The sequence below is a fragment of the Schistocerca cancellata genome, chromosome 2, assembly GCF_023864275.1.
Source record: "Schistocerca cancellata isolate TAMUIC-IGC-003103 chromosome 2, iqSchCanc2.1, whole genome shotgun sequence".
Classification (NCBI taxonomy): Eukaryota; Metazoa; Arthropoda; class Insecta; order Orthoptera; family Acrididae; genus Schistocerca; species Schistocerca cancellata.
This window is the reverse complement of record NC_064627.1, coordinates 1,138,718,511-1,139,006,868: the sequence shown is the minus strand read 5'-3', so window position 1 is coordinate 1,139,006,868 and position 288,358 is coordinate 1,138,718,511. Positions and strand designations below refer to the sequence as shown.

The 288,358-nt window shown below is 43.5% G+C and overlaps 1 protein-coding gene and 1 pseudogene across 1 annotated transcript; both read right to left on the bottom strand.

Annotated features, from left to right (window-relative positions):
- Positions 1–54,559: 54,559 nt before the first annotated feature.
- On the bottom strand, positions 54,560–199,615 carry LOC126161274 (uncharacterized). Its single transcript, XM_049917014.1, has 6 exons — positions 199,452–199,615; positions 188,804–188,866; positions 143,695–143,903; positions 62,816–62,995; positions 59,224–59,386; positions 54,560–55,322 (listed from the first exon to the last, which is right to left on the bottom strand). Exons 1-6 carry the CDS (start codon positions 199,613–199,615, stop codon positions 54,887–54,889), a joined length of 1,215 nt encoding a protein of 404 aa, XP_049772971.1. The 3' UTR covers positions 54,560–54,886.
- LOC126163816 (5S ribosomal RNA) lies at positions 194,346–194,463 on the bottom strand (annotated as a pseudogene).
- Positions 199,616–288,358: the final 88,743 nt, after the last annotated feature.

Genomic DNA, 288,358 nt, shown 5'->3' with positions numbered 1-288,358 from the left:
CTGAGGCGGAATAAGGGGAACCAGCCCGCATTCACCAAGGCAGATGGAAAACCGCCTTAAAAACTATTCACACATTGGCCGGCACACCGGACCTCGACACTTAATCCGCCGGGTGGATTCGTGCTTGGGATCGGCACGCCTTCCCGCTCGGGAAGCTGCGCGTTAGACCGTGCGGCTAGCCAGACAGTCTGGGAGGAGTAGTCGAATTTGCAGCCAGATACAGTACTACATTAAAGAGGGTTATCACCGCTTTTTGCTCCTTACAGTAAGCCACTTTGTTATAGAGAAGAGATACAGTGCGACTTATGAACTGTGATGGAGAGTGGGGTTGCAGTTATTCATTCCCATGGCTCGGAATCAGAGGTTATTTCGTAAGTAGCGATCAAAAAGTTTCCGTTTAACTCCGTTGCTACAGCGTATACGCAACAAGCGCGACTGTGATGCGGGTATATAAGCACAGACATGTAGGCAAGGGACTAGTGTTGCGTTCGAGTCTTTTCGACATGCGTGCTATAAATGAGGAAACGTGAACTGTGACGACGTTGTTATTAATGTGGACCTAAATAAGAATACTGTTCTGTTATTATTTTCTTCGCTGCCGAAAGACAAAAAAAATGGTGCAAATGGCTCTGAGCACTATGCGACTTAACTTCTGAGGTCATCAGTCGCCTAGAACTTAGAACTAATTAAACCTAACTAACCTAACGACATCACACACATCCATGCCCGAGGCAGGATTCGAACCTGCGACCGTAGCGGTCACTCGGCTCCAGACTGTAGCGCCTACAACCGCACGGCCACTGCCGAAAGACAAACACCGGTAATAATCATCGCATCGGAGAATTAAGAATATGTGTGGGGCAGCATTTCTGTTGAATACCCCCGTTGTGAAATAGTACGAAAACGGGTGCTGCTGGCTCATGATAACCACGTCTCCATGTCGCAATGTCGCTATACAGAAGTAACGCCAAAGCAAATAGGAGACAATCGAACACCCACACTATAGTCCTGATCTCTTTCCATGACATTATCACGCCTTCGAGAAATTAACAAAATTCCCTGAAGGGTCGACGATAACTATTGCGTCGGTCGGGAATGTGCAACAGGCAGTTACGGACTTATTCACGCAGCAGGACACGGTCTGTTACCAAAAGGGTAACTTCAACCCTGTGGGTCGATGGGATGACTGCTTCAGTGCTCACGGCTACTTTTCCTCATTGGCCTACAGTTTCTCGACTGTACGGCCTTTGAACGGATACTTGTTGATCACTTTTTAAGTAATGTTCCACTTTTCTTTGACTGTCTTAGTTAATTTAGTTGTACCTTTCTCTGTAATAGCGCCTACGTGGAAAATAACGTACTCAACACTGGTGGAAGAGTACGGCAAAATTTGCATCAGAAAATGAAAATACTGACGGAAATGCTTTACTGCTTTCATAAATGCATAAAATGAATAAGTACCGTCAATAACAGCTGGGCTAGAAGAGACGTGATTACCAAAAATAGTTGTACCTACCGTAATGGTGGACAACAATAGGGCAACATCGTAACTAATAAAACTAACTTTCAATAACTGCTGGAATGGACACAATTCTCCTATAAATAAAAGATTGTTTCAGTAGTAGCAAATAACATAATATATTCTGAAAACGATTTAGTTAAACTGACAATTATTACAGTAATTACAGACCTCTTAATATGGAACGTAGGAAGTGTGCGTCTCGCTAGGTCAACGGTACAACTTGAAAGGTACCATCTCTTCCCTTTCATTGAAACTTAACACCGGACATATTGTAACTGAGTAACCTCTTTTGATGCTAGTCAATTGTCAGAATGAGCATTACTGCAAAGGGCATTTGATTCTAAAGCATTATGTCAGGGTGAAAAACACTAAATAAATTACTTTTTCTCTTTTAACAACATGTGGGCAGTTTGGGTTCATCCTTGGCTCGGGTATGAAGTAGAATGAAACAGCATTTTTACATAACTTTTATTGAAAGATCTGTACAACTGTTTCCTTTCTGGATTGTTCTGGCTGGGAGAGCGGCAGCTGTGTCGTTTGTGAAGCCTTCTGCTGCATGAGCGGCGGCGTCTCATTACGCCTGGCGGAGTGTATCTCATGTCGTTGTTTCACCCAGTTGACTGGAGACGCGCATCGTGAGGTGACTCGTTTTATTATTGAGAACGAAGTCAAAAATCGGATGGTGATACCTTGGATGTGGCGTCCCAGTGTTTCTCTTCTCTAAGTGTGACAGTGTTGTGCGTCGGCCAGCGGAGCGGCGCGGCAGGGGAAGGCCAGTGTCCCGGACTCGAACAACGGACTCCAGCTTGCCAGTCTTTGGGTGTCAAATCTTCATCACCAGCTCACAGGTGACTGCTGATGTGAGACTGTCTCCTTCCCGTCCTCACGAGTCACCCGGGTACGTAAAGATCAGACTTCAAATATCTTCTAACTTCTGTCTTCTGGCGGCCAGGATGCTGCCTGCTATTCCATTACAGTGGCGGACTTGGTGCGTCTGTGCACGATGTAGTCTCTTCCTGCATGACGGTCTTCAGCACTGACTGAACTGTACTAGAACTGAACTCGAACCGAAACTGAACTGAAAACTACTGTCGGGCCCACTGTGTCTCGCGTATTTATTTGCTTCAGTCCACTAGAGGTGAACGACTTCATGGTCATTGCCTCTTCTGTCAGATTGAAAAGCTTCTTGAAGAATCTTCTTAACATCGGTCATTGGCTTTTGGAATGTAGGCAATGATCATATGTGACAGTTGAGAAACACGTGAGCTGGTCGGGCGATGCCCTGACTGCTGAATTGACAGCTTCCGCTTATGTGGGGAGGACGATGGCTTCTCCTGAACGTGCTGACTTGCAAGCGCCGGCCGTTGCCACTGCTGCTCTGCCCGCTGTTTTCCAGTGTGTAACTCTTCTAAACTAAACTAAGTTTTTCATTTATTTTCTAATTTCTACTTCACTTCACATTGATTTCACTAATTTATTTACCTATCTTAAGTACCACTCAACATTCATCCACTCTTCGGAGAAATTCGCCCTCGAATTTACCACTCGATATTCCTCCACTCTTCACACGGCAAAAACACTAACACAAGCAATGAATACTCTCGCCTTAGACGATTACACACCCTTCACATTAAGTATGTTGAAAATACTTTACCACTTTACTAAAGCACTGTACGCTCATGAGTCACATAGTTCACACATAAATCGTTATAGTAAGTGTAACAAAAAAATGGTTCAAATGGCTCTGAGCACTATGGGACTTAACATCTATGGTCATCAGTCCCCTAGAACTTAAAACTACTTAAACCTAACTAACCTAAGGACAGCACACAACACCCAGCCATCACGAGGCAGAGAAAATCCCTGACCCCGCCGGGTATCGAACCCAGGAACCCGGGCGTGGGAAGCGAGAACGCTACCGCACGACCACAAGATGCGGGCAATAAGTGTAACAAATGTTGATGACAATGAATAAACAAAAATAGATTTTTCACTTAGAAAATTACACAGCAACACCTGTTTAATCTACCCCATATTATTGCAAAGAATATCTATTCTACAGTATTGTTTATTTTAATGTGAGACTGTTTAATAAAGACTGAAGTACAATCAACAAAATTAATACACTAATGCTCAAAAGTAACCACTGAAGTACACCGGTCAAGAATGTGGTATCCAGTTAACAGGGATTTGATGAAGTGGTATATTATTATTTGGCTTATTTTTTCGTCTTAAATAAAACAAAACTGTACAAAGCAGAAACACCAACACAAAGGTTCCAGATATACCCGTTCCTAGCATTATAATTTTAGTTTTGTGTTCACTTTTTAACTTTAAGACATGATGCATCATAACATTGGCATCAATTTTGCCTTTCTGTGAGTTGATGAACATATCTGAAGACTTCAGAAGGGAACTGTCGAGGGAGTCATTGAGGTAGGATAGGTTTTGTGTAGGAAATGCTTGCATGGCGTCTTCTAGCCAATAAATTAGAGGGAAGGATGAATTAACATTCGTTGTACCAGTGATTGTTGCGGGTAAATGAAGATTCACTCCTGAGATGGAACAAAACGTACCGTTAATTATTAGTCGCTTCCATGAAGTTCAAAATGTTGTAATGTTGTAGCTACACCATTCTCGTAACATTGCACAAAAATATCAGTTGGTTTACTGACTGCATATAACCAGTGATATTCTACTTGCTCGAAAAAACATGATGTAAGAGTTAATATATTGCGTGGGCAATTGGTGGCGTCAGATTGTTCGAAAAATAATTGAGATTCACAACTATTGGTATGTAATTCGTTTGCGCGAGATGGACATATAATAACTTGTTTGGATAGGCAACTATTTAATTCCAAAGTTGTCATTACCGTACTGGTATTGGTTTGGGAGATTAAAAGTACTTGGTGTGTTTGGAGCTGTACAAATTTATTTCGTTTGCCCCATTTTACCGGAAATGAGTGTACTCTGTAACAGTCATATATACCTATTTTATCTGTAACAGGGAAAGGTATACGAACTCGTATTCTTGCATTATTTGTGTCCACTAGTACTGTAGCTAAGTGGTAATACTGCAGTATGTGTTTCTTATCTGCAGGAAATATTAACTTTAGTGATTCTGGCAATTGCTCTTCAATTTTAACTAATAATGAGATGAATGTAACCGCCGATAGTAACGTGGGTGACAAATGTCCCTTTACTGCATAGTGGATGGCTTCCTTTAATTTCTCTGCTGCTAGCCATGCATCTGTCACTTGATCAGTGAGTAGCCTAAGCGATCTTCCTACTGCAAGTTTCTTATCCACAATATCCAGTCTTGTTTGTATGGCTTTTAAGTCTTCATTCAGCGTAGCAGTAGTAGTTAGAAGATAATCGCTTAATTCTTGGGTGAGGTTCGTGATGACCTTGGTATTAGTAAAAACTGTTTGCTCCAATCCGTTTAATCATGTTGTGTGCCATTCTATAGTGCCTCTATTTAATTCCGCGGTACTCTCTATGTTCTGTAATGAACTATTTAACTGATTAATATCTTCGTTATCCACTGTACTGAAAATGGTCTTTAGTAGTTCACCTCCTGCATCCACCCATCCACGTTTAGCTCGTTTAACGGTCTCCGGAAGTATATCTTATAAGTGAAGCAACTGCCCTCTCAACTTCGTATGAGTAGTGTAATGTTTTAAATTCACTGGCTATTTCCTCAAATATCTCTGGTGAACTTGCCCTTTCATGTTGTGTATCAAATTATAATTCAAGGTTCCTAAGTTCATTACGTAAGGCCCGTAAATTATACTCTAATGAAATAGTCCAGTTGTGATTGGTCAGAATTAAAGACCCTGTTTTACAAAAATTACACCACTCATCAACTGGTTGATCTATAGTCCATTGTTCATATTAGTCATTAATGCAATTATGATAAGCAGTACAGTCACAATGTAGTTGTCCATTATGCTAGAGGCGTTACCTGGAAAAAGCAAACAACATGGTTATGGACCTACCAACCTAGTAAAAACCAAAACAAAGAAAAGAAGGAATACATTCTTAACTACAAGATCTACATGTTTCGACATTCAACTTTTTCTTCCAAAAAAATAAACCATTATCATTTATTAATTATTTACATTTGTATACTATCCACAGTCTACTATGATTCAACTAGGACATTTGCACTCTTGGTCGAAGATTGTATGGTGCCATGTCTGTATGTTGTGCTGGTGTGGCCACTCTTTTTCCTTTTTGGGCACTCCCTCCACCCTTCGGAAAAGCAGACACTATTGTTGAAGGAATTACATCTGGAGCGCCCTTAAATGGTTCTAAACGACTTGCATGGACAACAGTAGTTCAGGTGGGCAGTTGCAGTTTAACGTTGACTGGTGATGTGATCTCAATAATTTGATAAGGACCTCTGTAGTTTGTTACTAATTTCTTCGTTTTTCTTTTCGCAATGTATAGAGTTGACTGCATCACCCACAGACCGATTTTGTAATTTGGATATTTAGCTTGGGCATTATATAATCTTTCCTGTCGTTCCAAAGCCTTTGTATTAGATTTTAGAACCTTTTTCTATACATCCTTCATCACTCGACAGAAATCTTTTACTGTTTCTCCGACTTTTCCGTTTTTCTGCCTGATTACATCAAAAGGGGATGGCATTTTTATCCCATAGACCACTTCATAAGATGACATGCCAGTTGCTTCGTGCGTTTTTGCGTTGTATACCGACACGATTATTGGTAAATACGTATCCCAATTAGAATGTTGTTCGTTAATATAATAACTAAGCATCTTGCCAATTGTCCGATGAACTCTTTCTGGGCGTCCGTTGCACTGAAGGTGCAACGACGTTGTGCGTAATTTACGTATTTTTAGTAAGTGGCACAGCTCTTTCATTATTCAGGCATAAAATTGAATCCCTGATCTGTGATAATAGCTTTAGGTACGCCAAATTTAAGTATACAATTGTTAACTAAAGCTTGGGGAACTGTATTTGCTTGCTGATCTGGGAGACTCACCATAGCTAGATAGCGTGAAAAGTGATCTAAAATCGTAAGAACATACTTATTACCAGCAGGTGTTTTGTGGAATGGTCCATATATATCTAATCCACAGATCTGAAATAGGCATGAAGCCTCGGGGAACCTCTGTAAGGGCATTTTTAAACGAGAAAGTTCAGCTCGTTGTGTGCACGCAATGCAATTACGAACATACTGCACAACATCCTGCTTTCTGGTTTGCCACCAAATTCGCTCTGCTACGGGTCTTTCGGTTGTCCGCTGTCCACCATGTCCTGCAAGGATATGATCGTGGACCTCTGCCATTATTTCTTGTCTAAGGTGTTGGGGAACAACAATTCGTTTTCCAAGTTTTGTTTTACGGTACAATACACCATCTTCAAAGCAAAATTGTTTTTTAGTTGCGTATTTTTTGCATTCTGTATCCTCATCTTGTGCCTTACTCCAGTCCTCAGTATTTCGGCCTGTTGCTTCCAAAAGTGCTATTTTCCGACTTAGGCAATCTGCATTCGTGTGTTTTTTGCCTGGTTTATGGATAACTTCGAAATCCATTTCGGAAAGACATAGGGTTCTATGGGTGAGACGACTAGATGGATCCTTTAACCTAAGCAACCATTTTAAAGCTGCGTGGTCTGTAATAACCTTGATTTTCCTACCATACAAGTAGCATTTAAAGTATTTGATGCCATAAATAACACTTAACAATTCTTTCTCTGTTGTGGAATAATTTCTTTCTGCTGTTGTTAGTTGCCTCGAAGTGTAGGCTATGGGGTGTTCCACGCCATTAATATTCTGACTCAAAACAACTCCTACTGAATGACCACTTGCATCACAGGATAAAATAAATTCTTTATTATAATCTGAAAAAGGTTATTTTTATGTTGTATGTCTTGAAGAGGTTGGCAACTTGGTGAGAAATCTTCCCTAGGAAAGGCAGGTTTATAAACATTGTCTTCTTCTTTGTGGGAAGTTGTTCAGCAGGTGGTTGTTTTAATTTTACTGTATGGATTAGATTATCTATAGTTGCAGGATTGTATCCATTGCTGTATCTTTTTGTCTTTCACTTGTGTCCATTGGAATTTTAAGCAGGTGATTGTCTGTTGTTCTGAAGAATGCTTTTTTAAGTTGGTCTCGATGGCAGAAGGATTTATGTATGGTAATATTGGCGGGTGGTTGGCTCCTTGAAAGTTTGAAATTTATGCTTTTGATTTTTATTTGAGATTGTTAAATCACGATATTTAATGCCATCTTGTGTTTCATGTTCTACTGTAAATTGAGTTTTTTGGTGTAATTTATTAAGTTCTTTGCCGAGATTTTCCGTTTATTCTGTTGTTCCATTCAAAAGAATGAGACTGTCATCATCAAAGCGTTTGTAGTAATGGAGCTTATCTTTTAGTTGGGCCTGGGATCTAAAAAAGTTGTTTTCAAGATTGTTAATACATTTGTCTGCTAGGAAGTCTGCAAGAAGACTGCTACTCATTTCCAATCCATCTGCCTGAATGTAAAACTTGTTGTTGAACAGGAAGTTTTTGTCTGATAATATAAGCTCAGGGATCTTTGAGTTCGTCGATTTCAGCTCCACCCATTGTTCCATGCTTGAGTAAGTTATTTCTTATTACACTGATTGTTTCCTTGACAAGTGTGTTTGTATATGGGTTAACTACGTCAAGAGATGCAAATCTGGCTGTAGCTGTGATGGCGATATCTTTTATGCTACTGGTGAGCTCACAACTTGTAGCCCGGTAGTCAAGGGAAGGCAGGATTTGGTTACTATTGTGGGTGGGCCCGTCATCAGGTACTATTGGTGGCCTTTTACAGTTACACACATTTCTTTTTGAAACAGAAATTCCTGACTCAACAATAAATTTAAAAAATATCACACATTATTAATGAAGGAATAAACAACTGTGTAAATAATAGTGTTTTCCGTGCGTTACAATTTAGCAGTCACCATAAAATACAGATACAGATAATGCTTAAAAAAACACTCCACTGAGATCACGTTGAAGGCCTTGCACGCCAATAACGGCAATAAATTAAGAATGTTTAATAACTCCCTGCAATTTACAACTTACAGGTATTGAAATATTAAAAGGTAAGTGGCCACAAACAGAGCAGAAGGTATCAGAAGCCAGGAATGGCAGTAAATAAGGTTATAAGGCTTACTACTAAATACAAATACAAAACTTTTTTCAAAGCAAACGACCAAAATCATGGCTGAAGGCCTTACACGCCATGAACGGCAATTATATAAAAAAAAATTTAGAAACCTGCTTTAAAACAGCAAATGCAAGCAAAGGTTAATTAAAAGAAACAAGCAACTGACCACAAAACAGGTGACATAAGATGATGGTAAACCTTGAAACACAAACCTTACACTGCTAGATTTATTCCAGAAGGCGATCCGAACTATTAACTAGACATACGTAACCTTTAATGTAGGCATTACAAGGTATAGTAATAAATAATACAATAGTAAAACACAAGTACCAGTCACGGACGGTGCTCCAGGAATGGACCTCTGAGAAGGTCCGGCAAAAACCACTTTCGCATGTGATGAGAGAGGCAGCCAAGAGTTGCATTCACTTCATACGATGGCAACTCAGACTAGTGGCAGTCTAACGAATGACTAATGAAAATGTTGCTAAAGCTACCTGACGTCCAATAAACCAAATGCAAGAATGGAACAATACGCCAAAGCCGGAACCGGTGGACTGCACTACGCCCCGAGAATACTGTGCTTAGAGCGTCTGGAACGGGAAAGGAATCACTACCACCAGAGTAGAAGAATCACCAACCGGCCTACAATCAAGAAGCTGTTAAAACTGCACGCCTTACCGGACAGCAGCGGCAAAGTGAGGCAAGTTCCGCTGCCATTACATACACTAAACCCGAGGGCAGGTAACTGCGGCGTTAGCGGCCATGAAGCAGGAAAAATACCGCTGGTTGAACTTAACAAATTGTAACAAGCTGAATGCAGTAAAACGTAATAAGACGTCGAGGAAAGCTAGTCAGATCTGCTTTCCCCAAGCACTCCACTCACTGCTCTTCGCCTCGGCGACACTACTCCCAAGTCACTGGAGAATCGCGATATGTCTCAATGGTGGAGATTTCTCTACTTGAATTGAAATACACTCATCTTAAAGTCTGAAGGATCCAGTTTACGACGAGGTCGTGCACCCTCGTGAACACAGCCCTCCCATCCGGCAGTCCCTGCGCGCCATCAGCGGTCCAGGCGTCGCTGCCCGGACGTCCCCAACTGAACTGACACACTCACACGACACGGAAAAACAACGACGTCGCGCCAAAGGTAGGGCAACAGTTACTACTCGTACATATCGATAACCGCCGCTGCTGCCACTAGCGAGCAGGCAACTTGCGAAACGAGTGGCGCCAATCAAGACGAGAAGAAGACAAACAACTGTAACCATCTTCAATAAAATTCTTCAGGGTATCAGACCGCATCGTCATAATTTAAAATGCGCCAACGTTTCGGCCAGCGTTGCAGCTAGCCTTCATCAGGGCCTTACGTTAACTGCTAGATGAAACACACTTGGTTCCTTAAATAGCTGCACGAGAAAACCGTGTCGTTACTTTATCGAAAACCTGATGGTAAACTTGGCCACAAAGTGTACAGGAAACCAACCAGTACGGACAGGTACCTTCACGCCTCCTCCCACCATCACCCCACGCAGAAGAAGTCCGCCCTGCACACGCTAACGAAGAGAGCGTACAGGATTAGCGACGAAGAACATCTGAAGACAGAACTTGAACGCGTCAGGTCCATCTTCGGAACTAATGGCTATGGGAAGCAGATGATAGACAGCACCATGTCGACAAGGGAGAAGACTAATAGGGAAGAGGAGAAGGAGGCACAGAGCATTGCTGTGTTACCATATGTACAAGGGGTCACCGAACGTATTGGCAAAATTCTACGAAAAGTCGACATCAAACCAATTTTCCGAAGTAGAAACAAAATATCAGATATGCTCGATTCTACCAAGGATGCAGTTGACAAACTACACACAGCTGGCGTGTATGAAATTGGTTGTGCGTGTGGATTAGTCTACATAGGTGAGACGGGACGTCCGATTAGCACAAGGCTCTCGGAACATGAAAGATATATCCGCCTGAAACAACACACTAAGTCAGCAGTAGCGGAACACCGAGACGAGTGCGGGAAACCAATATTTTTTCAAGAAGCCCGCGTCCTGGCGAAACAGTCTCTCACTTTCAAAAGAAAGATTAGAGAGGCGATAGAAATAGCCAAAAGACCCGCCAACATGAATAGAGAGGACGGGTACAAGCTTCCGAGATCTTGGCTGCCTGCAATAGCAGGGCTACGGAGCGGCGGCAGAGCCGTGGCGGCCCATGCAGATACGCGGAGAGCCGCAGTAGTGGTCGCGAGCACACAAAGCAACGGCACGCCGCAGCCGGCTTCTGGACAGCAAGTAAACAGTGTGACGTCACAGCCATCACCTGTTCGCTATTCGTCCGTCTCCTCCAATGGGGTGGATTAATATAAAGACCAATAGAAAACAGCTATTTCAGCCAATGACAGATAATAAAGGAAACACCAATAAAGCATACCTTTCACCCCTCCTCCTCCTCCTTTTACAGCCAATCAAGTAACGACACGGTTTTCTCGTGCAGCTATTTAAGGAACCAAGTGTGTTTCATTTAGCAGTTAACGTAAGGCCCTGATGAAGGCTAGCTGCAACGCTGGCCGAAACGTTGGCGCATTTTAAATTATGACGATGCGGTCTGATACCCTAAAGAATTTTATTGAAGAAGACAACGGCCGCGGAAGCCTACGCTTACAACTGCAACCATGCCAAGTAAAGGATAGGGCGTGGCCTCCAACAGAGGGCGGAAACCTACAAACAGCAGCACGGCTCACAATTGTTTTTCATGGAGAAGTTATTTCAAATACATATGGCTTGCGGATAATGTCATTAAATTCCCTGGTAATTTCGTAGCTTGGAGTATTGACGGAGTTCACAATAAGATGAGTTGGACATCCTGGTTTATGGATCTTAGGCTGCGATCTCAATTTTGGTGCTGATGGGTTCACCACTATACAGTGTTTTGCTTCTGTTGGTGCCAATAAAACGTTGCAGTTTTTAAGTAACTTTCTAATTTTATCTTGGAATGTGGGGGTAAGGTCATATGCTATTTCTTTTATATTATTCTTTCTAAATAATTCACAACTTTTGTTAATATTGTTGTGAATTGGCAGGAGCCAATTCACGGAGTTTGGAGGAAGCCGAAAGGCAGGCGATTAAGCTCACGCAGGGTGGCGTGAGGTCTGGAACAGGTCAGAGAAATAAGACTAGCAAAACAAGAGTAACTGGTAGAATACTTAACTTTAATCCACAATTGTAGAACATTGCTCTTGATGATACGGAAGTATTATAGCAATTGAATACGGCGCCTTGCTAGGTCGTAGCAACTGTAGCTGAAGGCTATGTTAACTATCGTCTCGGCAAATGAGAGCGTAATTCTCAGTGAACCATGGCTAGCAACGTCGGCTGTACAACTGGGGCGAGTGCTAGTACGTCTCTCCAGACCTGCCGTGTGGTGGCGCTCGGTCTGCAATTACTGACAGTGGCGACACGCGGGTCCGTCGTATACTAGCGGACCGCGCCCGATTTAAAAGCTACCATCTAGCAAGTGTGGTGTCTGGCGGTGACACCACAAATATAATCTGATTCATTTGTGACAACAGCTGTGCTGCATTTGTCTGCTCTGACAACGAGGGCATTCCCGTTTGAAAGTTTCTTGTTTATGTTACATAATGTCCTATGTTCACTATTCATCTTATTGTACCTTTTGTTATGGTGAATATTTCTCATAATGATGTTGTTTGCCTTATGGACTATAGCATTTTGTTCATTGTGTTTTAGTTTAGCTGCTGTGCATGCAAATTTTGTGCTAACTATTAGATCTTTAATATTGCTTTTATTTAGTGAGGAGGCTATATTGTGCTTAAGGCCTTTGTTTAACAGCTTTAATTCATTACTACTTAAGCATATTTCTGTTATATTTATCAGTTTGTCAAAAATGTTTTGTTGTATTCGAGAAGAGATACTGGAATCTTTGAAATCAGAGGACTTATTTTTTCCTCGTGTCTGTATGAGATGATAGCACGTTCTTTTCTGACATATAAATTAATGTTGTCTAGAAAGACCATGAATACATGTGCAACAACATTATGGCTTAATTCTAAGTGCATATCGTAGAGCTTTGATCTGAGAAATCTCTATTTTTGTAAAGTGATTTGATTTAGGTTTTTAACCGAATAAATTCACATCGTGCTTTTGCTATCTTGGCTGACATAGTTTGACTCGTTATATTTATTCCGATATAATTTAGAGGCAAGTTTTCTGAGGGACACTATTTGTTAAATCTTATGGCAAGGATGGTTTTCGTTGGTTTAAGTTCTCGTTGCCGAAATTTGCGCGTTGTTCTAATTATCTGGCGTGGTAGCAACAGATTTAGCTTATCCATTTCGGATATTTTAGAACCCATGACTGTTAATTGAGGGTAAATACATACAATTGCAACCAGTCACTTTTTTGAATGATTCCATGAACAGGTTTTAAAAACATTTCAGGTTCATCTTTAGATGGTTTTCTCGAATTTACATCACTACTTTTACCATAATGCTGGGTGCTGGCTCTGTGACAAGAAGATGGAACACACTTTAATGTATGGCCATGATATTCCTTTCTCTGTCCATGTGGCTGCAAATTTAGTTTTTTACTTACTGAGACAGTATGGGCGGCTTTGTTTCGTTAGTGTCCATCCGTCTGCTTCCATTTTGATGGCCAGATGGACACACTTTTATATAGTCTGTATTCATCTACAATGTGATAGCAAAACATTGCCGGCATCCAGGACGTGCTATACAACTGTTGATTGTAACAAAGATCTTGACAAACAGATATGGCATAGTCCCACGTTGCCCAGAGATGTAATTTGTTCTTGTCTGCATGTATTAAAGTCGGCATAAGAGCAAATATTTTAATCAGACTGGCGATAACATGGAGGCCTGTCTTCCCTAGGGAAGATGGCTCACCAAATTGTCAACCTCTTCAAGATATACAACGTGAAAATAAGCTTCTTCATCAACAATAAAATACAAAATAAAATCATACATAGCACCAAATCCACTGCACAACAGTATCAAAAGTCAGGTATATACACGCTCATTTTCAGTTCACGTCCAAGCCTCTCCATTGGATAAACTTGTAGAAGCTACACAACAAGGTTTAAAGAACACATAGATGCACTCCGTCTTAACAACCTGAAGAAATCCAGCTTTCCCTCACATCTTGCCCAGCACAATCATTCTGCGCACAAAATAGGACAAAATCTCCAAATACTCCATTTTGCCGACAAAGGCGTGATACTTGATCTTTTTGAAGAAATTGAAACATTTATCTACTCAAATACAGCAGCTGGCTACTTACTCCAGAACTGAACTGAGAAACAAATTTTTCTTTCAGAAAATCTCCAAATACTCCATTTTGCCGACAAAGGCATGATACTTGATCTTCTTGAAGAAATTGAAACATTTGTCTAGTCAAATACAGCACTACTTACTCCAGAACTGAACTGAGAAACAAATTTTTCCTTCAGAACTTCGAAGTCTTACTTGTTCAAAACAAGTAACTAATCAACCGATCGTACACAGACTACCCCCCTACCCCCTCCTCAACCCTCACCCCCTCTAGCCCTCTCCTTGCATTCTAACTACAATGGTGTCAATGTAAATATCCTACCAAAGAATGAAACCTCAACTACATTTCTCAATGACAAAGCCCTCTACTGTTAACATAATTCAGTGCTTTTATATATATTATGTCTAGCTGAAACAGAATCTGCCTTTACTAATATTCCAGACCATGTGAATCTGAGAACAGAAATAAGTCGACAGTTCATTTGAATTTTCGTACTCGGTTTTAAATTCTGCAGTGAAACAAACGGCATTAATCCGTTACAAACACAATAACTTTTATACATATTACCTTTATCTAAAATAAACAGAATCTACTCTTACTAATATTCCAGATCATGTTAATTTAAGTCTAAAGTTAATCTGAAGATTTGTTATTAATTTAAATTTAAACATATAGGTCACGGTCAGAAAAACGGCTGTATTTCATTGCAAATACTACAACACTGAATTATTTTATTCCTGAGCACTCATGTTTATGCCAATCATGATTAAAATATTTGCTCATAAACAGACTGTATTATAAGTTATTATACGAACTGAAATAAGAAATAACATCAATTAAAGTTTGTTCTTTTTGTAATTTATTTCATTATTTTATTTTGTGCTCTAATGTTATCGGTTGGTAGGACATGTTCTGAGGCATCAAGGGATCACCAATTTAGTATTGGAGGGCAGCGTGGAGGGTAAAAATCGTAGAGGGAGACCAAGAGATGATTACACTAAGCAGATTCAGAAGGATGTAGGTTGCAGTAGGTACTGGGAGATGAAGAAGCTTGCACAGGATCGAGTAGCATGGAGAGCTGCATCAAACCAGTCTCAGGACTGAAGACCACAACAACAACAACAATGTTATCGGCAATCTGATTAAAATATTTGCCCTTATATCGACTTTAATGCATGTAAACAAGAACAAATTACATCTCTGAGCAAAGTAGTCCTATGCCATACCTTTTTGTTAAGATCTTTGTTACAAGCAAGAATTTTATAGCACATGCTGGATGCTGGCAATGTTCCGCTGTCACAGTGTAAATGAATACAGATTGTGTGATGTACCAACTGGCCACAAAAATGGAAGCAGACAGACGTACACTAACGAAAAAAGCCCCCCCCCCCATACTGTCTCAGTAGGTAAAAAACTAAATTTGCATCCATATCGATAGATAAACAATAGTCGTGGCTATACATTAGAGCGTAAGTAAAGAACTAAATTTTCGTCCATTAAGTAAAAAACTAAATTTGCTCCCATATGGACAGGGAAAGCAATGCCATGGCTATACATTAAAGCGTGTTCCATCTTCTTGTCACAGAGCCAGCACCAAGCCTTACGCACGGATTCTAAAATATACGCAATGGATAAGCTTAAACTTTCATTTTTATTATTTCAGTATTTACAAAAATGTGTGTGTGTGTGAATTCGTAGGGGACCAAGCTGCTGATGTCATCGGTTCCAAGACTTACACACTACTTAAACTAACTTACGCTAAGAACAACACACACATACCCATGCCAGAGCGAGGACTCGAACGACCGGCGGGAGGAGCCGCGCAATCCGTGACATGGCGGCTCAGACCACGCGGTTTCTCCGTGCTTCATTATTTACATATACTGAACTAAATTGACCTTTTTTCTCGCGCTGTAACGCAGTACACAATATTGAGAAATATCTATGTGTCTCTCCCGTCGATATTTCCCTTCTTACAGCGCCAAAATATAGCAATTTCTGACATTTTTCAACATTCTTCGTGTATTTCAAGCTGATGTTGACAAATGTTTTGTCTCTTTCCTTCGCCAAAGACGTACTATGTATTTCTTATCCCTAACTGTCCAAGGCTGTTGATGTGGTTGCATAATTTGACGTTTTTATGGTGTTTGGTTATTGGACCCCTCGTGGAAGGCCGGGATTATTTTTGGTGGTATTCTCGCATAGCAAGGTTCGCTTTTCTACTCACTCTGAGCCTCCCTGCGCTGCGCTGAGGTACGCAGCTTGGCTCACATACTCTTCAGCTAGAATGCCCTCAGCTTCCCTGACGCATACAAACTCTCTCGCCTGACACTGGAAACCGGAGGATGCGAGAAAGCTGAAAATATTATTTCTTCATATACTGCTCCGAATTAGTCTGTACTTTTCAGGGAAGCTGTTATGCCAATTCGTCAATGCTCTTTTTGTGTGTATATTTGAGTTAATCGAGAAAGACCCAGCGCCCTCTTAAGGAACTCAGTGAAAGTGGAGCCTCAATAAACACTTGCCATCTTTATACAACACAGGGCAGGAGAGACTTACTTGCTTATATCATTTAGCATCGACAAACGTTTACAGCAATGGTGTAAAAAGCAAACTGAGTCATATGGACATAGCAAGAACCCATATCTGTTTGAATAGTGTCTTCTCTTATGTAGGAAACAAGCCAGACTCGGAGGTAAAATTAGTTTATTTATTTATTTATTTATTGTTCCGTGGGACCAAATTAAGGAGAAGTCTCCATGGTCATGGAACGAGTCAACACATGAAATTATAACACGATATTAGAAACAGATAAAATGAAATGTCTTAGACAAAGTCATCCGAGAATGGGAAAAAGAACTGAAGAATCAAAATTACTGGAAGCCTATACAACTAGGAAGATCGAAAGATGGTATTAAAATTTCATGCTTGGCATTTGCAGATGACGTGGCCATTCTAGCAGAAAACGAGACCACAGCAATTAAACAGATAGACATTCTCAAAGAATGCGCCGAAAAAGTTGGGCTACAAATTTCCTTCCAAAAAACCAAATTCATCTGCTCAAAATCTGAAACTCAAAAACTGACTACAAAATATGGACAAATTGAGAGAGTTCCATTCTTAAAATACTTAGGCGAGGTCCTAGAACCCACAGGGGGAGAGAAAACTGCACAAAAAGTTCGACTGCAAAAACTGAAAAGAGCATACTGGAAAACCCACAACATCTACAATAAAAAGTGTCTCTCCATTCACTCAAAAATACGACACTACAGTACAGTAATCAAGCCCGAAGCACTATATGCCAGCGAAACACTCACACTCCATAGAAAAGGCGACCTGGAAGGCATCCTGAAAGAGGAACGCAAAATTATCAGAAAGATTCTTGGCCCAAAAAGAACTGAAGATGGATACAGGTTACAGTCTCGGAAAACTACAGAAAAATTATCTAACCTCGCCGCAGACATCCGGAAAAGAAGACTAAAATTTTACGGTCATATCCACAGACTCCCAACACCCAGACTCTCCCACAAAATTTTAATATACATTGAAAAATTGAAAACCATACCCTGGATAAAAGAAATCAAAACAGATCTAGCAAATGCACAAATAAATTCTTCAGAAGTTATAAACAGAAATGTATACAGGCAAAAAATCAATAGTTGGAAAGTACAACCCGAGAATGAAGTTTGCAAGAGGCAGGGGACAAAATGGACAGAGGAAAGAAAGAGAATTCATGGGGAAAGAATGAGAGAAGTTTGGAGAATTAAAAAATTGAATCGGAAAAGCTTTGCGTGATCCGTATGGGTCCAATCGCACATAATAATAATAATAATAATAATAATAAACATATTCAGGTGACAAGTCGTAAGTTTAAATGAAGAAAATCAACAATGTAACACTGAAATTTGCTTAATTTTTTAGCTCTTCCAGGAGCTCCTCGACAGAATAGGAGTGAGCCATGAGGAAACTCTTGAGTTTAGACTTAAAACAGTTTGGGCTACTGCTAAGATTTTTGAGTTCTTGTGGTAGCTTATTGAAAATGGATGCAGCAGAATACTGCAATCCTTTCTGCACAAGAGTCAAGGAAGTGGATTCTACATGCAGATTTGATTTCTGCCTAGTATTAACTGAGTGAAAGCTGCTAACTCTTGGGAATAGGCTAATATTGCTAACAACAAACGACATTAAAGAAAATATATACTGTGAGGGCAATGTCAGAATTCCCAGATTTTTGAATAGTGGTCGACAAGAGGTTCTCGAACTTACACCACATATAGCTCGAACAGCCCGTTTTTGAGCCAAAAATACCCTTTTTGAATCAGAAGAATTACCCCAAAAAATAATACCATACGACATAAGCGTATGAAAATATGCGAAGTAGACTACTTTTCGTGTTGAACTGTCACTTATTTCAGATACTGTTCTAATGCTAAACAAAGCAGCATTTAGTTTCTGAATAAGATCCTGAACGTGGGCTTTCCGATAAATTGACCACGAGCTTGATCAGGAAATTTTGTTAGTGTCTTATCGCTACAGCGTTGGTATCAGTTGTGGTAAGGTGAGTTAAGCCCCATGAACAGCGCCAGATGCTGAGTGATCACTAGGATGGATACGGAAATGCTTACTTGTGTGAAGCAGCGATATCAGCACCTGACACAAAGTGAGCCTCCACCTAGCCGGGAGGCCGAATCGCGCCACAGCCCGACTTGTGGCGCGCTGGACGTGACAGCTATCCGCTGCTGCGGGATTGCGTGCCATCGTGAGGCCAAGCATAGTCATCGAGGTCGACGTCCAGCGCGCCTGACCACGACAAGGGAGGACCGCCATATTGTGCACCAAGTGCATCGCAACCTCTTCACATCTGCATCTGCCTTCCGAAAATAAATAATGAGCTCTCGGCAACTCGCCGTGTCATCCCGCACTATTGCTCGGAGATTAGCATCAGCAGGACTAGGGTATTACCAACCAATGCGCAGCTTGCCGTTAACAGCACAGCACAGTCGGTTGGGTCTGGAGTCGTGACCTGATTGCGAGCATGGGCGCTGACAAGAGGCATCACATTGTGTCCAGACATAAATCACAGTTCTGCGCTACTTCGGATAACCATGGCCAACGAGATGGCCCACTCTTCTTCAACGTGAGGAGAGCCGTCGGATATACGAGGGCAGTTCAATACGTAATGCAACACATTTTTTTTCTGAAACAGGGGTTGTTTTATTCAGCATTGAAATACACCAGGTTATTCCCCAATCTTTTAGATACACAACACTATTTTTCAAAGTAATCTCCATTCAATGCTACGGCCTTACGCCACCTTGAAATGAGGGCCTGTATGCCTGCACGGTACCATTCCATTGGTAGATGTCGGAGCCAACGTCGTACTGCATCAATAACTTCTTCATCATCCGCGTAGTGCCTCCCACGGATTGCGTCCTTCATTGGGCCAAACATATGGAAATCCGATGGTGCGAGATCGGGGCTATAGGGTGCATGAAGAAGAACAGTCCACTGAAGTTTTGTGAGCTCCTCTCGGGTGCGAAGACTTGTGTGAGGTCTTGCGTTGTCATGAAGAAGGAGAAGTTAGGGAACAAACCTTTGAATATCCCAACTGGTCAACAATTGTGACAGCACTACCATCAGAGATGTCAAGTTGAGCACTGAGTTGTTCGATGGTGATCCGTCGATCATCTCGAACGAGTGTGTTCGCACGCTCCGCCATTGCAGGAGTCACAGCTGTGCGCGGCCGGCCCGCACGCGGGAGATCAGACAGTCTTGCTTGACCTTGCGGCGATGATGACACACGCTTTGCCCAACGACTCACCGTGCTTTTGTCCACTGCCAGATCACCGTGGACATTCTGCAAGCGCCTATGAATATCTGAGATGTCCTGGTTTTCCGCCAAAAGAAACTCGATCACTGCCCGTTGTTTGCAACGCACATCCGTTACAGACCCCATTTTAACAGCTCCGTACAGCGCTGCCACCTGTCGGAAGTCAATGAAACTATACGAGACGAAGCGGGAATGTTTGAAAATATTCCACAAGAAATTTCCGGTTTTTTCAACCAAAATTGGCCGAGAAAAAAAATGTGTTGCATTACTTATTGAACTGCCCTCGTAAATTCCTGTGTTCTCACATCATGTACTCTTGATAAAGTATCGTGATGCCATTTTTGAACAGGACAGTACTGTGCTTGCATGTACAAATATCTATGAATAGTCTGCATGATGACGTACTCCCGTGGCCAGCAACTTCGTTGGATATGTAACTAATGGGACATGTGTGGGATCATTTCGCATGTCATCTCCGTCCTTTTGGCAGTATCCAGAACATCAGGGACCAGTTATAACACTTGTGCGCCATATTGCCTCAGAGTAGAACACAAAGGGGGATACAACTGCTTTATGACACACGTCCCAAGCGATTCTGGGCATCCATCGATTCAAGAGGCGTTACGACGTCATACTGATAAGTGGGCTATAACAACTAAGTTGTTTGTTAATTGGGCACGGCTTTATGACTAAAATAACATCATATACTCACCAAAAACGTAAACCTTTATTTCGTTTTCAACTCTCCTGCGTTCTTTACCATTTTTTTGTCAGGAAGCGGACATTGATTTGACTGCGATGGAGCTCATGTGTTTCAGAGGTGACAATCATGTTTCATAAATTGCTCGGGACCTTGCAGCTAGCTTCACGTTAAAATATTTAGTATTTTTTAATCACTAAGAGACTAACGGGAAGCAACAAAGTAGCGGGAAAGGTAATGTTTTGTATAGTTTACATGTGTTCAAAGTTGTATACATGCATCAGTTTTGTATGTGGCTTCTGAGGTTAGTTCGTCACAAAAGTAAAGATGCATAATGGGAGTAAAGAAGTAAAAGAACATGAGAAATAAAAGACAGCCATCCAGTTGCCATAAATGGTAGTTTTAAATTGGTTGCAACTGGTTGGCTTTTATTCCTGCTGTACTGTAATCGTTGCTGTATTGCAGCCATGTTCTAAATATTGAAGTATATGAGGGCGATTAAAAAGGTTCCGTTTGAGATGCAGGGTAACGCGACTCCTATGTGAGTATAAAAGCACCAACATGTTGACTGAGGAATAATGTGGCGTTTCGTGTTTTCCTCGCGTGCGTGCAGTAAATGAGGAAACGTGAACTACGGACACATTATTACAAAATGCGTTCAAACAGGACCAACGTGCAGTTACTCATTCCTTGCCTGCCAGAGGACAAGCACCAGTAGACATCGATCGGAGGAGAATGAATATGTATGGGTCAGCATATGTATCGAAAACGAATCTCGTTGGATGGTTGCGCCAAGTTCTCTGTTGCTGCTTCATAATAATGCACATCCCAATATCGCAAATGTAGTAACGCAGAAGTTAAGCCAAATGGGAACATGCTTGTCGGGCGAGAATGTGCTGCAGGCAGTAACGGACTTCTTCACGCAGCAGGACACTGTGTTTTACCAAACAGGTATCTTCAACCTGGTGTGTCGGTGGGACAATTCCCCAATACCCATGGCAATTTTTCTTGAGTAGGGTACCGATTCTGGACTGTACAGTCATCGAACGCTAACTTTATGATCGGTAAATCGAGGGATGGTAAGGAAGCATCTTTTTTTTTTCTCTCTCTGCCAGTTTCTGTTTCAAATGTTCGGAGTTTGTTGTGAGGCGTCGTAGAATGTTCCCACTTTAGCCCCTGTGCTTTCATGAAGTTCTGATAGGTGGTGACATAATGCAAAGCCTCCAAAATGGCGTCTATAGCGGAGGTGCCTTCCAAGCAGAGGGCTGTCACTGAATTTCTTTTGACGGAAAACCAGAACATCTCAGATATTCATCGTCAATTGCAAAATTTCTTCGGAGGCATGGTTGTGAACACAAACACGACGAGTCGTTGGGCGAGGCGTCTGAAATCTCGCACCAAAGTCGCACAGACCTGTCCCGTCTCCTGCTTGCTGGCCGGCTGCAACACAGCTGGTGACTCCTGCAATGTTGGAACGCGTGGACACTCTCATTCGAAGTGTTAGGTAAAACTCCAATTGCAAACGTACGAAAAGATATTACATCTCTCTCATTGTAGCTCTCAAGTCCTCCAAGTGGTGAATCACCTCCTCGTAGTATAGCAACTGTCAACCACGAATTGCCACTAACAACCTCTGTAGTAGTACAAGAAAATTGAATCTTGCAACCTACAAGGGTAATAGATCCTTGAAGTAGTTCTTGCTGTCCTGTTTCATTGGGAGTAATAGAAAAACTATCTACACTCTTGTAGACAGGCATTCTGCTCTTCCTTCTATACGTCCTCCTCCTGTACGGCATGGCTGTGTGCTTCGTGCGGCTGCCTCGAGTCGAATGAACATGCTGTTGCCTCACGAGAGAGATATACAGTCCCATGACGTCACAGCGATAAGGTTATCTGGGCGTGGCAGGAAGTAAGCCCGCTCAGTAGCGCAATGGCGGCACCGGAAGTCGACTTCTCCAGCGGATCGCGCTAAGTTAAAACTTAGCGCGATCCAGCCGGGCGCCTCGTGCAGCGGCTAAGTCCTGCTCAAGGTCACCCGCCTAGACGGCTGCGCACACAGCCATGAGTATTTCCTTATTTTATGATTTACAACAATATACTACACATTGATCTTGTCAAAAGCCGAGAAGCGATTCTTCTTGCTGTTTTAGCTCTCAGCGGCACTCTGGAATGCTCTCTGGTTTTCTTTTCATGATATAATTCTTATATAAACTTATATAAACGAACTTCTCCATGACAACTCAAGGCCTCACACAACTCTGCGCCCCCGAGAGGAGTTGAGAAAATCTCAATGGACTGTTCTTCTTCATCCACCCTACATCCCGGATCTCCCACCTTCAACTCCCATCTGTTTGGCTCAATGGACAATGCGCTCCTCGAAAATCGGTACTCGGATGACAGGGATATTATTGGTGAAGCAGTACTTTAGCACCGACGTCGACTAGTAGAATTTTACCATGCTGGCGTACGGGTCCTCCAAGTAAGGTGGGAAAGTATGTCGCATTGAAGGGACATTATGTTCAAAAATAGGATATTGTAGCCAAAAGAGCTGGAAATAATACGGTGTACTGGAGCAGTGGTTGGGAAGGGAGTAAGACAGGGTTGTAGCCTATCCCCAATGTTATTCAATCTGTATATTGAGCAAGCAGTAAAGGAAGCAAAAGAAAAATTTGGAGTAGGTATTAAAATCCATGGAGAGGAAATAAAAACTTTGAGGTTCGCCGATGACATTGTAATTCTGTCAGAGACACCAAAGGACTTGGAAGAGCAGTTGAACGGAATGGATTGTGTCTTGAAGGGAGGATATAAGATGAACATAAACAAAAGCAAAACGAGGATAATGGAATGTAGTCAAACTAAGTCGGGTGATGTTGAGGGTATTAGATTAGGAAATGAGACACTTAAAGTAGTAAAGGAGTTTTGCTATTTGGGGAGCAAAATAACTGATGGTGGTCGAAGTAGAGAGGATATAAAATGTAGACTGGCAATGGCAAGGAAAGCGTTTCTGAAGAAGAGAAATTTGTTAACATCGAGTATAGATTTAAGTGTCAGGAAGTCATTTCTGAAAGTATTTGTATGGAGTGTAGCCACGTATGGAAGTGAAACATGGACGGTAAATAGTTTGGACAAGAAGAGAATAGAAGCTTTTGAAATGTGGTGCTACAGAAGAATGCTGAAGATTAGATGGGTAGATCACATAACTAATGAGGAAGTATTGAATAGGATTGGGGAGAAGAGAAGTTTGTGGCACAACTTGACCAGAAGAAGGGATCGGTTGGTAGGACATGTTCTGAGGCATCAAGGGATCACTAATTTAGTATTGGAGGGCAGCGTGGAGGGTAAAAATCGTAGGGGGAGACCAAGAGATGAATACACTAAGCAGATTCAGAAGGATGTAGGATGCAGTAGGTACTGGGAGATGAAGAAGCTTGCACAGGATAGAGAAGCATGGAGAGCTGCATCAAACCAGTCTCAGGACTGAAGACCACAACAACAACAACTGGAGCCCTGAATAAAATCACCGTGCTTTCAGAACAAAAATGTGTCGCATTACTTATTGAACGCCTCTGGTACATTTATAGCTCGACACACGATCTCAGGTCTGCAGGTGACGCGCAAGTTTTGAACTGACAGCGTCAGTGCGTTAGGCGTCACAAGTGCACGTTTGCGACTTTGGTAATGAGGCACAGCAGAACCAGCCAGGCCTAGCCTCGAGCTGCGAACACGACTGCCGCGGCGGCGTGGCGTGGCTTTTATAGCGCGCAGCGGCCGGCGGCTTTTTGCACCGTCCCGACTGGCGCCAGCGGCGGGTAGCGGCGGCCTGTGTTTCCCGCGGCGGTCATCAATCAGCGGACACGCACCGGCCCAGAAAGTTGCGCCAGTGGAGCGCCGAAAAACTGGCCCGGCCTCCCCCGGCGGCCGCTAACGATTGCTCTGCTGCCGCCAGGCGTCCGTAATTAAAACCAACCCGCCGCGCCGGGTCGCCGGAAGAAGGGTCCGCAGTGGTACCGCCAACCCCCCCCCCCCCCCCGGACAGATACAGGCGCGATGCGGCAAAACACTTCCACATGCAACACTGCCTATTTGCCTTCCACGAACGGTTACTTCCCATTCCAGTTCCTTTCCTCAAGCGACCGCAGTGCTAGATTAGAATTTCGCAGACAGTAAAGTGGTCCACTGTTTCCTTTCACTATATCGGAAATTAGAACGCCTGCAGAGTTAGGACAAAAGTATAGAAACACCTAAAAAAGAACAGCTTACCGTGCCTAGTACGATGTTGAAAAAATGTTGGCATTCGAAACACCTTTCAGAGTTGAACACAAAGGCTCTGTACCGGTAACAGTGACAGCTGGTGACAGTGGTGACGAGGCCGTCAACTCCAAAGTAGATCATAAAGGCTCAATAAGAAACGGATGCTAATTTTAATAATTGACAGCCTCAGTTGCACCGTTTACCTAGAATTTACGTAGGTTTCAGTCGGGATAACCCAACCTTCTTCAGAATAAGAGTAACTACCGTTAGTCCATAGTGGTCATCGTCAACCTAAAACTACAAATCCATAAATTATCGTCAGACCATGAAACTTGTCTGGAACTGCATCGGCCCCACTTCGCGAACGCGATGCGGCAGCCACGAGTGCTGGTCGATGTCCACTATGGACAAACGGTAGTTGCTGTTATTCTGAAGAAGTTTGGATTATCCCGACTGAAACCTAGGTAAATTCTAGGTAAACGGTGCAACTGAGGCTGTCAGTTATTAAAATTAAAATTAATATTTACACAGTTGCTCACAGGGCCGCGAAATGTTGAACACATTTAACAAACTGATGTGCCAAAAGTAGCAATATACGTATATAGAAATGGCGGTAGTTCACAAGGTGTAAAATGGCAGTACATTGCCGGAGCTGTCATTATGGCCGCACGACGGGAATTAACACACCTTGAACACGGAATGACAGTTGAAGCTAGACGCATGGCCCATTCCGTTTTGGAAATCGTTGGGGAATTCAGTATTCGGAGACCCAAGATTGTGCCGAGAATGGCAAATTTCAGGCATTATGTCTCACAACGGACAACGCAGCAGCCGATGGCCTTCACATAACGACCGAGAGCAGCGACGTTTTCGTAGAACTGTCAGTGCTAACAGACAAGCAACACTGCGTGAAATAAATGCAGAAATCAATGTTTGACGTACGACATACGTATCCGTTAGGACAGTACGGCGAAATTTAGCGTTAATGGGTTATGGCAGCAGACGAGAGACGCAAGTACCTCTGCGAACTGCGTGACACCGCCTGCAGAGCCTGTCCTCAGCGCCTAGCAATTTCGGTTGGCCTAGTCAAATGAGTCATTATTTTAGTTGGTATGATGGTTCGAGTGCGACACGGACCCCACGACGTCATAGAACCAAGTTGTCAACAAGGCAGTCTGCAAAATGGTTCAAATGGCTCTGAGCACTAGGCGACTTAACATCTGAGGTCATCAGTCCCCTAGAACTTAGAACTACCCAAACCTAAGTAACCTAAGGACATCACACACATCCATGCCCGAGGCAGGGTTCGAACCTGCGACCGTAGTAGTAGCGTGGTTCCCGAATGAAGCGCCTAGAACCGCTCGGCCACAACGGCCGGCAATCTGTAGTGAAGTACTGTTTGAAAAAGCTGCGCAACTATCCAATCCCATTTTCATAATATTTCAAAGTGATGTAAATAATGACAGCTTGCTTTCAATGTTCAAAAATATGTGTCCTTGAACTTCATAAAAGGAAACAATGTAGTATCCTAAGTCTATAATATCAACGAGTCACAATGGAAATAGGTTAACTCGTACAAATACCGGGGTGTAACACTATACGGATCTGAAGTGGAATGATCACATAGGCTCGAGGGCGAGGGTAAAGCAGTGGTAGATTTCAGATTATTGGTAGAGAACAGGGAAAATGCAATTAGTCTGTAAACTAGATTGCTTACAAATCACTCGTGCATCCACATCAAGTATGTGGGACCTGTGCTAATAATAGATGATATCTAACGTATACAGAGAAGGGCAGCACGGGTGGACGCAGGTCTGTTTATTTATTTTTTTATTTATTTATTTATTATTCCGTGGGACCAAATTAAGGAGAAGTCTCCATGGTCATGGAACGAGTCAATACATGAAATTATAACACGATATTAGAAACAGATAAAATGAAATATAAAAAAACATATTCAGGTGACAAGTCGTAAATTTAAATAAAGAAAATCAACAATGTGACACTGGAATTTGCTTAATTTTTTAGCTCTTCCAGGAGCTCCTCGACAGAATAGAAGGAGTGAGTCATGAGGAAACTCTTCAGTTTAGACTTCAAAGTGTTTGGGGTACTGCTAAGATTTTTGAGTTCTTGTGGTAGCTTATTGAAAATGTTTGACCCGTGGGAGTCATAGAGATCGTGAAGAAGCAGAACCGGTAGGCTCTTGAAGAAAGACCAAAACTATCGCTGGTGGACTACTTACAAAGTTTCAAGAACCGGCCTTAAATTAGGACTCTACGAATATAGTGCCCTTACGAATCGTGAGGACAAGATTAGATTCACTGCACCAGACGCCAATGCATTTGAGCAGTGGCTCTTTCCACTTCCATACGTGAATGGAACTGGAAGAAGCCATAATAACTGTTACAATGGCAATTACCGTCTCGCATGCAGCTAACAGTGATTTGCAGAGTATGGGTGTAGACGTAGATGTGTATGTAGAGTCAACAACTTATCCCCTCATTCACTCTTCCGAACTCCATGTATGGTTGCTGTGTGGGATAGCAGGCAGTCTTAACACTATTGGAAGAAAGATTATAGCGGTGATTGGGGCTGTAAGTGTCCAGCGACCGCTGTATGGATCAAACTATACTAAGCGAAGAAACTGAATACTAGAATCGAGCAAGTATTTACTGAAATGCTACATAAAAAGCACACTGAAGCAAGACAGGGAAAACAGATTGGAAAATTCTGAAATGTGGTGTAACAAACACGTGATAAACATTCTACCGAGAAATAAACCGCGTACCGAGGAGATGCCAAGTTAAGGAGAAAAAATATTTAAGAAATTACCTTGCCAAGAAATGCAAACGTGATTAAGTAGATACCTGACGAGTTTTCGCAGAAGTAGTTTTACTGATTAAGAACTATGAATCAATACAAAGTTTGGTGCGAGCATCGCGTATTACACGCAGCACTGAGTGAAATATATGAGTTGAGGTGATTGATACTGGATAGAGAGCTATAAAGGACAATGGAAAGGAGACCAAGTTTTGTTTTCAGAAGTAAATGTGTGTCTCTTTTTTAATTATCTTTTCTAAGAGCTAATATCAACATTTTCATATTCAGAAAAGTATTACGGGCTGTATAACTTTTCTTGGCAGGTAATTTCCAACTTGCTGTGTATACCAGCTAGACGCTAATTACTTTTCTTGTTACTACTGACTTCATGGTTTTTAATAGCACAACTCTTGTAAGTCTGACAGCTAAATGAAAGATTAAATAATGCAAAATATGCTAAACTCTACTAATTATTCGCTTCCAGTAGGAAACTGTAGTGACATTGTCAATCGAAACGTAAAAAAAAGTTTTAGAAACAACGCCAAGGGAACGTGGAACTGCTACGCAAGGTTCAGGGAAAACATCTTTCACCATTTAATTTACACACTCAGTTTAAACAAGACCCAAAATTTTTAATCAGAAAACATCTCCGGTGCTTTAAGAAATATAATAACAAAGCTTGAAAGACTTATATAAAAAACATGTAGCTCAAACTACAGGCCTAGTCAAGAGCTTGAGGAAGATTTAAAGGTGACCAATTCTTAAAAGACGTGTTAACTATTTAAGGAAAAAAATTTGCTTTTAACTCGACTTTGCAAATGTGTATCAGATCCTTTGTAGCATCAATATTCGATAGCTTTATGTGTATTCCGTATAAGTTCTCTGATGGCAATGTACACTAGCGTACCTGCATAGACAAGATACTTGGTTGAGTAAATAAGTAATAATTACGTTAATTATTTTGACGTTTTAAGAAATTTATTGTAACTGTACCTCTCCTTTTATATGATACTCTGTGAATGAAAAAAAATTGGCAGTAAAACATTCTGCAGTTTTTATTAATTTTGTGGAGCATGAAGTTTGGTTAGTTTTCTATACAGTAGTAAATGATTTGGTCCACATAATTTTTCGTCTTGAAGTTTCCTAAAGTGTGTTCATAACGAAAACTTTTCATTAAATAAGAAGCTGCCATTAAAGTAACCAATGACAAAAATATAATGTTCTTATAGCTGCCTATAAGTAAAAATTATAAAAAGACAGCAGTATTATTTGACTTTCAACAGGTTTGTAAACTTGTTTGTTCCTTCGTATATGTTGTTTTAAAGTAGTTCCTCAAATTGTGTAGTCATGTACGAAGCTAGTTTAAGTCCAATGAGAGACTAGTTGCTAGGTCCTCTTCTTAACTGTTGAACTAATTTTGCATTATTCATTGTACTTAAAGTTGGTACTACACATATTTGTCATTTTCTTAATTTTGTGTGATACTGGCAGATTAAAACTGTGTGCCGGACCGAGACTCGAACTCGGGACCTTTGCCTTTCGCGGGCAAGTGCTCTACCTGAGCTACCCAAGTACGACTCACGCCCCGTCCTCACAGCTGCCAGAAGTAAAGCTGTGAGAACGGGGCGTGAAACGTGTTTGGGTAGCTCAGGTGGAGCACTTGCTCGCGAAAGGCAAAGGTCCCGAGTTCGAGTCTCGGTCCGGCACACAGTTTTTTTTGTGGCGGCGTTCGTAGCGACAAACACTTCGCTGTAGAAACGGCTTACGAAGTCACCGCCACACTTTTAATAGCGGGCCGACCGGTCCGCTGGAACAGTGAACAGAAAAATGAAAACCCAAACACTCTGATTAAATAAAAGTCGGTACTTATCTTTATTAACGAAGATACAGAAACACAGTAGTGAACTCCGTGTCTACAGAAATCTGTCTAGTTCGAGTCGGAGCGGCTAGGTCAGCGTCGGCTGACGACAAACAACAACTCTGCTGTGATGAACACACAACTGACTAGCAAGTACACAAATCGGTGGCGAGTATACAACTGAGCGGCGAATACAGAACTGTCCTAGCGCTCGCGACTCCAGCGCTTAAGAAGCCAGAAGCCAGCGGTGGCGCGCGCAGACTTGCGGCGATTCCCTGTATCGCTGGCGCTGCTTATGCGGACGGCGTCCGGACTTTGATGCTGCCAACCTTTTGGCAGCGGGCTCGGTTGGCATTACTGGCTAGGATATAACAGTTTTAATCTGCCAGGAAGTTTCATATTAGCGCACACTCCGCTGCAGAGTGAAAATCTCATTTTGTGTGATACTGTTTACAACTGATTATGGTTCTTCAAACCATACCAGTGTAATGGACTCCACAAGCTACTTGTATGATAAATGAAAGTAAAGCTCCTTCTGAGCAAGCGTAGCAATCAGTACAATCAGTTATTCTGCACCAAAACTTCCCTTATAAATAATAACTGTACTGCCCATTTGTATAGAGTAACTTCATGTACAAATTTCTGAAGCCTGTAGTAATCAGCACTATTTTAAATCACGATCTTTTTTGTAGTAGTTCATCCCAATTCCAGACTTTCTTAGTAGGTTCATATGCCCTTCTGTATTTGTTCATTATATTGTATACTAGTTTTTGCCAGTAGTAAGTGTTATTGTGAGACAGTGTGTACTGTTGCATTTATTGGCCATTCTATTTTCTGCATAAGGGTTAGCTGTTGTGTTGATTTCTAGGATAAGTTACTGTATAATACTGAGAGTAAATTTAAAAGAGATTAGTAGGCCGGCCGGAGTGACTGTGCGGTTCTGGGCGCTACAGTGTGGAACCGAGCGATCGCTACGGTCGCAGGTTCGAATCCTGCCTCGGGCATAGATGTGTGTGATGTCCTTAGGTTAGTTAGGTTTAATTAGTTCTACGTTCTAGGCGACTGATGACCTCAGAAGTTAAGTCGCATAGTGCTCAGAGCCATTTTTGAGATTAGTAGGATATCAAGTGAGGTTAGTATTCTTAGGTAAAGTTCATTTCCGCTTTGCCACAAAACTTGATACGGCATTGTATAATTAGGCTGGTGACCCCATCTATATATAATTACAGTTTACTTTGGTCTTAGTGGAACGATATTTCAAAACCCTTTTGCTTTGCTGTTGTTACTGTTTCGCTTATTTCACGGTTACGAAATTATAGTCCTGTTCCTTGTCATCAGGTACAGTCACGATCAGGCGAAACCCTTCGCAAGAAGGTTAAGATTATCGGCGATTGCCAATTCGGTAATTCTCAGTGAGGGCACATTGCTAAGAAAAATCTTACATTTTTCTCTCAGTTAAACACGCAACAGAATTTTTTTAAAGGTATTAACCATTCAAGAATACAACCATTTAAGAGACCCAACCAATGTGTGCTTTCAACTCAATTTGCAAACGCATATACAGGGTGTTTCAAAAATGACCGGTATATTTGAAACGGCAATAAAAACTAAACGAGCAGCGATAGAAATACACCGTTTATTGCAATATGCTTGGGACAACAGTACATTTTCAGGCAGACAAACTTTCGAAATTACAGTAGTTACAATTTTCAACAACAGATGGCGCTGCGGTCCCGGAAACTCTATAGTACGATATTTTCCACATATCCACCATGCGTAGCAATAATATGGCGTAGTCTCTGAATGAAATTACCCGAAACCTTTGACAACGTGTCTGGCGGAATGGCTTCACATGCAGATGAGATGTACTGCTTCAGCTGTTCAGTTGTTTCTGGATTCTGGCGGTACACGTGGTCTTTCAAGTGTCCCCACAGAAAGAAGTCACAGGGGTTCATGTCTGGCGAATAGGGAGGCCAATCCACGCCGCCTCCTGTATGTTTCGGATAGCCCAAAGCAATCACACGATCATCGAAATATTCATTCAGGAAATTAAAGACGTCGGCCGTGCGATGTGGCCGGGCACCATCTTGCATAAACCACGAGGTGTTCGCAGTGTCGTCTAAGGCGGTTTGTACCGCCACAAATTCAAGAAGAATGTCCAGATAGCGTGATGCAGTAATCGTTTCGGATCTGAAAAATGGGCCAATGATTCCTTTGGAAGAAATGGCGGCCCAGACCAGTACTTTTTGAGGATGCAGGGACGATGGGACTGCAACATGGGGCTTTTCGGTTCCCCATATGCGCCAGTTCTGTTTATTGACGAAGCCGTCCAAGTAAAAATAAGCATCGTCAGTGAACCAAATGCTGCCCACATGCATATCGCCGTCATCAATCCTGTGCACTATATCGTTAGCGAACGTCTCTCGTGCAGCAATGGTAGCGGCGCTGAGGGGTTGCCGCGTTTGAATTTTGTATGGATAGAGGTGTAAACTCTGGCGCATGAGACGATACGTGGACGTTGGCGTCATTTGGACCGCAGCTGCAACACGGCGAACGGAAACCCGAGGCCGCTGTCGGATCATCTGCTGCACTAGCTGCGCGTTGCCCTCTGTGGTTGCCGTACGCGGTCGCCCTACCTTTCCAGCACGTTCATCCGTCACGTTCCCAGTCCGTTGAAATTTTTCAAACAGATCCTTTATTGTATCACTTTTCGGTCCTTTGGTTACATTAAACCTCCGTTGAAAACTTCGTCTTGTTGCAACGACACTGTGTTCTAGGCGGTGGAATTCCAACACCAGAAAAATCCTCTGTTCTAAGGAATAAACCATGTTGTCTACAGCATACTTGCACGTTGTGAACAGCACACGCTTACAGCAGAAAGACGACGTACAGAATGGCGCACCCACAGACTGCGTTGTCTTCTATATCGTTCACCTCACTTGCAGCGCCATCTGTTGTTGAAAATTGTAACTACTGTAATTTCGAAAGTTTGTCCGCCTGAAAATGTACTGTTGTCCCAAGCATATTGCAACAAACGGTGTATTTCTATCGCTACTCGTTTAGTTTTTATTGCCGTTTCAAATATACCGGTCATTTTTGAAACACCCTGTAAATTGCTTTACGTAACTACTGATTCGGTGAGCCATTTGCACAACCATCGTTCCTTGACTGTCACAGGTCCGGGCGTCATTCCACCCCGTCAGAGCAGCATCGACTATCACAAGGGGTAGCCTTCACGCCGGCAAAACTACAACACACTAAGGCGTGTGTTAACGCCCGGTTCCATACCACTTGTCCCGAAGTTGTATTAATAAACACACATGGGAGGGGAAAACAAGTCCACTCCGAAGTAGGGCAGTGCATTTGTGAAATCCTAGTCGCTATGGAAGCACTGATCTATCATGGGCTCAAAAGGCAACAGGCAGAAAGCCAGACCCGTAACCCTAAACGACTGTATCGAAACAAAACACAAGAGAGAGATTACGGACAACCAGAACAACTCAAAGAGGTGACCGACAGATGGAAAGTTAACCGAAACAGCCGCCCAACTTAGTTGAAATGTGGGATTTAAGGATACACACCCACTACCTCAAAGATGTCAGGAAATATCTAGAATGGAACATCTGGTGGGCCTTCAGATTAATTGGGTGAAAATGAAACAACTGCCATCAGGGCGCATTCTTTCGGTAATTCGTGTAACCAAACAGCTAAGCCAACAGTCAGAGTTTTGTAACAATACTGAGAGTTTGTGGACGGGATCACAACACAACAGCCGTTCCACCAAATAACAGAAGTTAAAGAAGATCACTGAATGGTGGAAAATTAATGAGGGTGGAGCATGATCCCCTTTCACCCAACAGAAATACAGCGTTATTACAAATGATTGAAGCGATTTCACAGCTCTACAATAACTTTATTATTTGAGATATTTTCACAATGCTTTGCACACACATACACAAACTCAAAAACTTTTTTTATGCATTCACAAATGTTCGATATGTGCCCCTTTAGTGATTCGGCAGACATCAAGCCGATAATCAAGTTCCTCCCACACTCGGCGCAGTATGTCCCCATCAATGAGTTCGAAAGCATCGTTGATGCGAGCTCGCAGTTCTGGCACGTTTCTTGGTAGAGGAGGTTTAAACACTGAATCTTTCACATAACCCCACAGAAAGAAATCGCATGGGGTTAAGTCGGGAGAGCGTGGAGGCCATGACATGAATTGCTGATCATGATCTCCACCACGACCGATCCATCGGTTTTCCAATCTCCTGTTTAAGAAATGCCGAACATCATGATGGAAGTGTGGCGGAGCACCATCCTGTTGAAAGATGAAGTCGGCGCTGTCGGTCTCCAATTGTGGCATGAGCCAATTTTCCAGCATGTCCAGATACAGGTGTCCTGTAACGTTTTTTTCGCAGAAGAAAATGGGGCCGTAAACTTTAAACCGTGAGATTGCACAAAACACGTTAACCTTTGGTGAATTGCGAATTTGATGCACGAATGCGTGAGAATTCTCTACCGCCCAGATTCGCACATTGTGTCTGTTCACTTCACCATTAAGAAACCGCGCCGAAAATTCAAAGCGTTTGACTTTGTCATCGGGTGTCAGGGCTTGTAGCAATTGTAAACGTAAGGCTTCTGCTTTAGCCTTTTCCGTAATATTTTCCAAACCGTCGGCTGTGGTACGTTTAGCTCCCTGCTTGCTTTATTCGTCGACTTCCGCGGGCTACGCGTGAAACTTGCCCGCACGCGTTCAAACGTTTCTTCGCTCAGTGCAGGCCAACCCGTTGATTTCCCCTTACAGAGGCATCCAGAAGCTTTAAACTGCGCATATCATCGCCGAATGGGGTTAGCAGTTGGTGGATCTTTGTTGAACTTCGTCCTGAAGTGTCGTTGCACTGTTATGAGTGACTGATGTGAGTGCATTTCAAGCACGACATACGCTTTCTCGGCTCCTGTCGCCATTTTGTCTCACTGCGCTCTCGAGCGCTCTGGCGGCAGAAACCTGAAATGCGGCTTCAGCCGAACAAAACTTTATGAGTTTTTCTACGTATCTGTAGTGTGTCCTGACCATATGTCAATGAATGGAGCTACAGTGAATTTATGAAATCACTTCAATCATTTGTAATAGCCCTGTACTTGTGGGCCTCTCGCTCTGCAAGGCCACTGGGCCTCTTCCTGTCCATTCTGGCAGTCGTATCCTAAATCATGCTGCCACCTCCGTTCGGCAAGAGCCATTCCATCAGACTCTCTGACGTCGATCACTCCGCCCGCCGTACTGCCTATCTCGCCCTCTCGCAGCCACCGTCGCTGAAATCGAGCTGCCGCCGCGAGGCCAGCGCCTCCACGAGAACGAGGACATCTCAAGTGAACAAACAGAAAACAGGCGGTCCCTGGGACTTCAAAGGAAGTTGAGGCGCTTAGATCAACCTCCCTGCCAAAACCGCAGAAACCGCCTGCCCTTTTTTATGTGTTGAGTATTCAGAGAGGAGGCTTGTCTTCCTTAACCCTCGTGACGTGAGCCCCGGACAGCTTACCTGGCTCTAGATGGCGCAGAAGCAAGCTGACCAAACCCCCACATACTCACACGATCTCAAAGGGACAAAACACTGAGAGTATTTACTTACTAGAACAGTCCTTCCCCGCTTTCTGATCAACACTAGGGTTGAGCACAAAAATCCGATCTCCCACCTTACCCTTAAATTCTCTATGCCCCGGACTATAACGATCGGCCAACCTCTAATGGAGCCGCTGAGCATTTCGATGTGCCTTCCTCCAATTCTCCTGCAGAATCTTAGCGTCAGTACGCTCCAGGAGCAAATTATTAACTGACCACAAACTGGCTAGAGATGAATTAACTTTGTAGCCCAACACAATGCAAACAGAGGCAGCAGTCAATGGCTCATGTTGGGCGGTATTAAAGGCAGAAGCAAGCCACCCCACGGAGCGGTCTCACTTACTCTGCGAATCAATATGGAAGGCAATAAGAGCCCCTTCCAAATTTCGGCTAACACTTTCCACAAGGGTTGGTTGAGGATTATAGGGGGTAGCTGTCACACGATGGACAGCCTGCTCAAAACAAAATCTTCTAAAGCCGTTAGATTTAAAAGCTGGGGCATTGTCATGCACCAGATACCATCGCAGTCCAAAGATGGAAATTATTCCCGGCAGATATCCAATAGTAGTAGGAGCCATAACTCCACAACTAGGAGTTAACGAGCAGAAGCTTGAGAAGTCCACCACTCCGAGTACATACGAGTTACCATCCTGAGTGCAAGACAAAGGACCAACGAATCGTGGCGGCTCGGTTTGCTCGCCTAACTACCTCTGGCACCGGTATCAATCGTCACGTCCCTTGTGACTTATCTTTGGTTTTCCTGGTTGAGGTGTGAAGGCTTGGCGCAGCGGAGTGAACTGTGAACGGCATGTGACGGAAGGAGGGGTGATGGAGCAGCAGAGCCTGGAGGGGGGGGGGGGGGTTCGGTTGGGCCGATTTGGGATGGACAACGCCTGTACCCAGCCGGATCGCCAAGTGACTTGTTGAATGTGGGCAGCCGCTAAAGAAGGTGACGTAGGTCGCGCTCTGGAATTCTGGTGACGGGAGCCTCCTTTTGTTATTTGGAAAGGAGTTAAAAGTATAGTTGACTGTGGAGAGAGTACACAGTAACATACTGTCTATGGAACATCTGGCCCTGTGGTTTAACTGCTTAAAGGAAATTTGGCGCAATATTATTGTCTTGCACAGTGAACAATACGTATTTGTTCCTTCTGCCTTGGTTTGAGAGTGGCCAATGGTTCATAGTGCGTCTTCTTAATTGGTAAACCGCTTTTGTGAACCCGCTTGGGGTCCGATGTTATGAACTGCAGTGGTAATACCGGTGAGTGTCACTGTACCCCGTTGTAATGTCATGGTACTCGGTATGAATTTGAAATCTGAATGTGATTTAGTAAAGTGTATGCATTCTAACCTACGTTGATGTGTTGTAGTCATAACTGAATTACGTAGGGCTACTACTGAGTGAAACTTTCTGCCTTGCTTAAGGGTTTAACTGCAGCTGCTCTGTTTGCACCTGCACCTTGTCAGTACACGTATTGGCTAATCATCTTGTCTAGACAGACGCGCATGTATTTATTGTGTACAACGAAACCCATTCAATCTTAGCGAGTTTCACCTGATCTGATTAAAAGTCTTGTGAAGGCGTACATATACATTAATACATACATACATATACACACACATATTAGTTTATTTATTTAATTTTGGCTTTAAGTATTTGCTTTATCAAAGGTTACGAGTTGTATTTATCCTGCTAAAGCGTGTCTCATCATTTGTGAGTGTATATTCTGTTACTGTTTGACGGTGCTGCCTCGCGTGTGATTTATGTTCACTGTTGATTTCAAACCAGGCGAGTCTACCTTGGTGTTTGCAGCCGTGGCTTCTGGGCCACTACCTTGGCGGCATCCTGCCCAACCCAAGGGGTCTAAGTTATTGCCGCGGCGTCGTCTGTCATACCAAGCAAAAGTTGAGTAATTGTCTTGTACCTTGGAGCTATACCTGGGTTGAGCGACTGCCGCCAGGGTTGTAGGCTGTGGAGTTTGGCGGGATTAACTCATGAACTTTGTAAATTACGATTCAAATTTATTTTTACTGTTATAAACTCAGACGCTTTGTACTTATTGAATATTGTTTCCTTTTGCTTATATCGGTAAATCTCAGTAGTTTTTCACTTTATATGTCACTATGATTCTGATGGTTTTCATGTTATTGATCTGGTGAAAACGACGAACTATCTGATCCACGCTTTGTTCCTATCCTGAACATGTTGCCTGGGGTTCAACCAATATAATCGATGAACCAGTTATCCATGGGATATGTTTTCCTAGTGAATTGTAGAAGACTTTTACCGAGGCTAAAATTTAGTTTGGCTCTTTTGCAGACTTCACACTCACTCACCACCCGCTGGACATCCTTCTATAAGTAAGGACAGTCTTGGCGCTTAATATTGCCGATGGTTTTGTAGACACCCAGAGTCCCTCAAACTACCGTATGATGACAGAACTGGAACACAGGCTGGATGAGCTAACTGGGCAAACAGATCCGGAAACCACCTGAACTACCTCATAACAACCATCCAGGTCTTCATGCATGAAATGATCGGCCACTTGTTACCCATTCAATAATTTATTCTAATTGGCCTTAATGCTGGGACCACTGTCCTGTCTTTGCCTGAGGATTCCAAAAAGTTTTAGGACTTCAGATAGAAACCACCCTACACAATCGTCTGGACCGGACTGCCGAGCCCCAACCTCAGACATCCGACTCAAGGCGTCGGCGACATGATTGTCGGTGACAGATGTGCATCACCTCGAATTGGAAAGCCAAAAATTTGAAATGCCCAGCGAGCTATACGACCCGTCTTGATTATCAGTTTCAAGTAAAAATTCGATATGCTCAAGGTGAAACCTAAACTTTCATAATGCGAAAAGAACCGCAAGCGCCTCCCTTTCGTAGACAGAATACTTAAACTCTGCCGGAGACAACCTTATAGGTCCACAGGCCACTGGTCTACATTCTCCTTACTACTCTTTTTGGAGGGCTGCCGCTACCCCTCAAGAAGAGGCGTCAGTTAGGACCGCAAAGGGCATATCGAACTTTGAGATAGCCAGGACGGGCTTCGAAGGATGCCTGATGAGTTTGATCCCATCGGAAACTAACTCCTTTCCTGCATCACTCATTAAGAGGGGCGCACAGTTGCGTGAAGTTAAGCACATATTTGCGGAAACTGATGGCCATCGCAATAAGTGTGGCAATTCCCTTTTATTAACAGGAAGGGGAAATTTTCACAGATCCTTCGTACGCTCCTCATATAGCCTAAGCCCTTTGGCAGAGAGTAAGTGGCGTAGGACGGAAATCTGACAGTGGGCCAAGGTAACCTTGGAAGATTTCACCATAAAACGTACGTCCCTAAACCTCTCTACCACTACTTCCAAATGCCGCAAGTGTTCCTCAAAGGTGGGGCTGTAGATAACAAAATCGTCCAAATAGTTGTGTACACGCTTAGATTTTAAGTCACTGTGCACCCTATCCAGCAACAAACCAAACGGAACTCTGTTAAATTCGAATAGATTCCCGTCAGTACATAATGCAGTAATGCGCTTGGAATCCTCTGTTGGGGAATTTGGTAACAGGCTTGGTTCGAATCTAAACCCAGAGAACCATGTGAAACAAAGATGAATATCAGCTGAAGGCATAGATTACAAGGCCACTTTTTGGTTCACCAATCTGTAATCAACTACTCTTAGGTACCAAGATCGTTGGTGACTCGTAGGGGGTGGTAGTAGGTCTTGTGACATCTTCACACTACATAGTGTCAGTCAGGGTATCCACGCCGGCTCTTCATCCGGTGGGAGGGGGGGGGGGGGGGAAGGGGGGGGCTATCCTGTAGGGTGACTGGCGAACCGGAACATCGTCAGCCGACCGAATTTAGTACTGGATGCTGTTAGTCATAAGCCTATTGGTGAGGATTTCAGAAACTTATTGCGCTCGCACGAAAATTTATCCCTTCCCTGTCCCTCCAAATAACTCAGCTCGTAACACTCATTAACAGGCAAAACACAACACATTGGCAATGAAATACTACACGAGCATAAACCGATTCGCACGCCAGGACAAAATTTACAACAAATAGAGCGTTGTTGATTATCCAACATCAATCCCGTGCGGGATATAAAATGACAGCCTGGGATAAAATTAACATAAAAATTCGTATTCACTAAAAACTTAAGCGGCCAGGAAAGCTTCACAATACTCTAACTAACCGACCCGCTGACTAAAAGCGGTTGATGGCTGCTAATAGATCGACACTTTCGAAAAGAAGTTTCTAAGGGAGCAAACTTGCGTAAATATCGATATTCAAGGTGCCAACGACAGTCCAGCAGCAATACTGAGCTCCCAGAATCAACATGGATTAAAACTGGTTCATGATTCAACTGAGCACACACACACACACACACTACGCCTACAATTCGACGTACCCCTAGGAAAGGGAGGTATGAACTCCTTTCTCTACTTCTGACACCATAAACTGTCTACCTCCCCTTTTCGTAAATTGGACATTCACGAAGAAAATGTCGCACATGCCAGCAACAAAAACAGACTTTAGATCGTTGTCGTCGGAGACCATCGAATTTAGGTTGCACCGAACTGCCGCTAGCTCCCAAACAACCGAAAAATTGTTGAACTCGTTGATTATCAGTCTGACTAAATCTCTCAATGCTCGAAACAAAAGCACGTAATTGGTCAAAGGTAGAGGGTTTGCTAGCAAAGACGATGGGAGGTCGGCAATTTCACCCTTCGGAACTTGTATTTATGAGGCCAAAACATCGGTTCGGATCCGTTCAGTTTATTTACTCAAGAGCACGTTACTTGATTGTACCGACCAATAATGCTTACACCCGAACTCGTTCCAACAGTGGGACAGTTTGAAATCACTCATTGATGTAACTCCTTCAACCCCTTTGCCTCGCGCAAAATGTCGGCAAATATTTGACTCAGTATCCCACTAGTTAACGGATTACAATAACTGAAGAACATGATCATAAGACAAATTCAATGCATCAGCATGATTCAGATTTAATAGAAAGCCATAAAACTGCCTCGAAGTGTTTCAAGGAATCAGTGGAGAACTTATCAATTTCCTTCAATAAAATTACCATAGAGTGCGATAGTTTGCTGAAATTACTCACAGGAATACACTGAGGAGAAAGTAATACCTGACAAGGATTATTCAAACCACCTTGGGTGTTAGAAACCTGGTCCCGACTCTAACTTACTACATCCACTAAAGCATGCCGATTTAGAAGACCTTGCATTTTAGCAACCGGACTCTGCAGTTGTTGAATAACTTGCTCTTGTTCAGAACCAGGTTAAAGATATCCAAGATCACTAACCCAATTTTTCCAACGCAACAGTTGTGTCTGAAGGTGAGAAAGTGGTTAACGAGTGGAAGTGCCCTCAATAGAGTAAATATTCTGTCCTAAACTGGGCAACACTGCATTATAATGTGGCAGTGTGTCAGCACCTCACCAACAGTTTCACAAACAGATTTTGTTGACCGTTGCAGCTAATGTCGCGTCTTGCGGCAATCATCCTCATTTGAAGTGTAGGTGTATTATCCTCTAATTCCTTTAGCATTACCTTTGTTACGGAATGAAGTATTTGGACTATGTTTTCACAGTCATCGCAAATAACGTGGTGGGTTGTACGTGTGGAGGACAGGGCAGATGAGTTGGCGGGGTGTGATGGACGATATGAGACTGAAACAGGGTAGATTACTGTGAGTTGAACTTGACTTTGGCTTATAGTGTGAAAGAGTAAGGAAACGTGTTGAGCGGAAGCCATGGTGTTTAGTTGCATACAGAGGCAAGAGGTCGAGCTGTTCTAAATATATTTCATTGTCAATGTAAGGGAGTTGGATTTAGATTCCTCAGCAGACGTCATGGGGTCTGTGTAGATGTAGGTTTTGCGGGGTATATTGGTATGAGTGAGGCGGCATGCGAAATAAGTAGGAAAACAATGTGTTTCTTGCATAGCATACTAGCAGAGTACCAAGCGTTTTCTGGGTACGTGTGTATTGAAATCTTCTGTTAGTCTTCCTCCTCTTTAACTCTCTCTGCTGAGGATCTCCTCATTCCTTACCTTATCAGTCCACGTCAATAGCACCACATCTCAAATGCTTCGATTCCGCTCTGTTCTGGTTGTCCCACAGTCCGTGTTTCATAACCATACAATTCTGTGCTCCAGACTTACATTCTCAGAAATGTCTTCCTCACATTAAGGTCTATGTTTGATACGAGTAGCCTTCTGTTGACCAGGAATGATCTTTTTGCCAGTGGTAGTCTGCTTTTGATGTCCTCCTTGCTCCATCAGTCCTTGGTTATTTTGCTGTCTAGGTAAGAGAATTCCTTAACTTCATCTACTTCGTTACCATCAATCCTGATGTTGTCATTTCTGCTCTTCTCATTACTTTCGTCCTTCTTCGATTCACTCTCAGTCCATATTCTGTAGTGATTAGACTGTTCATTTTATTCAGCAGATTATGTAACTCTTCTTTACTTTCACTCAGATAGCAGTGTTATCAGTGAATCGAATCATTGAATCCTTTCACCTTGCAATTTTAATTCCACTCCTGAACCTCTCTTTTATTTCCATCATTCCTTCTTCGATGTCAAGATTGAATAGTAGGGGTGAAAGACTACATCCCTCTCTTACACCGCTTTTCATCCGAGGACTTGGTTCTTGGTCGTCCACTCTTATATTCCCTCTTGGCTCTTACATATTGTATATTACGCGTCTCTCCCTATCATCGTTTATTGGAATTTCATATTAGTTGCAGCATTTTCCCTCCAACCTCAAACCACAGTGTATTCATAGCTCAGAAGTTAAAAGATTTGACTTCATTCTATTCTTCTGCTTGTTTTTTATTACGTTCATAATGCTAATAGTCTCTCAACCTCCGCATGGAAATGAGGCAGTATTAGGATAGTAATCGCATAAGTCGCTAGTTCCCCAAATATGGATTCCTCTTGACAGCACTGAAATGCAATACATCTTTCCAAAATTTTTATGCATCTTTGGTCTCGATCCAGGTCAGCAAATGAATTTGTCGCCACTGATCATTCAGTCTTGCTATAAATTCCACACTTTCATTGAACTGAGCCATTATATCTTTGTTGCGATTAACTGTATGATTAAGTGCATGTTCAACACTTATCCTGGAAATTTTTTTATCAACGTTGAATTTTCTGGTGACCTGTTTTTTATTTGTTCAATCAGACTTACTGTAAATGTTATGCACCGATTATGCAACATTTCATCTTCCCATAGTAACCCTTTTTCTCTCATCTCAAGCCAGTGCTTTTCAAAGCGGAATCTCATACATCTTCGACCGAAGAAATCAAGAATATTCTGAGTAAAAATACTAACTTTATTTGCAGGATACGTAACTTTGGTGACAAGCATACATATCTACCATGTTGGCCAACTCAAAGAGTCTGGTGTGATACGTATCTTTCCACTCGAATATTTTATTGACTGTATTTATTTCCATTAATATTTGATATAAAAATTGAAATATATACGTAATTAAACTCGTTCGCATACATCATGTGCAATAACTTTGCCATGTGACACCCTTCCTGCACTTAAGCTACGGAAAAATGTGTTTTAGCTCTGACCAATGCGTGTATATTCTTGATACAGCGGATTCTATCTGCCACGCTTGAACTATTTTAACGGTTTCTGCCCATAGTTGATGGTTTTGTATAGCTCCTTATACAGAGACTGTCTGGAAGAGGAGCGACTAAACCAATCATATGTCTCTTTAATTAAAAACTCCAAATTTCTCGGTAAAAATTCTTTTGCAGCAGCTGAAACAGACAGTTGCAAGGAATGGCCCCATAAACGTACTAAAATCAGTTGTGGAACCTCTTCTTTCAATTTCGTAAATACTCCGTTATTTACTCCAACCATGACAGAAGCATTATCTGTACCAAAGCCAATTACATTTTCAAGTCACAAATAGAATCGTTGAAGTGTCTTCTTTATAGTAGAGGCAATAGCTTCAGCATTACACTCGTGCAATTCAACAAGGTCAAGGTATGTATATACTATTTTTTCGTGTAATTTACGGTAATAAGCTATAATCAATCCCAAGTAATTATGTACAGGAATATCAGTAGATTCATCAGTTAATAAGCTACATCTACATCTACATGATTACTCTGCAATTCACATTTAAGTGCTTGGCAGAGGGTTCATCGAACCACAATCATACTATCTCTATACTATTCCACTCCCGAACAGCGCGCGGGAAAAACGAACACCTAAACCTTTCTGTTCGAGCTCTGATTTCTCTTATTTTATTTTGATGATCATTCCTACCTATGTAAGTTGGGCTCAACAAAATATTTTCGCATTCGGAAGAGAAAGTTGGTGACTGAAATTTCGTAAATAGATCTCGTCGCGACGAAAAACGTCTTTGCTTTAATGACTTCCATTCCAACTCGCGTATCATATCTGCCACACTCTCTCCCCTATTACGTGATAATACAAAACGAGCTGCCCTTTTTTGCACCCTTTCGATGTCTTCCGTCAATCCCGCCTGGTAAGAAACCCACACCGCGCAGCAATATTCTGACAGAGGACGAACGAGTGTAGTGTAAGCTGTCTCTTTAGTGGACTTGTTGCATCTACTAAGTGTCCTGCCAATGAAACGCAACCTTTGGCTCGCCTTCCCCACAATATTATCTATGTGGTCTTTCCAACTGAAGTTGTTCGTAATTTTAACACCCAGGTACTTAGTTGAATTGACAGCCTTGAGAATTGTACTATTTATCGAGTACTCGAATTCCAACGGATTTCTTTTGGAACTCATGTGGATCACCTCACACTTTTCGTTATTTAGCGTCAACTGCCACCTGCCGCACCATACAGCAATCTTTTCTAAATCGCTTTACAACTGATACTGGTCTTCGGATGACCTTACTAGACGGTACATTACAGCATCATCTGCGAACAACCTAAGAGAACAGCTCAGATTGTCACCCAGGTCATTAATATAGATCAGGAACAGGAGAGGTCCCAGGACGCTTCCCTGGGGAACACCTGATATCACTTCAGTTTTACTCGATGATTTGCCGTCTATTACTACGAACTGCGACCTTCCTGACAGGAAATCAAGAATTCAGTCGCACAACTGAGACGATACCCCATAGGCCCGCAGCTTGATTAGAAGTCGCTTGTGAGGAACGGAAATCTAGAAATACGGAATCAACTTGAGATCCCCTGTCGATAGCGGCCATTACTTCGTGCGAATAAAGAGCTAGCTGCGTTGCACAAGAACGATGTTTTCTGAAACCATGCTGATTACGTATCAATAAATCGTTCCCTTCGAGGTGATTCATAATGTTTGAATACAGTATATGCTCCAAAACCCTACTGCAAACCGACGTCAATGATATAGGTCTGTAGTTCGATAGATTACTCCTACTACCCTTCTTAAACACTGGTGCGACCTGCGCAATTTTCCAATCTGTAGGTACAGATCTATCGGTGAGCGAGCGGTTGTATATGATTGCTAAGTAGGGAGCTATTCTATCAGCGTAATCTGAAAGGAACCTAATCGGTATACAATCTGGACCTGAAGACTTGCCCGTATCAAGCAATTTGAGTTGCTTCGCAATCCCTAAGGTATCTACTTCTAAGTAACTCTTGCTAGCTGCTGCTCGTGTTTCAAATTCTGGAATATTCTATTCGTCTTCTCTGGTGAAGGAATTTCGGTAAACTGCGTTCAATAACTCCGCTTTAGCTAAATGGTAGATCTTTGCAGTCTTGTTTTAGAACGTCAGTGAAATGGGGTGCTAACACGTTTTTTATAACTGAGTTGCACTTAGTTCGGTACAGCCGAACTTTTTCGATATTTTTTTCATGACTGGTATTAATTACCTCTTCCAAATGGTCTACTACATGTATACTAGTATGTATGGCTGTGATTAATGCAAGTATTGCTTCTTTTTTTCTTATTCCCAATGGGCTTAAACGCAATTTTGGGCTGCATAGTTGCAACCTGCAACAATTTACTTAGTGAAAGCGTGGTCAAAGATATTAATGAATGGCTAATTAGCAAACAAAAGGTTGCTTACCTTTTTATTTTATAGATGCTTCTTTGACATCCCATGAGATTTCAAATCTCCATAGGAACTCCTTCAATAACTTGAAGCCAATCTCTTAAATGTGGGTCTTGAGGCCAAGAATACAGAAACTTTTGAGTATATTGTGGTTTCGGCATAGTTATACACGTATGAAGTCCTGAGATAATACCATACACTGAGAGTAACAACTGTATGGTGCACACCACGAACGACGACAGCCGAGTTACTTTTTCTGCGCATTTGACGTGACGCACACTGCGTACCCCACCAAACGCTCAGTGATTTTTCGAAGCGACAATGAAATAGGTGAGCACCCACTGTTTGAAGCCGCTTGCTCCCTGCACCTGTGCAAGCCGCCTTCGCTCGTGAAATGAACTATAACTAGGTGCTACTAAGTACAGGGAATCCTCGCACGTCGTCTAACGAGTATGAAGGTTCGTTTGATGTCACATTGTAATGCATCAGTGTTGTCTTCGCAGCAAAAGTTAAATACTCCTGAAATCAAATAAAGTAGAAATATTTCGATCATATAAATTTCTTAGTGGTTGAGTGATCACATTTTCAGTAACTGAAACTGAATTCTATTAAACCACTATAAAATCCACCAGCCACTAAAAACAATATTTCGCCACAAAAAGAAGGGTGTAAACCACCAGTTTTAGTGGAAAATCCACTAAGCTGGCAACACTGCTGTCGGGACAAGGCCGCGAATGTGAAAACTAGAGAGATTCGAGGTCACAGGGAAGATTCGCAGCAATTGTTTTAAATGCGAAATATTAGCGACAGGAAAGAAAAAAAAACACGGAAACAGCAGTTTTACACCAAATATCTACTATTCGTCTAAGAAAAGAAAGTGAGTTCGTATATCATCCACTTCTGAGCTCAGTTGAAAGTTTCAAGTCTCTGGTTAATCGAGAAACTAATTTAAAATCAACTGTAAAATCTGTACCGAAAGTAACAGACAAGAAACCAACCTAATAAAAACGTGATAAAAAGTGATTCTTCTTTTATATACACACAAATTTACAGTGCAGCACCAGTTATTAAACTTTTAATACCTACCAAATATTGATATTTGATGCTAAAAGTATGAAAATTCATATTTCAGTAAGTAAATATGTATATTTTGAACGTACTTTATTTTCAGAAACACTACTTGTTAATCACATCTGCTTGAAATAAGATTTATTTGTCTATAAACAAGGTGTCAACCCCAGTCATGGTTCATGTACAATGGAAAAGACTGAAAAAGTGTGTAAATAAAAACACTCAAACCCAGTGAGTGAGTGAAAACAATCATATAACGGCCGCAACCGACGCAGATTGTTTCAGTCTGTTGTCTCATACTGAATGAAACCACTCAAACACGGTGAGTGAGTGAAAACTGTCGTATAACTGACATGGGCGCTGAGACTGCTCTCATTTGGTTGTTTCATTGGACTGAAAAAAACCGACTGAGTGAAAAAACACTCGACAGTCGATTGTCCAATCATTGTCTCTCGCCATCCCCTCCTCCTCCCTCTGTCCGTTTGCTCTTCCTCCTCTTCCCTTCTGCTCCTCCCCTCTCCATCCATCTCGTCCTCCCCCTCTAATTCATCTCCTCTTCCTCTCCCTTTTTATCCATCTTCTCCTTCCCCATTCTCTATCCACTCCTCCCACAACTCTCTGTACATTTCCTCCTCCATCCTTTCTCTGTCCGTCTCGTCCTCTCCCCTCTCTTTGACCATTTCTGCCTCTTCCCTTTCTATGTCTATTTCTCCTCCTCTATATCCATTTCTCCTCCCTCTCTCCGCCTATCTCTTCCTCATCTTGTCTCTGTCTACCTTCTCCACATTCTTTTCTCTGACCATCCACTCTCCTTTCTCTGTACATTTTCCTCTCCCCTCTCTCTGTCCATCTCCTCCTATCTGTGTCAGTCTCATCGTTCCCCTCGTAGTCTGTCCATCTTCTCCTCCTCCTTCTCTCTCAACATTATCACGCTTCCCCTCCCCACCCCCCCACCCCATCCCACAAACAAACACAGTATTTCTTTCCAGATTCTCACTAACATGCTTATAAAATTTGGTTAAAATAGTTGCAGCGGTTTATAATGAGCTTTTACATATATTTAACATATTTCACACGTGTTTATACACATTTTTCAACTGTATCTCTAGCGAATTTCACCCAACAGTTTTATTTTCACACAACTCAGTGTTTATCACGTCATATCTCCTAATCTATGGGCTGTACTATGATATGATTTTGCAGGTGTATTTCGAGTTATATGTGGTTACTGTCTGCAAAATGTGTTGTGAGCAGAGTTAGTAGTAAAGAAGCAATAAATTAAAACGTCGTGCATGATGCGGCAGTGTTTGTCACGGCTTATGACGTCATATCTCCTGATCTATGTGTCGTATAATGATATACCTTTGGAGGTACATTTAGCGACTTACATGGATACTGTCTGTGAAATGTGTTGCGAATAGAGTTAGTAGAAAAGAAGTAATGAACTACAACGTGTTGTCTGATGCGGCAGTCATACTGCATTAACATTCTGTGGGTTGTCAGTGAGAAAATGTTTCGTAAAGCCTTGAAATTATATGTGACGTTTGTTGCAAGTTACTAATCGTTCCAATTCTCAAACACTGGATGACAAAATTATGAGTATTGGTGCATCATCGGCTGCACTGCTTTTTCATGCCTATTTCTATCCTTTTGATAGGTAGATGGTCCTCGCCCAGATTTTTTCCAGACAGCAAGTGATACGTGTATGAGGTTTGGTTGAAGCTAGAGGAGATGTCGAACAATTATACATATACATCCATTTTTATAATATGTATAGATGTGGAGTTTTTATGTGAGTGAGGAAGGCTGAGAATTTGATGAGACCGTAAGGGACCCATGTCGACGAAGATAAACAGATGCAGAAAGCGAGATGTAACGCATCTCATTCAATGAGATGGAGGGAGATGGAGGGAGCAACACAGCAGAGCAGCTAACTAGACTACATTGGTGTAGGAGAAAATACATCAGATTAAAATTTTGAAGGTATGGAGAATAGTGGAGGGGCACCGCCGCAGAGTTAAGTCGGTTAATAGTACCAATGGTTATAGTCTGTTCTGAAAAGAAAAAGAAAATTGATGATGTGTCAGATGAGGATCACTTTGGCTTTAGGAAAGGCAAAGGCACCAGAGAAGCAATTCTGGCGTTGCGGTTGATAATGGAAGCAATACCTCAGAAAAACCAAGACACGTTCGTAGGATTTGTCGACCTGGATAAAGCGTTCGACAATGTAAAATGGTGCGTGAACAACCAAGAACGAAATGCTCGAATTAAAAAGAGGGTAAAACAGAGATGTTGTCTTTCGCCCCTACTGTCCAATCTGGACATTGAAGAAGCAGTGATGTAAATAAATCGAAGAAAGACAAAAGTAATGAGAAATAGCAGAAATGAGAACAAGGAAAAACTTAACATCAGGATTGATGACCACAAAGTAAATGAAGTGAAGGAATTCTACTACCTAGGCAGCAAAATAACCAATGACGGACGGAGCAAGAGGGACATCAAAAGAAGACTAGCACCAGCAATAAGGGCTTTCCTCACCAACAAAAGCCTACTATTATCAAACATAGGTCTCAATTCGAGGAAAAAATTTCTAAGAACGTACGTCTGGAGCAAACAATTGTATGTTAGTGAAACATGGACTGTGGGAAAAACGGAACAAAAGAGAATCGAAGCAGTTGTGATGTGGTGCTACAGAGAAATTTTGAAAATTAGGTGGACTGATAAGGTGAGGAATGAGGATGTTCTGCGCACTATCAGAGAGGAAAGGAATATGTGGAAAACACTGATAAGGAGAAGGGACAGGATGATAGGACATGTGTCAAGACATGAGGGAATTATTTCCATGGTACTAGAGGGAGCTGTAGAGGCCAAAAACTGTAGAGGAAGACACAAATTGGAATATATCCAGCATATAATTGAGGTTGTAGGTTGCAAGTGCTACTCTGAGAGATGAAGAGTTTGGCACAGGAGAAGAATTTGTGGCGGGTCGCATCAAACCAGACAGAAGACTGATCCCTCAAAAAAAAAACTTGTTGATTGTGGTGTTTCAGTTGGACAGTTAACTCACGAGGGTTTCGTGCTATTACCATTAGAGCGCTACTCCGATGAACTTGAGCACTTTATTTAATAGCAGTGTGCCTTTATATGAGTTGATGGCATCACGTATGTCACTAGAAGTACGGAGCAAAATGTCGAAGCTGTCGATAAACAATTAGATGAGTCAGAGACTGCGGCAAAGTGTGTTGTCGGTGGAGGTACTAAGGTGTTAGGATACTTTAGACCAAGCAATCCTGACGCTGCGTTGCAGCACGTGGTAGGGCTCACCTGTACACCTTCTGTATGTTTCTTCTTTCGTGGAGCCTTCTTCACAGTTGTGAAGTGACAATATGAACAGTTCCATCTCTCGGCACACCTACTGTGATCCGTATTTGTTAGCTTCACCATCCTGTTTCTTTGTGACTGAAATACTGAGTGCCAAATAGTCACTACGTGCAGTCATAACCTCTGTGTTCTTGGTCTTTTCCCATGCAGACTGTTGCCACGTTCCTGTATCAGTGTTTCGTGTCGATTCATCGTGGTTTTTTTTTTTTGCGAAAGTCGAAAATCTATTCAGTTACAGAGTCTGTGTACAATACTGAATACCTTAACTTCTATAGGTCAAAACGATGTCTTTCTTAATACAAACCATACATGGGGCCGGGAGACCTCTAGTGTACAGGTCTCTAGTATGTACAGTAAGTGGAAACAATGACTTCTTTCTCAGCATAAATCATGTGTTGCCTGGATGTCTCTAGAGTATATCGTGGGTTACTTTAGTTTGAGGTATTGTATTAGAATGTGAGAGTATACACGTTATCCAAATGTAAATGAAGCATTGGTACCACATGTTATTTAGAGTTTTAAGCTATGATTGTAGACAATATTTTCTTATATTAAAGTGTAGCTGAAAAAATACATGGAGTATCTTTTACAATACATTACAAGCAACAGTGTGACTTCCCACCACTCTGCTACGTTACCTGCTTTCTTTGACCTTTTTACATCTAACAAAATGGTCAGTTTTTAGTGAAGATAGGAAGTGCATACATTTCACATGCCTAGAAACAGAACAAACTTTCCTCCTAAACATTATAGTCAAATTTAGCTACAAAATAATATTCTTCAGAAAATATATCTTCCAATAAAGGAATTGTCTGTTCTTACCCAGGAAAAAAATTACAACCCCCAAAGAAACATGTTGCAAGGAAACACAGTTATAAGAATAGCTACAAGGAACAGTATTGTTGTTTTTGAAGCTGTTTATTGAGCATTCTGTCAGGATAGAATCTTAGTTCAATATTTCACTTGCTCCAAATACTGGACAGCAGGTACACCAACCTTTGTTTACCCATTATCAAACTGGCATCAAGCAGGTACTGAAGTTAAAACTTTATCTTGCTTTTAAAAACTACTATATACAAACATATTTAGCAACAATGTAGTTACACAATATGTTTTCTTATTCTTAGGGATGCTGAATTAATAGCAACTCAAATATTTCCTTAGGATGTTTGTAACACTAAGTCAGAGAAAGTGCAAGAATTGGAACAAGTCAGTAAAAAGTGTTATCGTTTTATTCATATTTGTTTGATGTATGCAAATTCTCAATACAACATAACAAGCAGATGCATGTCATTGCATCCACCAAGATTATTCTTGTACTTTTTAACCCATTCGTCTAATTATTATAACACATAAAACCTTGATTTACGAAAGTTTCATGAAGGCGTTTTGTGATGTAACTGGAAGGTAACATTTACAATGGCACATGCAGTGAAGTTTACAACAAAAGAAAAAGGTTCATCACGTATGAGACACAGGGATTTACTAAAAACGAGAAAAGTCTTTTGCCTGGAGACAAAACTTCTATGTAATGCTTCGACTATGATTGTACAACGCATGCACTGTAAATTAACGGGAATTAAAAACATTTTCTTGCTTTTCTTATAGTGAACATGGATCCAGTTCAGTCGTGTGATTATTGCACTAAAGAGACGAAGAAAGAGTGAAATGCGAATATAACAAAAATAAAATGTAGCATTAAACTTTGCACTCATTTCAACATACAGCACTACTAGTAAATGCCATTTCCATTCCATTATTTATAACAATTAGTCAAACTGAACTAAAAACGAGTATCTTCTGCACTCCAAACATTGAAATGACCGCACATATAATGTATAAAACCATGCTTGTGGCTCCACTATGATTCAAGTACATGTACTTGGATTGAAAATTCTTGTGTTTTCATGTTTTTATTCCCAGATTTACTAAAATAACAAGATTTCTCTGTGCTTTCCGACTTTGCCAAAGATTAGCATTTGGAGTATGTATGTATTGCATTCACTCCTGTTTCTGTAGACATTAGGTTAGATTAGGTTAAGATTTGTATATAGAGCTATTACAGAAAGGTTTTCAGTGAATTAATTCCCTTTAGTGTTAAATACTAAGGCTCTTTTACCTGAAGAAGTCTTTGATCTTAAAGCATTCATAGCACATGTTCACTGAATCAACTATTCATAAGTGGTTCACTCAATTTATGATAAACAAAGACAGAAAGGGAGAGAGGGAGAGGGGGGGGGAGAGGGAGGGAGGAGAGAGAGAATTAGAAAGAGAGAGAGAGGGAGAGAGAGAGAGAGAGAAAGAGAGAGAGCAAGGGGCAGTGCAAGTAAACAGCTGTAAAGTAGATAGGAACTATAATTTGTGAATTGTGAAAAAAGTAATTATTTGGTTCCTAGCTGCATTTTCAGTAAGTTTCATATTGTGTAAATTTCATATTTGTAGCAGGACGTCGTTCTTGTGACCAGGACACCTTGTAACCATCATATCTCTTTTGCTTCCCATTAAATAATTATTGTAACTGATGTTTAAACATATTTCATAAAATTAAAATCATAATTACATTTGTGCTCTGGTTGAATGAATTAAGTCCATTTCAAACAAATTTGCATTGATTTAGATTTGAGATTTTTGAACTCTTAAATTGTATTGTTGTTGTTGTTTTTGTTGTTGTTATTGTTGTTGTAAGAGCTTGTCTCTTATTTGATCCATTCTAAATTACATACAATTACGTGAAAGAAGACAAAGGCAGTGAACTAAGAGAAAAAAATGATACTAAGCATAAAACATTTCTAAGATAACTATCCTATACAGGGCAGTCTACGCACAACCAGTATGAAATACACACTCAAAATTGTACACTCTATGGTGACTAAAAGAAACAGGCAAATACTGAAGAGCAACAAGGAAACTTTATGTTAAAATAACAACTTAAACTTTTTTTGCATAAATATTTAATGGACTCTTAAAATTCAGGTAGAGTTCAATCACATTTCTTTATGCAGAATGAATGACTCATATACATTGTATATGGAATTCACTTTCTTTGATAAGCATGATCTATTTATAATATTTTACAGTATATACAAATTAACATCTATAGCACAAAATACTTCAGTAAAGGCTTTGTCATTTATCAGAATATGTATATACATTTATAGGTGTGAAAGCACCATGTGCTGTAAGCACCATACTTTTACATTGACAAGCAATCTAGAGCCAGTGAACTTTTGTCTCTCTCTCCCCAATAAGTCACTGTCAATCAATGTAGACTTTCATACACAATGTTATATGACATTACAAAATGTACAACACGTAAGTCAATAGTGGAAATGTACAACACGTAAGTCAATAGTGGAAATGTCTTAATAGGTACAGAGTATAACTGGAAAAATTCAGCTTCACTGTCGACTAAACAGCTAACACAGAACATTTTAACACAGCAGGCCATATCATTATATTCTTTTCTATGAACCAATAGAGCTGAAGGACAGATGTCAGTACACAACACTGACTTCTAATTAGTGTACAAAAATTATAGTGCTGATTCCAAATTATAATTGCAGGGTCACATGAAAAAGTAAAACGTTGTTACTGGCTTGAGGTAAGGTAATTTTCAGTCATGAATGCTTAAATCTTTAACATGAAGTTGTCTTTGGATGTATTTTCTGCAACTATTACTCTCCAAACCACTTACTTTCATCATGTATGTGTCCCATCATGCTCTCCTTCTCGTTCTGCTACTACACACAACCATGAGCTACATTTCCCATCCCAGGAGTCTGGTGCTTTACGCTCATACAAGATAATTTTGAGCAAATGTTACCACTTTTCTCAGGAAATACGCAAAACTTAGAAAGAAGTAGCCTAAATCACTTATGTGCACAGTAGTACAATTAGACAAGAAACAAAAATATGAAACTTATGAGAACCAAATTTCATTAGTAGTGCAATATGTCATTTAAAGCTGTGGCTCAAGTACAAAGTCATTGTTACATTTCTTGGTAGTGTAGTAGTAGTTAAAAGTCTAATGTTTGCTTCAAGCATAAGGCACTCTCTGTGGTTACATTGGCTGTCAGAGCCACTATTTCATATGAAATATTGTATTAGAACTACTGGAATTAATCCTGGAACTGATTTAGATAAGAGGAAGACAGTATCACAAAAATAAAGTTTCAATCTGTTACATGATGTGAAAGATCTACAGTTGTTTCCTAAAGTCTTTTAACCATAGTCAAATTATCAACACGGAGAGATTTATAGACAGTTATGTAGCAAATACACTGTAATGATCAAGTCATGAATAGCCAAAAATGATACTTCTTTGCAGAAGGCAAATCTCTTATTACAGTGTGTAGCTGTGAACTACACATTTCTTTCGTGATATCTATCTGTTTTGCAGTATTTAGCCTACTGTGCAATATTTTGTTAAATCAAAGGTTTTTGTCATTCAGTAGTTCATTCCGGGATGTCAACTTATTCCGAAAGTCAGAACAATAATCAAGTCAGTTTCAAACGTTTTAACAGTACAAACAGAGTACAGGTGGTAATTTTGGGTCCTGAAAGTGTCAGGCAATCATCGATATCACACTGCCTTTAGAACGCGAGTGGTAATCGCCAGTTTCTCTGATATGGCTGTCACTTACAATCGGACCAACTTGCGATACAATCAGTACACTGGACTAGCAACAGTACCCAGCTTTATGCCTCTTATGAACCGAAACGGAACAGAAATGACAAAACAATCTCTCTACAATAAGAAAAATATTACGGCTAATGAATACCTAAATATTGTAGTATAGCCGTTAATTGTAATAGGAATTTCAACTTATCTCTTGTAGGTGTCAGTAAATACAAAATATTTCTTTGCAAAATGCATTACTTTGAAAATTACTTACGCATAAAGATGCTTTTATTCAACGTAGTTTAAGAGGTTACTCAATATACTTTTTTCATTTACTTCTCTTTTATTTTTATATAATTGTTATAAAGAGATTGAGGGTTGATGCTATGTTGACTTTAAACGATGCATGCAGAAGCAGACGGAGTGACTTTAGAGTTTTATCGTAGCACAATCAAATTTCGTTACGAGCTCAGTACCCATCAACTTTTTTCTGTCAGCTTCCAGCAATGTGCCTCTTCCTTATTTTTGGTCCGTTAGTGAAGTCACATGTATACATTGGAACAGATAATTCAATGACGAGTGTGTACGAGACGATCCGTTGCAACTCTCTGCACACTCCCGTACAATGGCGGCAGACGCTGCCACACTCGGTCGGACAGCGCCATCAGAGGTGCGCGAGTATCTCCATCTCGGTGTTGATGCCGCTGCCGCCGCTGTGCCCGCCCTGGCCGGCAGGCGAGGAGCCCGTGACGATGGGGGTGGAGCCGGACACGGTGACGATGACGGGGCTGTCGTCCGTCTGCACGATGGTGACCAGGTTGGCGAGGTCCTTGCCGCCGGGCGCCGCCGGGTCCAGCACGAAGCGCAGCTTCCCGCTGTCCGCGGACTCGCTCAGCGACAGCGACGGGTCTCGCGAGTGGTCGACGTGGCCCAGGGCGCCGCCCCCGCCGCCCACCAGGCTGCCGCCTCCTCCTCCTCCACCGCCCCCGCCGCCCCCGGGGTCGAGGGTCGGCCGGGTGGAGCTGGTACGCGACCTGTAGCTGGGAGGCCGCGAGTAGTCCGCCGCAGACGCCGCCTCCCGCCGCAGTCCTAAAGGCGCCCTGCACCCACACGAGAGAACACTTACAGAATGTCTAAGGGAGGAAAAAGTGAAGCTGCGAATCGGATATTACATTACTGGCCATTAAAATTGCTACACCAGGAAGAAATGCAGATAATAAACGAGTATTCATTGGACAAATATACAGGGCTATTACAAATGATTGAAGCGATTTCATAAATTCACTGTAGCTCCATTCATTGACATATGGTCATGACACACTGCAGATACGTAGAAAAACTCATAAAGTTTTGTTCGGCTGAAGCCCCACTTCAGGTTTCCTCCGCCAGAGCGCTCGAGAGTAGAGATGGGCAAAACTGTTCTTTTCAGAGATCGGATCAGAACTGTTAACTCCCTGAAATGAATTAGCTCTTTTTCATGACTCACCACTCATTCACAATAGAAAATAAATGGAAGGCACATTGCCCTTTAAACTTGGTTTATTCCAGTACTATACCTGTATTTTGATCTTATTTGATCCTATTTTGAAGTAACACAGATAATGAGTAAGAATTTTGTATTGTTTATTGAAATTTCCACGATATGACAAAGTTTTTGATTATTGATTTATTTTGCACTATCGTGGTTTTTTGGGTGATCGGAAAATGTTGTAACTTGAGATTTACATTAACAATATATTTGGCTACAATGTATTAAAATTTCATTAACCTCATACAAATACATCGCAAGCCATATATTTTTAAAGTGAACGTTTCCTTCCAAAGACGCCTAAAATCGCAAACACCGTACCAGAATAAGAAAAAAAATATAAATTTGACTGTAAAACGAAAGTTCTGCATATAGCCTTACGCAGAATAAAACAAGGAAAATATTGGTGTATCACATTTTGCGAAACGTTTATCGGTTCGTTCGTAATTAAAGCGTAAATTCGAGTGTCTATAATAAAAATCCTATAGTAAGAGGAGTCGTCAGGAACCTAATCTGATCAGTTTAAACAAATAAAAATAAAATAAAAACAAATGATGTATACATAAAATAATAGTGTAATATATGTAGCGGTATTACTACGAAGAACAATATCCAGTAGGGACGAGCCGCGAGCTGTATTACTGCGTGAGCTGAGACCGCAGAGACCAGAGTGACACCTGAGTTGCTTTGCTCAACGCTCTGGCTAGAGTCGAGACGGTGGGGTGAGCGTCGAGCGGGCGAGTTCCGAGGGTGGGGGGAGCGGTGAACTCACCCGTTCCGAGACAAATCGTCCGTTCCTTTGCGAGCAGGTTGTTGCAAGTAGTTCCTATGTTATCCGCTAGGTGGCTCTCTGTCCGTTGCTCGCATCAACTGCCCAGAGGGCAGGACGTGCGACTGAAACGATCGCCGACAGAGTGCGTTGCTAAGTTAAGCTGCGCCAGACACTCACTGCACGCGGCAGAGGACGCACAGAGACGGCACGGCATATGTGAAACACAAAATCCAATGGGGCACTGCACGATGCAGGCAGCCAAGGCAGAAGCAGGGCAGAGGCCGGCGCTGGCTGTGTTGTGTGGCGTGCACTGTGCTCTGACCAGCAGAGGCGCTGCTGATATGCTCCGTCTCTCTCTCTCTCTCTCTCTCTCTCTCTCTCTCTCTCTCTGCCGTGGGAAACGTTTGGAGCTACCGTTCTTTTTTTCTGAATCACTGATTGTTCACTCCTTTGAAAGATTCAACTCTATGAATTAGTTCAAGAGCGCATCCCCCATCTCTACTCGAGAGTGCAGTGAGACAAAATGGCGACAGGAGCACTCACATCAGTCAGTCAGAACAGTGCAACGACACTTCAGGACGAAGTTCAACAAAGATCCACCAACTGCTAACTCCATTCGGCGATGGTATGCGCAGTTTAAAGCTTCTGGGTGCCTCTGTAAGGGGAAATCAAAGGGTGTGCCTGCAGTAAGCGAAGAAACGGTTGAACGCGTGCGGGCAAGTTTCACGCGTAGCCCGCGGAAGTCGACGAATAAAGCAAGCAGGGAGCTAAACGTACCACAGCCGACGGTTTGGAAAATCTTACGGAAAAGGCTAAAGCAGAAGCCTTACCGTTTACAATTGCTACAAGCCCTGACACCCGATGACAAATTCAAATGCTTTGAATTTTCGGCGCGGTTGCAACAGCTCATGGAAGAGGATGCGTTCAATGCGAAACTTGTTTTCAGTGATGAAGCAACATTTTTTTCTTAATGGTGAAGTGAACGGACACAATGTGCGAATCTGGGCGGTAGAGAATCCTCACGCATTCGTGCAGCAAATTCGCAATTCACCAAAAGTTAATGTGTTTTGTGCAATCTCACGGTTTAAAGTTTACGGCCCCTTTTTCTTCTGCGAAAAAAACGTTACAGGACACGTGTATCTGGACATGCTGGAAAATTGGCTCATGCCACAACTGGAGACCGACAGCGCCGACTTCATCTTTCAACAGGATGGTGCTCCACCGCACTTCCATCATGATGTTCGGCATTTCTTAAACACGAGATTGGAAAACCGATAGATCGGTCGTGGTGGAGATCATGATCAGCAATTCATGTCATGACCTCCACGCTCTCCCGACTTAACCCCATGCGATTTCTTTCTGTGGGGTTACGTGAAAGGTGCAGTGTTTAAACCTCCTCTACCAAGAAACGTGCCAGAACAGCGAGCTCGCATCAACGATGCTTTCGAACTCATTGATGGGGACATGCTGCGCCGAGTGTGGGAGGAACTTGATTATCGGCTTGATGTCTGCCGAATCACTAAACGGGCACATATCGAACATTTGTGAATGCCTAAAAGAACGTTTTGAGTTTTTGTATGTGTGTGCAAAGCATTGTGATAATATCTCAAATAATAAAGTTATTGTAGAGCTGTGAAATCGCTTCAATCATTTGTAATAACCCTGTATTATACTAGAACGGACATGTGATTACATTTTCACGAAATGCCTCAGAACATGTCCTACCAACCGGTTCCTTCTTCTTGTCAAGTTGTGCCACAAACTCCTCCCCAATTCTATTCAATACCTCCTCATTAGTTATGTGATCTACCCATCTAATCTTCAACATTCTTCTGTAGCACCACATTTCGATAGCTTCTATTCTCTTCTTGTCCAAACTGTTTATCGTCCACGTTTCACTTCCATACATGGCTACACTCCAAACAAATACTTTCAGAAACGACTTCCTGACACTTAAATCTATACTCGATGTTAACAAATTTCTCTTCTTCAGAAACGGTTTCGTTGCCATTGCCAGTCTACATTTTATATCCACTCTACTTCGACCATCATTTGCTCCCCAAATAGCGAAACTCCTTTACTACTTTAAGTGTCTGATTTCCTAATCTAATTCCTTCAGCATCACCCGACTTAATTCGACTACATTCCGTTATCCTCGTTTTGCTTTTGTTGATGTTAATCTCATATCCTCCTTTCAGGACACTGTCCATTCCGTTCAGCTGCTCTTCCAAGTCCTTTGCTGTCTCTGACAGAATTACAATGTCATCGGCGAAACTCAAAGTTTCTATTTCTTCTCCATTGATTTTAATTCCTACTCCGAATTTTTCTCTTGTTTTCTTTACTGCTTGCTCAATATACAGATTGAATAACATCGGGGATGGGCTACATCCCTGTCTCACTCCCTTCCCAACCACTGCTTCCCTTTCGTGCCCCTCGACTCTTATAACTGCCTTCTGGTTTCTGTTCAGATCGTAAATAGCCTTTCGCTCCCTGTATTTTACCCCTGCCATGTTTAGAAAACCAGACAGGATCTGTATTTACCCATTCCGAGATGAATGGAAGCTGTTTTGAATGCCAGTGGATTTCCTAAATCGTATTACGAATGGTAATGTGTTTCGTTATCAGGGTTTTCATATTTTTGGCCAGCCCCTGTTCCCGCCTAACCAATAGCCTGTGCGGCTGCGCTGGACTGCTGACTGACCTGAAGGTGGAGGAGACATGCGACCGGTAGGTCGGGGGCGGCGAGACGGCGCTGTGTCCCTGCGGCTGGCGGTCGAGCAGCAGCAGGCGCAGCCGGTACTCCTGCATCGAGGCCTGGTACGACGGCGGCGGCGGCCGGTACTGGAACTCCGGGTACATCATGGCTGCAACACACACGACGGGCGCCGCGTCAATACCGCTGCGACAGCAGCGCTCTCCTTAGGTCGAGGAGGCAAGAGTTCCAACAAGAGGTGAGACATCGGAGGAACAAGAAGCAACAGCCTCCGTATGTCCCTAATATTTCTGGGAATGTAAGGAAAAGAGTACAGAATGTCCTAAACTTATGAGGGAAAGCTGCAGCTAAGGTAACACGTGGGCTGACGGCAGAATTGGGGTGATTTTTGTAGTAAAATGACTGAAATGCGGATGTAACAATTAAATAACAAAAGCAGAGGATTAAATACGGGTCATGAGCCGGGACTTAGTCGCAACAAAAATCCACAGTGGCCCAGGATGGTATTTTTTTATAGCTATTCCAGTTAAGAACCACAATGTTACAAACCAGGTAACTGATTTAGGTCTGTGATGCCTATCATCAGACTTTTAAAAAAAAGAAAGAAAAAATGTGGCAGAGACTACTTGCCATACAGTATGCAGCTAACTTACAAATTATGGCAATCAGAAATCAATATGAAACATCCTGGCAGATTAAAACTGCGAACCCTGCAGAACTAGCACTCCTGGAAGAAGGGCTCGCAGTAGAGCTTCTGTAAAGTTTGGACGGTAGGAGACGAGATACAGGCAGAAGTAAAGCTGTGAGGACGGGTCGTGAGTCGTGCTTGGGTAACTCAGTTGGTAGAGCACTTGCCCACGAAAGGCAAAGGTCCCGAGTTCGAGTCTCGGTCCGGCACACAGTTTGAATCTGCCAGGAAGTTTCATATCAGCGCACACTCCGCTGCAGGGTGAAAATCTCACTCTAGAAATCGATATACCCGTACATGAGCTCAAAACAAAGAAGAACCAATAAAGTTTAAATTGATTTAAGTAGGATATTTAAGGTCGGGGCATTGCACTGGTTGGTAGACAGTGCTAGTTCTGTGAAATCTGATCGTCCAAGGGCTGACAAATACTAATGGGTACCTACTAGAGTCATTGGGAAGATTCAGCAAACATCTGTCATCCATAAACACTTTGTGGAATGTCTGTGTAACACCCTCTATAGCTTGTTGGAATGACAAAAATATCTACTCCTTCCTATAGTCTGTCTAAAACTGAAGAGCGAGCAGCGCCTTTGGTGGGGGAAGTGGCCTTTCCTGGAAGAACGCTGCCACCGGCTTGCAGGGGCACCCAAAATCTGTTGCCTGTTACCTGTCTAGCGGTGTAGATCGGCGTGCAGTGATATACGTTTCTGTTCGTGGGATCTGAGTTGCCAGTGTCAGTCAGTTAACTTCGTATACTTACTGATGTACTTCGATATCTGGAAGTGATGGATAATCGTCTAGCATTGCAAGAAAATGTGCATAATACGAAGAGGAGGTATTTTGGGGTAACGTGCGTTCGATCGTCTCTAATGTTATTACAGCGTCTATTAAAGAGGCGACCCAGAAATAACTGTTGGCTAATATTACCAGTCCCAATCAAATGACTGTAATTTATGCAAACGTCAGCCTCACCTAATAGGACGCATAAGTAAGGAATGGAAAAATAAGCCACATGGTTTACTGGAATCGCCACGAAGGAAAACTAATAATTTTTGGGAGGAAACCCATCGTTATAGACAGTTTCAAAATCACGTAAAACCTTTGATACTTATGGAACAATAAATCTCTATCTCGGTCACTATTCACCTGATTCTAAGACATAATGCTTAAAACATGTGCGCAATAGCTATTCTAAACACTGCTGAAATTTCCTTCGAAACATGTACACCGATTCTGGACTTATAAGCAGAAAGCTTGACATACGAGGTGCTTCACATATTAATTTTTATTTTTTGGTAACTACTTTATTTGTTAATCTACAGCAATGTTATCCTCTTCAAATTATTCCCCATTACATACAATACACTTATGCCAGTGCTTTTTCCAATTCCCGAAACACTTTAGGAACTGTTTCTTAGGGATAGGTGTCTTAACTGTGCATTTTTAATCTCATCAACGCTTATCAAACCGCTGTCCTTTAAGGCCTACTTTGAAATGTTTATACCACTTGTCTGCCCTAGGTTTACTCATAACAGGCTCGCCAAAAGCAATATTTACGATTTCTAAAAATTTCATACACTTTATTTCATTCTTATAACAAAATTTAATACAGATTCTCTAATTTATTTTTATACAAAACAAATAATCGTTGATGCTACCAAAACACATGTAACCTTTCTGACAGCTGACAACAGAGTAAATACCCAATATGTATAACACTGAACACATACTTTTGAGGCATATTTACGAAGACAGTACAAAAAAGTAGTGCAAATCGGACTAAGACAACACACAAAATCATAAATTTCTGCTTACTCTTGTGTTCCAAGAATTGTTTAGTTTCAATGCAGTGCTGCAAAGAAAACTTCTGCCTTTTAGTAGAAACACAAAATAAGAACAAGCCTTAAATTCTACAGACCGATTGCATTATATGGGGTTTGTTTTATGAATAGCAATAGAGGAACATACATTCACATGAACAGGTATTTGGTTCTATGTTTGTAGTAGAATCCTTACTTCCGTTCTTATGTTAATATCATTTACTCTATAATGTTGTGTTTCGGAAGAAGCTATCGTTTTTTGTATTCCTTATGATCTTAATGCATTTGTCTAAAAATAATCCTAGCCGAGACGTATCTGTACACGGCTTCGCCACAGCTTTGAAGCGCACGCCGCGTTAAGGTCGGTACTACGTTGTGAAACAGCCTGTAGAAGCGCCTTGTGAGGTAGATGGGTTGGCAGAGTGGTGACTCGCTCGCTCGCTCGCTCTTCAGTTTACCGACAGACTATACACGTGTGTTAAAAGTTTTATTACCAGTCGCTGTGTGTACCTGACGTAGGTTTGAAGAATCGCGTGCATGGCTGTCTGCCGCCACTCACCTGCGTAGGGGAAGGAGGCGCGCCGCGCGTGCATGGCTGTCTGCCGCCACTCACCTGCGTAGGGGAAGGAGGTGTGCGGCGCGTGCATGGCTGTCTGCCGCCACTCACCTGCGTAGGGGAAGGAGGTGCGCGGCGCGTGCATGGCTGTCTGCCGCCACTCACCTGCGTAGGGGAAGGAGGTGCGCGGCGCGTGCATGGCTGTCTGCCGCCACTCACCTGCGTAGGCTGTCTGCCGCCACTCACCTGCGTAGGGGAAGGAGGTGCGCGGCGCGTGCATGGCTGTCTGCCGCCACTCACCTGCGTAGGGGAAGGAGGTGCGCGGCGCGTGCATGGCTGTCTGCCGCCACTCACCTGCGTAGGGGAAGGAGGTGCGCGGCGCGTGCATGGCTGTCTGCCGCCACTCACCTGCGTAGGGGAAGGAGGTGCGCGGCGCGTGCATGGCTGTCTGCCGCCACTCACCTGGGTAGGGGAAGGAGGTGCGCGGCGCGTGCATGGCTGTCTGCCGCCACTCACCTGCGTAGGGGTGGTGCGGCCGGCCGTAGGAGGGGGGCAGCCGCGGCACGAACCGCCTGTTGGGCTCTGCGCCCGCCGCGTCGCCGCCGCCCAGGCCCAGCATGGAGCGGCAGGAGGGGGCGTCGTGCGCCGTCAGCCGCCACGCCACGCCGCTCACCGTGATCAGCACCACGCCCACGCCTGCCGGCATCACCACGTCTCACTCTCAGCTCGTCACGTGTCCGTAGCGCCGCCCCGTACAGTTACACAAAGTGAAATCAAATATGACGTTTCTAACTCAGCGGACGTCTTCAGGACCGAACAGAATCGAAGTCCTGAGGACGACCGCTGAAAACCAGCCGAAACTTCAACTCATTTTACTTCATTTTGGAGGATAACGCGGCGATATCTCACGCTCACACCTGCAGACTTCAACACTGTCATTCTTCATTGCCGTATGGGCATAGTGCAGCATCACAAAATTACACAAAGTGATCTCAGAAATTACACCTTGTAATGTAACGAACTACTGAAACTACCGATACCACCGGCTGGCGAGGTGTGCGGTGCCGTCAATCAACTTCCACGAGCAAGTGAACTTTAACTACATAAACATAAACAAATTATTTTGTTACAAAACTGTTAATATGAGGACAATCATGAGGTATATTGCCACAGAACTATATTATAACCACTATTTCATTTTTCATGAAAATGGTTGGCGGGTGTAGAGACAATGAGCAGTTGGTGTTGAGAGGTCTTGTAATACGCTTGCTTTGAGAAGGTCAAGGATAGAGGGAACGCAATGATGTATTGGAAAAGCTGTTACATCGAAAATTAATAAATATCGTCACGATCACCATTTATAAAATAAAAGTTGGGAATTTAAATATGTGTCAGTTCTTACGCAGCATAATACAAACCCTGGACCTCAAATTGATTTAACAAACAGCGGATATCGAGATTCATCACTGGATCACGATCGTGCAACAACGACCAATAAAGGTAAGAAAGTTATATTACTCTAAATTCAAATTGTGATGATACCTTTCTTTCTCCATGTCTTCAACCCTTTATATACTGTTGTTAGAGTGAACAGCGTGACGGGGACTTGTGGTCGACTAGGCACTCCAGGGAGACCACACAGGTTTAAAATGATAATTTGTAGCTTAATATACTACTACTGATAATAATCAATATTCGTCCCCCGGAGAAAGAGCTGCATTACAACCTCTAACCGAGCGGACGTCTACAGGACTGAACAGTTTCGACGTCCTGAAGACGAGAACTAAAAACCATTTTGCAATATAAACCGACAATATCCCACACTCACAAACGACGACACCAAAATGTGCCACTCTCAAATCTTACGGCTTTAGTGCCACACCACACATTTAAACCAAGCGAAAACAAAAATGACGTTTCTAACTCAGCGGACGACTTAAAGACCCAGCAGCTCCCGCTCCCTGATGACGACCGCTGAAAACAAGCCGAAACGTCAACTCATGTAACTTCATTTTGCAGTATAACGCGGCAACATCCCACACCCAAACCTGGCAACATCGACCATGTATCACTCTTACCTTAATGTGTGCGTGTAGTACCACACCGCACAATTATACAACACGAATTAAAATGTCGTTTCTAACTCCATGGAGATTTGGAGGACCGAACAGTTACAACGACCTGATAATTGACCGGAGTTTCACATCACTCTGTTGTAGAATGCCGCAATACTCAATGCCACTCCCCACGATCAGTTCTGCATACTCGCCTGGCGACATCACCACGCCGGCCTTGTGACCGAGTGGTTCTAGGCGCTTCAGTCCGGAACCACGAGGCTGCTACGGGCGCGGGTTTGAATCCTGCCTCTGGCATGGATGTGTGTGCTGTCCTTAGGTTAGTTAGGTTTAAGTAGTTCTAAGTCTAGCAGACTGATGACCTCAGATGTTAATTCCCATAGTGCTCAGAGCCATTTGAACCAATTTTGAATATTTCCACGTCTCTCAACCAGCTCCTCGCGCCTTACACGATGTGACCGTAAGTGATCATCTGGGTTTAGCGCTGCGTGACGCAGAGTGAAACAAACTCGCCTTTTTGTACAACTCAATGGGCGCCTTCAGGGCGCATCAGTTTCGACGTCCTGAAGAGAAGCGTTGAAAAGTGGCTGAAGTGTCTACCTACCTTACGTTATTTTGGAATATAACGTGGCAGTACACCGAAAAGAACTTTCGTCAAGTTGGTACTGCCTCTTAGAACCAGCGGCCTCATATTTTTGGGTTTACAAGCACAACCGTTAAACAGGACGTCCGGGCAGAGACGAAACCTTAAAAACTACAAACTAAACAAAAACGGCAAAAACCGCTTTGAAAAAAATGGTTCAAATGGCTCTGAGCCCTATGCGACTTAACTTCTGAGGTCATCAGTCGCCTAGAACTTAAAACTAATTAAACCTAACTAACCTAAGGACATCACACACATCCATGCACGAGGCAGGATTCGAACCTGCGACCGTAGTGGTCGCTCGGCTCCAGACTGTAGCGCCTAGAACCTCACGGCCACTCCGGCCGGCAAACCGCTTTGAAGCACAGTTTATTTTATGCGGATGCTGTACCTGCATTTTTTGAAACTTTGTTATACTAACTAATCCCTTGAAAACGGAAATAGATTGCGAAATCAGCTTACTGTGTTACACGTATAGACTTTGGTCTGCCAGTTACAGTCAAAAAAAGGAAAAGGATTGACGTAATATTTTTTACAAAGTTTTTCGTTAATTAACCAGTCAGTACGTGACTGCCCCCTCGTGTCATTTTCGACCTTTTAGGCAAAAGTCATAATTACTTATTCTTCTGTTTCATGCCCTAATCCAAAGCCAACCTGTGCAGCTGGTCCCGACGGAGGTTCGAGTCCTCCCTCGGGCATGGGTGTGTGTGTTTGTCCTTAGGATAATTTAGGTTAAGCAGTGTGTAAGCTTAGGGACTGATGACCTTAGCAGTTAAGTCCCATAAGATTTCACACACATTTGAACATTTTTTGAAAGCCAACCCAGTACCGTCGTTCCCGGTTATGTGGTCCCTTCCATTCTAATTGATTTTACTACAGAATTACAGAATATCCTCTATAGGTCGAGGGAAGGTAAGAGTAAGCAGGGGTGTAAGATTACACAGGATAGTTTCATATAGTTGGCAAAACTGCAAATAGTATTTCATGTAATGTATTAGTGTGTCTACAATAGTAATTAATAGAAGTCACGTTGTCATTGGCCTGCTGAAGTTCTTTCAGATCTCGGAATACTAGGTCCGTCAGAATTTTCAATAGTTCGAAAACCTCTGGACGTATTATCGGCTTGAGCTAAATTTTGTAACTTCCTCAAACCAAGGTAAAGAAAGCAAGGGTCATGAGAGAAACTGAACCTCACAAAATGTTATGATTACTTCTTTTCCACTTTCAAGAAAAAGGAAAAACAGCAGCTAAAAGCAGCAAAATTAAATAGAACGGCAGAAAGTGCTAACATTCTACAAGTTTAACCCTAGATAGCGCAGGTGAAAATGAAGACAACGAACCAATAATTTTTTCAGGATGCTGGAACACATTTCGCTAGGACAAGGTAAAGTGCTGTATATGAAATGGGATGATGGCAAGCGGAGCCGGCCGGGGTGGCCGAGCGGTTCTAATCGCTTCAGTCTGGAACCGCGCGACCGCTACGGTCGCAGGTTCGAATCCTGCCTTGGGCGTGGGTGTGTGTGATGTCCTTAGGTTAGTTAGGTTTAAGTAGTTCTAAGTTCTAGGGGACTGATGACCTTAGAAGTTGAGTCCCATGGTGTTCAGAGCCATTTGAACCATCTTTTTTTTTTTTTTTTTTTGGCAAGCGGAATGCTCTGTTTATGAAGGCACTTTCTTGTTTACTTGTGACAAATGCTACTGTACAGTCTCAACCTCGCAGCAGGCCAACAGTGTGTAAGTGACAACTGTTTCTTTTGTTTTATTTTTCCAAAAAGATTTCCAAAAATTAATAGTACTTTGTAAAACAACAAGATTGATAGTTTTTGTATTACCCCACGTATCACCAAAAATCCATTATGTGCCTACTGTTACTGTGTGGGCGTATGCTGTTGCCAAAACACCGGTCGGCAAAGAGATTGCGAGAAGATCGATAATAGTCACTGGAGAAAGCGTGCCTATCAGGAGGCCAAAGACAGCCTCGCTAGAAACACGCCACCAACGCCGTCTTATCTGCCAGTGTTTATGTCGCCACTACGGACTGGAGGGCGCAGTCAGTCACAGTTCCAGGCTGTAACCCAGTCGCAGTAGAAGTCGCAGTTGCTGTCAGCCAGAGCCACAGCCTCCAGCTCAGAGTCAGTCAGTACATAGCGACTATAGTAGTGTACATAGGCCGGCCACTGTGGCCAAGCGGTTTTAGGCGATGTTGCTACGGTCGAAGGTTCGAATCCTGCCTTGGGCATGGATGTGTGTGATGTCCTTAGGTTAGTTAGGTTTAAGTAGTTCTAGTCTAGGGGACTGATGACCTCAGATGTTAAGTCTCATAGTGCTTACAGCCATTTCAACCATTTGAGTGTACATAGCAGGATTTGTACTCCACCAGCAGTGGAGGCTAATGTAGACTATTATGGAAGAGCTTGAACCAACACACGTGGACTAGCCTAGAGATAAGTAGCTTTCTGTTCTGTTAAACAAAGAACCCTGTTAATACAGTGCAGGTGCATTGTAAAACTGGGATACCGGCAACCAAACAACATTGCTGCTCCGGTACAAGACCCTACAATGTCAACGATGACACAAAAGTTATTATGCCTCATCCGACATGTCTATGTTTGGACTAGAATTTAAAGCTGTGATGGTTTCTCATTTTCGGTGCTCCTCTTTTATGGCAACTAATCAGTTGACCAGATGCTGCTCAATCTGTCGCATTTTCTTGTGCAACTTAATGAGAAAGAGAATGCCTTTCTTATTCATTCTCATGTATAGTTACCGTTCTTTGTTTAGTATCAAATGCAGGGAAATGTGCCAAAATATTAATTTAGAAAACGCAGTTATCGCATGAATTGCTGTTGCATGTGAGCCGTGCCGCTCGTTACTGGCGCGCCAGTCTCTTGGATGTCCATTATCGATCCTTCGATGTTTCTTACCTCTGCTTGCCTTGTTGTTTTCCGCATTCGCGGGGCGAGTGGCAATTGTGGTTTGCTCGGGCTACCTGCTGAGACGCCGCGAGGTACGAGGTGGGAAGCAACCACGTATATGTGGAGTTGTTTGTACGTCGTCTGCCGGTTCAGGATGGAGGATATGTGTTGGTTGCCTGCCTGTCTGCTCTCCTGATTTTGCTCGCCGTGCCTTGCGACCGCCTAGCTTGGGTTGCTGCCTAGTGTATCCTACACGAGCCATACCGGACGTCCAGCAGAAGTAAAGCAGCCTTGTGTTTCTTTTAAAGAAAAGGATCAAATGAATAAGACTTTTTGCAACCAACTTTGGTAGCCTCTTAAGTGTGGCCTTAGCGCTTACACCGCCTTTGGGGACAGCTAATTCTTTTAAATTTAAATAGTTGGGGTTCCCTGTCCTTTATAATCTTTTGGGGGTATTATTTGAATTTTCTCTTTGGGGTTCCTTCCTTGTGCTTGGTTAAATGTTTACTTGTATAGCGGGAAGTGACTCCTGGTTAAAAATCGGAGAAGGTGTTTGATGTTACTGCCGCCTCCGGCATTCGTCTTTTCAATTAAGTGTTGTCATCCCTTCGAGCGATCTGGTGTCACTCCTCGTTAATTAATGCTGGTTTATGTGTACTTAATTTTGAATTGGCCATTTGAATTAATATTTTGGAGCGCAGTATAGCACTAAGGCAACCTCATTGTATACCACCTTGTGCAGCGGTCTAGTAGCTTAATTTTCAGTGGCACGAGTTAGCTCCACTACCGGTTTTACTGATGTGCTCCCTTCAAAATCTTGTCTTGTACAAGTTTGCCCCATGTGTGTCTGGGAACACAGAGATGAGCTTTAGTGTGACTTCAGTGCTAGTCAGTTAATAAAATCTTCATTTTGGCTTGGCTTCCACGGAAGAGTTTGAGTGGAGCGTAGTGTGTTTGATTTGTTATTCATTTAATTACTGTAAGTTTGTTTATTTAATGGCGAGCAAGACATTTAAAGACTGCTGGTATTAACTCCCCTGGTTGCTGGGTGTTGCTAATTCGCTCCAAATGGCCTACCACTTATTCAATGGCAAGGTTGTTGATTAGTTGGTTACTGTGAGTACAAACTCACGCTATTTATTTGTTATTATATATTATGTATTTATATGTTATTTGTTAACATCGAGTATAGATTTAAGTGTTAGGAAGTCGTTTCTGAAAGTATTTGTATGAAGTGTAGCCATGTATGGAAGTGAAACATGGACAATAAATAGTTTGGACAGGAAGAGAATAGAAGCTTTCGAAATGTGGTGCTACAGAAGAATGCTGAAGATAAGGTGGGTAGATCACGTAACTAATGAGGAGGTATTGAATATGATTGGGGAGAAGAGGAGTTTGTGGCACAACTTGACAAGAAGAAGGGACCGGATCGTAGGACATGTTCTAAGGCATCGAGGGATCACAACTTTAGTATTGGAGGGCAGCCTGGAGGGTAAAAATCGTATAGGTAGACCAAGAGATGAATACATTAAGCAGATTCAGAAGGATGTAGGTTGCAGTAAGTACTGGGAGATGAAGAAGCTTGCACAGGATAGAGTAGCATGGGGAGCTGCATCAAACCAGTCTCAAGACTGAAGACCACAACAACACAATATTTGTTGCCGAAATTGTTAAAGTGTCTCTGTCGTGATTCAATCACTAGCTACGTGTTTGAGCTAAATTGATATGAACCTTACATTGCCTGCTTAAAATTTGTTGCCAGCAGAAACCCTTCAGAGAACTAAGTTTTGTCACTGCTTAGGTTAATCTTTACTGGGAGCAATATTTCATGTAGTTAAATTTTGTCTCAAAATGTGTATTTCTCTGATGTAATAAACGAGTGATAAAAGAAAAAAGCAAAGGGGCCTGGTCCTTCCTGTTGTGTCCGGTTTGTAACAGGTATCAGTATGTTCTAATTGTGGTAAGTCATGTTCATTACTGGTAAAGGCAAGATCAAATCTGAAGCAACTACAGTTCCATTCTTGTCGTCGTCCCCCCCCCCCCCCCCTGCCCACTCTTCCGGTAAACTAAAAGTTAAAATCATCCGTAAATTCAACCGTAGTATCTCATTTATTAAACAAGCTTCTATTGTCCTGCAGCGCTGACGTCCCTACCGTACAGACGAGAGATTCTTTGAAAAAGACGGCACATTTCACTGTGCCTTCCTCCAAGATATGCGCTCGAGCGCGTCACTGAATACGGAAGCTCGTCCCCAGAAAACCGCCCCACAGTTCGCTGCGCCTGTAATCTGAGCGCAACGCCGGCCTGTGTAAACCCTGCAGCGAAATTCAGCGACGGGCGCCAGCCCAGTAATTGCCGGACGGACGCCGCAGTCGGCCAAAGGGCGGCCGGAGAGTGAAAGCGCTCCGGCGACGCTGACGTCACCCCAGCCCAGCATAATAGCGCGCAATAACGAGGGAATTCCCGGAGGTTTTAAATCTTTCAATCCCTCGCAGCGGTTCTCAAACGGGGAAGGGAGGGGGGGGGGGGCGGCAGGAGAGTAGAGGGGGGGAAGGGTAAGGTCTTTTCCCCCGGAGATTCATCTTCAGTACTCGTGCAGAATGCCTTTCTCTTGTCTGTTCCATAATTTCGTCCCCGCCAGCGTGTTCGCGAAATTTGATATTCAACAACGGCTTGCGGAGCGCGAGCCGGCTCGGGCGAACCCTGCAGAAACTGGGCGGTAATTCTAAGGTGCAAGAGGAGTGTCCCTTTATGTACAAGCAGTGGGGCCACTTAACAAAAGGCATTCAACTTTTATGGAGGCGCAGGTTCCCCGGCGTCTGTGCCGGCGTCCCCTGATGCCTTTGCCGAGACCTTCAGGAGGAGGTGTAGGTGTTGGCTGACGAAAAAGATTCTGCGTCGGAGAGGGGTAGTGGGGGGAAGGAGGAGGGATGGGGGGCGGGGGGGAGAGAAACAGAGCGAGGGGAGAATGGAACGGGGTGAGCGTGCGGCGCGACGGACACAACGGCTCGGGGGCGGAATGAGCTGTGGCGGGCTTCGGTCTCATCAAAAGTTTAGCGTGCCGCCTCCGCTTGATGAACGATTGTCCCGCTGCGAACGAACAGCGGGCTTGTTGCCTTTTTAATGCGGAGTTCCAGCGAGCGACGCTGGAGACAGCCTGCTGCCTTCCTGTCGTGCGGAAGCTGGATGAGAGATGGCGCTGACGGGCCATGGGCGATGCAAGAGGCACAGCAAGTGCGAGAATAGCGTGACCTTTGTTGACAATATCCGATTCCATGGTCCTCCACTGTCGGAGGCTATTACTTTGAAAATATTCTTATCCCGTAAAATAAATAAGGAAAACACTGTGACGGAAACGGAATCGGAGGCTTCGAATCTAATACTACAGTATTCATACGCCTGTCGAATATCTTGATTAATATTAATCGTTATGCGAGCTTATTTTCACATATTAAAAGAGTCATTTCTACAAACCGTAAATGAGGCAAGTACGAGATGTACACTACTGGCCATTAAAATCGCTACACCGAGAAGAAATGCAGATGATAAACGGGTATTCATTGGACAAATATATTATACTAGAACTCACATGTTATTACTTTTACACGCAATTTGGGTGCATAGATCCTCAGTAATCAGTACCCAGAACAACCACCTCTGGCCGTAACAACGGCCTTTATACGTCTGGGCATTGAGTCAAACAGAGTTTGGATGGCGTGTACAGGTACAGCTGCCCATGCAGCTTCAAGACGATACCACAGATCATCAAGAGTAGTGACTGGCGTATTGTAACGAGCCAGTTGCTCGGCCACCATTGACCAGACGTTTTCAATTTGTCAGAGATCTGGAGAATGTGCTGGCAGTCGAACATTTTCTGTATCCAGAAAGGCCCGTACACGACCTGCAACATGCGGTCGTGCATTATCCTGCTGAAATGTAGGGTTTCGCAGGGATCGAATGAAGGGTAGAGCCACGAGTCGTAACACATCTAAAATGTAACGTCCACTGTTCAAAGTGCCGCCAATGCGAAGAAGAGGTGACCGAGTCGTGTAACCAATGGCACCCTATACCATCACGCCGGGTGGTACGCCACTATGGCGATGACGAATACACGCTTCCAATGTGCGTTCACCGCGATGTCGCCAACACGAATTCTACCATCATGATGCTGTAAACAGAACCTGGATTCATCCGAGAAAATGACGTTTTGCCATTCGTGCACCCAGGTTCGTCGTTGCGTACACCATCGCAGGCGCCCCTTCTGGGATGCAGTGTCAAGGGTAACCGCAGCCATGGTCTCCTAGCTGATAGTCCATGCTGCTGTAAACGTCGTCGAAATGTTCGTGCAGATGGTTGTTGTCTTGCAAACGTCCCCATGTATTGACTCAGGGATCGAGACGTGACTGCACGATCCGTTACAGCCATGCGGATAAGATGCCTGTCATCTCGACTGCTAGTGATACGAGGCAGTTGGGATCCAGCACGGCGTTCCGTATTACCCTCTTGAATCCACCAATTCCATATTATGTTAACAGTCATTGGATGTCGACCAACGCGAGCAGCAGTGCCGCGATACGATAAACCGCAATCGCGATAGGCTACGATACGACCTTTATCAAAGTCGGAAACGTGATGTTACGCATTTCTCCTCCTTACACGAGGTATCACAATAACGTTTCACCAGGCAACGCCGGTCAACTGCTCTTTGTGTATGAGAAATCGTTTGGAAACTTTCCTCATGTCAGCGCTTTGTAAGTGTCGCCATCGGCGCCAACCTTGTGTGAATGCTCTGAAAAGCTAATCATTTGCATATCACAGCATCTTCTTCCTGTCGGTTAAATTTCACGTCTGTGGCACGTCATCTTCGTGGTGTAGCAATTTTAATGGCCAGTACCGACCGCTACTTGAAAATACTGAAAGAAGTAAAGCAGAAAGGTTGTAATTACTTTCGCCTCTTCAGGGGTCAACCACTTAATCTTCTGGAATAGTTACCCTCCACGAAGAATATTATTCACAAGAAATTCGTAACCAGGTCATTGTAGTTTATCTGAGACTCATAGAGGAAGGATTCACCAAGTTGAAAGACGTGGACTGTCTTCATTTTGAAAAGTATATGAATATGGTTCAAATGGCTCTGAGCACTATGCGACTTAACTTCTGACGTCATCAGTCGCCTAGAACTAAGAACTAATTAAACCTAACTAATCTAAAGACATCACACACATCCATGCCCGAGGCAGGTTTCGAACCTGCGACCGTAGCGGTCGCTCGGCTCCAGACTGTAGCGCACAGAACCGCACGGCCACTCCGGCCGGAAAAAGTATATGAATAACGCGATCGGTCAATCACGTTATGCTGTATGGTTAGTTAAATGCCGGACCTCCTTTTTAGAGACTTTCTGGTTCATTGGTGCCCAATAAAAGAATCCGATAAATTAGCATTTCTTATTACGCATTTCTATGACGCACAAGTGAAGTCCGCTGTGGAACAGCGGTCCTAGGCGCTTCAGTCCGGAAGATCGCGGCCGCTACGGTCGCGGGTTCGAATCCTGCCTCAGGCATGGATGTGTGTGATGTCCCTAGGTTAGTTAGGTTTACGTAGTTCTAAGTGGAGGGGACTGATGACCTCAGATGTTGAGTCCCATAGTGCTCAGAGCCATTTCAACCATTTTTCTCAGATGTTAAGTCCCCATAGTGCTTAGAGCCAAGGTCGAGGTAAATGATGCCTTTGTCGTGTTCATGTTCTTGTGTAGACCATTTGAAGCAATTTACATTTAGAATGCCAATTACGTCTTTGGCATCCACTTCTACCAACAGCTGTGTGTCGTTTACAAAGTTTCCTATTAAACTCAGTTTTCTTTAGGCAGGTTTCTTCAGTGTTAAATAATTTTTGTTCCAAATGATTTATGTATATCTCAGCTATAGTACTAGGTATACATGGCCCTCTCGCTAGGCCGTCTGATTGCTTATAAAAGTTGCCTTCAATGTAAATCCTACAGAACGTTGAAACCCTTTTCTCAGTTTTTTTTTTTTTTTTCTGTCTCACCGTTAATTCAGAGCTGTGGATAAAAGAACTTCCGGAACTCGGTTTTTGCAAACGACATATTTTCATGCTGTGCGTTGTTGTGTTAGCTGGGGGAGTTTCATACAAATCGCTAGATACATAAAGCATGTCTTGGATAATTACATATCAGGCAGCAATTTTGATCAATTGACGCAGAAGACATGTCAAGAAATTTCACGAGACAATATTTGGAAGCTGTTTGCTTTCATTCCACAACTAATACAAGGAACCATCCCGCGATTCGCTTGAAGTGATGCAGGGAAACCACGGAACCTGGATGGCCAGACGGGGGATCGAATCGTCGGCCTCCCGAATACCTCTCTCAGCTTATTCTGTTCCATTCGTTAATGACACGCAGTAAACTTCACTGTTAGTAACCGTGTGTCTGGGCCGAAATTTCTCTAATTTTAGTGTCGAGATCCTAATTTCTACGTTAAAGGGATTTTATGCGGCTCTAGAGTCATTTTGATAGCGAGCTCTCGAAAGTTTTCGAGTAATCTATTCGTGAAACTCTTCGTCTTTCCTATGATGTCCCCCACTGATGTTTATTGCGCATTTCTGTGAAACTCTCGCGCAGGACTGAACGAAACCCTGAAGAACATAGCGCCTTTTTTTCAGTATCTTTTCTATCTCACCGGTTAATTCAACAAACAAAATATTATCCAAACCCGCCTTTTGTAAGCGACATTTTGCATACATGGATTGCGCTTATTAGACTACAATGATAAATATGAAATTATCGTCCTACACACCTACATTTGAGGGTGGTGGCCCCCGCCTTCCCCCCACCCTCCACCCCTTAAATTGCATTAGATCCTGCGAGGTATTCACCGTACCCTTTTACAGGTAGGCAAACGTTCCCTACAACCTGCATATACTGCTCTTACTGAGTAGTGGTGTGAACTATTACCCGCGAAAGTGTGACACATCTGCCGTTGCTCTTCCTGTTTCTGAGTTATGATATTGGTACAATAGCTTCCCGCACATATTTTCAGTAACATAAACAAGAATTTGAAAAAGTTCAAATCGTATTATTTCTGTTACAGCCATTACGAAAACTTTGACGTACGGGCTCATTTTCACAGTGCGTGTGATAATTCATAGATCAAAAGATTGTTTTTAAGAGCGAATCATAGTATATCAGCTGAAGATGGGACGTAGTACATAGATAAATAAAAGCACATAACCAGAGCTGTTTCCTACGTTATTTGAGCAACATTCACGAAATGATGTGACACAAACATACACTCCTGGAAATTGAAATAAGAACACCGTGAATTCATTGTCCCAGGAAGGGGAAACTTGATTGACACATTCCTGGGGTCAGATACATCACATGATCACACTGACAGAACCACAGGCACATAGACACAGGCAACAGAGCATGCACAATGTCGGCACTAGTACAGTGTATATCCACCTTTCGCAGCAATGCAGGCTGCTATTCTCCCATGGAGACGATCGTAGAGATGCTGGATGTAGTCCTGTGGAACGGCTTGCCATGCCATTTCCACCTGGCGCCTCAGTTGGACCAGCGTTCGTGCTGGACGTGCAGACCGCGTGAGACGACGCTTCATCCAGTCCCAAACATCCTCAATGGGGGACAGATCCGGAGATCTTGCTGGCCAGGGTAGTTGACTTACACCTTCTAGAGCACGTTGGGTGGCACGGGATACATGCGGACGTGCATTGTCCTGTTGGAACAGCAAGATCCCTTGCCGGTCTAGGAATGGTAGAACGATGGGTTCGATGACGGTTTGGATGTACCGTGCACTATTCAGTGTCCCCTCGACGATCACCAGTGGTGTACGGCCAGTGTAGGAGATCGCTCCCCACACCATGATGCCGGGTGTTGGCCCTGTGTGCCTCGGTCGTATGCAGTCCTGATTGTGGCGCTCACCTGCACGGCGCCAAACACGCATACGACCATCATTGGCACCAAGGCAGAAGCGACTCTCATCGCTGAAGACGACACGTCTCCATTCGTCCCTCCATTCACGCCTGTCGCGACACCACTGGAGGCGGGCTGCACGATGTTGGGGCGTGAGCGGAAGACGGCCTAACGGTGTGCGGGACCGTAGCCCAGCTTCGTGGAGACGGTTGCGAATGGTCCTCGCCGATACCCCAGGAGCAACAGTGTCCCTAATTTGCTGGGAAGTGGCGGTGCGGTCCCCTACGGCACTGCGTAGGATCCTACGGTCTTGGCGTGCATCCGTGCGTCGCTGCGGTCCGGTCCCAGGTCGACGGGCACGTGCACCTTCCGCCGACCACTGGCGACAACATCGATGTACTGTGGAGACCTCACGCCCCACGTGTTGAGCAATTCGGCGGTACGTCCACCCGGCCTCCCGCATGCCCACTATACGCCCTCGCTCAAAGTCCGTCAACTGCACATACGGTTCACGTCCACGCTGTCGCGGCATGCTACCAGTGTTAAAGACTGCGATGGAGCTCCGTATGCCACGGAAAACTGGCTGACACTGACGGCGGCGGTGCACAAATGCTGCGCAGCTAGCGCCATTCGACGGCCAACACCGCGGTTCCTGGTGTGTCCGCTGTGCCGTGCGTGTGATCATTGCTTGTACAGCCCTCTCGCAATGTCCGGAGCAAGTATGGTGGGTCTGACACACCGGTGTCAATGTGTTCTTTTTTCCATTTCCAGGAGTGTATAAAGCAAGTCTGACAGTGAGTCATGAGTAACCGTGGTATGTGACGTCGTAGGAAAGAACGGGCTTCTGCTATTTCTGTCCGTTCGACATCGCGATTGTTAGAGAAGGAGCAAATGCTCGGATTACTCATCGAAAGGAGTGATCCTTGGTAAAGTTCAGATCATCTTGGATATTTGCCTCAATCATTTTACAGAGATCATGGAAAACCTATATCTTGATTGCTGGACATCAACCTGAAAACTGTTTGTTGCATCCGATTCCATTGCCTTATCCACTGCGCAACCTCGCTCGGCGCATCGTAGCAATGGTTAACGCAAAGAGAAAAAGATATGTTAATTTATTTGACTACGGGCTTTTTTTATCATGTTGACTTCGTTTCCGCTCGAACTTCTCAATCCCAGGCAAACTTGTTTCGAGGATCTCTTCCTTTCCGGATTAGTAATAGTCGACATGAAATAAAACGATATTACGAAATTTTGTTGCAGTTTCGAATATTTTTGTCATCAGCTGTAGCAGTCATGGAAATCATACCTATTGGTGACAAATGAAAATTTCTGCCAGGCCGGACTCGAATCCACGGTTTCCCATGCCTAGTACATCTGATGTCAAAAATACTCGCAATGTCGACGGAATTTCGTAATATTACTACAGCTGCAAATCGTCACCAATGTCTTTGTTCCTTCAGACAGGCATGCATGTTATTAGAATGCACGTCATCAGAAATAGGGCACAAGCTCTGAACGTTTAGACGAAGAAGGAAATCGGGAGTGCCCCTCCAAGGGAACCATCCCGGCATTTGCCTGTACCGATTAAGGGAAATCATAGAAAACCTAAATCTGCATGGTCAGACGCGGATTTGAACCATCGTCCTCCCGACGGCAACTCAAGTGGTCTAACCTGTGTGCCACCTCGTTCGCACAGAAATAAATGTGAAGCGGCAAGGAGAGATACACAAAGGGGGAAAAACTAGGCAACGGATAACAATAACGCTTGTCTTGCCGCTCGCAGCAGCTCCGAGCTCACACTGGCAGTAATAATTTCACGAGGAAATTTCCCTTTCAGTTTTAGCCGCTAAGCGCTGGCACGAGCTACACTGAGTAAGGAACACATGGCAGAAAATGAATTCATATTTTTACTGCATGCTACTGCCTACGTTGAAGAGGGAAACTTTGTCGAAATGAAACGGTGAAAAAATGTATGGAATTTTTAAGCGGAGTAAATGTTTCCGATATTTTAAAAAATACATCAAGGGTCCCCAAACTGCTTTGTGGGAAACATTTGCTGCTGGCATCTAGTTTCGAATATTGCGCTCATTGTCTCAACATGGGCTGAAACGAGAACAAGCAACAAAGAGCAAGATAATTAAATTTGAACGTAAGATGCTCCAATAACAACACAGTGACATGAGCACCTTAGTTTTCGACAGTTCCATCCATTTTGTGACTGTAAATAAGACTTCGAGTAGTTGCCGACATCTCAAATCAAACTTTAATGATGTCCGACACATACGTTCAGCTTCTAACTATGTTCATATTTGACATTTAACAGATAGAAAATTACAAGCAGACTTTACCTTGCATGCTTTCAATTTGAAACAAAGTTGTCATTATCAAAAGTATGATGGATTAAACACACAACTGCTAATAAAGAGATTCACATACGGGCTAGGAGCGCATGAAGCAACATGACTTCGATAAAATAAATTACAGCTGTAGAACACTACCCATCGGAAATATTTCACCTCGTAATGACGCATTTTTGGTAAGTTTAAATATGGCTACCGGCTAACTTTTTACAATTGTCTACATAACAGAGAATAATGTTTCCTTCTCTAGATTGTCGCACAGATGACAAAATGGTAGATATCGAAATAGACGACAGAGGGATAGAGAAACAATTAAAATCGCTCAAAAGAGGAAAGGCCTCTGGACCTGATGGGATACCAGTTCAATTTTACACAGAGTACGCGAAGGAACTTGCCCCCCTTCTTGCAGCGGTGTACCGTAGGTCTCTAGAAGAGCGTAGCGTTCCAAAGGATTGGAAAAGGGCACAGGTCATCCCCGTTTTCAAGAAGGGACGTCGAACAGATGTGCAGAACTATAGACCTATATCTCTAACGTCGATCAGTTGCAGAATTTTGGAACACGTATTGTGTTCGAGTATAATGACTTTTCTGGAGACTAGAAATCTACTCTGTAGGAATCAGCATGGGTTTCGAAAAAGACGGTCGTGTGAAACCCAGCTCGCGCTATTCGTCCACGAGACTCAGAGGGCCATAGACACGGGTTCACAGGTAGATGCCGTGTTTCTTGACTTCCGCAAGGCGTTCGATACAGTTCCCCACAGTCGTTTAATGAACAAAATAAGAGCATATGGACTATCAGACCATTTGTGTGATTGGATTGAGGAGTTCCTAGATAACAGGACGCAGCATGTTATTCTCAATGGAGAGAAGTCTTCCGAAGTAAGAGTGATTTCAGGTTTGCCGCAGGGGAGTGTCATAGGACCGTTGCTATTCACAATATACATAAATGACCTGGTGGATGACATCGGAAGTTCACTGAGGCTTTTTGCAGATGATGCTGTGGTGTACCGAGAGGTTGTAACAATGGAAAATTGTACTGAAATGCAGGAGGATCTGCAGCGAATTGACGCATGGTGCAGGGAATGGCAATTGAATCTCAATGTAGACAAGTGTAATGTGCTGCGAATACATAGAAAGATAGATCCTTTATCATTTAGCTACAAAATAGCAGGTCAGCAACTGGAAGCAGTTAATACCATAAATTATTTGGGAGTACGCATTAGGAGTGATTTAAAATGGAATGATCATATAATGTTGATCGTCGGTAAAGCAGATGCCAGACTGAGATTCATTGGAAGAATCCTGAGAAAATGCAATCCGAAAACAAAGGAAGTAGGTTACAGTACGCTTGTTCGCCCACTGCTTGAATACTGCTCAGCAGTGTGGGATCCGTACCAGATAGGGTTGATAGAGGAGATAGAGAAGATCCAACGGAGAGCAGCGCGCTTCGTTACAGGATCATTTAGTAATCGCGAAAGCGTTACGGAGATGATAGATAAACTCCAGTGGAAGACTCTGCAGGAGAGACGCTCAGTAGCTCGGTACGGGCTTTTATTGAAGTTTCGAGAACATACCTTCACCGAAGAGTCAAGCAGTATATTGCTCCCTCCTACGTATATCTCGCGAAGAGACCATGAGGATAAAATCAGAGAGATTAGAGCCCACACAGAGGCATACCGACAATCCTTCTTTCCACGAACAATACGAGACTGGAATAGAAGGGAGAACCGATAGAGGTACTGAAGGTACCCTCCGCCACACACCGTCAGGTGGCTTGCGGAGTATGGCCGTAGATGTAGATGTTTATTAACAGACATAGGTATGTAACTCCTTTGAACTAGATAACATAAAAGTTTCTATATAAAAGTAGAAAGTGCCTAGAACGAACTTTTTTACCATATTTTCTGTTTAGCTTATCTCCCTGTCAGCAAATTAAGATCAAAGACTTTATTATCGGCTTTATTCGCTAATTCACTAATTGATGAATAAGAGGGGAGGCAATTACTTACCCTAGAATGTAATTTCATGTGACGTTACTAAATGTAAGTAACTAAATGTGGCCAACTTACTGATTGGTAAAAGTGATGCGCTGCGTGTGTAAAAGCTAGAAATTTCACTGTGTATGTTATAGAAACCCACTAAAATTGTTCACAGCGCCTGAAGTGCATGAGACGCCTGTTTCGCTGTTTTTCGTGAATACAGACTTCTTCTCCGAGCTCCTTGCTTAGGTTGCTCATTTTGCAATGTCAGCAACAGAATATTTAATGATACTTCTTCTTACCTTAAATGTCTACTTTGGAATAGTGACACAGAAGTTTGCATACCCACAGAACCGACACGTAATCGTGTACAAAACGAACAATGAAAGATCATCGAAAGAAGAAAATTTCTGAAAGTCACTGGACTGAGGTGTAAGATACAGCCACTATGTATCCATTAGAGAATGGAATAATTGTTTAAACAAAAATAAGTTTTTTATATACTATGCATTTAAATCGGGCTAAAAAGTATAAAGTAATATCTCCTAATTTCAAAATGATTAATAACCTCAGAAAATTTCCGATTGTGAATATTTAATAGCTGTGGAAATACTGGCAAGGATGACAACGAAAAGTGTGGCACACATGCAATAGATAATAGCAATCAGGTCTCAATCAGTCTCATTCATGTCTCAATCAGTAAGTAGTGTAATAGTAAGGAGCTGAACTATTCATACATGGCGGTTGGTCCCAGCGGAGGTTCGAGTCCTCCCTCGGGCATGGGTGTGTGTGTTTTTCCTTAGGATAATTTAGGTTAAGTAGTTTGTAAGCTTAGGGACTGATGACATTAGCAGTTAAGTCCCATAAGATTTCACACACATTTGAACATTTTTTAATCATACATCAGTTATGCACTGGATGCACCCCATGTTTTTCGCCTTAGATATTAAAGGTATTTTCATAGCTATTAAAAATTCATAGTCACAAATTTTCTGGACTATCTGAGGTTAGGAATCTGTATGTGGCTAGGAGAAATTATTTTATAAACCTCCGAGTACAGCTTTAAACCTTGAAATATTAAAAATTCATTCTCATTTAAATGATTATTTTCTGTTTTTTAATCATGGGAATGAAATTTGTCATTATATTTCAAACATTTTAAAGAGATTATACAAGAGACATGGGATGACTGCACGTTTATTTCAGTTTCTCTTCTCCTGACTCAACCAGTGCATTGCCTCCTCTTAAGTGTACATCACGAAAAGACCGTGAATGTAAAAACCAGAGGGATTCAAGCTCACATGGAAGCTTACCAACTATCGTTTTTCCTGTGAACCATTCGCGACTGGAACGGGAAAATGGGGGAACTGAAGTGGTACACAAAGTATCCTCCACCACACACCAGACACGGAAATATGTCAATATTGCACTGCCATCCAATTCTGAACTACGTCTAAGGTTTAAAGTCTCTACCTCACCAGGAAGTCAGCCTGTAATAAATTGCAAAATCTGTACTGAACGGCCGGTCTATGTGGCCAAGCGGTTCTAGGCGCTTCAGTCCGGAACCGCGCTGCTGCTACGGTCGAAGGTTCGAATCCTGCCTTGGGCATGGGTACCTGTGATAGTTAAGTTTAAGTAGTTCTAAGTCTAGGGGACTGATGACCTCAGATGTTAAGTCCCATAGTGCTTAGAGCTATTTTAACCATTTGTACTGAACGGACAGACAAGAAAGCGACATCCACTCCCCTTTCCCTCTCATTCTGCTCGGCCGTACCCGTCCGCTCGCAAGCCGTCTGGAACGCACAGTGATACTACGTGCACAGCACGCCGGCGGTCCTCCAGGGTAAATGTCAGGCGCTACCAAAATTTTTCACCTCTATCTCCGCCCCTACCTAACACACCGAGAAGAAAGCGAGTTGGTATTGGATTGTCATCCGGATCTGAGCTATGTTTAAAATTTCATACTTCTTACTAATCAGGAAGTAAGCTGGAAATGAAATGCAAAATTTGTAACAAACAGATAGACAAGAAATGGGCCTAATACAAACAAACGTGGTAACAAGGGAAACATCGTTCCAAGCATCGTATAATACGCTTCATTTTTTAAGTCGCATGATATGATCAAAACACGAGACTTGCTGCACTGTCTATCTCGAATATCATTTCACTAAATTTAGGTAACAGGCTTCCAGGAAAACAATATCGCCTTTCTACCAGCGAGTCTCGTTTGGATTTCGTATGACGCAGACAGAATTGTTAAGAAATTAGCCGCCCTATTACAACCACATCTAATTCTATACAGAAGATATCGTCGTCGCGCTAAGCAAACTGTCTATAAAACCATCGAAAATATTGAATTTTCCACATCTGCTGCAGACAAGAAGAAGAACGCTTTGAAGAATACTGCTGCCACCGCACTCGTCGATGGACCATGTGTTTTCTGTGGATGTAGACTGAAGTTTAGCATTGACATTAACGATTCGTTTACTCATGGTAATGGTTGGCTTACTGTAGCTATTGTACATGGAGGTACAGGAGTACCGAATGTTCCTGGACTGGAAAGTTTTGTAGACAGAGACATTATTGCCTACCGTACCTACCATATGGCAGAACTTGCAAATAATGACAACAAGTTCCACTACCCAGTTATTTTTATTTGTTTATTTTCACAATCGTGATTTTGGCATGAGCGCAAATCTTCACTTACTTTACTAAACTAGTATGAAATGTTTTCCTGGTAAGTGCGGATGTTTCTTCAAATTTATTTATTTAGCCGAGCTCAAAGAACACTAAAACACAATATAATTTAAATCTACACTTTATGAGTCCACAGTTCTACCGGGCGGAAGCCGGAGAACTTTGAGTGCAACCCTAATGGCTAAACTTGCCACCACCTAAGACACTATAATGCTGCAATAAAAATGGCGTCTGTCAGTGCCAGCACTAGTAACAATCTGCAATAATACTGAGGGGTTTTCACCAAAGAAGGTTCAACCCCCAGGAACAGAGTGGTCAGTGCGACGGAATGTCGTACCTAACGGCCCGGGTTCGATTCCCGGCTGGGTCGGAGATTTTTCTCCGCTCAGGGACTGGCTGTTGTGTTATCCTCATCATCATCTTTTCATCCCAATCGACACGCAAGTCGCTGAAGTGGCGTCATCTCGAAAGACTTGCACCAGACGAACGGTCTACCCGACGGGAGGCCCTAGCCACACGGCATTTTTTTACCAGAGAAGAAAGCACGGTTATCTGACATTTGCATGAAACATAACTTTTTTTATAAACTTTTTGATTAAGACCCCCAACAAACATGGCTCAAATTTCGCTCGTGGCTTACCTTAATGAGAACGGAATTCTGCTTCAGCACATCACATGTAACAATTTACCTTTACACTCCTAACAGTTAAAAGAGTTCTTTGCATTAGCCTGTGATTCTGCTCTCCTCACTGCAGTGAGTTACGAATTCCTTCAAACACCTCTGGATTCTTTCGTAAATCTCGACAATACTGTATAACTGTTGCTCTAGAGTCTAGTTCTTCAAACTTATCAACGTACTGTGCACTTCGATACAATCGCAGGAAGAAAATTCCAGCATATTGGGTTCAGGTGATCTTGGGGACTAAAGTAAAGCCCTGCCGACCAAACCACCTGGGATCGTATTGGCTCGTTAGATTTTGTCTTTCATGGGCAGCAAAATACGCCAGAGCCAAATCATGAATATGTCACATTCTCCAACAGACGGGCATGGGTGAAATTGAGTCCAGTCGAATGTAAACTGTATCAATGAGTTTATAATTCAAATACATTTGTACTAACTAGGACAACAGGTTGTATTTAGGTTACTGAAGGCTTTTGTCACATCACTTTTCATTATTAATCATGATAGCAGGTGATTATAATAGAAGTGCACCTACTAACGGAGGTCCAGTGTGGACTGCAATTATCGTATGACAGTGAAACTTTGTAGATATCCTAATATGTGACTGTAGACCCGATTTACGCTGGAAAAAAATTAGTACCAATTTTGGCCATCAGGTGCAAATTTTGCGCTGTGAATATACGTAAGACGTGTAGAAACGTTTCCATATGTAATGGATTAATAGCGGGATGTCGGCGGAAACTGTAAAACAAGTGAGAAAGGAAAAAAACACTGATTTTATTTATTAACCACTGCTCACTCAATTTGTCTAGTATGAGCACTTAAGATGTCAACGAGATCCTGTATTGAGCACACACCATTCCGTCTGTGAGTAGATGCACTTTAATCACAGCCATCCAGTACATCTTGTATACATCATGAATGACGTTACTTTCGCATGGTAGAAGCAGTCGAAATTATAACTAGCAGATCTTAGCGGTATTCCACGGAAAAATAAAGCAAGAATATCAAAAATCTACTGGTCCATGGAAGGCTAATAAAAAGTGAGAAATAACAACGAGTGTAACAAAAAAAATATAATTCTCGCTCAAGAATAGATAGGACATTACTCAATGTTATTGCAGGAAAACACATTAGACTACAAAGAAGCAAACAATATGGAAAGAACTGAGGACGACGTGAGAGCAGCTCTTTCTAAAACAAAAGTAAATAAATCCTGAGAATCAGGAAATACACCAACTGAACTGAAGTATGGAGGAAGTATAGTGTTAAGTATGGAGGAAGTATAGTGATAAGATATTTACAGAAACTGTTTGGCAACACACAGGTGGAAGAAAATCCACCTATGGAATGGAATTTGTCGATATATGAAAAAGGCGGCTAAAGAGTAAGCACAGTTATAAAGGAATAAGTGTTATCAGAGCGACAAGTAGGCTTTTCTCCAGGCTGTCGGCTCGGTGTCAGCTTTAACTGTACAGCAAAACGGTTTTAGATAAATGCGATCGTGTGTTGATAACATTCATTGTAGCAGACAGTTATTGGAAAAAATTTAGATAGCCTATAAAAACAATAGCACATACATGATCCCTGTGGATCTGTAGAAAGCGTATGGCAATGTCCCTCGAATAAAATTGTGGGGAGCAGTGAGAAGGGTTAATCTGTGAGAAAAATGTATCAGCCTGCTTAAGAAGTTATTCAAGAACCCAATGGAATGTCCCCTATATTGTTTAACTGTTATTTAGAACAAGTGGTGAATGGCTGGTGTAGAATGCTCGGGCATGGGACTAAAAGTTGGTAACGATACTCTGCACTCTCTTTTATTTGCGGATGATCAGGTAATAGTCTCTGAAGACGAAGAAGAAGTGGATTACCTGCTAAGAAAGCTTAACGACGAATATGGAAAATGGGGTTTTGGAATAAATGTGAAGAAAACGCAGTGTATTTGCATGCGACAGGATTGGGTGAAAATGTCCTAAGCTTACACACTACTTAACCTAAATTATCCTAAGGACAAACACACACACCCATGCCCGAGGGAGGACTCGAACCTCCGTCGGGACCAGCCGCACAGTCCATGACTGCAGCCCCTAGCCCCCACACAGGACTGGGTGCAAATTCACACGGAGGAGGGAAAAATAAAATCCTGCAGAAGCTACAAATATCTGGGAACAAAATAGATAACTTCGATGTATGTGAGAAGGATGTTAGTACCAAAAGAGCAGTGGGGTAGAGAGCTAGAAGCTGTACATGGGATAATATGGAATAATAACTTTGGGTAGGACTCTAAGAAAAGAATATGATGGAGAACATAGTTTTATGTGGGGCTGAGATCTCGCCACAGACAAGGAAAGCTGGAGACAAAGACGAGGAGAAAAGGACTCTATGAGAAGATGCTTGCAGTAAACGTGGAAGTACTAAATGAGGAAGTATGAAGGCGAACGAAGACAACGTACTCCATAGCAAAACCTTTGGAGAATAGAGCGGTTTAATGGGATAGGCACGTACGGACGTACAGAGAATGATTAAGCACAGGTGGCCACGGAAGATTTTAAATTGGGAGCCGCTAGGAAGAAGAAAGAGAGGTAGGTCAGCGCTAAAATTGGAAAAATACATAGAGGAAGCAATGGGAGACAAAAATGTGGAACTGGAACCAGAGTGGCCTATGAAGGTCGAAAACGGCCAACTAGTGGCGGAGGGGGGGAAGGGGGGGGAGCGGAAGAAGAAGAGGAGAAAAGAAATGGAGAGAACACAGAAGAAGAAACAAGTAAACGTGGCTCTGCCGGAACACACCTGGAGGAATTAGCGGCCGGAACGCTCGCATATTTAGGCTGCCTCGCTGAACGCTTCGCAGGGAAGGCGCGGAGGAGGAAGTGCGCCTGAAGCTAGGCTGCCCGCGCCGCCACTGCCAGGCTTGGCAACGCAGCGGCTGAGCTTGGATTACACTGCGGCGGCGCGTCCCACCACGCCGAACCGACGGACCTTCTTTCGCCTTTTTGCCCAGTTTAGAGGAGCGTGTCGAATTTCTGCCCCTCCTTCCCCCACACCCCTCTCCCGCTTTTCGCCTTTTCGCCACACAGTGGACGCAGAAAAAGAAATCCTGTCAGAAGGACCGCAGCGCGAGAGGAATCGAAGACTCACTGGCCCGCCACCAATACTAGCTGCGGACTCTCCCCTGTGGCACAATGGACAGAAAACCTGCAGTCAGCGGCCAGGTCATTATGGACAGTATACAACCCCAGGCTGCGCAACGACGTACCAGGAAAGCAATTTTTTTTTATATATTATAAGTTATCTTCTACAAATTATACATGAAGAAAAGGACTGCTGTAATAGGAACTATTCGAATGAAGCAGTCCAATTCTTAAAACAATATCTCATATTCAGAAAGATGGGGTTTTCTCTGTCTGGCCATCCTGATTATAAATCCAATCATGGATCATAAAAACTTTACTAACCAAGTAATTAAATTCGACCGTCTAGGACTAAGGCCTGAGGGAACCCCATACATCACGTACCTAGTGCCATCGCATATCCAGCTGGTATAGTCACATTAATCAGCCATACAAGTTTCATCAAAAAATGTAAAAATTTTCTTGCGTCCCACAGAAAAAGAAATTACGTTTTGTGACGAAGCTTGTATGGTTGATTAATGGGACTGTACCACCTATATACGCAAAGACTCGAATCATTTAACGTACTAGATCCGTTCAAGTCTTAAGATGGTCATAGCCAACCCAAATTAATCACCTGGTTACTAAAATTTTTGTGATCCGTTCCCTGGATATATAGCACAACAAATATTTCCTGGATCGCTGTGAAACGTTGTTGCTAATATGTCGCAGTTCGTGAATCCTTACTTAGGTAATTTCCGAAATTGTTTCTGACAACTGCCACTACCGACCACCTGTCCTGTAATCGTAAGCAAAAAATTCCTCATATATTTGATGTGTCTGTATATTTGAGCTATTTATTTCCATTTTGTTATGATGATAAAACATGTATTATCTTCTGATGATAAATAACTAAATTAATAGAAATCTGCTCCTTCCAAACGCAGTCCAATGGCCAGACCATTTTCCCATCTCTCCGGAGTTGGCCAAGAGTTCTGGGGTATTTCCAGCACGAATACAGAATTTGTCAACTGCAGTCGGCTTAAGACACACTGTATTTTATCTTTCGGTTTCATTCAAGGCAATATCCACAGTTTTTTGTATGTTCTGACGTCTTCCAAAGAGAAAAAACTTATTCTACCGTCGAAAAGCAGGATGCAACGACTTATGTACAGTGTTAGGATTGCTGGGAGGAATGCTGTGAAGTAATTCGCTTCCAAAGAGATTAAAACAATACATACGTCTTTCCACAGTTCTGTTCACATTTAGGTTATCGCGGCGGACTGACAATCCATTATATTTTCGGCTTGCAGCCATAGACGTTCCATTTCTTCAAATGATATTTCGGCCTTATAATTTGGCCATGTTTTGGGTGCGTCGATAGACTGAAGCTGCAGCTATCGCCTCATTCTAGTATATTCTAGGGCCGCGCCAGTATGCGCGCTTTCACAAACCTATGAATGAACTGATTCTACGGTTATACTTTCGATCCCTGCTGGGATATCGATGCATTTCTAAGGGCTGTTCTGAACCAACGTCTTTGAGAGTAGACCAAAGAAAGCGCCTGATTTCGTGCTTTGTCCACGATAAAACCGCTACCTCTTTTAATTAAATCTTTCGCCAAACGGATTTTTTCACTGTTCGCCAGACTTTCGACATCAACCACAGAGTGGCCAGCGTCGAGGCAGTGGTCTGCGACAGCCGATTTATTGGGCTATGACAGCCGAGTGTATCTTCCGTGTACCGTGGGTCTCTCATCGATCGTACATACGTCTGCCCGAAGTAAGGAAGGCCACATCCACCAGAAAATTCGAAAATCACAGCCTTGTTGATCAGGAAGGATCACCCTCTCCAGACTTCAGGCATTTTCATCGACCGCTTCCTGCAACCGCTAATACAGCTTCCGTAAGGCGCTGCTTCTCAACGTCGGAAAATACCAACCATCAGGGGAAAAACATGCCTGCCAGAACCCAGTCACAATTCATTTACGAACATTAGGGAAATAAAGTATCGTGACTTCCAGGCTGGGAAACACCTCCTTCCTCCAGATACTGACTCTGTTGAACACAATGGCCACCTCAAGAGCATGAATGCGCAGACCGGAAATGATACATCATCATCATCATCATCAACAGTGTCCTGCCTAAAGGCACATTTCACATGGTGGCTCTCCATGCTCTCCTGTCTTCTGCCATCCTCTGCAACCCCATGTAATTTCTTCTTTCCTTTATGTCGTCTATCACCTTATATCTCCTCCTTCCTCTCAATCTCCTCCCACAAACCATTACTTCCAAGCGTCTGTTAGCAAGCACTCCTATCTCAACGAATGCCCCATTCAGTTCTTCTTCCTTTCCCTTACAATAGGCAGCTGTACTCTACTCTCACCAATCCTTTCCGAAACTCTTTCTTCACTCCCTCCCTCCATCCAGCTCATCCTCTTCATTCTCCTCTACACGCATATCTCTACACTTTCTTCATCCTCGCGTCTCGCTGTCCACGTTTCTGCTTCATATAGTGCCACACTCCAAACAAAACACTTGCCTATCCTTTTTCTCACACCTTCATCTTCAGTGAGGTAACAAAAGTCATGCGACACCTCCTCGTATCGTGTCAGACCTCCTTTTGCCCGGCGTAGTGCGCCAACTCGACGTGGCAGGGATTCAACAAGTCGTTGAAATTCTCCTGCAGCAATATTGAGCAATGCTACCTCTATAGCCGTCAATAATTGCGCAACTGTTGCCAGTGCAAGATTTTGTGCACGAGATGACCTATCGATTATGTACCATAAATGTTCGATGGGTTCATGTCGGGCGATCTGAACGGCCAAATCATTCGCTCGAATTGTCCAGAATGTTTTCCAAACCAATCGCGCACGTTTGTAGTCCATTGACATGGCGCACTGACTTTCATAAAAATTCCATCGTTGTTTGGGAACATAAAGTCCATGGATGACTGAAAATTGTCTCCAAGAAGCCAACCATAGCCATTTCCCGTCCATTCCATGTAAACACAACACACATCATTATGAAGCCACCACTAGAGATGGGCAAAACTGTTCTTTTCAGAGATCGGATCAGAACTGTTCACTCCCTGAAATGAACTAGCTCTTTTTCATGACTCACCACTCATTCACAATAGAAAATAAATGGAAGGCACATTGCCCTTTAAACTTGGTTTATTCCAGTACTATACCTGTATTTTGATCTTATTTGATCCTATTTTGAAGTAACACAGATAATGAGTAAGAATTTTGTATTGTTTATTGAAATTTCCACGATATGACAAAGTTTTTGATTATTGATTTATTTAGCACTATCGTGGTTTTTTGGGTGATCGGAAAATGTTGTAACTTGAGATTTACATTAACAATATATTTGGCTATAATGTATTAAAATTTCATTAACCTCATACAAATACACCGCAAGTCATATATTTTTAAAGTGAACATTTCCTTCCGAAGACGCCTAAAATCGCAAAATCCGTACCAGAATAAGAAAAAAATATATATAAATTTGACAGTAAGACAAAAGTGCTGCATATAGCCTTACGCAGAATAAAACAAGGAAAATATTGGTGTATCACATTTTGTGATACATTTATCGGTTTGCTCGTAATTAAAGCGTAAATTCGAGTGTCCATAATAAAAATCCTATAGTAAGAGGAGTCGTCAGGGACCTAATCTGATCAGTTTAAACAAATAAAAATAAAATAAAAACAAATGATGTATACATAACATAATAAAGTAATATACATAGCGGTATTACTACAAAGAACAATATCCAGTAGAGACGAACTCTGATGCAGAGGCGCTGAGTCGAGCAGGTCGAGCCGCGAGCTGTATTACTGCGTGAGCTAAGACCACAGAGACCAGAGTGACACCTGAGTTCCTTTGCTCAACGCTCTGGCTAGAGTCGAGAATGGTGGGGTGAGCATTGAGCGGCGAGTTCCGAGGGTGGGGGGAGCGGTGAACGGCCACCAGTCACCCACTCCGAGACAAATCGTCCGTTCTCTTGCGAGCAGGTTGTTGCAAGTAGTTCTTATGTTCTCCGCTAGGAGGCTCTCTGTCATGTTGCTCGCATCAACTGCCCAGAGGGCAGGACGTGCGACTGAAACGATCGCCGACAGATTGCGATGCTAAGTTAAGCTGCGCCAGATACTGCACGCGGCAGACGACGCACAGAGACGGCACGGCATATGTGAAACACAAAATCCAATGGGGCACTGCACAATGCAGGCAGCCAAGGTAGAAGCAGGGCAGAGGCCGGCGCTGGCTGTGTTGTGTGGCGAGCACTGTGCTCTGACCAGCAGAGGCACCGCTGACATACTCCGTCTCTCTCTCTCTCTCTCTCTCTCTCTCTCTCTCTCTCTCTGCCGTGGGAAACGTTTGGAGCTACCGTTCTTTTTTTCTGAATCACTGATTGTTCACTCCTTTGAAAGATTCAACTCTATGAATCAGTTCAGGAGCGGATCCCCCATCTCTAGCCACCACCAGCTTGCACAGTACCATGGTAACAAACAGAGTCCATGGCTTAGTGAGGTCTGCGCTATACTCGAACCCTACCATCGCCTCACACCTTCCGAAAACGGTATTCATCTGACAAGGAGACGGTATTCCAGTCGTCTAGGGACGACCCGATAGGGTCACGAGCCCAGGAGAGGAACTGCAAGCGATGTCGTGCTGTTAGCAAAGGCACTCGCGTCAGTCGTCTGCTCCCATAGCCCATTAACGCCAAATTTCGCCGCGCTGTTCCTACTGCTACGTTCGCCGTATGTCCCACATTAATATCTGTGGTTATATCATGCACTACTGCTTGTCTTTCATCACTGACACTTCTACGCAAACGCTGCTACTCTCAGTCGTTAAATGAAGGTCGTCGGGTACCGGGTACTTGGTGTTTAGCGGTGTTTCCTGAAATATGGTATTCTGGACAGACTCTCAACATTGTGCATCGCATTATACTGAATTCCCTAAGTATTTCCGAAATGCGTCTAGCTCCAACTATCAATGTCTGTTAATTCCCGTCGTGCGGCCATAATTACGTCGGAAACTTTTTCACATGCATCACCTGAATACGAAAGACAGTTCCGCCAATGCACTGTCCTTTTATACATTGCGTAAGCGATATTATTGTTGTTGTTGTTGTGGTCTTCTGTCCTGAGACTGGTTTGATGCAGCTCTCCATGCCACTCTATCCTGTGCAAGCTTCTTCATCTCCCAGTACCTACTGCAGCCTACATCCTTCTGAATCTGCTTGGTCAGCCTCTACGATTTTTACCCTCCACGCTGCCCTCCAGTACTAAATAGGTGATCCCTCGATGTCTCAAAACATGTCCTACCAACCGATCCCTTCTTCTAGTCACGTTGTGCCACAGGCTCCTCTTCTCCCCAATTCTATTCAATACCTCCTCATTAGTTACGTGATCAACCCATCTAATCTTCAGCTTTCTTCTGTAGCACCACATTTCGAAAGCTTCTATTCTCTTCTCGTCTAAACTATCTATCGTCCACGTTTCACTTCCATACATGGCTACACTCCATACAAATACTTTCAGAAACGACTTCCTGACATTTAAATCTATACTCGATGTTAACAAATTTCTCTTCTTCAGAAACGCTTTCCTTGCCATTGCCAATCTACATTTTATATCCTCTCTACTTCGACCATCATCAGTTATTTTGCTCCCCAAATAGCAAAACACCTTTACTACTTTAAGTATCTCATTTCCTAATCTAATTCCTTCAGCATCACCCGACTTAATTCGACTACATTCCATTATCCTCGTTTTGCTTTCGTTGAAGTTCATCTTATACCCTCCTTTCAAGACAGCCGGCCGCGGTGGCCGAAGGGTTCTAGGCGCTTCAGTCTGCAACCGCGAGACTGCTACGGTCGCAGGTTCGAATCCTGCCTCGGGCATGGATGTGTGTGATGTCCTTAGGTTAATTAGGTTTAACTCGTTCTAAGTTCTAGGGGACTAATGACCTCAGAAGTTGAGTCCCATAGTGCTCAGAGGCATTTGAACCTTTCAAGACACTGTCCATTCCGTTCAACTCCTCTTCCAAGTCCTTTGCTGTCTCTGACAGAATTACAATGTTATCGGCGAATCTCAAAGTTTTTATTTCTTCTCCATGGATTTTAATACCTACTCCGAATTTTTCTTTTGTTTCCTTTACTGCTTGCTCAATATACAGATTGAATAACATCGGGGATAGGCTACAACCCTGTCTCACTCCCTTCCCAACCACTGCTTCCCTTTCATGTCCCTCGACTCTTATAACTGCCATCTGGTTTCTGTACAAATTGTAAATAGCCTTTCGCTCCCTGTATTTTACCCCTGCCACCTTCACAATTTGAAAGAGAGTATTCCATTCAACATTGTCAAAAGCTTTCTCTGAGTGTACAAATGCTAGAAACGTAGGTTAGCCTTTCCTTAATCTTTCTTCTAAGATACGTCGTAGGGTCAGTATTGCCTCACGTGTTCCAACGTTTCTACGGAATCCAAACTGATCTTGCCCGAGTTCAGACTCTACCAGTTTTTCCATTCGTCTGTAAACAATTCGCGTTACTATTTTGCAGCTGTGAGTTATTAAAGTGATAGTTCGGTAATTTTCACATCTGTCAACACCTGCTTTCTTTGGGATTGGAATTATTATATTCTTCTTGAAGTCTGAGGGTATTTCGCCTGTCTCATACATCTTGGTCACCAGATGGTAGAGTTTTCTCAGGACTGGCTCTCCCAAGGCTGTCAGTAGTTCTAATGGTTGTTGTCTACTCCGGGGGCCTTGTTTCGACTCAGGTCTTTCAGTGCTCTGTCAAACTCTTCACGCAATAAGCGATATTACAGCCGTCTGCATATATGAGTATCACTATCCGATGCCCCTGTTTTTTCCACCTCTGTGTGGGTTGCCATGTCCATCCAGTGAACGCTTCCTTCGCTAAGGCAATGCGAGTTTTCACCTCGTCATGACAAATCGAGTCTTTATTAATCTTACATCCGAGATATTTAAATGCCTTACTTGGCTAATAATAACTTGCCCTATCCTAATATTTACAGGGATTGCGATAAATTGCTTTGACAGTTCTGTTTACCCACGCGCAGAACTACTACAAATATTGAGATACGACAGAGAGTACATCCGGAGCACCAGCTTTATTATCCAAGTCTTGTATATTAGATTTGGTTCAAAAATTCAGTTCAGTTTTCGCTGTTACGATCATTCAGTATACCTATCCGGTGGGGGGTGTACAAAGTAAGAGGAAGACGAATGGACACCCTAAGTGGCTCCCAGCCCTTTAATGACCCTTAGCGCTGCAGTTAAGCCGTCCGGGGCTGGGCGGTAATCCACGTTACGAGCGCCGCGCATGACTGAGGGCCGCCGACCACACCGCCAGTTGCCGGCCAGCCGTAAATAATCCGAAGGCAATGGAGCCGGCCGCGGCGGCGCGACGGCGGGCCTCCGCAGACAATCGATCCAGGATGACGGCTGCGCGGCCGGCCGCCTTTGTCTCTGGCCGAGCAGCGGGTCGCTAATTGGAAACGGCGCCCTATGATAATTAACCCATTACTGCCGGGAGGAGAGAGGGGCAATTTAACTCCTTTAATGAGGCAGGCGCGACTACCGCCGCCACCGCCGCCGCTTCCGAAACTGCGTACCTCCCGCCAGTAGCATCCAGTGTGCCTGCAGCGTCCCTCGTCCCTGTACGCAGGGCCCCTTTCCATCTTACTGCGAGTTAAAGAGAAGACGGGCGCTGGAGACAGCGGGGGGCCGACACAGGAGTGGGTGATTCTGTTTCGGAACTGTGTCCTTAATGGTGGGGTTCCAACGCCTCCTGCAACACACAGGGTGAACCAGATCTCCGCAGACGGCCTTCGGAAGTGGTAATATGCACCAAAAGAAGACCAAAAGTCAAGTAAACATGGTCTTTAAAAGTGCGTTCCTCGAGAGCTATGGGCACGTGTTCATCTTCGCTACTGTGAAACGTATATTGTCTAATGAACAAGTGCTCATAGCGGTTAAGGTATGCGTTTTAGAGTCCATATTTACTAGTTGTTTTTTGTTGTTTGGGTCCACACTACCAACTCTCAAAATATGGGAGGCAAAAAGCTTTCAATAGAAGAGATACACCTCTCAATAGCGAAGATGAACAACTGCTCATAGTTCATAATCTATACAATGCTCGAAATCTATATCCCCAGAGACTTCTTCCTGAAATTAAGGCTGATGTTTTATAGTATTACACTTTTTTTGGTCCGAAAGTTCTCTTAGTCGGTGCTAGACAGCTTATTATGTCGTCCTTGCTTCGTCTGTCTATTCAAAAAATGGCTCTGAGCACCATACGTCTTAACATCTGAGGGCATCAGTCCCCTACTTAAACCTAACTAACCTAAGGACAACACACACATCTATGCCCGAGGCAGGATTCGAACCTGCGACCGTAGCAGGCGAGCGGTTCCAGACTGAAGCGCCTAGAACCGCTCGGCCACCGCGGCCTGCAGTCCAACTATTATTTTGCTTCTAATATACCATAATTCGTTCATTTCTTCTGCTACAGTGTCCTCAGTTCTGATATTCACTTTATCGTTACATTTCTGCAATTCCTCATTATATGACACAAATTATAAAAATGTATGTATGTTTCACATCTCCTCCTAAATCACTGGAACGATTTTAACCAGACTTGATACACATATCATTTACTGTTTGAAAAGAATCGCTGTGTGGGGTAAGAACCACCCACCTATCGAAGGAGGGGGGGGGGGAGTGGAGAGTGGAAATTCACAGAGAGAGGGGAGAGGAGGAAATGGATAGAGAAAGGAAAGAGGAGATGGACAGGGACAGGAGGAGGAAGAGACAGGCAGACAGATGGGGAGGAAGAAATGAACAGAAATGGTAGGGGAGAAGCAGATGAACAGAGGGAGGGGAAAGGAGGAGATGAACACATTAAGGAAAACGGGAAAAGATGAACAGGAAAGGAACAAATGGACAGAGAGGCGAGGGGGCGATGGACAGAGAAAGGGGGGGGAGGGACAAAAAGAAGGGGACGAGGAGATAAACGGAGGCATGAAGGAGAACAAGATGGACAGGCAGAGAGGCTGGTGGAGATATACAGAAAGTGAGGGTAGAGAAGGTGAACAAAGAAAAGAGGTGGTGAAATGGGCAGAGCGAGGTTGGGGTGGAGGTGATGGACCACAGGCATGATGAATAGAGAGAGGAAGCTGGACAAGTGGATAAAGAAGGGGTAGTGGGCAGAAAGAGAGGGTGGAGGAGATGAAAAGAGAGCGTGGGAAGGAGGAGGTAGACAGAGAGAGGAGAGAGGAGGAGATGGATAGAAGACTGAAATAAATAAATATCTGTGCAACACCGGATTTTTCAGCTAAGCCTTTTATAAAGCAACATCCTTCGAACTTGTTACGTAACTATGCTATTCGCGGAAAAATCCTTTATTTTCTTAGATAACGTTTCGTAATTTACTTGAAAACGGTTGTGTGAATAAAATCTTAACATAACTGGCAACTGGAGCGTTTAATTTCAATGGGCATGCAGAACTTCGGGTAGCTGCAACCAAACCACTCCCTGAGCAATCCAACATACTGCTAACACTTCGTCAGGGATTTAAGGCTAGAGACAAACTGCGAAGAGCCCCATTATGTTGCTGAACGGTTTTAAAGGATATCCATATAGAAAGCAACTTTTGAGTGCAGAATAACACACAAATTTTATGGATTAAATTAAATTACGTATAAATGCAACGCATGCTTCCTGTGATTATGTATGAAATATGATTTGCTCAAACGCGCTTCGTTACTCTGAAGACATATTCTCGTTCTTTCAATGAAATTTTACATGACTTTTCGGTATACTTACACCTCTAGTTTGGAAATTACAAGCGGAATCTCGAACTAGAGCTCTGAAAGTGAACGTTGATGTTGGTGTACACACGAGATTTCCAATACTCCAACAGAAATTAATCACATAGTATCAACTCACTAGATCTCGATGCCCAGTGCATGTCACCTTTGCAGGAAATTACCTGGCCAGGGAATCTCTCTCGTAACATGAGCGTTGTTCCAGTACGTATGTGACAGGTTGCACCATCTTGTTCAAAACAAACGTCTGCAGTATTCACACTATCCATCTCGGTCCACAGAAACTCTTAACATATTGCGGTAGCGTTCGCCGTCCACTGTTAATGCGTTTCGGGCGTCATGTTCGAAGAAGTGGAGACCACACCAGCCCTTTGAATGCTGTTTGCCACGCCCCCTGTCAGTGCGGTTGTAAGTGTCGAGGCTCCCCAGTGTCAACTACTCTCTCCAACATTAACGTCAACACATCATCCATAACTTGTGTATGTTGTAAAATATCAAAACAAAACGCTTTAAATCTCTTACAATATGCAAGGAATGCCTTAATACTACAAGAAGCAGAAGTTTGTTTAAGTGTGCACTATCACTTAAATAAGTTATATAAGTAATATCTTGTAAAAGTTTTTAAAGCTGAAACGAAGGTAATGGAGTTCTGTGGAAGATAGCCAGACCGAAGTAAAATTGTTTTATGTGATACGGTCTCAGAACAGGTGTCATCATTCGATTGTTTTTGTTGCCAAACACGTGCTAGAAAACATGAAAAGGATGGACTAACATGGAAAGGATGGACTACAGCAGACTTTCCAAATTAGCTTTCGATTATAAACCGTATAGCAAGGGAGAAGAGAAAGAAGGAATTCGTGAACAAAGAGCCGGCCCACAAGCCTAATTCACGAACAGAAGAAGGAGGAGAAAGAGTAGAACGTAGCTTGTCGTACTGATGATTTTCCGTATATACAACGGATGAATTACATAAAAAGCAGTCTTATACCATTTCTCCATAGTTTACGACTTCACTGTAATAGAAAAACTGACGCTGTTCTGAAACTGGCTACAGATGCTAACTGTTGTCGAAGTCCGATGATAGGATGGTGTGAAGGTATAACGGAAGTTTTGCAACATCACGTGACATCTGAAGAGACTTGACGTGCTATGGAACTTTAGGATGATGGAGTTTTCATCAATGAGCAACTCCAGAGAAGGCATTAAGCCAGCTGTACTTACCAGTATACAGGGCGTTACAAAAAGGTATTGCCAAACTTTCAGGAAACATTCCTCACACACAAAGAAAGAAAATATGTTATGTGGACATGTGTCCGGAAACGCTTACTTTCCATGATAGAGCTCATTTTATTACTTCTCTTCAAATCACATTAATCATGGAATGGAAACACACAGTAACAGAACGTACCAGCGTGACTTCAAACACTTTGTTACAGGAAATGTTCAAAATGTCCTCCGTTAGCGAGGATACATGCATCCACCCTCCGTCGCATGGAATCCCTGATGCGCTGATGCAGCCCTGGAGAATGGCGTATTGTATCACAGCCGTCCACAATACGAGCACGAAGAGTCTCTACGTTTGGTACCGGGGTTGCGTAGACAAGAGCTTTCAAATGCCCCCATAAATGAAAGTCAAGAGGGTTGAGGTCAGGAGAGCGCGGAGGCCAGGGAATTGGTCCGCCTCTACCAATCCATCGGTCATCGAATCTGTTGTTGAGAAGCGTACGAACACTTCGACTGAAATGTGCAGGAGCTCCATCGTGCATGAACCACATGTTGTGTCGTACTTGTAGAGGCACATGTTCTAGCAGCACAGGTAGAGTATCCCGTCTGAAATCATGGCGGTGAATCGAGAAAGTACAGTACATACTGACGAAACTAAAATGAGCTCTAACATGGAAATTAAGCGTTTCCGGACACATGTCCACATAACATATTTTCTTTATTTGTGTGTAAGGAATGTTTCCTGAAAGTTTGGCCGTACCTTTTTCTAACACCCTGTATACTCTCTTTGGAAAGCAGCAATAAATCCAATTGAATGCCATAGGATTTGCAGCACAAACCATTACAAAAGCTATAACCAGTTTTCGTTGGAAACGAAAATAAAGCTTATTCGAACTTTGCAAAAACAGACATAATGTCTTATGGGACAACAGCAATCAGTGATTTTATAATGTTACTTAAAATCCGTCTTGATTGCAAAAAAATTTTTATTATTCATATGACCGGTTTCGGTTCATTCAGAACCATCTTCAGATCTGATATTTCAGTTACAGGAGTAACCCGTCCAAATCCAGCACCTTTCACATGCTACGTCACACAGTGTCCCACAGCCTCATATGAATATCAAATATTACATGGACTATTCAAAGTATTGAACTTTTTCAAGCCGTGATAGTGAAATGTGCCTTCGGGTAAGCGGTAATTTTTTTATTTAGCAAGACACTGTGGCAAATATGATCTCCTTCAGTTTTCTTGATAAGCGTCTAACAGCGATCGATATGGTTACAGCAGAATGTAGTAGGGTTACAGAGACTGTCAAAATCAAATAATAAGCACAATAAAGGGAGCGCAAGGTAGACTGCCGCGAACTAGTCGTAACAGTGAGGACATACAAGAACAAGAGGAAGTCGAAATAATATAAGTGTTATAGAAAGAATTATAATCATACTACTTTTACCGTTTTTCACGTAACTGATTCCAGAAAAAAAATGCGATTTATTGAAAGTGAAAACAAAACCTTTTTATCACAGTGCAGTTCCACCTTTTATTGCCTCGCATCACAGATGCACGCAGGTAGAACTCCGCGGCCAGGTTCGGTTTCCATAAATTTCGTCCGGGTTGTTAACTGCGTCATGCAGTAAAACGAACAAAATTTTGGCAATATTGTAAGTGAATTTCACCTCACTGCATGCCGCTATATTAGTGGGTCACCGTCACTTGTGGTTTAATCAGATTTTACGCTTTGCTACTTTCGTTTCTTGGCGAGGGTGTTACAGGGCGCCACGCGGGATTAGCCGAGCGGTCTGAGGCGCTGAAGTCATGGACTGTGCGGCTGGTCCCGGCGGAGGTTCGAGTCCTCCATCGGGCATGGGTGTGTGTTTGTGCTTAGGATAATTTGAATTAAGTAGTGTGTAAGCTTAGGGACTGATGACCTCAGCAGTTAAGTCCCATAAGATTTCACACACATTTGAACATTTTTTTTTTGTTACAGGACCTGCCACGTGTCTGGGTTATGCAAAAGGTCATTCGCACACTACATTATCAGGAATTTTATAACGCTCATGTCTAGGGCTATAGCGTCAAGGAAAAAATTTCGTTGATTCAGACCTCAAAAGACATTCATCCATTTCTGTGTGACAGAACCTGACAAAGGCCGCATGCAATAATAGACAAAGCATTGGTTTTTTTTTGCGGCATCGTACAAAAAGCCAAGAAGAATTTTGCGAAAGAGAATCATATAATCGAGTTTATACGACAGATATGAAATTTCCTAGGTGTTTTTACGAACCTCCATGCCAACGCAACATTTACCATGGAAGTAGAAAAGGACAAGAAACTGCCATTTCTAGATGTGCTGGTCACAAGCGACGACGAAAACCTGGGACACAGCGTGTATCGAAAACCGATACACACGGACCGATACCTGCACAAACTGTCAAACCACCACCCGAGCCAGAAAAGAGGCATGATTAGTACGCTCGTAACGAGAGCAGGACGAATATGTGAGCCTCAACACCTCAAACGAGAAATGCAACACCTGGAAACTGTTCTGCGGAGCAATGGGTACTCCACAAATTACATTAGAAGTGTAACAGAGCCAAACACTCGGCGAGGTAAGGAACCAGAAAAAGAAATGTCGGGTACGGCCTTTCTGCCATACATTCCCAGAGTTACGGACAGAATCGGCCGTATATTGCGCAAACACGGCGTAAAGACGATTTTCAAACCGACAAGGAAGATCAAAGAGTGTCTTAGATCGGCGAAGGAGAAAAGAGAGCCACTTGCAATGTCGGGAATATACCGTATACCGTGCACATGCGGAAAAGTTTATGTCGGAATGACTGGACGATCAATCAACACCAGGATCAAAGAGCATCAGCGACATTGCAGGTTGGGGCAGGTGGAGAAATCGGCCGTGGCAGAGCACGCACTGAATGAAACCGACCACGTAATAAAATTCGCCGACACGGAAGTTCTGGCTGTAGAGAAGCATTATCACACGCGCTTGTTCAGAGAAGCTGTAGAAATCCAAAAACACGCGAACATTTTCAACAAGAAAGAGGAAAGCCTTAAGGTAAACGGATCCTGGCTTCCCGTACTGCAGCGAACGACCGTCGCAGGTAGCAATAGGAGAACCGCACCGGAAATGACCGCGGAGAAGCCCTCGGACGTTGGCGCGCCAGGTACATATCGTCTGCGGCCGCGAGCTCGCCTCCAGTTTACCACCGGCAATGGAGGGTGAAGCTTTGACAATGCCAGCCACTCGTGCTGGCGAAACGTCAGAAAAATCATTAGATGAACGTCGGCCGAAGAACCCGAGACAGAAGCCAATAGACAGTATATTCGAGTTCTCGAAATAGACAGGCTTAAAACCTAACTTTGACAAAGAGACGACAAAGATTATTTTATTTTATTAACTTGTGATTCTGACGTTGTACAGACACTGTTATCCTTTAAAAGCATCTATTAACACGTGTCATTCTTCCCGTATTCAAAGAAACATGACATTCTCCTTGGTTCAAAATGGTTCAAATGGCTCTAAGCACTATGGACTTAACATCTGAGGTCATCAGTCCCCTAGACTTAGTACTACTTAAACCAAACTAACCTAAGGACATCACACATATCCATGCCCGAGGCAGGATTCGAACCTGCGACCGCAGCAGCCGCGTGTTCCAGACTGTAGCGCGTAGAACCGCTCGGCCACCGCGGCCGGCCAATCTCCTTGCACAGCACTAGAAACGACCTGCTTTTATGGCACAGGCGATATTCTTCCATTCCATTGGTACACAATTGAATGCAAGCTCACAAAATGTGACATTCTCAATATTTCTCTTCAGGTTCGGAAGACTCCGTAATGTTCCCTGACGTTAGAATTTGCAGCACATGCGAGTACGGCTGTTTCAGTACCTTGAAATCGAATTAGTTTTGTAGATATTACCAACGCTTTGATCAGCAGCGAATTTTCCGAACGTAACTGGAGCTTGCAAGTGAACTGACGCTCTCTTTTACGTCAGCTGTCCGCGTTTTGTGCAAATCGTTATCTTGTTAAGAACAAAAAGCTGTCACATCAGGACGGAGCGTGCCAAGTTCCACGCCCCAGTGCCTAATCTCAAATAAGTGGAAGGAAAGGGGGAAGAAAAAAAAAAAAAGACCAACGAATCCCGGGCTTTACCAATAACCGTAAAAATCGTAACGAAACTGCGCTGCAATCTAGGGCGCAATCTAGTTTTATTGATCGTTGGCGTTTATGTCAGCGCGGGGCTTCGCCGCAGGCGGCCGCCGCCCGCTTTTATTTGGCCTTTTTTTTGCGATATCGCGCCCGCCGCGGCTCTGTGCAGCAACAAGGAGCGGGGGGGGGGGTGCAGCTGAGGGGGGGGGGGGGGTGACGAGAGGGCAGCACCGTGGCGGCCGCCAGGGCCCGCCGACTGTGAGCGCTCGCACTGCCCGGGGACACCCCACACTCGAGGCGGGGTTTCCCCGCAAGGAACTACGTCCGAAAGCGTGCGAAAAATTCAACTGGAAACGTGGCATACGGTGCAACTAGAGATGGGTCGAACTCGTTCATTCCCGTGAACTACTTCATTCATTTCACTCTTTGCCGTGAAGCGTTCAAATGAAGTAGTTCATTCATGAAGCACGGAAGCCTGGCGAAGTTGCCCAGTTCGCCGCTCAGCTGCGGCTACGCTCGCTTCGCCTCGCTCGTACAATAAAGCTTCGTAATACTTCATAATTTTACCAACAGATGGCCGAACTATGCAGTAACGTGCACGCAACGTTTTGCGCTCTTATAGCGTTTCAGTTATATAGAGCATGGTCGGAGGGGCAAAGGAAAGATAAACAGAGAAGCCTGTCACATATAAAGAAAGTATTACATTAAATTTTGCTCGACATTTTCTCAGGAAGCGCCCAAGAAAGTCTTTATCTGCCAAATGAAACATTATTTGTTGTATTCATGGACTGAAAACTAGGACTACCAACGAAATGCAGTCCAATTTTATGTTCATTTTAAAATTTAATCCAAAATAGAATGAGTATGTTTACCACGGTCACAATGTCTATATACCTACGTTAAGTAATTATTCAGAAGTTTTCCAGTAGATTTTATTTTTGTTGAGAATAATAACCCTCCAGATTCAAAACGTAAACTGTCACCTGTAGTCATTGGTACGATTTCAGGTAAAATCCCTCTTTCAGTGTTCTTAACAAACAGCCAGCCTCTTCGTTTGTATCTTTAATATTCACTTGTCTGCAAGCGCTGCCAACGGTAGGCTACCCGTAGACGCGCCGATGTAGTGGGAGAGGGAGAGGGGAAGAGAGTGAGTGAACTAGAAAAAAGTGTGGAGTGTGCTATCTGTGAAGAGTTTGAAGTACCAGTTCATTGAGAATGAGTGGTTAGTTCACACTTCACTGGAATGAAGCGTTCATTTGAACGACTCATTCACGAGCTCCCCATCACTAGGTGCAACGTAGGTGCAAAGCGAGATCAGTAGGTAGATGTCCCCTGCTGTAATATTAGTAATTTTCGCCTCACAAACATTAATATACGCTCAATAGTAAACGCCTGATGGCCTAAAGTTATCGAACAATTGTAAAGTAAAAGAAATGAACCATCGCATAGCAGCGACAGAATCTATTATTCTTTATCTTTGCCGTTCTTGCGCGGTGCCAGTAAATCTCTATGTACATGTATCGATTAATGGTGTAAAAAAGAATTCTGTTGTTTCAAGACAAATGAGGTTTTTGGCGCCTCACCTTTTACTGTTTTGCATTCCATGAGAGGCGGACGCGGACTTGCTGCGTTCCGCAACTGTATTTTATATTCTATGTGAAAATATCGAGTGAATATGCTAATTGTTATTTTTTCCAATGAGAAAACATGTAGTTTCTTGTAACTGATACCGAACAGACAGCGTCAAGAGGACATTTTGACTGTTATGTATAAAGTATTTAACCACAATGATAATCTATTGTAATTTAATATGAAGAGGTACGTAGCATTAAACAACGTGTGTTAAAGATAAGTGTGCTTATTTTCGTAAATTAACCTTGATGATTCCATCTCCTTATTTAATTATTTTGTGTTACTTCATCATCAGAAATTACGATCACGCTGATGGGCCGAACGCAGCATGAGGCAGAAGGAACATTATCGTCTTCCTATTATTTCTGAACCAACTCTTTCTTTAATTGTGTAGTGTTGCATTTCTTTTAAAGTCTATAAATCTTCTGGTCCCTTAGTGTTGATCCGGGTATGACTACATCGCGACTATAAAAATGCACAGAAATGATAATGTTTCTTCCGAGCGATCTCAAATATATATATATATCAATATGCTGCTCTTATTCAGGTATTTAATGGTCAACGTATGCTATTATAATAGTGTAATCAATCCCTGATTCTGTTGCCAAGTGGCCCACCAAAATATTCACATTTTCGACATTTTTCAAAAACAAAATAAAATAAAATAACAATTTTGTTTTTCTTTTCGTCCCCCAAGAGCAACGCTACACTACCTTCGTATAGCGAGAGGTGGGAAAAAAGGTATGCACACAGGAACATTGTTGGAACACGATCGTTTTGGTGATCCACGTGTTATGGTGTGGAGAGGCACAATGATCGGTGCACCTGCTGACCACCAAATCATTGAAAGCGGCACACTCGTCGGCAATGTTATTCCTGCCCCACGTGCATCTTTTCAGAGGATGCATTCAGCCCTGAAATGGAAACGAGCGTTTGGCGACATTGGCCGGCCGCCTTGGTGCAGGTCTCATTACATTCGACGCCACACTGGGCGACCTGCGCGCCGGATGGAGATGACATGGTGATGAAGACAGCACAATACCCTGCCGCTGAGCGGAGTTAATCCCCGACGCAGCCGGGAATCGAATCCGGCCCCTTAGGACGGCAGTCCGTCACACTGAGCACTCAGCTATCGGGGCGCACCCTTCAACCCTGACTTCATTTTATGGAAAAACTAGTAGAAGCCGACCTCGGGGAAGATCAGTTTGGATTCCGTAGAAATACTGGAACACGTGAGGCAATACTGACCTTACGACTTATCTTAGAAGAAAGATTAAGGAAAGGCAAACCTACGTTTCTAGCATTTGCAGACTTAGAGAAAGCTTTTGACAATGTTGACTGGAATACTCTCTTTCAAATTCTAAAGGTGGCAGGGGTAAAATACAGGGAGCGAAAGGCTATTTACAATTTGTACAGAAACCAGATGGCAGTTATAAGAGTCGAGGGGCATGAGAGGGAAGCAGTGGTTGGGAAGGGAGCGAGACAGGGTTGTAGCCTCTCCCCGATGTCATTCAATCTGTATATTGAGCAAGCAGTAAAGGAAACAAAAGAAAAATTCGCAGTAGGTATTAAAATCCATGGAGAAGAAATAAAAACTTTGAGGTTCGCCGATGACATTGTAATTGTGTCAGAGACAGCAAAGGACTTGGAAGAGCAGTTGAACGGAATGGATGGTGTCTTGAAGGGAGGATATAAGATGAACATCAACAAAAGCAAAACGAGGATAATGGAATGTAGTCGAATTAAGTCGGGTGATGCTGAGGGTATTATATTAGGAAATGAGACACTTAAAGTAGTAAAGGAGTTTTGCTATTTGGGGAGCAAAATAACTGATGATGGTCGAAGTAGAGAGGATATAAAATGTAGACTGGCAATGGCAAGGAAAGCGTTTCTGAAGAAGAGAAATTTGTTAACATCGAGTATATATTTACGTGTCAGGAAGTCATTTCTGAAAGCATTTGTATGGAGTCTAGCCATGTATGGAAGTGAAACATGGACGGTAAATAGTTTGGACAAGAAGAGAACAGAAGCTTTTGAAATGTGGTGCTGAAGATTAGATGTGTAGATCACATAACTAATGAGGAAGTATTGAATAGGATTGGGGAGAAGAGAAGTTTGTGGCACAACTTGACAAGAAGAAGGGATCGGTTGGTAGGACATGTTCTGAGGCATCAAGGGATCACCAATTTAGTACTGGAAGGCAGCGTGGAGGGTAAAAATCGTAGGGGGAGACCAAGAGATGAATACACTAAGCAGATTCAGAAGGATGTAGGTTGCAGTAAGTACTGGTAGATGAAGAAGCTTGCACAGGATAGAGTAGCATGGAGAGCTGCATCAAACCAGTCTCAGCACTGAAGACAACAACAACAACAACATCGCGCGACCGCATCGAACTGCGCTCGTGGAGCAGCTCTTGAGAGGATGTTCGTCCAATGGACTGACCTGCCCGTTCCCTTGACTCAGATCCCATCGGGCATGTCTGGGTTACGTTGGGAGTCGTACTTCAGCTCGTTCACACGCACCAATGAGCATGAAGCAGCTGTCAATCACGCTGGTGGAGTACTGGAAGGGCCTCTCCTTACACATCTTGTGGCCAGCGCGGAACCGCGATGCAGAGCACGCATTTCCGTCCGTACTGACCAGAAACCCTATTGAGGACCAGCTCCCGCCTTTTCCCATGCTAATCGCAAACCCTATTAAGAACCAGCTCCTTCCATTTTTAATGTCCAGGGAACCATCACCATCATGAATAGCTGTAACTTCAGTATAATTATTGTCTTTGAATTTCTGTTAGTTTCATTGCGCGTATCTTTCACTTATCTTTTATTATTTTTATTATTTACACGTCAAGTTCCGTAGGACCGAATTGAGGAGCAAATCACCGAGGTCATGGAACGTGTCAGTACTTGAAATTACAACACAAAAGTAATTACAGATAAAAATAAATGTTTATGAACCCGAAAAATGTCACTCCATAAGTTGAAGTAAACGCAATCAACAATACAATAAGAATCAGCTTAATTTTTCAAGGAACTCCTCGACAAAATAGAAGGAATGACCCATGAGGAAACTCTTCAGTTTCAATTTGAAAGCGCGTGGATTACTGCTGAGATTTTTGAATTCGAGTGGTATATTATTGAAAATGGGTGCAGCGGTATACTGGACACCTTTTTGCACGAGAGTTAAGGAAGTCCGGTCCAAATGCAGGTTTGATTTCTGCCGCGTATTAACCGAGTGAAAGCTGCTTATTCTTGGGAATAAGCTAATATTGGTAACAACAAACGACAGTAAGGAATATACATATAAAGAAGCCAATGTCAAAATACCCAGACTCGTGAACAGGGGTCGACAAGAGGATCGTGAAGTTACACCACTTATTGCCCGAACCGCCCGTTTCTGAGCCAAAAATATCCTTTTAGAATGGGAAGAGTTACCCGAAAATATAATACCATACGACATAAGTGAATGAAAATAAGCAAAGTAGACTAATTTTCGTGTCAAAGTATCATTCACTTTTGATACCGTTCGAATAGTAAAAATGGCAGTATTAAGTCTTTGAACAATACCCTGAACGTGGGCTCTCGTCGATAGTTTACTATATATCTGAACACCTAGAAATTTGAACTGTTCATTTTCACTAACCATATGCCCGTTCTGTGAAATTAAAGCGTCAGATTTTGTTGAATTGTGCGTTAGAAACTGTAAAAACTGAGTCTTACCGTGACTTAGTTTATTTCCTACAAGCCATGAACTTAGCTCAAGTCCTCCACTATTTGAAAGCGAGCCAATGTTGCACACAACATCCTTTACTACCATGCTAGTGTCATCAGCAAACAGAAATATTTCAGAGTTACCCGTAATATTAGAGGGCATATTATTTATATAAATAAGGAACAGGAGTATACTGTTGTTCTTTCTGCGTATGGTCCATGTTTCAGCGAGGTATATTACTTAAGTTCTGAACAACAGTCTGTTTAGTAATAGCATTAGAAAATTAAGGACTCCTTACATTCTGACTGACAGCGAACTCCATTTCCGGTTTTATTTTTCTTATTTTTTTTAATTTTAGTCTTTTATATTTTTCTTGAATTTTATCACTTTCAGAGTACTGAAGGCCGATTTGTTTTGATTAACTTTTTTGTTTGTAAAACATGTCCATTTGATATCGTGTGCGTGAGGTTCAGCGTAAATGAACATGTTTTATAACAAAAAGATTTTAAGACCTGAAGATGACATCTAAGTCTGCTGAAACCGATTGTCTTAAATAATGAATACGCTTTGTGACAGGGGCGTGGACGCAAAACTATAAATATACAACTGGCCATTAAAATTGCTACACCAAGAAGAAATGTAGATGATAAACGGGTATTCATTGGACAAATATATTATACTAGAACTGACATGTGATTATATTTTCACGCAATTTGGGTGCATAGATCCTGAGAAATCAGTACCCAAGACAACCACCTCTGGTCGCAATAACGGCCTTGATACGCCTGGGCATTGAATCACACAGAGATTGGATGGCGTGTACAGGTACAGCTGCTCATACAGCTTCAACACGATAGCACAGTTCATCAAGAGTAGTGACTGGCGTATTGTAACGAGCCAGCTGCTCGGCCACCATTGACCAGAAGTTTTCAATTGGTGAGAGATCTGGAGATTGTGCTGGCCAGGGCAGCAGACGAACATTTTCTGTGTCCAGAAAAGCCCGTACAGCACCTGCAACATGTGGTCATGCGTTATCCTACAGACCGATGAGACCGATGACGTCGCTGTTTGGTCTCTTTCCCCAAAACCAACCAACCAACCATTATCCTACTGAAATATAGGGTTTCGTAGGGATCGAATGAAGGGTAGAGCCACGGGTCGTAACACATCTGAAATGTAATATCCACTGTTCAAAGTGCCGTCAATGCGAACAAGACGTGATCGAGACGTGTAACTAATGGCACCCCATACCATCTCGCAGAGTGATACGCCAGTATGGCGATGACGAGTACACGCTTCAAAAAAAAATGGTTCAAATGGCTCTGAACACTATAGGACTTAACAGCGAAGGTCATCAGTCCCCTAGAACTTAGAACTACTTAAACCTAACTAACCTAAGGACATCACACACATACATGCCCGAGGCAGGATTCGAACCTGCGACCGTAGCGGTCGCGCGGTTCCAGACTGACGCGCCTACAACCGCTCGGCCACACCGGCCGGCAGTACACGCTTCCAATGTGCGTTCACCGCGATGTCGCCAAACACGGATGCGACCCTCATGATGCTGTAAACTGAACCTCGATTCATCCGAAAAAATGACGTTTTGCCATTCGTGCACCCAGGTTCGTCGTTGAGTACACCATCGGTAGGCGCTCCTGTCTGTGATGCAGCATTAAGGGTAACCGCAGCCATGGTCTCCGAGCTGATAGTCCATGGTGCTGCAAACGTCGTCGAACTGTTCGTGCAGATGGTTGTTGTCTTGCAAACGTCCCCACCTGTTGACACAGGGATCGAGATGTGGCTGCACGATCCGTTACTGCCATGCGGATAAGATGCCTGTCGTCTCGACTGCTAGTGATACCAGGCGTTCTGTATTACCCTCCTGAACCCACCAATTCCATATTCTGCTAACAGTCATTGGATCTCGACCAACGCGAGCAGCAATGTGGCGATAAGATAAACCGCAATCGCGATAGGCTACAATCCGACCTTTATCAAAGTCGAAAACGTGGTGGTACGCATTTCTGCTTCTTACACGAGGCATCACAACAACTTTTCACAAGACAACGCCGGCCAACTGCTGTTTGTGCATGAGAAATCGGTTGGAAACTTTGCTCATGTCAGCACGTTGTAGTTGTCGCCAGCGGCGCCAACCTTTGCATATCACAGCATCTTCTTCCTATCGGTTATATCTCGCGTCTGTAGCACGTCATCTCCGTGGTGTAGCAATTTTAATGACCAGTAGTGTAGATACCTGGGCATCGCCTAGTTTCTTCTGCTGCTGAATAACAAATGGAGAGACGTGTGGAGCATGCGTACTGTACAAGGTGAGCTTGACTACACTAAACAGTTTCAAGTGGCATGTGGATGTAGGTTGCGATAGTGATGCAGAGAGGAAGAGGCGTGAACAGCATGGGCTAAGGCTGAAAATTCTATCAAAAGAAACTTCCGACTGAGCAACAACAATATGTACTGTTCACTACACGGCTAGTGTGTCGTATTCAGCTACAAAGAGTTTTAGTAATGTACTGATCAAATTGCACTCACACGCAGCAGTAGAGAGCCGAGGTAGATAGATCTCTATCCGAAAAATAGGCCACCAGCGAGGGCGAAACACAGTCGCAGCGCGTTCGCTTGTGTTTTCTCCGGATCTCGCCCGCCAGCGCTCCCTCCTATATTGGTATGGGGCCCTCGGCGAACAACACTGTGCCGCGACAGTAAACAAAGCGGTCGGGGGCAGCAGGCGGACGCTGTGACGCCTGCGGCGCGGAAGCGCCCACCCCGTCTTCCGGATGTCAAACGTTCGGCCCCGAGACGGCCGCCCGTTCAGTTTTATGCCCGGCGCTGCACGACGTTCCGCCGTTGTCGCTTGTCACTGTGTCTGTTGATGAAACTGTGGCTCGCCTCCGACAATCAGCCACTACATGGTATTGGTTTGTGGGAAATGATACGGCCAGCACAATTTTGTCTTACTAATAAAGGAAATTCCCTAAAATAGTCTGTGATCATTGTGGATATAACTGTCTAGATCGGTTAATATATTTCTACATTCACTCTGACTTTACGGATACTGCCATCACCAGGCAGAAATTTTGAGCTGAGATAAAAAAATACACTGTCAGTTGCAATAAAAATTACAAAAAAAATGGTTCAAATGGCTCTGAGCACTATGGGACTCAACTGCGGTGGTCATTAGTCCCCTAGAACTTAGAACTACTTAAACCTAACTAACCTAAGGACAACACACACACCCATGCCCGAGGCAGGATTCGAACCTGCGACCGTAGCAGCAGCCCGGCTCCGGACTGGAGCGCCTAGAACCGCACGGCCACCGCGGCAGGCTAAAAGCAACGTTGAAGTTCATAAAGACACATATATATATCAAGTGATTCAGACAGCAGTAGTAAAAAACCCTAAAGAAAGCGCTACTCTGAGAAATCTTTAACGATCTATCAAAATGAATACAAATTTCTGTCATTGTTTAATATCTCTAGCAGGAGAACCACAACGGGTTTTGAACAGATGGCAAGAATATATTGAATGTCTGTATAAGCGTGATGAAATGCAAGGCGAAATTAAGGTTGAAGAGGAGCGATATGTGCCGGAAGATGGAAAGGGATTCACCATCTTGGAAGCAGAAGTAGAAGTAGAAAATGCGCTGAAGGAGGTGAAGAATAGGAAGGCATGTGGAATTGATGATTTGCCAACAGAACTGTTGAAGAGTCTGGGAAACAAGGCAAGCAAAGAAATAGTCTACCTTTGTAACGAGATATATGACAAAGGGGAATGGCATGAGGACTTCCTTGCAACAGTTATGATACCAATAGAGAAAAAGAGAAACACTAAAAAATGTGAAGAGCACCGGACCATCAGTCTAATTTCTCATGCAGCTAAAGTCTTGCTGACAGTGTCGAATAGAAGGCTATATGGCAAGCTGGATAGAGGGATTCCAGAGGAGCAGTTCGGATTTAGAAGAGGGAAAGGAACAAGAGATGCTATTGGCCTGTTACGAACTACAGGAGAAAGATACAGGGTGTTTCAAAAATGACCGGTATATTTGAAACGGCAATAAAAACTAAACGAGCAGCGATAGAAATACACCCTTTGTTGCAATATGCTTGGGACAACAGTACATTTTCAGGCGGACAAACTTTCGAAATTACAGTAGTTACAATTTTCAACAACAGATGGCGCTGCAAGTGATGTGAACGATATAGAAGACAACGCAGTCTGTGGGTGCGCCATTCTGTACGTCGTCTTTCTGCTGTAAGCGTGTGCTGTTCACAACGTGCAAGTGTGCTGTAGACAACATGGTTTATTCCTTAGAACAGAGGATTTTTCTGGTGTTGGAATTCCACCGCCTAGAACACAGTGTTGTTGCAACAAGACGAAGTTTTCAACGGAAGTTTAATGTAACCAAAGGACCGAAAAGCGATACAATAAAGGATCTGTTTGAAAAATTTCAACGGACTGGGAACGTGACGGATGAACGTGCTGGAAAGGTAGGGCGACCGCGTACGGCAAGCACAGAGGGCAACGCGCAGCTAGTGCAGCAGGTGATCCTACAGCGGCCTCGGGTTTCCGTTCGCCGTGTTGCAGCTGCGGTCCAAATGACACCAACGTCCACGTATCGTCTCATGCGCCAGAGTTTACACCTCTATCCATACAAAATTCAAACGCGGCAACCCCTCAGCGCCGCTACCATTGCTGCACGAGATACATTCGCTAACGATATAGTGCACAGGATTGATGACGGCGGTATGCATGTGGGCAGCATTTGGTTTACTGACGAAGTTTATTTTTACCTGAACTGCTTCGTCAATAAACAGAACTGGCGCATATGGGGAACCGAAAAGCCCCATGTTGCAGTCCCATCGTCCCTGCATCCTCAAAAAGTACTGGTCTGGGCCGCCATTTCTTCCAAAGGAATCTTGGCCCATTTTTCAGATCCGAAACGATTACTGCATCACGCTATCTGGACATTCTTCGTGAATTTGTGGCGGTACAAACTGCCTTAGACGACACTGCGAACACCTCGTGGTTTATGCAAGATGGTGCCCGGCCACATCGCACGGCCGACGTCTTTAATTTCCTGAATGAATATTTCGATGATCGTGTGATTGCTTTGGGCTATCCGAAACATACAGGAGGCGGCGTGGATTGGCCTCCCTATTCGCCAGACATGAACCCCTGTGACTTCTTTCTGTGGGGACACTTGAAAGACTAGGTGTACCGCCAGAATCGAGAAACAATTGAACAGCTGAAGCAGTACATCTCATCTGCATGTGAAGCCATTCCGCCAGACACGTTTTCAAAGGTTTCGGGTAATTTCATTCAGAGACTACGCCATATTATTGCTACGCATGGTGGATATGTGGAAAATATCGTACTATAGAGTTTCCCAGACCGCAGCGCCATCTGTTGTTGAAAATTGTAACTACTGTAATTTAGAAAGTTTGTCTGCCTGAAAATGTACTGTTGTCCCAAGCATATTGCAACAAACGGTGTATTTCTATCGCTGCTCGTTTAGTTTTTATTGCCGTTTCAAATATACCGGTCATTTTTTAAACACCCTGTATATGGAAAAAGGTAGAGAAATTTTTGCTGTCTTTATAGATTTAGAAAAGGCTTTTGACAGAGTTCAGTGGAACAAGCTGATGGACATTTTGAAGAGGAAAGGAGTAGATTGGAAAGAGAGAGACGACTGATACAGAATCTATATTTACACCAGAAAGTAAGGATAAGGATATGAAATGAAATGTCAGAAGGAAGCAGCACTGGACGAGGTGTTAGACAAGGTTGTTGCCTTTCTCCACTGTTGTTTAACGTATACCTTGAAGAGATTATTACGAAAGGCTTAGGTGGGAAAAGAGGAATATGTATTGGTGGAAAGAGAATAGAATGTATAAGATTTGCTGATGACATGGTATTACTGGCAGAAAATGAGCGGACGGTGAATAACGTGCTGAAAGGTCTGAATGAAGCTTGTGTGGAACATGGGATGCAAATAAACATAGCAAAAACAAAGAGTATGGTCATCAGTACAAGACGCAGGCTGCCCAATATTAGAATAGGACAATCAACCATTAGCCAAGTAAGTGCATTTAAATGTCATGGAAGCACAATAACTGAAGATTTGAGATACCACCAGGAGGTGACGACTCGAATTTCCATAGCGAAGGAGGCATTCAACAGAAAGAGGAATAAGGAAAAAGCTTGGCAAATGTTTTGACTGGAGTGTGGCACTATATGGGGCAGAAACATGTACGCTGAGACGAGAGGATTAAAAAAGATTTAGAAGTATTTGAGATGTGGATGTGGAGGAGAATGGAGAGAATAAGCTGAATGGAAACAGTGAGTAATGAAAGAGTATTGGAACGGGTTGGTGAGAGAAGATTTGGCCGGCCGGAGTGGCCGTGCGGTTCTAGGCGCTACAGTCTGGAACCGAGCGACCGCTACGGTCGCAGATTCGAATCCTGCCTCGGGCATGGATGTGTGTGATGTCCTTAGGTTAGTTAGGTTTAATTAGTTCTACGTTCTAGGTGACTGAGGACCTCAGTAGTTAAGTCGCATAGTGCTCAGAGCCATTTGAACCATTTAGAGAAGATCTCTGCTGAAGGTTGTAAGAGAAAGGAAAAAGAACTAGTTGGGACATTCATTGAGAAGGGAGTGCTTGCTAGCAGATGCTCTGGAGGGATTGGTTTGTGGGAGAAGACTGAGAGGAAGAAGGAGATACAAGATGATAGACGACATAAAGGGAAGAGAAAATTATGCAGACCTGAAGAGGGTGGCAGAAGACCGGACAGCGTCGAGAACTACAATGTGAAAACCTGCCTTTTGGCAGAACACTGATGATGTTTAATTTCCGGAATTAGTTCGTTTTTTTTTTTAAGTTCCTCTCGTTCTATCTATATACGTAAGTGTCTGCAATGCAGTAAAAAATCAGAATGTGATGAGGTGGTAACGCAGCCACTACTACCCCACATTGGGCACCATTCACTGTGCAAACGAAATGGCTTGCTGCTGACCAGCGGTAACGCAACTATCTACACAGAGTGTTCCGTGAGGAATAGTCAGTATTCAGGGATATGACAGAAACAATCATTCGAAGCTAAAAAGCCTAGTAAGCAAGGCTCTGAAACGCATGCCTCTTCGACTGCAAGTTCTTTCCGTGCCATATTTTGGGAGGTGGCACTATGGATCAAAACAACAAAAAATATCGTCAGTATGGGTTCTAAAGTCAATGCATTAAGAGCTATGAGTTCTTTTTCATCTTCAAATGGCTCTAAGCACTATGGGACTTAACATCTGAGGTCATCAGTCCCCTAGACTTAGAAACTACTTAAACCTAACTAACCTAAGGAGACCACACACATCCATGCCCGAGGCAGGATTCGAACCTGCGAGCGTATCAGGCGCGCGGTTCCAGACTGAAGCGCCTAGAACCGCTCGGCCACAGTGGTCAGCTTTTAATCTTCTCTAGTGTGAAACATCCGTTTTCTACTGAACAGTGCTTGTAACTCTTAAGGTATGCATTTTAGAGCCCACGTTTACTAGACAATTTTTGCTTGTGTTGGTCCACACTACCTGCTCCCAAACAGAGCTTGCGCTAGAAGAGATTTGTTTCACATTACGGAAGATGAAGAACTACTCGTAGTTCTTAAGGTATGCATTTTAGAGACCTTGTTTACTAGTCTTTATGCCTCCGAATGGTCGTTCCTGTCAAGTTCCTGAATATTGGCCATTCCTCCAGGAACACTATGTATATGATTACATTCCTCCCTTGTAAACTCTAATGCAGTGTTAAAAGAAACGAGATTTATAATACAATCTGGAGGAAAACAAGTTAAGTAAAAGTACCATCAACGTTACTTGTGTGATGATACATGCGATATGTAATGTTATTTGGTCTCCATGGCGATTACAAAGGGCACAGGATGGAGCAAAGATGAATTCTGTCTACCTCCGCCGTATGTTGGTGGTTATAGCTCATCTAGAGATGGCAGTGCCACGGCCTAACATATACAGCTGAGACACTCACTGCTGTGAAAACAGCTAGCGTCTATTGTTAAGAACGACGCTAGCGTCCCTAGTGCGGTGAGGAAAGCAGTCGTAAAATTAATGTTTGTTTTAATTGTTTTTTATTTAATTAATGAAACTGTTATTATATTTTCACATCAGCCACTGTTGAATTATCAAGAGACTTTAATAATCGGGAAATAAATGTCAAAACAGTACAGTCTCACTGATTCAGTGACATAAGCTAGTATTTTTGAATACGCGTATAATTGCAGTTCACTCGCTGGGAGGAAGAGAATATAAACACTTATTTTCTCCACAAGAAGAACATATTTCTGTTGCCGATCATTCTTTCCTTCACACGCAACAGTTTTGTACTGAGTCACATTCTTACCGTAACTATAATTACTTTAGCTTCAAAAGCGAACGTGTTGAAGGTTCCTGCCGTTTGTGGCTGAGATGTAGCGTCAACCATGGAATTAAATGAGTACTAAAAGAAATCAGCTAAATTTCGATTACGCGATAAGTGACACAAATCTGAGGGCTGTAAATTCAACTAAGTACTTAGGGATTACAATTACAAATAACCTAAATTGGAACTATCACATATAATATTGTGGGTAGAGCAAATCGAAGACTGCGATTCATTGGCAGAACACTTAGAAGGTGCAACAGGTCTACCAAAGAGACTGCTTACACTAGCCGGCCGCGGTGGTCTCGCGGTTCTAGGCGCGCAGTCCGGAACCGCGCGACTGCTACGGTCGCAGGTTCAAATCCTGCCTCGGGCATGGATGTGAATGATGTACCTTAGGTTAGTTAGGTTTAAGTAGTTCTAAGTTCTAGGGGACTGATGACCACAGCAGTTGAGTCCCATAGTACTGAGAGCAATTTTTTTGCTTACACTACGCTTGTCCGCCCTATTCTGGAGTATTGCTGTGCGGTGTGGGATCCGCATCAGTTGGGACTGACGGATGACACCGAAAAAGTACAAAGAAGGGCAGTTCGCTTTGTATTATCGCGAAATAGGGGAGATAGAGTCACAGACATGATACGTGAATTGGAGTGGTAATCATTAAAACGAAGGCGTTTTTCGTTGCGACGGGATCTTCTCATGAAATTTCAATCACCAGTTTTCTCCTCCGATTGCGAAAACATTCTGTTGGCACCCTCCTACATAGTGAGAAATGATCATCACGATAAAATAAGACGCCGGCTGGAGTGGCGGTGCGGTTCTAGGCGCTACAGTCTGGAACAGAGGGACCGCAACGGCCGCAGGTTCGAATCCTGCCTCGAACATGGATGTGTGTGATGTGCTTAGGTTAGTTAGCTTCAAGTAGTTCTAAGTTCTAGGGGACTGATGACCTCAGCAGTTAAGTCCCATAGTGCTCAGAGCCATTTGAACCATTTTTTTATCTTAATTTTTGTTAGTATTGCTTCTTCTATCAACCGCAACGTCAGAACTGCCTCCCTCGTACCTTTAGCTTTAATAAAGTCAAACTGATCGCCATCGAACACATCCTCAATTTCCTTTACCATTCTTCTGTATACTATTCTTGTCTGCAACTTAAAAATGAACTAGTAGTGGGACATTATTTAGTGAACGACTCTGGAAATTCCGCGAATACCTGAGGCATTTCTACAGTCAGCTATCATGAGCTATGCGGCGAGTGGGGCAGAACCGCGGCTGTTACCATCCTTCTCAATTAATCAACTTGACTGAGGCCGCTCCCCAGCCCTCCCGCGGTGCAAAACTTGGGCCGGCAGCTGCAGACCCTCCCCCCCCCCCTGGGGGGGAAGGATTGGGGGGAGGGGGCGTCGTTGAGGGGTGCAGACGGGGCTGCTACAGCTGCCCGGCCTACGGTGGGCCGAGGCGTGCATCAGCCTAACGAATGGCGAGCCGAGCAGAGCGGCCGGGCGCGGCCCAACTCACCGGCTCCCGCCTGGACCGGGTTGGTCGTTAGGCGGCGGGGCGCTCCGGGCAGGGCTCCCCTCGGATACGTCGTCAATTAGGGAGATTCGTGGCAGGCCTCGCCGGGAAAAGTCCTCTCGCCGTCCCGGCATTGGACCGGACGCAGGGGCCGGAAGAGTAAGTGACAAAGCTGGGCTGCTTAGCTCCGGCCGCAAAAAACCGTCACCCATAAACCGAGTGCATAACAGTGCGTGTGTGTGTGTGTGTGCGTGTGTGTGTGTGTGTGTGTGTGTGTGTGTGCGGGTGTGGGGGAGGGGGTTCCAAGACTGGCTAACTACTCTGTTTATGTAACCTTGCCAGATGCGAAAACGCGATGAGTCGTTTTGTTTCTTCAAGCACCTTACTGTCTTGCGTGGCGTGCAGTTATTAAGTTTTACAAGCACCAATTTCTCCCAACGTACAGATGTTTTTTTAGACAAGGCCTTTTTCTCTGCAACTTAAAGAAGTATTCTTGAATTATTTTATATCCTTCGTTCAGAGCACTTATTACCCTACAATTTTGACACCTGTTTCTAGCGCTCTTTCCTTTTTAGTATAGGCGTAACTTGGTCATGCGACCAAAATTTCTGAATCTGGCATCCGTACTAATATGTGTATTCGGCCCCCGGATTTCCATAGTTGTGCTTCTGTCCCATTTTCTACTGTAGATATACAATTCTTCATTTCTTTTAATGCTGTTTCTACTTCTTGTAAGGAAATGGGATCCACATTTCCTTGAACCGTATTATCGTTTTCAACTTCATTTTCCAAGCAGTTGTTAAACCACAAACCTCTATAATGTTGTATGCGTAGTTCTCCTTCCATTACGTTTATATTAACTTCGATTCTGCTTATAATTTACATACACGATCTGATTAGAGAATGGGTGTAAAAAATTAAAAGCTCTACGTCAGCGTCCGTGGCAGACCGACCCCCGTTTATTTCTGCATTCCGACCTGCTTGTATACGCCAGTGTAAGGACACAGTCAAAAATTTGATTGAAGGTGACTTCAAACAGCGCATCGTATGTCAAGGTTGATGTGCGTAATTTTCCTTACAGCATTGCACCTGCTTGACGGGTACTTCAAATATTACAAACATATCTTTCTGCACGAGCGATTTATTTTATTCTTATCTATGTAGGAGTAACAAAAGTGGTATATGTATATATAAACGAGTTCATGTAAATAAAGGCGTAAGGGCAGGACTGCAGCTTATCTACATTGTACATAGAAGAACTATTGAAGAAAGCGAAAGCTAACTGCGGAAGAGTATCAAAAAGTGCGAAAGTGGAACAGATTCGAATGCTGACGGACGCCGACGACGTAGCCCTTCTGCTCGGGTGTGAGGAAAACTTAGACCTCCTGAAAGAGATGGATAACACAGAACAGACTTTGCCTTAAGAAGAAACAAAGTAAAACCGGTGAACTGCAGTACAAAGGACAATAAGCACTTGACGAACAGGAAAATTCTGAATGATACAGTAGAGACCGTATGACTGGAGCACAACACTGCATGAGAATGAAACGTAGCTATGGGAAATCTGGAGAGGAAAATGGAACTACTTGATACGTAGAGCTACCGACAAATGTTAAAAATTACGTATATCAATGTCCGAAGGAACAGATATCATGCACTCTATAACTGATTCGCCACTATGGCCAGTGAACCACCTTCAGTACGGATGCACCATTACGTTCGGCCTCCCGTGGAAATCCCAAAGTATTGAGTATGGAGGGCATGGATGAGGACTGTGGATACGTGGCGATAGGTCGGAATGTGGGATGGCCCGGAGACGAATCGAGATAGTCAGCGCAATGGCGATAAACACTGTCTCCGGGTGGTTAGCACAAGTGCGTAGTACGCGGGAGGTCCTGCGTTCGAATCGCGCTCCGGCACACATTTTCACCACACAAGGAATTGGCGGGAAATTACGACATTATAGCAACAGTCATAGACTTACACTCTCGGTTCATTGCGATCTACATACGTCGTCTTGTTATTCAAGGTGACGACTTTCTTAAGAGTTTCAAATGACGTAACTTGGACAAAAAGCGCACTTTTCTGTCGCATTGTTGATAATGTGATTGAAGTCTGAGTGAAGTGAAACGCCAGTGATTTCGGAAAGATTTTTCTGCCTTAGAGCAATCATAAGTACTGTATAAAGGTAAAGAGTCAACAACACTGAAACTGAATAGCATCTCCGTAATGCTGTTCTATTTTGGGATTTTAGTTCTAGATGTCTGTCAGAAAATTTTGCTTCAGAATTATAAAAAATTGAAGCAATAATTTTTTTTAAAAATTGTTGGATTGTTCATTGGACATTACTCAACAGTTCGAAATATTTTACAATGTAAAAAATTAAATTTTTGTTTATACTGGTATTATGAGACAGCCTGTTCACAGAGTATATGTTTATGCTGCCGGTAACAACAGATTTGTTGCAGAATATTTGCATCATTTCGTTGCAATCACTCGAGAATGTTCTTCTCTGAGCCACAATTTACAACTGGCGTCTCTCCCATTTTTTGACAAAAGGATTGAGATATCTGATTGTAAAATGCGACTCATCCAAATCAGCAATAACGTTGCTCGCTTGCATATAATGATGGTGGCCGTCAAGAGGAACAGTCATAGCATCGACTAAAAAAGACAAAAATCTATTACTGGACACCTAGATTAAAGTAATCTATAGGATTTATAGATTTAGAAGTCTGAAACGTGTCACAAAATCGTGAAATAAAAGCGATGGGTGCCAGATGATTGTGTATTTTATTTGATAATGAATGGATACCGTAACAAATTGGCATAAGTTCTATACAGTTGGATGAAAAACTATGAAAGTTATGTAAAGTTTATTTGCTGTTATTTGCTGTAGCTGAGCCGAAGCCAATCAACATTGAGGTACTGCTCGACGAAATGCTCAATGTTGAATGTTGTTACCGTTCGAAAAAACTGAAAATTAGTATTAGTTCTCAACCAGTCTCCATCGGTTTACCAATTGCATATGCGTGTCGTGTAAAAAAAAATGGATACATCATTTCGTTGAGTTTTTCTGTCTTATATGAATGTACATAGAATTTGTCTTCCGCTGCCTCAAGGGATTCCCGCTTCGTGAGCGAAAGTTTCCGCATTCGACTTCCATCACAGGAGTAGGATTGGTTGTTCGGTTGATTTGGGGGAAGGGACCAAATAGCGAGGTCATCGGTCTCATCGAATTAGGGAAGGATGGGGAAGGAAGTCGGCCGTGCCCTTTCAAAGGAAATATCCCGGCATTTGCCTGAGCGATTTAGGGAAATCACGCAAAACCGTCGTCCTCCCGAAAGCAAGTCCGGTGTGCCAAGCACTGCGTCATCTCGCTCGGTCAGGAATAGGAAAGAGCATTTTTGTGACTTCGGCGAGTGTCCTCTATAGACGTAAAAAACTGAGAAAGTAGTGTAGTACAGTATAGGAAAATAGTATAGGCCTACACAAAGAGAAGCGTAGATGTCAAAACTGAGTAGGTCTTTTATCACACATGCTGTGTCGTTAACGTTTCCGGTTGTTGGACCATTGCGAGTTGACAAAGGAGTAACAGCAGAAACAGGAGTGTAGTGAACAATGATAAATTTTAAATTCCTGACAGCAGCCTTGTTGACGCAATGGGTTTATGTTTTGACAAATTACTATCGCCTGAAAAAACCAACATAAAAAATGGTTGACGTAAATGTAACATTCATTTGCACAATGCAGATCGATCACTGAAATATCTTGTGCCCCAATCAGTTACGTGGCGTTATCAGTAGTACTGAGTGGCTCGTGGTTGGCTCCTGTGCACTCCAAGACGATGATGTCGGCCTTTTCAGCGGGAAGTAACTGGCAGTGCCTGGAACTGAACGCAGATTCTCGACGTGACACTCGGAACTGCTAACCCATGCGGTATTTGTTGTACAGAAGAGCACTGCAAGTTCATGTATCAGGCAAAGTAAAGAATGAGGAGATACCGGAAAGAGCTGACGATAACAGGGAATGAACCCATTATAACAAAGGATGAACTGTATTGATATCTGCTTGCAATGATATCCACGGAGCAGAGTGTGAACTTATGTGCTGACAGATATCATAAAATGTACGACGGGTATTAGGTATACAGCTTTGCTTCCGCCGTTTTGCAATAGATGGCAGTAGCGACAAGTTTTGGTGCAGGTCGTAGGCCGTAATTGTCGTACAATAAGCTTAGTGATTGGCAAACATGATGACGTCCCGTACTCCGAGGAGCGTAGGGGAATGATGCGGGAGACCCGCACCGCCGTACTAAGCAAGGTCCTAGTGGAGGTGGTTTTCCGTTGCCTTCCTCTGACTGTAATGGGAATGAATGATGATAAAGACGACACAACAACACCCAGTCATCTCGAGGCAGGAAAAATCCTTGACCCCTCCGGGAATCGAACCCGGGAAGCGAGAACGCTACCGCAAGAGTACGAGATGTGGACTTGGTAAACACAGCGCTATTGTTGCGACTTGGCAAGACAACCAAGCCACTCTGAGGAAGCCGAAAGGCACGCGTTTAAGCTCACGCAGGCTGGCGTGAGGTCTGGAACAGTTAAGGGAATTTATAGTAGCAAAGAACGTAAGTAACTACTGGAATACTTAACTTTAATTCATAATTGGTGAACATCGGTCTGACGGTACATGCATCACAAGATAAATAGCAAATGATAATGGCGCCTTGCTAGGTCGTAGCAAATGACGTAGCTGAAGGCTATGCTAACTACCGTCTCGGCAAATGAGAGCGTAATTTGTCAATGAACTATCGCTGGCAAAGTCGGCTGTACAACTGGGGCGAGTGCTAGGAAGTCTCTCTAGACCTGCCGTGTGGCGGCGCTCGGTCTGCAATCACTGATAGTGGCGACACGCGGGTCCGACGTATACTAACGGACCACGGCCGATTTAAAGGCTACCACCTAGCAAGTGTGGTGTCTGGCGGTGACACCACAGCCATCAAAATATTTGTCGATTTGTGACTGCATCATGAAGTTACTCTCGGCTGAATATATCAGCGGGATATTTAATTTTCTGTTTTCACACGAAAACTGGAACAGTGTAAATCGGTTCTACATTAACGCATTAGCTTATCTACCAAGTTCCGCTGCCATACGATAATTACAGCCCGCACTGGATCTCTGTCAGTAGTTGCACTTTAATTCTAACCACCCGATGTATCTGCAAATATTTTAATGCGTGTGTTAGGACTGGCAATTATTTTGAGCGGGGAGAAGAGATTGGAGCCACTTTTCATTTATTTCTGGGTCGAGGTGCCCCGCAAATAAAGTCAAAAGTCTTTTGTGGATATGTATTGCTAGTGTCTATGTAACAAGATAACATTTGTGTTGAGCACGTGCAGATATAAATGAAATATTGAAAAATTCAGACACCAACTAGTGAAAGAACGTGCAGAGAAAGCGCTGTTATTTGACATAGTCAAACAGAGAGAAAGACGGCTATGTTAAAATGTGTGGATAAAAATCCTAGGCTGAGATCGCTAGAATTCCTAGTTTCAGCTCGTCAGTGAGCCGCAATCAATAATCTTCGCACATCCATATTTAAACTGGATGAAGGTGGGACACAGATGGTATAATTTTTATTAAAAACGAAATTCCTCCAGCTGTACTTAAGATTTTATATTTACTTCTCTACTAGTTTCTGCGTCAATGCCATCTTCAGGCCCGTACACTTTTGATGAGCCACACACAACTGATTTCAACAAAGTGTACGGGCCTGAAGATGGCGTTGACGCAACGTCGAAACTAGTAGCGAAGTAAATATAAAATCTTAAGTACAGCTGGAGGAATTTCGTTAAAAAAAATGCAATCAATAACGAAATTTTGGCGAACTTGACCTATGTTTTTATCCACGCATTTTGTGCAGAGAACGGTTATTTTGAAGCCGAAGTCCGGTATGTCGACATCCGGCATGGCATTGGAAGAGAGAATGTTTTCGAACCTACTGAAACCGACTTCAGGCAGCTGATGCATATGAGCCGAGCACTGAAAGACAAACCGGCGCAGTACTGCGATAGAAGACATGAAAAGCTGATTTTACAGCACGACAATGCTCGGCCGTAAAACACACCTGCGAACATTGAAATGGGAAGTCCTACCCCACCTGTCGTATTCTCCGCTTTACGTTTAACGGCACACGTTCTAGCCGCCCAGCACTTCAGGTCATATGAACAAGTGCGAAACTGGACGGATTCATAGATCTCCTCTAAAAACGCACCCAGTTCTTCCACCGCGGAATTCGCATGCTGCGCAAAAGATCGGAGAAAAGAGTGGCCAGCAATGACCGATACTTTGAATCGTAATTTTTTTCTCAATGAAGCCTGGAAAGTCGAGGTAAAACGGCAGAAGCAAAGCTGTGTACTTATCACTTTAAAAAAAAAAAAAAGGAAAAGAAAAAGAAACTTCATGCCGCCCTAAGGCTTTAAAAACCTTTATGGGAAGGCAAATGTATATTTACAACAGAAGCGCGAGGGTCGGAGTAAGGCAAGAGCGGCGTCGGATAGCTATTTGAGTCGTCTCCATTGGTCCAGTACGTTACTCGTCGAGGTACCTGGTGCTGGACGCTGGATGCAGTGGCCATCCTGCGGCACCCATACCCACTGGTGGCAGCAGCGACTGCGCAGGTGACGGCGCAGACAGCAGATTGGACTCGGCTGAAGAGCGCCTCATAAAGGCCTGCGTTAAAGGTGGCCGTGATGAACCCCCACTCCTCGCTGGGTGGCCGCAGCTGAGAGAGGAGGACTCACAAGATGGCCGGAGGCCAGCCGTGACGGCGCGACGAGCCCACGCAAACGACGTCCCCCTGTGACAGCCTTACTCACCTGTCGCACCAGACGCTGCCCTCTGTTTCCTCCATTCCAATACTTAAATGGCCCTGCACTCCTGCACTGACCACCGAATTCTTCTTCTCGCATTCCATGGAGCTCAAATTCCCTTCCTGTCCTCCAGGTTTCCGTTCATTTTCCTAACAAGGCAACCTCCCCATCGCACCCACCTCAGATTTAGTTATAAGTTGGCACAGTGGATAGGCCTTGAAAAACTGAACACAGATCAATCGAGAAAATAGGAAGAAGTTGTGTGGAACTATGAAAAAAATTAGTAAAATATACAAACTGAGTAGTCCATGCGCAAGATAGGCATCAAAAGGAGAACTCAAACTCAGGACCGCCGTGGTCCCGTGGTTAGCGTGAGTAACTGCGGTACGAGAGGTCCTTGGTTCAAATCTTCCCTCGACTAAAAATTTTACTTTCTTTATTTTCGCAAAGTTATGATCTGTCCGTTCGCTCATTGACGTCTCTGTTCACTGTAATAAGTTTAGTGAGAGTGTTTTGCGACCGCACCGCAAAACCGTGCGATTAGTAGACGAAAGGACGTGCCTCTCCAGTGGGAACCGAAAACATTTGATCGCAAGGTCATAGGTCAACCGATTCCTCCACAGGATATATTCTATACGACACTGGTGACGGCATGTGCGTCACATGACAGGAATATGTTGTCGACCCACCTAACTTGTACACTTAGCGAATGGGTAAAAAGATTCTTCTACCTTGCCCGATTTAGGTTATCTTGTGGATGTGATAATCACTCCCAAAAAAGTGATGAAAACATAAGAGTTTGTCACATAAACTGAAAATAAAAAACTAAATGTTTCACTCGAGGGAAGACCTGAACCTAGGATCTCTTGTTCCGTAGCTGCTCTCGCTAACCACGGGACCACGGCGCTCCTAGACATTCGTTCGCCTTGATGTTGCATATCTTCGCATGGACTACTCAGTTTGTATATTTTACTAATTTTTTTCATAGTTCCACACAACTTCTTCCTGTTTTCTCGATTGATCTGTGTTCAGTTTTTCAAGGCGTATCCACTGTGCCAACTTACAACTAAATCTGAGGGGGATGCGATGGGGAGGTTCCCTTGTAAGTAACTTAAGGGGAACGGTGGAATCATTTCCCCTTCTTATTCAGTTCTAGTTTGTGGTTTCTAATGACTTCGCTGTCCTCAGGAGATCTACAACGTATTTGCGTATTGAGTCCACACTTAAACATCTCACTTGCTGCCCAGGGGAAAAAAAATCAGCATTAATAGCTTGCTCTTTCCTCACACACTTGGAGGTACTAACCAACCGAAAAACATAGGACTCGCAATAGCTATAGTTGTCAGTCTGAGAAAGACATAAATACTGATGTAATATTGTTCAGGACGTCGTCCTAAGTCAACGCTAGAAATATCTACACTTATATCCATTATACGCTATATATCCATGAATAGCGATGTTCATATATACAGATGGCGTTCGTACCACTTTCACTAGGTATAAAAGGGCACTGCATTGATGGAGCTATCGTTTATGTTCAGGTGATTTATGTGAAAATTTTCCGACGCGATTACGCCGCACGACGGGAACTGACAGATTTCAACGCGGAATGGTAGTTGGAGGTAGACACATGGAACATTCCATTTTGGAAATACTTAGGGAATTCAATATCCTGAGATCCACAGAGTCAAGGGCGTGCCAAGAATAACAAAGTACAGACATTATCTCCAACAACGATCAACGCAGAGCTAGACGGCCCTTACTTTACGACAGAAAGCAGCGGAGTTTAAAATAGAGTTGTCAGTGCTAGCAGACAAGCAACACTGTGTGAAACGACCGCAGAAATCAGTCATCTGTTAGGACTAGAGATGGAGGATCCGCTCTTGAACTAATTCATAGAGTTGAATCTTTCAAAGGAATGAACAATCAGTCATTCAGAAAAAAAGAACGGTAGCTCCAAACGTTTCCCACGGCAGAGAGAGAGAGACGGAGCATATCAGCAGCGCCTCTGCTGGTCAGAGCACAGTGCACGCCACACAACACAGCCAGCGCCGGCCTCTGCCCTGCTTCTACCTTGGCTGCCTGCATTGTGCAGTGCCCCATTGGATTTTGTGTTTCACATATGCCGTGCTGTCTCTGTGCGTCGTCTGCCGTGTGCAGTGTCTGGCGGCGATCGTTTCAGTCGCACGTCCTGCCCTCTGGGCAGTTGATGCGTGCAACAGGACAGAGAGCCACCTAGCGGATAACATAGGAACTACTTGCAACAACCTGCTCGCAAGGGAACGGACGATTTGTCTCTGAGCGGGTGAGTTCACCGCTCCCCCCACCCTCGGAACTCGCCCGCTCAACGCTCACCCCACCGTCTCGACTCTAGCCAGAGCGTTGAGCAAAGCGACTCAGGTGTCACTCTGGTCTCTGCGGTCTCAGCTCACGCAGTAATACAGCTCACGGCTCGACCTGCTCGACTCAGCGCCTCTGCATCGGAGTTCGTCCCTACTGGATATTGTTCTTCGTAGTAATACCGCTATGTATATTACATTATTATGTTATGTATACATCATTTGTTTTTATTTTATTTTTATTTGTTTAAACTGATTAGATTAGGTTCCTGATGACTCCTCTTACTATAGGATTTTTATTATGGACACTCGAATTTACGCTTTAATTACGAGCGAACCGATAAACGTATCGCAAAATGTGATACACCAATATTTTCCTTGTTTTATTCTGCGTAAGGCTATATGCAGCACTTTCGTTTTACAGTCAAATTTATATTTTTTTTTTCTTATTCTGGTACGGATTTTGCGATTTTAGGCGTCTTCGGAAGGAAACGTTCACTTTAAAAATATATGGCTTGCGATGTATTTGTATGAGGTTAATGAAATTTTAATACATTATAGCCAAATATATTGTTAATGTAAATCTCAAGTTACAACATTTTGCAATCACCCAAAAAACCACGATAGTGCAAAATAAATCAATAATCAAAAACTTTGTCATATCGTGGAAATTTCAATAAACAATACAAAATTCTTACTCATTATCTGTGTTACTTCAAAATAGTAAAATATGGAGTTTCAGTCTTCGATCGCTATTCTTTATTTTCAATTACCGGTTTCGGGCTAGCTGCCCATCTTCAGATCATATGTTGTAGTTACAGAGTAACTTGTCCGTACAGAACACACAGTTCACTGTCATTAGTAAAGTAAAATTTTACTTTACTAATGACAGTGAACTGTGTGTTCTGTACGGACAAGTTACTCTGTAACTACAACATATGATCTGAAGATGGGCAGCTAGCCCGAAACCGGTAATTGAAAATAAGGAATAGCAATCGAAGACTGAAACTCCATATTTTACTTAATGAACGATCGCGGAATTCCCAGTGAGACAACTATGTCTAGTTTTGATAAACTTCAAAATAGGATAAAATAAGATCAAAATACAGGTATAGTACTGGAATAAACCAAGTTTAAAGGGCAATGTGCCTTCCATTTATTTTCTATTGTAAATGAGTGGTGAGTCATGAAAAAGAGCTAATTCATTTCAGGGAGTGAACAGTTCTGATCCAATCTCTGAAAATAACAGTTTTGCCCATCTCTAGTTAGGACAGGGCGGCGAAATTTGTCGTTAATGAGCTATGGCAGAGGACGACCGACGCGAGTTCATTTACTCCCAGCATGACGTCGATCGCAGCGCCTCTCGTGGGCTGCGGCTGCAGACGACTTGCAAACAGTGAGTTGATCATATGACTCCAGATTTCAGCTGGTAAGAACTTACGGTAGCGTTCGCGTGAGGCGCAGACCCCACGCAAGTTGTTAACTGGGCACTTTGCATGTCTGTGGTGTCTCGCTAACGTTGTAGGCTGTGTTTACATGGAATGACTCAAATGGCTCTGTGCACTATGGGACTTAACATCTGAGGTCACCAGTCCCCTAGAACTTACAACTACTTAAACCTAACTAACCTAAGGACATCACACACGTCCATGCCCGAGGCAGGATTCGAACCTGCGACCGTAGCGGCCGCGCGGTTCCAGACCGTAGCGCCTAGAACCGCTCGGCCACTCTGGCCGGCCTTACATGGAATGGACTAGATCCTCTGATCCAACTGAACCGATCGTTGATTGGAAATAGTTATAGTTATTCTGCAGTGAACACATGGTGTGTCGTGGGGCGATCGCTCTGTTTTTAAAATAATTGGCTCAAATGGCTCTGAGCACTATGGAACTTAACTTCTAAGGTTTAAAATAATTGAAAAGCCACGATCGGTTCAACATCGTTTACTAGATTACCGGTTTCAGCACTCTGAAGGTGCCATCATCGCATCTGTGAAGGTGTAACATAACAGGTTTGAGTGAGGGCTTACATGAGTAAACTATATACATACAATTATTACATAGCCACATACCTGAAACGTCGATTAACATTTATATAACCATATGGACATCGTGGCACATGAGGCAGACCATCTGATAAAAATCACTGTCACAACCAATAAAAAATAATAAAAAACTGCTCTGATGGTCATTCTTTCCATAAAATATAAAACTGAAGTCACCAGAGGAAACTACTACTGCTCGCCTAACACCGGTCGGCATCATCACCGCCCTATTCCGCGCAGGCTCACCTGCTGTGATTCTAGCGGTTCACAACCGGCCACCAGATAGCGTTGTCCAAGCAGCGCATACACAGTCCCACGGTATAACACTCATTACAACTAAAACACAACTTTACTTTAACTGCTTGTCACATACCCATCCAAAGCCCACTTTTTTTTTACCTAAGTCGTGTTATGAACAGCTTTCTGTGTCCTTACATGAATAAAGGTAAATTATAATATGTAGTTTTGTAAGGCGCTAACGGATAATGGCTGTGCCTCAGATGCTTTTACTTGTAATTGACGTACTTTATAATGATTATAGTATGTACAGCCGACAACTTCTCTTTGTTTTTTGTTTTGTTTGTTTGCTTGTTTTGCACATAATTAGAACCGTATGTCGTTCAGTATTAGTCCATTGTGTACTTTATATCCTTAAAATATACAAAACCCCTTTCATAAGTAATAAAAAATACTTGATTGCTTGACTTCTGCGCTTTTATGTAACTAAAACAATTACATTTGATGCAACTACAGTTTACATGCACTCAATAGAACGTCTCGTTTTCTGTTAGCCTTGTATAGCACAATTCCCACACTTTCGAACGATGATGCATACTGAAGAACGTTGGTTGTATACTAATTTCTGTAGGTTAATCGGCCCTTTATATATCCTCACTCAGTTTTTCGCTTTCGGTTGTACGGGAATGATCGCACTTGCAAAACAAAGCGATCAAAATAAGACAACGCCTGTTAGGTTTGCAAAACCCCTAACGTACACGTGACGCGGTTATGATCTTACTGACCAGAGATACTAGGAAACTGCCATAGTCCACGCGGTAACCTGGAGCAATTTAGGTTCAAATGGTTCAAATGGCTCTGAGCACTATGCGACATAACTTCTGAGGTCATCAGTCGCCTAGAACTTAGAACTAATTAAACCTAAGTAACCTAAGGACATCACACACATCCATGCCCGAGGCAGGATTCGAACCTGCGACCGTAGCGGTCGCTCAGCTCCAGACTGTAGCGCCTAGAACCGCACGGCCACTCTGTCCGGCCAGCAATTTAGGGAACTGAGCGGAAACCTACATATGCATGGCCAGATGGGGGCTTGAAACATCGTCCTCCCTAATGAGAATTCAGTTGACTAATGAAAATGTAACCTTGCTTGGTAAAAACAAAAGAGAGGAAGACCTACTGGTCCGCTTTTTGCCTGTATTGAAACTAACAGAACAAAAAAAGGAGAAATCGTAGTAGTCACTTGAAGCACATCAATAATGAACTGCAATGCACTGCAGCATCTCGCCTTACTATTCGTTAAGGACTGTATTGTCCTGCAATTCCTACATTTTTGTCCCGAAACCGAATTTCCAAGACAAATAGTTCAGAAACTATAAACGAAATTCCAAGTACTGAAAATACCGCATAGGTCTTCTCTAGACGCAATGGAGTCATAATCCATCATTTTTAGCATGAAATGAAAGTACAGTAAGCAAGATAGTTAATAAAAAAAACTTTCTTACCCTTCACGCAACTGCTGAAGTAAAAGGAAAATTTAATTTCAACATTCCCCATCATCGACCAAGTCATTAGAGAAGGAGCACATTGTCGAAATGGGACACGTTAGAGGGCAAAAAGTCGGTATTCGCCTTCAGCGACTTAGGGAAACTACGGAAAACGTGAACTATAATGGCTGCACGAGGATTTTAAACCAGGTCCTCCAAATGTGAGTCCACTGTCTTGTAGCTACGTCCCACCGCTCTGACGATTGTCGTAGACAACTTGTCGTCACACCTGTGAGTCGCGGTGAGTGGCCAGGGGCGTTTCTGTCGGCGATGAGTTTGCAAGTTCACGTGCTACTTACGTCACATCCGCATTAGCCCAGGAGGGACAACAGAACAATGGCGTACCGGAAACAGCTGATCCGTCTGCTCGGCTGCCGCTCGCCACTTTCGCTGCAGGCGGCTTTTCCTGCCAGCTCAGCGCCTGAAACCCTTCCTTGTCACAGATGTTTACACCTTCTAGGTTGCCAGGCCGCGTTAGTGCGGTAGTTAATGCTTACTTTTCAGTGACATCCATCGTCGTTAGTACTACAAACGAAGTGTCAAACACTGATAGGTTGAGAAAGCACCTCCTTGTTGTTGCTGCTTCAAGGAAACAACCCACTTATTCATGCTGTATTATTTCGAACTACATACATTTCGATGGATTCTCTTTTTGCAGAGTACGTTACACCAGGTTCGATTCAGGGTTCTTCCCTTTCTTTGCCCGTATACTATTTTATGATAAACAAAAGGCACAAATTTTCATCTGGCACGAGTATTCGTAATACGTGCCCATAAATTTATATAATAATACACAATTATTCCGGGAGAGTTATTGACATATTAGGCAAAAGTTAGAATCGCTTTATACATGTGGAAGGTCTATTTACCCCATTCTGTTCCGTGAAAGAAGTAGCAACAAATAATTTTCTGGGGTCACATACTGATGAAACTAAACTTTGAAATAATAAATTGTCTCTCTGCATAAAAAATTTGGTTAATATATTAGTGACACTAATTTCCAATTTTCGATGTATAGTAAACAGTACGTTAATGTATTTTGAAAATTTTACAAAAATTCCATCACAAATGCAAACACACCAACTTCCTTGACATTTTCCGTTTCTCTACGCGGTCAGCGTTGTTACATGGATTTTGGCAATTTTAGTAACACTTGGTGGCAGCATACCTTTTCTGTGACGCACCCCCCCCCCCTCCACCCCACCAACGGTTACCCCAGAACAGAAATTATGTAGCCCTTCAACGCCCACCTGTTTGCGTCTAGAGTCAATCTCATATTCCCGTGTGAGTAGCATGTATGTGAGGCCGTTGTATACCTAGCTGGATGTGGGAAACCGCCGAAAGCGAGTGCTCCACCTCATTTTGAACGTTCACAGATATCTCGATTACCACTTTCCATATCGATGAATTGATCGAGAGAGATCCATTACTTGACTTGCCCCAACACAAGTTTTGAATCCGATCGATTTTTACCTCTGGCCAGATTTAAAACCCTTGATCTATTTAACTCATTTACTTGTTCTGAGGGAATGTACCGAAAATGGATTTGACCAAATACGACGCACTCCATGAATTTTCATCAGAATACAGTAAAGCAAGGAGAGCAGGTGGAGGTCGCTTCGAGCAGTTTTTGTAAATGTACTTTTTTAAGTGTTTCCTTTACTTTAAGACGTATCATACGTGACATTAGCAATAAATCCATCTAATTCCCAAAGCAAGGATTTTCGGCTCAACTTTCCTAAGGATTTTTCCTAATGTATGGGTGTCAGGAGCAAACAGATTAATCAAGCCAAATAGATTAATCAAGGCGTATGATCAAAAGGCTGTAGAACCCTGACTTCATATACGAGCAGGCCGTGCCCTTAGGTTAATTAGTTTTAAGTAATTCTAAGTCTAGGGGACTGATGACCTCAGATGTTAAGTCCCATAGTACTTAGAGCCATTTGAACCATTACGCACGATTTGGTGACCGCTACGAGCAGAATAGACAAACACGTAATAATTAAGCAGTAAAGAAATAACAAATAAGCTAACGCAAACAACAACAACTTCAAGACAACAGATGACGATTGGTGGGCGACAATGAGCAGTCTAGTACTCCGGTCCGATTTTTCGTGCGCCCCACCCTGTACCACTAGAATAATATTGTAGAAGTTATCGTATTCCCTTTACAAAATGTGACACCAGATACTCGATTATGGAGCACGGGCTTCATTCGGTTGTAAGTCGGGCTGCCTTCGATAATATTGAAGATGTTAGACCTGAGTTTCTCCTGGCGTATACAACTTTCAAATAACTTCCGGGAATTCAGCCAGGTAACACTTTCAGCGACCGCCGATATTTCGGCGGGAGAACACCCCGCTATTTTCAAGGCAAACTGCAACGGACAGGCGGCGTACATGCAAATTTAATACCTCGGTTCTCGGACCGAAGCAGGAAAGATAACACACACACACACACACACACTGAACACTAGTGCCACCAAAGATGACCAAAGTCAGAGCTATCGATAGTGAGACTATGAATTCGCAGGTGAGGCAGCATTGACTCTGTTCCTCTGTTTTGCCAGCTGAGCTGTCCCATCTTGAAGTTACATTTCGTCAAAATGGTTACAGTGATAGACAGATTGAACGTGCGTTGCGCTATCGACCAACTGTACATCAGGTGATTGATGATAATTTTGAGTCAACACCTAAGTCTACTGCCTTCTTGCCTTACGTAGGAAACACGTCCAATAAGATCGGTCGTATTTTACGGAAATACGATGTGAAATGTGTTTTCCGACCTCCATCTAAAATTAGAGCACTTTTGAGTTCCGTTAAGGATGATCTTGGACTGCGTAAGGCGGGTGTATATCGTGTCCCTTGTAGCTGCGGCATGGCATATATTGGTCAAACTATCAGGACCGTGGAGGACAGATGTACTGAGCATAAACGGCACACACGATTACAGCAGCCAAATAGATCTGCTATTGCCGAACATTGCTTGGATACTGGTCACCCCATGTTATATAATAACACCGAGATATTGGCATGCACGTCCAGCTATTGGGACAGTGTGATTAGGGAGGCAGTTGAGATTAAATTAGCGAGCAACCTCGTTAACAGGGATGGAGGTTTCTGTTTAAACTCTGTTTGGAATCCGGCTCTCTCCCTTGTCAAAAAACAGAGGAACAGAGTCAATGCTGCCTCACCTGCGAATTCATAGTCTCACTATCGATAGCTCTGACTTTGGTCATCTTTGGTGGCACTAGTGTCCAGGTGTCCAGTGTGTGTGTGTGTGTGTGTGTGTGTGTGTGTGTGTGTTATCTTTCCTACTTCGGTCCGAGAACCGAGGTATTAAATTTGCATGTACGCCGCCTGTCCGTTGCAGTTTGCCTTGAAAATGGCGGGGTGTTCTCCCGCCGAAATATCGGCGGTCGCTGAAAGTGTTACCTGGCTGAATTCCCGGAAGTTATTTGAAAATTGAACATGTTGTTTTACCTTGGATAAAAAAAGACGAAAAATGACCACTCGTGTGTGTCGTGCCGACTTCCTTTGCATGTGTAATAATAAAAATACTTGCCTTTTTATAGGTATGTCTTTTGCTGTTTATCGAAATAGTGAAGTGAGCTGATATGCCCTTTTGTTACCTGAAAAGATGAATGTATTACATACGACATGATTTTTATTTAATTTACGTAATTATAAAATACATTTTAATTACCGGTCGTGGACGCTGATTAGAATACGAAAAGGTTGGAAACAGATCTAGAATTGGCGGGCGCAGCGTACGAAACGAACGATAACTCAATACTGAACTAACTAGGAGCAGTCGGCAGTGGAACTGCGACGAGTGGCTACCCGAAGGAAGCCGAGTTCGGCCGAGCGAGACCGAGACAGACGCGAACGCGACCGAGGCTGGAACGAGACCGGCCGACGTGCCGTTGTGGGAACGAGACCGACCGTTTCCCGTTCCTGGGAACTACAAGTGGAAAGCCGCAACCGAAGTGAACTATGAAACACCGTTCCTTAGCATTCGTTCCTCGCTCCTTCCGTTCATGTTGGTGAACCGTTCCTTTACTCCCGTCAGTTCGCGAACGACCCACCTCTACTCACATCACAGAGTATACGGTTTGTCGACATATGGCATACACAACATTTCCTTCCATCTACATTCTACATTTGTATGTACATCTACTTGCGTACTCCGCAAGCCACCGCGTGGTGCGTGGCGGAGGGTACCAATTACCACTACTAGTCATTTCGCTTTTTGTTCCATTCGCAAATAGAGCGGGGGAGGAACGACTGCCTACATGTTTCCGTACGAGTTCTAATCAGTGCTCCTCGAAAAGTAAGTGGCCTTTCTCCAGTGATTCCCATTTGAGTTCCTGGAACATCTCGTGACACTTGCGTGTTGTTCGGACTTACCAATAACAAATCTAGGAGCCCGCCTCTGAATTCCTTCCATGTCTTCCTCCAATCCGATCTGGTGTAGATCCCAAACAATGGAACAACAATGGGCCGCATTAGTGACCTATATGCGGTATCTTTTTCAGATGAACCACACTCTACTGAAATTCTCCCAATAAACCGAAGTCGACCATTCGTCTTACCTCTACAATCCTTACATGCTCATTTCATTTCATATCGGGTTGGAACGTTAGGCCTTGATATTTAATCGAGGTTGACGCGTAGCGCCGTATACCAATCCTGCCTTGGAGGCGGTTAAGTGGGAGATGTGTCTCAGAGCTAGGTAGTGACAGATGGTGACGCGAGACTGGACGCGCACGTAGTTTATGTATCAGCCGATAGAGGACAGTATTGGATAGGGGGACTGTTATTTACTTTCGACTGAGCACACTAGAGTACACTAAAGTAACAGAATGTTTTTCATAAACTGTTCTAGTATTTTCATAAAGTGTTATTATGTCTTTTTGTGTATGTAAAATGTTATAAATGTGTTTTAGCAGTATGAATGATGCGTGAGTGTGGTTTAAGGTTAATAGGAAGAAAATTGTTTAAAGAGCTATGTAGTGGGATTTATTGTGGGAACATTTCGAAGAAGTATGGATGTGGACAAAGCGGATTTTTGTAGAATAGATTTGTAAAATAAGTTTATGGTAAAGGGAAAGTTAATTCAGGTATAAATAACATTAATAAATAACTTTATAGATACAAAACTTCAGCATATTAGATAATTACGTCGGTACAAAGTGCAGTCGTTAGGTTTACTATTTTGCGATTGCTTATTGATGAAAAGCGCTGACTGACGCGGGAGAATGCTGTTTTGCTATTTACTCAAGAGCCAAGGGTAAAGCAATATTCTTCGCGCGCCTTTCTCTGCTGGTAGACAAGACTTAGAGTATTCTAGAGGGGAGTCGGAGCCTAGCCATGAAACAGTTCGGACGTGTGTAGTAGTAGTTCCGATGGAAACGATAAGTTGCCCGATCTAGCAGTGTTTCATACATCAAAAGTGTGGTAAAGTGACGGCATAATTATTCCGGTGGGAGTGTAGAAATTTCGGAATTTTTAAGTGTATTTTGTGGTGAGAAAAGACATACATTCCGCGTGGCGTATTGAGCAGGTCGGTGGCTAAAAACTGTGACTGTATTAGGTACCGACAGACTTAATATTTGGCGAGCATTCTCAATCAAAAACAATCCGTATTTTTTTTTATAGCTATTACGTTTTCGGGAAATGCAACACCATAAACTTGCTAATGTGAGTGAAAGGGATGGTAAGTGACTGTGTTAAGACTAGCACGGCCTTGGCAGTGATACTTGTTCACCTAAGTTTCAGAATATATTAATTAAGGACAAAATTTCCAACCTTTCATTTCGTGTGAAAACTTCCTCCCGGAACGTAGATTAGTGACTTTAATTGCAGCATGGTTCAGGTCGAAGTACAGTAGGTTTCGCTCGACTTCCCTACTGATGATCTGCTGAGACAATGTTCACAGGTAGGTGCAGGTTCGTCGTAAAGCGACGGAAGTAACGCCGCCGCCGCAAGGTGACTGTGTAAAGCACCACACTATTCATACGGTATTCGAACATCATGGGTTTATTGTCTACCCTTGTAAAGTGCTGATAAGAATGGTGTCTGGCCAGGAAAAAAATCGTAACGTCCAAATAAAAGGGCGACCATGAAGTAACAGTCATCATCGCAGTAAAGTATCGCTCATTTCACTCGAACAGTCCTTACATTTTTTGTCAGTCATCCTGTAACAACGGCCGTCAGTCGACCGCGTTTTGCTATGACGTTCAGTGCGGAGTATATTAAAAACAGCACAGAAGCGAATATTGCTACATGCGCGACGATATTGTAACGAGGCACGGGCCGGGGAACGATAAAATTTCCTTCTATTATTTTATCTCTCCCGTGTACGCAATACGGTCGCATATCATGCGATGTTACGGCTTCTCTTATCGGACGAGCTTTTGAGCAGTTTCTGTGTAAATATGTCACTCTGAATGCGTTGTACCGGCGTTGTTTTATGGAGCGCATTTTTTTTTGTAAGTCCATATCTCTGTTCTTTATTAATTCACACAGCTACACTAACAGTATTTCTGCTATGAAAAAAAAGTGGTATGTCTATGTGATTCACTGTTCAAATAAAGTGTTTGCGCTTTTACAGCGTGGGTTCATATAAATGAAAGCAACAGACGACAGGTGGACCAGTGAAAACTTTTGAACAGAAACACAAAAATGAAAGTAACTGTCTTGGTATGAAATTTATGTACTCGTAGATAAATATTCGACCAATAAATAACTTATCGATTTACGGACAACGAACTCCCTCAGAGAACGCTTTTTACGGACTAGGAACTCCCTCAGAGAATCATATGCTAAGGAAATGCAGATTTTCCTTACCAACAAAAAATGAGTGACATGGAACGATTTTTCACTGGCTGTGAACTACGAACTTCTCCTTGTTTGAAACTACTGATGAAAGAAATGACTCATAAACTTGGACAACGTGGCACAGAGGAGAAAAAGCGGTCTGGTGACACAAAAGGGTTGAAACAACAGTGTAGGTCACAATATTAGGTTTATTAGTTTACACGAAGTCGAAACTGGTCATTAATAAATATTATAACGACTGGACTTTTGTTTTAATCCAACAGCAGTGGTTGCCTTAGAATATTTATACTCCTTCTAAACAAACACATTCACTACCCGTCGGACACGAGTCGGCACTGATACAGATACTCACTTAGAAACAGCTAACGTCAAGATTCCAGTTGAATCTCCTGGGAGGAATTCAAAACTGGCACCTTTGCGAAACTCCCAGGTTCGTCTCCCAGACCGGCACACAGTTTAAACTATCACGAAGCGTACACTAAGATGCTGAGTGAAAATTCGTTCTGGAAGATTTTAGTTCCTTTACACCTCGCTAACCTGGTTGTACGAGGCAGGGAACTGAATTCCATTATTACTCTTTATTCTGTTAAGTAAATCGCAAAATATTTTACGATCCATCTGAAACATACATTACGCTTCAGTAACTGTCTTTCTGGGCTTTTCAGGAACGTAAGGTCGAAAATCAAATTGCCCGTGCCCCATTCACCCTGTAAAAACGGCCTTGAAAGCGTGTTTCTGGCACGTCTTGAACAGCCTTCTGGTTGATTTATAATATACTTCACAATTGGCAGTGAAAGGAAACACCAAATCTCACTCTGCAGCAGAGTGTGCGCTGGTGTGAAACGTCCTGGCAGATTGATACTGTGTACCAGGCAGACCCGAACTCGGGACCGTTTCCTCTCACGGACAACTGTTCAGCCGTCTAAGATAACCAACCACGAATCACGACCCGCTCTCACAGCTTTACTTCTTCTTGTACCGCATACTTTCAAGAAACATCTCCTAGTCTGTGGCTAATCCCTGTCTCCGCTATTTCCTTTCTTACAGGGGTGGAGTCCTGCAACTTTTTCCCGAGATCAAGGCAGGAGATGAGGTTGTGCCACAAGTAGAGCAGTGCTGACAAGTTATTTACAAAGTACCCTCCGCCACACATCAGACAAGAAAGTGATTTCATATTGATATTTACTATCAAAAACGATCTTGATCACAAATTATTTATTTTGGTGACCGGTTTCGACCACAACTCTGGTATCTACAGACCAATGAGGAAGAACCTCCTTCTAGTGGTAGGTTCTTCCTCATTGGTCTAAAGATGACCACAGTTGTGGTCGAAACTGGTCACCGGAATAAATAATTTGTGATCAAGACTGTTTTTGATAGTAAATATTAGTAATAACACTGATCACTGGTTGCTCCCACAATGCATTCAAAAGTAATCGATTGATATTGTATTGTGGTCCACTTCTGAGCTGTGTCTAAAATTCCTACTTTCTAAATCATCGAAAAGTTAGTTTAAAATCAGTTACAAAGTTTATTCTCAACAGACATACAAGGAAGAGAATTAGTAAAAACGCTGAAAGAAACATACTGTCTCTGGTTTAGTAAAACGATATAGCCGCATATTTTTGATGTTCTTTAATAAAAAGAAGACGAAACTGTCACCTGAATATGATAAGACATTTCTCAGTAAGCTCTTTGGATATAAACCTAGTAGGGTGTTGGTTGCCTCTGGTTCAATACAACAACATCTCACGCTCGTGTGTGGAGTGGGATATAACAAAGAAACATGCTTCTGTCTTCAATCTTCTGATTAGCTTGATTGTGTCCTTTTCCTTTCTATAAAACGCTGAAAATTTTGTTTGTGGGAAGCGGCTACCGAGAACGTACTTGATAATTCATGTTAGTTATTCAAGTCTTTGCCGTCACCTGTTATTCTCCTGTATGTTGGCGGTCTCAAAAAGGAATCATGAGGCGTGTTTCTCTTTTTTTAGTTATCGTTCTTTAAAAAAATAAAACAAGTAGACTCTCCTTAGAAAATTTATTTCTACATAAAACCTGTACTTTACGTTTATACGTAATTTCCGTCTATATTAAGGCACTTGTGGTGCCGTACAGCCAGCTTTGAATACCGCACTCGTAGATATCTGCTGCCTGAACATAACGTTTGATGATTTAAATACACACATCAAAAAAAGTTTTAGATCACCCGGTTCCCAGAACTCCTGAAGATGTACGTTGACTGTGGATATTGTATCACAGACACAGTCCCTTTGACTGTTCAGATATGTCACTAAAGCCGCCCAAAGATGTAAACAACCATGTACGATCAGCGCCTATTACACGGGAGGGGCGGGGGGGGGGGAGGGGTTCCAAGCCGATCAGTTCCAGTCATTCCACCAGGAAGGAGGTACACGGCTCGTGTTGTCTGTAGTTCAACCATGCCTAGACGGTCAATACCGCTGTTCGATCGCGTCCTCATTGTTACTTTGTTCCAGGAAGGGCTCTCAACAAGGGAAGTGCCCAAGTGTCTCGGACATGGAGGAAGAGAGAGACAGGAACTGTCGATGACATGCCTCGCCCAGGCCGCCCAAGAGCTATTACTGCAGTGGATGAACGCTACCTACGGACTATGGCTCGGAGGAAGCCTGGCAGCAACGTCACTATGTTGAATAATGCTTTTCGTTCAGCCACAGGACGTCATGTAACGACTCAAACCGTGCGCAGTAGGCTGCATGATGCCCAACTCCACTCCCGACGTCCATGGCGAGGTCCACCTTTGCAACCACGACAACATGCAGCGCGGTACAGATGGATGCAACAACATGATGAATGGACCGCTCAGAATTGGCATCATGTTCTCGTCATCGATGAGTGTCGCATGTGCCTTCAACCAGACAATCGTCGGAGACCTGTCTGGAGGCAACTAGAGATGGGGGATCCGCTCTTGAACTAATTCATAGAGTTCAATCTTTCAAAGGAGTGAACAATCAGTGATTCAGAAAAAAAGAACGGTAGCTCCAAACGTTTCCCACGGCAGAGAGAGAGAGAGAGAGAGAGAGAGAGAGAGAGAGAGAGAGAGAGACGGAGGATATCAGCAGTGCCTCTGCTGGTCAGAGCACAGTGCACGCCACACAACACAGCCAGCGCCGGCCTCTGCCCTGCTTCTACCTTGGCTGCCTGCATTGTGCAGTGCCCCATTGGATTTTGTGTTTCACATATGCCGTGCCGTCTCTGTGCGTCGTCTGCCGTGTGCACTGTGCAGTGTCTGGCGCAGCTTAACTTCGCATCGCACTCTGTCGGCGATCATTTCAGTCGCACGTCCCGCCCTCTGGGCAGTTGATGCAAGCAACAGGACAGAGAGCCACCTAGCGGATAACATAGGAACTACTTGCAAAAACCTGCTCGCAAGGGAACGGACGATTTGTCTCGGAGCGGGTGAGTTCACCGCTCCCCCCACCCTCGGAACTCGCCCGCTCAACGCTCACCCCACCGTTCTCGACTCTAGCCAGAGCATCGAGCAAAGCGACTCAGGTGTCACTCTGGTCTCTGCGGTCTCAGCTCACGCAGTAAAACAGCTCGCGGCTCGACCTGCTCGACTCAGCGCCTCTGCATCGGAGTTCGTCCCCACTGGATATTGTTCTTCGTAGTAATACCGCTATGTATATTACATTATTATGTTATGTATACATCAATTGTTTTTATTTTATTTTTATTTGTTTAAACTGATCAGATTAGGTTCCTGATGACTCCTCTTACTATAGGATTTTTATTATGGACACTCGAATTTACGCTTTAATTACGAGCGAACCGATAAACGTATCGCAAAATGTGATACACCAATATTTTCCTTGTTTTATTCTGCGTAAGGCTATATGCAGCACTTTCGTTTTACAGTCAAATTTGTATATTTTTTTCTTATTCTGGTACGGATTTTGCGATTTTAGGCGTCTTCGAAAGGAAACGTTCACTTTAAAAATATATGGCTTGCGATGTATTTGTATGAGGTTAATGAAATTTTAATACATTGTAGCCAAATATATTGTTAATGTAAATCTCAAGTTACAACATTTTCCGATCACCCAAAAAACCACGATAGTGCAAAATAAATCAATAATCAAAAACTTTGTCATATCATGGAAATTTCAATAAACAATACAAAATTCTTACTCATTATCTGTGTTACTTCAAAATAGGATCAAATAAGATCAAAATACAGGTATAGTACTGGAATAAACCAAGTTTAAAGGGCAATGTGCCTTCCATTTATTTTCTATTGTAAATGAGTGGTGAGTCATGAAAAAGAGCTAATTCATTTCAGGGAGTGAACAGTTCTGATCCAATCTCTGAAAAGAACAGTTTTGCCCATCTCTAGAGGCAACCCGGTCAGGCTGAATGCCTTAGACACACTGTCCAGCGAGTGCAGCAAGGTGGAGGTTCCCTGTTGTTTTGGGGTGACATTATGTGGGGCCGCCATACGCCGCTGTTGGTCACGGAAGGCGCCGTAACGGCTGTACGATAAGTGAATGCCATCCTCCGACCGATAGTGCAGCCGTATCGGCAGCATACTCGCGAGACATTCGTCTTCATGGACGACAATTCACACCCTCATCGTGCAATTCTTGTGAATGACATCCTTCCGGTTAACGGCGTCGCTCGACTAGACTGGCCAGCATGTTCCCCAGACATGAACCCTATCTAACATGCCTGGGATAGATTGAAAGGGGCTGTTTATGGATGACGTGACCCACCAACTACTCTGGGGGATCTACGCTGAATCGCCGTTGTGCAGTTAGACAATCTGGATCAATAGTGCCATGATGAACTTGTGGATAGTATGCCATGGAGAATTCAGGTGTGCTACTGGGTATTAGAGATACTGGTGTGTACAGCAGTCTGGACCACCACCTCTGAAGGTCTCGCTGTATGGTGGTATAACATGCAATCTGTGGGTTTCTTGAGCAGTAAAAATGGCGGAAATGATATTTTTTGTGGCGGAGTTCGTAGCGACAAACACTTCGCTGTAGAAACGGCTTACGAAGTCACCGCCACACTTTTAATAGCGGGCCGACCGGTCCGCTGGAACAGTGAACAGAAAGATGAAAACCCAAACACTCTGATTAAATAAAAGTCGGCACTTATCTTTATTAACGAAGATACGGAAACACAGTAGTGAACTCCGTGTCTACAGAAATCTGTCTAGTTCGAGTCGGAGCGGCTAGGTCAGCATCGGCTGACGACAAACAACAACTCTGCTGCGATGAACACACAACTGACTAGCAAGTACACAAATCGGTGGCGAGTATACAACTGAGCGGCGAATACAGAACTGTCCTAGCGCTCGCGACTCCAGCGCTTAAGAAGCCAGAAGCCAGCGGTGGCGCGCGCAGACTTGCGGCGATTTCCTGTATCGCTGGCGCTGCTTATGCGGACGGCGTCCGGACTTTGATGCTGCCCACCTTTTGGCAGCGGGCTCGGTTGGCATTACTGGCTAGGATATAACAATATTTATGTGTATCTCTGTTCCAATTTTCTGCACAGGTTCCGGAACTCTCGGAACCGAGGTGAAGCAAAAGTTTTTTTGTTGTGTGTATTGTGTAACAATTGCATGAATTACTCTTCTTGACACTGATGTTGGAGAGGCACGTCCTTTCGTCTACTAATCGCACGGTTTTGCGGTGCGGTCACAAAGCACAGACACTAAACTTATTACAGTGAACAGAGACGTCAATGAATGAACGGACAGATGGTAACTTTGCGAAAATAAAGAAAGTAAAATTTTCGCTCGAGGAAAGACTCGAACCAAGGACCTCTCGTTCCGCCGCTGCTCACTCTAACCACGGGACCACGGCGCTCCTGAGCTCACATTTTCCTTGATGTTGCCTATTTTCGGCATGGACTACTCAGTTTGTATATTTTGCTTATTTTTTCATAGTTCCACACAACTTCTTCCTGTTTTCTCGATTGATCTGTGTTCAGTTTTTCAAGGCCTATCCACTGTGTCAATTTATAACTAAATCTGAGGGGGGTGCGATGGGGAGGTTCCATTGTTAGTACTATTTACCGCACAGGAACGGTTTCTTGCAACTTTACATTAAATGTCCAGAATTCTGGCCGGTAACGTTAGCAATGTAGCTATCTTTGGAAATGTAGGCTAGTTTTCACTCGTGGAACGTGTCCCTTGGAAAGCTCTCATTGCCGGAACATATGCTCTAGATTTTTCGTTACGCACCTGTTCGTTCACTGTCACAAAGGCCGCGATAAATTTAAAAGAATCATATCGTTTCCATCAGGCTCTTATTTTTCAATGAACACTTTATTAAGTACTACTAGCTAGTTTCCAGCATGTTCTCATCCTCAAGTGTAGAACTTGATGTACAGACACAAGACTTACGACGATGATACATACACGTTCATTGTGCATTTAAGAATGAGCGTACACTCGAAACTAGCTGTTAGTACTTAATAAAGTAGTCATTGGAAGTAACGGCCCGGTGCTTGTCGGTCTACTGACTGTGCAGAGAGCGCCCGGGTACTCACCAATCATGAGGAGTGAGACGGTGAGGTGCTCCCTGCCGCTGGCCTTCATCGCGCCCAGGACAGTCCCGACGACTGCGCAGCAGACGCCCACGAAGGCGATCATGACGATGAACCACCGGATGGAAACCGTCTGCGTGACGACGACGCCGCAGCACGACTTGGGCTCCTCTTCGGGCGAGTAGTGCTGTCCGCGCGGTGCTCGCCTAGATCTGTAACACAGGCGGTACAGGCGTTACTTACACTCTCACGAAACTGGGCAACAATAATTGGTTCAAAGTTACAAAGAAAGGGCGAATTACCATTTAAAAAACTGAAGAGAACAAGAGTGAATAGTAAACAAAAACAAGCTTCTGTCCGATGGAGAGAGAGAGAGTGAGGAGAAAGAAAGGCAAGAGGAAAGGCACTATAAATAAAAATTTGGAGACTCTTAATTCACTAAGAACAACGGGAATAAAGTGAGTCAGTTGGAAGGTGAGTCAGTGAAGACGAGCTAACTACACAATGTGACTGAAACATATTTACACTCCTGGAAATTGAAATAAGAACACCGTGAATTCATTGTCCCAGGAAGGGGAAACTTTATTGACACATTCCTGGGGTCAGATACATCACATGATCACACTGACAGAACCACAGGCACATAGACACAGGCAACAGAGCATGCACAATGTCGGCACTAGTACAGTGTATATCCACCTTTCGCAGCAATGCAGGCTGCTATTCTCCCATGGAGACGATCGTAGAGATGCTGGATGTAGTCCTGTGGAACGGCTTGCCATGCCATTTCCACCTGGCGCCTCAGTTGGACCAGCGTTCGTGCTGGACGTGCAGACCGCGTGAGACGACGCTTCATCCAGTCCCAAACATGCTCAATGGGGGACAGATCCGGAGATCTTGCTGGCCAGGGTAGTTGACTTACACCTTCTAGAGCACGTTGGGTGGCACGGGATACATGCGGACGTGCATTGTCCTGTTGGAACAGCAAGTTCCCTTGCCGGTCTAGGAATGGTAGAACGATGGGTTCGATGACGGTTTGGATGTACCGTGCACTATTCAGTGTCCCTTCGACGATCACCAGTGGTGTACGGCCAGTGTAGGAGATCGCTCCCCACACCATGATTGTTGGCCCTGTGTGCCTCGGTCGTATGCAGTCCTGATTGTGGCGCTCACCTGCACGGCGCCAAACACGCATACGACCATCATTGGCACCAAGGCAGAAGCGACTCTCATCGCTGAAGACGACACGTCTCCATTCGTCCCTCCATTCACGCCTGTCACGACACCACTCGAGGCGGGCTGCACGATGTTGGGGCGTGAGCGGAAGACGGCCTAACGGTGTGCGGGACCGTAGCCCAGCTTCATGGAGACGGTTGCGAATGGTCCTCGCCGATACCCCAGGAGCAACAGTGTCCCTAATTTGCTGGGAAGTGGCGGTGCGGTCCCTTACGGCACTGCGTAGGATCCTACGGTCTTGGCGTGCATCCGTGCGTCGCTGCGGTCCGGTCCCAGGTCGACGGGCACGTGCACCTTCCGCCGACCACTGGCGACAACATCGATGTTCTGTGGAGACCTCACGCCCCACGTGTTGAGCAATTCGGCGGTACTTCCACCCGGCCTCCCGCATGCCCACTATACGCCCTCGCTCAAAGTCCGTCAACTGCACATACGGTTCACGTCCACGCTGTCGCGGCATGCTACCAGTGTTAAAGACTGCGATGGAGCTCCGTATGCCACGGCAAACTGGCTGACACTGACGGCGGCGGTGCACAAATGCTGCGCAGCTAGCGCCATTCGACGGCCAACACCGCGGTTCCTGGTGTGTCCGCTGTGCCGTGCGTGTGATCATTGCTTGTACAGCCCTCTCGCAGTGTCCGGAGCAAGTATGGTGGGTCTGACACACCGGTGTCAATGTGTTCTTTTTTCCATTTCCAGGAGTGTATATCATCAATCGATGATAAAATTAAATTTAAAAAAAAATAATAGAACCGAACTTCTGATAGGCGACCCACAGTACTAATAAAGGTGTTGTTATTGATGGTATGTTCAAAAGCCACAAAGTAGATTGAAAGGTCTGCACCCGAAGCAGCCCCTCCAATACACCGTCGGCACGAAGGAGCTAGTAGCGTAAACAAAACACTGCTCTGCTCTCTAACAGTACAGGCGTGCGAATTCCAAGCCAGTCAGCTTATACAATCATTGCAGAACTACGTCAGACACTGTTTAACATTTTTAAATGTTCGGATAATAAGTTGCCGTCTCTTTATCTAAGAGTATATGATGAATGCAGCTAGCCGCCATCTCTGTGTAATGTCTTGTCTGTATCGACGTGTATCTGTTGCCTTTAAGATCCCTTCACCTTCACACATAAATCTATACAGTAAAGTAAGGCCCTCCCCGTTCTTGGCTGATCCGTGATAAGACAGGCGAAAAATTAGACTAATGGAGGATTATTAGTATTATCTCTATTTTCATTCGCTCTCTCTCTTTCTCTCCTTTATCAATCTACAGTTTTTAATATAATATTTCATTACGTGAAATCAGCCAAATAGGATCTTTGGTGGAGTCCTTCGTCTTGGTTATAATCGGCTGGCTTGCTGTAAGAGATCTTTACATTTATTATTACTGTTAAACGCTGCAGTCAGTCGGGAGAATCCATCGTTTGGACAATTTGTTCCTTTTACGAAAGATTGCGAATTCCAGATGTGTACGAAGCCTTTTTGGACGATTTAACACAGACTCAGTGATTGCAGGTTCTCTTCGACACAGCTGAAACTTCCCCACTAATTACAGGGCCAACGTGATCATCAAATGATTCAGAAAAAACTCATTCGTTCGTTCACTCCAGAAGAAAAAAGTCACAAACCCTATTTATAGAGGAAATTGTGTATTAAATCCATCTCCATTACATATCCAGATCTCCGGCGGTTCCACGCCTTAATTATTTTCCTTTTACAGTCTCTTTCTCCTCAAACAAACCGCTAGCGGCACAAATGTTAATTGGCTCGCTTTAGCGAGAAGAAAAGCAGAATATGTATCTCTCAGAAACACGTCAATCCCTCAACAGATACTCCAGAAGCTGCTCTAGTTACCACTCTAACAACCATGGAGAATGCATATATGCATCTCTGTTATTTCAAAGAATAAACGCACTAGAAAATACTTTGGCGTCGTCGTGCTGTCGCCGCATATATTACTAGAAAATCAGATCAGATAACTTTTCCAAAGTGAATGAATGTGGATGGTTTGATTGAACATGATTAATTGGTGCGTGGTAGAGGGTATTTTCTGTGGGGACATTACAACTGCCCAGAACAATTCACCTTGTACAAGCAATGGAAACCACTGCATTAAAGACACGTCATGAGTATCAACATGACATGTGGCCTGCAACTGAAAAAGTATCACGATGACATCTCCACTGGCAAAAGATACACGAACACTCCGACATTCGGATCTCCTGGAGGAGACTACCCAGAGGGATGTGACCAACAAAAAAAGATTGAATAGCCAACGAATGGATGACGTTCTACAAGTCGGGGAATGGAATGTCGGGAGCTTGAACTTGGTAGGGAAGCTAGAAAATCTGTAAACACGAATGCGAAGACTCAGTCTAGATACTGTGGGGGTCAGTGAAGTGAAATGGAAAGAAAACAAGGCTTTCTGGTCGGATGAATATAGGGCAACATCAACGGCACAGAAAATGGTATAACGGAAGTTATGAATAGGAAGGTAGGGCGGAGAGTGTGGCATAGTGAACTGCTCGGTGATAGGATCGTTCCCATCAGAATCCACAGCAAAGCACCAGCGACAACGATAGTTCAGATATACATGTCGACGTCGCAAGCTGAAGAGACAGATGAAGTACACGAGAATCTTGAACGGGTAATTAAGTATGTAAAGGAAGGTGGAAATGTAATAGTCATGGACTCGAATGCGGTTGCAGGAAAGGAGTAAAAGAAAGAGTTACGAGAGAACATGGGCCTGTTACAAGGTACGAGAGAGGAGAAAGACTAACTGAGTTCTACAAAAAATTTCAGCTAGTAATAGCGAATACTCTGTTCAAGAACCACAAAAGGCGGACGTATACTTGGAAAAGCCCGGGAGATACGGGCTTAGATTACATCATGGTCAGACAGAGGATTCCGAAATCAGTTACTGGGTTGTAAGTTGCTCCCAGGAGCAGATACAGACTCAATGTTGTAGTGATGAAGAGTAAGCTGAAATTGAAGAGATCAGTCAGGGAGAATCAATATGCAAAGAAGTGGGATACGGAAGTACTAAGGAATGAAGAGATAGCTTAAGGTTCTCTTAGGCTATAGATATAGCAATAAGAAATGACTCAGTAGGCAGTACACTTAAAAAGCAATAGACATCTCTAAAAAGGGTAATCACAGAACTTCAACGGAAAACATCGGTACAAAGAAGACAACTGCGAAAAACCATGTGTAACAGAAGAAATACTGCAGTTGATCGGCGAAAGAAGGAAATGTAAGATGTTCAGGGAAATTCAGGAATACAGAAATACAGGTCGCTGAGGAATAAAATAAATAAGAACTGCTGGTAAGCGAAGACAAAATGGCTGCATGAAAAATGTTAAGAAATCGAAAAAGAAATGATTGTCGGAAGGACTGACGCAGCGTGTAGGAAAGTCAAAATAACCTTCAGTGAAATTCAAAGCAAGGGTGGTAACATTAAGAAGCCAACGTGAATTCCACTGTTAAATGCAGAAGAGAAACTGGATAGTTGGAAACAGTACACTGAAGTCCTCTATGAGAGGGAAGATTAGTCTGATGTGACAGAAAAAGTAGGAGTCGATGCAGAAGAGATAGGGACTCCAGTATTAGATTCAGAATTTAAAAGAGCTTTGGAGGACTTAAGATCAAATAAGACAGAAGAGATAGATAAAATTCCAACAGAATTTCTAAAAATCGTTGTTGAATTGGCAACAAAACAACTATTCACGTCAGTGTGTAGAATGTATGTGTCTTGCGATATAACATCTGGCTTTCGTAAAAATATCATCGCCACAGTTCCGAAGACTGCAAGAGTTGACAAGTGCGAGCATTATTGCACAATCAACTTAACAGCTCATTCATCCAAGTTACTGACAAGAATAATATACAGAATAATCGAAAAGGAAATTGAGGATATGTTAGATGAGGATCAGTTTGGCTTTCGGAAAGGTAAAGGAACCGGAGAGGCAATTCTGACATTGCGGTTGATAATGGAAGCGAGACGAAAGAAAAATCAAGACATGTTCATAGGATTTGTCGACCAGGAAAAAGCGTTCGACAACGTAAAACTGTGCAAGACATACGAAATTCTGAGGAAAATAGGCTAAGCTATAGTGAGAGACGGGTATTGTATGGTAGTGAAAGACCGGCTGCGGCGGTGCAGAAGAGAACTGAAGCACTTGAGATGTAGTGCTACAGACGAATGTTGAAAATTTGGTGGACTGTTCAGGTAAGGAATGAGGAGGTCCTGCGGGGAATCGGAGAGGAAACGAATATTTAGAAAACACCGACAAGAAGAAGGGACAGGGTGATAGAACACGTATTAAGACATCATGGAATAACAACCACAGTACTAGAAGGAACTGCAGAAGTTAAAAATTGTAGAGACTGGAAGACACCAAGGAAGCGAGGGAGCCTTCGTAGCGTCCCAAATTCATTCACATCATGTAGGACTATCAAAGAAGCAGTCATTTCAAACTTGCCATCGATGTACAGTAGGTATATGTAGTTGGTAAGATTGTGACTTAGTATCGCCACACAGCATAATAGGCTGCATACAGCTACAGGACCAATAATGTCTGTATTAACACCATTAATGTCTGCATTAATTCACAATAAGCTTATGCTAATTAACCTTATATAGTCGAAAGTGTTTAGGAGTGGTGCTATTCGCCCCATGAGGCCGACGCATTAAAATCATACTTCCGTGACGTACCTTTCATTTGATATCAGTTGACTTGTAACCGAGTCCCGATCATGCTTGGCACTTAATTTATAAATTTCAGTCTTGCTCACATATGCTATACAATTCACAACGAACGGTTCCGGCTTACTGCTGTCATCAGACCACTAAAATGTATTTTCGCATACGCTTCGTAGCGAGACGCTTTGCACACATAGGTACATAACAAGTGCTCACTTGGCATACATCGAACCAGAGAGGTTCACACATATGTGAGCCAAAGAGTAGAGGTGACCCTTTAGAGTTGTCGCGTATCAGTGTGTATGGTTTTCCGTAATTTCATTCTGGTCAATCCGTTGTGTACAGAGGTCAAACAAAATTGACAAATCTACGAATAAGTATGTGAGGCGGTCACCAGGAGGCGCAGGCGGTAATCCGCACGAAAAACGTAATCGCACAGCATATAAAACTAAAACCGAGTAGTGTCGACACAGTTGTATCGACGGACGGCAATCTCGATGACGGTTCCCTCTTACGGGAGAGAGGCCAGTGTGGTAGGTGCTATGTCTAGCGATTACAATGGAATGCCGATCAGCGACCTGTGTCTACACTGCTGCAGCCTGCAGTTGCGGCGTCTTCTGCCTCAGCCAACTATCTTGGACTTCAGTTGCCTGTGATTACGGAAGTGATGTTAGTGAAATATAATTCTGTGGACCATGTGCAGCTAGACGCAAAGGCCATCTTGATTGCGCTGCCCCATGGTACCCACGACAAATTCGGTCCGTAATGTACATTTCAGCAAGCTAGCACACAGAAACACACACACATGGTAAACAAACAATGAACGTAAGACACAAAGATTATTAATAAAGAGTAAATATTCTTTGCACGTATGTTCAGAGTTTGTTTACTGTGAAACGAAGAGCACACAGACACTGACCGAGCGCGGATGCGCGTACATGTGTGTGTGTGTGTGTGTGTGTGTGTGTGTGTGTGTGTCAGAGAGAGAGAGAGAGAGACTGAGCTGTCATGGATCCCACGAGGGAGTGCAATCGTTTAGCGTCCAGCTACATATGGTATGGAAAATAATGTTACTGTAATGTACAATGAGCCTGCCGTGGATTGCAAACTAATTGATGGTACGATCAATTACATAAAGAGTGACTGGTTGCATATCATACCTACATAAACCGACAGTTAAAAAAACAACTGTGGATTTAAAGAAATGTGTATTTTCGTTCATCACAGTGGCGAGACTAGTGCAGTGCTATCTTACTGTGCATTTATTAAGTCCCATAAGTAACGCCGATACAATAGGAAGGAATTCTAACACAAAAATACTCTAAAACTATTTACTGTCAGATTCACAGTTTTGAGGATGCCTGGGTTGACTGTTGACAGTTCCAACGCCATTAAAGTTGAGGGTTTGTTGCAAAGAACTCTTAGAACTTTCTGCACCTTCAAGACGAAATAAAACGCGCCATAAATAATTTACTCTCAGTTGATTTTATTTGTTTTGAGTCATCAGCCTTCCGACTGGTTCGATGCGGCCCACCACGAATTCCTCTCCTATACCAATCTCTTACATTCAGAGTAACATTTGCAACCTAAGTCCTCAATTATTTGCCGTATGTATCACAAGCTGCGACATCGTCGCGAAAAAACACAGTGACCCGTATACGTAGTAGGTTTCCTTTAATTTACGTCTATGGTCACAATCTTTTCTGTTTAACAGAGTGCATTAGGACTTTGTTCTTATGAGACAGACCTGATGATGGTAATTAAAGACCGAAACCGGTAATCTGTTAAACAGAAAAGATTGTGACCATAGACGTAAATTAAAGGAAACTTATGCCGTATGTATTCCAATCTCTGTCTTCCACTACAGGTTTGACCGTCTAGTACCGTGGAAAATATTCCGTGACGTCTTAAGAGATGTCCCACCATCCGGTCCCTTCTTCTTGTCAGAGTTTTCGACAAACTCCTTTCCTCGCCGGTTTTGCGGAGAACCCCCTTACTGTTTACCTTATCGGTCTGGGATACAGCTAGTAAAGCGATAAATTTTATTTCTGACAGGTAGAGGAAAGTATTCTCATAGAACTAGCAAATCGCTGTTCGGTAATTTTGTAAGATGGAATGAAGGAAACCATTTTTATCGTTTTTAGCAATGCGAAGTTGCGCGTTTGGTGTCGCAGTGCGTCAGTGGAGTGAATATATTGTAGACTGAACAGAGGCAGAGTAAGAAACACCTTAGTGGCTTTCGTGGGGAAGCTCGCAGTGCAGGTGAAACGACCGGGCAAATCGTTCCTAATGCGAGCAGAGCCGGCTCTCCGTGGTCAGCGGTCGGCTGCACAGAGGCCGTGGATCTCAATAAGCGCGGGCAGGAGACCTCCCGAGGGAGCGCCGCCGGAGGCCCTGCTTGTGTACAGAGCCGCCGCTTCTGCGGAGAGTGGCTGTGCTCCGGTAGCTGGCTGCGAGGCGCCGGGCAGCCGCAGCCGCAGCCGCGGGGAAAGAACGCACTGCTCTCGGAAAGGTGTGTTTCCCAAGCTAGGCGCTCTCGCAGTGGAAAGGGTACTGATACGAACTAAGGCCTGGATTACGCAGCCGCACCTTACGTGAATCTGGTGAGCAAGATGTATGAAACAGGCGAAATGCCCTCAGACTTCAAGAAGAATATAATAATTCCAATCCCAAAGAAAGCAGGTGTGGACAGATGTGAAAATTACCGAACAATCAGTTTAATAAGCCACAGCTGCAAAATACTGACACGAATTCTTTACAGGCGAATGGAAAAACTAGTAGAAGCCGACCTCGGGGAAGATCAGTTTGGATTCCGTAGAAATACTGGAACACGTGAGGCAATACTGACCTTACGACTTATCTTAGAAGAAAGATTAAGGAAAGGCAAACCTACGTTTCTAGCATTTGTAGACTTAGAGAAAGCTTTTGACAATGTTGACTGGAATACTCTCTTTCAAATTCTAAAGGTGGCAGGGGTAAAATACAGGGAGCGAAAGGCTATTTACAATTTGTACAGAAACCAGATGGCAGTTATAAGAGTCGAGGGACATGAAAGGGAAGCAGTGGTTGGGAAGGGAGTAAGACAGGGTTGTAGTCTCTCTCCGATGTTATTCAATCTGTATATTGAGCAAGCAGTAAAGGAAACAAAAGAAAAATTTGGAGTAGGTATTAAATTCCATGGAGAAGAAATAAAAACTTTGAGGTTCGCCGATGATATTGTAATTCTGTCAGAGACAGCAAAGGACTTGGAAGAGCAGTTGAACGGAATGGACAGTGTCTTGAAAGGAGGGTATAAGATGAACATCAACGAAAGCAAAACGAGGATAATGGAATGTAGTCGAATTAAGTCGGGTGATGTTGAGCGTATTAGATTAGGAAATGAGACACTTAAAGTAGTAAAGGAGTTTTGCTATTTGGGGAGCAAAATAACTGATGATGGTCGAAGTAGAGAGGATATAAAATGTAGACTGGCAATGGCAAGGAAAGCGTTTCTGAAGAAGAGAAATTTGTTAACATCGAGTATAGATTTAAGTGTCAGGAAGTCATTTCTGAAAGTATTTGTATGGAGTGTAGCCATGTATGGAAGTGAAACATGGACGGTAAATAGTTTGGACAAGAAGAGAATAGAAGCTTTCGAAATGTGGTGCTACAGAAGAATGCTGAAGATTAGATGGAGTAAATCACATAACTAATGAGGAAGTATTGAATAGGATTGGGGAGAAGAGGAGTTTGTGGCACAACTTGACCAGAAGAAGGGATCGGTTGGTAGGACATGTTCTGAGGCATCACGGGATCACCAATTTAGTATTGGAGGGCAGCGTGGAGGGTAAAAATCGTAGGGGGAGACCAAGAGATGAATACACTAAGCAGATTCAGAAAGATGTAGGTTGCAGTAGGTACTGGGAGATGAAGAAGCTTGCACAGGATAGAGTAGCATGGAGAGCTGCATCAAACCAGTCTCAGGACTGAAGACCACAACAACAACAACAACAACAACCTTACGTGATGTTCATGTCACTCCAGGACATGTATACCAACCGCGTCAATTTGTAAAAGGTCAGGAGATTTCGTACTTTCTCTAACTACAATACAAATATTTTGGCTACTTTCCACCTTCGAGATCAGGAGGACCACGCTTGGATGCAGAGGGAAGGGGTACATCTGGTCCCAGTAACTTATGCGCCCTTCTCTGATTCATTCGTGAAATGCGTGTGGGAAGACACGCTGTCGGTAACTGTGGTGTGCGTACTGTAAGACGTTCCGGTGACATCTGTTCCTAATTAGAGCGCTATCAAGTGCTGTCAAGTGTTACAGGCGGTCGTTCTCAACTGCGTATGTGGGTGTATCGTAAACATTTCCATTTATGTAGAAGATAAGAAGGCATGGATGTTTTAAGCTGGTTTGTCGTCTGCCTTAGCACTGTAGACTAATGAGTAAATAATGCTGAGGGAGTGTCAAGCCGATAGTTGGCGAAGCAGAGTCAGGACAGTTTTTGTTACTAAAGTGTACGTACAAAATATACGGAATACAAATTAACGCACTATATTTATTGGATCTTAAGCAGACGCATTGGTGATCATTTCAATTGCAACTCCAGAAGGGATAGTGTGGTGTGCGTACTGTAAGACCTTCGGTACACACACAATCAGATTGACTTGTCGCTCTAACGAAGTAGGCGAGTGTCAGCAATATGTCACGTGGTCTTATCGTGGCGTGTTTATCTTCTGCCGTTAGGTCAGACGATAGAAATGCCACTTGCGCGCTTAGAGTAGCAGATTGACGGTGACCAACTTTAAACAGAACTTGATTAATTTTCACACACATTTATTAAAATAATAAAAAATATAGACATTACGTAACTTGATTCTGGATGCTGTGTACAACTGACAATCTGAAGTTCCTTTGGTCTTGGTACGTTAATCTTATTCTCACATATCTCTGATACTTGACAAAGTGTGTATTCTTCATGGCTATCTACAGGAATATGGTAATCTTCTTAGGCGCAGACTGAAACTTGACCATAGACTGGTACAGACAAATGCAGACTAATGCAGACTGACTAATCGGAGGTCTGTACACTCGTTATAATACCTCGAGCGTTCAGGTATCACTGCGCGAGTGTGATCCGCGAGGAGAAAAGTTTCTACGTTAGCAGCAATCTCATTGGCTGCGTGACATATTAATACGCGGACCGGCGGAAGCAGAATTTGGTCCGTCTCTAAGACAGCGCCATGTCGTAGTGCGGAGACGGACGAGCGCTGCGCCTGCGCTGTTGTGCTTAGCGGGGCGCGCTCTAGTGGGAAAGTTGTCTACGCGCTGACTACGCGGAACTATGTACACAACAGTAACTCTCTGTGTCAGCTCTGATTTCTCAAATTTTCTGGTCATGGTCATTTCCCGAGACATGGAAGGAACCAATACGTTGTCCGACTCTTCCCGGAAATTACTCCCCCGAAACTTCAGCAGTAAACCTCCCCGTAATGCATAACACCTCTTTTGTAGCGTCTGTCACTGAAGTTCCTTCAGCACCTCTGTAACGCTCTCGCGCCGACCTTAAGTCCCATGACGAAATACGTCGTTCTTCGTTCGGTCTCCCCTCTCACTGGCCGAGCGGTTCTAGGCGCTTCAGTGCGGAACCGCGCTGCTGCTACGGTCGCAGGTTCGAATCCTGTCTCGGGCATGGATGTGTGTCATGTCCTTAGGTTAGTTAGGTTTACGCAGTTCTAAGTCTAGGGCACTGATGACCTTAGATGTTAAGTCCCATAGTGCTTAGAGCCATTTCCCCCGTCTCAGTCGTACCTGGTAAGTGTCCCATATTGACGAACAATACTCAAGAATCGGTTGCACAGCTGCCTTGTAAGCAAGTTCTTGCGTGGATGAGTTATATTTTTGAAGATTCTTCTTATGAATCTCAGCCTAATATCGGCATTTCTCACTATTTGTTTTACGTGGTCATTCCACTTAAGGTCGCTCTGCATAGTTACCCGTAGATAGTTTCACAGTAGATGCTGTTTCCAGAAATGTGTCATTTAACGGTGTAACTGTAGAGCAGTGGATTTGTTTTTCGACGAATGCGCAATATGTTGCATTTATTAAATTTTTTAAAAAAAATGGCTCTGAGCACTATGGTACTTAGCATCTGAGGCCATCAGTTCCCTAGACTTAGAACTACTTAAACCTAACGACATCACACACATCCATGCCCGAGGCAGGATTCGAACCCGCGACCGTAGCAGCAGCGCGGTTCCGGACTGAAGCGCCTAGAACCGCTCGGCCACAGCGGCCGGCACTAGCAACTTTCAGGATCAAGTGACAGAGGCCCCACCATTTATTAGTCCTCTGCAGGTCATTCTGCGGATCGATATCGTCTTCTGGTGTGGCTACGTTCTTATTGGCAACCGCATCATCTGCGAACAGTCTCAAAGAGATCTCGACGCTTTCTACTAGATCATTTATATACATTGTAAACTGTAACGGTCTTGGGGTGCTCCAAAAATTACCTTCACATCTGACGATTTTATTCCTGTAACAGTGACGCGTTGAGTTTTATCTGCAAGGAAGCTTTGAATCTAGTAGCAAATCGGATAAGAGACTGTAAAATCGTATTTTTTTGACCAATCGGCAGTGCGGGAGGGTGGGAAATGCCTTCCTGAAGTCAAAGAACACGGCTTCACCCGAAGCGCCATTGTGTACAGCGCTATGGGTCTCACGGAGGAACACAGTCTGTTGAGTTTCGCAAAGTTTCTGTCTGTGGAACCCATTTTGATTTTTATCGAAAAGATTTTTCAAACGTTCGACCTCAACATTTCGATCTTCTTTACGCATTGTTGTTCAAGCCAAATTGGGAGGACAATAAAAGAACCTGCAGGCGATAATTAACGCCACAGAAGTTTAAACAAAAATGTAAAATCTGTGGTACAAGAACACCAGGAAGAATGCTACCACGATCAATCCTACCCAAGGAAAGTAACATGTATAGAAGGAAAGTCCGGGAATCCGTCGAAATATGTAAGAATGAGTGCAATCTCAACAACAATGTCTCTTCTGGTTTCCTTGGCTTCCCGCCATTAAGGAAGTAATTAACAAGACACGGAAAGGTATGCAAGTATCAGGAACGCACCTCGATGACATGACAACAATAATATTTTGGTAACATTCTTTGTTTCTTTCACCACCTGGTGTCACTAGCCAATGACGATGGCCGACCAACGGTAGCCCGAATAATTCTGTCCAGTAAATCCAGTTCCTCGAAAAAGTGCGGCAAAACATTTATTAACAGTTGATGGGTCAATGATGCTCATCTGTGATCAGCCATCCGTGGACACTGGAAGACCTCTCAAGAAGAAAAGGGGTCAAAGAGTCAAGTTGTCTGGAGAGGTACACGGTGAGTCATAATCTCCAAGAAGATATTGTCTTCAAATAGATGCTGTATTTATGGATCATATTTCCATACCCAGATTTACCTTGTGTTTGGCTGGCACATTTTACCGCACGAAGGTAGTAGGATTTACGCTGTCAGCCTCTAACTAAAGATAACATTAGTAGGTGTGGAGGCCTGGATTGCTCTCTCCCACATCAAGATGTTTGACTCTTCTTTTCCGGTCTCTCTGCGTTATGTGCTCGCTTCTACCACTGATCACTGCTCGCCCTTGTGCTGCTTCTAATGCATAGGCACAAAATGGACATGAAGAGCTCATATGAGTATAGTTTTAAATTATTTACTTCACGTTCACTAATAAACATCTACATGACTGGGAGCTTTCGATTCCGATGAAATATAATGATGTGACAATCTACACTCATGCTCATAAATTAAGGACAATACTGATGCGTGGTGAAACAGCGCTCTGGTGGGCGGTTTGCGGGTTTAAATAACCTCGGGGTATGGCCATGCGGTGCATTTCACGTACGTTCGTTGCACGGTGGCGCTGGCAGCAGTCCACATACGCAGAGGTGTGTTGGTGCATGTCAGAGTACGGTGCAGCGAGTAAGTGTGCAGACGTTTTCAGACATGCTAATGGTGACTGTGTGTTTAAAATGGCTCAAAGAACTCATATTGATGATGTTATGAGGAGTAGAATACTACGGCGACTGGAGGCTCATCAACCACAGCAGGTCGTAGCACGGGCCCTCCGTGTGCCATAAAGTGTGATCTCAACATTACGGCAACGATTCCAGCAGACAGGAAGCGTGTCCAGGCGTTACAGTACGGGACGTCCTCAGTGTACAACACCACAAGAAGACTCATATCTCACCATCAGTGCCCGCAGACGGCCACAGAGCCTTGCTCGGGACCTTACCGCAACCACTGGAACAGTTGTCTCCAGACACACAGTTTACAGACGACTGATCAGACATGGTTTATTCGCCCGGAGACCTGCAAGGTGCATTCCACTGACCCCTGGTCGCAGAAGAGCCCGTAAAGCCTGGTGTCAAGAACACGGTACTTGGTCTTTCGAACAGTGGTCCCTGGTTATGTTGACGGACGAGTCCAGGTATAGTCTCAACAGTGATTCTCGCCGGGTTTTCATCTGGCGTGAACCAGGAACCAGATACCAACCCCTTAATGTCCTTGAAAGGGACCTGTATGGAGGTCGTGGTTTGATGGTTCAAATGGCTCTGAGCACTATGGGACTTAACATCTATGGTCATCAGTCCCCTAGAACTTAGAACTACTTAAACCTAACTAACCTAAGGACATCACACAACACCCAGCCATCACGAGGCAGAGAAAATCCCTGACCCCGCCGGGAATCGAACCCGGGAACCCGGGCGTGGGAAGCGAGAACGCTACCGCACGACCACGAGATGCGGACCGTGGCTTGCTGGTTGCACTTACACCCCTGCATGTCTTCGACAGAGGAACTGTATGTAATAGGTCAGGTGTATCGGGATGTCATTTTGCACCAGTATGTCCGCCTTTTCAGGGTTGCAGTGGATCCCACAGGCACTGGTACAAGAATGGGAGGCTATACCCCAGCAGCTGCTCGACCACCTGATCCACAGTATGCTACCCGTTGTGCGGCCTGTGTACGTGTGCATGGTGATCATATCCCATATAGACGTCGGGGTACATGCGCAAGAGATAGTGGCGTTTTGTAGCACATGTATTTCGGGACGGTTTTCTCAACTTATCACCAATACCGTGGACTTACAGATCTGTGTCGTGTGTGTTCCCTATGTGCCTATGCTATTAGCACCAGTTTTGTGTAGTGCCACGTTGCGTGGCACCACATTCTGCAATTATCCTTAATTTATGAGCATGAGTGTAGAAAAATGATTTTTTTTATCTTTTACGTTTGATGATCACCTGTGAGATCGTGATGAATATTCGCCATGATGTGGCGCTGAGTACAGCGGTATTCCTGCCCTGAGGACAATGCGTATAATATCGAAAATTACAACTGAAGAATGGTAATGGAAAACATTCTAGGTGTCATACTTTGTTTCAATAAGACGTTTTCAGTGCTACTGTGTGCTCGGTGCTCTGTTGCATGTCTGTTCCAAGTGTTAAATCATGGAGTAAATCTTTCAAACATTCGTTACTAGAGGCTGTATTGTCTTTCTGTCAGGTAGTGATTCCCTCAGGAGTTCCAAATGCCTGTCCAATAAATACAACTGACTGTTTTGATTTTAAAGATGCTGCTGAAACATCGGCAACGCAGACGAGTAAGATCTCCAATTACTGTACGAATAAAGTGTCTCAATTCAATCTCAGAAAGCTATTAAAAATTCTTATTGTTTAACAGAAGAATAAAGAAATGTCAGTCTATTCAAAGCAGAAAAGACCATGTCAGAAATAAGCCATGTTGTAGTTCATGTGAAACACCAGCGATGTTTATCAGCTGCGAAACGGTAAAACCTGTTGTTGTTGCCGCTTCTTCCTCAACACTGCAGGAAGTTTTACAACAAACTTTGCAACATCTGATCCAACGATTAAAGTTAATTAAGAAACCAAAATTTATACTGGAAGACTGTTTACATGAACTTAATTGTCTTAGTGTATGGTAAAAAATGTAAAAGCAGTTCTACTGCTTAAAATATTTCTCCTTTATTCCTGTGCTTCTGTTATTAAAAATAAAACGTAGTATCTCTGTGTTAATAACACTTGAAACAATAATTTTCTTGCTGGCACTTAGAACCACTAAATGTCCTGATATAATTATTTCGTAACTTGTGTCATTCTTTGGCGGAGTGAAAACGTGGCAGTATAATGCTATATTAGAATACTTTCTTTAAATACTTTCTTAAATTTTTGTGTACAAATAAGTTGTGTACAAGAACAGATATATTTGGTTTTTGATTCTCCTCAAAAATGTGAGATCTGCCACTTCCATTTTCACTCTTCAGTAGTAATTTCAGTTCAAATGGTTCAAATGGCTCTGAGAACTATGGAACTTAACATCTGAGGTCATCAGTCCCCTGGAACTTAGAACTGCTTAAACCTAACTAAGTTAGGACATCACACACATCCATGCCCGAGGCAGGATTCGAACCTGCAACCGTAGCGGTAGCGCGGTTCCAGACTGAAGCACCTAGAACCGCTCGGTCACACCGACGGGCAGTAATTTCAGTATTAATGTTCTCGCTGGCATCTCCTGTTTCGTAAATCAAAACTGCCTATAAAATACACATATATTCGGACCTTATTACTGTAGAGCAACGTAAGCTACTACTTGATGCAGAGCTTCTGAGTAAGACCATTTGAAACGGTTACGACAAGCCGTTGGTTCTCAACAGCATCAGTAATAGGAGTTGACGAGTAAGCTGCGATTCGCTCCACGTTACAGAGCCCAATGTGCGAAGATAGTCAAAAGTCTAGCTAAACATCAGTTGTTTCAACAACATGTCTTCTTTAGGAAGCACCACGCTGATACGACAAGAAGGAATATTCAGACAATCATCTGTCACTGGATCCATTTTTGTTGGACATATTCGGTGTTCGGTCGTAGTCGGATTAGCAATGTTGATATCATTATTATCTGTCAGAAATTGAAGTCTTGTCCGCAACATGACACGCTAACACAGAGAATAATTGTTAATCATCAGCACTATGTTTTGTCCTCCGGCTTTCTCGCCGGCCGGAGTGGCCGAGCGGTTCTAGGCGCTACAGTCTGGAACCGCGCGATCGCTACGGTCGCAAGTTCGAATCCTGCCTCGAGCATGGATGTATGTGGTGTCCTTAGGTTAGTTAGGTTTAAGTAGTTCTAAATTCTAGGGGACTGATGACCTCAGAAGTTAAGTCCCATAGTGCTCAGAGCCATTTGAACCATTTTGAACTGGCTTTCTCAAGTGCGCCCTGCGCCAATATCTTCAAGTTTGGATACCAGCGGCAAGTTACTTCCGTGTCGGGCGGCTTGCTGTTTCCGTCATTTATTTACATTACTTTCATTGAATTCTAAGATGGTTCCATTAACGAGAGAGAGCTTATGCCTTTCCTCTTCCTTCCTCAAATGAGCTTTTATACTCGTCAATGCGCTTTCCTTTTTAAATTTTCGTTAGTAAATCAAAAATCTGCTGCCATGTTAGCGATTATTGGTTACTGTACACATGGGAGACCAAAACCAGTACGTGTAATTGTTTGCAATAAATTATTTCCTTTGCCTCCTCGGTTTGGTATTTATCTACCCACTTAATTTTTATCACTTTCTCAGGCAACTGTCTTGCAGTGGCTACCTTAGTATTGAGCGTCATTTAAGTCTGCTTCTTCTTCTTTTCATTTGCCTCTGCTTAGGACCATGGGCTTCGTTTTGTCTCTGCACGAGGATTTTCTGTTCCTTGTTAGCCCAGAAAGTTTTCATTTTCTGGCTATGAGCAAGTTTCCCCTCCTCTGTCCACTTGCGACTGTTGGTTCCTGTGCTCTTTTCACTGGTAAGGGTCACTGGGAATTCCAATTGTTCAGTGATCTGCTCGACTTTGGACCAGTCCTACACTGTTCCTAGTGACATTTCCTGTTCCTTCCACCTGTCGAGGTGAACGTCCTATTCGTGTATCTGCAGAGTTCATTTGGGTCAAATGTCCACAGAAGGGCAATCGCCTTTTCCTCGAGATATGTGTTCTTCGAGATGGTACTGCTCACTGTTGTCTCTGATCCTGTAGGTGACTGACTACCTCTTTTCTTATTGGCCCTTTTACTAGGCGAGCACAAAATATTTCAATACGATACTTCGATTCAACGCATACCGGTACCTCCATCCTTCAAACTTCTGGAAATCAGTAATTCAGCGCTTGAACTTAAGGTTCCCAATACGAACATAATACATTCTTAGGAAAATAAATCCGAGGCTTTCGTAATATCACAATTTCTGTTTTATCATTAAAGCGTCTAAAAATATTGTAAAATATTCGGAATAATATATCAAATGTCTGTAGTACGTTCGCTTCATACACAGAAAACAATGCATTAAAAATCTAAATAAAGTGTATCGCTGTCGCTTCCACTGTAAGCGGTTCCAAACAAAGCATAATTCGGATGAAGGGTTTCACAGTTCCTACCACGCCCATGCGTTCAGTTCGCTGTCACATATAAGGAATGGCCTACACTCAAACGCCCATGGCAGAAACAGTCACGCCTTATACGATTTACATTTTCACAGCTCTCCCATTAAGAAGCATACTTGCTTACAGATAAAAATGTAAAAACAACCATAAAGGCGGAATACCATCAATTTGTCTGTGTGTGTCACTTTCAAAGGGAGTTCAATAACTTGCAATTTACTGCACTGAGAAATGCAGTCGCATTTAATCAGAAGGAGAAAAGAGATTTATCTTTCTAGAAACAAGGAACACTTTGATCTGACGAGCGGCGCAGTTCTCCTTCCAACTTCATCGCCTTGCGTAGATCTCTGAACCGTTAGCGCTTCTATGACTCTTAACAGAGAGCAGGAACGGTCGCATTCTTTTATTTTTAATATGTGTGATGAAATTTAACAGTAGTCCCAGTTGTGAAGACAGTAGCGGAATACGGTTCCTAGACAAAAAGATTGTAAGTAGGCTGTTTAGGTTTTTATGTTGGTAACGCCACGTAGCGCTCTGTATGAAAATCACTGACTGTGCTGTGTGCAGTCTGTGGCTGGTTGGCGTTGTTGAAATATTCGCTATTGCAGTGTTGGGCAGCTGGATGTGAATAGCGCGTAGCGTTGCGCAGTTGGAGGTGAGCCGCCAGCAGTGGTGGATGTGGGGAGAGAGATGGCGGAGTTTTGAGAGCGGATGATCTGGACGTGTGTCCATCAGAAAGAGTAAATTTGTAATACTGAATATCATGAACTGATATATATATTATGACTTTTGAACATTATTAAGGTAAATACAGTGTTTGTTCTCTAGCAAAATCTTTCATTTGCTAACTATGCCTATGAGTAGTTTGTGCCTTCAGTAGTTAGAATCCTTTATTTAGCTGGCAGTAGTGGCGCTCGCTCTATTACAGTAGTTCGAGTAACGAAGATTTTTTATGAGGTAAGTGATTCATGAAAGGTATAGGTTATTGTTAGTCAGGCCCATTCTTTTGTAGGGACTTTTCAAAGTCAGATTGCGTTGCGCTAAAAATATTGTGTGTCAGTTTGGTAATGATCAGAATAAGTAAAGAGAGCAATGTCTGAGTACGTTCAGTTTGGTCAGCTGTTTGAAAATCAAATAACGTAAGGGGTTTACCAGCACAGTAATTCATACATATGAAATGTCAGAGCCATTTTGAACCACTGTTATTACGTATTTGTTTGTTCCTCACCTTTTCTAGCACCCGCATCACATTCTGAGTGCTTCCAGCATATTTCTACCTGATGACAGAAAGTGTGCCTATTATTTTTTCAGCGTACTCCGCGAGGGTATTAATGAACATACCTACGATGTTTCAGGCCCTGCGATGTATTCAGCTCGCACTGCGGCACCGTCAGTTTTATTATAAAAAAATGGCTCTGAGCACTATGGGACTTAACATCTGTGGCCATCAGTCCCTAGAACTTATAACTACTTAAACCTAACTAACCTAAGGACATCACACACATCCATGCCCCAGGCATGCAGTGGCGCGGTTCCGGACTGAGCGCCTAGAACCGCATGGCGACCGCAGCCGGCAGTTCTATTATAACCACGAGGTGCTAGGTAACGAGTGTTACAAAAATCAGGAATATTTCAAGTACAACAGCTGCTTTACCCCAGGCTGCAGTGAAATACCAAAATTTTGCCGCGCGTGTTACGCCCAAGGTAAGCCCGCAAATGCCGCCGCAACAGCTCTTCCCCCCCCCCCCCTAGCAGTGTTTACAGCGTCTGTGGAACAAGTGTTGCGGCTGTCGCGGCAGGAAAGTTCGCCTCGTCGCCCACTAAGCGGCGCCGTATATTCTTAGCAACAGATGGCTGACACTCTCATAACAGAAACAGTGTATCACCTCACGAGTGGAGCTAGGAGAGCCGCTATAAATCGCCCCCCTGTGGGCAGCACACGCTGCTCCCGACGGCAGCTGTCGCCTCGGTCCCACCGCACCCGAGTCGACGAGGGCCCACACTCGAGTTATTCACGCAGAGCAGCGGCTCGGGTGAGCAGTCGACGGCCGCGTCAGCTCCGGCCGCGTTTACAGCGGTCGCTGGCCGCAGAGGGCGGGCTGCGCCGGCCGCCGGCGGCCGTGTTTTATGGCAGCTCCACCCGCGCCGCGCCGGCGCGTCCGTCAGTAATAAATCCGGCGAGCGACGTCAGCCGGCGCTGTGTGTCTGACCGCCTTTTGCTCGTGCGCGCTGCGCTCTCCCTCCTCCCCTATATCTCTTTCTCCTCGGGAGCACTTAAGCTCGGGTCGTTAACTGACAATGATGGGAGCTCGAGGGCTCTTAAGCCCGCGGAGAAGGGGTTGGAGGAGGCGGCTGGCGCAGAGGATGGAGATAGGAGCGGCATTACGAGGTCACCTAGGTCAGCGCACGTCTCCTAGCGCGGGACATAAATGCCGTGACGACCTCGACCGGATTCCGGCCTTGTCTTAGCTCAAGAGGACCCGTCTGCACGCCGCAGGCACACACTAGTATTTGTTGAAGTGATTGAATACCTTCTGCCCATCTGAGTTTGTCTTAATTTTCCCCGTATCACCTCTACATCTACATCTACATACATACTCCGCAATACACCATACGGTGCGTGGCGGAGGGTACCTCCTACCACAACTAGCATCCTCTCTCCCTGTCCCACTCCAAAACAGAACGAGGGAAACATGACTGCCTATATGCCTCTGTACGAGCCCTAATCTCTCTTATCTTTGTGGTCTTTCCGCGAAATATACCGGGTGATCAAAAAGTCAGTATAAATTTGAAAACTGAATAAATCACGGAATAATGTGGACGTTGTTAATGTTGTGGTCTTTAGTCCTGAGACTGGTTTGATGCAGCTCTCCATGCTACCCTATCCTGTGCAAGCTTCTTCATCTCCCAGTACTTACTGCAACCCACATCCTTCTGAATCTGCTTAGTGTATTCATCTCTTGGTCTCCCTCTACGATTTTTACCCTCCACGCTGCCCTCCAATGCTAAATTTGTGATCCCTTGATGCCTCAGAACACGTCCTACTAACCGGTCCCTCCTTTTTGTCAAGTTGTGCCACATACTCCTCTTCTCTCTAATCCTGTTCAATACGTCCACATTAGTTATGAGATCTACCCATGTAATCTTCATCATTCTTCTGTAGCACCACATTTCGAAAGCTTCTATTCTCTTCTTGTCCAAACTATTTATCGTCCATGTTTCACTTCCATACATGGCTATAATAATGTGGATAGAGAGGTACAAATTGACATACATGTTTGGAATGACATGGCGTTTTATTAGAACCAAAAAAATACAAAAGTCCAAAAAATGTCCCACAGATTGCGCTTCATCTCATTAGAATAGCAATAATTAGCATAACAAAGTAACACAAAGCAAAGATGATGTTCTTTACAGGAAATGCTCAATATGTCCACCATCATTCCTCAACAATAGCTGCAGTCGAGGAATAATGTTGTGAACAGCACTGTAGAGTATGTCCGGAGTTATGGTGAGGCATTGGCGTCGGATGTTGTCCTTCACCATCCCTAGAGATGTCGGTCGATCACGATACACTTGCGACTTCAGGTAACCCCAAAGCCAATAATCGCACGGACTGAGGTCTGGGGACCTGGGAGGCCAAGCATGACGAAAGTGGCGGCTGAGCACACGATCATCACCAAACGACGCACGCAAGAGATCTTTCACGCGTTTAGCAATATGGGGTGATTCTAATAAAACCCATGTCATTCCAAGCATGTGTGTCAATTTTTACCTCTCTGTCTACATTATTCCGTGGTTTATTAAGTTTTCAAATTTATACTGACTTTTTGATCACCCGGTAAGTTGGCGGCAGTAAAATTGTACTGCAGTCAGGCTCAAATGCTGGTTCTCTAAATTTCCTCAGCAGCGATTCACGAAAAGAACGCATCCTTTCCTCTAGAGACTCCCACCCGAGTTCCTGAAGCATTTCCGTAACACTCGCGTGATGATCAAACCTACCAGTAACAAATCTAGCAGCCCGCCTCTGAACTGCTTCTATGTCCTCCCTCAATCCGACCTGATAGGAATTCCAAACGCTCGAGCAGTACTCAAGAATAGGTTTTATTAGTGTTTTATAAGCGGTCTCCTTTACAGATGAACCACATCTTCCCAAAATTCTACCAATGAACCGAAGACGACTATCCGCTTTCCCTACAACTGTCGTTACATGCTTGTCCCACTTCATATCGCTCTGCAATGTTACGCCCAAATATTTAATCGACGTGACTGTGTCAAGCGCTACACTACCAATGGGGTATTCAAACATCACGGGATTCTTTTTCCTATTCATCTGCATTAATTTACATTTATCTATATTTAGAGTTAGCTGCCATTCTTTACACCAATCACAAATCCTGTCCAAGTCATCTTGTATCCTCCTACAGTCACTCAACGACGACACCTTCCCGTACACTACAGCATCATCAGCAAACAGCCGCACATTGCTATCCACCCTATCCAAAAGATCATTTATGTAGATAGAAAACAACAGCGGACCTACCACACTTCCCTGGGGCACTCCAGATGATACCCTCACCTCCGATGAACACTCTAACGATGTCTTGCCCACATCTTTCCCGAAATTCCTTTCTTCACTGGAATACAACCTTTGAAATTCTGGAGGTAGCAGTGGTAAAATACAGAGAGCGAATTCCTATTTATAACCTCTACAGAAACCAGACGACAGTTATACAGAGTCGAATGGCATGAAAGGTAAGCAACGACTTAGAAGAGGGTGACACAGGGTTGTAGCCTATCCCCGACGTTATTCAGTCTACGCAAAAGGAAACCAAAGCGTAATGTGAAGAAATAATCAAGTTCAGGGAGAAGAAATAAAAACTTAAAGGTTTGTGTGCGACATTATAATTCTGTCAGAGACAGCAACGGGCTTGCAAGAGCAGTGGAACAGAATGGACAACTTTTTGAAAGAAGGATATTTTACGTATGAGTTATTTAGCTATGTGTTCAACCGACTTCTCTTCTGTGAGCTACAGAAAACTAACAATAGTTCTCTACATATTTTCAACATATGTTTCCAGGAATTGGTGCCCCAAAGCTCTTATATGAGAAATGTCATATTACCGCCTTGAACTGCTGGTAAAATGCTTTATTTATGCAACCAGTTTCAGTCGTCTGACCATCATCAGCTCCATAAAAATACACAAAATCCTTATCGTCAGGATATAAAACTATGAATAACAAACTTTCATCATATCATAATATAAATTACGTCGTCACTCTATAAAAACTGTAATCGGCGTTGAAGCTGTAAACAGATTCATAGCACGCAGAGGCGACTCAAAAGCTAATCATTGCTTTGTAAATATTTATTTTATAGCCATATCAGTACTGTGTATTTTATTTTACGTTATCTCGGTACATATATTTTCTTCAGGGGCTAAATTCCATTCACGGTGCACATTTAGACTCAAGCATACACATAACATTGGACATCTGTAAACTTTAAAAAATATCACAGCTCTGCAGACTAAAATTGTAATATTCCTTGGAATTAATTAATTATTTGCTGCAAAATTTATCTAGCTACAAGCTATCGTGGTAGTTATTAACTCTGGTTGTTCATAATTAAATACCCGTATTCCAGCAATACCAAATATATACATTAACTTTTCAGTCAGTTTCACTTGCCCATTTTCTTTTAAACAGATATGTTTATTTTTTTATTTCCATAAAGCAAGGATATCTTTAAATTTTATTTTGATTCTTGTTCTATATACGGAACATTGCGTTTACTTTTGCTGTCTATGGGGTCTATTTGTTTCGCTGTTTAAAGATATATACAAAGAACTTCTTTTGTCTAGTTACATATAAAGACCGTGACTGATGCAACGGTCTCTGCCTTCACTGATTTTTCTACGGTTATGTGTGGCCTTTCTTGTTTTTAAGTGAATGTACACTAACATAATTACTGACGCTCTTCTCAGGAAAACTCATTTAGAAAAATTTCCGAAAACTGACAACGTCCGGGACAGCGGTGTGCTGGTCACACGCCCCTCCATATCGGCATCCAATGACGCTTATAGGCTGAGGAAGACATGGCGGTCAGTCAGTACCTTTAGGGTGTTTCGAGGCCTGTTCGGACGGAGTTAAGTTCTAGTATCAATGTAAGAGGGCATTAATTTCGTAGCTTCTTGACATCTTCCGTCGCAGCGAAAGAAACAGTAGTTAACATCTCCGTCTCTGCCGCATACACATGAAGAAGATGAGATTATTTTGAGGTGGTAGAGAAGTTGCAGAACTATCAGACCGATTGTGTGATTGGATTGAAGAGTTCCTAGATAACAGAACGCAGCATGTCATTCTCAATGGAGAGAAGACTTCCGAAATAAGAGTGATTTCAGGCGGAGTGTCGTAGGACCGTTGCTATTCACAATATACATAAATGACCTTGTGGATGACATCGGAAGTTCACTGAGGCTTTTTGCGGATGATGCTGTGGTATATCGAGAGGTTGTAACAATGGAAAATTGTACTGAAATGCAGGAGGATCTGCAGCGAATTGACGCATGGTGCAGGGAATGGCAATTGAATCTCTATGTAGACAAGTGTAACGTGCTGCGAATACAGAGAAAAAGATCCCTTTTCATTTAACTACAATATAGCAGGTCAGCAACTGGAAGCAGTTAATTCCATAAATTATCTGGGAGTACGCATTAGGAGTGATTTAAAATGGAATGATCATATAAAGTTGATCGTCGGTAAAGCAGATGCCAGACTGAGATTCATTGGAAGAATCCTAAGGAAATGCAATTCGAAAACAAAGGAAGTAGGTTACAGTACACTTGTTCGCCCAGTGCTTGAATACTGGTCACCAGTGTGGGATCCGTACCAGATAGGGTTGATAGAAGAGATAGAGAAGATCCAACGGAGAGCAGCGCGCCTCGTTACAGGATCATTTAGTAATCACGAAAGCATTACGGAGATGATAGATAAACCCCAGTGGAAGACTCTGCAGGAGAGACGCTCAGTAGCTCGGTACGGTGTTTTGTTGAAGTTTCGGGAACGTACCTTCACCGAGGAGTCAAGAGTATATTGCTCCGTCCTACGTATATCTCGCGAAGAGACCATGAGGATAAAATCAGAGAGATTAGAGCCCACACAGAGGCATACCGACAATCCTTCTTTCCACGAACAATACGAGACTGCAATAGAAGGGAGAACCGATAGAGGGACTCAAGGTATCCTCCGCCACACACCGTCAGGTGGCTTGCGGAGTGTGGATGTAGATGTAGACATTCCCGTGACTAAACGAAGTCGTGCCGTTGTCACACTATGACGTTTCTGTCGTTTTGGTACTAAGGACGTGACGGGAGATCACAGAGGCATAGTGTCTCCCATTAATTTCATAAGACACATGGAAGCTGTGCGTCAGCAGTGTGATATGTTTGTCAATGAACAGTAGCGCCATATGCACATCACGCATCAATTCACTCAATGCAATGGAAGAGAGGTACAACGACACCCAGCGACTTCTTCCCACATTAGGGTCGTTGCATTACTCTGTGTGATGCGTTTTGGTGATTGCAAATTAAGGGTTGTGAAGGACAAGGGTGACAGGGATAATAATCCGGATAAATCATAATTGCATTATCTCTCTGTCAAGAGCCATCGGAAGCCATCGGTTTCTTATACGAAAACACACGGGAAATAGCCCTCAACGAACTACGAAACTTTATTGCTGTACTTTTGTGTTCGTCCTACGTTCGTATTATAACGGTCAATAAGAATCGTGTCGATCGTCCGTATGATCTGTTTCGACAACGTTTGTCCAGTAAGTGCACAAGGTCGTTTCGCGTCAGTCATCCAGAATGAATTCAGTAAACTTGTCCGTGAAGAATCTCTGCAACTGAATACGGAACCAAGGCTCAAGTGATGGGGGCGCGACGTAACGTAGGCGTTTGATGGTTCTTGTGACGAACTCCAGAGCAGTTTGCCCCGCTGGGTGTGGGTGGGGTAAACAGGGAGGAGCGCCGGTAAACAGGGGCGATGCGTTAGGTGTAAACACTGGGCTGCCGCGCGCAGGACGCCAGAACACCCTCTCCGCCACAAACACTGTGTTTTCACATTCACTCATCACACACACACACACACACACACACACACATACACACTAAACAGACACGACGCAGACCGTGGAGCAAAACGAGGCCTGTCCTAACTTCATTTTGCACCACGTGACGTTCCGTCTCTGGCTTTATTATGTGTATTAGAATATGTTTTAAAAAGATCTCAAGATGGTTACTGCATTCCAAAATCGATAGAACATGTAACGTCTCTTAGTAAAAGACATATTATGTGATAAAGAGAAAACATTGTGTATCATATTTTGTTATTGTATAAAATTATGTATTTTTTTTATTATTTATTTTAGATAATATCTGTGTCGGCGAGTAATGAAACCGCCACAGACGATAAATATCAAACAAAGATGAGAATATGTGACTAGTATAAATAATACGTAACGAACATTAATTTCTCTGTCTTCTTCTTGGAGTTACGTGAGAAGGATAGCCTGTGACGTGATATTGTATGCTAGCGTAGCATTCTTTTGTTAAGTCTGTAAGAGGGACGCCATTAGGCAAGATTGTTAAAAAGGTGTGTACTACTCAATTTGTTTAAATGTTGAATAGAGTTATTTAGTTAAATCTTGCATTATGATTCATGTCAAGCTTGCCTGGTATTTTATCCCATCCCTTTAAGACATTTTCAGTTGGTTAAATATTATTCGTGGTGCAGAGCGGCGCTACGAACGAGCCAGCCGCTACCGCGGTTCATTTACATTGCAGTACATGAAACCTATCATACCGCAAAGAAGCGGTCAGGTAATAGTGAAGTGAAAAATTATTTCTTTCAGCTTTCGAAGTTGCAGAGCAGAGCAGCAGATTTTATGATGTGTTTTACAGGCTGACGCGGGCTGCTGATAATATAATACTAATAGTGAAAAGAGATAATTTATTTTCATCACATGAAAGAAATCTTGCTGTGCGTAGTTCTGGTCTGGCAACCTTATAGTAAAAACATAATTTTTCTTCGATAATAGTCTCATGTTCTCGGGTTAGCCGTGGTACTTATTCTTGTTTTACTATTAACAAAAATCCACTGCAAAATTATGATGCTGAACAATCATTGCGTACTATAACTGCTTTAATAGAAAGCCAGATACAGAACAATAGGAACATAATACGTTTTCTTTTGTTGAAAATTAGTGATCCACGGAAAGGCATAGCACAGCACCGCTAAAAGGTAATTCGAGTCTCTTTTCGTAGTAACATATCTCATTTAATATATGAGTTGTTACGCGAATAATAATAATAATAATAATATAAAAACAAAATAAATAAATAAAAAAAGAACAGAGAAGCGAAACTAGGCTAGAGAGGTGAAAAACAATCAAAATTTTTCTGCTCATGGACACATTAAACAAACAATTTCTATACTTCCTGGGTCACTGTCTCTATTCGCAACTATTTCGCAGGTTGGAAGACCTGGATAGGCTCTGACGAGATTGTAAGAAATGTGATCTGTAGAAGGAATATTGTTAAACGCGGTAAGAGGCTATTTATCAGAAGTACTTGGATTTAACGAATGAATGAGTTCATTGAGCCATGTTCCGTGGGTCGATTAGGTTGAAATAATTTATATTATTATGTAGCAATAAGAATAATATTGCAGTTGAAGCCGCCTATTGAGGCGAAATACGTAAAACTACACGGTCCACCTCTTATCTTCAGTAACAACTCATAGACGGTAGGTGGCAACATTGGCTGTGGAGCGTATATAAAGCGTTTCAGGGGGATGCGGAAAACAGTGCACTCGTTCTCGTAATGCGGAAACGGAACGATTTATCTGATGTCTGAAAGGACGTGGTCATTGGCTTTCGGGCGAAGGGTGGAAGATCTTTGAAACGGCTAAGTTTGTGTTCGTGTGTTGCCATGGTTAAAGTATACCTTGCATGGCAAAACGGCGCTATTTAAGTTCGTTAAGTGATATGTATGTAATTCCCATTTAAGGATAGCGCTAGACCACAATCAAATATCATTGAATTTTTTCTCTCTCTTTCTCCTTAAAAGCCTCTCGTACACTGTGTTCCTTCTTCCTCTTTTCTGTCCACTTCTTTCCTGTTTCCTTATTTCTTCTGTGTATTTTTTCTTGTCTGCCTTTGGTGAAGACTGTCAGTTTCTTGAGGTCTTCCATGGTTTCCTTTCTCCACTGTATTAGTCGTCAAAACGTTAAAACCCGCCGGGTTAGCCGAGCGCGCTAACGCACTGCTTCCTGGACTCGGGCAGGCGCGCCGGCCCCGGATCGAATCCGCCCGGCCGTGCCGGCCAGCCTGGATGTGTTTTTAGGCGGTTTTCCACATCCCCTAGGTAAATACCGGGCTGGTCCCCACGTCCCGCCTCAATTACACGGCTGGCCGACATCTGAACACTTTCGCACTTTTCCATGGCCTACATTACACACAGACAGTTGGCGTACACTAATTCCGTCCTGGGGGTACGGGGTGGCGGCAGGAAGGGCATCCCGCCACCCCTTCAACTAACATTGCCACATCTCATTAACCATACCGACCCTGCGCATCCGCGTGAAAAACGGCACAAGCAAAAGAAAGAAAGAAAGTCGTCAGTGTGTTAAACATCTTCTTTGTCACTCATCTTGATTTTCGTACTTCCCTTGATTGAGGCGTGCAGAGCCTGTAGTAAGACTAATATATTGCAGTGTCTTAATTCGGTACTGATGGAAATATTTGCCGGCCACGGTGGCCGTGCGGTTCTGGCGCTAAAGTCCGGAACCTCGAAGCTGCTACGGTCGCAGGTTCGAATCCTGCCTCGGGCATGGGTGTGTGTGATGTCCTTAGGTTTATTAGGTTTAAGTAGTTCTAAGTTCTAGGGGACTTATGACCTAAGATGTTGAGTCCCATAGTGCTCAGAGCCATTTGAACCATTTTTATTCAAACTAGGAGGTGATTGCAGCAACTCATAGCTATTTTGCAGACTTGGATAATTCCTATTATTCGGAAGGGATTAACAAATTAGCGTTGGACGAAGTGCGTAAGTCTAAAAGGAGACTATGTCGAAAACTAAAAAAGGTTCAAATGGTTCAAATGGCTCTGTGCACTATGGGACTTAACATCTGAGGTCATCAATCCCCTAGAACTTAGAACTACTGAAACCTAACTAACCTAAAGACATCACACACATTCATGCCGGAGGCAGGATTTGAACCTGCGACCGTAGCAGTCGCGCGGTTCCGGACTGAAGCGCCTAGAACCGCTCGCCCACAGCGGCCGGCAATAAAAAAGGTTTACCCCAAACACGTAAGTAGTTTTTATTTTGCACGGACTTTCCATTTCTAAGGCCTCCGATTTTTTTTCTCCGGACTGGAAAGAGATAGAAACATGCGCATTGTTTTAAAATGAGGCCGCGTTCATTGTCAATACGTCCCAGAGATGGCAGCACCGTACGGCAGATGGAATTTTACCGCCAGCGGCGAGAATGAGAACTGTTTTAAATACTTAAAATGGCGACGTTTTCCTTACTTGAACAGCGTGCAATCATTCGTTTTCTGAATTTGCGTGGTGTGAAACCCATTGAAATTCATCGACAGTTGAAGGAGACATGTGGTGATGGAGTTATTGATGTGTCGAAAGTGCGTTCGTGGGTGCGACAGTTTAATGAAGGCAGAACATCGTGTGGCAACAAACCGAAACAACCTCGGGCTCGCACAAGCCGGTCTGACGACACGATCGAGAAAGTGGAGAGAATTGTTTTGTGGGATCGCCGAATAAATACTGAGCACATCGCCTCCAGAGTTGGCATTTCTGTGGGTTCTGTGCACACAATCCTGCATGACGACCTGAAAATGCGAAAAGTGTCATCCAGGTGGGTGCCACGAATGCTGATGGACGACCACACGGCTGCCCGTGTGGCATGTTGCCAAGCAATGTTGACGCGCAACGACCGCATGAATGGGACTTTGTTTTCGTCGGTTGTGACAATGGATGAGACGTGGATGCCATTTTTCAATCCAGAAACAAAGCGCCACTCAGCTCAATGGAAGCACACAGATTCACCGCCACCAAAAAAATTTCGGGTAACCGCCAGTGCTGAAAAAATGATGGTGTCCATATTCTGGGGCAGCGAGGGCATAATCCGTACCAATTGCGTTCCAAAGGGCACTACGGTAACAGGTGCATCCTACGAAAATGTTTTTAAGAACAAATTCCTTCCTGCACTGCAACAAAAACGTCCGGGAAGGGCTGCGCGTGTGCTGTTTCACCAAGACAACGCACCCGCACATCGAGTTAACGTTACGCAACAGTTTCTTCGTGATAACAACTTTGAAGTGATTCCTCGTGCTCCCTACTCACCTGACCTGGCTCCTAGTGACTTTTTGCTTTTTCCAACAATGAAAGACACTCTCCGTGGCCGCACATTCACCAGCCGTGCTGCTATTGCCTCAGCGATTTTCCAGTGGTCAAAACAGACTCCTAAAGAAGCCTTCGCCGCTGCCATGGAATCATGGCGTCAGCGTTGTGAATGTGTACGTCTGCAGGGCGATTACGTCGAGAAGTAACGCCAGTTTCATCGATTTCGGGTGAGTAGTTAATTAGAAAAAAATCGGAGGCCTTAGAACTTGAATGCACCTCGTATAATTACTGGATCTAGTGAAGACACAAGGAGAAATCTGTCACTAATGTAATCTAAAATATTTTTTTCATTTCAGTTTGTTTCAAAGCGTACATTTCTTTCATTATAAGGGTTTCCGTAAGGGCAGTCGCCCTTCCACAGTTGTTGTTAACGGTAAGCACCGAGACTTGAGTGTAGCTGTAGTTTAACTTCCAGTGGGCAGTTATCCTCCGACGCAGACCCCCTCCATAACTCTTTTCCCTCCCCTGTGTGTGTTCTTTGTTCTCGTAGGAGCCGCCAAGGAGCCTTCATCGTTCTCCCTCGACTCGTCTTCCTCTTGTTGCAAACAGCGAAATCTATGGCAATGGCGTAATTGCGCTTGTTCTCTAAAATTTAACGCTAATGAAAAAGAGTAACTCGCGGCCCATTACCAGTTTAACTGTTATTTGTTCTCGCAGTGCCTCTGAAATAAGTTGCCCGTAATTGCCCAAAGAGTGCGCCTGGCAGCGAAGGAGCCGGCCAGCGCTCGGTGAAGGGCGGCGCTGAAATTGCCGGCAGTCTGGCGGCCGCTGCCGCTGAGTACCCCTAATGGAGGCCGCTTTGTCGTCTGCCGGCTCGGCGTCGCCGACGCCACGCCAAGCCTCCGCGGTCTGACACACAGGTCGCCGCCGTACACTGATGTACATTTACCACATCTTCAAATGCATTCAGCGAGGTACTGCAGAGTGCATGGGGGAGGAAACCTACCGATTGGCGAATAGTGCACGTCATCCCCATTTTCAAGGCCTTCTGGCTGAGTACCCTGCGTTGTCAAAGTGTATATTTATACCAATTATCTACAAGACCATCTCCTCCTGCCCCTCTCTGCGCATCTCCTCCTCACTCATTCTCCCTGTCCACCTTCTCCACCCTCAACTCTCTATTTACCTCCACCACCCCCAACTCTCTTTCCATCTCCTCATTTCCTTTTCGTTGTTCATGTCCTTCCCGGCTCTCCCTCTCTCTCCATCTCCTCCTTCCCCTCGCACAGTCGCTTTCCTTCCTCTGTCGATCTTCTCCTCGCCCTCTCTTTGATCACCTCCTCCTCCACCCTATCACTGGCAAACTCCACCTTCACTGTCTATCCATATCCTCCTAAACCCTTCTCTTCAACATTATCGCCCCTAACCCAATAAGAAGTTGCTCATTCTTACACCCTCCTCGCCCTCCTCCCCCCCCCTTCCCCACTCTTGCCCCCCCCCCCCACACACACACTATTTCCAGATATTAAGTAATATGTGTACCAAGTTTGGCTGAAATCTGTCGAGAGGTTGAAGAGCATCTTTTTACACGCGCCGTTTTTCTCACATATTTGTACACAAATTTCACCTATATCTCTAAGAGATTTCGTCCTCCACTTTCATTTTCGTGCATCTCATTGTTTATGACGTCATATCTGCAGCTATCTGTGTCCTGCAATGACGATTACAGGTACTTGGAGTGGTATATGTGGACACCGTCTGCGTAATGTGTTACGGAAATAACATGTGCACCAGATTTGTTTGAAATCGATACAGAGGTTGAGAAGCAGAATTTTACCCAAACCTTTGCGCGTGTTCGCATGTCACAGGTATTTCACGTATTTTTCACATATTTCACACATACTTGTAAACAAATTTCAAATGCCCATATCTCCTGATGTTTTTTGTTGTACGACGATGACTACAAGCATACTCAGTGGTGTATGTGGATACTGTCTGCGAATCATGCTGCGAAAAGGAATAGTAATGAAGAAGTAGTAAATTAGAACGTCATGCCTGCTGCGGCAGTTTTATTGCATGAACTGCAAGAATGTAGTAAGCGAGAAACGCTTTGTGGGAGCTGTCAGCGAGTAAAAGTCTCGTAACGGTTTGAAATTATGTGTTAAGTCTGTTGCAAGTCATTAAGTAATCTCATCTTCAAACACTGGACGAATATAGTCGGGCTATTTCCGCATCGTGATATTCTTTTTTCACCCCCCATCCCCACCTTCCCGTGCGGTAGGTGCATCTTTCCAGAAAGTAAGTGATACGTGTGGTAAGTTTGCTTTAGGAAAAAGGTGTGGGACATACATACACATGTTAATACCGTGTTCCTTTACTTCGGCAAGGCATTCGGTCCAGTGTCGCACTGTCGTTCAGATAACAAAGTGCGACCTCATCGAGTGTCCGACCAGATTTGTGACTGACTATAGAATGGGATGAACAAAGATATGAAAACACCAGCCGTTCTTCCTACAAAATATTGTCACGTTCAGGAAATGATGATGGAGGGAGACACCGACCATGCACACTGCTTTCCAACGCAGACCACAAAGGCTCATCTACATCTACATCTGCATGGATACTCTGCAAATCACATTTAAGTGCCTGGCAGAGGGTTCATCGAATCACCTTCACAATTCTCTATTATTCCGATCTCGTACAGCGCGCGGAAAGAATTAACACCTATATCTTTCCGTACGTACCTCGTCTTACAGATTCCATACGGCAGGCATTGAGGGGTCAGTACAGTTCCGAGGGTAGTCGCCTCTATGCGATGTCGTCCACTCTTTCTGGCACATCACAGATTCACTAATACTTCTCTGATTCCAGCCACCACAGCCTTAATACGGAACAGCTGACGTAGAAAACTGTTGAAAAAAGCTACAATATAGGCTCTCGCGGCCGATAAAACTTCGCTTAAGACTTTCGGGCTGACAAGCCGAGGTCTATAAGTAAAACTTTCCCCTGAAGTTTCGTGTCCGGCTGCGAAATACTCCTCATGTGTGAAGCAGCGAACTCACAACTGGAGGGAGCACAGGTGCAGAGGGCACCACAGTCTGTCACGTGACGCCGGCCACGAGACTACGTCTGGTGGTACCAACATTCTAGATCGAAAGGAATTGATCGTTATTCCTTCGGAGCAAAGACGATAACCATATTTTAACTAATTTGACTCCTTCCTCTTTTCTATTAAAATTATTATGTAGGTTATAAATGTCATTAGCCTCTCTATCATGCACGCATGATAATGTGATGTTTTCGGTATGACACTCGCCTCACTGAATTTTATTTCATGAGTACTCTCTTGGTATACATGTTCTACTATGGCCGATTTATCCTTATGTCCCAGACGGCAATTACTCATATGTTCAATTAAAAGGGTGTCAACACTTCTTTTCGTAGTACCCATACATACTCGGTGTAGCCAAAGGATATGGGATGCCTTTACCCATTCTTAAATACTGTTTTAACTTCCTGGTGAATCATAGCCGGCGACACGTGATGGACTGTGGTGCCCTCTATATTGCCCATATATCCGGCACTCCTTCGAGTTCTGAGGGCAGTTGGGCGCTGAACTCTCGAGGATTCCTCCCGCAGCTGGACACAAAATGACTGACAGCCTGGAAGTTTTAAGTGGAGTTTTATAAGAGCCGTTTCTAACAACAGTTTCACACTTCGAAGAATAACTGTAAACGCTACCACAACGGTTAAGGGATCAATATTGAACATCAACAGGAAAAAGAGTACTGACCGTTTGTGACAAAAGTGAAATGGTCCACATCTCCGTGAATATTTGTTTCTGGACATACGTTTGTAACGGTCTTTATTTCTGCATATATCTCCTGCAGGAAAATAGGATATCATAGACACACACACAAGCATACGCATACGCATGGAGATACACACACACACACACACACACACACAGAGAGAGAGAGAGAGAGAGAGAGAGAGAGAGAGGGCGAGATAGAGAGAGAGAAGGGGAAAGAAAGAGAGAGAGAGAGAAAGGGAGAGAGAGAGAAACTCATCCATGACACCTAATCCGACCGGTGGCCATTCGAAAACTTTCTGTGCCTTCTTGGCGTGGCTGGACCATTAGCTGGTGCTCTGCCAGCTGCACACGGCAGAACGGGCCAGACAAGTGCTAAGCGGACAGTGGAGAGGCCGGAGGATATGGTAATGCGGCGCCACCACCTCCCCGCTTATCTGCAGCGCCAGGCGGACGCAGCGCGCCGCCGCCGTCTGCTCGCCTGCCCTCGCTGTCCCCTGGGAGTGCCCCTGTACGTATGCCTCCCCTACTGCACGCCGAGCAAGCTGGCCGCGTGGCTATCAGGGGCTCCCAAATCTCTCGCCTCCACGTGCCTCGTTCACAGAAAGCGCTTCCGTGTATCTTCTCTCTCACTTTTCCAACAGTTTCATTTTCGGCAGCTAGTAATGCGCTGGCGCGAATATACAGTGCTGCTTCATTGTCATCCACTTATCGTCCACTGCGAACTATGAGAGTCTTCTAGTCTCCGTACGTTACGATCTTCAGCAGATTTTCAAGACGTATTTTAAGTTTACTTCTGAAAACAGCATTCAGTTTCCCAATTAATGAAGTCGAAGCTATTTGTACCCCGCTGTTCATTTCTTCAAAAGCTTGTTACAATTGTCACGTGGATAAAAATTACAGAACAGTTTCAATAACTTTTCATTAAATTATGAAATGTTTTCGCAAATTGCGAATACGTTTATACAGCAGCGAATCGGGAAACAAACCCGGATTTCCCGCTTATTACGAGCGGTCGCCTTGACCTCTTCGGTATCCAAGCACGCTCCAGGACCGCCCAAAGCCTGCATATATCCTAGTATCTTGCATGCATGTCCGAAGGAATATTTCATGAAACTAAATAGATACCATAAAACAGAGACACTGCGCTACTGTATTTCATGGCAAAGTAAGGAAATCTGATGAGAATAACACCATCTCACCCTATACGGGATCTGTTGTTTGAGATAATGTATCATCTTTTCTAAGTCCTCCTCCTTCTCAGTTTTCAATCTGGCTGTAAGTTCAAGCTGGGGTAGATCTATGCCTTTTATGGTTTCCATCTTCACAACTTTTTTGAATACATTCGTTCGCGTCCTCGTTTCAACTTCATTGAATGTTTTTTTGTAAACAATTTTCCTGGGTTCGTTATGGAAACTTTTGAGCCAAACGGCCCCGGAAATTTCTTTTTTGTGATGAGGTGTTCTTTAGCTATTTTGGAGAAGTTATAAAAATCATCAGTGGTTAGAAAAGGAGTTTTGCTATTGACATTACACAAAACTCTCAGAAGATCCAAAGGAACTTCACATGTTTCTACTCTTTTACTTTTTTCAATTACAGCGAAGTCTCGTCTTCAGAGACGACATACTTGTGGTGAACTTCGTCAAAGAAATCATTACAGACCAAGTATATCCACAGGAACAATACCATTTGATATTTGTTTTGGCCGCAGCTATTGCCAGACCACACTATTAACTTTTTTTCTGGGTAATTTTACTTTTAATCCCCCTTAACACACAGCTCGCTGTTTCATTGTCTCCCCTGCCACTCATGCCCTCGTGCCAAAGAAACACAAAACCTTTATTATTATCTGCCATATGCAATCCCAAATAGTAACAAGAAAGTTCAAGTAAATAATACATTTGGCAGTGTGACAATGTTGACAAAGCAAAACCTGCTGTAAATCTATGGATACTGTGCATGTGGTAGAATATACATGATCACTCTTCATCCCTTCTCTAGCTTTATGAGCGCGCCTATGATGAAATTCTAGTGAAGTGCGATGTACAGCTCTATTGGTTGAGTCATTCAACATTTTACTTTTAAGCAGATCACATGTGTTACAGGTATCTTTCCTTGGGTGGCGAAATCTCAGTTTGCGAAAGTGTTATTTCAATACTTTTTTGTAGCACAATTATCTACTGTCTGTGTTAGGATAAAGCGTAACAAAAGCCTCATAGATTCTTCTGTAATTTAAATCTTGGCTTAAAAATAGAAGGGAGCTTTTAACCCTTGTGTAATGATTTTCGTCCTTGGGGAAACTTTTGATGTGTTCAACAATGTGTTTTACATCAGCAGCTGTATATTTCCTTTCTTTGTTTTTATTTCCCCTACGTTCAATGTAGGTAATTTCACCATTCTTTTTTTACTTTTACCAATGTTTCCATTCTTCGCCTGGTAATTTTGTGTATTTCCAGAAAGGTTTTTTTTTTTTGCAGACTTGAAAATTACTGCTCTCGTCATCAGGAACTGCATAAAAAACCCTAGCTGTCTGCGACTCTCCTCGGGTTCTTCGTAAGAACCATGACGCTTTCTTCTAACTTTGCATACACTTACGTTTCCCATCAAATAAGAGTTGTCCTTAACAGTACCACCTAGTTCGTAGAACTGATTGAATATGTTTAATTTCTGTTTCAATGCAATTTCTCTATACTGACAGCAGCACCGGCATGAAACCTACAACAAACAGACACGGGAATTAGAGGCCACGAATAACCTGCTTGTTTGCTGCTCTGCACAGTTAGTAGGTCTACTATACTCCAGGGACCAAGTCAATCATAACCTAACGTGGTCTGCGTAATATAAACATAGGCTATCTTAAAACACTACAGAAAAATCATAATCAAGCGATGTTCTTAAAAAAAAAATCTTGGTCCTAAGGCGTTAAAGTTATCATTTTCACTTACCTCATCAGGTGGACGTTATTTTCGAGGTACATTAACTTTCTTATTGTTCTCATATGGTTTTCCCTTGGCTCTTGGCTTCTTATTTATTTGGGAAACCCTACCTTCACCTCTTTTCCGACGTTTTCTTGCTTAATCTATCACATAAACCACAATAATAAACACAACAGACAGGACTAATCACTGCAACTTGAACACAGTCGAACCTCAAACTAAAAACAACAGCAAGTGCACACAGCCCGGATTTTGTTTCAGAACAGGTGGCACTTAGTACCTGGCGCATTTTGTTGGCAATGTTTTAAACCACTTCCACACTGATTACTAGATAGCCCGGTTTTTACTGATAGAGGTTAGGCACATAGCCCATATTTTGACAATAAAATGAAATTTTTATTTTTGGCACTTAGTCCGGATATTATAATTAGCAGACAATTCATAAAATAGGATTAATAACACTACGAAGTTGTTTGCTAACGATACTATTGTGTGTAATTTCACTCTGTCATCAGACTTCCAGTTACAGACAGCATTTGATTTACATATACCCACCACCACGACCTAAGGTAAATAACAACTCTTCGTAAATTTCTCTCTTAAACTAATTTTTGCATGTTTATTAAAATAGAAAGTGGTTAATTTCTTAAAGTACGTATTATATTTGCAGAACCTTACCGTATATGAGGTTGTTATACGAAATTACTTGTCTAATGTTTTCACTTCGAATACCTTTGATTCGTTAAATATAGCTGTAGTCCTTTTTCACATAGACAAGCGGTGACCAGGGATTCATAAGAGGCGTGTTCGTAACCGTTATTTAGTCACTGAGATCAAGTATTAAATGGATTATGTACACTCTGTCGAGAGTGGCGTAGGAGTTGTGCATTTTTGGTCTCCACTGTCAACCATAGGAGAAATCAGATTACGAATACCTTTAACGAGTATTATGTTATTTGGAGTGAAAGGGTTTGGCGTCTCAGACTTTTAATGTAAATGCTACATGCTGATCGGCACTTGTAGAAATTCATGTCCCTTAATTTCCAAAATTGGTCTTTTTTCTCATACAACGTGCCAAAAGTAACATAAAAAGTCTGGAAAAAATAACAATTTTTCTGTGCATTTAAAAAGTGAAATCGATTGTCCTAACCACTCATTTGAACGCATTCTGTTACACCTGCGTTTTCCTGCGTAGATAAACAAAGGCTCTTTGCAAAGTATGGTCATCACTAATCACGCTACACCAAGTTACTGTTATTCTCAATTCGTTACAAAGCATCTTTTCCAGTTACATTGTTTCAATGTTTATAGCACAATTCGATGTGCCAAACTGTAACGTACAAGTTTCCTCGTATTTCAAGACATATTCTGCAAACGTCTCGTTCAAAAATTCTTGATTCGCAGTTTTTCAAAGGCACACATTATTCTGAAAACTTTGCATGGCAGATTTCTCAGATTCCATACTCTTCAAGAGGTTTCACAGCGTTAATGAGCGAGAACACAGAATACCCGACCTTAAGGCCCCCCATACAAAACTGCTGCAGTTTCTTGGCACTTACGTTATTTGGCTCTGGAAACTGAAAAAGATATCACACTTCCCAGTGCTTCTAAAATCAATTCACTCAAATCATAGACGGCTACAACCCAAAAACACCTCATCCGCGTTTCACATCAATTCGGCATGTATCAGATAGCCCGCATTTCCTTAACGAAGTAATTGTCCGCTGAATTTTTCTCCATTCTCTGTAACATAAACCATATGCAATTTTTTGAGTCATCAGTCTTCTGACTGGTTTGATGCGGCCCCTCACATCTCTTCTGTTCCAACCTCTTCATCTCAGAGTAGCACTTACAACTTACGTCCTCAATTATCTGCTGGATGTATTCCAATCTCTGTCTTCCTCTACAGTTATTGCCCACTACAGCTCCCTCTAGTACCATGGAAGTCACTCCCTGATATCTTAACAGATGTCCTATCATCCTGTCCCTTCTCCTTGTCAGTGTTTTCCACATATTCCTTTCCTCTCCGATTCTGCGCAGAACCACCTCATTCCTTACCTTATCAGTCCACCTAATTTTCAACATTCGTCTGTAGCACCACATCTCAAATGTTTCGATTCTATTCTGTTCAGGTTTTCCCACAGTCCATATTTAACTACAATACAATGATGTGCTCCAAACGTACATTCTCAGAAATTTCTTCCTCAAATTGAAGCCTATGTGTGACATCAGTAGATTTCTCTTGGCCACGAATGCCCTTTTTGCCAATGCTAGTCTGCTTTTGATGTCCTTCTTGCTCCGTCCGTCATTGGTTATTTTGCTGCCTAGGTAGCATTCCTTAACTTCATCTACTTCGTGACCATCAGTCCTGATGTTAAGTTTCTCGCTGTTCTGGTTTCTGCTACTTCTCATTACTTTCGTCTTTCTCTCAATCCGTATTCTGTACTCATTAGACTGCCCACTCCACTCAGCAGATCATGTAATTCTTCAGTTTCACTCAGGATGTCATCAGCTAATCGTATCATTGATACCCTTTCACCTTGAATTTTAATTCCACTCCTGAAGCTTTCTTTTATTTGCATAATTGCTTCTTCGATGTACAGACTGAACAGTAGGGGTGAAAGAGTACATCTCTGTGCAGTATTAGGGTTTAATGACACGAGATGGTCAGTGACGGAGAACAAGCTCGGTTTAGTGAAGCACGAGGTAGGAAATCCTTTTCGAACTAACCATTTCGGCACTTTATTCGACGCTGTGACTCTTTGTAAAGCGCTAGGAAGCCATTTACTTCTTTCTGTTTGGAAGGGATGTAGATCAGAAACAAAGTGCTCGGCTTAGGAAGGACTTTAGACAGGGTTGCAGTCTTTTCCCCCTATTGTTCAGCGTAGTATCAATGACAGAAATAAAAGATAAGATCAGAATTGGGATTAAAAGCCATAGGAAAAGACTATCAGTAATAAGATTTGCTGCCGGCCGCTGTGACCGAGAGGTTCTAGGCGCTTGTCTGGAACCGCGCTGCTGCTACGGTCGCAGGTTCGAATCCTGCCTCGGGCATGGATGTGTGTCATGTCTTTTAGGATAGTTAGGTTTAAGTAGTTCTAAGTCTAGGGGACTAATGACCTCAGATGTTAAGTCCCATAGTGCTTAGGGCCATTTGAACCATTTTTTAAGATTTGCTGATGACTTTGGTATCTTTACCGAAAGCGAGGAAGAGTTACAGGTGACACTGAAGTGAATGTACTGTACTCTGAGCACAGAATTTGGAGAGAGAGTAAACCGGAGGAACTGAGAAATGAGATTACTGATAAACTTATTTTTCGACAACAAAGTAAAGGAAGTTAAGGTATTCTGCTACCTGGGAAGAGAAATAACGTTTGACAGACGGAGTAAGGAAGACATAAAAAGCAGACCAGCGCAGGAAATGAGGTCATTTACGACCAACAGAACTCTAATAGTATCGGACACTGGCCTTGTTTTGAAAAAGAAAAGAGATTGTACTTCCGGAGCACAGTGTTGTATGGAAACTAATACTGGACAGCGAATTGTAACGTGATGCTATAGAAGGATTTTAAATAAGGTGGACTGTAAGGTAATACTTGCAACAGTTGAGGATGTTTAGATTAACAGGTTGGCACTGAAGAGTGAATCGTTGTGGTCCGCATCAAACCAGTCACAAGAATGATGACTCGAATTAGAAATATGAACACCTGTAATTTTTCGTTACGTTCTACATACATTCAGCAAGTTTCTCTACAGTGTTCGTAATTGAGACCCCACTTACTACTTCGCCACTCGAGACTGTCCCCTTATGGCTCTACCCCATTCCTTGCTGACACTACTGAGACTGTCCTGAGAGACCACAGGGTCTGAGAGAAAGGATATTGCGATAAATTTGGATTACCCACGAGTTCAGAGCTTTCAGTGAGGGACGAACGCTTCACTAGTTACAGCTTCGAATCAGTCCAAATTGCGTGCTCCGATGTCAGCGTTCTGCCTGCGAAAGCAGTGGATCCGTATTCAGATCGCTACCCATTACACAATTTTAGTTTGTCATTGTAATTTTCAGGCACACTTCTGTTCTGTCGCTTCTACCCATCTCTCTTGCCCCCCCCCCCTTTCTCTTACCCGTCATCTGTTCGTATCAGTAACACCAAATACTCATGAAACAAGACAGTACAATCATTGAAGTTTGTCCGGACACTTTACCACGTCGTTGTGTTGTTATACAGTACAACGTTTCGGGCGCAGTTACAAATTGCTTTCATCATAGTAGTGTGTTTATGAGGGCGCGCTGGAAATGAAGACCTCCGAATTTTATATTTATTTCTCAGCACGGTCACCTTGCTGACGAACACTTTTTTTCACAATGAGAGATCGGTTTGTTGATACCGACACTGTAGAATGTTTGACTCCACATCATCTTTGCTAGCACCGCTTCATCAATATCACAGTGATGTCCTCGAAGGGTCTGGGAACAGATGAAAATCGGGTGGGGCCAAGTCGAGACCGTATGTGGGGTGACTGATGACAGTGAACCCAGGGCATCGGTTTGTTGCAGATGTCGCAGCGATCGTGTGTGGTCGGGCATTGTCATGCTGAAGCAGAGGCAGCTCCATGCGTGGACGAACTCTGCTGGTTCGAAACCCGATTACAGCAAGCTGTTTCTCATGCACCGACGTAGTTACGTTACACACAGCCATGTTACACTCTATAATTCTGAGCCCTCTAGCGGCAGATGGTTGCAAACATGTAGATTTGAAGAATAAAGGTGTATGATAACAGCATTTATTTTATTTAAAAATCCTTAAGAGTTTTTACGTAAAAACTTCGAAGGCATTACTTTTCAGCACACCCTTGTATTTCAGCAGCAACACTGGAGAGAACACTGGTCTATATAACGAAAGGATGAAGCGATCATAAGCACGAAAAAGTTTTATTGACGATAACAACAGTAATGAAAGCTTACGCTCGTACTACTCTGTATCAAATCATCACTGATTCGTTATGTCATTTATTTTGGCTATGACAGTACACCGTACGTATTCGTTGGCAAATGGTCGCTTATCTTGTTTCCCCTATTTCCATAGATAATTTTTCATAACTCATTACATCCTGTTATGAGTCCAGGTTACTAGGACATATGAAACCTTGTCTTGTGGAATTCACGGTCAAAATGTCTACAATTTTTTAACTGGCACATCATTGCTGCATGTGCACACCACTTTATGAGAATTTCATTCTCAAGATGTCAGATGTCACACAGACTAACATCACTCGAATTCACTCGCAGCAGTAAGCAGGTTCCCGACCTAAATTACTACCAAGCCCCGCTACGTGCTATATTTTAAACACTGTTGCAACATCTGAAGATAAACTTGCTTACAATTTTGAAACGCTTTGCGCCAAATAATTAACCCTTTCAGACCCTCTGGCTACTATTGTGTACCTTAGCTTTTACTGTCTTAGCTGTAACAGAAGTATTTTTTCCCAATGGAAATCTGAGGTATACATTTGTGGAAGTTCAACCTTTCCATGATGCGCAAGTGCTGCCAACTATTGGGCATCACTATGAAAATATCAGCAAGTCAGTCTACAGGTGCGCTGCATCTCGTGGCTACCAGTACACACAGATGTGGTCGGTTCGCTATATTACCCTGTATAACTGAATACTATAACTGTTATTTTGCATTGAATGGTCGTTGTACTACTTATTACAATCGAAAATATTTCGTAATCAGGTATTAGTCGACAAAATGAAGCCAAGTGTTCAAATTATGTTTTGAAAGCGGGTATATATTTTTGAATAAATCTTGCATCTAAAATAATTTTAAGAAATTACCTAAGAGAATTACCACATGAAGGAAAATTATCCTTCCTCCAGAAAAAATTTCGGTCTGAAACGTTTAAGTAAGAAGCTATTCCTAAGTGGCAGGTAACAGTCTGCTTGATACAATTATTATTGCTTGGTCGCTATAAAGAACGGTCAGTTAGCTCCACTGGTGATATTTTTTCTTATTTTCCCAAAACTTTTGCATCTTAGAGCTATGTGTGTGCCGTTTACTTAGTGTGATTGTGTCTTCGAGGGTCAGACTGCTTTCGGTTAGTTGTTTAGACCTGACTCGATAAAGAGTCCATCTTTTGTCTGCGTGTAGTCTACGTAGTTTGATAAATATACAAAATTAGATTATCAGCCACCTATTAGAAATCAGCCGCTTCCATTTTTAATATCTGCGTTATTGTGTTAGTACTATTGGTTAGAACTTTTAAAGAATTAGTTGTTTATGCGTATGCTGTTGTTAACACCTTAAACCGTCCTCACACGGAACAGGAAAGCGAACGTGGACATGGACCTGGACCAGTTTTGTGACGTAACAACGTAAAAATTTCACGTTGCGGAGCATACCCAAACGTGAAATACAGAATCGGACTCGTGGGACACTTCATGCGTGAAGGGGAACGTTGCGAATCAGGTGCAAAATCGGTTTCCGCGTCACAAGTACACCTTAGAAGACACCATATTCAACACTGACAATTATGTAGTTTAAGCCCGTATTTGGTGTGTTTTATTTTACAAATTATCTACTTTGAATATATGCTGATCCAAAGCAATGCAATACTGAGGAACTCTCGGAAGTACTTTGATTGCAGAATTACTTTGTTACAACAAAATAATGGGAAACAATGTATTGGTAGTAAAAGTATTTCGCATCGTAGCTACAGAAGTACGTCTGCTCAAGGACCGGTGCACTGAAGATTTGTAAAAAACACTTCATTTCTGGAAGATTTTGTTGTAATTAAGAATCAATGACATAATGGCGGTTAACTCCTTTCGGACACTGTAAGAGCAGACGCAGACTCGGATAACATTTGTCAACAGCAGTGAAGCGGATACACCCGCAGACTGTGCCTGTCGGCATTCCGCTTACCGGAATCTATTTTTTTCCCATTTTGACGTTTTTAAGATTCTGGAGCTTCCTCTTCAGGAGTGAGTTAATTTTATTTTATGAATGTGGCCAGGCAACATGGACCAACGAATTGCAACATCTCTATCTACGCCAACGGTTCAGTACAGTGTATACAACAGACTAGGACTAGTATACGAACATAAATGACGTGTGCATTTTAACAGAGCTCGCATATCTGTTTTAGAAGTCTGCTTTTAAACTGTGTGATTGCGCGCCTGACAAAGTCGACGACTCCTGCTGCAGGGTACTGCGGTCGCAAATGACGACGAGGAGCAGTACGTGTTTGAGTGTGCACCAACCGCGATGGACACCACATTTGGTGTGCTTCACGTTGAGAAACACATCCCGTGTGAGGACGTCATTAGCAGCTCTTTCAAAAGTAGTGTCACTCGCGCTACATTATCGAAACCCTTTGCTCCATTACGTACCGTCTACAACAGGGAATTGTGTGAGTGAGAGGCACAAATTACACAGTATTAGCACAGCCACCCGTTCACCCACCGTCCCAGCCCCCTTGGTTTGGTTACATTACCTCACACTGATATTGGCGTGGCGGCATAATGATGGGCCCAGGAGATATCGTCCCGCCTGCCATCTGAAAAGTACATAAAAATATGCGAATCTGAGTTCTCAAGTCATAACATAGTAGGGCAGTGGGAGAAGAAATATAGTTTTCGAGAAAATTATCTCGATTATCAACGCTGATCCGATCTGTAGAGGAGGTATTGCATACGTAAGAAAATGTTTCATATAAATGAGATCTGGTAATGAAATTACTCTAAACCATTTATAGGTGTCCATGAGATAAATAGTAAAATATTTTGTGGAATTAGAATAAACTGTAACCTGAACGATAAAAAATACTGTAATACCAAATATTAATTGCATTTATTTATTCAATTTACCTTTATTAACATTTTATCTATTTACATTAGATATTTCATTAATATTAAATATTTTATATTGTTATGTTCTGTTCAGAATCAACGAAAAATTCAGTTAATGTTAGAAAATACACTGTTTAACTTAATGAAACACTAATCATATTCAAAGAGACTTCTTGGGTAGAAAACGCTTAATCCAGTGCCCGCACAACCATAATATATCAACTGGTAAGGCAACCATATGTCATAATTTGGAGGAAACGACCAACTCTGAAAGAAATTGTGTGTTCGTACGGTGCTGTTTCGTTTATATATATATATATATATATATATATATATATATATATATATATATATATATATAGAAAACTGGAGAGACCCAAGTTTAATTCCCAAAGTGACTGTAACGGGAAGTTTTGTACTCCGCCTGGGTCTGCTCCTGAAAACTGAAAGTTTGGCCGAATGTAGGAAGTGAGAAGGAGCAGGAGAGGTAAAGCTCTCGGCATTGCAGTGTGAACTAAAATCACCTTAACTTTGCGTACAAGTAGTGGTTCGCCCACTGTGAAATTGAAACAATGTTGCTAGGTCGTCTCCTCGGAATCAAATGGGCTGAATCTGGAGCTACGCTCTTAGAGCTCCACAGCGCCGGCTAGAGGGTTCTGTTGTCGTTGTCGAGCCAACTTATTAACTTGCAGCTACGCCGTGGCATCGTTGCTATCGATACCACAGGAAGTTTATATCGGTGTGCTATAAAAATGAGCTGGTGGTAGGCATGTTAAGGCAGATGAACGAAAAAGTGCCAGGCAGGAAAATGCTGTCATCGAAATCGATACACTACTATGCTAACGATTAAAAACTGCATCGCAGTTTCTATCTCATCGCTAACAGCATGACGATTATGAACGAACACATCAATGAAGAAAGAAATCTGGATTCATCTATGCCTGGTACTAAAAGAAGCAATATTGAAAGTATCTCTGAAATACAGTCACGATAAGACTAAAGTAATGTACAATTAATCAATTAATACATCTAAATAGAAACATTACAAACTGACAGCGACGAAATTGATGGTTTTTTTTATGGACCAAATGAAGGAAATAATTCAAAAATGTGTGGAATAATCGGGTCTACTGCCGGATGTTTGTGTCGCTCTGGCACAATATTTCGGCCACGTAACTCATTGCCTTCTTCAGGTGTAGCTGAGACTGCCGTATTGGAGGACCTTGTCCACCGGGGAAGAGACAACACTACAAGCAGCGCTAGGCGGGCGCGGACGGCAAAGAGAGCACCCAGCGCACTCTGCGCATAAATACTGGACAAGATCCTTGAATACGGTAGTCTCAGGTAGCACCTGAAGAAGGCAACGAGTTACGTGGCCGAAATATTGTGCCAGAGCGACACAAACATCCGGCAGTAGACCCGATTACTCCACGTGTCAAGATCTCGCCGGGAAAGCCTGAAGAGTTATAACTCAAAAATGGTCCAAATGGCTCTGAGCACTATGGGACTTAACATCTGACGTTATCAGTCCCCTAGAACTAATAAATACTTAAACCTAACTAAGGACATCACACACATCCATGCCCGAAGCAGGATTCGAACCTGCGACCGTAGCGGTCGCGCGGTTACAGACTGAAGCGCCTAGAACCGCTCGGCCACATCGCCCGGTAGCAAATAAGTGAACGAGCGTTTAAACAGAGTGCTTTTCGTAAGCAGATTTCCAAAAGGTTGCTGCCAGTATGTCCTTATTGGTTAGTTTACAATCGGTGTGTTATGAAAAAGAGGATGGTGATGGGCAGGTTGTGGCAGCCAAGAAAAACCTTTGCTGATTTGTAAGAGAAGAGAAAAGACCGAATCGATTACCAAATGCAGTGTGGATACATGATATTAGCGAACATACGAGGACCATCGTTAACGGCCTAGACGCGTTGGATACACCGGTTTCCGTCACATCACCGAAGATAAAGAGTGTCGGGCGTGGCCGGTGCTTGAATGGGGGAACATCCCGGCTCCCGCTCGGTGTTGGCACCTTTCACTTCGTCTTAAGAGCGAAAGAGAGGAAAGGTAGTGGTAGAATGGTACAAGGTTGCTTATCACGTGTCTTCGCGCTAATGCCCTGGATTAAACTCCAAATCTCTCCACAATGTGTCATAAAAGAACACACGACACTCTTGACGATGATCTGTCCGTCAGATGGGGACGTTAAGCTGGGTACTTCCATTGTGGTTCTGGAGAGGAGCAGGCTGTGTCACGGCAACAGGATTCACTCTCTCCCTTCCCCTCATCCTCCGAATCCAATACTAAACTCTAGTCTACACGCTCTCTACCGTCATCCTCACAACACAGACACACATCTGACATTCCACAATACGTCAGAGGAAAACAACAATGAACGGCGATGCAGGATTCCTGCTTACACCACCCCCAGCTTCACACCCTGACAATGCGATCACTTTCGGACAGGGCCATCAGCGACTGCAGTGCACGTAGAAATGTAGTCGAGCCCTTCATTCAGCATTTTCTAGATCGCAGTTAAGTGCTGCCGCCGAAATTGGTACACTTTTGTGGTAACGATTAAAAACTGAGTCGCACTTTCTGCTATCTTTATAACAAGTAACACGGCATTTGTGACAAATGATACTGATACGCATCAGGTAATACACAACGTCGAGGAAGAAAATCTGAAAACATCTGCGCTTGTTGCGACAAGTGACGGGGTAAACTTGTGAGCTGAGCCGGGTTTGGGAGAACAATAACCTCAGCGGAAGCCAGTCCGTGCTTGAAATGGGGAGTTAGCGCAGAGGCGTGATCCGCATGTATACGGCACCACGACAGGCAGCCGCGCGGGCCCGAGGTGTACTAACGCGAGTGAGCATCTTAGCAGAGACTGTCCACTAACAGAACGAGATAAATGGGAGCGATCAAACTTCAGGGCAAGTCGTGCGATACTGCTGGATGGGGGTATTCTTTTAAGGGCTCAACCGACAAAATTGGAAAAGGTTTCTTTTATTTCCAACCATTGGCCACCATCTCAGTGTGCGGAGTGAGTTTTGTGCGTTTGATTTTATTTTGTATAGGTTGCTGTAACGAGAAGGTATAAACTGTTTTGCTGTGTTTGCGTTCTTGACGATGAGGATGAAAGAGAAAGGGGAAGGGGCAGCTTGGTGCGGTCTCATGACCCACTTCTCTCGAACAATACCAGCAGATCAACAGTGCCACCTGCCTTCACAACATGAGATACAGTACCGAAGTTAGCAATTAAATCCAGGACACCAGCGAAAAGTCTGCTGATTACAGCTTCATTACCTCTTCTTCCTTTGCCGGTCTAATATTGGTCTGAAATGTACTTCATCACTCCTATTTTCTAGCGGTTCTGGCGCTGCAGTCCGGAACCGCGGGACTGCTACGGTCGCAGGTTCAAATCCTGCCTCGGGCATAGGTGTGTGTGATGTCCTTAGGTTAGTTAGGTTTAAGTAGTTCTAAGTTCTAGGGGACTTATGACCTAAGATGTTGAGTCCCATAGTGTTCAGAGCCATTTGAACCATTTGAACCACTCCTATTTAACTTGGTCAAGTTCATCACGAGACATGAATTTGAATTCTGGACTTCAGTCATTTTGCATTATAAGAATGAGATTAACAACAGTGCAGTGTAAACACACGAAACTCGAGTATGTAGCATATGATCGGGAGTTGGTTACATCGGGTTCTGCTCCATTACCTGTCAACGACGAATGCTGATAGCTTCTACGAGATTTAAGGTCAAGATTATACAAGCGATAGAGGATAATAGAATACTTACATCGAGATAAGGAACCAATGTTCTAAAATGAATATATAATATTCCATTGACGTATAACCCATTATAGCAACAATTTGTGCAAAGCGAGCCGTCCATTGTGACCGAGTGGTTCTAGACGCTTCAGTCTGGAGCTGAGCGACCGCTACGGTCTCAGGTTCGACTCCTGCCGCGGGCATGGATGTGTGTGATGTCCTTAGGTTAGTAGTTCTAAGTTCTAGAGGACAGATGACCTCAGATGTTAAGTCCCATACTGCTCAGAGCCATATTTTTATCCAAAACGACGACCACCCGTCTCGAGGCATACGTTGTAAATAACCTACTGACTCTGGGATCAAAATCATCTTGACTCATTAGTCGCACACGTTTTTCTTTCCGATAGTAGTGTAATGCTCCTCCAACAGGAGTCTCCACTCTAAATAATTCCAACTTCTTGTAAGTTGGAACGTTTAGCTATTGGTGGGTCCAGAAAGTTATCTTTGGTAATAGGAAAAAAAGGGTACAGCTCTCATCATTTTGTATGGTTTCTTCATAGAACGTTTACTCTGTTTTGTCAACCATGTGGTAACATATTGCTTGATCTCGTCATCATTGTTAAATTTCTGACGGCCAACAAACATTTTCAAGTGCAAAAAAAAGATTAATGCCACTGTGGGCAAGATCAAAACTGTGCCGATTGTGGTCAAAGCTACTGCAGCTAATCTCCAGAGTCCTGTAAGAGTTGTCACGTTCTGTAAGCAGTGTGAGAGCGGGCATTGTCACGAACCAAAATAATACCGTTTGTGATCCTCTGGCGGCGATTATTGCGTTTCGCGCCAAGCTGTTTCCTAAAGGTCTCGTGGTAAACATTTGCATTCACTTTTTCATTTCGCGGTAGAAAACGCTACTGTCGAATGCCATGTCTATCGCAAAGGATTGTGCACATACCTCTTCGAGCTGTCAAGATTTGCTTGACTTTTGTCTTTACTAATGGCACAGTTTGCCTCCATTCCACTGACTGTCGTTTCGACCGATGGCTTTCGTAAGCAACCCCCATGTCTTCTTCCTGGTATCTATCTTGGTTAGAAAATTATAACCATCTTTGTTGTAACATATCAAATAGTCAAATAGACTGTGTTGGTCTGTAAAAGGTTTTGGCACCCAGCCAGCACACAGCTTTAAAAACTTCTAAACTAAACTAAACTCCTCCGGAGCAGGCCATGAAGACTCGACGGTACTGACCGGCCGAGGTTTCATCCTCGGCCCATAGGCTCGCTGGTTGCGGATATGGAGGGGCATGTGGTCAGCACACCGCTCTCCCGGCCATATGTCAGTTTCCGAGACCGGAGCCGCTACTCCTCAGTCAAGTAGCTCCTCAGTTTGCCTCACAAGGGCTGAGTGCACCCCGCTTGCCAACAGCGCTCGGCAGGTGGGATGGTCACCCATCCAAGTGCTAGCCCAGCCCGACAGCGCTTAACTTCGGTGATCTGCCGGGAACTGGTGTTACCACTGCGGCAAGGCCGTTGGCAGTTTTAAAAACTTCAGTTTTTATGAAAAAATGTCATGAATATGTGATCCTGAAATCTGCGAAAGAACCAGATACTGTAAACTTACGGTTTTCCTTTACAGTGTTTTCAACTGAACGAAACACTTCTTCATTACCCAAATTTGGACGTGCAATTATGTCTTCATCGTCCACTTTACCACGTCCTTCAGTGAACTGTCGGGGTTATCTCCTTACCATTGAATTATTCATGGCATTTTCTACAGAAAACTCGCAGACCTGTCAATGAATATCGGCTGGTTCAGTGTTCTTTCCATTCAGAAAACGAACTACATATATAAACTCACAAGCGGCGGTATTTTCACTTCTGCTTACTAGTCTAAAGAAGTGGTACACAGCATAAACAGCACACAGAGAACTCAAGATGGTGTCATCTCCTTCCCCTTGACTCAAAGCAACTACCGCATATGAGCGTAACTACGATAGCAGCTCTGCTCCGCAAAGAAATGCAAACGTAACTTTGTTTCTGGAAGTACCTCGTGTTCACAGAGGTACGTTCCTTCCAGTCAAGATGACGCTACCTGGAAGACTTTGCTCTGTACATTCGTTGGACTTTTCGGGCGGTACATCCTGCTGCACACATCAAATGAGTGCCTGGATGCTCTGTCTTCGACAAACTCCGTTCATCAGTGGACATAACCACACAGAGGCTCGTAACTTTCTTTCTTGATCTCTTAGATGTGATACACGCAAGTTTACACTTAAATCTTATAAATATGTAGTCGCCTCTTTTGTGTGGTATTAGAGTAGTGGAACCCCACACGAACATTCGAAGACTTGATCAATGCCAAGACCCACAAGAGCCTGAGGGTACCGAGAAGATTACTAGTTAAGTTGCATGGTTCGGCGTGCACAACGAGGGCAGCAGACAACCACGAAGCCTTAAACTTGCGTAGAATAGAAACAGAAGAATAGTACACAGATGTGGTTAATTTCCTAGGTTTCGGTGGCTGTGATATTTAACTAATTTTGTTTTATTGCCTTCTATTGTAGTCATTATGACATATTAAAGGTCTTGTTTGCAAGAAATAGCTTTGTGGTTGCATATTGAACAATAGCGCGTTTTAATGTAGTGTCACTTTCTTGTTAAACGACCCAGAATACAGGTTAATACAGGCAGTGCTCGCTTCAACAAGGTAAAGAAAATTTTAACTAAGATGAAATTGATCACATAAATGTAGTAGATCGATTGCACTCAGAGAAATTCTAAAATCTGTCAGTGGGACTCGAAAAATGAAACACAAACAGTGTCCATTAACCTGGGCCCTAGTATCTGAAAAATTAAAAATTCTCGAGATGCGAGCTGAAAGATACGAAGGTCAAACAAATCATGCCAATTTCAAACACTCCATTATAAGGTTTATAATTTAAAATAACAACCAGCTACAGCTGTGGTTCAAAAAATGGTTCAAGTGGCTCTGAGCACTATGGGACTTAACTTCTGAGGTCATCAGTCCCCTAGAACTTAGAACTACTTAAACCTAACTAACCTAAGGACATCACACACACCCATGCCCGAGGCAGGATTCGAACCTGCGACCGTAGCGGTCACGCGGTTTCAGACTGTAGCGCCTAGAACCGTTCGGTCACATGGCCGGCTTTGGTTTAAGAAGGTTTATTTAAATCAATCTGTTACCGGTTTCGGATTTATTTCAAATCTTTCTTCAGGTTCATTTTGTTGCTTACTGAAGGAGGGACACGTTTCGTAAATGTTACGTTTTTTAATTGTTGAACATATAAGCTGCTATGAAACGGAAAATGCTGTGTGCTCAAGCAATTTCCCGAGAATTTAACAACACTCACATAGAGCTAGTGCCAAAATATGGAAATTTTAAAATGTTTTATAGAAGTAAACGACAAATTCGTGACACAGAAGTATACATCACTGCAGAAAAGTGCAACGACAGCGAAACGAGGCCCAATAAGAAAACAAGAAAATCTGTAAGAGCACTCTGAAGATACTTGGTAGTTATAAAAAAAGTCCAGTTACTCACGGAGATCCAGTATGGGCTGTAATTACCGTATGGCAGCAGAACTTTGTAGATATGCTCATGCATTACGTGCAACCAATTTACGCTGGAAAAAAAATAGTTCAAATTTTGGCCACCAGATGGTACGGTGGCGCTGTACAACATCTCATCGACGTCTCTTGTGCTCATATTGAAAAAAACTGTGTGTGTGGCAGTTAATAGTAAGATGATCAATACGCCTTACTCACTTTGCTAAAATTCATGGTAAAACCTTCAGCTGTCATTTATTTGCACAATTCGCTATTAGTTTTGGTCAATAACTACACTCCTGGAAATTGAAATAAGAACACCGTGAATTCATTGTCCCAGGAAGGGGAAACTTTATTGACACATTCCTGGGGTCAGATACATTACATGATCACACTGACAGAACCACAGGCACATAGACACAGGCAACAGAGCATGCACAATGTCGGCACTAGTACAGTGTATATTCACCTTTCGCAGAAATGCAGGCTGCTATTCTCCCATGGAGACGATCGTAGAGATACTGGATGTAGTCCTGTGGAACGGCTTGCCATGCCATTTCCACCTGGCGCCTCAGTTGGACCAGCGTTCGTGCTGGACGTGCAGACCGCGTGAGACGACGCTTCATCCAGTCCCAAACATGCTCAATGGGGGACAGATCCGGAGATCTTGCTGGCCAGGGTAGTTGACTTACGCCTTCTACAGCACGTTGGGTGGCACGGGATACATGCGGACGTGCATTGTCCTGTTGGAACAGCAAGTTCCCTTGCCGGTCTAGGAATGGTAGAACGATGGGTTCGATGACGGTTTGGATGTACCGTGCACTATTCAGTGTCCCCTCGACGATCACCAGTGGTGTACGGCCAGTGTAGGAGATCGCTCCCCACACCATGATGCCGGGTGTTGGCCCTGTGTGCCTCGGTCGTATGCAGTCCTGATTGTGGCGCTCACCTGCACGGCGCCAAACACGCATACGACCATCATTGGCACCAAGGCAGAAGCGACTGTCATCGCTGAAGACGACACGTCTCCATTCGTCCCTCCATTCACGCCTGTCGCGAAACGACTGGAGGCGGGCTGCACGATGTTGGGGCGTGAGCGGAAGACGGCCTAACGGTGTGCGGCACCGTAGCCCAGCTTCATGGAGACGGTTGCGAATGGTCCTCGCCGATACCCCAGGAGCAACAGTGTCCCTAATTTGCTGAGAAGTGGCGGTGCGGTCCCCTACGGCACTGCGTAGGATCCTACGGTCTTGGCGTGCATCCGTGCGTCGCTGCGGTCCGGTCCCAGGTCGACGGGCACGTGCACCTTCCGCCGACCACTGGCGACAACATCGATGTACTGTGGAGACCTCACGCCCCACGTGTTGAGCAATTCGGCGGTACGTCCACCCGGTCTCCCGCATGCCCACTATACGCCCTCGCTCAAAGTCCGTCAACTGCACATACGGTTCACGTCCACGCTGTCGCGGCATGCTACCAGTGTTAAAGACTGCGATGGAGCTCCGTATGCCACGGCAAACTGGCTGACACTGACGGCGGCGGTGCACAAATGCTGCGCAGCTAGCGCCATTCGACGGCCAACACCGCGGTTCCTGGTGTGTCCGCTGTGCTGTGCGTGTGATCATTGCTTGTACAGCCCTCTCGCAGTGTCCGGAGCAAGTATGGTGGGTCTGACACACCGGTGTCAATGTGTTCTTTTTTCCATTTCCAGGAGTGTATTATCAAACTTAACCTTGCCAGAATGGCAGGAAATTTATAAATGATTTGTTTGGCAGCTAAATATTCGACCTGAAATCACTTCTGCATTAACGCATTATCATATCAACCAAATGTATCTGACAACCGATAATTACAATCCACACTGGATCTCTTTGAGTACCTATACTGCAATTACGACCTCCCGGCACAATTTTAATTAATCTGAAATCGATTTGAGACAAACAAAATTTCTTATATCATTATTTATGTAATGCACCCAACAGGGTGCAACTAGATTTAACTAGACTTTGGGTGTCTTCATCAAAAAATACAAAAGCAATTACCATTAGTAACAGCTGAAAAAAGATTTGCAGGTAAAATATCCTCGTCATATAAAATAACTTCTAAAATCATATTTAAAACCATATTAAAGTTACAGGTATTCGAACTGACAAGTACCATTGTTATGTTGTTCCAGTATCGTAATTTTTATATGGATTTAGTTTTACGAGTATATGACGAGAGCATTTTGCTCGTAAATCTATTTTCGGCTGTCACCACATGTAACTGTCTTTGGTTTTCCTCTGATGAAGACACCCAGTGTCAAAACCAGGTCAGGTAAAATCTTGTTGCAAGCTGCTGGCTGTGTAATATAAGCTATATGCTTTCACGGTTGCTGGCACGGAGCCATGTTTAAAATCGTTTCTTGTACCATATTTGTCGCTGGCTGCTGTTTTAAATTATAATTACATTACGGTCATGGTTCTCATAAAGTCAACTTTCGACAGGTTAGCATCAAACACTCCTGTTTCCACACGAACAATACGGTTCGCCCCCATTTCAACAGAGCTCGCCAAGTGTATGTAATAAACTGAGTGCAGTTCGGTCCTTTAGAGAAAAGACTCCGGTGTAGTCGGCCTTTCCCGGTGCGAAGACAAGCCCACCGAGCTGAAGCGCGATTCGCGGCGCACAAAGGCGTCGTTAATAAGGCCCTCTGCGCCGGTTCCCGCGAGCTGAGTGACTCCACTGCCACCCCCACCCCCAGCCGACACCTCTGGCGGCAAGCGGAGGGGTGGTTCTGGCCTGGCGGACTAATTTGGACCGCGGGGGCGGCGGCAGGGGGAGCGCCCCTCGTTATAAGTTTTATTCGGGGCGGCGGCGGCGGCGGCGGCACACACCCTGCTTCCCGCCCCCCCCCCAGCGGTGTTGACTCGCGGCCCCGCCAGCAGCCGCCGGGACTTCCCCGCCGCCTCACACGGGCGAACCGCCGAGTTTACTCTCCTCCCCGGGCGCCGGCAGCCAGCTGTGTGCGGCGTGTCGCAGGGTGTGCGCCGGCAACTCGATGCTGCTGATGGGGCACGCCGCTTGCAGGTCGGGTGACGCGAACCACGAGTAATGTGGCACCGTCCCGACCTTCATCTTTAACGTGGAGAGTAGAGTCCCGCATGACCGAGTAAGCGAGCACAAAATACGAGATGGGGCGAGCACACCCTAACTGGATAGGCTGCCCGCACTAGTTCTAGTGACCGAGCATAGAAGCCGTGACCGAATACGTAGCACGCAACTTCAAACACATTACACGTGTCATTATCCGTGTGAGACTGCAGCCAGTACGGGCTTCTCATTTGTGGTATGCCTCTCTCTCTCTCTCTCTCTCTCTGCAATCATGCAGTGCGAGGAAACCAGTGCAGTAAGACGTAAGATTGAAATCAATGTTTACGCATTGAAGAGACGGGAAGGTCTAAAAAGCCAAGTACGGAGCATATTTTTGGTGGTTGTAGACGCAATCAGTGCGTCTACTGGATACGTATTGTGCATAAACTGCTCCACATTACTGTGTTTCCAATCGGGAACCACTCTTTTAGAGAAACACAGTTGCAAGAAATCTCACAAAGATACAGCTCCTTCAGGAATACCGGCAGTAATAAAAAATAGTATTACAGCAAAGTGTGTTGCAATGTGTGCTAAAGATATGAGACGTTTTAATGCTGTTTGCGGTGAAGGTTTCAGAGAACTAGGCCAAGAATTAATAAATCTAGGTGCGCATTATGGAAAAGTTAACGTGGCAGATGTCATGCCACATCCCTCTACTATAAGCAGACATGTCAAAGAACAAGCTGATGCAATACGAAACAGTATAATGCCTTCTGTTATTGCGGAAGTTATTAATAAAACATGTGCTGCGATAGTTGATATGTGGACTGATTCGCATAATCAGGTGCACTATTTGACGCTTACATCTCATTACATTAACACAGATTGGTCTCTTCTGATCAATGTTTTATTTACAACAAAATTCCCGGACGTTAGGAAGACGGGAGTAAATATTATAAAAGAAAGTGCTCTATGAATTTAGCTGTGTAACGTACCTGTTCTTGAGATCCTTACTACAAATGAGATGGTTGATATGGTATATGTATTGTATCTGCGAGAGCTCAACTGCCGTGGGGAATGGCGGAACAGGAGTTTCCTCGAATTGCTCACGTGATGTGAGTCAGTTCGGGTGCGTTGCACATTGAAACGCAGGTGCGATAGAGGGATAATTAATGTAAGTATTTTCCTAGCTACAATAATAAAATTTTCCATGTTACTGCCTAGTATGCTTCTTTTCGATATTACTGCCACAGTTTTAAAGGATATTGCTGAAAATAAATTACGCATTCCATACAAAGATTAGTATTTGCACCACGGGTCTTGACGTCAAATACGCCACAAAAGTTCGCCTTTATGTGCGGCCTACGAATGGGTATCTTCAAATGTTTACCAGAAATTGCGAAATGATCCAACAACTCGCTCGTCCACGATCGCTTCATGTCGGCAGCGACAAGAAGCAAAACATTAGACCACCGGAGAGGATGTAGACGAAACAGTTGAATCTCTCTTTCGTTCTGTGAATCTTGAAATCTGGGAAATCTATAGTGACATAGGGTTAGTGCATTCATTCTCAACCATCTATAAGATAGGGGCCAGCGATTCACTTCTTCGACAATAGGTAGGTTACACATCTATATCGAAAGACACTAGTTTTTAGAAGTACGTCGCCGCGCGGGATTAGCCAAGCGGTCTGAGGCGTTGCAGTCATGGACTGTGAGGCTGGTCCCGGAGGAGGTTCGAGTCCTCCCTTGGGCATGGGTGTATACGTTTGTCCTTAGGATAATTTTGGTTAAGTAGTGTGTGAGGGTAAGGACTCATGACCTTAGCAGTTAAGTCCCATAAGATTTAAACAAAAAAGAAAAAAGAAAAAGAAGAACGAACTTCGGGTAGCAGACGGTACACAGAACTGGATTTTGGTATACTACTTTCAGCTGTTGTAATATTGTCGAGAACAGTCGAAATAACATGCAGTGCAAATATTGCAAACAGATAGCGCGCTATTTTTTTTTTACTGAATTTCCAGCCAAAGACTGGTAACTTTTTATAAATAACTCGTTATTTGTAACGATTAAGTTGTTTCTTTCCCAACCCTACTTCAGACTAACTATTTGCTACCGTATTTGCTTGAATATCAAATACATTTCCGTACGAAACCAGCTTCTTGTTTGCTTACATATTCGCGATGGCATCCACATATAAAAATCTCGCACTCCAGCAGTTTCGTATCAGAGTTTAAATTCGAGTTTTTTGAAAACGTCTTCTTCTTCAAGATCTGATTGCTGGGACTGATGAGCGTTTTTTGTGTTGGTTTTCTTTTAATGAATCTACTGTCGTTATCATCAGCTTGAATAAGCCTCTCAATTTTTTATGGTGCTGATGATAATGACTAGGCAATCAAAATCGGGTTAGCCATTAAAGAAATTGGAGGAACATTTGGCTGAGTAAACATTTTTTTCAAAACTAAAATAGTCTCTGTCAATAAAATGGAAAATATGAACAAATTAGTGGAGTACCTCCATCTGGAATGTCTGGAATGGCACCCGCTTGCGCAAATTGCGGGAAATGGACGGTGAAGTGAGTGCCACGTCCATGACCCCCCCCCCCCCCTTCCCGGTTTCCGCAATGCCTCCGGACCCGGTTTTGGGTAGAAAGAATCACTTTAGATTTTTTGTTAACTCTGCGTGATTGGTGTACGGACTGGGCCCCTCTAAGATTATAGCCACTGTCTCTGTACAGTTTACCGAACTTCTACAACTTTTCATTATTATTATTATTATTATTATTATTATTATAGCGTAAAGGTACAAGGAAGCATCAAATAAGACCTGAGGAAAGAAATCTGCGAAGAACCCTTAGAAGTTAAAGGGACAGATTAGTGAGATGTCAGCTGCTGTATCCCAGAGTAGTATTTGCGCTGCCATGAGTGGTAGGTAGGGGGAGGGGGGGGAGGGAAAAGGAGGAGGACCTTTCAAAGAATAACAGCTCAAAGAGAAAAACCTACGATAAATTTTCGCGTCGACGTGTAGTTACGCTGCTAGCGCCGGAACGGTAGCGGCAGGAGGCAGGCAGCGACACAGCGGCAGCTAACGGAATCCGCTGGAAGTGGATGGCTCGTCGCTGACCACAACTGTCACACAGTTCTCCGCAAAAGACGCGTGCGCGCTTCCAGCACAGAGATCCAGGCCAGCGAGTCTCCAGGTTCCGTTGCGGCAGCACTCGCCTCAGTTAGCGACACCTGTCACAGCTCGCCAACTGCCAGCACTGCAATGGAGCACGTAAACGCTGCACAGTTACGCTAACCACCTGTCACTAGCCAAACCCTTCCGCGGCAAACGTGAGTGGTGTAACAGGTGTGGACGACTTCGACGCCATTAAACGTTCTTTATGCTGCCAGGCAGACAGTGATGTGTGTCACGTACGGTAAAAAGACCCGAGAGACAGTCTACCCTACAGCTTCGAAGTGTTTCGATACACGGATGGTCAAAATGGTTTCCATGAAGATCGACCCTCGGTAAAGCTTAGAAATAATACTTTCCATACAGTAGATGACAGGAAAATACTTGTTTTTGAGAAGCGCATATGGCTTGAATCTAGTATTAGACGGCATGCGACGAAGTAGACCGTGAGAAATACTTCAAAAGGCTTACAGAACACTGCTGCAAGTTGTTAAAAACCTATACAAATACATCATCTTTCTCTCAGGGAATTCCAACGATGAGACGGTAAGGCCTATAATAACCAATCAAGATATTACATAAGTTTTCTGACTATCTCGGTCTTATTTATTCTGTATCTTGAGGATATATTAGAATATGCGCAAGTGATATTCGAAAACGTTGAGCGTAAATGCTACTCTGAAATGAAGTGACTGGCACGTCAGAGCTGCAGCAAGACGCATCCGACCATTGACAAGACTGACGTCATTCAAAATCTGTTGTCGCCTCTCTCGTTACAGATGATCAGGCATTGTCCGCCCCCCTCTGAAGGAACAGAACGCAGTCCACAGTATAGTCAAAAGATACATCTGCGAATATAAGAAAAGTCGAAGAACGTAGCGGAAATGGCTCAACGATGTCCTTCGAATGGACAACGCTGCTCAATTTAAAAAGGCAAAAGAGAAAAGACGGTTAGGAAGGCCGAGAAAATTGTGTACTGATAAACCTGATTAAATACTTTAACAGTAAACTGATAAGATACAAACACCTCTCGTAATACTGTCATTGACTCAAGACGATGTGTGTTCTCGCACTGCCCTGCATGGAACTGCAGTATGGCCTTTATCTTCTTGTCAGTTATCTGAAAAAAATTTCAGTGCATTGATCACGTACTCATCACAAGTTTACAGGAAAATATTGGTCCAATATTCGTGTTCCACTAATTGCACACTAGATTCCTGATTCCGCTTGATGTAGCTTATGAGTATTTTTCGTCAACAACGTCGACTGTTCGGCGAGTTTTGCATGCCCACATAAATACAGCCTTATTTCGTCAGGAAAAGAGCATTTCAGGATCAACCTCTCCATCATGCAAAGGCCTGAAGAGCCAGCTGAAGTACCGATGTCGAGCAACAGTATCCTGAACTTGTCAGTAGATGCCCTGTCGTTACTTTACACATCTCTGAGCTACTGACACTTTCAGCTGCTGACACGCCAGTCTGAAGAGCTAAACTGCGCAAAGAGTTTCTTGACTTTCCTCCCATAGCCGCTCCTACTTCGACTGACGCAGCAGAAGGCGTTCTCCACCCGCTAAGTCCAAGGAAAGGGCCGTACAGCATGAGACGGTAAGAGCCTGCATTCTTGAATAGGAATCAATAAATCAATAGGTATAATATAAGCATATTGTGCTATTTAAGGGAATCGGTTAGGTAATACAAATTTTAAGCTTTTTTTTATATTTTGATTCTTGTGTGCATTTCTTTTGCACTTGACACGTTCCACATCAGTCCGTGAGACTGATCAATAAAACACGTAACTAGCTAAGTAACAACTTTTATACTAGCAAATCCACTCATCAAAACCTATAGGGTACTTTCCTTTGACCTAAAGCCATGAAATTCGGCAAGACGCAAGGTTTCACGGTACAGCTAAAGGAAAAAAGCTGGGACTCGTTAATTTGTGATTGCATAACACCGAAAAATTATTTTTTGTCATTTGTTATCCGACTGTGTTTCTGTCCGAAACTTAGTCTCAGTACCCGGTTGATGCATCAAGTTCAGTTTTAGGTTTCATACTAACGTCTACGGTCCTAACGTCTACGGCCCGTTGGCGGTGTAAAAATAAGATTGTCTACGGCCCGTTGGCGGTGTAAAAATAAGATCCTAAGTCAAAGAAATCAGAAGACACGGTAATTTATGTCACATATTCTATCCCGTAGTATTTTTTGAAAACAAGTTTATTTTCCAAGATCGCTATATGTACGCAATTACTGGATTATTAGTGTCGGCAATATTATTGCTGTCTGCAGAACCATACACCCGGGCAGTAGTAGTTACATCATACTGTGCTTCCAGGACTCTGTCAAGTGAGGACTATACAATATGCATAAACCAGTCACGACATTACAGTTACTTTTTATGTGTATTGTATAGTTCTTACGTGATACGACTGGTGCAAGCATTGTGTCATGTACCTACCACTGTTCGGTTCTATGGATACGAAGATGGCAATATATATTGCCGAGACTAGCAATCCAGTAATTGTATTAACATAGCGATATTCGCAAATAAGTTGAGTTTCAAAAGAAGGCTATAGTACAAAATTGCAGATCGCCTCCTTCAGTGAATGATGATGTCCGGTAACCGTAATATACTTTTACTAGCAAACTCACTCACCAAAACAAATAGGGTATAAGGATTCGGAGGGTAATGCAGAGATCGTGGCGGTCTTGTGTTTGAAATGAATGTTAAAATTTATGAGAGGCAGGGATCAATTGAATACTGGCATAGGTAAGGATGAGGCAGATGTGGGTCCTACAGGCACGGAGAATGGGCGACTTAGTCCCCATGTTAGGCCTGTTAATATTTTTGGTAGTTTTAGAGTCTATTGTGGGCTATTGGATAGGTAGCAAATGGAGATTTCAGATTTTCGAACAGAGAGTTAGTTCAAGGTATTTTGTTGTGTTATGGCAACGGCGGTGGTGTACTTTCATGTGGAGGACCCAGAGACGGAAAGTTCGGCTGCTTTTTCCTATGATTAATGTCTTGGTATTTGCTCGAATGATGGAGAGGTACCGTACAGGTAAGTAGTCATGTCTATAACTGGTATAAAACACTTTGTAAGTACTAGCTGAAAAGAGAAAACTGTTCAGTGCGAGACAATTGTAATAAAATAAAGTAACATCGACAATCTTCTAACAGGCAACGACTCTAAGTGCATCGTGAAATGTGCAACCTGAAACTTTGTACTCGTTCAAGTCAACGCAAATACTGCCGTCTCCGTCCACGAGAAACTGCATTGCGTCCAGTGGTACTATTTTGAGAGCCGTAGCGGTAGTACAGTGCCTGCAGCCCGGAAACTGCGCGCTCTTGCGCCACTCGAGTCCCCTGCGCGCCGGCCTTGGAGATCTCTGCGCTTAGTACAGCACTCAATCCGCGCCTTGCGCAAAACAAGTCGCAAACAGGTGGCGCCAAGCAGGTAGGCTGCCTGGCAACACAGCCGTGTTGCGGCGGTTCAAGTGCGGTCGTGGCGGGCTGGGTTAGGCTGTCTGTGGTGGGCTGAGCCAAGCAGTCTCCTTGGCCGAGTCTCCGCAGTCACCGACAGCCGCGCCGCTGTGGCAACTCGAGTCACCACTGGCTGCCCGACGGCGACCTGTTTCGCACGCCGGCTTCGTCACGAGCTCCCTTCTCGACAGCTCTATGCGTGCGAAGCTAAACCAACATCTAGCCAGCTCAGTTACACTGCCTAGCAAAAAAACTGAAGCCCACAGAAGGGGAGGTGTAAACGAAATAAAACTTCACGGGCCTCGGAACACGTGACGTTATACCAGTGACTACAGTCTATACTAAGGAGTTGGCAGTATGAGCCCATTAATCAGCATGACGTTGCATTCCATCTGACCATGATGCAAGCACTGGGGTAGGTTAGGGAGGATGCTGTCAATCCGTTGTGTTCTGAGACAAGATGGCCCCCAAGTGTTTTAACTGGACTTCCGTATTCCGAATACTGCCAGTGGGACAGAGTTGACGTTCGAGCTGTTGACGCATATGTTCCCTGGGGGACAGATCTGGAGATAGTGCTGGCCACGAGAGAACCTCAACATGGTGAAGACATTTCATACGAACTGCCCTGATGAAGAATGGCAGTACGATACTGTCACATGAGAAGTAAAACCGCAGACTCAGGAGTTCCCTAACGTGCCGTTGTATCAGTCGTGGCCTGAAGTCATGCCTCATGGCTCCCCACACGTGTTTTTGAGAAGCGCATATGGCCTGAATCTAGTGTTCCACAGCACGCGACGAAATAGACCGTGAGAAATACTTCAAAAGGCTTCCAGAACACCTGCTGCAAGTAGTTAAAAACCTATACAAGTACATCATCTTTCTCTCAGGGAATTCCAACGATGAGACGGTAAGTTCTATAATCAAGATATTACATAAGGTTTCTGGCTATTTCTCACTCTACGGAAGTGATTAATGGATTATGAGAAATCCAGATTATATGATAATCAAAGCGTATAACATGTGATGTTAGACAAGATTGCTGAGAATCAAGTGGACCGATAAGAATTGAGAAGATTCTTCGGAAAACAGGTAAGTGAAAGGACTATGTGGAAAAGACTACCCAGAACTAGAAGAAGACATACGATTATGAGACATGTGTTATAATGTCAGGGAATAATTAAACGGTACTAGAGGGCTAGAATTATAGGAGAATACAAAGATCGAAATATGTATAACAAATAAATAAGGACATTGGCTATAGGTGCTACGTGATGATTGGCATTTGGGTGAAAATCGTGTTGGACCTAAGACCAAATACTACCGTTAAAAAAAGGAATAGGCCTGACCCTAACGATCTCCCTATCACCATTCGTTCAACTATAATTTTTAGCAACGTCTCATAGTATGTGCTCATCCATTCTACCTCTTGGAATGAGGCTGCTTTTTTCGTTGACTCGTTAGTAGATTTTCTTAATTCCTTACCAAATCAATCCATTTCTTCTTCTACATTCCCATGCAACACTGCATTTCAAAAGCGTCTAATAGTTTAATTTCTGCCTTCGCACTGCCTACGTCTAGCACGCATGTACAGCTGTATTCCAAAACACAACTATTAAAAGATCTTCTTCTCGTCTCTGTGTTATTTGTGCACGTGAGTAGCTCTTATTCTTTTAATAGAAAGCTCTTTTACCTAAGGCAATCGTTGTTAGTATGAATTTCTTGCACCATCTTTCTGTGACTGTTCTACTTCCGAGGTAAAAAGAATAATCCGGCACTTCAAAGAATCTCTTGCAATACATTCAAACAGAAACATCGCCGCTAGTAACATCGTTCTAACTTCAGAAACAATTCAAGCATGGATTTGCATACCTTTAACCTGTCACAAAAATTATTGTGATTTACGTTCGATGATGCAAACTAGTACTAAGACTTTTCCACTCCTACAAATTATAAGCATTTCCAGCTGTGAAAATGCAGAATGCATAACACAATTTGAGCGGAAAATGCAGAATACACAACACAGTTTGAGCGGAAACAAAGTGCTTACGAACAGAAAACTGATGAGACTTTCAAAGAGGTACTAAAAATATTGTTCCACTTCGGACTGTACTTCTGTAATCTATCCCTGTATCACTTGCTATCAATTATTAGTACGAAAGTCACAAATATTCCCTTCGTCTTACTTATTGAAAGAAAAATGAAGTGATTAACCTGAAGGATGGGTTTTAATATCATTGGAAACAATCCTATTGGGAACATCTACAACGATAAAATGTCGATCATCAGCGCCAGTAAAAATAAAATGTAAAAAAACTCATCCTCTTCTAAATGAGAAATTCATTCTGGAGCTAGGAGAGGTTCTACGGAACTTGTAATCCAGAGAACAGGTACTATTTGAATTGAAGCTGTGAGTCGTGCAGGGTAGGTTAAACACGAAGAGTGTTGACCAAGAAAGGACAAGGGTCCTCGTTCGAGTCCAAGTCAAGCACGGAATTTTAACCTGTGAGGAAGTTTCGTAACTGTTTACACACCGTTCCACAGTAAAACATTCATTCTGGAAACAAATCAGTCACTATAACTGTCGCAAGAGAGACTGCGAGTTACATATTAATAATTGGCTCTGCTTTTCACTATTTGCGTCGACTGTTTCGAAATATAAAGTCAGATAAAATGTCTGCAATTGCGGTGGATTATTGCCTGCTAGACTGAATCCCTACGTTAATTTAAAACATTCCTGTCCTGTTGTACGAGTATCATATGCGGTTTTCGGTCAGGCCGGTATTCCGTGCCGCTAAACTTTTTAATTCTGAACGTTGACCGAACTGCATTTGCCCATGGAACAGTGACGTAAAATTCGATGTGTGTACACAAGCCGACATGAACGAATTTTAATCTGGAAATTTCAGGTAGTTGTTTTCGGTCCGCAAATTTGCCCGTGAAGTGTTATTTGTCTCTTTATAAAGCGGTTCGGTGGAATAAAAATAGCATCTTTTTTATTAAATTCGGCGTCGTTATTAAATGACGAGGATTTTTTTTCTTGTTTCATCGACGTACACGGGTTAACCGTGGCCAAATAAAATGTAAATATGAATTTTGCAAATTTGTGGAAATGTATTTTATATTTATTTATTTCGTACACTTTATTAGCTTAGTTACTTGCAACGAACTGCGTTAAAACAAACGAGGGACCTTCCAACCTAATAACACATAATTACAATTATGTGCTGAAACTGTTCCGCAAATGAATGAGCCTTCAAACAGACTAGGGAAGCAGTTCCAGGACGTGGACGCAAAGTATGACATCGTTTGCACCTCCATCTAAAAGTACCTAAGTTTTCAAGAATGTAATAATGTTCACTTTTAAATGTGACTGCTAATTCCTGTTTTGGTGTTTAGCATGTGGTTCCTACTTTTCCCATAGCACGGTATTTTGAATTTCAGAGGAATATTAGTGTCTATCGTTCAAAGCCAAAGACGGATTTTGGATTGCAGAAGAATGACAAAGGAACTCGGAAGAGCGCCATTCAAAGGAACTATCCCGACATTTACCATTAGTGATAGAGGCCACCACAGGATACCTAAATATAGATGGTCGGACGGAGATTTCAACCCTAATTTTCCCAAATGCGAGTACACTGTATTGCTTCAGTACGACCTAGCTCGCTAAAGCGGCTTACTGTCTTCGACGAGTACTCTACTCGGTTATGGCGTATTATGCATCACATGTTTACATGTGCTTATAATTCGTTTTTCACTTCCGCATTATTTTCATGATCTCTGTAGAAGTGATTTCTAAAGAGCTGTAGGGTACTTCAGTGAAACTGGTTTAACTGCTTTCTAAAGTAAGCTATCGCAAACGTTCTTCCATGTATAGAAATCAGAATATGAGTATTCTATTATCGCGTAATTTAGAGAGATTATGGCTAACTAACAACAGCTCTCTTCTTAAAATAGACAGTTGAAATGAAGAAGGAAACGCAAAATGAGATATACGATTACGAATATTTTAAAATGACAATGCCGACTACATGAGTGAAGACAAGGGCATCTAAATAATAGTCTAAATTCATCTTTTCTTCGCGTGTAACAAAAACTAAAAGAACGGTGCAAAAATAGCTCATCTGATGCCTAAAAGGAATTTCATCGTCAGAGGAATAAGTTTTTGCTTATAATTCACGATACATGACGTTCAGTTCCTACCTTTTTCCCCCAAGTACCACGGTTTATCTAAGTGAGAACGCACGTCATTCTATAATGAAAGGAACGTTTAGACTTTTCCTCCTCCGTACATACAATGGAGACTATGAGTAAGCAATGTTACGACTGTAGGTACCCTTCATGTCTGTTTTATCTAAACATCTAAGTACGCCGGAAGATAGATAGCTTCCGAAACATGTATTGCGAGGAATACCTCATCTCAGTGGCAGGGTGATCTGTACGAGTTTTGTTCGTTTAATTTCTATGTCCTACATGTCTGTATAATTTCGTGATTGATAGTGCGTCACTGAAAGGGGGATTTTCGCGTCTGTTCTGCACTTTTAGCACGACGATTCACGTTACATGATTTTCTGTACGATACTAACCAGCACCTCATTGTTGTCACAGTTGTTGAACACTCATTCTCGAAACATCCCCCAGGCTGTGGCTAAGCCATGTCTCCGCAATATCCCTTCTTTCAGGAGTGCTGGTTCTGCATGGTTCGCAGAAGAGCTTCTATAAAGTTTGGAAGGTAGGAGACAGGATACTGGCAGAAGTAAAGCTGTGAGTACCGGGCGTGATTCGTGCTTCGGTAGCTCAGATGGTAGAGCACTTGCCCGCGAAAGGCAAAGGTCCCGAGTTCGAGTCTCGGTCGGGCACACAGTTTTAATCTGCCAGGAAGTTTCATATCAGCGCACACTCCGCCGCAGAGTGAAAATCTCATTCTGGAAATACTGTGATTTTCATTCGGTACTGACGGCAGCCTTTTTCGGTTTGCGGTTGAAAAGCTGGTAACAGTATTTTCATTTGTCAGGAATCTTCTCACCGAATGGAGTACAGACTTGTAGGTACCAGAATATTACGCCACATCGCATCAAAGAGTATGAATCAGCTGAAATGATGTGGCATACGGCACAGACAAAACGTCCTCCTTTGACCATTATTGCGTTTGAGTCTAATTTTTCTGTGTATTCTGTCAGCGCCAGGATACGCAACATATCGGATAGTATCTATGATTTTGAGGGAGTGAGTAACGAAAAGTAGTTTAAATGGTAAATCATTATTTGGCAGCTATACTCGGTCACACACGCAGAAAACGTTTACTCGTGATGATCTTTTCTTTTTTAATGTTGTCATATTCTCTGTCTTGATGGATCTCACAGTTGAGGTCATTCACGTAACAGACATTTTTATGTTCGTTAATCATGCAGTCGCTCACGTTTTTACGATACCATCCTTGTCATCGGCTTTAGCCTCTGCTACGTTGGCTGGTACATTTTCGGTAATTAGGTGCCAGCACACGAAATGCATATTTCATACGCAGGGAACTAAGCAGCTTGGACGATGCGAATTGGGCACTGGGCTGAAGATTATTTCATTTTCCTCGCCTCTAATTTGCTGCAGACAGCTCCCAGGCGCCGAGTCAGCATAATTCTCGCCAGAATGTCAGAGTGCCAAAGGACGACGGCCGGGTGAGGCACTGCGCCGTCGCAACGAATTCTTCCCAAAGCCGGATCGCGCTAGGCGCGAATTTTTTTCGAAAGGCGTGGATCGAACGTATGGAACAGTAGTAATCTGTTGATTTCGATGTAATCGATATGTAACATAAATGAGAAGCTTGAGATCATTTGATTAGGACACTGACCGAATATCCCGTGAATTTCCAGGAAAGAAAGATATGATACGGCATGAGAATTGAAACATTACTTCCCCTCCCCCCCCCTCTTTATCAGACTAAATATATATCTCTAAATGCCCGTTTTATTCGTATTAAACAGTAACACTATTACATATCAGTGTGAAAGTAATCCACGGAACAATAAAACTATCACGACTACTAGTACTATTAATAGGAATACACTGGGATGTCAACGGTAGCTGTGACGCTCCTTAGACAAGATTTTTCCAGTTTAGTCGCAAGATCGGGTCTAGTTGTCTGGCTTCGCCAATTAGCCTCATTTGGGCATCATCATTATCATCATCGTCATCTTCTTCATCATCATCATCATCATCACTATCAACATCAACATCACTAACATCATCATCACTGTCAACATCAACATCACCAACATCATCATCATCAACAACAATTCCTTGCACCAGACCCTTCACCCTGTTGTAAATTTCATACTTTCCGTCTTCTCTTAGGTCTTCCTACTCTGCCGAACCATATACGTTTATGAAACTTCCTGGCAGATTAAAACTGTGTGCCGGACCGAGACTCGAACTCGGGAGCTTTGCCTTTCGCGGGCAAGTGCTCTGCCAACTGAGCCACCCAAGCACGAGCCGCGCCCCGTCCTCACAGCTTTACTTCCGCCAGTACCTCCTCTCCTACCTTCCAAACTTTACAGAAGCTCTCCTGCGAACCTTGCAGAACTAGGTTCGCAGGAGCAATACTTCCATTATCCATATTCCATCCATCCACTCGTTTTATACTCTCTGCCCTAGGTAGCTTGAGAATGTGGCTCATGCGCGAAACTTGTCAGCCAACAAAATAAAAAGTAGCTTTGTTTAGTTCAAAATTAACTATGCAACCCTGCCCTGACGGTCAGAGGCTGTTGGCCGGCCGTCGTGTCGCTCTCTTCCTTAAGGCAATGTTTGTATACGACTGGAGGGCCATGTGGTCAGCACACCGCTCACATGACGTGTTAAATAAATCACACATTTTCGACAACTCGTGTGTAGTAATATCCGTACTTATATAGTGATACAGTTGCACGATCGTTTCACGACAGGTAACTCCACTTTATGTCAAACATTTCTCCCCGTAATTCGTTGCATGTGGTAGAAAGACGTGGACAGTTTACTCAGTAAGCACTACTTTGAGTTGGTGATCTGCCATAACAGAAAACTTGCTACCACCAAACCGCCACCAGGCTGTCTTATTACACTTGTAGTTGATTGGTCAGTATATACAGCGGAGGGTTTCGATCTCTACAGCACATACATGGTGACTTCCCGCCTTGTAGTGAAAATGAAACTAGTGTAAGTAGGCTAACAAACTCAAGTGGCAGACTCTGCAAGAGAGGCGCTCTGCATCGCGGTGTAGCTTGCTCGCCAGGTTTCGAGAGGGTGCGTTTCTGGATGAGGTATCGAATATATTGCTTCCCCCTACTTATACCTCCCGAGGAGATCACGAATGTAAAATTAGAGAGATTAGAGCGCGCACAGAGGCTTTCAGACAGTCGTTCTTCCCGCGAACCATACGCGACTGGAACAGGAAAGGGAGATAATGACAGTGGCACGTAAAGTGCCCTCCGCCACACACCGTTGGGTGGCTTGCGGAGTATAAATGTAGATGTAGATGTAGATGTTTATGTTTTCTTATTGGCAACGTTACGTAGCGCTCTGTACGAAAATCACTGGCGGTGCTGTGTGCAGTCTGTGGCTAGTTTGCATTGTTGTCTGCCATTGTAGTGTTGGGCAGCGGCAGCTGGATGTGAACAGCGCGTAGCGTTGCGCAGTTAGAGGTGAGCCGCCAGCAGTGGTGGATGTGAGGAGAGAGATGGCGGAGTTTTGAAATTACATATATTATGACTTGTGATGATATTAAGGTAAATACAGTGTTTGTTCTCTATTAAAATCTTTCATTTGCTAACTATCCCTATCAGTAGTTAGTGCCTTCCGTAGTTTGAATCTTTTATTTAGCTGGCAGTAGTGGCGCTCGCTGTATTGCAGTAGTTCCAGTAACGAAGATTTTTGTGAGGTAAGTGATTTGTGAAAGGTATAGTTTAATGTTACTCAGGGCCATTCTTTTGCAGGGATCTTTGTTAGATTGCGTTGCGCTAAATAATGTGTGTCAGGTTAAGCACAGTCTTGTACAATTGTTCTAAGGGGACGTTTCACTAGATAATGCTGAATGGAATAGAAAATTACAGGAATTCATTTACATATACATCTAAATGATTACTCTGCAACTCACAAGTGCCTGGCAGAGGGTTTTTAGAACCACCGTCGGACCATTTCTCTACCAAAGTGTGGAAAAAACGAACACTTAAATGTTTCTCATTTCCCTTATTTTATTACGATGATCGTTTCTCCCGACGTACACGGGCCGATCAATAAGCTTCCGTCTGAGGGCGTTGCTGCAGTATATTTGCAACGTAACGCGACTCCGGTTTGGCTTTATAATGTCCTAAATGTAGGCAAGGGATTAGCGCGCCATTTGTGTCTTTCCGACGTGCGTGCAGTAAATGCGGAAACGTAAAGTATAGCGACGTTATTACTAAATACATCCAAACAGAACCAACACGCAGATAATTCTATCTTGGCGCTCGAAGGACAAACACCGGTAGAAATCCATCGAAGAATGGAGGATATCTATGAGGCAGCACGTCTCTCGAAAACCACCGTTCTTGGATGGTGCGCCACGTTCACAATAACGCACGTCCCTGCATCGCAAGTGTCGCAGCGCAAAAGCTACACCAACCCAAGTAGGACACACTCAAGCTAAAGTTCTGTCTCCCCAAGCAATTATAACGTCTTCTGTCCCTAAGTGGTACAGAGTGTGGACCGGAAGATTTGCTTTTTTTAAATGACTTAAGCTGCTTCACTACTCCGAGGATATCTGCGTCTACGTTACTCATGTCGGCAGCTATTCTTGATTCAAATTCTGGAATATTTACTTCGTCTTCTTTGGTGAAGGCATTTCGGAAGGCTGTGTTTAGTAACTCTGCTTTCGCAGCACTGTTGCCGATAATATTTCCACTGCTATCGCGCAGAGAAGGCATTGATTGTGTCTCGCCGCTAGCATACTATGTATACGAGCAGGATCTCCCGGGATTTTTTGCCAGGTTTCGAGACAAAGTTTCGTTGTGGAAACTATTATAAACATCTCGCATTGTTGTCCGCGCTAAATTTCGAGCTTCTGTAAAAGATTGCCGTCCGTTTAAATTTGGCATTTTTTTTTCGTTCTTTCTGCAATGTGGACGTGTTATTTATGGTCGTCTCTACTCGTTGTCCTTTCCTTGTTATGGACACATGAGAAACGTAGGCTCACGTCAAGCGAAACGCAGTGCTGGCAGGTGGTTTAGTCGCTGCTGCTTGAGGTTTCTCAAGGCAGGGCCTGGAGCTGTGGTCTGCGACACGCGCGGCCATCTTCGTCACGCAACGGCTTCGTCTGCCTAGCGGCTTCCAGCACTGGGTCACCGGGCGGCACGGGAAACACCGTTGGCTCACCCCTGCCGTGGAGAAAGGTTGTTCCGCGCAGCTCCTAAGTATTTGAAACACATTTCAACAGCGAAGAGCTGCGTCTACATCCTTGTGTGCCTGGCAGAGGGTCCATCGAACCACTTCACAATACCTCTCTATTATTCCAATCTCTACTGAAAAATAATACTTCATTCATTAAACTGGTTCGATCTTCACATCTTTTTGAGGTGATGGAGAACGGGGCAGACTCTACGAACGCCAACTACTTTCTTTTTTAGGTATCTTAAAGTAATATACGGTGTTAGTTTATTATACGTACAAACGAAAGGGCGAGTAGAGGACAATTAAACAAGCAAATTAGCCTCAGAAAGATTGGAAACCAACGGTATCTCCGATACCGCGTACGGACAAGTGCAGTCGTACCAATAATATTACACCGTTTACGTCGAAGACTACCTTTATTTCGTCGGCCGGGGCGACCGAGTGGTTGTAGGCGCTACAGTCTGGAACCGCGCGACCGCTACGGTCGGAGGTTCGAATCCTGCCTCGGGCATGGATGTGTGTGATGTCCTTAGGCTAGTTACGTTTAAGTAGTTCTAAGTCTATGGGACTGATGACCTCAGATGTTAAGTCCCATAGTGCTCAGAGCCATTTGAACCTACCTTTATTTCGAAACACTGCAAGCGATGTACACGTTAAAAAGGGATAAACTGCTCTCGTCTAATTTTATCACCAGTGCAAACACGTATGTACTGGTAAACAGCTTTTCTACAACCACTTTATCTGCCGTAGCTCTCCACTACAGTGTGTGATGTCACCGCCAGACACCACACTTGCTAGGTGGTAGCCTTTAAATCGGCCGTGGTCCGTTAGTATACGTCGGACCCGCGTGTCGCCACTATCAGTGATTGCAGACGGAGCGCCGCCACACGGCAGGTCTAGAGAGTCTTCCTAGCACTCGCCCCAGTTGTACAGCCGACTTTGCTAGCAATGGTTCACTGTCGACATACGCTCTCATTTGCCGAGGCGACAGTTTACCATAGCCTTCAGCTACGTCATTTGCTACGACCCAACAAGGCGCCATATTCAGTTACTATTGATATTGATATTGTGAATCATGTACCTTCAAGAGCGACGTTCGTCATTAATGGATTAAAGTTAAGTATCAAACTAATTACGTCCGCTTTCTGAATTCTCATTCCTTGTCATGTTCCAGACCTCACGTCAGTATAGTTCTTCCATCCTCACGCCAGCCTGCGTGAGCTAAAACGCGTGCATTTCGGCCTCCTCTAGTAACACGGTGTTGGCTCTTCAGCCAACACAACACAGTGCAATTCCTGGTCACCGGACTTGAATCCGTTGAATATTTTGCGTGCGCGAATATTTAAAGGCTCTGGTGTAAGACAGCCCTGTTGAGATTATCGAGCTCCGGCAACGCTTTGTGGATGGTTGTCAATACAGTCAGAAAACTCACATGACTTGTCAACGTTTACGGACATCGATGAGGAGACGTGCTAAAGGCCGCCTCCATTGAACGGTCGCCACGTGGCACACTTGTTGTGATGTGTTTGTCTTCAAGTGCGCATCTGCATTTCGAATCCTTGGATAAGGTATTCACGTATTCAGTCGTAATACGTCGTACTGGGGATATGGATTACTTACGTCTTTCACTGATCTCTATTCGTCCCTTACATTTTTTGCAGCTGCAGCAGTTAAACAGCGCGTATATAACAGCTGATATGAGAATACTGAACTTGTGGCTTTCTTGCGTCACCGATGTCAACTGTAAAATACAGGGTTATTACAAATGATTGAAGCGATTTCACAGCTCTACAATAACTTTATTATTTGAGATATTTTCACAATGCTTTGCACACACATACAAAAACTCAAAAAGTTTTTTTAGGCATTCACAAATGTTCGATATGTGCCCCTTTAGTGATTCGGCAGACATCAAGGCGATAATCAAGTTCCTCCCACACTCGGCGCAGCATGTCCCCATCAATGAGTTCGAAAGCATCGTTGATGCAAGCTCGCAGTTCTGGCACGTTTCTTGGTAGAGGAGGTTTAAGCACTGAATCTTTCACATAACCCCACAGAAAGAAATCGCATGGGGTTAAGTCGGGAGAGCGTGGAGGCCATGACATGAATTGCTGATCATGATCCCCACCACGACTGATCCATCGGTTTTCCAATTTCCTGTTTAAGAAATGCCGAATAAAATAAACTGCACATACCATTGCCGAATGGAGTTAGCAGTTGGTGGATCTTTGTTGAACTTCGTCCTGAAGTGTCGTTGCACTGTTATGACTGACTGATGTGAGTGCATTTCAAGCACGACATACGCTTTTTCGGCTCCTGTCGCCATTTTGTCTCACTGCGCTCTCGAGCGTTCTGGCGGCAGATACCTGAAGTGCGGCTTCAGCCGAACAAAACTTTATGAGTTTTTCTACGTATCTGTAGTGTGTCGTGACCATATGTCAATGAATGGAGCTACAGTGAATTTATGAAATCGCTTCAATCATTTGTAATAGCCCTGTACATTACATAGTCAATATATAAAATGTGCGCCCAAGATTGTTCCACAAACACACGAAAAATAGTCGCACAGGAATATTAAGAATCAGTTTCCCGTCTAGGGGCAAGACAGCGTGAACCATTTATGTAGGTTTCGTATGTGTGTGTTTCCTTCGTTAGTTACTAACGTACTAAGTTATATATATGCTGGTGTATCCAAATACAGAGAGTTGTATACAGGCAGAATACTGTGCTGCGGTCGGCAACTCCTATATAACATAACAAGTGTCTGGCGGAATAGTTAGACCGGTTGCTACCGCCAGAATTGCAAGTTATCAAGATTTAACTGAGTTTGAACGTGGAGTTATAGTCGGCGCACGAGCGATGGGACACAGCGTCTCCGAGGTAGCGATAAAGTGGGGATTTTCCCGTCCGACCATTTCACAATTGTACCGTGAATATCAGGAATCCGGTAAAACGTCAGATCTCCGACATTGCTGCGGTCGGAAAGAGAGCCTGCAAGAACGGGACCAACGACGACTGAAGAGAATCGTTCGACGTGTCAGACAGAAGTGCAAGCCTTCCGCAAATTACTGCAGATTTCAGTGCTGGACATCAACAGCTGTCAGCGTGCCAACCAATCGGCGAAACATCATCGACATGGGATGTCTTCTGTGTCCTCGATGACTGCACGACACAAAGCTTTACGCCTCGCCTCGATCCGTCAACACCGACATTGGACTGTCGATGATTGGAAGCATGTTGCCTGGTCGGACGAGTCTCATTTCAGATTATATCGAACGGATGTACCTGTACGGGTATGGAGACATCCTCATGAATCCATGGACCCTGCACGTCAGCAAGGGACTATTCAAGCTAGTGGAGACTCTGTAATGGTGTGGGCCTGTACAGCTTGAGTGATATAGTATCCCTGATACGTCTAGATACGACTCTGACAAGTGACACGCACTTAAGTATCCTGTCTGATCACCTGCATCCATTCATGTCCATTGTGCCTTCCGACGGACTTGGGCAATTCCAGCAGGACAATCCGACACCCACACGTGCAGAATTTTTACCGAGTGGCTCCAGGAACACTCTTCTAAGTTTAAACAACTCCGTTTACCACCAAACTTGCCAGACATAACACTATTGAGCATATCTGGGACGCCTTGCAACGTGCTGTTCAGAAGAGATCTCCACCCCCTTATACTCTTACCGATTTATGCACAGCTCTGCAGGATTCAAGTAGCGTAGGATGGAACAAAGCGGAAGACTCAAATTGCGTTAAAATTGGACTCGTTCTGGCGAATTTTCAATCACATACAATCGTCCAACCTAGTCAATCAAAATTTGGAACTAAAATGGGTTATAAAATCTCTGACGATACTCAGACTGAAGGCAAACTACTTAAAGAGGAAAGTACTTCAGGGCCTGACGTCTTGAAATCACCATAATCGGTTACGTCGATACCACCTTCTTCATCTTCTTTTTCATTTAAATAGTTTCAATCACAACTCATGAGATCGATCCGCACAACAAGATAGATGAAAGCCCATTACATTTATTCGTAATCATATTAATAAGAGGAACCTTTATGAAATCATAACTAATAGAATGTTCTGACGCAGCCATCGATTAAGACATATTTTTGGACTGCTGTTAATGATTACACATTCTAAACTAGTATTTTTACTAAATAATTTAGTGAGCACTGACTGAAATAAACTTTATAAGGAAAAGTATTGCGCTCACTGATACTCTCAACCAATAACATGACAAATATGAACAAATTCGTAACACATATTACAAACATAGGGCTGCGAATTTCACCATACTACTCCTCCTCCAGAACACAAACCCAGTGTCTTAACAAAGGCGCCACATCTCTCGGTACGGTATATTTTTACGATTCAGAGAGGTCCAAAGGGGCAACTTCCATTAGATGTTCCTAAGTAAATTCCTTTCGTTGGTCATTTAAGGGAATGTTGCGACACCATAAAAACATAATAATATCGAAAAAGAAAAATAATTTTAGTCGAATGTAGTCAAATTAAATCAGACGATGATGAAGAAATTAGATGAGGAAATGTGACGGTAAAACCAATAGATGAGTTTTGCTTTTTTCGGCAGAAAAATTAGCTGACGATGGCCGGAGTAGAGACTAATGCAGACTGGCATTTCACCCAAAAGCACTTTTTCACATTTAACACTTTAGTAAGTCGATACTGAAGATGTTTTTCTAGCATTTGTAGGATGGTCCTCAAGAGGTTAGATCAAATAACTAACAAATGTGTACTGACTCGAATTGGGACAAAAAAGAAATTTATGGTACATCTTGACTAAAAGAAGAGAACGGTTAACAGTTTATATCCTGAGGTGTCAAAGAATAACTAATTTGGTGAAGTGTAAGGGGGTAAAAACTGTAGAGGGAGGTCAAGGCTTGCCTAGAGATGGGTGTTTCAGCTGGATGTGAGGTGCTGCAGCTATGCAGAAATGAAGAGGACAGCCAAGCGTTGAGAGCTACACCAAATAAGCCTTCTAACTGGAGATTATAACAACAACGACAAAGGAATCTTTGGAGCAGTCTACACTTTTAATTCTGCAAAGTGATACTGAAATGAAAAAGCTTATTTACATGTGCGTATCGTACGACTTGACCGCGAATCGTACGAAACATTATGAGTTAGTTAGTTGGTTGCGTGTTCCACTGATCAATCGCACGGTACAGTAGCCGTTATCATGTGTAACGTGTCAAGTGCACGGGAAATGCTCATATGAATCAAGATTTTTTAATATATATGTATTACAGTGCATTGTCAAAGATTAATTTTCTTATTATTTACCCCATTCCTTAAATGGCACAACATGCATATACTATATATATTTATTCCTATTCAAGAATTCATCTATGGTATAGGATTTGTCCAGGAGATATGATTTCAATTTATTTTTGAAGCTATGACTGCTGTCTGTCAGACATTTTATCTCATCTGGTAACTTGTCAAAACTTTTTATAGCAGCATATTTTACCTCTTTCTGTGCCAAAGATAGGTTGGGTAAAGGATAGTGTAAGTCTTTCTTTTTTCTGGTATTATAATCAAGAATGTCACTGTTGTTTCTAAACTGGTCCATGTTGTTGAGAACAAATTTCATTAGTGAGTAAATGTACTGTGAGGATGTTGTAAGATTCATAATCTTTTAAAAAGATGCCTACAAGATGTGTGACTATGAATCCCACACATTATTCTAACCACTAACTATTGAGCAGTGAATACTCACTACACCTACACGCCACACAAGCTTATAATACTAAAATGTTCCAGCGAACACGTTAAAATAATGTGAATTATCTAAATGGATATAAAATTTACGTCCTTTTCGAGGAAATTGATACGCCGACCGTGATAATTAATCTGTCACTAAATAAAGTAACACGAGGTAATTGTGACGGTTAATTATTCGCTACGCAAATGGTGAAATCCAGCAAATGTGAATACGAAACTTGGCTGCATTTTACGCAATTGTAGCACCAGTTAATAATGCTGGCCTCTGCGTTAAGCAACCGACTTATTTCAAAATGCGTGACAATGCGTATTCGTGGGCGTAATTGGGATGATTTGTAACATAAGGGATTAACGAAAGATGGAAATGATTGCAAAGAGCTTTATTACACCTGTGGAGTGACTCAAGTCTTTCTTACAAAGCGATAACTATTGCAACAAGTTCACATTTAGTCCTTCCCCTTCCTTCTCCTCACAATTCATTCGACAGCTTTATAATAGTTCATCATCATATTGGTTTCACGTTAACTTAGTAACGAGATCACATTCGATCCGTTTCATATTTCATCTTGCTAGAGGTACGGGCGTCTCGCGTGGTACCAGTTGTGTTCCGCGGGAGGCAGGTCTGCCAACTTCGTGACCATCACGTCCGTGGAATGTTCCTTAACACAGCACGAAAATATGAAATTCAAAGATGGTTGGATAGGGTATTGTCCGGATGAAAGTACCGTTCATCTGTGTGGTACTATTCGACTATCAGAGGAACAAATGGACGCACATGATCGTACATCTACATCTACATCTACATGATTACTCTGCAATTCACATTTAAGTGCATGGCAGAGGGTTCATCGAACCACAATCATACTATCTCTCTACCATTCCACTCCCGAACAGCGCGCAGGAAAAACCAACACCTAAACCTTTCTGTTCGAGCTCTGATTTCTCTTATTTAATTTTGATGATCATTCCTACCTATGTAGGTTGGGCTCAACAAAATATTTTCGCATTCGGAAGAGAAAGTTGGTGACTGAAATTTCGTAAATAGATCTCGCCGCGACGAAAAACGTCTTTGCTTTAATGACTTCCATCCCAACTCGCGTATCATATCTGCCACACTCTCTCCCCTATTACGTGATAATACAAAACGAGCTGCCCTTTTTTTGCACCCTTTCGATGTCCTCCGTCAATCCCACCTGGTAAGGATCCCACACCGCGCAGCAATATTCTAACAGAGGACGAACGAGTGTAATGTGAGCTGTCTCTTTAGTGGACTTGTTGCATCTTCTAAGTGTCCTGCCAATGAAACGCAACCTTTGGCTCGCCTTCCCCACAGTATTATCTGTGTGGACTTTCCAACTGAAGTTGTTCGTAATTTTTACACCCAGGTACTTAGTTGAATTGACAGCCTTGAGAATTGTACTATTTATCGAGTACTCGAATTCCAACGGATTTCTTTTGGAATTCATGTGGATCACGTCACACTTTTCGTTATTTAGCGTCAGCTGCCACCTGCCGCACCATACAGCAATCTTTTGTAAATCGCTTTGCAACTGATACTGGTCTTCGGATGACCTTACTAGACGGTAAATTACAGCATCATCTGCGAACAACCTAAGAGAACTGCTCAGATTGTCACCCAGGTCATTTATATAGATCAGGAACAGCAGAGGTCCCAGGACGCTTACCTGGGGAACACCTGATATCACTTCAGTTTTACTCGATGATTTGCCGTCTATTACTACGAACTGCGACCTTCCTGACAGGAAATCACGTCGCAGAGAAACGATAGCAGACATATTAGTGCCTTCTTTTTCTCCACGTTAACATCCCCCACATCAGAATAACTCTACCTTCTACCTCAAGCGTACCCTGTTCGCTAGCATGGCGAGTAGTCTTGATGAAACGTCTGAATGCGATTTTCGGCGTACTCTTACCCTCTCAACAGCGTAGACCAGCGCATTCCACAATTGAACAGCCAATGCGATCTTGTTACATGTTTAGGTTTTCAACTTGCAGCGTTCCTGCAACTGTATGGGATGATAAGCGATGAGCACAGATGTACACTTGGGATTGTTGTTTCTGTACTGTACAGGTCCATATTTCATTGTAAAGTAACTTCATCAAAAATCTTTACAAACTACCTTTTAAGTATTTGGCGATGTACTGGAGGGTTTTTATCGCACTATATGATTTGCACGGCGGCCACAGCTTTCGTATGGCATTGGTCGAAGGTCTCTGGCAGTGCATTGCGAGCCACAGCGAGGAGATTGGTAAAACTGTAAGCGTCGTGTGACTAGGGCCTCCCGTCGGGTAAACCGTTCACCGAGTGCAATTCTTTCGATTTGACGCCACTTCGGCGACTTGCGCGTCGATGATGATGAAATGATGATGATTAGGACAACACAACACCCAGTCCCTGAGCGGAGAAAATCTCCGACCCATCCAGGAATGGAACTCGGGCCCGTAGGATTGACATTCACTCGCGCTGACCACTCAGCTACCGGTGGCGGACAGGAGTTACGTCAAGATGGTGTATTTGCTCAACGCTTGCTGCTGTCCGGAAATGAATTTAGTGAAGTTATCAAACTTTGTTAGTCGTTTGATTGTGACCGCGGTTTTCCTTCGGCAGGGGTACTCAAGAAGGAGGAGCATCGAGGAAGGTGGGACGTGAAAAAAAACAGTACTACTCTACCACACAGATAGAAAGATGTCAAAACAAACACCTTGCAGTCGTATAGTTTCCAGACTTATTTTATTTGGCTACCAGTTTCAGTTACTGCTACTAAACTGCTCCCTGAATGCACTCTTGGTTGCGATGACCGAACGGCCATTGGAAAAATATGTCGCCATGGCGAACGCTCCTCTCTCGTCCACTATACGATCCCCACCAAACTAACCTTTAAAATAACGTTAGGTCCCGCCTTTTGCTCTCAATTAGCTGAATGCCACACACGAGGCGTGACGGCCGCTGTGTGACGCACGTTTCAAATAAGCAAGCTCCCGCATCGCACGCTGTATATGACTGAATGTGACAAAAATTTCTAACTCAACTTCAGTTATCTTATGAGTCTTGCGAAATTGTTCCGTTGAAAATCTCTCAAATCTATTTCACTAACTGCGACAAAAGTTGCGACGTACTGAACGCATCAGGAACAGGGTACATTGTACTAAAATGTGATCATGATCAATCTCTACGTCTTGGTCAGTAATACGTAAATTACAAGATCCTCTCTTCGGCAGGCGAAAATTTTCCTCAGTGGCCATGCCACCTGCAGAGCAGGAGCGAATCGAAGAGGTTAAAGTGATGAGAAAGATTTTAATATTCACAGATGCGGTTGCGGGTAAAGATATGGTATCTGCGAATGCGGATCTCAATCCTCATCTGCGCAGGTCGTTACTCATGAGAGTATAGAACTAATGATCTGGAATGTCTATACCAAAACGAGAGGTGTCATCACGTGATATGGCGTTGCGATCTTGAGGCTAACTGGAGTTACTGATGGAAATAAGAGATTGCAGTTTAACAGACTAGGGTGTTCGTGAAAAATGTTTGCAGTACCTGCTGTCTACGAAACGTCGGTAGCAACTCGTGCGTAATGAGACGTCAGAGGGTGGCTCGTCTTCTGCGCTCTGCGCGCCCGCGGCTGGGGCAGCGCCGCCTGGAGGCCGTGGCCGTCTCCGGAAGGGCGTCGGAGTTCTCCACGGGCGGGCGAGCTCCTGGAATCCGTTCCGGCGCGGAAGTGCGCCTGTTACACTCTGGGCGCGCCAGGCCCCCTGAGGAACTCCAGCCGGCGAGCTCGCATTCCAGAGCCCGCTGTGCTGGAGGCATCTCCGGGCGCCGTCTTACGTCTCGAAATTAATTCACTGCCCTTATCTCTCTTTTTTTAATCTTATTTCTAGCGCCGACAAAGATTCCTTCAACCGAGCACTTCCAGTTAGGAATTCAGGATATTTTCATTTGCGCTACGTAAACTACAGCAGAAAATCGTAAATGATAGCTTTATTTTCGTTAATAGTGTGTTTCCGAATATTCAGCCGAGTTGTTGTTTACATTTGTAGACGACGTTCCGAGGACACACCGAGCTATCGTCTTCAGGTACTGCGAGTTTTGCTTTTATGTGTACTCACTGCCTTTACTCCAACCAGTAAACCTCGCAGCACTTGATGACCACGGATCGTAGGGTCCGCGGAACGTTGTCTATAAAATGGTAACAGCAATTCTGCAGAATACCTGGAAGCAAACTATTAATCAATCACTCTGGGAAAAGCTGAGATGTCGCATTTCTTTTCGTCACTGGCCTACATTTTCTGTGTTTCAGTATCTGCTATACGGTAAGAACTGAGCTAAACATGTTCAAAAATGGTTCAAATGGCTCTGAGCACTATGGGACTTAACTTCTGAGGTCATCAGTCCCCTAGAACTTAGAACTACTTAAACCTAACTAACCTAAGGACATCACACACATCCATGCCCGAAGCAGGATTCGAACCTGCGACCGTAGCGGTCGCGCGTTCCAGACTGTAGCGCCTAGAACCGCTCGGCCACCCCGGCCGGCTAAACATGTTCAGCTACTAACTTTCTACTGGCAGCTTTTTCGAAAGTCGAGCGTCCCACGTTCTGACAGCAACTTGCGTAGCGGAGTAGAGCCAACAGGCAAATTATCATCTTCGCGCACTTTTTCCTTTGAAAGCCGGTTCGGATATTTTACTGCTGGCAATTCGCGTGTCATGTAGACATGGCCCTTTCTAATGTTCTAAGTATTTGATCACATTAAGACGCTACATGTCGTCTGATTGTTTGTCAAATAGTCTGGTAACCACAACCTGCAACAAGGCTTTCTCTTTCAACGTAGCCCTACAAAGTTTTATGAACTGGAAGGGTACATAGCTCCAAGAACTACTTCATTCGAGTAATTTCGTTGTGTAGTGTAGCGATATTTTCTTAAACGATACATCGCATAAATGTCAACACAGCACTGTTAGCTTATGACTATAGTACTGGTGTGCTAGCAACGTGAGATAATGGACGCCACTTGCAGCTTTTTAGCTTTATTTGCTGTAATGTTAACTTCTCCTTCCTTTCCATAACAAACAATTTCACTGAAGCGTCTGGAAACTTGTATTCAACGAAGCTGCACAGTAAGAGACACACTGGACCGAGGCTGACAATCCCTGCCTGTTAACTGATTTCTATTTCTCAGCTTTTTCGTACAAAAAATCAGATAAATTCATAAATAAGACAAAGTTCGATTTATCTTCCGATCAATGTCCGATTAAGCGAGTGCGCCGTTCCTTATGCCCTCGCTGTTCAGTAGACATTATAAATAAACCTTCAGTTCTCCAGTCGTTATGAAGAATAGAGAGAGCAAATATTAACTCAGGAGCACTCAACATCCTGAACGTTTGTTCGACCATGGCTGCACTAGAACGATGCATCTACATCTACGTCCACACAAATGCTCCACAACCATTGCGGTATCTTGCGCCGCTACTAGTCTTTTCTTTCTGTTCCACTCGCAGACAGAGCGAGGGAAAAACGACTGTCTATAATTACTCCTTACGAGCCGTAATTTCTCGCGCCTTATCTTCGTGGTCCTTACGCGAAATGAACGTTACCCATAACAAAATCGTTCTGCAGTCACCTTCAAATGTCAGCCTCTAAATTTTTTCAGAAGTATTTCGCGGTAGGAATGTCATCTTCCCTCGACATATTTACAGCTGAGTTCATGGGGCATTTTCGTTATACTCGTGTGGTGATCGAATCTACCGGCAACAAATCTAGCTGCTCGCCTCCCAATTGCTTCAGTTTCTTCCTTTAATGCGACCTAGTGGCATCCAAAAAACCGAGCAGTACACAAGAAACCGTGACACTAGTGTTATATACCCAGTCTCCATTACGCACGAGCTACACTTCCCTAGAATTCTTTCTCTTGTGGGTTGGCAGGAGAGCCAACACCGTGATATTATAGGAAGCCGAAAGGCACGCGTTTTAGCTCACGCAGGCTGGCGTGAGGTCTGGAACAGGTCAAGGAAATTAGACTTTAGCAAAAAAACGGACGTAGCTGGTTGAATACTTAACTTTAATCCATTAATGATGAGCGTCGCTCTTGACGGTACATGATTCACAATATCAATAGTAACTGAATATGTCGCCTTGCTAGGTCGTAGCAAATGACGTAGCTGAAGGCTATGCTAACTATCGTCTCGGCAAATGAGAGCCAATTTTGTCAGTGAACTATCGCTAGCAAAGTCGGTTGTACAACTGGGGCGAGTGCTAGGAAGTCTCTCTAGACTAGACCTGCCGTGTGGCGGCGCTCGGTCTGCAATCACTGACAGTGGCGACACGCGGGTCCGACGTATACTTAACGGACCGCGGCCGATTTAAAGGCTGTCTGGCGGTGACACCACACTTTCCATAAACCAAAGTCGGTGGTTTGCCTTACTTACTACTGACCTGACGTGCTCGTTCCATTTTATATCACTTTGAATCGTTTCGCCTAGGTATTTAATTTACGTGACTGCGTCAACCAACACACACCACTAACACTGTATTCGAAAATTAGCGAACTGTTTTCCATGCTCACCTGCCTTAACTTACATTTTCTACATTTAGAGCAAACTTCCATTTATCACACTAATATGAATTCTGTGTAAGTCATCTTGTATCCTCCTGTAGTCACTCAACGACGAGTCACTGCAGCCTCATCGACAGTCGCAGACCGCTGCTCATGCAGATAGTAATGGTATAGTCCTGGTTTCCTATAACTATGATCTTGCCGAGACTTACAGTTATAGAAAGAGCCGCGATGTCAACTGGAATTTCTTCAAGGAACGTACGACTGACAGAACTAAAGTGATGTTAGGTAGAATAATGACGCCTGGCATTAATAAGAAATCTAACCTTATTGTTTTAGAATTTTGATCCGAACTTGATGCGTAAGCATGAATAACTACACACTTCATCAATTACCTGTCTGCTTATGGGGACCTACGTGGAATCAGAGGAAAGATCTTAAGGCCGGCCGAAGTGGCCGAGCGGTTCTAGACGCTACTGTCTGGAACCGCGCGACCGCTGCGGTCGCAGGTTCGAATCCTGCCTCGGGAATGGATGTGTGTGATGTCCTTAGGTTAGTTAGGTTTAAGTAGTTCTAAATTCTAGGGGACTGATGACCTCAGAAGTTAAGTCCCATAGTGCTCAGAGCCAAAAGATCGTAGGTCCCCAAACCTTTTTAAATGTAGTTTGGTACTTACAGTACCTACCTTCTTAGGTAGCGATCCATGCCGAGCTGTTATTATTTATTGAAAATATGTAGTATACATGGAAAAATATAGAATATAATCAAGCACATTATCGGAAATATTAATCCGCTGTGAACAGATCAACTGCTGCAATACCACACACAAATATTTTCGTTTCTTAGCAACAGCTTACGCCCCTGTTCATCGTAACTGTTCTTTCGGAACACTACGCTGTTACTGAGACATAAAACCTTACCCCACGCACCGATATTCTGGAGTTCTATAACCGACGAAGATGCTGACATCAGGGTGTCCAACGAATACTTTACCAGGGACTGAGGCTCTACAGTTAGCAGCACTTCGAAGAGAACAGAAGCTACAGACAAATACTTCCATTTGTTTCCTTTTCGGGATCGATGGCGCTATAAGCATCTCTCCACCGCATGCGTCGACATAATTAATGGTATAAAATATAAATTAATCTGCTTGACCTCTGCACTAATTTAGCACGACGCCATTCGGCAGAGTTATACGTGTAAAACACTACCTCAGCGTCAGTTTCGACAATCAGCTCCTGACAATAACGACAGAGAAAGCCCAAATTGCATTGATCACTCAAACCTAACAGGGCAAAAAAAGTTCGAAAAAATTTTATTCGAGAATGTCGTTGCTAAAAACTGTGTTCCCATACAATAGGAAATTTATAGTATAGCTTCAAACGCGTTTCTCGAAGGAATGTATAAATGGAGTGTGTTTGGCTCCATAGTACGTAGCTCTGTACCAACTAGGAAAGCTACCGCACGTAATCCTTCATCTTGTTATTACTTAAACCACTGGAAATAACCACATTCGTCCTCACGCGGAGCCTGGGAAAGCTAATTGAAACTCATCAGGTTAGGCAAGAACATAGGTGCGCTTTCACCCATTAGTCCGTTCGTTTTCACTTTCACGTCCACTTCCTGCGTCTCCGCACGAACGAAGAAATCGCAAGTTGCAAGACTGCTTCTCGGCTCCCGTGGACAGATTTCCTGCTCATACTCGAGGCGCGACTGCCTGCGTGTATCCATCTCGGCAGGAAAAGGAACCTGCTGGCGTGTCTAACGACGGAGCGGCGCGCTCTGCGAACCAAGCATCTCCCTGTTGCGTTACTCGCAGGACACGCGCCCCTTTCACTCGCGAGATTTTTACGTTCCACATACGCAGTAAAATTCATTTGTTGCCTGGAGACGTTGAACTCACTTCTGACAGACTGCTACACCAATATTTCATGGCATGAAAGGATATGACAGACTGTGATCTTGTCAATAGAAAACTCTGCTTATGGATAGAGCAGGTTAGCAAACTGTAGACGTGACGAAAGTCGATTTTTAATCTATAGCAGAACATACACAGCGACGAACAATTGTGGATATTTGAACACGTGTTGTTAATATATCTTATCCTCGAACTAGCTTTGGACGTATTTGGGTTCTTATTCTGAAAGCACATGAAATATCATTCGATACACTGTGAATAGTCGGAACTTGCGCGGGGGTGGAGACAGTTTATGTCGAGATGAGTGAACAAATCCTACATGATTTTTCTGCAGAAATGAAACTACCAGGAGAAAATCAGTTCTTCGCAGTGATAAATATTTGAAATCTAAAGCATACATAATTTTTCTCGTAAATATAGACTGCTCAATTGCTCTCATGTACTAAGATACTCCAGCTGTTGTCCAACAGCATCGTTAAAGTCGATTCTAAGTAAAATCCGCAACGTAGTGCCGCGATGTCACATTCTTATATTTATTAAGACGCAAAAGAGTTCCTCGCTCTATCTTTCACAAAAAAATGTGGAGTTTAATATACGAGTACATTCTTCTCCTGATTTATACTAAGTGAAGGGAATTTCTCAGAGTTTATCTTTTTATGATATCGAACGCTTTTAGATAATTTGTGAAGAGAAAGTGCATCTATCGACTGTCTCCTCTGTAATTCTCATAAAAATCATAGACCTGTAGTCTGACTTACAAAAAAAAGTGAATCCTTCCAAGCGAGATCAATTATTTTCAGTAATAGTCTCTTTTCGACTGCATAATTTGCTAACTACATGTGGAAAAAGACTGCGATAAAACTGAAAAATAAAGCGAGAAGAGAGATGTAAAGTTTCACAGAGTCATGACACAACCTGTGGACCTCTATTGACAATGACCATTGATCATGATTTCTAACTATAGAAACAGTGTTCAGCCATCCATATGTGACTTTTTAGGAGGGTGTTTCACCGATAGATCATGTGAGGAATGAATCTGTTTGAGACCATATCGAAACGCATCATCACCTTCATGGATGAAACCCAGTCCCCTATTCCAATTCTAGATTGCTTACGCCATATTTCTAATGGGCGTCTTTGTTTTTTTCTTTCGGTTATACTTCAATGTCATCTCAGTAATTCTAACAGCTGTTGTTCGTTTGACGTCATCTTCATAGTATATTTTGTATGCATATTGTATGCAACTGGTTCTACTTCCCATCTGATGGCTGAAGTTTCGTCGTTGTAGAGAATAATTACGCTATCAAATACGTTAATGTCATTTCGAGGGAATGAATTTGCCTTCGTTAGTCATAGAGTAAGATCCAGCTCTCTCTCATCAGTTCACCAGTCAAGGCAGGACAATAACCTTACCGAATATCAACAGTTCGGTGCTTACGTTTTGCAAGTTCGCCGTATTGCACCAATTTATGGTGCATCATTCCCACGTCCTCCGTTTTGTACTGTTCCTTTTTTTTTAATTCCCTCATTTGATCAATAATTAGAGCTTCTGGAAATCAATCTTCAAATCAAATCTGTTTTAGCTCTTTAAGTTATCATTTCTTAGTGACGTACTGGTTTCATTTATGCACAACCTCGTATTGACCCTCGTCAGTAACCAAATTATACAGCTTTAGTGGCGAATGTGTCGTTTATCGGTTTCAGAAAACTTTTTAAAAAATTCGTCAATATTAATATCACAAAATGTGGGTGAATGTCGACAGCCGTGCATTAAACAACGTCTTTCAAATCATTTATTTATATGCTACATGTCGCTGGGGAGGTGCAAAGACTCTCTGTGCTGAGGTTCTCGTACGCTAAAGCAAGCTACAGTCTTTGGCAGCCTAGCAAAGATATGTTTATAAGATTTACTGTGGAGGAATAGCTGAATGAACAAAGGAGTTCGCAAGAAGCATACGCAGACTGCGGTGACCGAGGTATTCTGTCCTCTGCATTCTGCGCTTCTGGTTCGTTTTGTTTCCGAAGTCTTTGAGACTTTATGCCTCACGAGGGCGTAACTGTACTTACAAGGTGTTAGTTGTTTAGTGTTCCACACATCATTTGAATCGAAATAATGGGGAGCGAGGCAGTTTACAGGATATGTGTATTAATAAACGCATTGTTATTTCTAGTTTTTTCTGCAACGCATCGGAATTTGTCGTGAGGCCGTTGCTGGGAAGGACAGCTTGGCTTAATATTCTATTGCAGAATTTTCAGTTTACTCGATATATCTTCTTTAGTATCCGAGGTTAAGGTCCCGTTGTTTAATGATAGTCCACATTCAAGGATCAAAATAGATATTCCAGTCATTCGTCGGACACTGCGCGCTTTAACCTAAGCGAATGACAAGTCAAGTGTCAGAACGATAAAATAAAATAACTACAGCAATTACTAATTCTGTGGGGTCTACTTTTTGTATTGATTTTCAGGTTCGATGGAATTGAATTCCATCTGCTCGGTTGAAGGACGATTGTGATTTTGCTATTTTTATTTCTTACCAGATTTCTGAACAACAACACGAAATCATTCAAAAGTTCTCTTCGCTTGCTTGCGTCCCATAAGCATTTATGAAATTTAGAATGCTTTTACGCTTTATTTCCACATATTTTCTTAATTCTGCTGATGTGAGCACAAAATGTTAACTGCATTTTACCTTCAGCAGAATCGTTATTCAAACAAGCTGTCATCAGCGGCAACATTTCTTCATTTATTACGTGTTTCTTACAACCGTGACAAGGTAACTTAGTGTTAACTAGAATTTCAAAGCTTCATGCTCATCCTTAATACGTTTGGAGTAACTACTGCCTTTCGCGTTCATTTGTGAACATGTGTTAGGGTCTAAAAAGTGAGGTCTTACGTCCTCATAGAGGGTGTTCTTTCTATAAGTTAGGAAGCAAACACACCCATAGGTTTAGAAATATTTTATGCAGGTGGTGGTGTACTTGAATGTTAAGGACAGCATTATGCAATACACAGCTGTAACGGTATATTTTATTATAGATGATCGACTTTGGTCTAGGATTAGACCATTATCGTCTCCAAAAACCATCTCAGCTGCGCACATGAGTAATTGGAATAAAATTTATCAGATGTACATTGTCCCTTCATTGATATAAGCTATATATACGTAAAGTTAGGTATGTACAGCTAATAATAATGATGGAACAACGTACATCTGATAAGTGTTATTCGATTTAGGCAAATGCTTAACTGAGATGGTTTTTGGACCCGACGGTGATTTACTTATAGACCGAAATCGGTTGTCTCTAATAAAATATACCATTACAGCTGTGTATTGCATAATACAGTTCTTAACCCTTACAGATTTTGCTAGGAAATTAGGAAGTCTAATCATAATGTTGCATTTAAAACATGTTTCAAGCCACTCTTACATTCTTCGCTGCGCCGTGAAAGTTCTACTTACTTCCGAACGTATCAGTCAAATCGGAGTCAGATCGCGGTAATATTCATTCTTGCGTAAAATCTTGCAAAAATGGCGTCTTTTCAGCGCATTTTCGCTCAAGTGATACCAGTTGTGCAATCAGTTTAGATCAAAAAAGAAGTAGGAGGCTTCTATGCGAACGGTCCTTACAAGGCTCGCGGCAGGAATTTACAGTTACCATTCTATTTCTGTGTTCCAGTTTGTTATCTCAATAGCAACCGCCCTGTCAAACACTCTTGCTGCGCGCTATGTAGTCCGAGTGCATCAGATGTTAAAAATTAAATGGCTTGCTTTTGGTAGCTTGGTGCAGCACTGGTTTACTAACCACAAAATACAGTTCGTGGTAAGTTCTTTGTTTTCACAAGTATTAAGTTAAGGAGGATATAAGATGAACATCAACAAAAGCAAAACGAGGATCATGGAATGTAGTCGAATTAAGTCGGGTGATGCTGAGGGAATTCCATTAGGAAATGAGACACTTAAAGTAGTAAAGGAGTTTTGCTATTTGGGGAGCAAAATAACTGATGACGGTCGAAGTAGAGAGGATATAAAATGTAGACTGGCAATGGCAAGGAAAGCGTTTCTGAAGAAGAGAAATTTGTTAACATCGAGTATAGATTTAAGTGTCAGGAAGTCATTTCTGAAAGTATTTGTATTGAGTGTAGCCATGTATGGAAGTGAATCATGGACGATAAATGGTTCGGACAAGAAAAGAATAGAAGCTTTCGATATGTGGAGCTACAGAAGAATGCTGAAGATTAGATGCGTAGATCACGTAACTAATGAGGAGGTATTGAATAGAATAGGGGAGAAGAGGAGTTTGTGGCACAACTTGACAGGAAGAAGGAACCGGTTGGTAGGAGATGTTCTGAGGCATCAAGGGATCACCAATTGAGCATTGGAGGGCAGCGTGGAGGATAAAAATCGTAGAGGGAGACCAAGAGATGAATACACTAAGCAGATTCAGAAGGATGTAGGTTGCAGTAGGTACTGGGAGATGAAGAAAGTTGCACAGGATAGAGTAGCATGGAGAGCTGCATCAAACCAGTCTCTAGACTGAAAACCACAACAACAACAAGTTAGTGCCTTCTTAATGGACACTGTTGTGGATTGGCAAGACAGCCAACCCACTATGAGGAAGCCGAAAGGCACGCGTTTAAATTCACGCAGGTTGGCGTGAGGTCTGGAACAGGACAAGGAGTTGAGATTAGCAATAAACGTACGTATCTTCTGGAATACTTAACTTTAATCCATAATTGGTGAACATCGCTCTTGACGGTACATGTTTTACAGCATCAATAGTAACTGGTAATGGCGCCTTGCTATGTCGTAGCGATTGACGTAGCTGAAGGCTATGCTAACTATCGTCTCGGCAAATGAGAGCGTAATTCGTCAGTGAACCATCGCTAGCAAAGTCGGCTGTATAACTGGGGCGAGTGCTAGGACGTCACTCTAGACCTGCCGTGTGGCGGCGCTCGGTCTGCAATCACTGATAGTGGCGACACGCGGGTGCGACGTATACTAACGGACCGCGGCCGATTTAAAGGCTACCACCTAGCAAGTGTGGTGTCTGGCGGTGCACCACAGACACGTGCACATAATGAGAAGCCAAGGGAAACCCACTGTAGACGGAAACTGCGGTCCTGCTCCCGCAGAGAGAGAGTGAGTGCGTGGGCGGTGCCGCGAGGCGCGGCTGCAGCTGGCGCGCGGATGTCCAGCGGCGTGTGCTTCCTGCGCCAGCTTCCGCCGCTAGCGGGCCAGCCAGCCCGCACGGTGACGTAGCGCCGGAGCACAGCGGCAAACGGCAGCCTGCAGAGGCAGTCGTCAGGGCACAGTAGCGCCTCACGTGCGCACCAGTTTTACCGAGCGAGGCTGCTTCGTGTTCGAGTCGGGGTACTCGCGTTCAGCTGACCCACTGTCCACGTTTAGTTGTCTTGCGGCTTCCTCACACCACTTTCGGTAATCGACAGAGTTTTTATTTTCTCATACTTGAGTCCGCAACGGCTTCAAATTTTTTTGAACTAATTCATTTTCCTGCTGGAGGGAGTCCCCGCCCCCCTCCTTTTTCTTATTAGAAGTAAACATTTTGACATCGAAGTTTTCTGGGTATGGTACCGCGTCATAATGTACGAGGGCAGTTCAATAAGTAATGCAACACATTTTTTTCTGAAACAGGGGTTGTTTTATTCATCATTGAAATACACCAGGTTATTCCCCAATCTTTTAGCTACACAACACTATTTTTCAACGTAATCTCCATTCAATGCTACGGCCTTACGCCACCTTGAAACGAGGGCCTGTATGCCTGCACGGTACCATTCCACTGGTCGATGTCGGAGCCAACGTCGTACTGCATCAATCATCCGCGTAGTGCCTCCCACGGATTGCGTCCTTCATTGGGCCAAACATGTGGAAATCCGACGGTGCGAGATCGGGGCTGTAGGGTGCATGAGGAAGAACAGTCCACTGAAGTTTTGTGAGCTCCTCTCGGGTGCGAAGACTTGTGTGAGGTCTTGCGTTGTCATGGAGAAGGAGAAGTTCGTTCAGATTTTTGTGCCTACGAACACGCTGAAGTCGTTTCTTCAATTTCTGAAGAGTAGCACAATACACTTCAGAGTTGATCGTTTGACCATGGGGAAGGACATCGAACAGAATAACCCCTTCAGCGTCCCAGAAGACTGTAACCGTGACTTTACCGGCTGAGGGTATGGCTTTAAACTTTTTCTTGGTAGGGGAGTGGGTGTGGCGCCACTCTTTTGATTGCCGTTTTGTTTCAGGTTCGAAGTGATGAACCCATGTTTCATCGCCTGTAACAATCTTTGACAAGAAATTGTCACCCTCAGCCACATGACGAGCAAGCAATTCCGCACAGATGGTTCTCCTTTGCTCTTTATGGTGTTCGGTTAGACAACGAGGGACCCAGCGGGAACAAACCTTTGAATATCCCAACTGGTGAACAACTGTGACAGCACTACCAACAGAGATGTCAAGTTGAGCACTGAGTTGTTTGATGGTGATCCGTCGATCATCTCGAACGAGTGTGTTCGCACGCTCCGCCATTGCAGGAGTCACAGCTGTGCACGGCCGGCCCGCACGCGGGAGATCAGACAGTCTCGCTTGACCTTGCGGCGATGATGACACACGCTTTGCCCAACGACTCACCGTGGTTTTGTCCACTGCCAGATCACCGTAGACATTCTGCAAGCGCCTATGAATATCTGAGATGCCCTGGTTTTCCGCCAAAAAAAACTCGATCACTGCCCGTTGTTTGCAACGCACATCCGTTACAGACGCCATTTTAACAGCTCCGTACAGCGCTGCCACCTGTCGGAAGTCAATGAAACTATACGAGACGAAGCGGGAATGTTTGAAAATATTCCACAAGAAATTTCCGGTTTTTTCAACCAAAATTGGCCGAGAAAAAAAAATGTGTTGCATTACTTATTGAACTGCTCCCGTATAAAACTATTGCTGCTCGAGTTTTATACATTATAACGCGGTACCATACCCAGAAAACTTTGATGTCGACTGACTCTGACCGCGGAAGCCTACGCAATCGTATACGTAAACATTTTCATTTCATTTGCGGTTAGCTAATTTCGTCACCTCATACATTTTCCAGTCGCATCATACAAAAATTACGTTATTCTTACGGTACGGCTTGGTACATAACATGTAATTCATCACAAACATAGTAGGCACAGGCATAATTATCATTTGTTATTGTGGTCTTCGTTCAGAACACTGGTTTGGAGCAGCTCTCCACCCTATACTGTGCACGTCTCTTCATCTCTGCATCGACATTAACCTACTAGCTGTTTCCGAGACTAGTCACGTCTATAAGACATCAAAAAAAAAAGTTTGGCATCACCTCGGATTCGGAAGCTGTACAGAAAATTGGAACAGAGATCAACATAAACATGCGCCCTTTTTATTGCTCATGAAAACCACACATTGCATGTTGTACCACCATACAGCGAGACCTTCAGAGGTGGTGGTCCAGATTGCTGTACACACTGTTACCTCTAACACTCAGTAGCACGTTCTCTTTCATCGACGCATGCCTGTATTCGTCGTCGCATACTATCCACAAGTTGATCATGGCACTGTTGGTGCAGATTGTCCCACTCCTCAACGGCGATTCGGCGTAGATCCCTCAGAGTGGATGGTGGGTCACGTCGTCCATAAACAGCCCTTTTCAGTCCTTGCCAGGCATGTTGTATAGGTTTCATGTCTTGAGAACATGCTGGCCACTCTAGTCGAACGATGTCGTTATCCCGAAGGAAGTCATTCACAAGATGTGCACGAAAGGGGCGCAAATTGTCGTCCATGAAGACGAATGCGTCGCCAATATGCTGCCGATATGGTTGCACTATCGGTCAGAGGATGGCATTCACGTATCGTACAGCCGTTACTGCGCCTTCCATGACCACCAGCGGCGTATGTCGGCCCCAGATAACGCCACCGCAAAACATCAGGGAATATCCACCTTGCTGCACTCGCTGGACAGTGTGTCTAAGGCGTTCAGCCTTACCGGGTTGCCTCCAAACACGTCTCCGACGATTGTCTGGTTGAAGGCATATGTGACACTCATCGGTGAAGAGAACTTGAGGCCTATCCTTAGCGGACCATTCGGCATGTTGTTGTGCCCGTCTGTACAGCGCTGCATGGTGTTGTGGTTGCAAAGATGGACCTCGCCATGGACGTCGGGAGTGAAAATGCGCATCATGCAGCCTATTGCGCACAGTTTGAGTAGTAACACGACGTCCTGTGGCTGCGCAAAAAGAATTATTCAACATGGTGGCGTTCCTGTCAAGGTTCCTCCGAGCCATAATCCTCAGGTAACGGTCATCCACTGCAGTAGTAGCCCTTGGGTGACCTGAGCAAGACATGTCATCGACAGTTCCTGTCTCTCTGTGTCTCCTCCATGTCCAAACAACATCGCTTTGGTTCAATCCGAGACGCCTGGACACATCCCTTGTTGAGAGCCCTTCCTGGGACAAAGTAACAATACGAACTCGATCGAAACGCGGTATTGACCGTCTAGGCATGGTTGAACTACAGACAACACGAGCCGCGTACCTCCTTCCTGGTGGAAGGACTGGAACTGATCGTCTGTCGGACCCGCTCCGTCTAATAGGCGCTACTCGTGCATGGTTGTTTACATCTCTGGGCGGGTTTAGTGACATCTCTGAACAGTTAAAGGGACTGAGTCTGTGATACAATATTCTCAGTTAAGGTCTATCTTCAGGAGTTCTGGGAACAGTGGTCAAGCAAAACTTTTCTTGATTTGAGTACTATACTGGTATGAAAAACTTAAAGATGAAAGTCACTTTCGCATAGTTCGATGAAACTTGGGGCCATACATAGAAATAACAGTTACAGCATAGTGTGGATGTTAACTGAAAGAAATACCGAATGGGACGAACAGAAATGACACTTTTATTCAAATACAATAATCATACTGAAGTCACCGCGGTTTGTGGGGTTCACCTGGAAAGTCTAGTGGCAGTCTAACTAATGAGTAATGATACTCTTGCTGAAACTGGCTGACGTCCGATAAACCACATGCAACGATGGAACAACACCCCAAAGCCGGAACCGGCGGTCTGCACTACGTCGCCAGAATACTGTGTTTACAGCGTCCGGAACGAGAAAGCAATCACTACCACCAGAGTAGAAGAATCACCAACCGGCCACCACGCAACAAAGATTACCGCTGGTTAAACTTAACAAATCGTAACAAGTCGAACGCAGTAAATAGTAATAAAAAGTCGAGGAGAGGAAATCAGATCCGCCTTCCCCAAGCACTCTAATAGCTGCTCTTCGCCTTGGCGACACTATGAGCAGCAACACGAAGTCACTGGAGAATCACGAGATATCACAGTGGTGGAGGTTTCTCTACTTGGATTGAAATGCACTCATCTTAAAGCTTGCTGGATCCGGTTTACGATGAGGTCTTCCACCCTCGTGACCACAGCCCTTCCATCTGGCAGTCCACGCGTGGCGCCAGCGGTCCCGGCGCGTTCTGCCACCTCGCGGACTTGGCTCCTCCTGAGTCCCCAGCCGAACTGGCCCACTCACACGACCCGGAAAAACAACGACGGCGCCCAAAAGTTACGGCAACAGTTACTGCATATCGATAACCGCCGCTGCTGCCACTAGCGGACAGGCAACGCTTTCGAAACCGAGTGGCCCCAGTCAACACCAGAAGAAGACAAACAACCGCAACCGTGCCAACTAAACGATACCGTCTGGCCTCCAACAGAGGGCGGAAACCTATAAACAGCACCAACGCGAGTCAGCGAACGACTCAGGCAATTTTTTTTTGTTTTTCAATTTCTGAAAATTGTTGGTTTTGTCGGTGGCGACTTTGAGGAAATACAACATTCTGCAGGTTTTACGTGTTCGTCCAAATGTTCACAAGACGCCTAAGACACGGTACTGCAGCTGATCTCGAAACTGGTCAAAAGGATCGCAAGCATTGTGGTCATATGAAAAGACTGAACAATTACACCGACAGTCGGTGATAAATGTCACACCTCTAAGCCATCCAAGCCTCAGCAACCACTGCATGCAGTCTGTGGCGCACTTACGTCTTTACCTCATTGCGTGTCACGCAACAGGTGTCGTTATTCGAAGTTTTGGAAATTTATGGTAACGACTATGGGACCAAACTGCTGAGATCATCGGTCCCTAGGCTTACGCACTACTTAAACTAACTTACGCTAAGGACAACACACACACACATGCCCGAGGAAGGACTCGAACCTCCGCCGGGGGGAGCCGCGCGAACCGTGACAAGGCGCCTCAGACAGCACGGCTATCCCGCACGGTAGTGTTGTTATTGACACTGTTGCCGGCGGAAGGCATGTTTCACAGTAAAATAAATAAATGGTATCTTTCATACAGCTCTTTTGAATGAACTGTCTGTAATAATTTCATTTCACTGAGACTACTAGAAGGGGAAAAACAACCAACTATCCCCTTGAATTTAATACTGGAGTAATATATGTTACTGTAAATAATTCGTTTTTAACACGTGTGTGAAATACGCTATAGGTGTTTAAAAATTGCCTGTGATATCATCACCCAAAGTTGTTACTGTTTTAAAGAGACCATTTTAATTAATTCCATATTAATTAAAATGTATCTTGCCTCTCCCATCGGACTGCCTATAGCAACTAGTTTCATGTCCTCCATCGTTCACTCTAGTATTTCTTCTCTGATATGTTGTGCAATAGAAATCTCTTATCCTTACGTATCAGCAGCTTAAATAAGTAGCCTCCATCACAATGCCTATTATGCTACTGTGAGATATCGTCGGTAATACGTGTAACGCACACTGTGTCAAAAAAGCCAGTAAATTAATACATTGAGATAAAAGCTTGCAGGAACATGCGGCATACGGACGATCCTGTGGAAACAGCGAAACCCGCAGTGAGAGTTCCCTGGCCTCCTGGAAACACGACCCAGTAAACATCGCAGACTGATGACTACACTCCGTTTCGCTCTCGTTTCTTTGATAAACAAGGCCGTAACTTACACCGGGAGACGAAAGTTTCTCAACTTCCTTGTACAAATCGACGAACCTGGTTCGCTTCCTTTACCGGCCGCCATGCTTCTTCTACCAGCAAACAAATTCCTATTTCAGTTACAGCGTGACAAAACGATTCTCCTTTCCTGGGGTCATGTATTCTATAGCCTACCTCCGCTCCCTTTTAATAAAAGTTTATGAGGAGCTAATTTACCATTATATCTCATTAAGTTTAAACATCAAGGTGGCACAGACCTATTGTGTAATATATACGCTTCGATTTTGTGTTTTAAAGTGAAGCTTTCATTCGTAAATCGCAGTGGGTTTCTACGCATCGCTCCTATTGTAAGTGGTTTACTTTTGCTTTCCTCCAACCTATGAACTGACTTACCTCCTAGTTTCAAGGAGTCCTTGTTTTATAAGTACTCTCAACCAACTTAGTATTGCTGCCAAAGATGAGCGATGTGTGAATGAAAAAGTCCTAGGACCAAAGAAGATTGAATTCTGGTCCTTACAATATTTACGTAGTTAGCCACTGAGCAACACTTTTAACCGATGAGGAAGGGCAACAATGTTTGCGTGATAATAGGCACCGAAAACTGATTCGGCCGAACTGGTAAATATTCCCTTAACCAGAAAGTATGTAACTTGTGTCGAGTGCCACGTATTACAAGGAATTCGCGGATTCTGGCCACTGACACGTACGAGACACGACGTTACGAAGAACTAGGGAAGAAACATTTCAGTGGCTCCGACAGATTAGGAAAGACTATGATAAAGTCAGATTAAAGCAAGAGAAAATTTCATACTAAAGAGTCGTATTGGTAGTTTGAAAGCGCATATTGAGAAAAAGCAGCTGGGCGAAAGTAATATGGTGAGATATAGGTAAAGCTGACGTCCTAGCCTGGAAAGGGGTCCTCCAGTAATGTACGAGTATAAATAATGGAGAACATCTGCTTAACGTGATCTCTAAAACTGTGGGCAGTTAGCGATCATTTAGTTCAATGAAATCTAAACCCTCCGCTTGTTGCCATCAAAATAGTTTCAGCTATAATTCGCAATCATGTGTAGGCTTTTTTTCTGGGCCTATGAAATTTACATTTTCACACACCGAAATACTTTAATTTCAAAAGTTGTCGTTGCGTTCAAAGTTACATTCAGTCGTTTTTGCTGTATAAGACAGTAAGTTCCACGTGTTTTAGAAATAAAATGAACAACTGAGGACGGCGAGTTATCGATGAAACTACCTTTTTGATAACAAAGTGTTTCTTTCCACCCAGGCTTATCCAGTAACTTCACATTCTTTTTCTACAGAACGATAAATAGGGGAAGAGCTTAAATTTACTATTATTTGCAGTTACGGTATAGTCTTGATTGCACAATCAATTCCTTGACATGACTTTATACATTTCAGTACTTTAATCACGAACACAGTCTGTGGTAAAATTAAGCAACAAAAAATCGGTACAAAGCAGTTAACTGAGCACCGAAAATCATAAATGCTGAAGTCAATAAAAGTGGAGACTTACGTCTGAGAAAGTACGGTAAAACATTAAGTATAGCAAATTACAATATGAACTGCATTTATGCTCCTATGACCTGGAACTACCTGTAATCGTTACATGCACACTGTGCCGCACTGCACACTGTCAACGAAGGTACCAGCATGCGAAATAATTTCCAAGGTATATGAGTGGCTCGAAGCTTTCTTACGTAACAGAACCCAGAACAGAGCTTCTGCAAAGTTTGAAAGGTAGGAGACGAGGTACTGGCAGAAGTAAGGCTGTGAGGACGGGGCGTGAGTCGTACTTGGGTAGCTCAGCTGGTAGAGCACTTGCCCGCGAAAGGGAAAGGTCCCGAGTTCGAGTCACGGTCCGGCACACAGTTTTAATCTGCCAGGAAGTTTCAACTATTGTACTGCCGCGAACGTGCATTTCGCATAAGAATCACGAAGATAGCAGTACATTAGGACATTGTTTTTATAAAACAGATCTGAAGATGGCCATTACAGGTCAAAACCGGAAATATGTTGACAAAAAGTTTGTGACCGTAGACGTAAAGTAAAGGAAATTCGTTTTATACTCGGGTCACAGTTTTATTCGCGACAGTGTCGCAGCTTGTGAAATAAGAGCTCGTCCGGAGGCGTATAGAGAGAGAGAGAGTGTCGTTCTTCCCTAGCTCTGCTTTCGAATGGAACAGCAAACTAGTCTAGTGTTATAAATTACCCTTCGTGATGCACCGTGTGGTGGTTTGCGCAGACCATATGTCTATGAACACAGGAAATGTAAGGCGTCTGCTTCATCGCAAGGTAGTGCTTGAAGATTATTTAGGAACAAGGAGTAACTAAATATAAAACATACACTACTAGCCATTAAAATTGCTGCACCACGAAATTGATGTGCTACAGACGCGAAATTTAGCCGACAAGAAGAAGATGCTGTGATATGCAAATGATTAGCTTTTCAGAACATTCACCCAAGGTTGGCGCCGGTGGCAACACCTACAACGTGCTGACACGAGGACAGTTTCCAACCGATTTCTCATACACAAACAGCAGTTGACTGGCGTTGCCTGATGAAACGTTGTTGTGATGCCACGTATAAGGACGAGAAATGCGTACCATCACGTTTCCGACTTTGATGAAGGTCGGATTGTAGCCTATCGCGATTGCGCTTTATCGTATCGCGACATTGCTGCTCGCGTTGGTCGAGATCCAATGACTGTTGGCAGAATATGCAATCGGTGGGTTCAGGAGGGTAATACGGAACACCGTGCTAGATCCCAACTGCCTCGTATCACTAGCAGTCGAGATGACAGGCATCTTATCCGCATGGCTGTAACGGATCGTGCAGCCACGTCTCGATCCCTGAGTTAACAGATGAGGACGTTTGCAAGACAACAACCATCTGCACGAACAGTCCGACGACGTTTGCAGCAGCATGAACTATCGGCTCGGAGACCATGGCTGCGGTTAACCTTGACGCTGCATCACAGGCAGGAGCGCCTGCGATGGTGTACTCAACGACGAACCTGGGTGGACGAATGGCAAAACGTTATTTTCTCAGATGGATCCAGGTTCTGTTTACACCATCATGACGGTCGCATCCGTGTTTGGCGACATCGTGGTGAATGCACATTGGAAGCGTGTATTCGTCATCGCCACACTGGCGTGTCACCCGGCCTGATGGTATGGGGTGCCATTGGTTACACGTGTCCGTCATCTTTTGTTCGCATTGACGGCATTTTGAAGAGTGGACGTTACATTTCGGATGTGTTACCACCCGTGGTTCAAAAAATGGTTCAAATGGCTCTGAGCACTATGGGACTTAACATCTGTGGTCATCAGTCCCCTAGAACGTAGAACTACTTAAACCTAACTAACCTAAGGACATCACACACATCCATGCCCGAGGCAGGATTCGAACCTGCGACCGTAGCAGCAGCGCGGCTCCGGACTGTAGGGCCTAGAGCCGCGAGACCACCGCGGCCGACTACGAACCGTGGCTCTACCTTTCATTCGATCCCTGCGAAACCCTACATTTCAGCAGGATAATGAACGACCGCATGTTGTAGGTCCTGTACGGGCCTTTCTGGATACAGAAAATGTTCTACTGCTGTCCTGGGCAGCACATTCTCCAACTCTGTCACCAATTGAAAACGTCTGGTCAACGGTGGCCGAGCAACTGGATCGTCACAATACGCCAGTCACTACTCTTGATACGGAACACCGTGCTAGATCCCAACTGCCTCGTATCACTAGCAGTCGAGATGACAGGCATCTTATCCGCATGGCTGTAACGGATCGTGCAGCCACGTCTCGATCCCTGAGTTAACAGATGAGGACGTTTGCAAGACAACAACCATCTGTGGTATCGCGTTGAAGCTGCATGGGCAGCTGTACCTGTACACGCCATCCATGCTCTGTTTGACTCAATGCCCAGGCGTATCAAGGCCGTTATTACGGCCAGAGGTGGTTGTTGGTTGGTTGGTTGGTTGGTTTGGGGAAGGAGACCAGACGGCGTGGTCATCGGTCTCATCGGATTAGGGAAGGATTGGGAAGGAAGTCGGCCGTGCCCTTTCAGAGGAACCATCCCGGCATTTGCCTGGAGTGATTTAGGAAAATCACGGAAAACCTAAATCAGGATGGCCGGATGCGGGATTGAACCGTCGTCCTCCCGAATGCGAGTCCAGTGTCTAACCACTGCGCCACCCCGCTCGGTGAGGTGGTTGTTCTGGGTACTGATTTCTCACGATCTATGCACCCAAACTGCGTGAAAATGTAATCACATGCCAGTTTTAGTATAATATATCTGCCCAATGAATAACCGTTCATCATCTGCATTTCTTCTTGGTGTAGCAACTTTAATGGCCAGTAGTGTGTATCTCTTTGACACAGTGTTGAACTTGTTTAGTTTCTGCCGCCTGGAGAGAATTCCAATTTTACTGAATAAAAAGGTACTTAGAACTACGGACCGCCGCACCGGTTTCTATTGTACTTTCGTTACGCGTACGAAGGCTTAATGAACGTTACGCCAGCAGCTACCCTCCCTCCGGTACATTATCATTCCGTACGGTCGGTCGCACGGCCGTAAACGCATTGCGTAAGACGGTACGCGCTGGCACGAGCGTTGTCGCCGCTCTTGCGTATGCCGGGGCCGAAGCCGACACGTCCGGCGTCTGGAGAGAGTGAGGCGCTCCGGGTATGGCGGGGGCGGCGGAGGCGGCATCGCGGACAAGGACGCCGCCCCCGCTTCCGTCCACTTGTCGCCAGCCAGCGAGCCAGCGCCGTCCTGTCGCTGCGGGACTTACTGGTGCCCCGGCGATGCAACACGCCTGCAGCGATAACCCTTCATTCTCGTAACGACGACCTACACTACGCTACCAAAGCATGTCCACCTGGAGAAACATTCTTAAGCATACAGTATTGAAAATCGTATAATTAAAATTAACGAGTGGTCTACACTAATTCAGATGTACAAGAGAAGCGGAGGAAAATCGGCGGGGGCCTTACAAAAAGATAGTCCGTAGGCCATTGTCTAGTAGATCGTGGAGGTGGCACCACAATCACTGCACTCACCAGTACCTGTCGGCCATATTTCGCAGCTGTTCAGTCACATCATGGCGTTGCTCGTTGACTATAGTCACTTGATGGATGCCTTGCGTTCTACACGATCGCCTACGACGAGGAACTATTACCGCCATTAAAATTGCTACACCAAGAAGAAATGCAGATTATAAACGGGTATTCACTGGAAAAATATATCATACTAGAACTGACATATGACTACATTGTAAGAGGTCCATGATGAAAGAATTTGTTGCTAGCGCACTCGAGCAGATGTAATTTCGATGGATTGCTCATGCGCTGCCTGCGATATGTAAGGTATAAGAGAACCTCGGACCAGAGAACAGTATTGTCAGCACTAGGAACTGTGTGGCAGTAGGAGTAAGTAGTAGCGAGCAGTCTGGTGTATCGAGTTGGCTGGGCCGTTCGTGGGGAGCGATGGCGGAACCTGAGCGTTGTAGTATAAAGTAAAAGCAGCCTCGCGCATATGTACTATTGTTATATTAAGTCCCATGTAAATGTTTTAAAATATCTCTTAATAATAATCTTTCTCCTAAAAAGTAACTTTTGACAATCATTCATTTCAATTTAAAGAATTTACTAATTTCTCCAATCCTTGGTCATCCCGATTATAGAAAAGAAAAATCAGTTGTTTCTTTTTATACATGACAAATCTATACGCCAGCATTGCATTGAGCTGCGCCAGAAAAATTTCTTATGGGAGCAGATATATACGCGTTATCCGGCGACCTAATTGAGGTAATATTTTTCAATTTTTACAGAATGAATTTTCAGGGCCATGACGCAGCACTGCTGACGTCCAAAAATTTACCAGTTTAAATTCACAGTCAATTATTGAAAGGTTACAAGTGAGCCGCAACTTTTTATTGACGGATTAGTCACATTTTGTTATTGATAGGTTACGCAATTTATCTGTTGGTAGGTTCCGCTAAATGTCAATGCTATACATATTTTCACTGTTGGGTAGTTACGCTAAATGTGAATATTATTTATATTATTTTATCTGTGGGGAGGTTACAACATTTTCACGCAATTTGGGTGCATAGATCCTGAGACATCAGTACCCAGAAGAACCACCTCTGGCCGTAATAATGGCCTTGATACGCTGGGCATTGAGTCAAACAGAGCTTGGATGGCGTGTGCAGGTGCAGCTGCCCGTGCAGCTTCAACACGATACCACAGTTCATCAAGAGTAGTGACTGGCGTATTGTGACGAGCCAGTTGCTCGAGCACCATTGACCAGACGTTTTCAGTTGGTAAGAGATCTGCAGAATGTGCTGGCCAGGGCAGCAGTCGAACATTTTCTGTATCCAGAAAGGCCCGTACAGGACCTGCAACATGCGGTCGTGCATTATTCTGCTGAAATGTAGGGTTTCGCAGGGATCGAATGAAGGGTAGAGCCACGGGTCCTAACACATCTAAAATGTAACGTCCACTGTTCAAAGTGCCGTCAATGCGAACAAGAGGTGACCGAGACGTGTAACCAATGGCACCCCATACCATCACGCCGGGTGATACGCCAGTATTTCGATGACGAATACACACTTCCAATGTGCCTTCACCACGATGTTGCCAAATACAGATGCGACCATCATGATGCTGTAAACAGAACCTGCATTCATCCGAAAAAATAACGTTTTGCCATTCGTCCACCCAGGTTCGTCGTTGAGTACACCATCGCATGCGCTCCTGTCTGTGATGCAGCGTCAAGGGTAACCGCAGCCATGGTCTCCGAGCTGATAGTCCATGCTGCTGCAAACGTCGTCGAACTGTTCGTGCAGATATGGTTGTTGTCTTGCAAACGTCCCTATTTATTGACTCAGGGATCGAGACGTGGCTGCACGATCACTTACAGCCTTGCGGATAAGATGCCTGTCATCTCGACTGCTAGTGATACGAGACCTTTGGGAGCCAGCACGGCGTTCTGTATTACCCTCCTGAACCCACCGATTCCACATTCTGCCAACAGTCATTGGATCTCGACCAACGCGAGCAGCAATGTCGCGATACGATAAACCGCAATCGCGATAGGCTACAATCCGACCTTCATCAAAGTCGGAAACGTGATGGTACGCATTTCTCGTCCTTACACGAGGCATCACAAGAACGTTTCACCAGGCAACGCCAGTCAACTGCTGTTTGTGTATGAGAAATCGGTTGGAAACTTTCCTCATCTCAGCACGTTGTAGGTGTCGCCACCCGCGTCGACCTTGCGTGAATGCTCTGAAAAGCCAATCATTTGCATAACACAGCATCTTCTTCCCGTCGGTTAAATTTTGCATCTGTAGCACGTCATCTTCGTGGTATAGCAATTTTAATAGCCAGATACAAACCACGCCAACGTGGTTGAAAGACGCTACTCTGGCGTAACCTGGAAGAGAACGTGAAGTGCGATCCATCTACCCTTTCTCTCCAGGGAAGTGCGGGCTTCACGGTACGTGATACTGAATAACAAATTCGCTAGTTGGCAACGACTGCACTCTACTCGTCTGGTCAATGCGCCTGTGTGTCCGCTTTACGCGGTAATTGATTCTGACGCACATCAGTTGACATGTACAGGGGCTACATACTGGCTATTCACACAACGATGTTGCCCCTACCCTTGCGACGGCCGGCCGCGTCGACTGATTTCGAAGCTCTATTCCACCTGGATGCCGTCTACTTGCCGGCTGCCACGTTAGATTCAGTCACTTAGATTAAAGGAACGGCGCTGTATTATTTCTTCCGCGACGCTGTCAAAGACGAGTTAGGTAACTGGTTCTTTTTGCTGGACAAACACATGGACTTACGTTTCCATGAGAAATATCGGTCCTGTTTAAGTATCAGGGTTCGTTGTTCATGGAAGCCCCGGCTAATTGGGGTGTTCCAGATGTGCGAATAGATAGCAGCGGATCACTGAAACTTCCTTGAAGTTGGTTGTTGCCGTAGGCCGCATTATGCTTGGTCGCTTCGGCAGACAGCACTACATCACACAAATTTAGTAATTTTATGTTTTCTAAACATCAATGATAAGCCTCAGCTGTATTTGGTACACACGAAGAAACTTGTGGATCCTCTTCCTCGATGAACTGAGGCCATTATCATCGGTAGAGGCGATGTTGCACAATATTCCCACGACGCTTCTGTAGATAGCTCACATGTGCTTACGGGTAGAAATGACCACACGAAATCGCCACTGAAGACGCTACCAAATAAAACAATCGAAACGCGTCTGGTAACCAGGGGACTTGCTAGTTTGTCGCAGGTACGGAATTTATACAGAAAGAAACACTAACACCGTTTTACGGATTGCAGAGCGACGTGGCGATAATTTAATGTACTGTGTTTTGGGCTGAGGTGGTGGCAGCTGGTGTTTTTCTGCCAGCAGTACCAGGCTGTAGACGCGCTGTGGGCACCTCTGTCAGCGGGCCACCAAACGCGGCACGGGCGGCAGCTGGCCCCCTAGCCGTGACCGCCGAAGGCCGCCGACCGTGTCCTGCGCCCCAAGCGTGACACGCAGCTGCCGGCTGAACTTCGACACGCTCTCGTAAAAGCATATGGCACCCCGCCAGTAAAAGCACATGCCACCTCGCCACTAAATGTGTGCCCGCATGTGCCGCCATCGAAGGTAGAGACAATGACCAAGTTCCGGAACTCGTTCCTCGTGGGCCAAGTGATAGCTTGTGCCTTTCCTGTGACACAGCACTCGCTACTGAAACAACGACTGTCTCTCTACGAAGGTAATAACCTGACCCTTGTGATAGCTCACGCGAGTCTTCTTTGGTTGAACAAAAAGAGAAAGGAAGCTCTCGCATAAGATCCTACATATGAGTGCCACTGCTATTGCCCAGTTATAAAGGACATAGAGTATATGACCAGAAAATTGATTCAAGAATATAAAAAATCAGGTCTAAATGTAAACATGAATAAAAGAAAGTACATGGTAATTGGTGGAGTGAATGGAGACTTAATATTAGAAGAAGGGATGGGAACAATAACAGCCACTGAGGAATATAAATATTTAGGTGTAGAAATTAAAAATGATGGGAAACAGGACAAAGAAATTAGATCAAGAATAAATTCTGGAAAGACGACAATCTCTTTATTGAATGGAATTCTCTTGGACAAACACATAACAACTGATAACAAAATAAGGATTTTTAAAACAATAGTTAGGAGCATTATTACATATGGTTCAGAAGTGTGGACAACAAAATGGCAACTGAAATCAAAATTATTAGCCACAGAAATGGATTTCTGGAGACGTTCAGCAAGAATATCAAGACGAGAAAGAATAAGAAATGAAGTAATCAGAGACAAGATGAAATGTAAAAATTCAATTATTGATTTCATCGAGCACAAACAACTTAAATGGTATAGACACATCAGACGAATGGAACAGGAAAGGCTACCAAAATGCATAATCGACTGGGTACCAATTGGAAGAAGAAAAAGGGGACGACCACCTGATACATGGAAACAGGGAGTTCAGTCAGCAATGACGAAGAACAACATTCCTGAAGATTTATGGACAAATAGAGAAGAGTGGAGAACAATAATTAGTAACTTACTGTAATCTAGAATAGGTGCTGGAAAAATGTACTCACATTGTAAATCCAGAATAATAATAATAAAGGACGATCAAAAAGTTTCCATCTCAGGACGCTGCAGCAGCGTATATCCTACGCAGCGGGACTCTGAGGACTTCAGCTTCAAATTTGTCTCGAATGCGACGGACCGTTAAACGTGTCGGTGGTTCTGTTTGATACTCATTTCGCCATGCCGTTGAACCTCATTAATGTTTTCGTACTTAAAATACCACTTCAAAACTGACTTCCTTTAATCGAAGGTAACCCTTGCGACAGCCATGTTTACTCGAGTAACTAGGTGCAACTAAGAACAAAACACTGCCTATCTGGCGACTGTCATCTGACAAAACAAAACAACGCAATACAACGCCTGTGTGGCGATTGCCGGAACTACAAACTATTACACTACCAAAGATGAGACAACTCCGTCAGTTAGTTTGCCAGTTATGGACTTTTAAACAGTGGATACATTTTTTTGGACCCCTCTGTATAACAAAAAGAATAATAATATGTCGACAACAGGTTACCATAACGTTAAAAATAACGCAGAGTAGAGATGAAAATCAGTTCACAGTATTTTTAAAACTAATTATATAATTCACAGTTGTCACATTCGGCAAGAACACTAGTATGCTATTTTATTGAGCCCTACGTAATAATATGAAAGAGTACAAGAGTACGTAAATGGAAGATAACGCCCACAAGCAAAAGAGAGAATACGAAAGAGTACGAGCAAATGCAGAACTGGTTGCAAGGCCAGTAAAATCTCAAAGAATGTTTAATATTTTAGATAGGAGGCTGTACAGTCCAGAATTTGTCTGCCAATCAGGGAAAATCGTCTCAGCGACGCGCTAGGTTTCAAAATACCAATGTGGTAAAACACAGTGTCCTGCTGCGTGAGGAAGTTACTAGCTTCCTGCTACATATTATCGTCCGGCAGGAATAGTCGACACTTCAAGGACATTTTTAAGGGACCGAAGGATGGAGACATATCAGGGCTACAGGGCGGATGTTCGCGTGTCTGGCATGCCAGTCGGTGTAACTTCTGCGTTACGCCTTCTCGATATGGGAGCGTGCATTATCACGACCAGCACGGGACTTCACGCAACATTCCACAACAGTGATTTTTGATAGACAAGCTGAGCTATAGTCATTCTTAACTCCGTAACGGACGTCTGCCGATTTTTGTCCGTCGGAAGCCAAGAAAAGAATAGAACACGTTGATCTTGTTTGGATCGATATGGCAATAACGTCGCCATAGTTGCGTTTCTGCACTTAACGCACGCATGTCGGAAAGACGCGAATGGCACACTGATCCTTGAGCTATATGTCGGTGCTTATATACGCGCAGCAGGAACTATCTACGTTGCATACATTCTGCAGCAACGCCTTCAAACGGGAACTTTTTGATCACTCCTTGTAGCGGAAAACGCGGATGCAAATCACAAACTTGTTGGAAGGATTTCATGAAAACGTGGAACATCTCACAAAGTAAGAAAGGGAGGATGCAAATCACAAAATTGTAGGCAGGATTCCACGAAAATGTGGAACATTTGATAAAGTAACACACAAGTCATACGCAATGGTGTAGACTTCTAGAGTAGTCTCCCAGGGCTTACAGTCTTCATATAGTAGGCACACGTCAGTAGACATTACTGCTAGGATCATAAAAATTTGAAACCGCTTTAATGGGAATCTTCTCTGTGGGATAAATTTAGAGACACAGTATTTGAAGTAAATTCAGTAGCAATTCTACTGGATCCGGCAAATATTGAGTGTGGTGATCTTATAACGTAAGAGGGATTAAGGTGCGTGCTAAAACGTGTAAGGTGGCATGGTCTCCTGACCTTTATTTCTTACATATTCCATCCTCACAATCGTATTCTGCACATGAAGACGCTTCATTCAAACCCAAACTCGATAAGGCAGAGTCAGTTTTGTATGAATTCATGTAAGCGATATGCAAATCTAATAAGTAAATCGCAAGTGCGCACCGATGTTGAAAAAAGTCGACGCTGGCGTACACAACATGTCGGCCACAGGAATTTTGTTCTAAAGAGGAAACCAGCCCGCTGTGGAAGACCGTCCCTTCAGGGGGCTGGGTCAACGACATACCTAATTCGGCTGAAGCGACCGCCCAGAGAGAAGACAGCTTTTGCCGGAGCGAAGGGATAACGACCCCCATGACGACTTAAAAGCAAATTCCGCTACATTGTGTCAGAGAGCAAATTCCGCTACATTGTGTCAGAGCACCCAGAAGACGCATTTTCTCATGGACCGACTGCGGAGTTATGGAGTTCTCACAGGAGGACAGTATACGCCTAATGGAGATCATACAGTTTCCCACATTGGTCTACTTAAACGAAACGTCATTCTCCCGTTTAAAAGAGAAACGCTGATTGGTGGAATATTTCTGACGCAAAGAGTCAGAGGAGGGAGGGAAGGCAGCGAATGATGTACCCTTGCCACTTTTCCAGAAAAGGACGGTGTTCCATTGTCGCTCTTGGAGCGGGAACACGTAACGAGAGCGATTGCGATCGTACGTGTACACAAAGAGTGAGGAACGAAGTCTCTCCTCAGTACTTCACTGGGAGAGCACGTCTGTGGTTAGTGAATCGAAGTGACACTCTATATTGAGTCGCTCGCGATTAAGCGTTATTCACTGTGTTGGCCGCCACACCTTCTGTGTGGTGTGAACACAGACAGAGTACTTGTTAAACGCCTGCGAGGGAGTATTGAATGACATCGCGGTGGACTGGTTATCTGACTTGTGTACCACGCCCATAGTTAGATTAGGGGCAGATAAGAGTCCGTGACTTCATCAAGGCGTAGGGAGAGTTTGATTCGCGAAGGTCAATCCAGATAGAAAGAGATAGTCGTGTTATTTGTCAGCAGCACGCGACGCAGGCAGCAGTCGCAGCAGCTCACAGTATTGTGTGCTACAGCGCATGTGAGCCCCACCTGTCCTCCATGACAGTACACTCCATTACATTTCTCACGCAACAGCCTTGACCACATAGAAAAGTTATTCAAGTTGTGTAGGTTTGGCTCTCAACCATTCTGCCGAGTAAATAATATTCTTAAAGAAAAGGGAGAAAAGAACCTTTCCATACTTTGTAAAATAATAGCATTCCTATCCATAAGAGGCAATCTACTGTTCCGAAAAGAACCTGGAAATTTTTATATTTTTTGTATATAAGAAAAAGTTTCACTTGATTTCACAGAATTTTTTTTTTTTGCAATAAATAATATTTTTCATTCGTTTAATGTTTTTCTTACAATAACTAGCAATACTCCCGTAACCAAGTATTGCACTAGTTATGTAAGAATATAGAATATTTTTGTGGCTTTTCATTACAGCGGACGACTCCAGAAGATATTTGTTGCTGAATGTTTTTCAAGCAGTTCTTGTTGGTACATTAGGAGCGTCTGTCTGACTTCTGTAGTAGTGTAAGGTGGAAATTGTTTCTTGCAAGAACCAAAGGGTCTTGTTGGATCAATCCATTGCGCAACTTGACAGAATAAAACCCACACACTCACAAGCGTACAGATAGCATCACTCCATTCGCAACTGGGACAGGAAAAAAAGTACCTAGTAAAGCCTCTATAAACAGTACAGTTTTTTTCCTATAAGTACAGGGTTATTACAAATGACTGAAGCGATTTCACAGCTCTACAATAACTTTATTATTTGAGATATTTTCACAATGCTTTGCACACACATACAAAAACTCAAAAAGTTTTTTTAGGCATTCACAAATGTTCGATATGTGCCCCTTTAGTGATTCGGCAGACATCAAGCCGATAATCAAGTTCCTCCCACACTCGGCGCAGCATGTCCCCATCAATGAGTTCGAAAGCATCGTTGATGCGAGCTCGCAGTTCTGGCACGTTTCTTGGTAGAGGAGGTTTAAACACTGAATCTTTCACATAACCCCACAGAAAGAAATCGCGTGGGGTTAAGTCGGGAGAGCGTGGAGGCCATGACATGAATTGCTGATCATGATCTCCACCACGACCGATCCATCGGTTTTCCAATCTCCTGTTTAAGAAATGCCGAACATCATGATGGAAGTGCGGTGGAGCACCATCCTGTTGAAAGATGAAGTCGGCGCTGTCGGTCTCCAGTTGTGGCATGAGCCAATTTCCCAGCATGTCCAGATACACGTGTCCTGTAACGTTTTTTTCGCAGAAGAAAAAGGGGCCGTAAACTTTAAACCGTGAGATTACACAAAACACGTTAACTTTTGGTGAATTGCGAATTTGTTGCACGAATGCGTGAGGATTCCCTACCGCCCAGATTCGCACATTGTGCCTGTGCACTTCACCATTAAGAAAAAATGTTGCTTCATCACTGAAAACAAGTTTCGCACTGAACGCATCCTCTTCCATGAGCTGTTGCAACCGCGCCGAAAATTCAAAGCGTTTGACTTTGTCATCGGGTGTCAGGGCTTGTATCAATTGCAAACGGTAAGATTTTCCAAACCGTCGGCTGTGGTACGTTTAGCTCCCTGCTTGCTTTATTCGTCGACTTCCGCGGGCTACGCGTGAAACTTGCCCGCACGCGTTCAACCGTTTCTTCGCTCACTGCAGGCCGACCCGTTGATTTCCCCTTACAAAGGCATCCAGAAGCTTTAAACTGCGCATACCATCGCCGAATGGAGTTAGCAGTTGGTGGATGTTTGTCGAACTTCGTCCTGAAGTGCCGTTGCACTGTTATGACTGACTGATGTGGGTGCATTTCAAGCACGACATACGCTTTCTCGGCTCCTGTCGCCATTTTGTCTCACTGCGCTCTCGAGCGCTCTGGCGGCAGGAACCTGAAGTGCGGCTTCAGCCGAACAAAACTTTATATGAGTTTTTCTACGTATCTGTGGTGTGTCGTGACCATATGTCAATGAATGGAGCTACAGTGAATTTATGAAATCGCTTCAATCATTTGCAATAGCCCTGTATATGTATCCGACAAGGCATCCCAGCTGTTGATATGTCTGACGTTTGCGTCGTGGAAACGTCATGTAACGTCTGCGTGCTACCTGAGCAGTGTGTTGTGAGGCGAAATACAACCCTACGAACAATCGAACTATGACGGGGGCTGCTGTTTTAGGGCCTTTAGAAGCACCCAAGTCATTTTATTCTGTCTATTTCAGGGTCCCTCAGTCCCTCCCACAGGATTGTATTACCACTGCAACCTAATCTTATTCTCAGGAATCCCCCATCGGAGGCAGTTGCGAGCACGGGGTCTGGTAGAGAATACGAAGACCGTGCCCCGACGGCGCGCCATTACAAAAGGAGCGCGCCGTATAAATAGAGGCGGAGTCTGATCCGCCGTCAGATATCGGCAGCGGCTGACACGGCTTTTCACAAAGCCGCATTGTCCCGTCAGCGGGCGCGCAGAAGTGCCCGCGCGGCTTCTTTGTGCTTGGCAGGCTGGCTGGCGCGGGATGAATAGACTGGCGCCAGCGAGCGCCTGCCCAAACTTGCCGCGCGGTCCCGCCTCGGGCCGGATGCGCGCAGGGAAGGTCGCGCGAGTGCAGCGGCGCCAAACGTCGCACCCCTAGAACTGACTACACACAACTTAGCATCTCCGGATCTGGTCCCTCAGTTTACCGATGTACGGAAGCAAATTCCTAATTGTAGAGCGTAACAAATTGTAGAGGGTAACAAATAATACTTCAAGGAATTATTGAGGATGTCCTGAGGAACAAATTTAGGATAGGAATCCATGACCAGAATCGTCGTACACCCACGCTACAAATCGTCCAAGCTATAGGACCGATGAAACCGTGGCTAACAAAGGAAATACTTCAACTGTTCGACTAAAGAAAGAAGTTAAAAAAAAAGACAGGAATACAGCAATATACGAGGGCAGTTCAATAAGTAATGCAACACATTTTTTTTCTCGGCCAATTTTGGTTGAAAAAACCGGAAATTTCTTGTGGAATATTTTCAAACATTCCCGCTTCGTCTCGTATAGTTTCATTGACTTCCGACAGGTGGCAGCGCTGTATGGAGCTGTTAAAATGGCGTCTGTAACTGATGTGCGTTGCAAACAACGGGCAGTGATCGAGTTTCTTTTGGCGGAAAACCAGGGCATCTCAGATATTCATAGGCGCTTGCAGAATGTCTACGGTGATCTGGCAGTGGACAAAAGCACGGTGAGTCGTTGGGCAAAGCGTGTGTCATCATCGCCGCAAGGTCAAGCAAGACTGTCTGATCTCCCGCGTGCGAGCCGGCCGTGCACAGCTGTGACTCCTGCAATGGCGTAGCGTGCGAACACACTCGTTCGAGATGATCGACGGATCACCATCAAACAACTCAGTGCTCAACTTGACATCTCTGTTGGTAGTGCTGTCACAATTGTTCACCAGTTGGGATATTTTAAGGTTTGTTCCCGCTGGGTCCCTCGTTGTCTAGCCGAACTCCATAAAGAGCAAAGGAGAACCATCTGTGCGGAATTGCTTGCTCGTCATGTGGCTGAGGGTGACAATTTCTTGTCAAATATTGTTACAGGCGATGAAACATGGGTTCATCACTTCGAACCTGAAACAAAACGGCAATCAATGGAGTGGCGCCACACCCACTCCCCTACCAAGAAAAAGTTTAAAGCCATACCGTCAGCCGGTAAAGTCATGGTTACAGTCTTCTGGGACGCTGAAGGGGTTATTCTGTTCGATGTCCCTCCCCACGGTCAAACGATCAACTCTGAAGTGTATTGTGCTACTCTTCAGAAATTGAAGAAACGACTGCAGCGTGTTCTTGGGCACAAAAATCTGAACGAACTTCTCCTTCTTCATGACAACGCAAGACCTCACACAAGTCTTCGCACCCGAGAGGAGCTCACAAAACTTCAGTGGACTGTTCTTCCTCATGCACCCTACAGCCCCGATCTCGCACCGTCGGATTTCCATATGTTTGGCCCAATGAAGGACGCAATCCGTGGGAGGCACTACGCGGATGATGAAGAAGTTATTGATGCAGTACGACGTTCGCTCCGACATCGACCAGTGGAATGGTACCGTGCAGGCATACAGGCCCTCATTTCAAGGTGGCGTAAGGCCGTAGCATTGAACGGAGATTACGTTGAAAAATAGTGTTGTGTAGCTAAAAGATTGGGGAATAACCTGGTGTATTTCAATGCTGAATAAAACAACCCCTGTTTCAGAAAAAAAATGTGTTGCATTACTTATTGAACTGCCCTCGTAATTCAGGAAGGGAAGCAGTGGTTGAGAAGGGAGTGATACAGGGTTGCAGACCATCACAGCTGTTATTGAATCTATACACTGAGCAAGCAGTACAGGAAGCCAAACAGAAATTTTGAGATGGGATTAATGTTCAGCGAGAAGAAATAAAAACTTTGCCGATGACACTGTAATTATGTCCGAGACAGCAAAGGACTTGGGAGAGCAATTGAACGAAATGGGCAGTGTCCTAAAAGGAGAATATGAAAATAGATGTCAACAAAAGCAAATCAAGGTTAAGGGAAGGAAGTCGATTTAAATCACGCAGTGCTGAGGAAACTAAAAGTAGATGTATTTTGCTGTTTTGCTGGTAGAATAACTGATAATGGTCAAAGCAGAGACGATATAAAATGTACAATGGCAGTGGCAAGAAATGCGTTTCTAAAGAATAGAAATTTGGTACAATTCAATAGAATTTAAGTGTTGAAGTCTTTTCTGAAGCCATTTCTCTAATCAACAGTGTTACTTGGTACGGAAGTGAAAGGTACATGATAAGAATAAAGGCTTTTGAAATGTGGTGCTACAGAATAATGCTGAAGATTAGTTGGCTCGATCACATAACTAACGAGGAGGTAGCGAAAATAACCGAGGAAAAATGAAATTTCTGGCATAGATTAACTAAATGAAGGTTCAAAATGGTTCAAATGGCTCTGAGCACTATGGGACTCAACTGCTGAGGTCATTAGTCCCCTAGAACTTAGAACTAGTTAAACCTAACTAACCTAAGGACATCACAAACATCCATGCCCGAGGCAGGATTCGAACCTGCGACCGTAGCGGTCTTGCGGTTCCAGACTGCAGCGCCTTTAACCGCACGGCCACTTCGGCCGGCCTAAATGAAGGGATCGATTGACAGGTCACACTCTGGACATCAAGGAATCATCAATGTTGAATTGAAGGGAAGTGTGGGGAGATAAAAACTGCATAGGAATACCAAGAGACAACTACAGTAAGCAAGTTCAAATGGACGTGGGTTGCAGCAGTTATTTAGAGATGAAGAGGCTTGCACAGCTTACAGTAGTGTGGAGAGCTGCATCAACCAAGTCTTCGAACTCAAGATCACAACAACAACACAAGTCACTCAGGAGTGAAATGAAGAAAAAATGTAGGGAAGCCAAGGTGGAACGGCTGCAGGAAAAATGTGAAGAAATGGATAAAGGAATGGTCGTGGACAGGACTGAGTCCGCATAGGGAAATGTCAAAACAACCTTCGATGAAATTAAAATCAACGCTGGCAGTACTAAGAGTGCAAAGGGAATTCCACTAATAAAATTTCCTACGAAATGGTACTGTACATCTTTTTCTGTAGGTCTAATAGTTGGTGCACAGCGAACGTTACAAAATGAAAATCTCGTGTGTGGTTTTTGGAGTTGCGGGTTGCATAAAACGTATTGGTAGGGGCATCAGAATCACCCTGTGTGTCTGTGATCAAGAAGGGACCCGTCAAAACTTTCAGTAAACATCTACCTTACACAGAAGAAAACGTCTTATGAAAATATTACAATTAAATAATGAAGGGAAATACACAGGATAAGAACGTATCAGTGTACTATACGTATCCGTGAACATCGAGCAGGCATTGTTCAGGTGTCTCCTGGCACTTGTGTATTACATCATGGGATTTGTTGTTGATGTTACTGGCTCATTCAGAAGAAGATGCCGAGCCAAAATGCTATGACCACCTGTGTAACAGCGTGATCGTCCAATTCCATGCCCGAGGCAGGATTGGAACCTGCAACCGTAACAGCAGCGCGGTTGCAGACTGAAGCGCCTAGAACCGCTCGATCACAAAGGCCGGCGATTACATGTTCGTCTCTGTTTCGCTCATATAGTCTCTCTCTCTCTCTCTCTCGCCAGTTGGCGGCATTCAGTTTCGTGGTGGGCAGTGGCCATAGTGTTTTCGCTCGTCAGTGTTTTTTTTATGCTTCTTTTATTATCCCAGGCCGGCCGGAGTGGCCGAGCGGTTAAAGGCGCTACAGTCTGGAACCGCACGACCGCTACGGTCGCAGGTTCGATTCCTGCCTTGGGCATGGATGTGTGTGATGTCCTTAGGTTAGCTAGGTTTAAGTAGTTCTAAGTTCTAGGGGACTTATGACCACAGCAGTTGAGTCCCATAGTGCTCAGAGCCATTTGAACCATTTATTATCCCAGGGAATCGGATCAATGCAGATTATCGTATAATAATGAAACAATCTCTGTCTCTGTGAAAATGAAGTCCCATGCTTCTTGACAGAGCGTAGGGGAACGATGCAGGAGACCCACACCGCCGTACTCGGCAAGGTCATAATGGAAGTGGTTTGCCGTTACCTTCCCCCGACCGTTATGGGGATGAATGGAGACGACACAACAACACCCAGTCATCTCGAGGCAGGGAATCGAACCCGGGACCCCGTGGTCGGGAAGCGAGAACGCTACCGCGAGACCACGAGCTGCGGTCTTCTGTCTCTACAGATAAAAAAAATAATACTTCGTTCAACTGCATACAGGGTGTTGGGGGGTATAAGCCACATATTTTTATTCGTGACTGAGGAGAGGGTACTGAAAAAACATTATACCAGTATTTACTTCATTTTCAGATTAATAATTACAGCTATTAGGAGTTGTATGTCTTTAGGTTGGTTAGTACCTCCAAGTCAAATGACATTTGACAAAATCCAAAGAAACTCTGGTTGAACGTAATGGCTGTTAGTGGCTCCAAAGTTATCGTCCAAACCGTAGCGAATGAGACAGGAACCGAAATTGATGGCAGCAAAGCAAAAGCTGAAACGCTGAACTCCGTTTTCAAATGCCCCTTTACAAAGGAAAACCCTGGAGAGTTGTCTAAATTTAATCCTTGTACCACTCAAAATATGAATGAAATACTAGTGTCAGTGGTGTCGATAACCAGCTGCAATCGTTAAAACTGAACGAAGCTCCAGGCCTCGATGGAATCCTTGTCAGATTCTACGCTGAACTTGCTGCTACGTCAGCCCCTCTTCTCACTATAATCTATCGTAGATCCCTCGAAGAATAAACCGTGTCCAGTTCTTGGAAGAAGGCGCAGGTCACACCCATCTACAAGAAAGGCAGTAGAAGTGATCCACAAAACTACCATCCAATAACCTTGACATCGATTTGTTGTAGAATCTTAGAACATGTTCTGAGCTCAAACGTAATGAGGTATCCTGAACAGAATGGCCTCTTCAATGCTAACCACGAAACGTCCATCATGTGAAACCCAACTCGCACTTTTCTCACACGAAGTACTGAAAGCTTTGGAACAAGGCAGCCGGTAGACGGAATGTTTCTTGATTTCAGAGAAGCTTCTGACTCAGTACCGCACCTGCGCTTATTGTCAAAAGTACGATCGTGTGAGGTATCAAGTGAAATTTGTCACTGGATTGAGGACTTTTTGGTAGGGAGGACACAGCGTATTTTCTTGGATGGAGAGTCATCGTCAGATGTAGAAGTAACTTCAGTGTGCCCAGGAGAAGTGTGTTGGGACCCTTGCTGTTCATATTGTATATTAATGACCTTGCAGACAATATTAACTGTAAAATCAGGCTCTTTGCATCTGATGCAGTTATCTCTAACAAAGTACTATCTGAGAGAAGCTCCATATATATTAACTCAGATCTTGATAAGATATCAACATGGTGCAGAGATTGGCAACTTCCTCTAAATGAAAAAGCGTAGTATCCAATGAGTCACTGTTGCAATCGGCCAGCTCATACAAATACCTGGGTGTAACACTTTGTAGGGATATGAAAGGGAATGATCACACAGGTTCAGTTGTGGGTAAAGCAGATGGTAGACTTCCGTTTATTGGTAGAATACTGGGGAAGTGCTATCAGTATACTAAAGCGATTGCTTAAAAATCACTCGTGCGACGCATCCTAGAATATTGCTCAAGTGTGTGGTACCCGTACCAGATACGACTAACAGGGGTATTGAACGTAAACAGAGAAGGTCAGCACGAGTGGTCGCGTGTTTGTTTAATCCATGGGAGACTGTCACAGAGATACTGAACGAACTGAAATGGCAGACCCTTGAAGAGAGACGTAAACTATCCCGAGAAAGTCTATTAACAAACTTTCAAGAACCGGCTTTAAATGATTATTCTAGGATATACTACAACCCTCTACGTATCGCTCACACAGGGATCGTGAAGATAAGATAAGAATAATTACTGCATGCATAGAAGCATTTAAACGATCATTCTTCCCACTCTCCATACGTGAATGGACCAGGAAGAAACACTAACAACTAGTACACTGGTCGTACCCTCTACTATGCACCTCAAGGTATTTGCAGAAGATAGATGTATATGTAGAAGTTCACGTGGCAAGTGCAAGCTATTAATGCTTATTTTCCCATGAGCAGTACGTCAGGTGTGGAAATGAGGACACGTGGACGCAAAACGGTTAGTCTATACTGATAGAACATCGGGTAGTACATTATATGACATCTTCGTGGGAAGACAGTTAGAAGCAGAGGAAAGAAACTACAGCATTTATGTGGGTACATATTAAGGTACAATCATATATCTCACTCACACCGCTAAAACCCCGCAGGCTTCCGTGGACAGTCAGTTGGTATAAAAGTTTCCTGGGTATGGTACCACGTCATACTGTAAAAAACTAATACCGCTTAAACCAACATTTCGGCGACGGTTACATTGGCTTGCTTCTGGGCCATATATTACATCAATTTCGAAGCCAATACGCTTCATCATCGGGAAAGTTTGCCATGCTACATGAAGATCTGCACTCCAGCAAATCCAGTTTACATTTCTAGGTGCGTCTTTTAAATGCGTGCTTATGTGAACATGTACTTGCATATGTGTGGGTGCCGATTTAATCAAGCAAATGTGGTAAAACGTATTAACTTCCAAACTGCTTACACAAAAATATTTTTGTATTATTATAAACAATTGATACTATTTTCCTCTATCACGACCATCTGAATCTTTTTACATCGTCAGTATGTAAGATAGAAGAACCCTTGTGTCTGTGCTGAGTGGAATTTATGTACGTGGCTGTGTCTGACTAATATATGACAACAACAAATCTCTTGCATTCCATCCATAAACTGCTCTGGAGGAAGATATTTAACCCTAGGTATTTGTATATGATTTTATATAATCAGTGCCGATATACGCATTGGGCCATTTAATTCCTACCTGTATTTTCCTGAAATCAGATTATATTTCGTAGCTCGAATCTAATCCCGTTTAGAAATATACTGCAGAAGTGAGTAAATATCAGATGTCTTCGGCTTGTGTGGCTTCAGCGCTCGCTATTGGAGTATTGCTTTAAGGTGCGGTATTCCTAGCATTAGGTTGTAATTTCGCCACGCTGCATAAACTACGAAGCATAAACTCATACAATTTCATCAGTAGTTTGAATGTCATTTTAACGCAGCATGTTTATCAGTACAACTGAGGTAAAGGATCAAACACATGTAAAACAGAAGAGCGCTATTAAATTTTTGTTAAAGAGAGTAATCTTCCGAACGACGGTAATACATGTAAAATGGTACCCCGTGGGTAATCACAGAATGACTTTAAGGTAATACACAAAGGGAAAGATTATAAGGCACTGGACTGAAGGGAAATCAAAGAATGAGAGGAATTTCATTGCTTGATTGAGACAATATGATGTAGTTCTCACGGAAAAATAGATGCTTTCTGTAAAATATGAGCTAACAGGAAGTAGGGTCAGGGGAATTTCCGGTATAGGTGAAAGAGAGGAAGAAGGGTTAGAGTTTAACAGGATGCGGTTATCGATGTCACTGCAGATGGAAGGTTAATTAGAGACGTTGAGGTAAGGAAGGGGAATGTGCATATTTTAAGACTGTCCCTTCCAGAATAAGAGTCCACTGTCTAAACCATTGCGTCATTTTCTCGGCTCGATTGCAAAAGCGGGTACGAAGAAATACATTTCGAACCGACATGTATCCTGATTAAGAACTTCCACTATGCACGTGTTTCAAGTCCTTTTATGTGAGAAGTCACACAAATCAATACAAAGAAAATTTCAGTTTTTTGTTCGCGCTTGAAAATAAAGTCGTCAACACTGATTCAACATCAAGTTCTGAAACAAAAACAAGTAATATATTCATAAACGTATCCATCTAGGGAAGGTGGAATGATGAGGACTGTGCCAACTTGACAATAAATAGTGAAAAAACCAATGTTCAATTTCTGCCACTATGCAGTAATTTTCTCACCACGTGGCGTGTTGCAGAAGTATAGTTTCCATCGCGCGTGGTAAGGTGAACAACTAAGCCTTGTTTACATGTGTGCGGGAATAGTTTACGCACATTGCCATATCTCTTGCTGGAAGCTATACTTCTGAAATATATTTCTGAAAAATATTTCTGTTTGCTGATGACACCAGCTTGGTAGTGAAGGATCTTGTGTGTAATATTGAAACATTATCAAATAATGTAGTTCATGAAATAAGTTCGTGGCTTGTGGAAAATAATTTGATGCTAAATCACAGTAAGACTCAGTTTTTACAGTTTCTAACTCACACTTCAACGAGAACTGATATTTTAATCAGACAGAATGGGCATGTTATAAGCGAGACGGAACAGTTCAAGTTCCTAGGCGTACGGATAGATAGTAAGCTGTTGTGGAAAGCCCATGTTCAGGATCTTGTTCAGAAACTAAATGCAGCTTTATTTACCATTAGAACAGTATCTGAAATAAGTGACATTTCAACACGAAAAGTAGTCTACTTCGCATATTTTCATACGCTTATGTCGTATGGTATTATTTTTTGGGGTAATTCTTCTGATTCAAAAAGGGTATTTTTGGCTCAAAAACGGGCTGTTCGAGCTATGTGTGGTGTAAGTTCTAGAACCTCTTGTCGACCCCCATTCAATAGTCTGGAAATTCTGACATTGCCCTCACAGTATATATTTTCTTTAATGTCGTTTGCTGTTAGCAATATTAGCGTATTCCCAAGAGTTAGCAGCTTTCACTCAGTTAATACTAGGCAGAAATCAAATCTGCATGTGGAATGCACTTCCTTGACTCTTGTGCAGAAAGGAGTGCAGTATTCTGCTGCATCCATTTTCAATAAGCTGCCACAAGAACTCAAAAATCTTAGCAGTAGCCCAAACACTTTTAAGTCTAAACTGAAGAGTGTTTCCTCGTGGCTCACGCCTTCTACTCTGTCGAGGAGCTCCTGGAAGAGCTAAAAAATTAAGCAAATTCCAGTGTTACATTCTTGATTTTCTTTATTTAAACCAATGACGTGTTGCCTGAATATGTTTCTTATATTTCATTTTATCTGTTTCTACAATCGTGTTATAATTTCATGTATTGACTCGTTCCATGACCATGGAGACTTCTCCTTAATGTGGTCCCACGGAACAATAAATAAATAAATAAATAAAATAAAAATATATAGAATGCTGAATAAATTAATTCAAATGGGCTTAGGATGAAAATTCCATTTACTACTGCCGGTCACGAAGTTCTGATCACAAACTAAGGATCGACCATCATTACGAGCGTCCGTTTAAACACATTTCTGACTACAATGAATGGAAAACATAAATGGCTGTGGATGAAATAACACAGCATAATCTTCTAACAATCTCACAGTAGGAAGTTTGCAAAGGCAGTGCACGTAATCGAACCTGTTGCAACTGCCTCCTTATATGTGTGTGTGTGGGGGGGGGGGGGGGGGGCGCACCGGCGCACATGACTCGCTAATGACGCCATTGTGTATGACGGCGAGAGTGCCTGGCCTGACCCAGATTCGACGGGGCTGTCGACAGCAGGCACGCGCCATGTTGCACCGCGAGCTTTTGAATTCCGAGCTCAATCTATGCCGCACAGTCTCAAAGGCAGACAGCTACTCCTGAACAGCTGAACCTGTCGTCTGATCGAAGAGGCTGTGTGGGATCATCTTCAGGTGTATGTTGTTACAGTAAGTCCACCTGTGTCTTCTGTTTCCCGTTCAGTTAAGAGTCTACTGACACGTAATTGACAGGTACAGCTAAAGAAAAAGTGCAGTAACGCATAATGAAGGCATTTTATATCGTCAAAGAAGATGATATCAGTTCCTAACAGTACAGTTACTTGGGGACTGCGGAAGAACATCAAACAGCTGTTTTAATACCACTTTGTAACATCAATGAAGAAAGGTATCCACAAAAACAACAAGAAATCTATTGATCAATATGCGTCAAAGGAGTTTTGCTCTCCCGAATCTTAGTTCTTGGTTTTCCACTCCTATTATTCCCTCTTGGCTCTTGTACATTACTCGTCTCTCCCCATAGCTTACCCCTATTTTCCTCAGAATTTCGTATATTTTGCACCACTTTAAGTTGCCGAACGCTTTTTCCAGTTCGACAAATCCTATGAATGTGTCCTGATCTTTCTTGTCTTGCTTCCATTATCTAGCGTAACGTCGGAATTACCTCTATGACGCCTCTACCTCTCCTAAAGCCAACCGATCGCCACGTAACACATCCTCAATTTTCCTTTCCATTCTTCTGTGTATTGTACTTGTCAGCAAATTGTACGCATGAGTTGTTAAGCTGATTTTGCGATCATTCTCTCATTTGTGTTGATGCTATTTTTCCGAAAGTCAGATGGTCATGTCGCCAGACTCATATATTCTACACACCAGAGTGAATGGTCGTTTTCTTACCACTTCCCCCAATGATTTTAGAAATTCTTATGGAATGATGTCCATCCCTTCTGCCTTATTTGATATTAAGTCCTCCAAAACTCTTTTAAATTCTGATTCTAATACTGGAACCTCTATCTTTTCTAAAGCGACTCCTGTTTCTTCTTCCACCACATCAGGTAAATATTCTCTCTCATAGAGGTCTTCAGTTTACTCTTTCCACCTCTACGACCCCTACTGTGCATTTAACAGTGGAATTCCCGTCACACTCTTAATGCTGATACCCTCGCTTTTAATTTCACCGAAGGTTGTTTTGACACTCCTTTATGCTGAGTAGGTCCTTCCGACAATCATTTATTTTTCGATTTCTTCACATTTTTCATGCAGCCATTTCGTCTTAGCTTCTGTGCAATTCTTATTAATTTCATTCCTCAGCGACTTGTATTTCTGTATTCGTGAATATCCCTGAACATTTTTGTACTTTCTTCTTTCATAGAGAAACTGAAGTACTTCTTCTGTTACCCATGGTTTCTTCAAAAAATGGTTCAAATGGCTCTGAGCACTATGGGACTTAACATCTGAGGTCATCAGTACCCTAGAACTTAGAACTACCTAATCCTAACTAACCTAAGCACAACACACACATCCATGCCCGAGGCAGGATTCGAACCTGCGACCGTAGCGGTCGCGCGGTTCCAGACTGAAACGCCTAGAACCGCTCGGCCACCATGATTTCTTCCCATTTACCTTCTTTGTACGTATTATCCTCAGTAAATAGGACGTAGCCGACATTGTAGTTACATACAGCTTTCTTAGTTACTATAATTCTAAGTTGCACTTGATAACGATGTTATTACAGCCAACAGTGATTCTTTAGTGAGCATGATCGAAATTAGGCTTACAAGTTAGTAACAATGGTATTACAGGTAACACTGTACGTGATCTGAAGATGGTTGTTGACCAGCAAACTGTGATTTACATTTTTATTCCGATAAGAACTTTTTTTAACTCTAGAGTCAAACCCCCGACGGCCACATGACTATCATCCAAACATTTGATATTCCTCGGGAGATTCATCGTTCGCTGACCACAGCTTCGTAAGTTGAATCCTGTGGCACCATTAACATTCTGCACTTTCGCCTACCCATCTACACTGCAGGCGATTACAACTGCGGCAGCGTCAAGACGACAAGCGATAAACACGAAATGGCAATTACGTGTAAGAGTTAAATACTTGGATATGGAAATCATTTGCAATCCGGCACAATCGCACAAACTGGGTGACAGTAATTCCATCCGCATTCTGCCCTTATGGAAAGCTTATTTCCACAGTATCTTATTAATAAATCGCATTCTAAACGTTGGTTGTTTATGAGAATATCGTTTTATGGGAGGCATAACAAGGAGAAACGTCTACAAGGAGGCTTAGTAATTCTGCAGTGGGGCTTTCCGTCCCACGATACTGTTGCTTAGATTACCCGTGACCCGGGGATACACGAATATTTTATCAGTGGGCTCAGGTCGTGCAGGTTGTCAACAGCTCCATGGGAATAGTGTCATGCTTTTCGGTAACATTGTTGGATCGTACAGCCACGTTATATTCCTTGAGCTAAGAAATGAGCTTGTTTGCAGCGACACAATAACCCACAAATCGACGATATCTCAACCAACACTGACTGTCTGCACGATACCACAGTTAGGGCTTCCCTTGACTAGTCTACAGAGGAAGGCGCGAAAGAGAACGCTGAACACAGGAATCGCACCACGTCCCAATTCTTACTACAGCATTGCGATGGACATATCAGTATTTGGTACTCCCGAGTGCCCGAACAGAACAAACATTGCCAGACTGCAACCGCCATCGTCGTTCGGGACAGGCACCTGCTGTGATCGTACGTTAGTGGAGAGACAGCACGACTGCCTCCGACCTGGTAATTTGGACAGCTCCTGATATATTTGTGACTGGCTCTATCTTCGAGGTCTCCGTGGCGTTACATATCAACAAGAAACCGCAAGACTGTATGTTTCCCGCAATGTCCTGACTGGCTTCGAAACTGACCGTGTACGTGTGTCGTCCTGGCTAGCAATATTGCCCATAGAAAACATTTGGCCTTGAGCTGCCGACATATTGGCAGGGTACCAAACGCTCGTCATTAATGGTGGTGGTGGTGGTGGTTGGGATGTTTAAGGGGGACTAAACATCGTCATTAATGAACTCTTGCATAAAGTTGAACCAGCGTGGAATGATGTACCAGTATTTTGTCAGTCAAGCTGAGTTCCACTTGATTTCTAACAGGGTTAGAACCATTGTTGGTTTCAGATGAGTCAGCACTGCGTACTAAATTCCATATCCTTTGTACAAAATGGTACGAGAAGTACAGAACTCAAATATCTAAAGCAGTTCAGGGCAACTCCCAAAAACTCTACAGAAAATCGTGTTGGAAGTTTTCTACGCTTCCTTCATTCCCTAAAGCAAGATTGCCTTTCTGATGGTCTGTGTGGCTCTGTGGTAGAATGCTCATGTATCAACTGGGTAGCCTATGTTCTATTCTCATCCACGGCATAATTTTACCCAAAGATGCATATTCTGTGAACTTTTCAGAGGAGAGTAAAATACACGAGGATGAAAAAATAATTTGTAATATTTTTTAATTCAAACAATATTTTATAAAAAGTTGTTATTTAACAATTCATATTTGCAATTAAATTTAGATTTTTCTGTGGGATATATAATCAGAAAGTAAATGAAATGCATTTTTCATAAAAAATACATTTACAAACCCGATTTTATATTTAAATGAGATAGATATTTGAAATGAACGAAAAAAACAATGACCAAAATTAAACTATGCAGCGTTTAACCGTCTCGACCATTACTGATTTTTTTCCATCTTCATTTATTTTAAACTTCACTGGAATGTTAGCCGAACATGCATCTCCGTTAAAAAATTTGTGGCGCCCGGCAATCGAATATAAGGCCTTTACGTGGCCGGCGATCGTTCTGCCACAACGTCACGCTGCCTGTCGTGAAAAATTTACCATTGCTCAAGATGGTCACAAGACTTCAAAGTCGATTTTTGGGAAAACCACCCACTATGACAGAATCCGCTACAGTTGTAAAAATTATTTACTTCTGAAAATGAAAGCAATACCGGGTTTCAAGACGCATGTCCCATCTTTTTAGAAATAACTAATTTTTACAGCTTCAATGGATTTTATAACTGACAATGAATAACAGCTATGGATACCCTGAAAAAAAAATGTGCTTACTGATATTTGAGCTAAGAACTTCCCGATCCATAAATATACAGAAATTAAAAAACGCGACCGCCATGAGGTCGCCGTGTAAGTAAACTGTTTGCTATCTGTTGTGTACATAGTTCCGTGTAGTCAGCGCGTACACAACTTTCCCACTAGAGCGCGCCCCGCTAAGCACAACAGCGCAGGCGCAGCGCTCGTCCATCTTCGCACTACGAGATGGCGCTGCCATAGAGACGGACCAAATTCTGCTTCCGCCGATCCGTGTATTAATATGTAACGAAGCCAATGAGATTGCTGCTAATGTAGAACCTTTTCTCCTCGCGGATCACACTCACGCAGTGATACATAAACGTGCGAGGTATTATAACGAGTGTACAGACCTCCGATTAGTCAGTCTGCATTTGTCTGTACCAGTCTATAGTCAAGTTTCAGTCTGCGCCTAATAAGATTACCGTATTCCTGTACATAGCCATGAAGATAAATATATAGACACTTCTGTCAAATATCACAGATATATGTGAGAATAAGATTAACGTACCAATACCAAAGGAAGTTCAGATGGTCAATTGTAAATAGCATCCAGAAACAAGTTAAGTAATTTTTTGCTTGTTATTATTTTAATAAATGTGGGTGAAAATTAATCAAGTTCTGTTTAAAGTTGGTCACTGTCAATCTGCTACTCTAAGCGTGCAAGTGGCATTTCTATCGTCTGACCTAACGGCAGAAGATAAATACGCCACGAGACATATTGCTGACACTCTCCTACTTCGTTAGAGCGACAAGTCAAATAATCTGATGGTGTGTGTACTGAAGGTCTTACAGTACGCAAACCACACTATCCCTTCTGGAGTTGTAATTGAAATGATCACCAATGCGTCTGCTTAAGATCCACTAAATATGGTGCGTTAATTTGTATTCTGTATATTTTGTACGTACAATTTAGTAACAAAAACTGTTCTGACTCTACTTCGCCAACTATCGGCTTGACACTCCCTCAGCATTATTTACTCATTAGTCTACAGTGCTAAGGCAGACGACAAACCAGCTTACAACATCCATGCCTTCTGCTCTTCTACATACAGGGTGTTTCAAAAATGACCGGTATATTTGAAACGGCAATAAAAACTAAACGAGCAGCGATAGAAATACACCGTTTGTTGCAATATGCTTGGGACAACAGTATATTTTCAGGCGGACAAACTTTCGAAATTACAGTAGTTACAATTTTCAACAACAGATGGCGCTGCAAGTGATGTGAAAGATATAGAAGACAACGCAGTCTGTGGGTGCGCCATTCTGTACGTCGTCTTTCTGCTGTAAGCGTGTGCTGTTCACAACGTGCAAGTGTGCTGTAGACAACATGGTTTATTCCTTAGAACAGAGGATTTTTCTGGTGTTGGAATTCCACCGCCTAGAACACAGTGTCGTTGCAACAAGACGAAGTTTTCAACGGAGGTTTAATGTAACCAAAGGACCGAAAAGCGATACAATAAAGGATCTGTTTGAAAAATTTCAACGGACTGGGAACGTCACGGATGAACGTGCTGGAAAGGTAGGGCGACCGCGTACGGCAACCACAGAGGGCAACGCGCAGCTAGTGCAGCAGGTGATCCGACAGCGGCCTCGGGTTTCCGTTCGCCGTGTTGCAGCTGCGGTCCAAATGACGCCAACGTCCACGTATCGTCTCGTGCGCCAGAGTTTACACCTCTATCCGTACAAAATTCAAACGCGGCAACCCCTCAGCGCCGCTACCATTGCTGCACGAGAGACATTCGCTAACGATATAGTGCACAGGATTGATGACGGCGATATGCATGTGGGCAGCATTTGGTTTACTGACGAAGCTTATTTTTACCTGGACGGCTTCGTCAATAAACAGAACTGGCGCATATGGGGAACCGAAAAGCCCCATGTTGCAGTCCCCTCGTCCCTGCATCCTCAAAAAGTACTGGTCTGGGCCGCCATTTCTTCCAAAGGAATCATTGGCCCATTTTTCAGATCCGAAACGATTACTGCATCACGCTATCTGGACATTCTTCGTGAATTTGTGGCGGTACAAACTGCCTTAGACGACACTGCGAACATCTCGTGGTTTATGCAAGATGGTGCCCGGCCACATCGCACGGCCGACGTCTTTAATTTCCTGAATGAATATTTCGATGATCGTGTGATTGCTTTGGGCTATCCGAAACATACAGGAGGCGGCGTGTATTGGCCTCCCTATTCGCCAGACATGAACCCCTGTGACTTCTTTCTGTGGGGACACTTGAAAGACCAGGTGTACCGCCAGAATCCAGAAACAATTGAACAGCTGAAGCAGTACATCTCATCTGCATGTGAAGCCATTCCGCTAGACACGTTGTCAAAGGTTTCGGGTAATTTCATTCAGAGACTACGCCATATTATTGCTACGCATGGTGGATATGGGGAAAATATCGTACTGTAGAGTTTCCCAGACCGCAGCGCCATCTGTTGTTGAAAATTGTAACTACTGTAATTTCGAAAGTTTGTCTGCCTGAAAATGTACTGTTGTCCCAAGCATATTGCAACAAACGGTGTATTTCTATCGGTGCTCGTTTAGTTTTTATTGCCGTTTCAAATATACCGGTCATTTTTGAAACACCCTGTAAATGGAAATGTTTACGATACAGCCACGTACGTAGTTGAGAACGACCGCCTGTAGCACTTGACAGCACTTGATAGCGCTCTAATTAGGAACAGATGTCACCGGAATTTCGGCTCTGTCCGCACGCCGCAATCTCGCAGCCGCGCCTTCCTGGGGGGCGGCCAGACGCAGCTTTGTCATACAACGGCGCGCGCCGCGCCTATCTCAGGGACGCGGACACGGGCGCGGCCTATCAGTTTCCGGGCCGCTGCTCTGTGCTCGGCGCGTGGCGAGCGGACGCTGTCACACGGGCCAGAAGCGCGGCGATACCGCGCCGCCCCAAACCATTGTTTACAGCCGCTGTCAGCCCAGATTAGAGCTACGAATGCGTTGTCGCCGCCGCCGCGCCGGCCACTGTGCCGGCCGCACATCTCCGCTGGCGAGGCTGTCACGTGACCTGTCACTTCAATTACAGTCACCGAGGTTGTATTTTACACCCTAAACTGTGATATACACTTAAAACGCACCTCCCTGGGCTTCTGCGAGTACAACCGCTCGGAGATGAATGTGATTTTAGCACGTGGTGCTCCTGCATAGGAACCTGCGGAAAAAAATTTAATTAAGTTTACTCCAAAACAGGAGATTTTTATGTGGAATTGCGGGATCAGCGTAATCGGTGAGTAGGTCTCGTCGTCGTCGGCTGATGCTCCTATCCGAGTTTTCATTTCTCTCCTGAGATTTCGTCACGGTTCAGGCGTGGAAGCGTCGTCGATGGCTTAGCAATCCAATCCTAGCGTGGAACGGGCGGCCACAGACATTACAGCTGCTGGAAGGTGGAGGATGTGGCTGAGCCTGGAGGAGTTTACGTTTGGCGTTTGTCATCCTCCATTCTTCGACGTTCCAGCTCAAAGTTTTGAAGAGCATTTGAGGTAACTGAGCGCCAGCGACTTCGATCTTCTGTTATTGTGGACCAGTTACTCGGATCGATGTTCAAGTTTTTCAGATTTTTCTTGTACTGATCCTTATAACGTTTGAGAGGGTCGGTAGATCTAAGGAATGGCTTACCATAGGGAACTGTCTTTCACCAATCTTGTGTAACATCTGTACCAATGACCAGCCGATTCTGGCGATGTGGTATTAACGAGCCAAGGGAAATCTTTCGAAGACGTCGCAGCCCACCTGAGAGACGCACTGACAGTCTTTACAAACTATTACTTGGTTCAAATGGCTCTGAGCACTATGCGATCTAGCATCTGAGGTCATCAGTCCCCTAGAACTACTTAAACCTAACTAACTTAAGGACATCATACACATCCATGTCCGAGGCAGGATTCGAACCTGCGACCGCAGCGGTCGCGCGGTTCCAGACCGAAGCGCCTAGAACCGCCGGCCACACCGGCCGGCCGTATTACTTGGGTCTTGTACATATTGTATGTAGCTTGCCCCTATTGTTTTTGAGATCCTATAACCGATAATTTAAACTGCAGACACGGAAATACAAGAGCTGCAAATCCAAAAGCTGAAAATTATATATTTGTATCTCTAACGTTGGGATGTTGCAGATTTTTGGAACATCTTTTATGTGGTATCGATAGCTAGGATGCCACGGCGTAGCTGCCAGTTAAGTTGGCACTTCGACAGACAACGACGACAGCGCCCTCTAGCAGGTGCAGTTCCGCTCTACGAGCACCACTGGAGATTCTCCCCATATTCATCAAGTGCGGACAGCCAGGAAACATCGCTTCAGCTTAGTTTGCTATAGACACTTTGCATCAGTTACAATGGGGCCACGACGTCGCACCTTCGTGCTCACCACCTAAAGTTTTGTAATATGTTTGCATATGTTTATACATTAGTAAAGGTGCTTTAACTGTATTTGCAGTACCGACGTGTTTTACCTTTTCTGCTCCGCCTTCCAGGCGGGATACAAAACTTTATGCTCTCTTCTTTCCCGTGATCTTCTGTAGTAAATAACATGAACTGCGCAAACAACGGTCGTGTGAAACACAGTTCGCTTTGTTCGTCAAAGTGACCCCATAAACGTTCTATACAGTTTCGCACTGCTTCTTAATGAAAAAAATACGAGCGTATGAGTATCAGACCAATTGTGTGACTGGATTGAAGAGTTTCTAGCCAACAGAACACAAAATGTCATTCTCAAGTCTTACAAACGTCACAGTAGCTTCTGTCGGACCTAAGGGAGTGTTGTAATACGACCATTACTTTGCATAACATACAGGGTGTCGCAGCTATCTTGTCCACCCAAAATATCTCTGGAACAATAACAGCTATTGGAAAACGACTTTCACCGGTATCAATGTAGGGCTGGGGCCCATGAATGTACATATTTGTAAACATTCTAAAACGAAGACATATATGTTACACAAGTAAGTGTCCCTCTTGATAAGTATGGAAGTGTGATTACGCATGTCAATCACATCGCGATTACGGGCAGCACGGGGTTGACGCCTGAGCCTCAGGACGTGCGCTAGCAACGCATGTCGGGTCTTTCAAGAGTCAACTTCGCGTCTCAGTATCTCGGGATGTAATGGGAATATCGCGATGCAATCAACGCCCTTGTGTATGTGCTTTGTCATGCTATGGACTGCTGAAGAAAAAAATATAGGAGGTCCATTTTAAAAAAACATAAGTTTGTGTTAAAAAACACATATGCTTTCGTTTTAGAATGTTTCCAAATATGTACATTCATGGGCCCCAGCCGTACATTGATACCGGTGGAGGTCGATTTCCAATAGCTGTTATTGTTCCAGAGATATTTTGGGTGGACGAGATAGCTGGGACACCCTGTATATAAATGGCCTAGTAGATCAAGTCGATGATTTCATGGGGATTTTCGCGGATGATGCTGTTGTATACAGAGAAGTCGAGGAGCTGGAAAACTGTAGCGAAATGCAGGAAGAACAGCACAGGAGAGACGCTTGATGCAATGATTGGCAATTGATGCTCAGCGTAAAGGAATAAAACGTATAGTGCAAATGAAAAGACCCATTATTGCATGATTACACGGTTTCAGAACAATTACTAGAAGTACACACATTATATGGATACGGCGTCTGTTCTTTCATACATAAAAACACCAATTATTACATGTCCGAAAGAACAGACACCATATCCATATAATGTGTATAGTTGTGGCAACACCGGCCATCACCTCCTTCTTCTGTGTGGATGCACACATATTCCCCGAACTCTCACGGAACTTGGTAATAATGTCTTCCACGAGTAATGAGTGTGTTGCGGTGGGACACTACAAATGTAGTGTGTGGACATACAAGGTGAGAATGTGGGTCTCGCGGGAGGCGTGAGCAAGATAGTCGCTGGAGTCGCACTATCCTCTGTGCCCTCGATGGCTCAGATGGATAGAGCGTGTGCAATGTATGCAGGAGATCCCTGGTTCGAGTCCCGGTCGGCGCACACATTTTCACTTCTGCCCGTTGATATGTCAACGCCCGTCAGCAGCTGAAGGTTCAAAAATGGCTCTGAACACTATGGGACTTAACATCTGTGGTCATCAGTCCCCTAGAAGTTAGAACTACTTAAACCTAACTAACCTAAGGACATCACATACATCCATACCCAAGTTAGGATTCGAACCTGCGATCGTAGCGGTCTCGCTGGTTCCAGACTGAAGCGCCTAGAACCGCACGGCCACACTGGCCGGCGCAGCTGAAGGTATTAATATAAAATCACAAGAAGTAGTCACATCCATAAAATTAAAATTAAAAATTTAAAGTTGAACGACCGCTTAGAAGTAATCGTTGTCTGGCCGATGCCACCCTGACATTCACTGGAAGAATGGTGAGGAAACGTAGTTTATACAAAAAGGAGCTATCTTACAAACACTTGTTCGTGCAATACTTGAATATTGCTCTCCAGTTTGGGATTCGTACCAGATAGGATTGAAAATTAGAGGACATCCAAAGAAGAGCAGTGGGTTTCGATGCAGATACATTTAGTAAGGTGCTCAGGCAACTGCAGTGGCAGACGTTGCAAGAGAGGCGTTCTGCGTCACGGTATGGTTTACTCTTCTTAGAAGAGTCAACCAACATATTGCTCTCGCGAGAAGTTAGACTCGATGCTTACCTGCAACCGTTCCTATCCTGAATCATTCGAGACTGGAACAGGAAAAGGAGGAAATTATAGTGGTACACAAAGTACCCTCCGCCTTCGTGAGGTGGCTTGCAGTGTATAAATGTAGAATGCTGTTTCTCATGAAGACTCTTCCACGGACCGGGACTCGAGCTTAGACTAGACTTATGTTGCTTCTGAACAAAACAGTTATCAGCACGCGACTGCAAAACACGCCCTCGAGCAGCCCGATAAAGGTTTCTTCCGTCGCGGCAGAAGCGCCGCCTGCGTGCCAACGAACGAGACGACGCCGGGCGGTCTCTCTGAGGAGCTGCGCGTGTCCAGCTAGCGGTGCGTCAGTCGGGGCTGGACGCGTGCGGCTGGGTTCACGCGGCCGGCCGCCTCGGCTGCGTCCGGGACGCGGCCCGCCGTGTACCGTTGCCCGCCGCGCCGCATCTGGGTCACCCAGGCAACCAGCCAGCAGGGGCTGGCCTCGTGCCTTACCGACCGCCGCCCATTGTTACGCCCACACTTGCCCCGGTACAGGTTCTGCCGCCGCTGCGCGACCCGCCACGCGTGCTCCGACTGGACGTGCGAAAACATTTGCCTGCGAAGAGGAGCTTGTAACGGAACATATTAAAGGCTTTACTGTACCGAAGTATGCGATACCCTCCAAATTCAACCAGTTTAACGAGTATTTATGATTATAGAAAAGGTATTGTGTATGTTAACAATGATTGCGTAACATGTCTCCATAAACAGTCAACCCATTAAATTATACTGAATAACTGACCCACACAAAAGTTTATATCACTTGATCACTGATACAGCAAATGTCATCATGTAAAAACACTAAGTTCATCTTAAATAATTAATATGAAGTACGAAAAATAGTGGCCAACTTAGGTATTTTAGATCTCCTTAAATAAAAATCACCCAGTGAAACCTATTTGTTCACTAGGAGCGGCTTCACTCAGTATTCACGAAATCAATCCTATTTTAGACGAAAACCAATGTAATTCGTAATAATTCATGTTATTTACTTATTTATGCAAATTAGAGAAGTCAATTGACAAACTTCTAAAAAACGGCCTTTTTGTAACAAAGAATTATTCTGTCAAGTCAACAAATCTGTCTGTCATTTTAATAACATGTTAAATTATGTCACTCGATGCAAATTAATAACTTTTCTGCACAAATTATGATAACAGATGTACATGTGACTTATAAACTATATCTCTTTTTAGTAGTTCTTTGACAATGTTACAAATACAAGCAGCAAGAAGGGTCGGGGGGCAGTCGGAATGTCACTTTGGTAAAGTGTGTTTGTGTGTTATTGTTTGAGGTTGATAAACAAAGCAAAGAACATGTAAAGGAAGTACTACTTTGTGTTGTGTCATGGTCTGTGGTGGACAGTGGAATTAAGATGGCCATCGGAGTAATAAATATTTGAAGTTTACATATTTGTTGGTTTCGCTCGTTCTTTATCATCAAAAGCACATAAAAAACACGGGACCTCATGGTTTTAACCCTAGAAAACCAGATGTAGAGCCAGCATCAGCATCGAGAGACAGCAGCGATCCAGCAAGTAGCAGCGATTACCACAACACAATGCATTTTAATGGCGCCAACCTAACATCAAGTGCTAACAAGCTCCGTAAATGGGAGTGAAATAGTGCGATTATAGCAATTAGCAATATCTACGACTAGGCGACCATTACAAGCTCCTTGCCCAGTACAGCAAACAAATTACCAAGATAATGGCTGATCCTGCAGTTTATTACAAGAATCCAGTTCCGAAGAAAGCAGGTGCCGACAACTGTGAATATCACCCAACTTCCAATAGTTAAAATTAATTTTGCATGTTTTTGAAAAGTAAACGGCCAAAAACTGTCTTTGTGATAAATAATACACTCCCACTACCCAAAACGAGCCTAACGCTTCTGATGTGGGACACATGTTAGGGGCAGAAAAAACCGACCGGATAGAACCGATATCGGTATTTTAGTTCTGAATAATCAATAATCAGTATTTTCGGTATTTGTCGCATCTCGGTTATGAAGTCACGCAGGAATAGCCGAGCGGTCTAAGGCGCTGCAGTCATGGACTGTCCGTCTGGTCCCGGCGGAGGTTCGAGTCCTCCCTCGGGCATGGGTGTGTGTGTTTGTCCTTAGGATAATTTAGGTTAAGTAGTGTTAAGATTAGGGGCTGATGCCCTTAGCAGTTAAGTCCCATAAGATTTCACACACACTTCAACGTTTTTTTCGGTTATAACAGGTGTTTCTAACAGATGTTTTTGTTTGTTTTTACTAATAACCGAGTAAAAAAACGAAATATCACTTAGCCATAGCAGTACTGCTAAAAGTTTTCTTTTTTAAGCAACCCTTTTTTACAAATGGAGTAGATTTTATTTGTCCAATTTTCACTGGTTTGAAATATTGCCGTATTACGGCAAATGGGAAAAGCCATCAGTGCTATTTTAGTAACAATGTTACAGAAACGAGTAACAAACACGTGGCATAAGAACTGGTACAGCATTGCTGACCCAACAGTGCACCTGTCGCCGTATGTTGTGCCTTAAGGTATACGTGTGCGTGTGGTGTCCAAGAATTGCCCCCAACTGGTCTATACGGTAGTCGCTGGACATCCGTTGTGTAGCAGAATAGCACCAATCAAAGGCTGGAAATATTTTTACGGAGTGGCGTAGCAACAAAGTAAAATGCTTCATTTGCCTTGCCATTTCTATGAATTAATAAAAGAAGAAGAGAAATATCGTAACAGTAATAATTAAAAATTTTAAATAATGGTTCAAATGGCTCTGAGCACTATGGGACTTAATATCTGTGGTCAGCAGTCCCCTAGAACTTAGAACTACTTAAACCTAACTAACCTAAGGACATTACACACATCCATGCCCGAGGCAGGATTCGAACCTGCGACCGTAGCGGTCACGCGGTTCCAAACTGAAGCACCTAGAACCACACGGCCACACCGGCCGGCTAAAAATTTAACAACTCACTCACAGTATACAATAAAAATAGAAAATAGCTGATCTGGCGGATATGTCAACTTAATATAACTTTATCTGCTTGTTGCACTTCAAAGTGGACAAATTAACACGGAAAACAAGGTTCTACAACCTGAGCTTTCACTCTTTAGCACTAACTATTCGTAATTATCAGACTTTCAAAAAGTTAGAATGAACAGGAGAATGCTGGTGAGCTTTTGTAGTATTCCGCCACTTACCACTTTCCGATAAAAGCAGCGAACGGTGGAAGGAATAATTTCTATTCTATTTGCCTATTTAATTTAATGTTTTGGTTCTATGTTTCTTGAAGATGAGAGTCATAATTTTCCAATTTTTGTTCTATTTCTGTGTTTAATACCGGAAATAATATGAATAAAAACCCGAAACTCGGTTATTTCACAAATCTTGTTTTCAGCTGTTTTAAGAGTTAGGTTAATCTGGCGAGGAAAAATACCGATATAACCGAACACCTGTTGTTTCAGCTATCCCTAACACATGTATCCCACGAACCTAACTACAGATCCATATTTTCACGTGAACCTAGGGCTGTCAGAGTACGGTTTTATCAAGATCGCAAATATGGAAAAAAGGATAAAAAAACACACTTATTCTCTTGGCTTGTTACCAACATAATATTTGAAGTTGGTTTTGACACACCACACACCAAAGTCTTGCACATTCCATGAAGTTGCCTAGGAAATATAAGGACCGCTACATACACGTTATGTGCAAACCAGTAGAATTACTGAGGCGTGAGGCAATATTTCAAGGCAATGTTTGTGATGAATAAGAAATAAGAAATCACAGTTACTTCAACTATTCTTAGAATGGATAAGCTGTTCGTTCGATATGTCTTTCGTGAAATAAACGCTCTGTGTCACGCAGAAACACACGCCGCCCTTTTTATACCTCACAGCCTTTTGTATATCGACCCCATGGTCTATAGAATTTTTTTCCATGTTCCGAAGGCATCTCGTTGCATGTTTGCACTAGATGGATACTTGATACAGACGTCCCGACGCTCAAAACTGCATATTCCTTCAGTGGGACATACGTGACCCATCGACCACGAAAGGGTTGATACGCCATGGTTGCGAAATACTTACAAAAATTCCTTGCAGAAGAATGGAGAGATTGGTGGAAGCCGATCCAGGGGAAGACCACTTCGGATTCCGAAGAAATGTAGGAACACGCGAGGCAACACTGACTCTACAACTTCTCTTAGAAGAACCGTTGATAAAGGCAAACCTATCTTTACAGCGTTTATAGACTTGGGAAAGCTGTTCAAAATGTTGACTGGAAAACACTCCTTCAAATTCTGAAGGTAGCAGAGGTACAATAGGGAACTAAAAGCTATTTATGTACAGAGACTCACAGCAGTTATAAGAGTGAAGAGACATGTAATGGAAGCGGTGGTTGAGATGGGAGTGAGACGATATTATTCAGTAAGTATAGCGAGGAAGTTATAAAGGAAACCAAAGGAAACTCTGGAGAAGGGATTAAAGTTCACGGAGAATATTTAAAAACTTTGAGGTTTGCCCATGACATTGTAATTCCGTCAGAAACGGCAAAGGATTTAGAAGAGCAGTTGAATGGAATGGACATTGTCTTAAAAAGAGAGTATAAGATGACCAACAACGAAAGCAAGACATGGGTAATGGGATGTCGTCGAAATAAATCAGGTGATGCTGAGGGAATTAGATTAGGAAACGAGTCATTAAAATTTGTTCCGCTATTTGGGCAGTAAAATAACTGAGGATGGCCGAAATACAGAGGATAATGGCAAGAAAAGCGTTTCTGAAGAAGAGAAATTTTGTTAACACCGAAAATAGATTTAAGTGTAAGAAAGTCTTTTCTGGAGGTGTTTGGAGTGAAGCCTTGAGCAAAGGTGAAACACGGACGGTAAACAGTTCAGACAGCCGGCCGTTGTGGCCGTGCGGTTCTAGGCGCTTCAGTCTGGAACCGCGTGACCGCTACGGTTGCAGGTTCGAATCCTGCCTCGGGCATGGATGTGTGTGATGTCCTTAGGTTAGTTAGGTTTAAGTAGTTCTAAGTTCTAGGGGACTGATGACCACAGATGTTGAGTCCCATAGTGCTCAGAGCCATTTGAACCATTTGAACAGTTCAGACAAGAAGAGAAAAGAAGCTTCCGAAATTTGGTGCGCCAGAAGAATACTGAAGAATAGATCGGTAGGTCATGTAACTAATGAGGAGCTGCTGAACAGGACTGGAGAGAAAATGAAAACTAAATGAAGGAACCGGTTGATGGGACACATTATGAGACATCAAGGGATCGCCATTTTAGTATCGAAGGGGAGACTAAGAGATGAATACAGTAACAGAAGAAGATGAATACTGGAAGTAGGTTCAAAAGGATGTAGGTTGCAGTAGTTATTCAGAGATGAATCTGCTTATAGAGACTAGAGTAGCATGGAGAGCTGCATCAAACCAGACTTCGGAATGAACACAACAACAGCAACAGTTTACCATAGGAGAATTCAATATGCGGTTTATGATTGCGACGCAACTTAATTGCCTATGGAAACTCGTAAACGCAGTCTAACGAGCGTTGCAGAAATATCTAAAACTTGTTCACTGCAGTGGACCTTGAAACAAAGTCGTAGCAGACAACAACGCACAACATGGGAGCCTGATAATGATAGAGAAACTCCAAAGCTGGCTGTGGACGCACACTGAATCTGAAGAATATAAGGACATATCACCGCCCTAACGCCACATTGTCATCCTTCTGTTCGAGCGAAATCACGAAATCCAACAAGTGACTCTGACAGATACTCTTTCATACTAAGATATACTCTTTCATCTCATCTAGAAACACGTGGAAAAAGAAAAACCCGATGTATGTTAACTTCGATGAGAGCAACCTACCCTAATCTCTACCGCAATTTAGCAATATGCGGTAAAATAACAGTGCACGAGAACGTACACAAAACCAGTATGTCAACGCCAATACTGGCAGATAAGGTCGATATAGCCCACCGTTATACTTGACGAAATTCAATCTTATAACAAAAACGCTGAAGGCAGAACAATAAGAGAACAACAACAAACGCCGTTAACATCACTGGATGCAGGTAACATTAAGAAGTAGGCAAGTCAACAATAGTTCACTCTCAAGTGATTCACCGCTGTTCTTCACATTTCTGTCTATGGAACCCTTGCAGTTGCTATGCGATGTTCTTTTTCTGGATATGAACTGAGCAACTGAAAGAAACAGAGAGAAAAAGGACAGGCGAACATTCAATGGTCTAATAAGGTTGAACTGGGGCAATTATAAGGAGAGCGGTAAGATAGTATTAGTAATACAGTATACCTTATAACTGCATCAGAAAGATAGGTGACAAAATAAAATGAACCACTACTACAACTATGCCTGTTTTATATTTTACCCCTATTTTATTTTGTACTTACATACAACACTCTCGCCTCACCTAAACCAATTTATTCCAAGTTCAATCGTTGTTATGTCATTACGGCAATGAATTGCTGTCTACGATTATGCGTAACTGTTTACGTGTTTCGTCTAAATACCTAACACCCCGAATTTCGTTTCTTATATGATTGTGCACTTCCCCGTTCCTTCATTCCAGCCAGTGTTTGGATAGTGGTGTCCTGTCGGTGTTTATATGCCTAGACTCTGTGAAACATTAGCAAATCCACGTCCTTCACAGCGCCTTTTTGGCGAGAGAAAGTGACACACGGCAGAACACGGCATGCATTGTTAAGCGCCCACTCCGAATGGGACTCGTTACCAGTTAAGTCCTTGGCAGCAAATCACACGTACAGTGGTTTCACAATTATATTTCACGCACGTACTTGGCGTCTGTTGATCGCAAATGGTAGCCGGCCTCCTAATCCAGAGGGGACCACACTTTGCGACAGAAATGGTGCGGTATTAAGTGAGTCGTTCGTCAGAAGTTGACCGTAGAAATACATCAAGAGCCCGATCACAATCATTGGGTAAATTAAGAGCGAGTATCTGTAATTTCCCTGGTTTCACAGGCTACCTAATGCAATGGATAACACTGGAATGTCTAGTCGCCCTATGTGGTTATGATTATCACATAATGAGATAATTATCGCGAACTTGCAGGTAACTTGACTGGTGACTATCAAGCACGACTGCGCCTTAGTTGTGTTTGTTAATTTGGAATTTTAATGCCTTGACGCATGAATTTAGTTGACTTCTTTGCGCGATAAAGATGTGAGCTCAACGCTTGGCCGAGATGAAATCTACCGAGCGGGATGGCGCAGTGGTTAGACACTGGACTCGCATTCGGGAGGGCGACGGTTCAATCCCGCGTCCGGCCATCCTGATTTAGGTTTTCCGTGATTTCCCTAAATCACTCCAGGCAAATGCCGGGATGGTTCCTCTCAAAGGGCACGGCCGATGAGACCGATGACCACGCTGTCTGGTCTCCTATCCCAAACCAACCAACCAAAGAGATAAAATCTATGTGGCAAGTCCAATCCCGTGGAAAACCTACGGCTTCTAAAATGAAGAAGTTTCTACCAATAACTAGACACGTTCGTTCTGACAGGCTGGAAGGATTTTTACGTGCGAAATCGGTGGCAGAGCTCCGAATAGCAGACGATAATACCGGAGAGGTGAAGGAGGCGTTTCCAAAGGTTCTCAAGAAGCGTTTCTGTGTCGCCGTCATCGGGTCCTCTACCAACAAGAAAGAATGCACAAAGTTCTTCAGCAACGTTTGCTCCTATACTCTAAGAGCCGGAATTGTTGCAAAAAGGACAGCGGAAGACTGAGTGAGGTAAACAAGCTTCCGTCACGGATCTTTTTGAATGACGATTCAACTTTTTGTGTTTCTCAGCAGGCTGTGTAGTTGACTGAAATCATAATGAGGACAAAAATTGGTATAAAAAGCCTTAAATATATAAGAAGTGGATTGTGTTTCTGTTTCACGGAGCGAACCACGTGTGATAGATTACAGACTAGATGTAACAGAGAAATTCGTAATTACTCAGGTTCAGGATGTTCCGAACCTAAATTTCCAGCAAGACGGTGCAGCTGTCTCCAGCATTAGAACGACTGAGAAAGTTCATTCCAAAGCATGCCAATCTTTGGATCGGGCCAGGACCTTTTTCTTGCAAATTTATGAAGGATGTAGTCTCTTAAGATAAAAATAGCAGGGGTCAACGTTCTCTGACAACGAATCAATGCAGCTTTGAATGGTGCGCGTGTGTAGACACACTGACCCTGTTACTATGTAATAATTTGGCATATTTTCCGAAATAATAGTACTGTGTTTTCATTATTTACGTATGCAATGAGAGCTAGTGAGAATCTGCATAGCTCACTTTTGCTTTCAAATCCATGGATCCAAACGTTTAGGTTACGTGACAGTAAAATAAGGCTTTCTGGAGTTTTTAAAATGTAAAACTGCTATAATTTATACGGCTCTCGCACTCGTCCCCACACCATGATGATTATTTTATTCGGGTGGCCCTCGATCAGATGCACACATTTTTAGTTGACGCTGTTTCGGTAAAATGAAAATTCCGAACTTAATGTCCACATCCGACAGACGGATTACTATTACCGGCGTCGCATACCCTCACACCATGAGACATTGCAGATTAATTTATGACTTAAGCTAGTGGTCAAGAGACTACTTACTATTTTTGAATGAACTGAGACAGAAGCCAAAGAACAAGCGGATAGGCACTTGGTGCAGGGAGTGGCTACTGACCCTTAACATAGACAAATGTAATGTATTGCGAATACATAGAAAGAAGGATCCTTTATTGTATGATTATATGATAGCAGAACAAACACTGGTAGCAGTTACTTCTGTAAAATATCTGGGAGTATGCGTGCGGAACGATTTGAAGTGCAATGATCATATAAAATTAATTGTTGGTAAGGCGGGTACCAGGTTGAGATTCCTTGGGAGAGTACTTAGAAAATGTAGTCCATCAACAAAGGAGGTGGCTTACAAAACACTCGTTCGACCTATACTTGAGTATTGCGCATCAGTGTGGGATCCGTACCAGATCGGGTTGACGGAGGAGATAGAGAAGATCCAAAGAAGAGCAGCGCGTTTCGTCACAGGGTTATTTGGTAACCGTGATAGCGTTACGGAGATGTTTAACAAACTCAAGTGGCAGACTCTGCAAGAGAGGCGCTCTGTATCGCGGTGTAGCTTGCTCGCCAGGTTTCGAGAGGGTGCGTTTGTGGATGAGGTATCGAATATATTGCTTCCCCCTACTTATACCTCCCGAGGAGATCACGAATGTAAAATTAGAGAGATTCGAGCGCGCACGGAGGCTTTCAGACAGTCGTTCTTCCCGCGAACCATACGCGGCTGGAACAGGAAAGGGAGGTAATGACAGTGGCACGTAAAGTGCCCTCCGCCACACACCGTTGGGTGGCTTGCGGAGTATAAATGTAGATGTAAATGTAAATGTAGATGTAGATGTAGACTGCCGTGCTAGGACATGTATTGAAACTATGAAGCAGTGCATTGATAATGGCTAGACACTCGGCGAAATGTAGATTTGCGTTAAGAAAGCCTGAAAGGAAAGGACGACTCACTGTTGTGATTCATCACTTTGAAAGTCATATCACAGTCGTTGAGTAAATTCCACATTCCTAATGAAACTTTCTTTTTTTCGAACGGGCTTCGGACTGTTCACTTGCTAGTCAACCGACACCACACACGAGCGTGGTAACGATCTCAGGCAGAAAGGCAGTTTATTCAGCTGCTTATTCCAACAGCGTCAGATCATATGTGGAACGTTTGTCACCGGAATTTGGTGTCGAGAGATAGAGTCTTATGGTCCGTGATGGCACACTGTGCAGCAGTTGCATTGCAGCGTCGTCGTTGCTCCTTTACAGTCTAAGCCCGAATGTAACGTTGATAGTAATCGCTTCACCGCCGGACAGTGGTATTAAATTGGACGGCCTCGTTAAGGCATTTCTGGTTGACTCGACTGTGCGGCAACTAGTTTTTCCCTCTCCTTTCCTTTCACTTCCCCGTGTCATATTTATAATCGTGTTCAACTTAAATTTCTCCACTTTGCCCTACTCAGTACTGCCTATTGTGAAGAGAAATACGTGAACTATCCGAAGGAAAATTCTACATTAGGCACAGTATTGACAACTTGAGCGGCCACAGTCCGTAACTACAATCGTTTCCTTTACGGTTGCCCCATATGCGTACACCCAAGAGGCTGATATATAATGAAGAGTTCAATTATCATCAATTATGCATCTTACCTCCTTCCGTCTAAGGCAATGTCCGAATATGGAAGAGAAGTGTCGGTAACAAACTCAGGTCTTACGCATATTAGGTAGCAATAAACTTCGCTAGTGTGTATTTCCATAGAAAGAGAGCTACAGGCAGTTAAACCTGGGCAGTTAAAGTCTATTGCTACGTGATAAAGTGCTGTGAATGGGTAGGTCGTGCATGCCATCTTTTTTCACATTAAATCTATTACGAGGAACAGCAATCTCGAAACACTGTTGAAGTAGTCATCCACAAACATTAAAGTATCTGTAAAACTACTCACGTTACACGAGATGCATTGTAGGCAGACCAGAACATACCTGGAAATAAAAGAAAAATTATAGTATTACTACAGTTGCACCAACTAAAATGATCGTTTTCTTCCGTATCATTATCACAAAATAGGATATGTTCTACAAGTTAAGAAATCAGATATACGTTCTGTGTAGTACAAGGAATATTGTAAAGTAATTAGAAGACAAACTTGCAGTAATAAAGATGCAAAACAGTAGTCGTACCTTAACGCCAGTGATATTTAATTGTTTGTCTGAAAATGGATCCAACAATAAATAATAATATCCAAGAAACAACAGAAATTAAAAGCGGTATAAGATTCCATGACACAAAAATTTTGTGGGAAACCTAAGTAGTAGCAGAACTGAGAATAACGACGTACATAATCTTCTTTTAGCAATGTTACAGGAGATTCTCGAGAGGGGAAAATCATCTGAAACTGACTGGCACAGGCGACAAAAGCTTCCTTAAACGAGAAAGGTGTGTGGGTATCACGCACTGTCTTACAACGGGGGAAGTACTTTCCCAAAATGATCAGCGTTTTCAGGCACTTGACAACATTTGTTACGTTAGTATGCGTTATAGTGTCATACTGTCGCAATTTTTAGTTATTGTGTTTTATCTCCTCGAAGTTTCTTGAACGCCACATAACAATTCAAACAGAAAATAATTTCAATCAATTGTTTCCCGTGTACCAAAATTCTTCACTTACTGATAATATTAATTTCCGTTCTTAGAATACAGGTTCAGCATTGTACAGCGGGAGACGGAATAGATACTAGGATACGTAGAGCAGGTGTGCTGACTGTGACAAACTACTAATATATCTGTCGTCAACAGCATTCATTAAATCGCTGCTGAGTGGAAAAGAACACTATATACAACTCAAAAATATTAAATTAAATTCTTCTCTCTTAAAGTTTTCTTCGAATGCCTAAATAAGTCACCATCCTATTGTGGTCCGTCCCATAAAAATTAAAACCTATTCTTCCGGTAAAGTTAATTTCCGTCTCATCCATAAACCAATATATTCAAATCAGGAGCAACTATTTCTTTAGCCTTCAATCTCTAATAAACATCTCATAAAACTGAACTGAACTCAGGTGAATTGTGGTAGCACGACAATATGTATTACGACAAAAGTCTCAGGGAAAAGACTGGGACAGTATCTGAGATTTAATCGAAGGGACGAAGCCCTTGTGCTCGTTTCAGTTTGTGACCAGATATTCGGGAACGTGGCCCGTCTTCAGAGGCGCCACGCGTTCTCCCGATGGTTAGCCGTTACATGAATAGAGAACAATATAGTTTCTGTAATAACAAAGCCATATTTAAACATATTATAATAAAACTTGCAAAACAGCTTGCACATGCTGTACAGTGGGTTGACGATTATAGGC

Bases quoted from the DNA above. Each gene is read 5' to 3' on its own strand.
- LOC126161274 (XM_049917014.1), bottom strand. From the start codon at position 199,615: ATGAAGGTCGGGACGGTGCCACATTACTCGTGGTTCGCGTCACCCGAC. The intron at 59,387-62,815 runs GTGAGTGGCGGC...TGTGTGTTGCAG, and splicing joins GCCGCACCACCCCTACGCAG to CCATGATGTACCCGGAGTTC. The intron at 55,323-59,223 runs GTCAGTCAGCAG...GTGTGGGTGCAG, and splicing joins CATGTCTCCTCCACCTTCAG to GGCGCCTTTAGGACTGCGGC.